Genomic DNA, 220,653 nt, shown 5'->3' with positions numbered 1-220,653 from the left:
GCATCAATGAACCGTGACTCTTTCTGCAAGGAACAAAACGGTCGATGATTTACGTTATCCTTCCGTGCCGGGTATGTAGCGCCACCAAGTGGCCATGATTGCCTTCATTGGAATAAGCCCCCACTAAACACACAAAAACGTCTCTCCACGACACGTGATCATCTGACTTTTATTTTAAAACGAGAACCAGTTTTAGTTTAATTGAAATCTTTACATGGTCGTGTTGTCATTCTGTCTGCGTGGGTATGTCTGTCAGTGTTTGTGTAATAAAAGCGCGCTTGTGTGTCTTTATATATAAATGTAAAGTATGCATATACTGCTGTTTGTCTGTATAGATATATGTACGAGTACTTTAAAGGCTAAATAGAGCGAAATGTTTTCTCGACTGTTCAAGCATAGACGTGTGTAGGTGGACTGCTGTCTGTCTGCCGAGACCAACGCTTAGCCTCTTGCGAAGTTCTCCGCTGTTAGTCTCGGCGAGCCTAAACAAAGAATGTGAATAAATCGGAAGCTTTGTCGTTTCATGCCTCGTTTTAGCAGTTAACTGGAAAAATCGTCTGCCAGCAGTCCAGAGATATTAGTTCGTGGTTCAAGACACATATCCCGGATCTGGGCTCTGGTGGTTGCAGATTATTGGCGTCCATCGATCATCAATGTTACCAGATGTTACGGTGAAGGAAGGTTAATGTCGACGACACATGTCAATAACTCGCTCGCCGGTCCTTGATCGATGGTGTCAAGCTCTACACACACACAACCTTTGCAGTCGAAGACATTCCCAACAACACATTAACAGCTGCATACAACAAACTTGTCATGCAGACAGGCTGGTAAATCTGCGACACACGCTGAAACTACTCAACTGATTAAACCGCGACGCACGCTGGCAATGGCGACACGTCGAACACAGACTCACAGCGACACACGCTGGCTAAAGGTAACACATGTCCCCGCAACAGCTTCCGTATCTCTCTCTTTCTATTACTGCTGCTGACACTCTCAAGGCTTATAAATAATGTACACCGGCATCTGGAAACATCCAGCATCTACTTGTCAGGCATGCGCTCTCTTGCACCTAGTGTTCCAAGTACCAAGACTTTCATCAGTGACACTCGTGCACCTGCTAGAAAGGTGTAAGCACACCAGGTAACGAGTACCCATCATATCACTGGCTGCTGCCGGGCGACACCTCATTCATTTGGCTACAACATTTAAAAAGGTCAATACTGACGTACCACTGGTATACATACTGACATATGCTCTCAGTTCTCCCCCTTGGCTGCAGGCTCAGTAGCTCACCTGTCTTCTCCCCTTAGCCTGAAACTGCAAGAAAAATCGTGAACGCCTGGATTCGGATCTCGATGAGTAACAAGGAATAAACTAAACTAGTGTCTAATAACCATTAGGTAGAACTCCTTCCTATTAAAGTAACCAACAAACCACAAGACCTTGAAGCTTATTAATGATTATGATAATTAAAAGTGTAGTACTCAGTACTCTAATAAGCCTTTAACCTACAATTTTAGCGTGGTCTACCTGCAATGCTTCCTTTTTTTCAGAAAGCGGACATGCTTCATGATTGTATTCTTGAAGTGGATAAATATAATTTTTTTCTTGGTAGGGTTCATCGATCAGTAGTTCCCAGTACGTGTGTATTTCAATGCGCAGAAGCAGCGCCATTCACACGGATTCTCTTCTTTCGGTTTACACCGAGCCTTCAGCAAGGCTTAAGCTCGGTGGTTGTACAACCGATCGCCATTTTGCTTACTTTTACCTGCGGTGGCTCACACATCGCTCAGCGGCTGTGTAGGTATTTCACAGCATTTCGCAATTAAAGAGGGTAGCTACAGAGAAAAACTATTTCGTTGTTCATATCTGATTCTTTAAAAGATTCCAGTGGAGCTCAGTTCACTGTTGGTTGGTAACGAAGGATTTCCGTGATGGCGTCTGCTGCCAAACGAGTAAGTCCAAACATTTAATTAGTAACCACCGTCATTAATCTGAGAGTGCGATTGCTGAGAACTCTGTGTATATAATTATCACTAATAATTATCTCACAATCACTTATGCGGAGGAATTTTTGTTTTGGAGCGGAGTAGTGGCGCCTACACATTGTGCGTGTGTGAGGGGGCGGTTAGTCAGTATGATTGGTATTTGTCGAGTAAGTGGGGCCATCATCAAGTCAAATTGCTAGTGTAATGTCACAAAAGAATTGTTTTTTAACTGCGGCTTATCCTCAGTCGTTTGTTTCTCATAGACGTTTCTGCCTGTTGTTGGTACACATCTGAGCCGATCTGTTTGTTTCGATCATGAAGTATTCTTATGACATTCTTCCTCGGCACTGCCTTTATGACCCTTTCCGAATAATCGTAAAATCTTTGTGCTGGGAGGTCGGAGTGTAAACTTTGGTAAATATAATACTATGACGCCTATCAGAGATACGAATGGAAACCAGTCTACCGGATTGTTGATGGCTCTACTTTTTTCCCGTACAATGAAGACCAGAGTGTTCCTCCGCTCAGTGCCATGCACAAATGCTGGATTTTCCTTTTCTAAAAATAGATTACTTTTAATGTCTCTTACTTTCCAGTCTGGTTCACGCGTTGAGTTGCTCCCCGTGTATTGTGTAGAAGTCTCGACCTTTGATTGTCCGGCTTCATACATTTATTAGAGTTAAGAAAGGAATATGTTTTGCGGACAAACCAATATTCATCAGCAAAGCAATATATTTTGTTGACATGTGCGAAGGTGAGGCTATCAGAATCGACAAAATGGCGAAATGAAGGTAACGCTGTATACAAGTCTATAGAAGGACTGGCACCACTTCTTCAGATCGAAGGTCTTCAGAAGGCAGTCAACCTGTACAGCAGAGCCCTTGATCTTGCAGAGGATGCCGCCGACAGGTAGAAAACACTTTCTTTCTATCCTCTGTATGTGAGTATGTGTAAAACTGCGTGGGTATTTGTGTGTGTGTGTGATTCATTCTCTCTCTCACTCTCTCAAAAATTTATATGGTTACATGAAAGATCAAGTGCTTTTGTGGAAGTCAGATGTTATTTAAGCTTATATTAAAGAAGCTTTAAATTCTGTTGAATTTGACATAGACGTTGCCCTTTCTAAGCCTAATCAAGGCCTGAAAACAGATGGACAATGTACGAAAAAAGTGATGCACAAGTCAGATGATTCACATCAACCTTCAGTACAAGGAAAATAGAAAGTTGGTGCGTGCGTACTTGAGACATTATAGAAGAAACAACTGTGAAACAAACGGAAAGAAGAGTTTGATAGTAGAAGGGACTTAAATGTTTAATCAAGAAAAAGGAAAAGTACTATGAATAAAGTACAAAAGAAAACCTTCACACTTACGAAAACGATGCGAAATGAATTTGGGCCGATAACAATCCAGTTGTAACACGTCCCTTTGCCATTTACAAAAGGATGAATAGGGAGGAATAAGTATGTGAGACACTAGTCTTTATTAATATAGTTTTGAAGATTTATTACGCACGTTTAACCCACGTATAATGTCTTTATTTGATGCCTTACCCATATACAAAGTCATGTGACTGTTCGTTCGTTTATTCGTTCGGTTTTTTTTTTCTCTCTTTCTGTATACGCATGGTATGGTGTAGGGAGCACGGTAGTGTTACAGATGTCGAGGTCGTGCTGTAAGACACCATTCGATACATTTCACTGTACATTGGACCTCACAGCATGATCCCACACACAAACTCCATTGCACCAGACTAGGTTTGACCAGTACAACAGGCAGGGAAGAAAGAACCCACTTTGCCCAAGAGAAACCAGTGACAGAGGCACCAGTAGGAAATTATCGCCCATTTTAGCCACAAAATGTTTGTTCCAATACAGATCCTCAGCATGCAAGAACATCGCCATGGCGTCCTGGAAGTTGGCAAAAGCCAAGATGGCGCTTCCGGATGTGGAAGATAAGATTGTGTTCTCTCACTTCAAGCAGGCTCTGAAACATTTCAAGGTAATGTACAGACCTCAGTCTCCCTCTCTCTATATATATATGTGTGTGTGTGCGCATTATTGTTACTGTTGCTGTTAGTAGTATTATTATTATTACTGTGTTTTGCGGCTCATGAAATCGTCTTACAAAGAAGAGTTATGGGAGTGTATGTGCTAATGCAGTATTATTCTTTCTTTATATTCATGGTGTCATGGACTTAAGAAGCCGGAATGGTGTGACTTTTAGAAGACCATCGAGTTAATGCTCTGAGGTAAATCATACACATATACACTCGACCCCATGCTTTGATTTATGCACGGCACTGCACAAAAACTGCTAACTGCTGATTGGATGTTGTCATGGACACTGATCAACAACAACAAAAAATAACCATCTTTAGTAAACAATGCGAGAAACAAACAAAACGATGAAAAGGAAGTCAGACGGCCTGCTCATCGCTTGAAAGAGTCCATTACGGTATTTCTGTGTCTGGCTCTTTCACATTTGAATGAACTGCTGGCTATCGTCAACAGTTTTCTTCTCGAATGAAGGACAGGAGGAGGAGGGCAGCAGTTTGAGAGTAAAAAGCCGTTTTCACTGATTTGAACCGTGCATGCGCAGTAACTTCTTATAAATGCACAGCATTATTAATCAGCACAGCTATAAGCGTACTTTGATAATTGTAAGGGCTTTTAACAACTGATTAAAACAACAATTATTAGCTTACATTACTTTTGTCCAGTATATGTTATGTACTAAAATGTACTTACACAATATACGTGAACACTTCTCTTCATGGGAAGGAATTCTTTCCCTCTTTGTTTTGATGTGTGTGTAGCCCAAGGGCTGGTCATAAAAATTGTAATACAAATATTATTTCTTTTTTACTGCTTAAGAATTCCTTTCTTATGAGCTTGCAATCTCATCACGTTGAAGGCAGTTGGCAAACCATTCTGCACATTTCTCTGTCTCTTCAAAGGTTCATTTTTGTAATAAAAGTATTCATTGTGCGACAGCTTTGTGGATACTTTATAATGTATTTCGTAAAACAGTGCTGACTTTTACATTTATAATGCACTGTCCGCCAGCTTTTATTATTTCGGAATTATTGCCGATGCTGCAACACGCATCTTTTACTCTACTTTTCTCCAAGCCTGGTAAAGATGCTCGAGACTACATTGCAAACAGTTGTTTTGTTCATCACCGTGACACTTGTAATATTGGGATCCAGCTGATTGATTGCAATGAACGTGGATCATTTTATCTGAAATCCTAAAATAAATGTGGACCGCGGTTTGTCCTCTTTGCTGTCCTCTCTTACTATCGCTTGCAGCCACAGTTGTCTTCATTGAAGTTTTGAGGCAGTTACCATCTGGAAAGGAAATAATGCTACCTGTTGTCCTGCCCCCTTTATTAAACTTACAGCAGTGAATCTTTCCTACTTATCTCTTCACTGAGTATTACTTGGTAAAGGTAACTGAGTGACTAAAAACCTGACCTTACTCTCCGTTTTAACAATTAACCAGTGTGTAGTGTGCATTTGATGAACAGGTGATGAAATATTCCTGATGGTGTTTGCGAGTTTTACAGGTGTCTTGCCATATACTTATTTGCACCATTCTCATTTCTGTGTACTACCTTAATGTAGCGTCGTTTTGCCATACTATACAGGGCTTCTGCTAAGGCTAAATTCTTTGGGGTCCCAGGGACCCCTTCTTCAGAATTTTAAGGGGTCCCTGTTCTTCGCCCAAATTTGGAGGGGACCCCATTGACGAAAATTGAAGGGGTCCTCCGAACTTTTAATGCGTACTGTACGCAATTTTTTGCCTAAGGAGAAGCCCTACTATAGATGTCTCTCTGTGTATATATATATAAATCTCTGTGTGTGTGTGTGTAAGAGAGAGACAGAGAAAAAAGTGGTAAAGGGAAATGTATGACTGTGTTGTGTGTATTTGTCTGTCTTTAAGCCTTAATGTTTGGTCTTTTTGTGTTTTGCTGTTTCTGTTAGCGTTTTGTGTGTCCTTTCTTTCTGTTTTGTGTGTCTTAGTGTTATGTATTTTGTGTGAGCTTGTATTTGTGTATTGTTTGTCTCTGTGTTTACGTTTTACCGTCTGGTTTGTTTCTGTATTGTGTGTTTGTGTCTCTGTGTTGTGTGTTTTTGTGTTTTGTGGGTCTCTCTATGTCTGTGCCTTTGAACCTTGATCTGTGATGAGTAAGTTTGTGTATTTCTGTGTTTGTAATTTATTGTCCCTATGTTTTCTGTTTCTATCCATGTGTGTCATTTGACTCTATATGTTTCTCTATGTTTGTGTTTTGTATCTTTGTGTTGTGTTTTTGTTTCTCTCTTTATTGTCTGTTTGTCTGTTGTATGTTTTGCGTCAGCCTCTGTGTTTGTGTTCCAGTGTCTTTGCTTGCTTTTTGTGTTTCTGTTTTTAAGTTTGTATTTATGTTTGTGTTTTGTGTTTCTCTGTCTTTGTTTTGTGTGTCTCTGTCTTGTATCTGAGTGTGTATTGTGGGTATGTGTGTTGTATGTGCTTCTGTCTCTTTCTGTGTAATGAACATGAATCAAACTAGTTTTATATCTGGGGTTCGTGGGCTGTTGTTCATAGGAGGCTGAAAAGTCGGGAAGGTCGCGTGAACTTCAATGGCGAGAGTCCTTGACAACTAGCGCCCTCGAGTGCTGGAGCGACATCAAGCAACGTCTGGACAAATGGGAGAATGAGGAGCGCAAAGTCTGGGAGTTACAGCCCCTACTAGGACTTCTTTTTCATGATGCCACTCTGGTAAACACACTAGTAAATGATAAACATTATCTTACAGACAAATTCCATTCCGACCGTCTACTGAAACAGATTCGCATCATTATTAATCTCATTCCTAATGAGTATGAACCAATTTATGGTGGCAGGCTAAAGAACACTTCTCCATCGCTCAGACTTACTTTTTTTGGTCCTCGGCTGCACTGACAAAACGCGACTTTAGAAAAGCTTTGAGTCTTCTGGGAGACTGCAACTTCCCTCTGAACGAAGCCATGAGGCTGGGGAAGGAAGACCAGGATCTCATGAAAGAGTGCCGTGTGCTGGAGGAAGAGATCTTTGACCAGAAATGCGTGGCCGAGTCCATTCAGGCTCGCACGAATGGTAAGCACACTAGTGTAACTCTTGTGATGCCAGGGCAGACAACCAGCGATGGAAACGTTATCGTTCTTTAAAGATACATCACTACTGTGTAGGTATGAAGTTTGTAAGCAGACTTGGCTAAAGCCATCTACCTATTGTGGACGACTGGTTTGAGAATCATTTTTTTTTCCAAAGAAAATCTCACGCATTTTCAATTTCAGGATAACCCTAAGAATGAAGTTTATCTTGCTTAATCATAGTTATTATTTGTGATTTTATACACAATATAATTAACTAAAATACACGTCTTTTAAAGCAGTGGCTCTCAAAGTTTTTCGGACCGCGGACCACTTTACTTAAGTAAAAGCTATGGCGGACCACCAAGGCCTAAAAATCAGTCTGTACTATGAATTTCAAATTTAAATTGCTGCCTTTTTTTCATTTTAATTCTAAACTAAATGTCCTTTTGTAAAAGTAGTATAGTAATAAGATGACATAAAGCTACGTATACCTCGTTCTTTGTAATTAAAATGTTAATGCGAGGAATGCATCACTTTAAACATCACTTTGCTGACATATGACGACTGTCAGCCGCGGACCACCTGACTTATGCCCACGGACCACTAGTGGTCCGCGGCCCACACTTTGAGAACCACTGTTTTAAAGTAATGGGATTACATCAGCTGAACAGATCAAATGTTAATTGAAGTTGAACTCGAGGTCTTTCGATAAGCATTAATAAGCCCACAATCGTTTTACATGTTTTATTATCCATCCGATTCATTTTCATTCTACCGTTTAGTCTAGTTTATCTATGTTTATTAAAGCTCAATCTAGAGAGCAAATATTTATACACTCTCTGGTACTCTCTTGGAAAGGGGACGAAATTCTGAAGATGATCACGACAGAGACAGAAGACCTGAACATCAACATGGTGTGGGAGGTGATCGACTGGTATCAAAACGCCGCTCTGGTGATACAGGGGCGGAACCTTGAAATGGAGGCCATGGCCCTGAGCAGCCTGGGTCGCGTATATGCCAAGGTAAAATTTGAATGTTGCTGTCTTGCTGTGGCAGTATACTTGAATATACAAGCCCACCTCAGAATCTATCAAGATGCCAACAGGTTATACAATGGTAGGGGGAAAAGAGGTGTTTTTTTTTAAGCTACGAAGCTAAAACAAAAAATGAGTGGCACATTTCTATGTAGGTAAGTCGCAAAAAAACAAGCTCTGGGCTGGAATCCTGAAACTCACAGGGGAGGCGCAGGGTTGGGGATCCAGACAGAGATGGAGGAGATCAGTCAAGAGAGAAGCGGAGACAGCTGGCATGACATGGACCCAACTGGAGAGGAACCGGGTCCAATGGCGGGGTGTAGTTGCGGCCCTGTGCTCCACTGGGGGCGACTGGGAACAAAAATAAGAAGAAGAATACATTGTGTCCTTTTCCGAAGGAAATCATTGCTGCAGTTATTGCTCCTTTCAGAGGAAACCATCATGAACCTGGAAGATTTTTTTACCGATCTAGGTATCGTAAATGTTCGTTTATCATTTTTTTTTGTCTTTGGTGCAAAAGCATACATACAAACTGCAGTGCAAAGTATTGATTTCATTAATGATGATTAATGCATGGTATTCAGGAGGAGCGTGGAGTTCGCATAGGACAGTGTACTGTGTAGGTACAAGGAAGTCAGCTTCCACACGTAAGAGCGAGGTTCATCCACAAGACTTCCTTGGGAAGTATGAAACATTATGTCACTATGTTCTCCTGTCCATTCAACAACAACAGCACAATATTTTCCGTATCTGCGCTTGGTCTTTCGAGATTTTGTATTTTCTGAGCATCTTGTATCAGCCATACTGTGGTCATCCATGAGGCCACCACGTCACACATGGATTCGGGTCCATATAAAGATTTGAACAGGCGAGGAAATCGTTTTTATTTCATTTCTCGAGGTTCGTATTACTTCTTGTGATTTCATGTTCGAGGCATTAATAATTGATATGAATGGAGTCTTTGTGTAGGTCTTTAACCTCGCTGTAGACTGAATGTTTCAGTCACCAGTGATATCACTACAATGTTCCAGGTACTGAAGCTCAAGTACTACGCCAAACTCTATCTCATGAAAGCCATTGAATTAGTCAACATCATGGAACCCAGAATACGTCCTAACGAGGGTAAGTGTTTAGCCCTTCAGTGGTAAATTTATAGTGTTAACCTTTTCTTTTTTAACTTTCCTATCGTTCTTTCTTTCCCTCTACCATCTTATATGTTAAAACATTTTTCCTACCTTCCAGCTTTCAGAAAACAATACCTTTTGCTGCGATATGTGTTGCTGACTTTGACCTGCATTCCTTTCTATTTTAAAATTTGCCATAATTAGCATCATCATAATAATTGGGGAAATAGCGGGTGGCTTGAACACTGGCACATGAATCAAAATGCCCGTAAAGAATTTAGAATTTTATCTGTTTTGTGCACTTTAGTTTAAACAGTTTAAAGTGGAAAATAAATCTGTATTGAAGGGACTGCTTTTATCTAAACGCCTGTATCTGTGTACTAGTGAACCAAACAATGTATCATTGTTGTTTGCTTCCCTCCTTTGGGGTAATGATCTTTGAATAAACAATCAGTCATGATAGCTAATCATTTTGTCTGCCTTTTTCAGAATGGTATCTATCTACACAAAATATATTGAAACAGTACCAGCAGGAACAAGTCCAGGCGAACGAGCTAAAGAACCAGAAAGAGCGAGAGTCAATCGTGAAGGAAATCCAAGACGACGTGGACAAACTTAGCGACAAATTCCGCAGTTGCTCCAAAATTGGTTTTTTGAAGTATGTGTATGAGACACATCCCCCTAAAAACCCCAAACACAAGTTGGAGGAAAACACCGCCTTTGAAGACGAACTGGTGTTGAAGAAGCTGTACCTGAAGGCCGTGACCCACTATCACCCTGACCAAGCTGCTAATAAACAGCATGGAGCAAAGTGGAAAGTTCTGTGTGAAGAGATCACAAAACTACTTAGTCACCAATATGAATGCTACAAAGGTTTACTAAGTTAAGGTTTCAGATCAGGAAAAAGTAGATTACCTAAGTCTACTTTTAAAATTCTAGATGTGTCGAAAGGTGTACTTTAAGAAGCTGGTGGTAGATGGTAGTCTTCAGTCAACTTTCATTGGTCTTTCTTGAAACCTAGCCTCTACTACACAGGCTGTAGTTCAATGTCACCCCGTACCTCCAGTTTTTAAATTTATTATTTAATTTGCTCGTTGTCTTTACTGCTACTTCTTAAAATATAGTTACAATTATAATAATAATTATGCCCTGTATCTAGGAGAAACTAGACCAACCACACTTTACAAAAACGACAAAAATAAAATTCGGTCAAGTAACAAGAAGAGTTGTGATGAAGATTATGCGGAAATCCAGTTTTGAAGCAGCATAGGCAATAGCATTACAGTTTATTTACAACCTTTTTTATCTTGCAAACACAAGAAGTTTATTTGATCAGTGTTGATAGTGGTGGTTGTGGTGGTGGTTGTGGTGGTGGGGGAAGAATAGTATCTTCTGATGAACGCAGCTTTACAAAATATTACTAATTAGTAACTAGCAATTTAGCTATTCCAATTTCTTTTTTTCCTCCGCTTTTTTTCTTTATTTACTCTTCCTCTGTCTAACTGTATGCTTCTATCCAACATCGTTGAAATCTAGGGTCATCTTTGAACATCCATAAATAATTACGTGACCTACATACACTTCCTGTTACTTACTCAGTTATTTTGCAGTTGCTTCTCGTTTTTTGCCGGACGTTGTTATAGTCTTGTAGGAAGGCACACCGAAATCTCACGAGAGAGTGTCACACGCTGGAGGCAGAGATCTTTGACTAGAGATGTGTGGCAGAGTGCATCCACTGTTTACTTCAACCAAAGATTGAAAGCGTTCCCATATTTAAAAAAAAAAATTAATTCAAATTGGAGAAACCCATTCAGTTATCGACCACATCCTTAGCTAACATAATTTTGAAAATTATCACAAATTCAGAACGTTGCACACTGCCACATGAATCATAATTAATTATTAAAATAGGCGTTTACTTCTTGATCTCTAACTCCTAGTGAAACAAAAGTATAAGACACATTGAATTATGTTTTCAACCTGGATGCTATAATCAGGCCGTGCTGGACAACAGCTGTCCAGTCAGTCACACGTATTTGGAAAGATTACTTATTCGTAGTTAGGTTTAAGGTCAGGGTTGATTGTTATGGAGACTTCTCCGAAAGACTGCACCACATATCGACAAAGTATAGCAGACGATGTGCAGTCATGTGGCTACCTTATTAGCCCCACCGCCATTTATTCCTTTCCTTTAACCAATTTTTTAAAAAGCACATCTCAAAGCTCAGCAGAGGGGACTGGATGTCCACACCTGGCAGGCGAGTCTTCGGTGTCCACACAGACTTTGCTTTAGTCATCTATGTTCATCTCCACTCGTCTCCACAGTTCTCTGAAGTCTTTATCGTCGTAAAATATGTTGCAAAAATGACAGGCGGACACCACGTGTGACGTCAGTTCCTCCAGCTGCTCGGCTTTGATGGTGTCCCCTTGTCCTTCTAGTTTCTTGACTTTTTCAAAAATGACTTGGTGCTCCTTGAGCTGTGGAGACAGGTCGCCTTCAAACTGCTTCAGCAGCTACAAAGAATAGACAGTACAGGGGAGACAATGAAAGAAAATAAGAGGATTTACAAGTTTTGTGCACTTCTCGTACATCTCTTCTTTCACCAGGTGCATATTACAGGCGTTTCTAAGCCTTGCATTTCTGTCAGCCCTAAATAATATTTGGATATCATATATTACCACAAAAATTATATTTGTATTTATTCTTATACATATGCCACTATGTACAAATTCAGAATTAATTTCTTACTCTCTCTCTTACTCTCTCCCATCACGCACAGAGCAAACAGCAAGCAAATACACAATACACAGCAAACATACGCCCACATACAGTGAAATACACCTATACACACGTACACACACAGACTTACACCCATACATGACCCACCTGTTCAACCACCTTCAGGTAGGGGTCCACCTCGCTCCAACGCCAGCCGCCCAGCTGCATGCAATGCTCCGCACATGACAACACCATCAACGTGCCTGACGAGCTGCGGCTCTGCTGCCTGACATCAAGCACCTCCAGGACCTCCTGCAGGTAGCGACTCACCTGGCCGGCGTCATAGAGGGGCGGTGTGACGTACACATGGGCCAAGAACAGTGACACGTGACCGCGCTGTTCATGCTGAGGAGTGCACTTTGCTAGGATGCTCCTGGACTTCAGCAGATAGTCCGCCGCACTTCTGGAAGTCTTGTCTGTGTTAAAATGAGTTTCATCAATAAGTTCCGACATCAATCTCGTCGACTACTCGATGTTAATAAAAATTAAGATAAAAAGAAAAAAGAAGCATACATAACTAAATAAAAAGAGACTACGGGTGAAAAAAAGAACAAAGCTGACAATAAAAAATTAAAATAAAAACTGTACACGTCTTAGTATTTTGTGTTAACACCGTAAGGAGTTTTAACACTTAAAGACTGTACATAAACCACTGGAAACGACTTTTAATAGAAGTGTTGATAGTCACCTCAAGATGCAGACTCGTGCGAGGTTCTTTAGGGTTAAAGCTGTGTCGTAGTGCAGCCATCCACACTGTTTCCGAATCTCCAATGCATCTTGAAGGTGGACCTCTGCATCGACTAGAATTATGCATGCAACACAAGCCGTCACGCACGCAGACGAGTGCATACAGACAAACCCGAACATGTAATCGCACACACAGACACATAAACATACATCAATGAACAATAAATATATTAGTAAAATTGTGTTGTTAAAGAAACAGATGTAGTTTTAGAAAATATTGAAAGACAGGTATGAAGGAGAGATTTTTCTTTGTTTATGTCCACTTCCTGAGGATCATCGGTCAAAGGGAGTCATTATGAAGTAACAAAGAAGCTAAAACCGTTCACTACTTTTAAAAGTGTATAGATGTTTACCTCTAGCCGCCTACAGCTTAAGACATATTAAAATGCAGAAGTCTTGTATCACTGAACTTATTTTTGAAGGACAACAAAAGTGCTCAGTGCAAATCGCTGGAAATAGAGCATAAAGTGTCATAAAAACATATTCCGTACTTTATGACTAGGAGGCCCGAGAAATATTCTATTGTTGTTCTATTAAGCACACCTGCATTTGTCTAGAAAGCAAGAAGTGAGGAAAGCGACGTATTTCTAAAAATAATGTTCTCTACCGAAGGTGAATTAAGAGGAAAGATGCAATCCTTAGTGGCAGGTGAGAATGCCGATGTTTGAAGGCTTACATCGTTAAAACAAAACAGAATTCTGTACTCATATTTGGGGAATTATTATTTTTAAATGAACTTAACCCGATCATAAATGAAAAAATGTTGCACTCGGGTTGTTCTTTAAAGAAAAATTCTTCGGGAGTAGGGATTGAAATAGGAGTCCAATGTGTAGAGTTATTGACCGTAAATCTTTTACGCTGCCTTCAAAATAAATATAAGTACACAAAACTTTCTACGAAAATTAAAATGACAAAAGAACTTTAAACCTCTATCTATGTTTGTAAAGTAAGTACATCTGAAATTGTTTTTGAGGTAGAGCAATATTTGGCTGCAAGAGGCTTAGGAGTGTAGTCGGTGCCAGGGTCACCTATAAACCTTACAGGTCACGTGATGGATGTCTTACCATATTTTCCTCTCCTGCTGTACTGCATGCCCACGTTGATAATCAAAGGAACGAGGTCTGAAGGTGGTACGCTGAGGAGGCCTCTCCTCTCCTGCAGAGATTGTCGGTAAAAATGCAGCGCCAGGTCCTGATTGTCACTGCCTGTTATAGGAATAACACAAGTATTACATGTCCTTTAGGTTAAAATCATCATCATCGCCGTCGTTCTCATCATCATCATCATTTGTTCATCAACAGCTGACTAGAGTTCTTTGTCCTAATCTTTGACAATAAATAAATACGGGTGAGATAAATGGAGGTTAACCCTATGCCTAATCCAGATATACAAAACACCACGTATGCATTAGATACTTTCATTCAATTTCTTTTCTCATTTGCTCACTCGCTCTTTTCGTTCTATCGCGTTTTTTTTTCAACGTGGCAACCATCTTCTGAATGCCTTTTAAATAGTTAATAACATTCAGATGCTAGTGAAGAATAAAGGAAGAAAGGAAAGATGAAATCGAGTGTTTAATTAACGAGACCAAGAGGTCTACCTGAACTTCTAACCGTTCTATAATAAAATCGACTTTATCCTGAGTTCTACTGACAAGGCATTAACGAGTAGGATTAGTATATTACTATTTTTTTTTTTAAGAAAACCTTTTTGATCGCCATGCTTGTCACACATTTTAAACAGCAGATCTGTCACGAACCTTTCAAAATGCGCCCCCCCTTCTCTACCCCATGTCACGAATCTTTGTTTGCTGTCACAACAGGTTGTTAAGAACCCAGACACTCACTGCGTTCGTAGATGAGACCAAGGTTATTAATTAGTGTTGTTCTGTCTGGATGATAGGTCGTGAGCTGGGAACATAGCTCCAGAGCTTCTTCCACCAAATTCTTTGCCTCTGTCAGTTTACCTAACAAGACAAGATAATGGTCTCCCAAATTTCTTTATGCATATGATATATCTACATGACGCAAACACAAAATAAGTAAAATGTCTTTAAAAGAAATATGCAAATGACTCACACACACTCACACGCATAGAGGCATACACACATACATAAAGGACCCAAAAAGTAATGTCGCAACATTCCTGGACCTTGTCCCTGACGATGTGACACAGTAACACAGGTTCCAGTGAACATCAATGTCTTCAAATGCTCGATACCCCTTCTGCTCATTCAAAGAAATAATTAAAACAATAACAAAAATCAAAAGTAACATGACACGTATTCCTTGTTGTAAACATACTTTTGTCATAACCTTTATGTGTGTATGTGTATGTCTATAGTGTGAATATGTATAGTATGTGTATGTATATAGCTAGTGATACAGTAGCATTGCTACCAATACTCCAGTTCACGCAGTACTGATGTCTGCTCACCTTTAAAGATTAATGGCAATGACAGGTAGCAGCGAAGTCTGATGGGGAAGTACACCACCTGTGATTCATGAGCAGCGTCTGGAGAAAGGCCTCTCGCCATCTTGAAGTACCTGTCAACAGGTAGGACTATGGCATGTCACAGGGCACATGACATTTAGTTTTCGGTTAAGTAGTGTTAAAGAGGATAATCCTGAGAGGATGATCCGACATCAAGTTCAGAAAGAGGTTAGAACGTTGACGTCAGCATCAGTGGTGTTTTTCTGCTCAAATGAATGTTTGTAGCCTAACATTAAAAATTGCAGGTGCCTATTGACTCAAATTAAGTAATGCTAGGTTTTTTTTCTATCATCAGTGACTGGAACAAATACAGTCTGGAAGATTTTGGATAAAAAGCCTTGTGTTGCACTTAGTCTCGCTAATCTAGTTTGTACGACAGAATTTTGGGTACAAATTGACAACTATAGATAGAAACAAATAAAGCAAGACTGTTCACACATGCCAATCTCTCAACGATCCCACATGCAGCCCACGTACATTTCAATGCTCCTTATATGACAAGATACCTATAAGCTTCATCATGTTGACCCAGGCGGAGGTGAATAACACCGAGGTCAAACAGCATGCGCGCGTAATGTACACAAGGCTCTGCTTCTGACAGTTTGCTGACGGAATCTCTCACTCGGCCAAGAGCCTCGTCCCAGTCTGTGCCTGGAAGATAAAGTAATGTGAAAAATAAATACAGGCAGCCAGAAGTCTGTCCTCGTCACCCTGAGCTTTCATTTCTTTCATTTTTAGCACGAACTTGCATTACTGGACTGCTGGCCGAAGATTTTTTTTTCCAGTTTACTACTAACACGAGGCTGGTGTGTACAGAGCTTCCGGTTTAGTCACATTCATTGTTCGGGCTCGCCGAGACTAACAGTGGAGAAGTTCTCACGAGGCTAAGCGTTGGTCTCGGCAGACAGACAGCAGTCCACCTATACACGTCGGTGATTTTTAGAGACGATAGAGCACATATCGTCGAAGATGTGAATACAGCACACTGGCTGAAGTTTTATAGTGTGCTGTAAAAATATAGGCTTTCGTTTGGAGGTGCCAAATTTTCTTTAGGTTTTTCAATATTACGACTGCGGCACCAAACGGAGAAAGTTTTCCTGTCTCCATAACAACAGACCTTCATATTGGGTCATAGCATTTCCCGTCAAGCCCCACAGCACAGCATGGTCACGTGACGTCCCGAACATCTCGGCAGCGTGAGCCATGTCCTCCAAAAACTTCTTCGCTTCTTTGGGGAAACACCTGACGAGTAGTCTGTCCGCTGCCAGCGCCACCTGTCGACATGTCGTCTGCGTTAAACATCGGCAAGACATTAACTGTAACTAGGAAAAAGTGTTAGCAGTTGTAATAACAGCAACAACGACACTGAAACAGATACAGCAGCGTCATTCACCTCAACTTCAAAAGCAAGAACACGAAAATGGAAATGACAGCAATGCGGTTTTCAAAGACTGAAGAAATGACGGAAACTCTTAGTCTCTGAAAAAAAAAAATTTTAAACTGTCTCAATCTCATGTTTGCAGCATCCTAAGAAACGATACCGTATTTTTTTAAAGTGTCAGATAAACCTTCTAAACGTATAAAGTATGGATATACACGCGAAATTTTATTTTTAAATTAACGTTGCTGTGAGCAGGACTTAAGCTGTCTGGCAACGGTGAGCCTTTCGTCCACTTGAAACCTTTCCGTGTCGTGCAGCAGTTTTGTGACAGTTTACCTGGAGAAAAGCCGGGTACGTGTCTCTCGTGCAATGGATGGCCTGCCGCAGCACCCGCTCCAGACGAGGCCAGTCGCCGGCGACGTAACCCACCACCGTCTGCTGCGACTTCATCAACAGCTTGGTCTGCGCATGCTCCAGTACGTTTCCAAGGAACGTCACCACACGTAACCTGGCCTGGTGACGTCAGCGGTTTAATAATAATAATAGGAATAGACAAGTTAGAAATGTTTGCAGTAAGCCTCACGTACACTGTCTAGTCACAGAAAATCTATGTATTCGAATTTTTCTTTAAAAAAAAGAAAGCAGCCTCAGAGAATTAATTTTCGATAATTTCAGTGATATATATATATTTGGTAGGCAAACGATTACCCCCCTCATATCTTACCGGGTCGTCCGTCACCACGTGACTCAGTCGGGTGGTGGGGGACAGAAGCAGTGACTCAACGTTCTGCCGCAATGACCCCGTGACCTCCTGCGTCTGCGGGCAGTAGTGGGTGAGCATATAAAGCACGGTTTGCATCCTCCCAGCATTCTTTGTATCATCCTCCTGCTGCTGGCGGCAGTCCATCACGGCCTGTAGCGCCACCTGTGAGAAGTCGCCGGCCTGTAGCAACCGCGCCAGCTCCCTCACCTGCTCGTCGGTGTCCTTTTCCTCAGCCATCTCCATCGTCTAGTTACTGTGAAATGACTGGTGCTTGATGCTAAAGGTCGCTGCACGCAATCACTGCCTGTGTGTTCAAAAGTCCAGTGAGAACTGTTCTCGCAAACACCTTTACACGTGAGTTTTCTATCATCCTGGTATTGCCGTTGCCTACTCCTCAGAATAGCTAGTGAGATAAGGGTTATCTAACCCCCTTCCCGTGAAAAAACACAACTGACCACTGACAGCCTGTGTTGTTTAACCTCCTTACTGTCAAGTTATCTTACTGCGCTACACAACATAAACCCGGAACTGCTTTACACACTGGGACTGAAAGCACAACAGGAAGATGTTGAAATGTAAGAACATTGATGTGCAAGTACGGAGGAAAGGGGGCATGGTAGCATGGGAGGGGCCTTAGACAGGTGCAAACTGTGTACCTCCACAGGGCCGCTAAATCTCAGGGACCACCACGCCAATATATATTCAATGTAAAACAAAAAGAGAAAATAACGACACAGCTGACGGCAATGTGGCCGAAGAAATTGTTTCTTATTGAAAAAATTGTTTCAGCCCGCTGTCTCTACTAGTGTGACTAGAGTCGGCGCAGTAAGCTATATATAGTTTTATAACATTCTGCCGTAATGAGAATATCACGGGCCGCCACTTGGTTTTATTGACATCGTCGGGACAAGTGGCCACCGATTCTTTCTCTTCCCAGGGCCGCCACGACCCTGGAGCCGCCCCTGGTGGCAGGGAGGATATTAGTGGGATGAATGATAAGCCAAGGCTATTTCAAGGAGAAAGCGGTTGGTTCTGTTACATAGGCTTTGATTGTAAAGAAAGAACAGCGATCCCCGAAATGAAATATGAACCAAGACATTTGCGAAACGTCTAACTCTTGCTCCTAACGAACCAACAGGGAGATGTGGTGGTGAGGAAATGGGTTCAAGGGTCAAAGGTGAGCGATGTACGTTGTTCAGATGTTGATCCCACATAACTAGCTGGGGATGGGGTGATGGAGTCTTGTTCGATTAATTAAGAAAATTCTGGTCGTCATGAAACGTAATCGTCTGGTGGAGAAAGGTTAACCGCTCTCTCTCTCTCTGTCTACATGTTATGGAGAACATCTTTGTATACCCTCTTTATGTCGCCATCCTTGTCTTTCTGTGCCTGAATGGATGGTGGATACATAATGAATGCCAATATAACGCATGTAAATCGCTGTGTTCACCTTCAGTGTGTGTGTGTCGGGGGAAGAGTTGTTAACAAATAAACATCATTGCATAAAAGAGAGAAAGCCTGAGGTTCCTTACGTTTACTTTCCCACAAAATATTTTCTGAAATTACAGGTTGATAGCAGAAATCAAAGAACTCTTCTGAAAGACAGTCCTCTACATGCGTGGCACTAGCGCCCTTTGTCGTGGCTCGATTGTTGTGTACAAGCTCATTATCGACTTACGACAACCCGGAAGTGTAAGTGAGCATGCGCAGTAAACAACACTCGTGTGGCCATTGCGTATTGGCTCTTTCTTGGAAAAAACATCGCTAATCGTGTGAGTCATTGTGCAGTGAAGGTGTTGGGACTTCAGTTAGAAGTTGTGATGCCAGATAATCACAATACAGGAATCAAAACCAAAGTAGAGTAAAGTTTATTAAAATACCCCATCTACCAAAAAAGAAAAAACCAAACTTTCAAGCCGTGGAAGCTTCTGGAAGTTATCACTGGCTAGTGAGGGGTGGTAAACCGGCAAGAAGTCTTTTGTGAGATTCTGGAGAGATTCAAGTCAGTCTGTAGAGTTCTGACCACTGAGGGTCACCATTTGATACCGTGTCGTTACTCCTGCTGGCCAGTAGCTGTTTTGCTTGTATTGTGCTGAACCTCCGCATGTGGGGCCTGTAAATAAACGTTGTTTTTTTTTTTTTTTTTTTTTTTTTGTACTGTCCCTACGTATCTGTTTCTATTTTCTGAGGAGCGACTGGTATCATTGTTGGCACTGGGGGTTTGAATGCTTGTTGAAACTGTTTGACTGTAAGCGTAACGCGAAATTGTGTCTTTTATTATTGGCAAGTTCTGATGATGTTCAAGGATTGATACAATATTGCCAGTGCCACATGCTTTGGACTTTGCTAACAAGGACTGGATGACCAAGACATTACACATCAGCAAAGTCACCGATGATAATTTTTAAGGTCATCATCATTGAGACATATTTCTCATTTTAAGCTACACTTGACGCATTGTAGTCACACTGTCCAATCAGTCACATACATTCAAGATTACTTATTTGCATCTCGAGAGTTCGAGTTATGTGGATTATTGTGGAAACTTCGCCAGAAGAATGCGCCACATATCGACATAGTGAAGCAGACGATTTGAGGTCATATGACTAGCCATAACTTCACCCTCTGGTCTGTTATTTCTGTCATGCGCAAATTTGTTCCTTTTATTAAACTAATTTTCAAAAAGCACACCTGGAAAGGAGGCTGGATGTCCGAACCAGACAGGTGAGTCTTCGGTGTCCACAACTATTACATGAGATCAGAGACTTTGCTTTGGTCATCTCTGTTCATCTCCACTCGTCTCCACAGTTCTCTGAAGTCTTTATCGTCGTAAAATATGTTGCAAAAATGACAGGCGGCCACCACGTGTGACGTCAGTTCCTCCAGCTGCTCAGCCCTGACGGTGTCCCCTTGTCCTTCGAGTTTCTTGACTTTTTCAAAGATGGCGTGGTGCTCCTTGAGCTGTGGAGACAGGTCGCCTTCAAACTGCTTCAGCAGCTACAAAGAACAGACAGTAGAGAGGAGACGATAAAGGTAAATAAGCGGATTTACGAGTTTTGTGCATTTCTCGTACATCTCTTCTTTCACCAGGTGAATATTACCGGAGGCGTTTCTAAGCCATGCATTTCTGTGAGCCCTAAATAATATTTGGATATTCATATATTACCACAAACATTATGTGTATCAAATTATCCATACACAACTATGAAAACATTAAAAATTAATTTCTTAATCTCCTCTCTCTCTCTTCCATACATACGCAGACATGTGCAAGAAAAATACGCAATAATATACACATATAAACCCATGTGCGCACTGATGCAGACATCACTGCACAGAGAAGCACGCACGCGCACAGGAAGAAGACCACACATGCACAAACGTATGAACACGTGGACACGCAGCAAGGTACTAGCGCGCCCATATACATACACAGCAAATATACGCCCTCATAAAGTAAAACACACCTATACACACGTACACGCACAGACACGACCCACCTCTTCAACCACCTTCAGGTAGGGGTCCATCTCCCTCCAACGCCAGCCGCCCAGCTGCATGCAATGCTCCGCACATGACAGCACCATCAACTTGCCTGACGAGCTGCGGCTCTGCTGCCTGACATCAAGCACCTCCAGCACCTCCTGCAGGTAGCGACTCACCTGGCCGGCGTCATAGAGGGACGGTGTGACGTACACATGGGCCAAGAACAGTGACACGTGACCGCGCTGTTCATGCTGAGGAGTGCACTTTTCCAGGATGCTCCTGGACTTCAGCAAATAGTCCTCCGCACCCTGGAAGTCTTGTCTGTGTTAAAACGAGTTAAATCAATGAGTTCCGACATCAATCTCGTCGATTATTTCAATGTTAATAAAAAATAAGATAAGAAGGAAAAAGAAGCATATATAACTAAATAAAAAGAGACTACGGAGAGAAAAAGAGCAAAATCTTACAAAAAATGAATTAAAATAAAAACTTTGCACGTGTTAACACGAAAACATTTTGTGTTAACACCGTAAGGAGTTTTAAGCAAAAAGAATATTTATGTAATAAAACGTCTTTACTAAATGTGAATGACCGTAGACTCTTCCTTTGTTTCCTCAGGATGTTACACCTTTGGGGTCGGTTACATGAGAGATCCTTAATCGGACTTGGCATGAGGCCCACATCTTTCCGCACATCTTCCAAAATTATCCATTGGCTCGCGTGCATGTAAAATCTAGAAAAGGAGTTTCAACCCATTGGTTTCCAAGCGTTCTACTCAACTATTAAGATCCACACGTTGCAATCAAACCAGCGAGCTCAGACTGTACATAAACCACTGGAAACGACTTTTAATAGAGGTGTCGATAGTCACCTCAAGATGCAGACTCGCGCGAGGTTCTTTAGGGTTAAGGCTGTGTTGTAGTGCAGCCATCCACACTGTTTCCGAATCTCCAATGCCTCTTGAAGGTGGACCATTGCCTCGTCTGTAATAATACATGCAACACAAGCCGTCACGCACGCAGAGGAGTTTATACACACACACTGGTTGCACTCGGGTTGTTCTTTAAAGACAAATTCTTCAGGAGTAGGAAGGGACACAATAGTTCGAATTTACGTAGACGTGTAGAGTTATTGGTCGTAAACCTTTTACGCTGCCTTTAAAATAAATGTAAGTAAACACAACTTTCTACGAAAGTTAAAAGGTCAAAACAACTTAGTAACTCTACATATGTTTGTAATGGAAGTAAATCTGGAATTGTCTTTGATGTAGAGCAACATTTGGCCGCTAGGGGCTCAGAGTGTAGGCGGTGCCTGGGTCGCCTATAAACCTTAGACGGCTTAGAGGTCACGTGATGGGTGTCTTACCTAAACGTCCTCTTCTGATGTACTGCATGCCCACGTTGATAATCAAAGGAACCAGGTCTGAAGGCGGCATGCTGGGAAGCCCTCTCCTTTCCTGCAGAGATTGTCGGTAAAAATGCAGCGCCAGGTCCTGATTATCACCGCCTGTTACATGAAATAACACAAGTATTACATGTCCTTTAGGTTAAAATCAAAATCGTCGTCGTCGTCCTTGTCATCATCATCATTTGCTCATCAACAGCTGACTAGAATTCTATGCCCTATGTTTTGACAATAAATAAATACAGGTGAGATAAATCGAGGTTAAGGTTAACCATAGGCCTTTTCCAGAACAGGTATACAGAACACCACTTATGTATTAGAGACTTTCATTCAATTTCTTTTCTCATTCGCTCACTCACTCTTTTCGTTCTGTCACGTTTGTTTGGGCGTGGCATCCATCTTCTGAATGCCTTTTAAATAGTTAATAAAAAATATATTCAGATGCTAGTGAAGAATAAACGACAGACACACGAAGAGCTTCAGTGTAAGTTTGAGTATTTTATTACCGAGACCAAGAAGTAGTTTGTTGACGACACACCATCTTGATAGCGAGGGCCTACCGGAACTTCTAACCGCTCTATAATAAAATCAACTTTACGGTAATCCTTACTTTGAGTTCTATTGACCATTTATTTGCGAGTAGGATTAGTAAGTACTATTATTATTAAAACAAACTTTTTGATTACCATGTTAGTGACACATTTTAAACAGCAGATCCGTCACGAACTAGTATTACTGGACTGCTAGCAGACGATTTTTTCCAGTTAACTGCTAAAACGAGGCATTAGACGACAAAGCTTCCGCTTTATTTACATTTCAGATTAACTGGCAGGTGTTTGCAAAGCTTCCGGCTTAGTCACATTCACTGTTAAGGCTCGCGGAGACTAACAGCAGAGAACTTCGCAAGAGGCTAAGCGTTGGTCTCGGCAGACCGACAGCAATCGACAGCAATAAACGTCCATAATGTCACGAATGTTTCGTTTGCTGTGTCACAACAGTTTATTAAGAACCTAGACACTCACTGCGTTCGTAGATGAGACCAAGGTTGTTAAGCAGTGTTGTTCTGTCTGGATGATAGGTCGTGAGCTGGGAACATAGCTCCAGTGCTTCTTCCACCATCTTCTTTGCCTCTGTCAGTTTACCTAACAAGACAAGATAATGGTCTCTACAATTTCTTTATACATATGAAATATCTACATGACGCAAACATAAAATAAGTAAAATGTCTTTAAAGAAATATATAAATGACTCACACACACACACACAAAAGGCACACACACACATATATATATATAGGGCCAAAAAAGTAATGTCCCAACATTCCTGGAACTTGTCTCTGAAGCTGTGACACAGAGTAACACAGATTCCAGTGAACATCAATGTCTTTAAATGCTTGCTCGATGCTCCTTCTGCTCATTTAACGAAATAATGAAAATATAACAAAAATCAGAAGTACCATGACTCGTTTGTAAACATGTTGTAAACATGCTTTCGTCACAACCTTTATGTGTGTATATATGTATAGTGTGAATATGTATAGCATGCATACTTTTATATAGCCAGTGATGCACTAGTATTGCTACTAATACTTCAGTTCACGCAGTACTGATGTCTGCTCACCTCTAAAGATTAATGGCAATGACAGGTAGCAGCGAAGTCTGATGGGGAAGTACACCACCTGTGATTCATCCCCATGATCAGCGTCTGGAGGAAGGCCCCTCGCCATGTTGAAGTACCTGTCAACAGGTACTACCATGGGTGAAAGGTCACAGGGCACATGACGCTTGTTTTTTTAGTTAAGTAGTGTTCAAGAGGATAATCCTGAGAGGATGACCCGACATCAAGTTCAGAAAGAGGTCAGAACGGTGACGTCAGCATCAACGGGTGTTTTTCTGCTCAATGGCATGTTCGTAGGCTAACATTAAAAATTGCAGATGCTTATTGATTCAGATTAAGTAGGACAAGATACCTATAAGCTTCATCATGATGACCCAGGCGGAAGTGTATAAGACCGAGGTCAAACAACATGCGCGCGTAATGTACACAAGGCTCTGCTTCTGACAGTTTGCTGACGGAATCTCTCACTCGGCCAAGAGCCTCGTCCCAGTCTGTGCCTGTGAGATAAAAGAAAGTGAAAAAATAAAAATAAATACCAAATTTTCTCTAGGTTTTGCTATAATACGACTGCGGCATTTAAAGAGGGATTACTCCAATACAGGGCCCTTTAACTTTTGACCAGTTATTGAAGATAGCGTTATGTATCTGCTTGTTTCAAATTCTTCCTATTTACTACCGGCTTAAAGTTTTCAAAATAAACGTAGTTTATAAAGAATAATAAAGTGAATCCTACACATAAACCAGTAACGTGCATTATTTTATTAGTAAACATTTCCCAGGCATTCAACTGGAGCTTTTAACTCTAAAGGCTAAATATAGGGAAAGTTTTCTTATCTCCATAACAACAGACCTTCATATTGGCTCATAGCATTTCCCGTCAAGCCCCACAGCACGGCATGGTCACGTGAAGTCCCGAACATCTCGGCAGCGTGAGCCATGTCCTCCAAAAACTTCTTCGCTTCTTTGGGGAAACACCTGACGAGTAGTCTGTCCGCTGCAAGCGCCACCTGTCGACATGTCGTCTGCGTTTAACAGCGGCAAGACATTAACTGTAACTACGAAAATGTGTTAGCAGCTGTAATAATAACAACAACGACATCGAAACAGATACAGCAGCGTCATTAATCACAACTTCAAAAGCAGGAACACGGAAAATGAAATGACAGCAAAGCGTTTTCAAAGACTGAAGAAATGACCGAAACTATCAGTCTCTAAAAATTTCTTTTAAACGGTCTCAATCCCATTTTTCACGAGAAAAGATACTGTTCTTGCTTGAGTTGGACGTGTAAGGCATGCCTATACATGTCACGGACGCCGCTCTCTCTCTCTCAACACACACACACGACGTCCGTACGCGTTCGTTCACACACAACACGATTGCCCGAGGCTGTCCACAAGATGTTAATGAGTTGCTGAATGGCTCAGGATTTCACAAACTTCAAGACACATATGCATAAATAATAATCCGCCTCAATACAATATTCTATCGGCGAAACAGTTATGGGCACATGCAATGTTTACAATCCGGGGTCTTCCCCGATCAATCACACTTAAATAACTCTTAATTTTAATTCTTAATCATAACCTCCACTCTTAATCTCAATTCTTATCATGTGGTTAATAATCGCACCAGCAGTCATTTAGTACTTTACTCATAGATCTCATTTACATTTTGTTGGCGACAAGAAGCCGACTGTACACACAGTTCACACTGTACACACTGTCTACACACTGCTGGGCGCTTCACCGAAAGCAAAAAGATCAGATCTAGACGAATCGTCGATCACAAGGGCGCTACCTACCTCAATCGCTCGTAAACAGAAAAAAAAAAAAAAACCTTGGCTAGGCAAAAAATTACTTCTAGCATATACGCTCACATTAACACTCACACGACATCCTTCCACTCTCATGTCCGCCAATGTCGTCTGCGCCCCTCTCTTTTTCGCTAGAGTGATCTCCCTTTCCTCGCTGACGCTCTCACTCATCAATACATGTTATTTACCATTGTAATTTATAAACAGCGAAGGGATTAAATTGACTTTAAAACATGGAGGCACGGACTGATATGTGACAATACATACAAAATGTTATTTTTAAATTAACTGAGCTATGAGCTATGTAACTATTAACTGAGCTATGAGCTATATGTAAGCTGTCGAGGAACGATAAGCCTTTCGTCCGCTTGAAACCTTTTTGTGTTGTGCAGCAGTTTTGTAACAGTTTACCTGGAGAAAAGCCGGGTACGTGTCTCTCGTGCAATGGATGGCTTGTCGCAGCACTCGCTCCAGACGAGGCCAGTCGCCGGCGACGTAACCCACCACGGTCTGCTGCGACTCCATCATCAGTTTGGTCTGCGCATGCTCCAGTACGTTTCCAAGGAACGTCACCACACGTAACCTGGCCTGGTGACGTCAGCGGTTTATTATTATTAAGGGTAGACAAGTTAGAAACGTTTGCAGAAAGCCTCACGTACACTGTTTAATCAAAGAAAATATATGTATCCTAATTTTTCTTTTTTAAAAAGAAGCCTCGGAGAATTATTTCTCGAGAATTTCAGTGATAATTTTTTTTTTGCTAAGCTAACGGTTACCTTCTCATATCCTACCTGGTCGTCCGTCACCATGTGACTCAGTCGGATAGTGGGGGACAGAAGCAGTGACTCAACGTTCTGCGGCAATGACCCCGTGACCTCCTGCGTCTGCGGGCAGTAGTGGGTGAGCATATAAAGCACGGTTTGCATCCTCCCAGCATTCTTTACATCATCCTCCTGCTGCTGGCGGCAGTCCATCACGGCCTGTAGCGCCACCTGTGAGAAGTCGCCGGCCTGTAGCAGCCGCGCCAACTCCCTCACCTGCTCGTCGGTGTCCTTTTCCTCAGTCATCTCCATCGTCTAACGAGGGTTTTCTCGCACGAGCTTGTCTGGCTGGAAAAGCTGGCTCACCTTGCTGACTCTGAACACGTGACAACTTAAATTGTTAGACACGATTGTTATGATTCGTATATTCAAGTGATAATAAATTATATTCATAAATGAATGTTGATGACATGTAAAGCGTAAATGAATATGGTGGTGGTCGTCGTCGTCCTCGTCGTCGACAAAAATGATAAAAGTAAGCACTAAATAATAAAATGAGGTAACACAGGATATTAATATAACATAACACTGATATTACTATGAAATAGCACCGGATGTTAACGCGAAATATCTCTGGAGCGGTAACTATGAAGCGAGGGTAAGTCTTTGCCCTAGGGCAACACAGGGAACTCAAAGACAAGCGTCTTTTTCTATATAATTATAAACCGATATTCAGACCCCAGACAATGAACCGTAATTATAAGGAGGTGGAAAAGATGCCCTGGGGTAAAGTAACATGAAATAGCTCCCGTTAGGTTTTAACATTGGAAACAGGACGATTTTCATCGGGTTTCCCATTTTCCCACAGGGCAAAGACTTATCCTCTATTTATAACTACCGTCTCTGGACGTTGAATCAAGTAGAATTTGGTGTTAGCATGAAACTGAACTGGATGTTGCTGTGAAATGGCAGGTGGTTGATACTAAAGATCGCTGCATGCAATCACTGCCTGTGTGTTTAAAATTCCAGTGAGGACTGTTCTCGCAAACACCCGTTGTCTACTGCGCAGGAAAGCTAGTGAGATAAGGGTTATCAAACCCCCTACCCGTGAAAAAAACACAACTGACCACCGACAGCCTGTGTTTGTTTAACCTCCCTCTTAATGTCAAGTTATCTTAGCTACACAACAAAAACCCGGATCTTGTTTACACACTGGGACTGAAAGCACAACAGGAAGATGTTGACATGTAAGAACATGCACATGGTCACTAGCGATGTCAAGTTGAACTGAAGATTCAAAATCAAAGAGATGTAAAATTATCCGTCTGAGCGTCCCTATGGTCTTATCTCCTTCCGTTGTTAATCGAAACGACTGTCGACTTCTGGCAACAACGGTTTGTCCTCCTGGTTTGAGCTGAGTACAGTCACGAGTCCCTCAGACAAGTGGAAACTTGTATCACTGACGTGTAGATACGAAGGAAAGGGGGCATAGTGGCAGGGGCACCTGCACCAAGCCGCCAAATCACAGGGTCGCCACGCCAATATATATTCAATATAAAACAAAAATAGAAAATAACGACACAGCTGACGGCAATGTGGCCGAAAAAAATGTTTCAGCCCGGTTCTGTTACGAAGGCGTTGATTGTATAAAAAGAACACCGATCCCCGAAATGAAATCTGAACCAAGACACCCGAACCAACAGGGAGCGGTGGGGGTGTAGAAACGGGTTCCAGGGTCAAAGGTGAGTGATGCACGTTGTTAAGATGTTGATTCCACATAACTAGCTGGGTAGGGTGGTATAAAGTTGCTGGATTAATTAAGTAAATGTAACATCTTGTCAAAAGTAATCGTCTGGTGGAGAAAAGTCCTCGTGTTAGCCACTCTCTCTCTCTCATTGTCTACATGTTATGGAGCACATCTTTGTATACACTCTTTATGTCGCCAACCTCGTCTTTCTGTGCTGGATGGATGGTGGTAACATAATGAATGTCCATATAATGCATGTAAATCACTGTGTTCACCTTCAGTGTGTGTGTGGGGGGATGTAAACAAATAAACATCATTACACGAAAGAGAGAAAGTCTGAGGTGCCTTACCTTTACTTTTCCAAAAAATATTTTCTGAAATTGCAAGCTGATAGCAGAAATCAAAGAACTCTTCTGAAAGACTGTTCCCTACATACGTGGCACAAGCGCCCTTTGTCGTGGCTCGATTGTTGTGTACAAGCCAATTATCGACTAACGACAAGCCGGAAGTGTGAATGGGCATGCGCAGTAAGCAACACTCGTGTGGCCATTGCGTGGTTGGCCTTTCTCGGGAAAAGCATCGCTAAATGAGTCATTGTGCAGTGAATGTGTTGGCGCTATTGTTAGAGGTTGTGGTGCCAGATAATCACAACACAGGAATCAAGTAGAGCAGAGTTTATTAAAATACTTCATCCACCAAAAAAAAAAAATGCAGAAAATTCTGTTTGTCAAGATAATAATGGATTGCTCCTACAGAATGCATGTACAAACAGTGGGAAATTCATCTTCACTCCACGGCTTCACATTACTCTCATGAAATTTAAACTACACCCGGCGCTGACTAGACTTCCTGTTTGTAATTATTGTGCATTAGCCAGTCCACATGTCCTCCGTCTCCCATGCATCAAACTGTAAGTGTCTTGTGACACTAAATCAGTTCTAAAAATTGTCGCCACCACCAGGTGCAATGTCATGGCACAGCTTGTTTATAATGACAGCCGCCATCGTACAGCGTCTGTTACTTTCATGTGACTAACTTAACTCCGCCCCCTGCTGCACCATGTATGTAGCATAGATTTGTTCCTTTTATTAAACTAATTTTTAAAAAGCACATCTGGAAACGAGGCTGGAAGTCCACACCAGGCAGGACAGTCTTTGGTGTCCACAGCTGTTACGTGAGGTCAGAAACTCTGCTTTGGTCATCTATGTTCATCTCCACTCGTCTCCACAGTTCTCTGAAGTCTTTATCGTCGTAAAATATGTTGCAAAAATGACAGGCGGCCACCACGTGTGACGTCAGTTCCTCCAGCTGCTCGGCCCTGATGGTGTCCCCTTGTCCTTCGAGTTTCTTGACTTTTTCAAAGATGGCGTGGTGTTCCTTGAGCTGTGGAGACAGGTCGCCTTTAAACTGTGTCAGCAGCTACAAAAAATAACAAACAAAAAAGACAGTAGAGGCGAGACGATGAACGCAAATAAGCGGAGTTACGAGTTTTGTGACACGACCCACCTGTTCAACCACCTTCAGGTAGGGGTCCATCTCGCTCCAACGCCAGCCGCCCAGCTGCATGCAATGCTCCGCACATGACAACACCATCAACGTGCCTGACGAGCTGCGACTCTGCTGCCTGACATCAAGCACCTCCAGCACCTCCTGCAGGTAGTGACTCACCTGGCCGGCGTCATAGAGGGGCGGTGTGACGTACACATGGGCTAAGAGCAGTGACACGTGACCGCGAAGTTCATGCTGGGGAGTGCACTTTGTCAGGATGCTTCTGGACTTCAGCAAATAGCCCGCTGCACTCTGGAAGTCGTGTCTGTGTTAAAATAGGTTGCATCATGGGGTGAAATGTGAGTTCCGACGTCAGACTCGTCGATAATTTCAATGTTGATGATAAAAAGATAAAAAGAAAAAAGCAACAAGAAGTCATGAATGAACGTGATATGAGGCACCGTGGGTCAGTTGCACACTTAGCAATGTCGACTTGCACCTCAAGCCAGCGATTTAAGACTTGGTTTAAAGACCACGCATGCAACCAATTATCGGAACCGACTTTTAGAGGAGGTGTCCATAGTCACCTCAAGATGCAGACTTGCGCAAGACTCGTTTGGGTTAAGGCTGTGTTGTAGTGTAGACACCCGTATTGTTCCCGGATCTTCAAGGCTTCTTGTATGTGCGCCATTGCCTTCTCTGTACCAATGAATGCAACACAAGCAGTCAAGCACGCGAATGCATACACACAAATCCACACATGTAATCGCACATGTGTACATGCACGACACCAATAAACAAATATGTGTTTTCCTATTAGATTTTGTTTAAGTAGCATAATAAGTGTCCATTCAAGTGTAGTTTTGGAATTACTGAAAGACATGTATGGAGACATCTTTCCTTCTTGGGGATTATCAGTTCAAGTGATGTTATTATCACTGAAATTATCTTTAAAGACTAATTCTTCGGGAGAAGGGAGGTAATTAGTAGTTCACTTTTTAGACTGGTGGAGTTATTGTCCGTGAACCCTTAACGTTGCCTTTAAAATTAATGCAAGTACACAAAACATTTTAAGAAGGTTAAAACGACAAAACAAAATTATCTTTGATGTAGAGCTATTGGCCGCTAGGGGCTATGAATGTAGTCTGTGCCAGGGTTGACTATTAATCGTACAGGTCACGTGATGGGTGTCTTACCATAATGTCCTCTCCTGCTGTACTGCATGCCAACGTTGACAAGCGTAGGAACCAGGTCTGTAGGCGCCATGCTGGGGAGCCCTCTCCTTTCCTGCAGAGATTGTCGGTAATAATGCAGCGCCAGGTCCTGATTGTCACTGCCTGTTAACATGAAATAACACAAGTATTACATGCCCTTTAGGTTAAAATCAGTAATAAAGGTTGTTAAGAGCCTAGACACTCACTGCGTTCGTAGATGAGACCAAGGTTGTTAAGCAGTGTGGTTCTGTCTGGATGATAGGTCGTGAGCTGGGAACATAGCTCCAGAGCTTCTTCCACCAAATTCTTTGCCTCTTCCAGGTTACCTACCAAGACAAGATAATGGTCTCTACAACATTTCTTGATACATGTTCTATATTTATATGACACAAATACATATCTGACGTATTATATATTGTCAACTAGCCAAACGTTTGATACAAAAAATTATCTTAATAACTAAAATTTGTATCGATAGCTGCATATAATTCTTCCCCACTCACTCTCTCACACACACAATGGGCCAAAAGTAAGTACTTCACAAGAATGTATGTATTCCTAAAACTTGTCACTGAATCTATCACACAAAGTAACACATTCCACTGAACATCAATGTCCATAAAGGCTTGCTCGATGCTCCTTCCATTTATTCAATGAAGTAATGAAAAAATAACAAAAATAAAAAGCGCCGTGAACCGTATTACTCATTGTCCACCCACTTTTGTCATAATCTGTGTGTGTGTTTGTGTGTTATAGTGGTGCCTTAGTATTGCTACTAATACTTCAGTTGAAGCTGACGTTCACCTTTAAATATTAATGGCATGGACAGGTAGCAGCGAAGTCTGATGGGGAAGTACACCACCTGTGAATCTTCCACGTGGGCAGACTCTTCAGAAACGTTCCTCGCCATGCTCAGCACCTGTCAACAGAGGCCACCACGGCGCAGGGCACAAGGCGTTTATTTGTCAAATGACTGAGCTGACTAGTGTGCAAGATGATATTTCTGAGAGAATGAACCCCAAGTCTCGTCCCTTCTTCAGATACATACCTACCGACAGCATCAAGTTCAGAGGTCAAAACAGTGACGTCACCTATATGAATATGATTCACCTGACCTAGTTACCGTGTCTCAAATGAGCAGCAGCGAAACCATGTGTGTTTGAGATATCAATAGATGATATAAGTGGGTGTTTGTGAGATAAGTGAGTGTTTGTGAGATAAGTGGGTGTTTGGGATATTAGTGAGTGTTTTTCTGCGCTATGGCTAACACCTAAAAGAGTAACGGAAATGTGTTTCGTCAATGCACACATGCAAATCTCTTAACGACCCCAAATGAAGTCCCCGTATATTTTATGCTCTAAATACGACAAGATACCTATAAGCTTCATCATGTTGACCCAGGCGGAAGTGTATAAGACCGAGGTCAAACAACATTCGCGCGTAATGTACACAAGGCTCTGCTTCTGACAGTTTGCTGACGGAATCTCTCACTCGGCCAAGAGCCTCGTCCCAGTCTGTGCCTGGAAGATAAACGAATGTGAAAAATAAATACCGGCACCCAACAGTCTGTCCTCGTCACCTTTAGGTTTCATTTCTGTTTCGTTTTTAGAAACGATTTTAATCGAACACATATTGTCGAAGATGTGAATATGTCTGAATTATGTCTCATACAAGGATACAAACACTAATATGTGCCCTGAAGACAGCTCAAGAAAACTAAACCTTGTCTCGCTGCTTTAACAAATCAAACTGCCTGAAGTTTTATACCGTAATATAAAAATCCAGGCTTTGGTTTTTAGGTGCCGATGATTCTTTTGATATTTAAGACAGTACACCAAAAAGGGATAAGCTCCAATGAAATTTTTATCAGCTTTTGACTAGTCGGAGTTGTTAGAGATGTATCTGTTTGAATAAAAATGTTTCTATGTTCTACAGGCTTATAGCTTTCAAAGGAAGCTTGATTATCAAAGAATCATATATAAGATCATTTCTACCAAGAAACCAGTAATATTTATTTATTTATTTATTTATTTTTTAGAAATTAACATTTTCAGACATTCGATTGGTGGTTTTAACGCTTGACGCAATATGGGAGATGGGATAAATACATCTTTTGTTGTCTCACTAATTACAAACCTTCGATTTGGCTCATAGCATTTCCCGTCAAGCCCCACAGCACGGCATGGTCACGTGACGTCCCGAACATCTCGGCAGCGTGAGCCATGTCCTCCAAAAACTTCTTTGCCTCTTTGGGGAAACACCTGACGAGTAGTCTGTCCGCTGCCAGCGCCACCTGTCGACATGTCGTCTGCGTTAAACAGCGGCAAGACATTAACTGTAACTAGGAAAAATGTGTTAGCAGTTGTAATAACAGCAACAACGACATTGAAGCAAATACACCAGCGTCATTCCCTACAACCTCAGAAGCAGGAATAATAAAAAGAAATGAAAGCAAAGTGGTTTCAAAGACTGAAGGAATGGTCGAAACGCTCACGAAACCATCTTAATGTTTTGAAGCGTTTTCAAGCTTATTGGAGATTTGAACAATCCTAATGATGAGAAAAAATTCCGTTCTTACGTTTTCAGATAAAACTTCAGTTCCTTCCTGACCTTTTGCCGAATATTCTTACTCAGACAGTCCGCATACCTTTCTCTCAACTAGACCTTCCTCAAAAGAAAAAAAAAATGCAAAGAAACAGAGGACGAAGACGTGCGATACATCAGATAACCAATGAAAGTGAGCCGTCTACCCTGGAACGAGGACACGCAGGTGTAAACATTCACAGGAGTGATCCAAGACAGACTGACAAGGATTCACCTGTCAGGGTAGTGAACGCTTACCTGCAGAAAAGCCGGGTACGTGTCTCTCGTGCAATGGATGGCCTGCCGCAGCACCCGCTCCAGACGAGGCCAGTCGCCGGCGACGTAACCCACCACGGTCTGCTGCGACTCCATCATCAGCTTGGTCTGCGCATGCTCCAGTACGTTTCCAAGGAACGTCACCACGCGTAGCCTGGCCTGGTGACGTCAGCGGTTTAGTCCAATCAAACGTCAAGACAGCGTTAAGTGCATTCAGTCACGTGCACTCAACAGTCCAGTCAGCGGGTTGGACAAGTGAGTGTGGTGTGAACAATGTGATTTGCGTTGCTATTAAGTTAAAAGTTACATGCAACAGCGCAACATCAATCCATGAAGTCAATTCAGTGAAGTTTAGTTAATTTTGTTAGAGTTTTCATCCTAATGTGCTTGAAATAGGGGAGGAATACGATAATCATATAGATATTTAAGGGTGAAGGGGGTGGTCCTGCAATAGGAAGGAATTTAAACGGTTTAAGTCTTTGAATTTGCAAGCATATCTAGGTGCTAGTCTCGCCAACTGTTAAAAGAGGCTTTGAAAAATGAATATGGTATTTCAGTAATTCTTGTCGGAAACAGGTTAGAGTTTATTTGCTGGAGATGAGAAGGGAAGCCATTTAAAAAACGTTCAATGAGTATTTCAGTCTGGATTTAAGTAGGTCAGTTCTTGGAATAACGATAATCAGTATACTGTCTTTTCCCAGAAAAAATGAATTTTTTTTATATAAACCCTCACTATGCAAACAGTTAACCCCCTCATGTCTTACCTGATCGTCCGTCACCACGTGTCCCAGACACCTGGCGGGGGCAGAAGCACTGGTGCGAGGTTCCGCTGCAATGACCCCTTGACCTCCCGCGTCTGCGGGCAGTAATGGGTGAGCATATGAAGCAAGGTCTGCATCCGTTTATCATCTTGTTGTTGCTGCTGCTGCTGCTGCTGGCGGCAGTCCATCACGACCTGTAGCGCCACCTGTGAGAAGTCGCCGGCCTGTAGCAACCGCGCCAGCTCTCTCACCTGCTCGTCGGTGTTTTCCTCAGCCATCTCCATCGTCTAGGCGAGGGTTTTCTCGCACGAGCTTGTCTGGTTGGAAAATGTGCTCACCTTGCTGACTCTGAACACGTGACAACTTAGATTGTTAGACACGATTGTTACGACCTGTATACTCTAATTACTATACCACAATGATGGTATACATCATTTGGTGTTAACATGAAACTGAACTGGATATTATTGTGAACTGCCGTTGGTTGTTAATATAAAAGAACGCTACATGGGATCACTGGCTTGTGAGTTAAAAAGTCCACTGAGGATTGCTCTCGAAAACAACCTCCTATGTTTGTTTTACACCACGCAACATCCTGGTATTGCGGAAAATCTCTTACGATAAGCGTTATAACACACAAACACAAACACACGACTGACCGCCGACACCCTGTGTCTATTTTAGGTTCATCTTATTTGTTCTTGCCGTGTTATCTCACTGCGATATTCGACAGAAAAACCCGGATCTGCTTCACCCACGTTGACAGCACAGCAGGAAGATGACGAAATGTAGAAAAATGTCCATGGTTCACAGTAAGATATTGAAATGTCTAAAATGTAGATGGTCACTAGTGATGGCAAGTTGAGCTGAAGATTCACAGTCAAAGAGATATAGAACTATATAATGTATAGATGTACATGGCTCACAGTAACGATGTGTAGAAGTGTAGGTGGCTGAAAGCAATGAGAAATTCAAAAAGGGACCAAAGTTTTGCTGTCTTGACCCTGCAACCTGGAACAACATACCTTTCTCTATCCGATATTAAAAATTCTTTAAACACACAGCTCTTACGATTTGTGTACCAGCCCTAAACTTGGACCCCCACCCCCACAAATTCTTTCTGTCAGTTGTTGTCTACGTTAGAATGTATCGGCTGACTGGATGGAGGGAAATGTCTTGAGTGTTAATTTTTTTTTTAAATGCCATGAACTCGTCGTGGTCGTTGTTATATCGTTCACAACTCAACCTCATGATTACTCATATTTTCTCCACTCCAGAATTGACGACCTTGTGCCCCTAGCAATAATAATGATGCTGATCCTTATTATTGTTCTTATTATTATTAAAGTATTTTGAGTCCACATTGACAGTGGGGAAGGCAATATAGAAATCGTATTATTATTACTAACAGCGAAATGCACCACTAACAACCCGTCTTAATGACCTTAACTGTTTTGGTTTATAACCAAGATGACTTCCGGTAACAAGGGTTTATCTTCCAGGTTCATGGCGAGTACATTCACTAGTCCAGATACTCAGACCAGTAGAAACTTGTGTCGCTGACGTGAGGGAATGGAGGGGAGGGATATGGGAGGGAGGATATTCGGGAGTTTCCAGCTGAGCCATCAACCAAGGCTATTTTACATTTTGATCTATACCTCCATCTTTCCTGCCAGGTAAATGAAACGGTCAGACTCTGTAATACATTCCACATGTAGTTGGATCTGAGACATGGCGTGTGACAAACACCATCACCAACAAGATACAGACATTCGTCAACAGATGACTGCGCCACATCCTCAACATCAGATGGCCTGAGAAGATCTCCAATACAGACCTGTGGGAGAGAACCAACCAAAAACCTGCCAGCCAAGACATCAAGAAGCAGAAGTGGGGCTGGATGGTCACACCTTACGAAAGCCACGACGATTTAACAAGACAAGCTCTGGGCTGGAACCCACAGGGGAGGCGCAGGGTTGGGAGACCCAGACAGGACGTGGAGGAGATCAGTTCACAGAGAGGCGGAGACAGCTGCATGACATGGTCCCAACTGGAAAGGGATGCCCAGGACCGGGTCCGATAGCGGGTTGTGGTGTTGCGACCCTATGCTCGACTGGGGGTGAAAAAGGAATGATAATAATAAGAAGAAGATAAAAGCCCCTAACATAATGGTGTATGGTGAATGTGGATGCTTCCCGCTTTTTTATAAACTGCTATGTTAGATTATAAAATCTTGGTTGAATGTTCATTTTTTTCAGAAAATAATTGTCCCGGAAATTTCTGAAAAAATGCTTTACTTCAGCCATCTATAAAAAAAAATTACGTGGGTTCATAATTTCATGATTATGTTAATATGATTTTGGATGTGTATAGGAGAACCAAGGGGTTGGGGATGTGTGTGCATTTATGGATGTGCTATTTTTATGTGTGTTTGCAAGAGAATATAAAAACTTGTTTTAATAGTGACATTGTATATTTCCGTGACTCTACTTTTTCTGTCACGAACTTCCCTCGGACATGCCCACTCGTACAAATCAACAACACGAGATCACTTCAGTTTAGGATGTCCCTTTCCGGACGAATACTTAATATGCAACAAGAAAACGTCAAAGTGAAATTTGCAATTACAATAAATTCTGCAAGAAGGCAGTCCTGGCAATAATAATACACAAGCAGGAAAATGACAATGTCAGCCGCACACACACACAAACAAATCAAATACTAAGACCGCTCACAGGCAAGTGTTCAACAGTTACTAACACTGCTCAATCAACTGTACAGTGGCTACCAAAGCCGCACGAGTAAAGTACCTCAATTACTAAACATAATATTAAATGAGTTCCACAGAACACAGTGGCTACTACAACCAGTTTCAGCACTTTCCAGTACAAAATAAATCAACCACATGTGCTCGTTGGTGCCGGACAACACCACAGAATCAACAGTTTTACATCACACCCTGTAGACCAGGGGTTGGCAACATACGGCCGGATCCGGACGGGATTTTGAAGACTGTTTCTGGTCATACATGATAATGTGGCCCATGAACATTAACAAAATCTGCGTTCCAGTCTAACTGATATTCACGTGCAGTCGTTACTGAGGATTTCTATGTCCGACATGCAGCCAGAGTTCAAGCAACTTGCTGACAACTTTGATCGACCGCAGCTGTCTCATTGACTTCAGCAGCTATTGAAGTACATGACGTTAGCATCATTAAATACTGTTTTCGGCCTCTATGCCGAGTGATCCTTGCATATGCCAGTAATCTGCCCGCCAAGGACTTCATTTCGGCCCGCCGATTGCCCACCCCTGCTGTAGACGAAGTGAGAATAACAACGAAACCCTCGTGTAATTTTAAAGAAAGTCTGACTGTCCGCCATTTCTCGTGGAAGTTCGTCGGCGTCCCGATAGCTCACGTGTTTGCCCTGCATCAGAGGTCCCCCGGAGGTAACGGTGCGATGCACAAGGACGTGACTATCTTCAGCTCGCTGCTCGGGGTAACGGAGTTACACTATGCCTTACCTCTGTTGTTTATAATGTACCGGAAATAAGAAAATATTGTGCCACAGATCAAAGCCCAATACACCTAGGAATGGACATATAGAAATGTTAATGTAAGTTGGTTGCATGATGTACTATGATTATTTTGATAAACATTAGTATTTGTATCTGTGTATTTATAGGACTATATGGTTTTGGATGACTTAATGCATATATTTGATTGTACCTCTCCAAGCTTGTGTTTACACATAATTTTTTGACTGTTGGTTTGAAATATATCGGCATACATGTATATTTGTGATATGTTTGTTTGAAAATGGTTTGATGTATGTTTGTATTTATATCATGTCTACTATACGCGTAAATATGGTAGTATACTTTATTTATTATCATGCTGTACCCCTATGAAGTTATGTAAAAAAAGCCGAATCATTAAAATATTTATATATATATGAAAAAAAAAACCCTCAGTCATACACACCACAGATAACAAAGAGAAGTGTATGTACGCTTGACGAATCGTATCCCACCCGACATCAGCGACACTGTCCAATCAGTCACATACATTTGGAAGGAATACTTATTCGCATCTCGAGAGTTCGAGTTATGTAGATTATTGTAGAAAACTTCTCTGGAAGACTGCGCCACATATCGACATAGTAAGCCATACAATCTGAGGTCATACCTCCACCCACTGCTCCGCTATTCATTTCATGCGCAAATTTGTTCCTTTTCTTACACTAATTTCAAAAAGCACATCTGGAAACGAGGCTGGATGTCCACACCAAGCAGATGTGTCTTCGGTGTCCACAGCTGTTACGTGAGATCATAGACTCTCATCTGATCACCTATGTTCATCTCCACTCGTCTCCACAGTTCTCTGAAGTCTTTATCGTCGTAAAATATGTTGCAAAAATGACAGGCGGCCACCACGTGTGACGTCAGTTCCTCAGCTTGCTCGGCTTTGATGGTGTCCCCTTGTCCTTCTAGTTTCTTGACTTTTTCAAAAATGACTTGGTGCTCCTTGAGCTGTGGAGACAGGTCGCCTTCAAACTGCTTCAGCAGCTACAAAGAACAGACAGTAGAGGGGAGACAATGAAAGCAAATAAGAGGATTTACAAGTTTTGTGCACTCTTCGTACATCTCTTCTTTCACCAGGTGCATATTACAGGCGTTTCTAAGCCTTGCATTTCTGTAAGCCCTAAATAATATTTGGATATCATATATTACCACAAAACAAGTATGTGTATTTATTCATATACATATGCCACTATGTACACATTCAGAATTCATTTCTTACTCTCCTCTCTCTCTCTCCCATCACGCACAGACATATGCAAGCAAATACACAATACACAGCAAATATACGCCCACATACAGTAAAATACACCTATACACACGTTCACACACAGACATACACCCATACACAGACCCACCTGTTCAACCACCTTCAGGTAGGGGTCCATCTCGCTCCAACGCCAGCCGCCCAGCTGCATGCAATGCTCCGCACATGACAACACCATCAACGTGCCTGACGAGCTGCGGCTCTGCTGCCTGACATCAAGCACCTCCAGCACCTCCTGCAGGTAGCGACTCACCTGGCCGGGGTCATAGAGGGGCGGTGTGACGTACACATGGGCCAACAGCAGGGACGCGTGACCGCGCTGTTCATGATGGGGAGTGCACTTTGCTAGGATGCTCCTGGACTTCAGCAGATAGTCCGCCGCACTCTGGAAGTCGTGTCTGTATTAAAATAAGTTACATAATTGGGTGAGTTTTTACTTCTGACGTCAGATTCGTCGATAATTTCAATGTTGATGATAAAAAGATATAAAGAAAAATGCAAAAGAAGTTTTCTAGTGTGCAAGTCGACTATTCAGATGCACACTTAGCAATGTCGACTTGCACCTCAAACCCGCGATTCTGGACTTGATTTTAAGAACTCGCATGCAACCAACCATCGGAACCGACTTTGAGAGAAGGTGTCCATAGTCACCTCAAGACGCAGACTTGAGCAAGGTTTGTTTGGGTTAAAGCTGTGTTGAAGTGCCACCACCCGTATTGTTCTCGGATCTTCAGCGCTTCTTGAAGGTGCGCCATTGCCGTGTCTGTACCAATACATGTAACAAAGCCTACACCTATGTATGTAGAAAAACATCAACCAATAAACTATATATATATATATTAAATTAGCGTCGTTTTCCTTTTAGATTTTCTGAAATACCATAATATGTGTAGTTGGCTTGAAACATTGAGGCATTTTTCTTTGTTGATGTCGACTTACTAAGGATGATCGGGTCAAATGGTATTATTGTTATGTAACAAAAAAGCTAAAAGTTCAACAATTTTAAAATCGAAATCGTTTGACTATCGCCGCCTACAGTTTGACACATTAGAAAGCAAAAGTGAAGTATCACTAAAGTTATTTTTAAATACAAATTCATCGAGAGAAGGGAGGGAATAAGTAGTTCGAATTTACGTAGGCGAGTAGAGTTATTGTCCGTGAGCCTTTAGCGTTGTCCTTAAAATAAACGCAAGTACAGAAAACTTTTTATGAAAGTTAAAATAAAAAAAAACTTATTACCTGTACATATATTTGTAATTTAAGTGAATCCGATATTGTCTTTGATGTAGAGTAATATTTGGCCGCTAGGGGCTCAGAGTGTAGGCGGTGTCAGGGTTACAGGGTCACGTGCTGGGTGCCTTACCATAATGTCCTCTCCTGCTGTACTGCATGCCCACGTTGATAATCAAAGGAACCAGGTCTGAAGGCGGCATGCTGGGAAGGCCTCTCCTTTCCTGCAGAGATTGTCGGTAATAATGCAGCGCCAGGTCCTGATTCTCACTGCCTGTTATACGAAATAACAAGGTTTCCTGTGTAAAGGTAATGAGCTCCCTTGTCAAGATGTGCATACAAATTATCATTATCATCATCAAGAATATTTATCAAGCCACACATTATTTGTTTAATAATAACAGCTGAGTACAAATCACATGCCACATATGAGAGGGTGGAGAGTTATGTCCCTTAGCCTTACCAGTTGAGAGGTCTTAACTTTCTGGATTTCTTTAAATTTTGTTCCTTTACTGATTTAATTTTGATGTTGGGAGTGACTTGTTTAACCTGTCGCGATCTCAGTGATGTACTGGACCGTGGTTCTTTATCGTGACATTGTGTTTCCATTTTATGGCTTCAGCTGATCCGTTGACTAACCGTCCTTTCTTCCACGACACTATTTTCATCTCAGTCCAGTTTCTTGTTTGTCATGTTGACAGCGAGATGAAACACTGATCCACACCCTCTACCCCCTGTCACAAATGTTTGTTAACTGTCACAACAGGTTGTTAAGAACCTAGACACTCACTGCGCTTCGTAGATGAGACCAAGGTTGTTAAGCAGTGTTGTTCTGTCTGGATGATAGGTCGTCAGCTGGGAACACAGCTCCAGAGCTTCTTCCACCAAATTCTTTGCCTCTGTCAGTTTACCTAACAAGACAGGATAATCGTCTCTACAATTTATATATATGACACAAGTGTATATATATATCTCTGACATATATCGTTAGCTACACAAAAGTGTGACATAAATATAAACTTAAAGACCAACTGGAATGGTTTGCGTTTTTTTCAGATATCAGTAGATATAGGAGATATAAAATTAACCTGTAAATGTCAGCCTCCATATTACTTATCCGCTACGATTGGCACCTGCAATCAACGACAGCTGATAACAGTGAACTACGTCACGTCTGGACACCATTCACAACGTTGTCTCCAGTCAACTCCACACAGTGTACTACGTCACGTTGGTACACCATTCACAACATTGTTACTACTGCTACTAATACTTCAGTTGACGCTGACGTTCACCTTTAAATATTAATGGCATGGACAGGTAGCAGCGAAGTCTGATGGGGAAGTACACCACCTGTGAATCGTCTCCGTGGGCAGTGTCTTCAGAAACGTTCCTCGCCATGCTCAGATACCTGTCAACAGAGGCCACATTGACGTAAAGGTCAAAGGTCACAGGACAAAAAGCGCTATTTTTTTCAAAGGACTGAGCTGAGCAGTGTGCAAATCATATTTCTGAGATAATTGATAATTACCCCCAAATTACATCCCTTCTTCAGATACACATCTACTGACAACATCACATTCAAATTGTTTGCTGTGTCGAAATGCATGGGTCTTTTGTAGAATGTTAGTTAAAGGTAAGGGAAGCGAAAGCAATTAAGAACGTTAGGGTCTGTCATCTAATCCGATGTTTTTTCTGTTTCGTTTTCCTTTCATATATTTAACCTTTAGATTTATGCTTCAATTATTTATTTAAAAATCAATTAAACGTGCTTAATTTAAAAGACTTAACCAGTCTTCACCTCAATTTGTCATCGTTCTGTGATCGCCAAATTACATTCTCGTCAACAAGTCGCTCGAGAAGCTTCATTTGTTAAACTAGTCATAAAATTGTCTTCCCATCAGACTTATTCAGATTGTTTCCTTCTTTTTAGTCAATACACACATGCAAATCTCTTAACGACCCCACATGCAGCCCACGTACATTTAATGCTCAAAGTACGATAAGATACCTATAAGCTTCATCATGTTGACCCAGGCGGAAGTGTATAAGACCGAGGTCAAACAGCATGCGCGCGTAATGTACACAAGGCTCTGCTTCTGACAGTTTGCTGACGGAATCTCTCACTCGGCCAAGAGCCTCGTCCCAGTCTGTGCCTGGAAGATAAAGTAATGTGAAAAATAAATGCATACAGCCAACAGTCTGTCCTCGTCGCCCCGAGTTCAGAGAAATAATCATGGCAGGTGCCAGCAAGAAATTAAAACAAAAGAAACTTGATTATTAAAGAATCATTAGGTCAGCCATACCAACAAACCAGTAATATTCATTATTACATTGGAAATTAACATTTTCGAATTGTAAAGGTACTTTTAACGTTTGACCCTTATACGGGGGAAAATACGCCTTCCTGTCTCCATAACAACAGACCTTCATATTGGCTCATAGCATTTCCCGTCAAGCCCCACAGCACAGCATGGTCACGTGACGTCCCGAACATCTTGGCAGCGTGAGCCATGTCCTCCAAGAACCTCTTTGCTTTTTTGGGGAAACACCTCACGAGTAGTCTGTCCGCTGCCAGCGCCACCTGTCGACATGCTTGTCTGCGTTAAACAGCGGCAAGACATTAACTGTAACTAGGAAAATGTGTTAGCAGTTGTAATAACAGCAACAACGACACTGAAGCAAGTAAACCAGCGTCATTGACCACAACTTTATACTAAGGAATAGTGAAGAGGAAAATGACAGCAAAGCGATTTCAAAACTGAAGAAATGAGCGAAACTTTCATTGAAATTCTGTATGATTTTGAAAATTTTACCTTTCTCTCGACTAGACCCTCCTCAAAAAAAAAAAAAAAAAAAAAAAAAAAAAATAAATTAAAAAAAAAATAAATGCGAAGATATAGAGGACGAACAGATACAGCAGTGATACAGCAGATAACCAATGAAAAAGACTAACGGGAGCAATCTACGCTGGAACGAGGAAACACAGGTGTAAACATTCACAGGAGTCATCCAAGACTGACAAGGATTCACCTGTCAGGGTAGTCAACGTTTACCTGCAGAAAAGCCGGGTACGTGTCTCTCGTGCAATGGATGGCCTGCCGCAACACCCGCTCCAGACGAGGCCAGTCGCCGGAGACGTAACCCACCACCGTCTGCTGCGACTCCATCATCAGTTTGGTCTGCGCATGCTCCAGTACGTTTCCAAGGAACGTCACCACACGTAACCTGGCCTGGTGACGTCAGCGGTTTAATCCAATCAAATGTCAAGACATGACAGTCCAGGTTGAATTAAAGTAAGTTAATTCTTGGAAGAGGGTTATTTCATTCTGTAGAAGTTTGCATGAAGCCTCAACTACAGTCTTGTCACAAAATATGAATACACGGAGCACTAATTCTGGAGAATTTTAGTGATATAATCCCTCCCTAGACAGTCACCTACTCTTACCCGATCGTCTGTCACCCTGTGACCCAGTCGTGTGGTGTCGGGCAGAAGCACTGGTGCGACGTTCCACTGCAATGACCCCTTGACCTCCCGCGTCTGCGGGCAGTAATGGGTGAGGAGGAGCAGCAAGGTCTGCATCCTCCCAGCATTCCGTGTGTCATCCTTCTGCTGCTGCTGACGACAGTCCATCACGGCCTGTAGCGCCACCTGTGAGAAGTCGCCGCCCTGTAGCAACAGCGCCAGCTCCCTCACCTGCTCGTCGGTGTTTTCCTCAGCCATCTCCATCGTCTAGGCGAGGGGTTTCTCGCAGGAACTTATCTGGTTGGAAAATGTGGCTCACCTTGCTGGCTCTGAACACGTGACAACTTATGGACACCCACTGCCTCACTTCCAATGCAGACAGCTAAAGTAGTGAGAATGTTCTACTAGGGATGGACATGTGTAGACATCTGAGTATTGCCTGCCTCGGAGGCTATTCCCTTGTATGGAAAGGTAAATGTAAATATAAGATATAGTATTTATATGAGATCATAAGAGTACAGGTAGGCCTGTATATGTTTGTGAATTAAAATTTTGACATGATTATTGGATCTGAAGGTTATATGAACCCTATCCTTTGGATTAATGGATTTGTTTGTGTATATTGAACTACAGCTGTACATACCATGATATTCAACAGGTAATGTTTCAACTACTTATAGATGTGCTTATGATGGATGGAAGTAAATACCTATATAATATATAATTAGCCGTGCCCATTAGGAAAGAGAATATGCCTGATGACCATATACCTAGGTTTAAATTGTAAGAAAATGTACATTTGCCTAAAGACTGCTGTTGAACATGCTGTGTATTTTAAATATTCTTGTATCTCCCAATGTCATAATGGCCAAGCATCATTGGCATTAAAAATGTCATGTCTCTCTCACTCACACTCTCACCGCTTTAAGTTATGGAGAATAATTTTGTACACCCTCTTTATGTCTCCATCCTCGTCTTTCACGCTGAATAGATGGTGGCGACACAATGAATGTCAATATAATGCATGTAAATCGCCCAGAGTTCACCTTCCGTTTGTGGGGTAAGGGGTTCTAGAAAACAACATCGTTATATGAAAGAGAGAAAGCCTGAAGTTCCTTACCTTTACTTTCCTACAAAATATTTACCGAAACCTCAGTCTGACAGAAGAAATCAAAGACTCTCCCTGTTAAATACATGTGTGACAATAGCGCCCTTGTCGTAGCTCGACAGTGTTGTGTAGTGTATACGAAGAACCTCATTATTATTGACTTCAGCTACCAGGAAGTGTAAGCAATCATGCGCAGTAAACAGCACTCGTGGGTCATTCCGTAAAGTCATACCGTTCCCGAGAAAAAAAAAATGGCTAAATTTGGGAGTTCATAGGGCAGGGAACGTGTTGGGACTTTTGTGTCGGATAATCATCATGCAAGAACCGAAACCAAGCGGTGAAGAGTTTTTGTCACATACAGTGTCCCAAGATGAGATCTGAGCCCTGGGATTCGGTCTGTAGTGGCGACAAACGACTGATTAAAGCTACTACACCACCAGGCGCCCACAAGTTGTTCATATTTCTGAGTGCCTTGACGCCATAATACTGTACGTACACCTACCACCCTCAAACAAACCTCGTCACAGGCTACAATCCATTGCTGTAACCCCCAAAACATCATCCTACCAAGAATGTGATCTCCCCCCTCCATTTGCAATGATACGCTGCATTGTAACTAAGTTGAGATAATCTTTGAAATTCATTTGAAAAGAAATGCGTAACCCTAAAGCAAGGAAGACGATTGTTTCCGTCCGGGTTGGACTCCATTTGTACAGATCATCTGGAGTTGTTACGTGACCTCTGAACCCTCCTCACTCCACTACACAAGTCTTCCTTTCTTTTCCGTGAAAGCTCGTGACATGGCAAAATAATAATAATAAAGTACAATTTATCACGTGATAAGTCCGAGTGGAAATGCTTGAGAGGGGAAGGGGAGCTACCACGCAACAAAATTCCCGTTTCTTCTTGTGATAATGATACAAAATTAAACTTTTCAAAAGATTAGAAAAAATAGCCGTACTTTTAGCAACAGCTCTTACTTTGTCGTTCACGTGTTAGAGTTGATTGAATCTTTGACTAAAGAAAACAGAACATAATGAAAAGAATCCCTGAAGACTTCGAAAAAAAAGCGATCTGATATATAGGAAGTCAAAATATTTCGCATATCAAAAATAACACAGACAGCACCTTTAGCTTCCTAAAAACAATGAGCTCTTACCTTTTTTTTAAATGATTGATTTCTGCGCCAGAAAGTACAAATATTCCATGTAGTAAATACTGGAAGTGTGTTACCAAAGTCGGGCCATACTACTGGCACGGATGACAGTCTGCATGAGACTACAGATGTTTCTGTGACACCGATCTTGTAATGGCGAGAATGCTGAATGGAAATACCAATGTATTAACAACACCTTGAACACCGCTCTGTCGCTACCTGGCGAATAATGCATGAGTCAGTTTATGTCCTTACAATGGTGTTACAGGTTAAGTAGGAAAATAAAAGTGTATAGAAATCGTACAAAGTCACTGGTGGAGTAAGTCTCGGTGTTCGCCTTCGTGTCCTCTTTGTCTCAGACAAAATACAGATGACAAAGGGTATGTACAAACAATGTGGAATTCCCCTTCGTTCCTCAATGTCCCATTCATGTCAACCTGAAATGTACAGAATCCACCAAGCGCTGACTAGACTTCCTGCTTGTAATTGTTGTGTATTAGCCAGTCCAAACGTTCTCCGTCTCCCATGCACCCAACTGCCACTGTCTTGTGACACTAAATCAGTTCCAAGCATTGCCTCCTACAACCAGGTGCATTGTCACTGTCATTGTGCTTTTGTAATGAGATCCGCGATCGTACAGCGTCTGTGACTTTCATAGCCATGAGACCAACAGTCGGAACCACTTTCAACCGTTCGCACACTACGTCACGGTTGTTCCGAGGGAACACTGACGAAAACGATCGCAGAAACTCAAGAAAATATCGCAGCTTTAAAGGGGCAATGCAGAATCTTATATAAAAAAATATTAAAACTTTAAATGGGCAAGGGAAAAGACTTCTTGAGAAAAGTAGGCAACTTCAATGGGACTTTGTTACCGCAATATCTTAATCCCCGATTTTTAACACAAAGGTTTCCCGATCTTGCACTCACTACAGAGGGCCTTTATTAAGGACTATATAATGGCAAATAAAAAAAATTTAGGTACGCAGCTATTCTGACATATTCTCACCAACGACGTGAGCTTAAAAGCTATAGGATGCAAACATCGCCTGCCTCTTCCTCCTACACCATCACCACCATCCCGAAACACACTTGCATGCATAGATGCTCATTCACATGCGCACTTTTTATTTGTAAGGAGAGAGGATAGGAAACAATTATTGATAAGAATGTTGAATGTACAGTAGACAAATCACTGACATTTGAAAAGAAAATATTTAAACAATCATAATAATAATGTTTACTGTGATGATGATCATAAGCTGCAAAAAGTTTCAAAAACTAAAACAGTCGTGGTTAAAGATATTTCGAGTAGTTTTGGCTGCCTTTCATCACACAGAATCCAACGTATCCACAAAACATCCTAAACGCATGACAGAACTTGTATAAGACGCGGGTTAGTGGCTGACACCTAGAACCACTACAGAGGCCATAGTCACAAAGTGAGGGTCAGTCACTGCCTGGGGCAACATAGTGAACTCAAAGACAAACGTCTTGTTTCTAAGTTATAAAGCGGTGTACATACAGATGTTATTTTACCCTCATGGCCCTAACCATAAAGCTGTGGTAAAGGTGATCTAAGGTAAAGAAACAAGTGTCCATGGGGTCTGCACACCATTTTCTAACTTTGGAACAAAGCCTCCTCTTCTTGTGTTTACAATTTGGCCCCGAGGAAACGACTTAAATCTTGCTTCGTAACTATGGCCCCAAAAGGTTATCAAAGACAAGCAAGGTCCATAGCACTACCATAATGTCATCACTTCTGTTTCTGTACAGAGATTCTTTCAGTAAACGTTTACAGGCAGTGAACAAAGCATTTATAAGTAAATAGCTTATCTTCGTCCCCCATTTGGTCCTTTTACATAAAAAAAGACAAGTCAGACAGGTGGAAACATGCAAGATGTAATACAATCAATATATAATAGCAAAATTGTTCTGCACGAACACCTAAATGCAGAACCATAAACAAAATATATTGCAAAAGGTCATGAGTTGTCACACACCGAAAAGATTTTTTATTTACCACACTTGTACAACCACTGCATAGAACACACATGCTCCTTGCTAAATATAAGTACAATAATAACATTTCCAAAAACGACTGGTTCATTCATTTAATTGTAATGAGCTTAACACTAGCCCTTCACGTGATATGCAATGCACTTTACACAACCGTAACAGCACATAGAATATTGGCATACTACTTAGCTCGAAGGTCAAACACTTCAAAAGCGGTCTACACACTTATTTCAAGGAAGACATTTCTTCATCTCTCCCCTAAAGGACAAAGCAAAATAAAATCCATTGTCGCATGTCAAATCCATGGGGACAGCCTGCTACACAGCAAGATGTATTTGTATAAAAATACTTTTGCATACTTTACAATAATTGTTACACATCTTTCTCAGAAAATATCTGTAATGGACACACACAACATGCATGCATATGTGTATGTCTGTATGCATTTACATTTGTGCTGAGAATATGTGAAGTCTTCATTGTTCTATGAAGTCCACATGGATACACAATTACAAACAGTATTGAATTGGTATGTCTTTCTATTGTGCCCTCACTACTTTCTTTGAAGTGGTATATAAGGCTTCCTTAAGAGACCTCTACTGATGCCCACATACATTAATGCGGGGGAATAACAACTGCACTTGCTCATAGCCAAAACAGTTATTATAGATAATTCTTTCTTGAGGTAAAAAGCATGACAAGTATAGATGTGTACAGATAAAGGTTGCAATATGAAAATTGTCATTTACACAACCTATGACGAAATGCAACTTCAAAAATGGAATAACATTTAAGAAATTGCAGTCTTTAAAAACCAATTATTCTGTAAAAACTTAATCTTTAAAAACCTCAAAATAAAATACTGCGAAGGTTACAAATTTATGGCAGAGGTATGGAAAATATTCTAGAAATAAATATTGCTTTCTTTTGGTTTAAGCTGATGTGTGCAGGCATATGCAATCCACATGTATTTCTTTTCACATGCAGGTGCACAACACACTCTCACACACACACAACATGGCAGTTCTTCCAATACGCATGTACTTCCATGTATTTAACACCTTATCAACCTTTGTTAGAAAGAAAACCCTACAACCAATAATGCACGTTCTATAAAATTATCTAACAATTCAATCCTCATTTTTGTCTGCCTTTGGTTTAGGTCTTTCAAAGTTGTCTTTTAAGCACAGATCTCTGAAATATATTATATTGAAAAGCAGTTTCTCCTGGCACACGATTTAAGTCTGTTTCCTTAGGTATTAAATTTATGGTCTATTGGTATTGTATCAAATTTTATGTTCATAGAAACAAAGCAAATAATTTTGAGTAGCTATGGAATAAAAAGAAAGTTAAACAGTATCCAAACTTTTTTTTTAAATGTAAAGAATAGTTGCACTCACTTGTTCCCTAGTGTATCTAAGAGGGTGTTTGAGACCAAATGATACATGACAGTCATAAAAACATTTGAATATTCAATTTCCCAAAACACCAGCACTTTCAAGTTCATGAACCTAAATGTTGCACAACAAATAACCTGTGAATGAATTGCTTCAAGCAAAATTGCAAGGTTCTTTTGAATATCAAAAGCAAAGATATGAATACAATGTGGAGCTTGAAAAATGAAATATCTGAATAAAGATATATTAGGAAGGTGTATGGAATTATTAGCTGGATTTTCTGTTTTCAGATAGCCAGAGGCTGGCCTGGACGGGATGGAAATGACCTATGTCATGTCTTGATCAGTTTTGTGAATAAAAAATGAACACACCTACTGTCATATAAGGAATGCAAATAAAAAAGGGGCTATTTCAAAAATACATGATGTCGCTCAGATTATCCTCCTGTTTTGCAATTCTTTCTATAAAAAAGATTAATAAATTAAAATTCCTCCAATTTAACCCGAACATACCAAAGACTGTTTTGAAGTCCTGAGTACAGGATTTACCTTGAACAAGTTTACATCATCAACTCCTGAACAAAACAACAAAATGTGAAACTTGATGTTATTCTCATTTCAACCTACCTAATAGTTATCTCTCTATGTGTGCTGCATACGAGAACAGAGTAATTTATGTTGTAGAATCACACCTTTATAAAAAAATTTTTTTGTATTGCCTTTATTGCAATAAAGCCATGTTCACATAGACTTGTGCAAGACTAGACTACATGACATGATTTCACCAATTTAGTCCTAGGGTGCAGTGACACAGAAAGTCAAAGGCTTTTGATTCAAAGGCATCTCATGAGAAAGAATTGTAACTATATGAAATTAAATAAAAGTTGACTAAACTAGAAATTATTTATGCTTACTTGAATTTTTTCTTTAAATATACATAAATATATATACTGTATTTATCCAGTTCACTGAAGAAGCCCAATTAAAACAGCAGATGTCATAATAATTGCTTGGAGTATTTGTTACAAAAGCAAATGGCTCAAAAAAATCTGATCACGTATATGATAATATATCTTGTTCTTAAAGCTTCTTTTTTCAAAATAAAGCTGCCTTTTGGGAAAAAGTCACAAAACAACAAAAATTGTAGCCATGTGTTTTTAAAAATCTTATCAAATACTTTCACGTTACGCTGAATTGCACATTTCTTATGACATACTAAGTTACATACTGCCATAACATGCAACTATTCCAAAAAAAAAAAAGGGCAAACTGCTTCATGAATGCTGATAACCAAGTTTTGCAAATCGTCACATTTTTATGAGTGTATAAGAATATTAGATGAAATAGCATCTTCAAATAACACTTAATGCTATTTATCACTGGCTCTATATCTCAAAAGAAAAGCTAGGTGGGGAGGGGAGTAGGTTGGTAAGTGGGATAAAATAAGGAAGACCTACACTAAACAAATTTTAACATTCCAAAATTGGCCTAAATGTTCCTCACATATAAAGACCTAATAGAACAACCAGGAGTCAGTTTAACTAAACTTGCTTAAAAAAAGAGTTTTTGCAATGACTTTTGCACACTTCCTTCATTCTAGTAAAACTATGCAGCTAGGTCAACTTTGGGAAAGTACCCTGTATCATGTGAGTATTGAAAAAGGTAGGTACCTTCAGGTTTGGATTCTGTTGCTATGACAGTTGGGCTCCCCTAATTCTAGTAAACCTTTATTCAAACCTTAGTTAAAACTGTGTAAAAGGAAAAATTAACCCTGTTATTAGTATTAAATGTCCTGCTAATCAGCTGCTTAATACTGACAACTTTAACATACCTAATACTTAAAAAACTTGTGTTCAAATTATTTTTTAAAAAAAAAAGCAGGAATCAACATCATGATTGTATGACTGTATGCAACTTTTTTTTTTTAAAGCATTATGCCAATCCTTTTATGAACTAGTTAAATATCTTTGTAAAGCTAATGTTTGGTCGCATACATATTTAAGCTAAAGTCATAAAAAATAAGATCTGCAAAAAATAGTGTAATCTCCTCTTACTGATGACAAGAAATAGCACAAATCTTTATAAAAAAAAACAGTCTCAATTTCAGCACTTGTGGACTTTTTTTTTTCAAATGTACGAGATATAGCACTGAGTAGTTGTCTTCAAACCACATCTGTTTAGAAATATTTGTTGATAATTACACCATTTATAAAAACATCCTTTAATTCTTGTCTCATTGTTATGATCTAGAGCAAAATAAAAACACAAAATTTCCAATGTGTACAGCTTAAAAAAAAACGAGACGACTTTTTTTAAGTCACTTCATGCTTCTGTGTCATAATAAACAAAGAAATTTACTATAAAAATAATGCTAAAAGTGGTTGGTGGTAAAGGAATTTTGTGTGTGATTTTTTTTTTTTCTATTCTGGTAGTTGCAATTCAATGTCTGTATGGACAAAATCTTCAAATTGAGTAAAAGTTAATGAGATACCAAAAAACCCAGAGATAAAACAACCATAAAATATGCACACGGTGTGCAGCTTCTCATACACTTTGATTTGTTTTTTAATCGCATGCTGACTAGGATGCACGTAGCACAACACATTCCCCTGCATAGTCATTCAAAAAGTCAAAACCATTTTAGATCTCTGCTTTCTATTACAACTTACATGTCTGGGGAGAATGTTTGCTGCACACAGTATATACCAAACATGCATCTGAGTATAACCTGAGAGTGACCCAGCGATGAAGGACTGATTCATGGGCTTTCTTCAAAGGTGCCCCATCTCAGTAGTTGTCATTCCTGTTGGCAGCGGTGACCCCACCCTCTGCAGCATGACCCCTCCACCCATTGGATCTGCTGTCATTGTCTGCATAGGGTAACCTGGTCCTGGTACGTAAGGTTTCTCACCTACGAATCCATAACCAGTCGTCACTGAAGGGTGCTGGGCATACCCTGAAAGGCCCATCATGCCACCTGGTATGCCAACACCACCAGGCATGCCAACACCACCTGGCATGCCAACACTACCTGGCATCCCTGATCCGGAAACCCCACCAATGCTGCTGCTACCTCCCCCACCGCTACTGCTGGCAGAGGAGCCTGGGCCGCTGAGCTGACTTCGCTGGGGGTCCCCAGGTGCCATCATACCTGCTGGGGGTGGTGCTGGAGGAGGAGGAGAGAACCCAGTGATTCCACGGTCTGTGCTGGGTCCCGAGGACGAGGAGGTGTGCGACTGTGAATTCGGCATATAAGACGGTAGCTGTGTGTACCCTAGCGGATAAGGTGGTGTGTAGGCGGTAGGAGGAAGCGATGGGTATGGATGTTGTGCTGGATGCTGGCCAACATTTAAGCCACCTGGTAACCAAAAATATCGTAAAACATTAGAGCTGGTAGTCACTCAGTCCTAACAGCATAGGCAGCCAAGGAAAGCTGAAAGATATGTACTTTAGGAAAAACTTGGAAGAAAAGAGACACACGCAAAAATTTCATTAAAAGTACTATATAGAAGATATAATATCTATTAGATTTTTAAAAAAGGGGACAAAGACAACTGGTCAGCAAAAACTGTATAAATTATTAATAAACATTTTTGTAAACTAGTTCAATGTCAGACACATCTGTCACAGAATAATGATTAGTACCAAGTTACTTTCCATTCTATCACCTTTCAATTCTAAAATATTTTATTTTACAATTTTTTAAAAATTAATAAAAAGAATGCACTCAGATATAAGACCATGCTGGTCAATAATGTCATCAGTGCTTAAGACTAAATATATCCAGGATTGAATTCTGCAAGCATCCACTAGCACAGATCTGTTCTCCCTTATAAATGTTCTTGGTTTTACCTATTCTTCTCCTCTTCCCATGGTCAGGACACCAAAGTCTTCCCTGAGATTTGGCTCACTTTTTTTTCAGACATGACTACTGACTACATCATCGAGCTAGTTGTCTCCCTTCTTCTCTCATGAAACTCATTGCTGGCCTACCTCCTGCCACAATGTCCACCCTTCAATGCATTCAGAACGCTACTACTCTTGGGTCATAAGACTGATCACATCATCCTCCTCCTTGATTTACTTCACTGGATGCCTATCATGGACCATATTACTTACAAACTGAATTTTCTTTGATATAAATGTCTTTATTACTGCGCTTCCTGATTAACTTTCTTCCTGTTTCACCATCTGGACTCCTTCCTGTACACTTCACTGGCACACTTCGGTGACACACTCTCCACATCCTGCTGGCCAGTGAGCCCTTGCCTACACCAGCCCCTTTGTTTAGAACACTCTCCCTTGCTGCTGCACCAGGCTGCCTCTTTAGGTGAATGTAAGCAGCAACTTAATACTCACTTCTTTCAAATGACTTTTAATACTCCCCAGCACTTTAAACTGTTTCATGGGATCAGTGTGATGTACGAGTCTCCTAAAATAACTAACAAACTAGGCCATTTAATGTAACTCAGGGACTTGGACCAAGAAACCACTTAAAACATTTGTCAAGTGATACAAGCACCTAGAAATCTCACAATGTCCCAGCCATTCCATATGTAAAATCAAACTTTGATTGATGTTCATCTCGCTAATATTACACCTGTTTTTGTGTAAGCTTCAGTGCAGCAACTTACCATGAACAGCTTGTCCTACTGTTGCACTTGGCACCTGCCCTTGTGCAGGAGGATAGATTGAGTTCATTGGTGCCATGGGGTAAGCACCTCCACCCACTCCAACGCCACCTCCCCCAGTAAAACCCCCTGCAAATGTTCCACCATCACCAGTTGGAGCTCTCTGATAATTGTTAGATGCATTTTGAGCATTAGATCCACTTGTTATTGATCTTCTTCGACAAATGCAGCAGACAATGATGACGAAGCCAATAAAAATGGCCAAGGCAATACCAACAATCAGTGGAACAGGAGCCGAGTCATCCACTTCTATCATATATGGCCTTGTTGATCCTAAACAAAAGGCACAGAAAAGGAATACAACTGACAAATGAGTTACTGTGAAATATCTTGTAACATAATTACATTTGAACTTATGCAATCATTATAAAGACATAAAGAGATGTAGGAACATCTCTCAGATTATCTTATTTAATAGCCTTATCTTACTATGTAATTATTTAATTTAAAACAAAACCTCTCAACTGCATGATGCCTTGAAATCTGGGAAATCAGTAACTTTAATTTCAAGCACAGCAATACTCAACTCTTTCCTATTGCTCTATTTCATCACCCCACCCCAAACAGACACACACAGCAGAGTCAATTAACAAAATTTGTTTACAATATTCACATTTGAAACATTTCAAAATTTAGTATCCCAAAAAATACTCATAACAGAATGAAAACCATGAACGTCAAACCCAGTCAAGCAACTAATAAATTAATGCTTACTGTAGAAGAAAAAAAATACAAACACATACAATAAGATCATGGACCAGTCAAAGCTATTTATATAACACAATAGACGTTCGTATCAAATTAACAGGTATCAAGTTCTCTATTAACCTTCCAATCTGAACTTTGCATGGATCATTGTAACTATTCATGCTATACAATTTTGAAATAAATCTATTTCTTTACACCTGACAAAGTTAACAAAGAACACAGACAAAGATGTTGTACATACAGGGCTTGACTCTAGATATTACCTGTGTACATACAAGCTTTCACAGAGCGTATGAACTGCACAAAATACTCACGAACATAGTCGGTTGTCGTCGATCGGGTGGTGGTGAATCTATAATTATTCATGATTATTTCAGGTCATTCAGAGCGTTTCTGTATCCTTCAATTCGTTGCACACCAAAAGAAAATCATATTAAATTCACGCAGGTATATTCTTTCTTTTTCCATGGGATCTATCCTTTGTCTGCTGGAGTCGCTCGGCATGCCTTGCGTCAAGTTCCGAAGCTTACACATCAGCTGGTAAGCTAAAAAATATCCAGCACCTACTCAAATCTTTTTGTTCCTGAAACGCCACTAGAAAATCGATTATTTGCTGGCGATGCATTATGAACTATTGTACATGGTTAATATTAGTCACTCTGTGTCAAGCTGCACCTCCATAAACAGGCCAGCCAAAGCCAGCCCTCAAGTTCCAGACTTGAGCCATTTGAAAACTGTAATATTGCGGATTCTGTCCATATTCAGATAACAGTGGGGCTTGCAGACAAGGAAGACAGGAATGGGGTTCAGAATCTTTCCTACACAGATTTCCCCTGCAGGTTTTGAAATTAGGCTAACGCCCATACCCTGTGCGCGCAGTTCGCGCTCTATCAAAACAAACACGTCCTGTGACTGGAGGCCATGTTCGCGCCCGTCTGGAAGTGTAAAGCTACCTACCACACGCTGGAACCGCTTGAAAGAATTTGCACCTGCGAAGAGAAGGAGCGTTAACGAGTCATTTCATGTGGTGCGAAATCGGAAATCATGCTGTGAATACACAGCGACTCAGTGCACTGAAGGGGTGTGCTGTATAGCAATATTAGCAGGCCTGCTGCTATCTCAAAAGCCAGCGTTTAGCCGTGAAAATGACACCCGGAGGCAAAGGATGGAAAGCTGCTTAAGGTCATCGAGTTCCACAAACTGGGGTTACTTTTGAGACATTTGACATCAGGCACACTGTTACTTGTATATTTACAGAAACATTCGAGCAGTTTCCATATGACAGACCGGGCCCTGTCAAGTCTTTTCTTTAAGAAAGGTCTCTAAGGACAGAACACCCAAGCATTACACATGCAGAAGTTGAGTGTAAGATATTGAGATTCCAGTGTACAATTACAAGTACAAGGGCCCGGAGAGGTCGTCTGTCCGGGGCCTCGGCGGCCCTGCACAGTTGTTAATCTGTCAGCATAGTGTACGTGCAGAACTCTTCTGATTAAAAGAATACTAAGATAAAGACAGGACCGTTTTTAAACAGAAGTAGTGAAATTCAAAATGTATATGTAGACTTAAGTGCGAATGCAGAATGAGACAGAAACCGAAACTGACCAGAACAAAAAGCTTGTCTGGTTCAGTAAAACAGTCTGGTTAGAACTGTTTCAGGGTAGTTTTGGAAGGTAGGAAAATGCCAAGGTGGACAGGAAAAACAGATACTAGCTTCAGCTAAAGGTTAGCTGACTCCATAGGGGCTCGGGAAGATGAGGGAGAAGAGGTTGGCATTGCCCTCATAATAATAATAATTTTTAAAAAGCTGGACCCGAGAAAAGTGCGGTCTCGAACACTCCTAACAAACAAAAAGTTTACTTTCTCTCTATTTTACTCTCACATTCTCCATGAGATGAGGGTTTTCGTAAGAAAATGTTTGCCCGATGTAGCACGATAAGACAGTGCTTGTCAAGAATGCAGAAACCATAGGTAAATGATTGGGGGATTCTTTTATTCCTTCATATTACAATCGAGAGCATTGTATAAAATTAGGAATGATAATGCATACATTCACACGTTGGAACTCCTTCCTTCACTCTCTCTCTCGATCTCACACACACACACATGCATTTATTTAATTCCAGTTTCGGATCCCATGTGCTTCTTCAGTCCATTGCTCAGAATCAGTGCGAACTTTCGAACAAAGGTGATGGCATCAATAAATTCTTGAACGAAGGCGCATAAGGAAATGCAAGCAATCACGTGACACTAACATCCGACTGAGGATTTTTGCGACACCAGCAGCAGTTTGAACACTAACACCAGCACCAGTCTCAACATATCATTGCCAATCCACGTCGCTGGTGAAGATTGGGTTGAACCGGACACACGCCACGTTTCCGTTTTTCGCCTCTAAATTTCCATCGCCGAAATTATCCGGAAAAACGTTGCTTTTCCGACACATACGATACTTCTGCCCACTGACATCGTCCTCATGGCCGTTGTCATCGGCCCCTAAGCCGGTTCCAAGCAGCTGGAAGCCATCCTCTCTTGAAACACGTAGCCATCATCACGGAGACTACCACGTGACACAACATGGCCGCCGCGAAGGCGACGAGACGAAAAGGAAACTTCTGCTCGCCTGTCCCTTCGTCGTAGAGCGGATACCGGATGAAGGCAGGCAGGTTTAGAGTGGTCTCCCCTGCCCCGATTCTCAAGATGGCGCCGGCGAGAAAGGCGGTGAGCGCGCCGTAAGCGTTGGTGCTGGGGACAAAGAGTGCGCATGTCAGCTGCGGCAGGACGATGACGTAGACAATGTCGGCGGCTAGGACAAAAAGGCCCCACACGGTGCGGATGTAGATGGACATGGCGGTGGCTGCAGCGCCGATGACGAAGATGGACAGCCGTTGGACCCACAGTAGTTCTCTGTCGCTCGCCTGCAACACAATGGAAGATGCACTGCATCAGTCCTCGCTTAAGTCCAACACTGCTGGCCAGTTGATAATGGAACCAGCGAGTATAGATCGAACTACGGTCGGATTATCTGAAATTTTGTTTTCGTTTTTTTTCTGTGAGTGAGTGAGAGAGGGAGAGAGAAATGTGTGTGCGTGCGTGTTTTATATGTTATCTTTCTGCATAAAACGAATAAGTATCCAGTTTTGAGTGGGTTGTATCTCGCCTGCGCACTTCATGAACAGCTCTAAATGAATTCAATTCTTCATTAGTGTCTCAGTCCTCGGGGACCTACTTTCGGACGGAGGGAGGGCTTGTACAGGTTGTGGGTGAACATGGAACTGGAGCCCAGCACAGCGCTGTCCATGGAAGACATGACGGCAGCAGACACAGCTCCCAGACCTGCAAATGTGTGACGTGTCATCAGGTGTACAAACTGTGAAGTTTAGTCAGGAATATGAACATTGTAAGAAGCCAGTGAACATTCAACATAGTCACGTGGCTTCATGTTCTTCTCTCTCTCTAAAAGTCTACAACCATCAGTATGCAGAGAAAAAGTCTACCTTTGAAATGACAATCACAATGGTTGCAATTAATTATTATATAGCTCTAGCTCTCCTCTGATTATAGCCTATCCATGCTAACCCAGACTTATTCATTTTAATCATATTTGTAAAATATTCCAAAACGATTTTATTAATCAAATATTTTCAAGAATGTAATCCTGACTTTGCCTCATTACTGGCTTAAACCGTTCATAACACTTACCGGTGCGCTTAAACATCCAGAAAAAGCCTAAATATAAATTATTCAAAACATAGAAAGCACAAAATGTAAAAGCGAGAATATAAAAGTGAAGTTATTACCGACAGACACAACCGTTAAAATGTTTACCCATGATAGACACGGCGTCCGGAGTGAACTCCTTGAGCATGAGAGGAAGCACCATGCTGCTCTGGTTCGCTGACACAGGGTCAAGGCCAGAGGTCAAACTGCTGTTAGACCAGTCTGAGACAGCATTGAGATAATGTGTACTTCGAACATGTACAGGACCTTAGCTTAGTTGGCTATTATTTCTTCTTTCTTTCTTTTAACCTTAACAAATTGTGTTCTTGTTGAAATTTGTGATACTACGTACGCCACTTCGTGCTTAAATGCTTTTAATTTTATTTATTGCTTAAGTCTGACAAATTTGCATATGCTTACCCGACACGGTTGAGTAAGCACCAATAAGAATTGGTGGCACAGCAAAAAGAAGAGAACCGAAACCTCCGAACTGAAAGGTACTGTGCCTGGAACACTGTTTTCACAGACAGTACTCGCTGGAAATAGGACTGCCAGGGAATGGTGCCTAGAATCTGTCGGAGACAAATATGCATCAGACTTAAAATTTGCTCTTCTGATTATCCTCTTGACCGCCTCTCCCTGATATCCATCTGTCTATGCATGTATATTTTCGTGTTTTTATGTTTGTATCTCTAAACTGACCTGTCTGTTTGCATCTCTATCGTTGCTTGACGCACTGAGTTATTATGAAGCTAACTCATATTTTATTAATTTATAAAGTGACCAATTCTTTTTCTCAGATTCTAGTTCAAAAGGTTTATGACCAGCGGATACTGCTACTATCTTGCCATCAGTTCCGGCAAAATTTGACAACTGGACATACAGCCCTTTAAACTTACGTGACCAAAACGTATGTATAGTATCTATATATCTATAGATATCTTACCATTGCCAAAGCCAGGTCTATCCAGGGCAGGATCGAGTCGTTCTCTATCTGACCAAACCAAAGCTCCTTGTTCTGTGTGATGCTTCCGACCCGCTCGTTGCTGGCGATGAATGGGACGCAAAGAACCTGAAAGGTTAAAGTAGATTCGTGTAGGTTAATCATCGGATAGATATAAAGCGCAATAATAAATAAATGAAATTTAAAAAATAAAAATAATGAAATAAACTGGCGTTAACCTTCGAGCTGCTCATATACTTTCAAAGAGTGTGGTAGAGCGAAAAATATTTCCGTGGTGTGTCTTTAATGTTTGCATATTTCTCGCCATTCCATGTTTTTATGTTTGTGATAATTATCTTTGTATTTATACATAGAGGAGTGTGTGAGAGAGGGGGGAGGAATTCATTGTGTTGTTTTTTTTTTTGTTTTGTTTTTTTTTTTGTTTTTGTATTTGATGTTTGCTAGCAATTAATTATACAATTAGCAAGAAACTGAAACGCCGAGTCGTTCATTTCTCTCCCCAGACGTTACTTTACATAGAAGACAGGAGAGTTATTTTAATAATGTATATTCTAATTTACTATTTTAAAATACTTACCCACCAGGCCCACTGTCATGAGGAGGAGCTGCGCCACGTCTGTGTAGGCCACGGAGATCATCTGACCAACCATCGTGTACAGAGTCGTTACCCCTGCCGACACCAAGATGGACGTCTCTACTGGGATTCCCATGACAACGCTGAGGCTGGTACCTGAATAAAGGGTGAAATGGAATAATACAACACTGTGAACTTGCTGTAACAAACACTTGTTCTCAATAAATAAATACATTGGTGACTGCTTACAATTTATTTTTGTTTTATAGTTTAAGGGGGCGCTATGATATTGGAAGTCCGATATTAGCAACAAACATGCAATGCAGAATTTGTTTGTGTTTGAAGGGATGCATAGACTAAGAAAGCTGGACAGACAGTAAGATATATATATATAATTATTGACCACACCTAAGGCGTTGAGAATGGCCGCTGTCCAGAACAGGTCCCCGCACAGGGACGCCGCATAGACGAGGGCGGTCACCAGTCGGCCATAGCGATGCTCAAGAGGGCTGCAGCATGGTGAGGTAGCATCCTCGTCGCATGGGGCCAGCGAACACCAGACCTCCTGTCTCACATGGGAACGGAAAGATAACAGTTTATATTTTTCAGAATGCACCTGTGTTTAAGGACCTACTACAGTCAAAGTTCTTTACCCTTCTCCCACTCAAAAAAGTGATAAAATTTTTTTTACCAGAGGAACATTATCAAAATCCAAGCAAATTATTCCCCTTTACTTTAATAATTTACTATTTAATAAACGTCTGCTGCATAGGAAAAAAAAGGTAAACCATGGTTTATCCTATGGTAAATAAAGACTGAGAGTGTTGTTATGTGTATCTATGTCAATACATGAGTTTACCATTTTGAATTTTCCCTGGTAATATATATAAAAGGCAATGATAAAAAAAACGTTCCTCTTTTGAACAGGGGCTGAGAGGCATGTGGCGACTGTCCCCAGAGAAGCCTATAATATATTATCTATGACTGCCTTATTTATGGGTCCTGGGGAAATGTGGGGGCCTTATCAGAGAAACTAACCTATCGTAAGCCCAACGGTGATCGCAAAGGGTGAGATGGTCCACGCCAGGCCTCCTGTCGTGATGGACTCAGCAGTTCCATTTATGAAACCACCTCCCACTGTCGTGGCTGTAATAAAAGATTCGTTAATTGGAAGAAAGAAAGGAAAGGAAGCGATAAATGATGAAACCAAGAAAGAAAGGAAAGGAGAAACAATGAATGAAAAAAGAAAGAAAGAAGCAAAGAGCAGAAAGATGAAGTGTCCGGGACGAGATCTGAACCCTTAGCCCTTCACTGGAGTGGTGACAAGCGAATGTTTTCACCACTACATCATACACAGGCATCCCTATATCACTTTATACAAATTCTGTATCACTATACAAGTCCGTGCTCGTCCCTTGGGGTGGTGGGGAGAGCGGCGCTGACTGTGCTTGCCATAGCGACCTACCTCCTCGCGAGCGCTCTGACGTCACACCTCACCTATCATCGTCATCGTGGCAACAAAGCCCCGCAAGCTGCGGCTTGCCACCACGGCCTCCTCGCTGCGGCTGACCCCGACCTCTGACCCGCCCGAGTCCACCTTGACAAAGCGGGCTGCCAGCACGCCGACCAGCAGGATCAGCAGATAGCAGACGACAAGGACAATAATGCCAGCAATGAGCAGGGTCCCCATGGCAAATCTGGCGAACAACAACAAAGAGATCACAACACTCGCCGTACAAAAATAGTACCGTTATTTATTTTCCACCACACGAGAAAAATATCCCAAAAAAAAAAAAAAAATTTGACTGGTTGCCATAAATACAGTTAGTTGTATTCTTACCTCTCCCTCTCTCTTTCTCTCTGTGACTTACCTGACAAATTCGTGTACTGTGAGGTCACCGGGCGTGTTCACCACTGCGCCATAAACATACCGGACGTTTCAAGCCGGGAGGTATGCGTGTGTATAAACTTATCCTCGTGTTTACTCCAGTAGTTACCTTATTATTTGCCTCGCAGTCGTCGCCCCATGTCGCTCACGTAGATAAATCATAGGGCTACACTAAATGGATGCTCACAGGAACCATCGCTGTCACTTTATCATCGATAACCGAGATTGCCGAGGAACCTCCCTTGAAGATCCTCGTAATCAACGAGTTGTCGTATCGTAGTAAAAGGACCGAATATGTCAAAGGGCTTCGCAACAACATCGGAAGCAAGACATCAGCATCATTGTAGTCTACAATTTATCTGTTAATTTGATCAGCTCCATTGTGATGCAGTCAAAGTGACTAGGATGGATATATCAAAGTACAAGCTTACGTGGCGGTAGTTAACATAATCTTAAGATATGTTCGTCCGACAGCACGTGTCTCCTCAACAAACCTCGTCCCTTGTATAGTTCATCTGTAGGTCATGAAGACCTGTCGCTAGCCAAGGTGCTAGGGAAACCTGCCAACAGCGTGGAATGTGATGGCGGACAGGGTCCCAGTGAGCAGTGGTTGCATACTAAAGTCAAACTAAACTGAAATTGTTTTCTGAACGTATTACTGCTCATCCATCCTCTGGAGAGGAGTGGTTTGATGATAGACAAATGATGTGAAAGGAATTCTAGTAATGATGACGGGAGATGGGGGGATGGTGTTTTATGCCGAGTCAGCTACATCACAGCAAGGCAGCCAGCCCTGTTGACAGATGCCAGTTGACAGAAAGAATAGCCGTCCAAATGAGAGCTGAACCCAGTACAGCGAACCTTCATTGAACTGGTGACAGGCGCTAACCGTTGCGCCATCGGACCGCCATTAATGATGATGGGGCAACGAATCAACGATGATGATGATGGAAGAGCACACACACACAATACTACAGATATGATGTATTATTGCTATTTCTTACCTTCAAGAACTTATTCCGATGTCAGCAGTATGTTGTAGGACTGTATTGAGGACGGTGCAGGCGAGGGTTTACCTGAGGGCACTGTCGGTTAAATACCTGTCTCAGTACTGGACTTGCGTGCGTCAACTTGCCCACTGGCTCACTCCCATGGTGTTACAGTTCAGCGCTCACACCTGCTATCATCCCTTTTCTCTGTCCGTCCCAAGCCTTTCCCAAGAGCCGTTGACTGGCCACCTGCTTGCTTGGTCAGTTGGTGTCCCTTCCTCTGTTCGTTCCTGAAGTCCTTATCCAGTTTTCTTTCCTTTTTTTTAAATTTGCAAATGTGTGTGTGTGTGTGTTTGTTTTTTTTTTTGTTTTTTGTTTGTTTTTTTGGAAGGAGGGGGAGATCAACAACAACCACAACGCTGCTTGTAATTCAAACGATAAAGAGAAAGCAACACCTGCAGCTGATTGAAAATATTTCATCAATTTATTTTTGTGAAACCAGACAAGCCGTCTACATACAATAAATATTACGTCGTACAGAGGGGAGAGTGGTGGAGCGGGGTAGTCGTTAAATGTACACTTGGCAACCCCTGCCTGAAAAAAAAAATCTACAGTTAATTTTAATATGCACTTATTGATCGTATTACTGTTCACTAACACGCACGCACACGCATATGTGAACATGGAAATCCCTCTCAAAGAGCGAGTGAGCAGGCATGCACGCACGCACAGTTGGCTAAAGCGCTCTCTATGTATAAATCCCACACTCACGCACGCACGCACACATACACATTAAAAATCTGGACATCTGGGTATTGCGAAGTGACAGAAGTGACAATCACGCAATGTGAATGTGTCTGATAACACACACACACATACACACAAACTGTTACAAGCAAAATACCTTCCACACCAACAACGGCAGACTACATCGTCAACCTTACTTACTATGATATACAGTATCGTCTTATACTCACGCACTGCTCAAAACGCAATGGAGTTTAAACAAATTCACAAATATTATTAACTCGATACAGTCATAATCACCCACTAGAGGGACAGGATAATTTGTAAACGAGAATTACCTTCGTGAGCAGAGACTTGGTTGGCTAAAGGGTTTTCTTGACCAGACACATACTATGCAATATATGACTATGCTTGGTATTTCGGGTTTGTTTATTTATCAGAGTGGTCGTTTGTCAAACTGTTTGTCAGACACTGACATATTCGATATAATGTGCTGGGTAATGAAGGCCCTTTTCTTATGGGAAACATTGTAGCCAATCATTACTGGGTAGCAGAAATGTGCAGAAGATTAAACAAAAGGATACTGAAAGAGATGAATTAAAGAGAAAGAATAGCGACAAACTGCAAGTAACATCACACAGAGGACCCCTTGCCTTGCCCTGTCGTTGCTGTTGTTGTTTCCGTTGCATCGAGACAATGGCACGACCTGAACTCATGAACTGATGCACCCCAAGTTAAATTCGCCACTATGCAACGGCACGGCCTCCTCGGTCATAAACACCCATCCCCTCTCAAGTCCCAGAGTTTTGTAAGATACATGGAAAAAGTTAATCAGATGTACATAATTCCCCACTGTCTGGCGAGGTATGGATCTGTTTCACCAAGAAGGATGTGCCTCATCACGAAACACAACAGTTACGTATGCTAAGGTCTATACTTCCGTCGCCGAAGAATTCGACATGCATTTCAGGCAACTGCAATTGTATTCAACTGTAGACAAGAATTTGCATTGTGAACGACAATTCCGGTGATCGACCATAGTCAACTGAATGCTCCCTGGAGGTCACACTCGTTCTCCGTTATCGAGGACTTGTCGAGTGTACCTCGCCACTTTAAAGGGATTAGAAACTGTAAGTAGCGGCGATCACAGGTACAAATGTTTGTTACAAGATCTCCGGGTTTGAAAGCCATTCCGCTACCGCTGGTACTTTCGTTCTGCACACGATACTACTCGACCCTTAGTCTCGCCATCGTGACGAGAAAAGACGAACTTTCAAACTAACACAAAAATAAAGATAAATAAACACAGGCTGTACCCATACCTTCATAAAACTTCAATAAAAGCAGAACTTTCTGTGTGGAGTGGGGGAGGAATTAAGTCAAACAGATAAGTGTATAAATTCAGGTACACACCCACAATTATGGTCCAAAACAGTATGGCGACAGAACAACTCGGGTTCGCATAAGGAGTAACAAACACTACACAGACGGTTCAATGAGCTGTTGGGCAAGTGCGGCCGGCACTAGCTCGGCTGAATGTAAACACAATATTTAACAGGCTGGGCAAAGTGACAGGACAGGAGCTGAGAGAGAAAGCAAAAGAGAGAAAGAGGTACATTGGTGAACGGGTGGGTCAAGAGAGCGCTATGCTGAGACAGAGGGAAGCTATGTGCCCATCACAGTGAGCAGTGAAGACGGGACGACCATCACGGATAGTAGTAACCTCTGAGCAGTAAATCAGCGAAAAAAACTAGTTAACGGACATATCTATAAATGTGCAAGCCTCCTTGAACTGAACAGATTTGGGCAGATTAAAGGAAGGGGAGAGAGAAGGGGAGGGGGAGAGGAGAAACCCGCGTGGAAATCAAATGTTTCATGAGGTAGCATGTACATTACACATGATCCTAGGGCATGACCGTGTCAACACTAAGGCTGACCTATCCGAGTGCAAGCACCCCTTGTGTCTCAAGGGCCTCTTTAAAGCTTTTACACGACGGTTACATCAAAACTTTGCGGAACTTGGTCAAAGGCTCGCACACACATTCGTCCGGTTAAGAATATCCTTCGCTAGACTCGCGATGTGGAACACGTGACTGCGCTCGACAAATCATTTTAAAGTTTGACACTGAAGCATGTTTAACAGTAAGTGCACAGTTCATAACATCTTTCATTTTACAACGGCTTCCTTTGTTTGGTGGCATATGTCGAGAAGGAATATCGCAGGAGTGGAGACCGCACTCGTTGTTACATAAATCTCAGAAAGATAAGCTCGCCCTTTTTATTTATTCTTTTTGTTCTGGGGGGAAAAGGGGTTATTCTCATGAGACGAGATACAACAGAACATTTATTAAACAAAAACTTGAGAGGCGTTGAAGGAAATCGTGTTTATGGAAGCACAACTCACAAGAAAGACGCAAATCTCTTGCAAATGATGAGACAGAGAGAGACAGAGACAGAAAAAAGCCCATTAACTGAAGTGATTGTAATGTGGCCAGAGAATGAAGCAGATAGGTTTAGTCTTCTTCTTCCAGCGTAGGCGAAAAAGAAAATATTGCTAAATATTTTATATAGCTGACAAATTGTTGAGTACTCATCATCTTCGAGATTTTTGTTGTTTTTAGTCTGAAATAGAAAAAGGTACAGAAACTTGGTGAATTCACATGTGAATTCAAAGACAATTGAATAATCTCCACTCCTTTCAGTTTTTCGGTGCTTTAACTACACCTCAAAAAAAGAGAAAAATGAATACATCCTTAGAAAGTTAAAGAAGCCCATAATAAGTCTTTAGAAAAATCTTCAAAGCATTAAAGACCAACTCTCCCTCCCTCCACTAAAATATGTCAACCTGAATGCCGTATCTTACACAACTTATTGTATTCACAAAACCTTCACACGATAGCAATACTCTAGTCAGTGTGATCCTACTGCAAACAAGGCCAGCAAAGCATCTTAGCATAAACATCCTACGCATGGAAGAGTTCATACGATGGCCATCGCTGGACATTCAAGGAGAGGAGGTTCTGAGAAAGACATCATGTCTTACACCAACAGCTGATTGCGATTGAAAATAATAATTGAAAAAAAAACTACCAGCCCGCAAAGGTCTGAAACAACTCATTATTATCGTTTGAATTCCCAGCCCCTGTTTTTTAAAAAGAAATGTTGTTAGGTGTAGAGGACGGGAGAAACAATTGCATGTTCCAGCCTTAAAGCAATATGCACCGGTGACAAAACAGCTGCTACAGCCATCACAGGAGGTAAGACACCCACTCCATTCTCCCCCATCACCCACCACCAGCTGCACAATGTCTGTAGGGCGCCTAACGAACGGTGGTTACAAAGTGCGCGCGCACAAACATCTCATGGACAAATATACTTTAAAATTAAGAACTATACATACTTACATAATGCGCAAGGATAAAAAAAACACAGGCATGCACCAAACACACAGACACACTCTTTCTCTCTGTCTACGCATGTAAGCAGAGTTGGTAGGAGCTAAGGAGGGTGGGGCTAATTATGACTAGAACGTTCCAGCCCCGATGACGTGATGATGATGATGGTGATGATGATGATGGTGATGATGATGGTGACGATGACTTCGTCCTATCGTTATATTTACATTGTACATGTACATTGTGGTGGCTTGCCGAAGACGTGTGCAGATTCTGGGCAGCCAGCTTTCCACCAGCTAAAAAAGGAACAGGCTCCCCTTGTAGCTCGGACCTAATGTCTCGGGGAAAGCAACAGCCTCGGACGAGCTGCGAAAGGTGTGAAAGAATAGAGAACAATATTTTTTCTTAACTCAGGAGCGCAGGGAAATGCATCCCTCCACCTTTCACAAAATCCGAGCGTCCTTATCTGGGTGGGGAAATGTGTGGTTCACTAACATCATCATTTCAAGAACTCTGCCTGTACACTTACATAAACAACAGACCTGTGAGTACTTGAAGATTCCTGCACACAAGTCAGAGCAAACAGAATGGTGGGGGTGGGGAGGAAGAAAATCCCTGTTTCAGGGTAGCACCCGCAGCCATCGGCACATGAAACTGGTCCACAGTCTGTGGTGCCAAGTTGAAGAGAGTTTGGTAAAGGGAAGTAGGAGACCAAGGGGTGGAGGGAATCGACAGCGATGCCGGGAGGGGTTCTCATATTACACTGCTAAAGGTGCTGCCTGTCTTTCAAGACTGTCGGCTGTCTTTCTCTCTCTCTCACACACACACATTCTCCTTGAAACCACAATCCCTATTAAACAAAAACAAAATACGACAGTCTTTGTCACTGGCAATTTAACATTTCTGGTTCAAAGCGCGACCACAAGAATAGGAAGCAGTCAGCCCATAGCTGATGAACAGTGTTGAAAGCGAGGCACTGAGTCAGTTTTCTTCTGTTTAGATGAGGGTCAACTAAGTGCAGAGCCAGTTTAAACAAACAACCACAAAAGCAAAATCCTCATCGACCACACTTTATGTCTTTTGTTTAACGGTGTATCACACTCGTCTGTCCTCGTCTTCGAAAAAAACAAAAATCGCAAGGCACTCATGAAGCATACTGCACTGTAGCTGTTCTGTCCGAATGAAAATAAATGAACCAATGAATACATAAGGAAAAATCCATAAAGGGGAAAAACACAACAAAATGCTACAATCTCTCTAGTTCTTTAAACTGAGACGACACCCACAGGAAGCAACGCAAGCAAACTTCATCAACCAAATTAGCAACAATCCGTTTCTCTTTCGTTCGACATTACAAATCCTACGACAGCTTTTTAAAGACTAGTACTTTTGTTGGATTCCTCAAACTCGTCCAAAGTAACATTTACACAAACTCACACGTTATATATAAAAAAAATATTGCGCCAAATACATTAACAATTGCTATGCTAAAGTCAAAACAAAATATATTCGACGATCTTATGCTGCAAGGGTGAATCTGTCGTCAAAAAAAAAGGTATAATATTTTTTATTATGGAAACGACTTTATGCAGGTGTCTGTATTGTTTGTTGCTCACCTACTGATGATAACAAAACAGACACAAAACAAAAAGTGAAGCTCGGATCAAAGATAACCTGGCATGCAGTTGAAGCACATTTCCACTACAGATATGAAGGCGTCCGATAGCCTTTCTTGCATCTGAAAGGTTAATGTCACTTGCAGGTGAGAAGGCGTCAGGGTTTCTTTCTTCTTCTTTTATTTTTTTTTTCTTGGAGTGAAGGCCCCTCGTTCGCAAGGCACTTGAAAACCAAAGCACGAATATAGAGGTACAGTCGTCTCTCGGCCAGAGGGTATATGTACACACACTTTTTCTGGTTCCGCAAAAGCAGCACAAAAACAGTTGTAGCCTATTCGTCATCGCTGGACGAAAACAAAATGGGAAGGGGGGTTGTGGGGGAATGAAAGTACAGTTTAATACATATATACAGAGATTTCTCACACAGGCACGTTTTCCCCTACATGTAATCAGTCCAATTCGAAGTTGAATCTGAAAACTAAAGCACAGAAAATCATCTTTCGACAACACTACTTGATGATTTCAACATATTTTACAACACTTAAGGGAAAAAAAAATCATCTTCCCTAAAAGAAAGAACCCATTTAAAAAAAGAAGAAAGAAACAGAAGGAAACAAATGCCAAATCTCTTCCTCCCACCCTCCTCCAAAAAATTTTTTTTTGAATGCTGCGCACAAATTATTGCATGACTATACACGTAAAGAAAAGTTTGTTTTTTCTCGCTACTCCAGCATGAGAAGACAATAGTATTTTCCATGGACCAAGGGACCACGGGTGTTTGTCAACAAAGGGAATCAACCCTCACGCTAACTGATGTCACTGTTTACCCTTTCCCACCCCACCCTCAGCAGTGCCCCGTCTTCTCAGTGTCAGGAGGTGTCCACTAGACGATGTTGTTTCGATGTGTCAGGCAGATAAGAACATCTCTATCAGAAACTCAGCACTTTTCATCTCCGCCTTCATTCTGATAATTTCTTTTTTGTTCTTTTTGTTCAAGCAGCGACAGCAAGTCCTTCAAGACAACATGACAGTCTAATGCAGAACAGCGACCTCCTTATCATGTCAGCGGAAGGAAATTTCTCCATCCCGACCCTCACTTCCTACTTTCACTCCGTAAACAGAAATCCGATTGTCTTCAAACACACGCACACAAAAACCCCGAGAGCCCTGTTTGGACAATGTAACTGTCCTTGAGGTCTGTGATCTCATGACAAAAATTAAAACAGCAGGAAAACAAAAAAGGCGCAAAAAACAAACAGAAAAAACACTGCACAACTTAAGTCTGCCGAAATACGATAGCAAGCACCTGCCGGTACCAAGCATAAATTTAAAGCATGTTACTCTGTAGTCAAATAATTAATATTGGTAACGTGTGCATGAGGGCACTGTGTACCTGTCAGCGATCGATACTGTCCTTAATAAATATTTACTCAGGTTGAAAAAAAAGGGCTAAAGAAAACCAACCCAAAGTCTGTAATGAACACACGCTGAAAAAAATACAATCCATATTAGACAAAACGTGTCTGTCTCCCTCTTGAACTCACATACACACATGCGCGCGCGCACAAACACCTATACAGTGTATTTATCACTATGACTTCGAGTTCGAGACAGAAACAAAAAAAGAATTATTGCTCCTTCTGAGAGTTCCGTGTAACCACCACCTGAAGTTCCACAGAATAAATGTCAGTCTCCGCGCGACACCGTCAGAACGACACAGTCGTCCGCTAAAACTTGTCTCCCCTGCACCACCACCAGCGCAACAACCCACCACCAGCGTTGCACCGACGACACGACGGCCTCATACTCGATGACTGAGGCCGCAGCACTCGGCGTCACGTCTACAGCACAAGACCTAAGAGCCGGGCCCTGGCACGGAGCCCGGTGTCCCTTTCTCTGTTCTTGAGTTTGGTCTCGCCGAGGTCGCCTGTTGTTACCATCGAGGCTGTCCGGCGAGAACGCACAACTTCTGATTGAAGAGATTCCTCAAAAAAACAAAATTCTTGCCACATCTTACACACGACTTTTAAAAGCCATTGTTATCAAAGTTGCCAAAGATGCCACGTTGAACGGTTCAGGAAATGTTGTGCATACATTACTTCAGGAAACCTGTTCACATGCACTGTTTAGGTTTCTGTAGGAGACGTGTAAGAATTTGTTCAAACAGTTGGTCAGTTAACAGGAACCACTGACTACCGATGCTTTTCCAGTAAGGTTATGTCGATAATTTTTTTCTGTTTCATGTATTCCAGTTCTCTTGGTTTCTTCTTTTTAAATCTCTTATCCCACGTGACCGCACACAGCAGCGCCCCTTCAGACGACTCGTGCGGACGGGCCGCCGTCATCTTAAGCATTGCTTGATCCGACGATAGCGACTGCCAACATCCTCCGCATCCATCTGCTGACAGTTTCCTTCGCAGTGCCGTGCCAGTAAGTGCGATATTGCAGGATGTGGGAATAATTCCTCGGGCACGATGTCGTGCAATCGTGTTTCCTTCTTGAGCGCCCCTCCGAGCTTGACCTGTAGCTCTTGCGAGGAAGGAGAGGTTATTCCCCCTTCCACCGCCTTGAGGGCTGCGAAACTGAAACCGATTGGCTGTCACACAACTCATGGTCTTCACAAGACAGGACTCAAAAGTATTCGGTGTAAATGTTGGGGTCGACAAATCGAGGCCTTGGAATCTGAAATCTGCCGCCTTCGCTCCTGAGGTTCTGAAGACTGTAACAAGCAGGACAACATTCCAGATGTAATGGTATTTTGAGACATTTTTCAATTACTGGTATTGTAAACAGCAATTAGTGTAACAAATAAGGCTGAGAGACAGAAACTATACAATGCAACACATAAGACTAAGTTTTTCTACTCAAATTTAAGCTCATGCAGAGAAACAAAGAACGAACAAAAGAAGGAAGGAAACATTGACAGATATTCAGACATATAGAAAGAAAGACTTTATAACACATGTTAACCTTTAAGCAATACTGGCCTTTACCAACACTTGCATGCTCAAGACGTTGAGTTACATACCTTGACAGAAAATGCGGATTCTCGAACACAGGGTTTGGGATGTCAGGACCAGTAAAGATGACTGGCAGCTCTACACTCAGCTCTCCGACAGACCTGCGGCATGTGTACGACTATTAAATAGCATTCAAAAGCGTGTTGATGAACAAATTCAAGTAGCAGAACTTACCGAGGCAAAGATACTGACATGCTGTACGGACTTATTTTCTACTGGATTGCTGACTCCCTTCCAGCGATTCCCAACGTTGGCGAAAGGCACATCCGGATTAGCTTCCGCACGCATATCACATGTGAGCGTCGATCGAACTCTAGATATAACTTTATTTCAACTTTGTTTATACAATCTAAAGCAAGGCAAATATCTGCATAATTAGTTAATTATTGTAATCATCCTGAAAATAAGGACATTTAAAAAATATGAAAAAGAAAACTAGAAAGATACGGAGCAGATAAGAAGAAGAGGAAACAAAAAGGGATGGAGAGTAAGAGAGGGGCGACAGAGAAATAGTGTAAGCGTGAAGACAACTCACGTCTGGTCTGGTTTTCTCTTGCGGGAGGTACAGCGTCGCTTGATAAGGCAGACCAGTCCTACGGTTACCAGCAGCAGGAAGAAAGACCCCACGCCACCGATTATGCCCGCGTACAGAAGCGCGGGATTATCAGTCGACAAAGGCACTCCTGTATGAGGTACAAACAACAAAACACAGCTTTTTTGGGGAAAATTTTTAAAGAAACTTTTTTTTTTAATGACCACATCGTTTCCCTTAGAAAATGTCCTAATAGTCTGAAAACGATAAGGATTAAACAGAGACGAAAATATCGATAGGATACATACATGTTTGTATCTTTTAATGGATAATAAATTATTATAACATCCATACCCACATGTGGGCGACGTTTGGATCGAATGCATAGCAAGCACGGCACGCGCGCACACACACAATTATGTTCTGTTATCAGGGATGCATATAGGTAATTTCCTGACTGACTCGTCCATCTCTTTTAAGCCTGTTTCAGAAGTTCTAAGTTGGTAATGTGATTTTCGCGGGATAATATGCAAAACGTGCGAGCTGACCTCTGTTCCCTAACACATTTAGTCTAGTTTTTTCCCTAGCTCTGAGGCCATGAGGACAAGACTCACTCTGACACGTGGGCAGTGAGTCGTTCCAGCTGCCACTGGCCAGGCACTCGAGGGCGATGCTGCCGTTGGCCTGGTACTTGTCATCGCAAGAGAAGAAGGCGATGCTTCCCACTTTTTGTCCGTTCAAGGTCCGGTTGCCGTTGGAGATCTGGTCCACGTAAGGGCAGCGCACGACTACAAGGAAAAAAAATCGATTGCAGGAAATCATTCAGCCATAGTGAACGACCTTTGGGATTGAGCAGGTTGATTTATTGGTCATTGTTTAGCTAGACATGTCAGGATGGCCTTAAGTCTCTGTGGAATGTCTAGCGTTACGGCTACTGTCAGTGGAACTTATATCTGTGCAAAGTTTAAGTCTCTAAGTAATGTCTCACTCCGTATAATGTCTATTCACCTATCATGTCTAATTTTATGTGTTATGTATAAATTTCCGTTGTATTGTCCTAATCTGATTAATGTTAAAATCTCTTTAAGGTCTAAATCTTTGCGTTATCTCTACAACTTGTGCTTTGTCTACATCTCTGAGTAATGTCTACATCTTAGTAGTACTTTTATATTTCTGTGTAGTGTTCATCTCAGTGTTATTTGTCTGTCTACACTTCGATGCTAACTCTTGATATCTTATGTTTATGTCTAATTATTTTACTTGTCTTTAAATATCTGTTTAGTCTGTTGTGCCCAAATATATTTGTTTAAGCGCGGCTGGGGGCCAGGATGTGAAATGGGAGTGAACTGACAAGACTGGCTTTCTAATAACGGGAGAGAACGCAGGAATGAGTAAAATTAAAAGTCGAGACTAGTCAACAAAACCTTCTCTGCTGACTGCGGACACGCATTACTCACCAGGTTCTATCTCACTGACGACCTGCATGAAGCGAGCGTTAAACTGCTTGGTGGACTCCGCTATGGACTCCTTGCCCGTCAGCTGGTAGTCGTAGATGCACTGGATGTTTCCCTGGCACAGCTCCTCCGTGCCGTTTCTAGACACAAAAAAAAAAAAAACCCAAGAAATGTCAGCGATGATGATCCTCCATCAGAGTTACGAACACAAAACTAGAAACACTGTCAGCACGGATGCTAGAGGAAAGATTTGAGACTGGATGGACGAAGACGTCTCACGCGACAAACACTGAGTGGAAAGCAGTTTTCTTTGAGAAGCATCTTAGCTCAGATTAAGAGTGTAACTTACAGAGATGCCCATTTTTTTCATATGAATCAATAATTTTAAAAAATAATAACATAAAAATACTTCTACACGATATTAAACATAATTAATACATATATATATATATAAATATACATTCTGGATGTGTGTCTGTTGACCTCTACGATCTGTCACTGTTTATAACCTACCGCTGTAGGTTGTCAGTAAAGCATGAGACATTTGCAGGCATTAAAAGTTGAAACAGTAGCAGTTATGACCAGGAGAAATGCATCACTCCTCCGCAAGCATGACGGTTAGATAGTAACTATTTAGTGAGTTTCGCGAGGCAGCATGGAAAAAGCTCACATCCCACTTTCTGTTCTAGCATCACACAGCGTTACTCACCGGTAGGTGTCGTTGCTGAGGCTGTTGATGAAGACCGGAACGAACTCGTTTCGGAGGGTGGGGGCTGAGGAAGAGCTGAGTAGTGACGTGTCCGGATGATAGAGCAGAGTCTCGTTCTCGTTCAGCAGCCCTGTGAGGACACGACAGTCCGACATTGGTCATGTAGAAAATCTTTGAGAACACGACAGTCTGACATTGGTTCTATAGACATGCTGTGAGGGATAAAACAATAGAAACCGTCGAGAACATTCGTTTCCAACTAGACGTCCACAAAACTTACAGGTCATTCCAAACAGGAAGTGGATTTCTCGCATACTGGAACTGGCTGAGATGATGTCCCCATTGCGCGCCATGAAGTCATCCGATTTGTTGTTGTTGTTGTTGCCAAGGAGACCGCGTAGTTTACCTGAGACAAAACATAAATTCTATAAATCTAATCAAATAATGTCAGTATACCAAATGCTGAGATGTTTGGTTGACGATTTTTGGAGAGGGAAAGAATAAAGCCAGAGGATGCCGTTTTAAGTAGACGGGGGAGAACTTGTTTTAATAGTCTCTTACCTTGCAGTTCCCTGGAACTAACAAGCACCATGATGTTCAGCAAGTCTTCCGTCACAGACACAAGCACGGAGATGCCAACTGTGTCCATGACAACCGTCAGTTCTACAGTGTCGTTGTCTGTTCCATTCTTGTAGATTGTTATTCCTTGAAAAATAAAACATGGAGCTATTTAACTCGCTAGATTCATTTTTATTATCGTGCAGAGTACTGAGACACGAATACGACTCTAACGTTTTATGACAAAAATGCTCTGCAGAAGTAAAATCAGTTTAAGTATGGAAAACTATGAAAGACAACTCTTGGAGTTGCAGTAAAATAACCAGTTACACCACTGGTTTATTAATAATGGTCTTAAATGGTTGCTAGTCCGTCTGATTTAACATCCTTGCGCTAGCGGGCTACTCTAGCAGTAACTGACCTCTGAACTCTGTCCGCGGGTCTGTGATGTCCACCTCTTGCCGGTTGACGCGAACCAACACAAAGTCTTCCTGGTCCTTCCTTATCTCCACCACGTCCGTCTCGTTGTCAACCGCCATGGCAACGGCCGTGAACACTGTGGCGTTCTGGGTATTGCCTGCAATCCAAACGTTTCGAACCAGGACTTTTAAGCCGAGTGGTATGAAGAGTTCTCGCTGTGATTGTCATCATCTAACTGTCATCAACTACTTTAATCTTCTTTCTTTATTTATTCTGAAGTTAGTACAAGTCAATACACGAATACAGATCCACGTTTCAACTATCAACATGTTATTTTCAAAGCTTCTTCTGTCTCAATATTCCATAAACAATTATGAGAAGATAAACATCAAAATAAAAGCGATTTAAATTGACTTTATTTTTATTTTTCGCGAATTCCACCAGGGGTTTTTGTTGTTTTTTTTCCAAACATGCGTATATTCACTATCTAGCCAGATGTTTCTGCTGCTGTATCTAAACATCTCTCACCTGTTGATAAAGTCTTTCAACCTACCACTCGCGCACTTTTTACAACTTTGTCTTTCAAGTTGAGGAACCGACATAACTTTGTGTATCGATGATGATCTTTCAGACACAATTCCAATAAATAAAATGACCGTACTTTACTGTTCGTATAAACGTGATGTAAATACATATACAGAAGCATGCCCTTCTTCACCTCTCACAGCGCCCCCTACAGAGTTGTCTCCCTTTTCATGTGCGATCCTGCTCAATGCGTCATGGAACTACTTTTAGCAGCCATTCTCTCCCTTACAGCCCGTCCCTCACCTTCCGTGTCCTGCGCCCTGCTAGCTTGCACGTGCACCACTATTCTGCCGCTGATGTCCTGTAGCAGCACAAAGTCACCCTCGCCGTTGAAGGTGTAGCTAAGGTTGTCCAGAGTCACCAGATGTGGGTCACCGGCTGCTTGTGCTATAAAGGCAGACAACCGAGAGAGAGAGACATCTTAAGTAGTCAAGTTGATAGAATTTCTGTTTAACGACTTCAAATCTACCATGTTTTTTCCTGTTTGTTGCATTTTCCTTTTTCTAACCCCCTTCCCCCCAATGTTACAACCGTTTCATGTTCATATGATCTTACTTTTCCTTAAATCACTTACTTTGGAGCAACAATCAACTTAATCAAAAGCTGCCATCAGTCGCTAAATTTCTCTATTTTCAGCCGATACAAGATGCCAATAAGAACAACAATATTCTGATGACGATGATGACGAGTCGTAGTCAACCAATAATAAATTAATAAAACTCACGAATACTAAGCTATCTGCTGTTGCTTTAGTTCCTACCTGATGTTGCTTTAATTCTTATCTGCTTTTCACTATAGTTCTTACCTGCCACAGGTGGGATGTAGTCTTGGCACGACACAGGTGCCCGAACACGCCGAAATCCTTCACAGTGGCTGCGACTGGTGCCGTATTCACAGCAGTGCAGAAAGGGTACCACGTCCTCCAAGAGGTACGAAAACCATGCCACTGTATTGTTACCCTGCAGTCTATAGTTGTACCTCTCTACCATGCTGCCTCCACCTCCCTCCCTCACGTCCAGAAGTTCTCTGTCTTTTCCATAACAACACACCTGACTCGACGACGCCCTGCTTGAAAGAGAAAAAGAAAATGATGATAATCACAAAAATCTTCCAAAAAAATTGAAAGTCCCTTGACTTCTTGCTAAGAGTAATAAAAAAAAAACTACTTGGTTTCCATCTAGTAAGACATACCCAGGAAGATGCTTTTCTTGGTGACCTATCCCCCTTAGCACAAACAGCTGTAGCGATGCTAGATTCTCATGTTGGCGACTCACCCTCCAGTAGTGATGGGGACGAGACACTCGTAGGTGTTGCTGCCCCGGTACAGGCAGTTATGCGCGGCGCTGGAGGCAGAAGAACACAAGGGATCGACCTGCCACCTGCCCAGGTCCCTCTCCGCCTGGTTGAGAGTGCAGGGGCAGGCCGTCAGGCTGGTTAACTCGCTTTCTTTCTCTCCCCATCCAGCCAGCCAGAGCACCAACCATCTGACCGCGAGGCGTTGCTCCATCGAACTGGGAAAATGTCGGACCAGATGGACAAGTGGGACCTGTACACAAGACGCTAACGTTCCATAAAACAATTTCTTTGTTCCTTTCTTTCGTACAAACATCAGTGTTTTTCCTATAATTACTAACTGTGATAGACGTGATTTGTACGTGGTTTTACGTTTTACTTCATTTCTCACTGGTAGGGATCATAAAGGGAGTGAGTGGTCCGAGGCGCCAAAGATGTAGATGGAAGGGACTCACCCGATTGATGGTTGAGTGCGGGGCCTTGATCTGTATGACGGCCAGCGCCGTGGTGTCAAAGACCGGTATGGTCATAGAGAGTTCTCCCCCGTTGTTGGCGACTGTCAGGGTCTCCCCGACACGACTGAGCTTGGGCTGACCATCTTCAAGCTAAAGACAGTGACATCAACAATAACAAATAAACAAACATCATCATCATCGCCGCTCTGACATGATATTATTACAGAATGTAATGCGAGAGGAAAAGAAATACGGAGAGAAAGTGGGGAGGGAGCCGGAAAGAGGACCTAGTTTTGGCCTACGCATATTTGGTCGTCTGCTCTGTGTGTGTGAGAGAGAGAGAGCTGGGGCTGGACTTACCGAGAACGCCCTAACCTCCACGAGAACCTGCTCGCTGGAAGGGAGATGACTAGGGTTCCAGGTCACGTTGACCTTCTTACGGGCAAGCCATTCCTTCGGGGTGTGCCGCCTCACCTGAGGAGCCAGGGTCAGCTGAGCTGCGTTGACTGCAATGGACGTCAACACTCACATAGAAGAATGCACTCGCTCAAAGGCTAAACATAAGTGTCTCGATCCTATCTATCTAAAACAAAATTCTACACGGCAGGGCTTGCAATGTAACCTTATAGTATAGTAATAAAGGGAGAAAACTGGGTTCGGGGCAAAAAAAAAAGCCTTTACATATGAATATATCCTTTGATAAACGTTTATAAATAATACATTTCTCAATTAAAGTTTCCGTTCTTTAAAGTAAATTATTTTATAATCACACAGCATTCCCCTCATTGATTTTCTCACACCCATTTCCCCTCTTTCTTTCACGCACACACACACACATTCTCGTTTTCAACGCCAGCACATTCACATGCACGTGTCCCATTGTACAACAAACTGTCGCAACGACAAACTTCCGCAGCAGAAAATCCACCCAACGATAACACAAGGAGCATCGTGTCATCACAGCGCGTAAAACTTCAGTAGCGGAAAATCCACCCAAAGATAAACAAAGAGCATCGTGTTGCCCCTCCGCGTCTAACTTCCGCAGCTTGCGACAAGAACAATAAGCACTGGCGACTGTCTGGCTCTCACCTAGAGTAAAGGTCCCTGAGTAGTTCCACAGGCGCTGATCGACAACGAGCGCCACTGTCACTTGCCCGACCAGGAACACGTCGGTGGGCATGATACAGCGAACTTTAGCCTCGCTCTCGATTACGCACGGCAGCGTAGAGTTGGACTCGACGAGTAACCCCGTGACCTCGCTGGTCGTGTTGAAGCAGGGCCCCGTGATGGACACCTCGTACCCGCCTAGCATGCTGCCTGACGACGGAGAAAAGTAGAGTGTTCCCGAACCTTGAAGAAAAAAAGTAGATGATTTCAATAAATAAATGAATACTTGATAGCTACCATGCTACCTAAGGACGAATAAAAGCAGAGTTTTCTTAAACTAAGGATGAAAATAATCCTGAGATAACAGGTTTTTAATAAATAAAGATGACAACAATGGAAACTGTTTAACAAGCTTGGCTTTCTTTGACAAATTTTACCATTTCCGCTTTCACCACACTAATTACAGTTGCCTCCCTTGTACTGTTCAGCGAAGATCACGTGGCAAATAAAAACTACTTCAAAAGCTGTCATTAATATCTGCCGAGATTTATTGGAAGGTGCTGCGGATATTATTGTGTCGAGACGCATGTTTGCTCTCAAACAAAAACAAAACAAGCTATTTTAACCCCTTCTCCTACCCTGGAGGGTAATGAACAAGTAACGCTGACGCTGTACTAAATATAGACAGACCCTGTCATGGCAAACGTACTCTGGAGGTCAGGGTGGTCAGATGCCCCGATGTAACCGGATGTTAACATCTAGCATGCACATAAGTTCATAACAAGATAGATGAGCTTACAAACACTTATTTACCTGCAGCTGAGCAGAAGCCCTCAATTTCCGGGGCATCGGTGCGAAAAATAAACTTGCCCGGGATGTCAACGTTACTCTTCCGGGTCAGGTTGATGACACTCTCTGTGCGAGCGCCCTCTATTTCGTAGAAGTTGACCCCGTCGCCTGCGTTGAACCCCGCCTGTAGAGTAGAGCAAATAATGTGCGGCTTTTTTCTGCAGAATATTATTTCTGTACCTCTGAAAGTGTCGTGGAAGGGTTGGGTGGGGAGAGAAAATGTCGTAGAGTACCCAAGAGGATGAAAATTAATATTTCCGCGATATGCTGTACAATGGCACTTCATGATAGTTGTCCACATGTTCTTGCAGCATGAGATATTAAACTCGTCTCAAGAAAACAGCATTAAATATTTTTCATAACAAATTTCACAAATGGGTCTGAAGTTCCATATTCGCTTACTTTGTGATTATGTAATGCGGAATTTAAATCGTATTATGTAGTTATATAATTAATGCTGCAAAAATTATATGTTTTTTCGACTGATCACTTTTAAAATAATGAATGTCAGCCTCCCTAGTGTGCAAGTGCCAGCGAGGCAGTTATGCGGACAGCAAACATGAGGGGAGCTGAAAGTAATGCAGCTAAGAAACAGCGAAGGCTCTGTCTATACATTATAGCCTTATAGGCGCCATGCTCAAGAACAAGATGCACAAGCCTCGTAATCGAACGCCATTACAAGTGTATACATCTCAAAGTAACAGGCATAATCAGCTTTGTAAAAAAAAAAAAGTCTTGCATCTACAAGCATTGTCGCTAAATATCTACAGTGTATCCTCATCATAAAAAATACTTTTGCAAAGCTATTACAAAAATGTCTCGGAGGCTAATCACATTTTACCCCGATAATATTTCCTACATTTGATTCACTGACTTGGAAAGAGCCTGGTGAGGTGATGAGTAGTTGGGGGAGAGGAAGGGGAAGTGATAAGATACATACAACTTCAAAAAATAAGCTAAAAATAAAACAAAATCCTGATTTTTTTTTCTTTTTTTGGAAGGGAAAAGACAGTGCTGAAATGTACACAAAACACGCATGAATACGGCGAAACAGTATAAAGTAGTAGAGACAGCCCAGTGGATCTTATCAGTCTTCTCTGCAGTTAGTCTCCGCACCCGGTACCTCATATAAAACAAAACAAAAACATAAACAAAAATACTGGGGTGGTTGGGGTTGTCGTTGGATGGGGAATGGGGGATGAATGAGCCAAAAAGATGGCCGACAACGCTCGATAACAGCTAACCACTGCTGGAAAAAATAGGGAAGGAGGTGCGGGCGTTATAGTTGGGGGGAGGGCAGCTGATGACGCAGGAATGATGTCAGCAATCTGCACTGAGGGCACTGCTACTCTCATGATGACGTAAGCTGAGGACTGGAAAAGAAACAAAGAAAACGGTCGTCGTAATCACGTGTTTGCAAAAAGTTGCCGCCAGGTGGCGTAGAAGACGCTTTTCCGGTTTGTTATTTCTGTACCAGTGTTTGCCGAAAACGCACATCAGTCAACAACCAAATAAACAATCGAAGCGAACAAACACTGACATTAACAACGAATGGGGCATGAGACAAAGAAAACACACCTTTAGACAATGTCTTTGTTTTTGTGTAATCAGGGCGAAAACAAAACACATTTATATGGGATTTATCACGTGATGGCGCTAAAATTCAGTCGCACTAGTGCAATGTGTGAACAGTTTTTAAACCAAGACTGATTTGTCTTCTGTTGACATGTAAACACATGCACAGAAAAACAGCGTATCCGAGATCTGAACCCTGGACAGCCGATCTTCGCCTTTACGTCAGTACACTCCACAGAAAGAAAAAGACAAGAAAAATAGAAAATAGCAAAGGAGAGGTGGGATTACTCTGGAACTGCCACACATTCTCGTCAGCACGTGGTCTGTGTTGGCAGGAAAGGCAGGGCGTCAGGCCTGTGTCAGCCCCACATCTCCATCACTGTGTCCTGTGGGGATTGTTATTCACACTGCGCCCTGCTGCTTGCTGTGTGGCAGGCCATCAAGACACCGAGCTTAGAGGGTGTTAGGAGACACGGCACACGCCCAGGCCTTCCGACCAGCTCACATGTCCGTCCGTTTGTTTGGCGTAGGAGCTCCACCCAAGACAACCATCTCAGCGCGTGCGTGCGTGCGTTAGTGAACGTGACAGAGAGGAAGAAAGAGAAAGAGAGCGCGCAGGGTATGGGGAGAAATGTGTGCCTGTGTCTGAAAAAAAAAAAATGTGTTTGCAAGCGAGAAGGTGCCTTGTGTCTGAAAACGTGCGTTGCGCGTGCGTGCGTGTGACTATGTGCATGCGTGTGTTCTGTCTTTGTAAGAGAGACTGTGAGTGCTGTGTGTGTCTAAAAAGTGTGCATACATATGTGTGTGGGTTTCAGAGAAAGAGGGATTGGATACTAAAGTCCGCATGTGTTACAGAGTAAGAAAGACAGAGGACAACACAAAGGGGAAAAAAAAAAAATATCATGCCACAAAAATGTAACCAGAATCCCACTGAACAAGTGAATGTCTCGCCCCATGCCTCCCTACCACGATGATGAGGCCTCAGTCTGCCTAGCACAGTGCGCTTCGTTTAAAAAAACAAAAACGAGTTTGTGGTCAGGAGCACAGAATTCTTTCAGACAAAGAGCGAAATGAAACTATATTAGCCATCGGCTGGTCTCCTCTTCTAAGTCACAAAGTGACATCTACACCAAAGAATCCCCATTGAAACAATTAGCATGGGCCTCCCTGTCTCCTCTACCTCCTCCCCGAAATGCGTTCAGGTACTGTTATTCAGATACAGCTTTTATCTGCATTTTTATTATTTGTCATTCATATTTCTCTACATAAGCATACTGTCTACGAGCTACCTGCATCCCTATTAATCTCCCATTATCTGAAAGCTTTCGTTATTGAAACTCTCGCCTTCAATTTTTTTGTCGGAAGTGAAAGGTTAGTGCTAATGATACTGGTGTCTCGGAAAAAAACACAAAACAACAAAACATACAAGTGATAGTAGGGTGTAAATTATTTCTAGATCAGCTCTTCAAATATGCGCGTGCTGTTACAAAGATGGAGCATTGTATACGAACTAGAAACAGATTTGAATCCCCTGACAAACTAATCAACCATTCCAAAAATGTGATTTACAAAAATATAATCACGTGTTTCATAATATCTAATACACATAAAGTAGTCTCCCATTTCACAATGTCTAACTCAAAGTACTCTCCCATGTCTAAACTTTTCATAAAAAAAAAAAAACCTCCATCGCCAACTCCCGTTTATAGAAACAAAGATTGCTTCAAAAATATTATAAATAATAAAATAACGGGTGAGGATGTTTCAAGGGTACTTCTATCTGGTGTCGTCATGACGACAGCTTGGGTGCTGCATTCTACAAGCGCATTCAGTGCTGGACATGCTGCAGGTTCGTGCAAACCACGCCACTCGTGCCATGCTGGCGACTACAGTCAGTCTGAATATTGACTTTTCATCTCTTCTCCTAAAGCAGATTGGGTTTGAAAGCGACTATACAGTGCTCACGTTACAAAGACATCAAACATTTCTTTTTAATTGAGACTTATAGAGAGATTACGAAAGAAAGAAAGAAAAGAGTAGTCACCACAAATCCACCTTGAATGTGCGTGTCTAATAGCAGCTCACCAAATGTTAATGTTCGCAGAACCGAGAGGGTGTGCTCTTGTAAAAGTTACATGGGTATGTATAGCCTTGGACGCAAGAAGAAAAGCTCACCACAAGAAGTCGGAAAAGGAAGAGAAGGAGTGAATGAAGCCACCCGATGGGTGGGACATTACCAACACAGACAGACAATAAACAAACACATTAATGTTGTGTGCTAACGAATGTTATATTGCATTGCACTTGATGCAGCATACCCGATCATGCTTTGTGAAAAGTGTGGTCCTACAAAGTCCTCTCCAACTATCATGCAGTGGTGTCTAAGGGTCTGATGTGTGCATATATATATCTTCTGGCTTCTGTGTCTGACTAATGCAGATTAACGACTATTATGGTGCTTCCGAGAAAACAACAGAGAATCGACAATTTCACATCCTGTAGGTCCGTGTACGTGCGTGTGTGTCTGTGTAAACGAGTAAACATTTGAAAACTTCTTAGACAACAGCCAAATGAAGTCATCTGCTACTACACGCCGAACAATAGGTATACAACTGTCAGTTGTACGAAGGCAAAGCTAAACAATACTTTGGACTGCAACGAGGGTTTAGATTTACGCCTTATCTTGTGAAGGAAAGGAGCGCGAGCTCAAGCTGGAACATAACTAAACGAGTGACGTGGAACGTAGCTAAACACAAGGACTAGTACATAGCTAAACGCGCGTGCTGACGTCTCCTCGCCAGTCTCGGGATTCTCATCAAGGGTTTAGAGTGGGAAAAGGGGAGAACACCAGGGATGTTCTTTCCAGATGCTTGCTTTTGACAAAACTTACCCAAGGACCTATCTGAGAGGCAAAGAAGCAAGTCACACAGTGCAAGGCCAACGTTTTAGAAGAATTCCCTCCCCTCCACACACGCACACCTTTTTCTCTTCACTTCTTTTTTCCGTTACCACGCAAACCAGTGCAGTACGTGTCTACATCTAGCTTGAGGGGAGGTAATCAAAGAAAAAATATCCGACAGCGTATGTATTGAGGAAAAGCGATTCCACTAGCAAAAAAAAAAAAAAAAAAAAAAGAGGAAGAGAGGTGCATTACGCTTCAAGAAAAGAGAGAAAAAAATGCAGGTCATCTATGCATCCATAGGCATCAGCTGCTGCACACTATGTTGCTCAACTATGTCAAGGAGGATAATTGCTGTGACGGTTGCAAAGGGAAGGCGGGCGGTAGTAGGTGGGGTGGCTGGGTGGGTATGGTACAAAATACTGGGTGACAGATGACTAAACAATGTAACAAAAAATAAATAAGCGGAGAAGATCAATAAGACCACTGGACTGAATCTCTACCTGGTGCCCTACCTGTGCTGGGTTTCCCCCCAGCCCAGTTTCCGGTGTGCCCTGGCTGTTGGAGCCGGTCGTCCACTCGATGGTGTCGTAGTTGAGGATGACGAAGGACAAGGCACCGTCGGACACCAGCACGGCCTGGAAGGTGTTGCGCTGCAGCAGCAGAAACAGCAGACGCATGAGGAAGTGTGCGGCAGGCATCGGTCGCCGTCCGTCATTCTTACGGACGGGGACGCGCAGCGCGAGCGCGTGCGCGTGGCGGGTTGCGGGGCCCGCGCTCGACAAACGACAACGGCCCTTTTTCGCTCCTCGTCGCGCCCCTTGTCTCGTCCGCGCCGTCAGGGCAGGGTCCGTCGCCGAGACTTTCAAGATCTTTATGCTGCTCTCTGAGGTCGCCGAGACTTAAGGTTGCCTTGTAAGGCAGCCGAGACTTTTACGGTTTGCCAGACACGGTCGCCGAGACTTTTACGGTTGCACGATATGGTCGTTGAGACTTCAAGGTTTGTGTTGATCGCCGAGACTGTTGAGGGATAAAGGGTCCCCGAGGCTTTACGGCGGCCGATGTCAGACGCATAAAAGAGTGATGAAGTGGCGGGCATGATAAGACTGGAGGAAGTTATGGCGGTTCACTTACGAGGCAGATGGGCACGCCCAAATCGAAGCCTACTGTAGTTAAAGATATAAAAACAACCCACCGCCACCAACAAACTAAAGTACGCCGAGGTCGCGACAAACGGCCCGCCCAGAAAAAAAAACCGGGTATAGCTTGTCCTACATGCTTGACCGATTTTCCCCTTTTGTTGCAGTTACGCGAGGGCCACAGCGGGTAGGTGAAAACATACACACGAGCTGTTTACGCTACCGAAACATTTATTATTATTTACAACAGTCTTCAGTATCTTTGTATGTTTGCCACAACCCTTCCTTTGTTATCCAACATTATCCTTCCCCACCACCTCGACTGTGGTCAGCACCACCTGAATAAACCGTGGCCACAGTTTAAGTCATTGTTTCCTCCGATTTCCATTTATTTATTTACATTACGTTCTTCACAGTCGAGCGACCATATCAAGCAACATTAACTTTCGGCGACCATATTGAGCACAAAGATTCTAGTACAGCTTTTAGATGATGTGGACTGAGCGTGAAACTCGAAACAAACTGTTTGCAATCTAGTACACCTTTATAATGACAAGTGCTCAGCTCCTCCTCTACACCTCGCTGTGTAAGAGCGCATGTTTATAAATGCCAAATAGACGGCTAATAAAATAAACAAATCACCAAGCTAAGTTATTTAAAAACAAATCACAGCTATTCGCGAAACTTTCTCGCAAACAAGCACGCGGCGCCCTTCTGGGGCCTGGCTGACCCACTTTCATGAGCACCAACAGTTCGTCGTAGCAGCTGCAGTCTTCATTTCCGACACACCCTTTTAGATGGGGTGGGGTCGCCGCATGCCTCCACCTGACCCCTTCAGGACGATCATAAATCAGTTTTATCGTGTATTTTTTTATATTCTTTTACTGAGCTATCTTCGCTTCCTAGTCCTTAATGACAGGACAGAATAAAGATAGTTCTTATCGCTGACAGGTTACACAAGCACAATGTCAAAGCAATTTTTTTTTTAACTAGCTTCTGTCTGTGTATAGTGTCTCAGACGGGTGTAAAAGCAAGTCGTAAAAGCAAGCGGTTTACGACTTAGAAACGGAAACTCCGGAAGTATTGGGCTGGTTGTGAAACAGTTTCAAAAACGAATCAGAACACCAGACATTTACAAGAAACTGTACCGAGTGTTGGCTGATGGTTCCGTTCGCTAGGCAGGACTTCCAAACAAGGCAAAACATTGTCGTTCTGACATTACAATCTAGCGAATTTTTCATCTCAGTTTTGGGGAAACTGAAAATTAAAAAATTTCTCCTTAAGTCGGGAGGGGAGTTTTTCCCCTTTGTGATTTGTGCAGCAGTAAAGCGACTGCTTAGGTAAATGTTGCCTTTGATAGTTTTTTTAAAAATTATTATTTCGTCTGGTTGTCGTCCTCCGATCCGAGAAACGCTCACATACTGGGTCTTAGGGAGCGAGAAATAAAAATCTGACAGAACTAAAAATATTCACTGACATACTCGACTGTACACACTCAGCAAACCAGCATCACGGAAAGTGACTTACTCGCTCCCTGCCTTCGTTGATGGCGCCGTAAAATCCCACTCGGTCCCACGTGGCGATGAAGGCCCAGTTGGCCCGGAACTTCCGGAACGCCGACGAGTAGTTGCGCACCTCGTTCTCGGCCAGGCGCAAGATGGCGGCGTCCACGGTCTGGCGGTACCACACTGTCCCTCCTACCAGAACATCCACGTCTGCCCAGTAAGGGGCGATAATTGGGGTGTTGTTGAGAGGAAAGTTCTCCGGTCTGTAAGTACGAAGGTCGTTGAAAAAAGTTATCGCGCCGTTGTTGTTCACCTGCAACATGGCGAAAACACATTATAATAATAAAATGATGATTATGTATTTTTCTTTTATGGAATTTATGGAACTAAAAACTGATGGGGAACTTGAGCAACTTCCTCTTCGTAGAAAAGATATAAAACTTTATATTTATATGTATGTGCAGTTGTCGACTGTAAAATGTGTTTGTCTTAATGGTTATCGATATAATAATGCTAATTTAAAATATTTAAGATAGAGACTTGAAGCATATTAAACACGTGAAGGAAGGCGGGTGTTGGGGGTGGGATAAATCGAGAAACAAAAGAGGGGGTCGCCAGAGGTTACTTGTAAATAAAGTACCCTCATTAAATGCTTGCTGTTACTTTTAGCGACGTTCGCAGCTGACGATCACATGACCGGTTCACGCTGCCGAATAACTGCCTCTTTCAGACTCACGCTGTCACGTGATCCCCTTTTTCCCGACCCTCCACGTCGTTTCTCCCCTGATTCGTGCGCATGTCAGCCTTTACGATCGTCTTCGCGCACTAATTTCGCACTAATTTTTCATCTAACTAGCCCGTTCGTGCTCAGGCGACAGGCATATAGTCGCTGAGCCTTTAAGCCGAAGCACAGCCAGGCTCTTCGCACGCAGGAAGGCAGCAGTGCCCAACTGCTTCCGCTAAGCACCGTCTTGTGAAAGTCAATTCCTAGAGTTTCAGCCTGAGGTATGCTGTGATTATGTTCATCCGCCGACGGAACTATATTCAACTCGAATTCACCGGGACTTTATGTGTGTGTGTGTGAGAGAGAGAGAGAACAGCTAGGGCGCAGTTTCTACCGAAAAAAAAAAAAAAAAAAAAAAACGAGCGCAAACATTTCAAAAACGATATTATCGCAGCATGGGTTCTCTCTTTCTCGCGCGCGCACACACACACAAAGCTGCTGGCTAGCAAATGGCGTGCGTAGACCAAAACTAGGTCTTGTCACAGACTACGCTGCAGGGGTGAGGGTGAGGTGAGCTGGAAGCCAGAAGATGGCAGGAGGTCCGTCCCGAAACCACCACGCCCTTTCCGAACCTGCGCTGCCGATAGCGGAGCAGCGGTCCTGCGAGGTTTGCCGATAGCATGACCGCTGGTCCATCGGGCCTTGCCGGAGTAATTAACCCCTCATCCACCCACCTCTACCCCCATGCACAGTCTCTGTTTGTCTGCAAGTAGTGAAGTACCAAGCATGACGCGTGCGGCAGGCGCTGAAGACTGCAAATGCTGCGCTGCACGAGGCTGCAGTAACGGTTTTCTTCAGGAATCATTGCCTCCCAACTATTACGTTGGGAAAGTGGGACAGGGATGTACCCAGGAAATACTGTACACAGACTGTAATTAATAACACCTACAAACAATGCGGTCGTGAAATATTTCACAAGTCGTCAAAAGACTCTGTTACCAGGTTAAACGCTGCAAACCATCGAAACACGTAAATTATGGAATATTCAGATATACAAAGATATATATATATATAAAAACGTCGGTGTAGGTAAGTGCTAGACTATCAGCAAAGCTGTTTGTTACCACCACGTGAGTATTCACCTTGTGATTTGTATTCACATAAAGTCACGTTCCCGATGAATGCCACAGAGAGAGAGCATTCCTCTATCAATACATATCGCAAAGAAATGATAAATAGAAACTGTTAAAAAGAAAGAAAGGAAGAACAACAATCTCGTGCTCAAACTGCGCGTGCCAAAGCAGCCCTATATCCTCGATTATCACCCTGAACAAGGGCGTGTCTTTGTGCAATACATTAAAGTAGGTTCTTTGCTGGTGTTTGCCATCACACAGCGATCACCGAGGGCTGGCACACTTAAAAAGCAATCACCGCACGGACAAAATACCTTTTCATGACAGGTTTAATGTTTTGCCACATCAACGCATTTTGACACAAGCATGTTAGGAGGTAAGTGTTCAAGTGGCTTCTGTGAGGGGCGAAGGAGTGGTAGGGGAAAAGAGTTTTTTGTTAAGCTATGAAACTGCAAAAAAAAAAAAAAAAAAAAGAGTGGTACATTTCTATGTAGGCAAGTCGCGAAGGAAGATAGAGCTAAATGTAAGACCACGACAGTGCTCGACAAAGGACTTCAAACCCAACGACTTTCGTGTCTTGTTATGCCAACAGCACTAGATGTGTCCTTCAAACTGACTTGCCAAATGCGTGTTTCCTGTTTCGATTTACGCCCAGGCCAATAGTTTATGACTTGTTTGCACTGTTTATGGTATTTTTAAACACATGACAGGTATTGTAGGTAGTCAACAAGATCACAAAGTTACATGATTGAGGCTCGCCTTATTTCTGAGTCTTATTTCTACATTTTATTTTGCTTTTGTGCCTGTACAGTGCACTGTGCCTACTGTAAAGAGGGGGGTGTTGTACATATCTAGGTATTATGGACCCCCTTAGTCTCCCCCTTGTAGACAATCAGCCTGTGGCATCTAATTCTGGCGGTGTAACCCGCCCCGCCCATGGCCCGATTCTATCTTCGTCTGCGTATCTCATATTTGCCACCTCAGTATCGCCAGCATCTCCCACGCCGCTACCTCCCCAGAAACACCCGCTTCTCTCTCTCTGGAAGCTGAAAGCTCCTCTGATCCCTTCTAAAATCAAGCCGCAGGTGGGCTCTTACTCTTCCTGTGAAGATGTAGATGAAAGAAAGTGTAAGCATGCACACACACACAAACAAACGCACGCACAAACACACAAAATTGAACAATAAATAAATAAAATCCTTAACAAAAAAACAACAACAAATCGTTCTGACAGTCTCATAAGGTTCATGTGAACAGAGCTCATCATGATTTTGTTGGTAGGGAGGAGAGGGGAACAACTGCCTTGACATTAAACTCTAGCATGTTCTCTTCCAAACCAACTTGCAGCCACCTAGTCCACACTATATTCTTGTTCTCGATATGCATGTGTGAATCATGCTAAATGGCTTCACTCAGTGTGTCATGTAAGCTGTTACTAAACATATTCCTCCAGCGACGGATGGGGACGGAAGTACCCCGACCACGTTATGGTGCTTGGTGTGATCCCATTGAACAGAGGTGGAGGGGAGCTCATAAAATTGAACAGAGGGCAGTTGAGTGTTCTTAATGAACTGCCTTTAATAAACCGGATGATATTATTTTAGTTTGTTTTGAATTCGTTGCTGCTAGAAATTGTCTTTTACCTTTCATAAATAAATATATTTGCATTTGAGAGTGCACACAGGTGTGTGTATGTTTGGTGTATGAAAGTGCACTATATCTACTGTGCCGATTTGTCAGAATGAGAAAAACAAAAATTATCACCCGAACAGTTTACATGTCAAAGTGAAAATGGCGGTATGGTATGCTTTGCGCATGCTCAGTATGGTGCGGAAACGGCTGCTGCAACACGCATTGTAATTTTCATCGAAATGCCAGGGCGGTCGGCGCGATGACATTTCTGCCCGCGGGCACCCAGCGTGTGAAACTGCCCTCGCCTTTTAGCGCCTTCCTCTGGTGCTACACAGCAGCCATGTTGACGGAACCGTCAAGCCCCTCGCCAATCTTTTCGAGGAAAAAAAAGAGTTCTCTCCAAGGCCGCAGCCATCGCAGCACAAACAGCAACACAAAACGGTCGACATTCACTTCCGCGCCCACCCTGGTCTTACTCCGAGCAACAGGCGCGCGCTTGATACTCCTTCCCCCCCTTTCAGTGCGAAGGGGGCTCGCTGCACCTGTCCCAGTGCATGTCTGCAAGAATGCCAATACATGTTGGCGAGAATACCAGTCCATGCCCGCGGGTACAGCAGTGTGAGTCTGCAATGTAGCGGGACCACACCACCCTGACAAAGTTACTCTCTCCATTCACTGGACAGTTAAGTCCGACCCCCGCAGAATTCTCCTTCTCTCTCTCTCATCAGAACTGAAGTACACTATGGAGCTACGAGCCTCAATGCGCCCACATTCCCCATGTAGGAAATTAACAGAAACTGGTGTTGCCACCGTCCGAGGGACATTTTTTTAATTGTAGATGGTTATCCGGGTCCTCAGGAAAAAAAGCATCTAGTCGTCTTCACTTCTCCCTTTGGCCTCTCCGTCTCAAAACTTAATCAACCACAACATCCAGGCTTAACGAAGGCGTTGTCCTGAAACTGAAGTTCTTTAAGTTGCGTGGAAGTGCAGGCATGCGTGCTGTTCTCAATAAAACGAGGGCGACTTTTAGGAGCGAAAGTCCTCCAGTCCACGAAACAGCAAGGAGAGATGACGACCGCAAGTGAGAGGGTTGGGGAAAGACAGAAGACAAGAAGAAATAAGAAAGCGAAGATGGTATAAGGATGAAAAGTACAGAGATGAATAATGAAGATGAGGTGAACAAGTGGAAGAGTGAGTGTTGAGGAGAGGGGGCAGAAGAGAGAAAAAGGAAAGAAAGTAGAGAGGTTATTCGAGGCTTACTTATTAAGCAGTTGTCTTTCAGAAAAGTGCTCGAGAACCTGCATCACAGACTGTGTGCGAGCAAAGGGGAATGAGGCGGACAAGAGGGGCGTCGAAAATTCCAGCACCAGGCGGTGTAATCTGACATTTGAAGAAGCGCAGGGAACCATACACGCTGTTCAGCATGCGCACGCATGCCAGCGGAGGTAAAACGCGCGAGTGGGACGGAGGAAAGAGATTTAACTCCCCTTCCCTACTTTAGCGCCTCCTACCCTTTCACTGCAGCTGCAACAACAGAGGCGGGGATTTTCTTAATTTTTTTTTTCTTGGTCGAAGCAGAGGGCATTTAGTGTCTAAGACGAGCATCCCATGTCTAGGCCACAAGAGGTCGTATATGTGGAGTTTTAAGAAGTTAAAATAAAATAGACAGGCTGATGGAATGGTCCGTTGCTTATTACTTCAGAAAGGGAGGGAATTGAAAAAGGAAGAAACAAAACAAAACTTACATTCAAAGGTTGCTCCATCAAACAAAACAGAAATTGAGAAAGAGAATCGAGAGGAGGAGGAGTGGGTGGAGGAAACTAGATGTATTCGTTCGTTTCCCTCTTCCACCGAATTTTGTTGACAAACTCAGTGGGAAAACAATATATAGTATCTTTTTTAAAAAAAAGTACTATTCTGTGTCATTGTCACGACACACAAAGTCACCGATGAGACCCAGAATGAGGTCAGGGGTGTTAACGACGACCGTGATGATGGCGACGACAATGATGATGAAAATTATCATAACGACGATGGCGATGGTGGTTGGCGGGAGCTTAAAATGATGGGTGAGAGACACACGGAAATCTGTTGGGACACATGATTAGTTAAGGACCTCGTGTGACCGTCCAGACAAACGTGCGGATCCCAACGCCTTGGGGGTCAAGCCTCCTCTTCCTCAGAAGTCAAGAGGCTGCACGCTCGAGCCCACGTGACCAGCAGCAAGTCCACTTTACACCAGGGTGCAACACTTAACAATACGACACTTCGCAGCGACAAGTTCAATCAAGCCCAGTTGCCGCTACCCACCCATCCACTTCCCTCCCCCCTACTTCCCTACCCCGCCCGTATGCCACAGTTTTAGGACGTTCCTGCTGAGCTCTCGCGCTTTCAAAATTCGTTTCTTCGAAGTTGTAGACAGATGCACACGACTTCAGACAGCCATTAAGCCGGTAGTGGGAAACACGCAACTGTCTCGATGAGATCGGTTAGCGATTGTCTTAGATAACAGACGGATTAATCTTCAAGTTCAGAAAAGAATATTTCAAAAACGAACTCTCTCCCTATGTGTGAGTGCGTGCGAGCGAGAGTGCGATCCATATCTTATATTTGTGCTCCACTCTCGCACACACTAACACAAGCGTGCGCGTGTGGGCGTGTTTCAAACTCTCGTTTATACACAAGAAAACAAGGAAGGGAGACAACCCGAGAGGGGCGGATGCGAGTGTTTGTCCTCGGAAGACGAGCAAGGGGAGGGAAGCGACATGAGAAGCCGAGAGCATCAGAAGGGAGGCTGCCGATAGAGAAGGGAGTTTGACAGAGCAGGAGAGGAGGGGTAGAGAGCAGCTGATGTCGGTTTTTAAAGGACAAACTTTTGAGTGCATACGTTTGGAAGCGGAAAAGCAGGGCCATCAGAGGAGAACGGAAAAGCACGGGGCATTCCCCACTCGTGTTATCAGGGCCTTCTGCTCCTGCAGGCAGGGCGGGGCTCTCATAATTAGAAGGTCAGCGATCCCTTGTTTCCATCTGGTGCCGGTGCCTTGTTTTTGCACGGCTCCCTTAAAAATCAAGTGCACCCTTTGAAATCAACATACACGACTCATCCATCCTTACTAACGATATAAATATTTACTAACAGGAAAATGTGTGATTATAGAATATGGTGATATATGTATGTGAGTAATGCGTGTGTGTGAGTGGTGTGTGGGTGTCTGCATGTTATCCATTTCTAACCACGTTTTGCAGGAATACTCCTTTTGACATGTTGTTTTCTGGAAGGTTGTAGACTATATTTGGTTTATGTGTGTTCTGCTCAAGAGGAAATTTATTTAAATGTTTATTTTACGCGTTTTAATATGTTACTCGTGGTTCCAAATCTATTAACGAGAGCAAATTTATAAATTGGAGTGCGATACTTCTCTCTGTCTCTTACTCCCCCTCTGTTCCAAGAATATTGAAATATAACACGCGATTTCAAAAAGGGAAAAGACAAAAATAAAAGTTTCACAAATAAAAAAATATATACTTGTGAGACCACAAGTAGTACAATTCGCCTGTCACTTAACAGCTAGAAATCTCGGCAATCCTTGCAAGCCTCAAGAAAAATCACGCAATCCTCCTAGCAAAAGCTTGCTAACCTTTCACATTTTCGTTGCTAATGCTACTATATTTCCGACAAATATCGCAATAATTAGCGCAAATTTTCTAAGTGGTGCAACGGACCTTTATCTGACGAAGAATAAATACTACAGCCATGCACAGTGAGAGAGAGAGAGAATCAGACAGATAGCAATTATTGACAGAGGGTAACAGGGAAAATCAAGCACCGCACATTTACGCAAATCTCCGAAAACTCTGCCTCTCGAGGGCGGGTGTGGTTGCCGAAGCAGCGGTCGCCGGCTTGCATAACGCTTTCACCTGGCCCCGACCGCGCTGGCGGCTTGAATAAAACGTTTTTCCTTCCCTTCCCCTCTGCTCTTTTCTTTTTCATCCGGAGCCCTGCCTCTCAGTTCACGCTGAGTCTCCAACTGAATTCTCTGCCCTGAATGGCTTTTGAATTTTATTCTTCGAACTTTCTTTTTCTTCCCTCGTCGCTTTCCCGCCTAGAGTAATCGGCCACTGGATTTGCTGTGTTCTTCTAATAGGTGCTCAATCTCTCTCTCTCACACATAAATATACACGTATGCACAAAGAGGGAACACACTCATACACTCTCTCTCACCCACACTCATATGCTTGTCATACTTTCTTTAACTACAAAATTTTATTAAGATTTTATGAGGCTATCGTGTTCTAACATACAGCACGTGCTTGGACTCATCATATACAATTTCGCCTCCTGCCACATGACCTCATCTGATTGTTGTCCTTTGACCTTACACGTCTTCGCTCGTTTCCAATCGTCAGTAGCTGCTTTCATGTCCTTCCCATCATCCCCCATCCCACAAGGTCACATGCGTCACGCATGAGTCGCCCCTGGTTACCTCAGCCTTTGTCATGTAAATAGCGCCATTCTAATCCGGCTAATTCTGGCGAAAACCTGTTTTGTCCTGACTACGACACAGCGTTTCTCCTATCTCACGCAGACGACTCATGCAGTTCCTTAATGTCAACAATCCAACAAACAGTCTACAGGCACGAAGCATGGCCGGAGCTACACAGAATAAATTCTGACAGGACTCGTTCCTGGATAGATTGGCGGGGGTGACCTCACGGGACCTCGGCGTCAACCTATGACCCCAGACTATGACGTCACCAAGAAACCCAGCGAGTTCTTCATAGTCTCCTCTACAATCTAACCTTTCGACAACTATGTGATCCTCTATCATTCATTCTTATCAGAGTCAGTTCTAGTTTGCAGAAGCTGGTGGGGAGGTGGCTGAGGTTACAGTTCGCAGAGCAACATCGCAAGTGCACTTTAAAGTAATTATCACTAATTAACCCTACAGAAAGCTGCGACCCTCGCCACTCCACGACACCTATGGAGACTAGAGGTCATAATAAGCTGTCCGAAGGTCTTCGCACTTCCGCGAGGTCTTAATGGCACTCGAGGGCTTCGTTCGGAAACGCCCTGCGCGTTGCATCGCAGAGTTCGTTTGTCCTGACCGTCAACGAACACAGGGAGGAAAAAAAAGTGAACAATGAATGTAAAACAAGTAATTATGGCGTTGAGATTCCACGACCCCTAGGAGTTATCAACATCAACAGATTGTTTTTAAAAAGGAATGTGTGTGCGGAGAAAGAGATGGATGTACAAAAATCTATTAGGAACATTATCGAAAGCGCCACCTGTAGACCGCATGCGAACGACCATGGCCAGAGATTGCATCAAACCTGAAAAAATCGCGGTGAGGAATCAACTTTTGTGGCCATAAAACTGAACAAGTGCAATTCCACGCCCAATTTTTATTGGTCGGTTAACCCTGCGGTCACACCTGCCTGCTGGCAATGCAATAATGATGAGGCAGTAAGGCGAAGTGGAGTGAAGCTGAGGGGGACCGCGAGTGGTTGCTAGCAAGGAGGATCAGTCGTCTCCCCACCCCAACTCTCGTCCACCTTCCCAACTTCCCCCTCGAAATTCCTTTTAATACTTCTGACCATAGACTTTTTTCCTGAACAGCTCACCTCCTTAAAGGACAACACGAGTGCAACATTCTTCTTTATTGTCGAATTAAATTTATTGTTAAAAAATAATTCCCAAAATATCACGAACATTGCAGCATACATTGTACTATTATTGATTTTCTAAGTGGGCGCATTTAAGTTAATTTGTTCCTTGTGTATTTCTGTTAACACAATTCAAATGCCTACTTGTCTAAGATAAACTCCTATATATTTTTTATTTGATAGATGGTTAATTTCCAACGGTTGCATTTTTATTTTATAGTTATAGGTGACTGCTTCTAATGAGTTTTTAACCATTAAAAATATAACATCGTACACATTTGAGACCTATTTATCGTGGGGACGAAGTTCACACAGAACGTTTGAATTAAGTTAATCTATTTTTGTTCGTTGCTATTATCTTTAGGATTTCCTGAGTACAAACTCCATCTGAGTGTCTAAGAAAATGTGTTCTGATCGTTATTTTTATTTTACCGAGAAATGCGTCTTTTCACTTCAAGTTCAACCCATGCAGACGACGCTATTTTTAGAAATACTTCCCTTTCGTCACTTCCTCTTTTCTCGACAAATCCGGGTGTGATTAAAAGAAAAATATTAATATTTCTCACGCCTCTTCTTTATTTAATACTACCGGAATATGTTTTGTGACTACTTCCAGCGATTTTCGATGAGCGCTCGTGTTGTCCTTTAAAATTCGTATAGCTACCACCTCCAACTTAACAGTGTGTATGAGTGAGAGAGAGAGAGTGAGACAGAGAGAGAGGGGGGACAAGAAGAGCCAAGCCAACGCATCGAAGAGTTATGTCAGGTATCATGCTCCCATAGCTGCTCATCCGCATCATTACAGGTAAGTGGGCCATGCCAAGGCGCACAGCTATGCCAAGCTAATAGAAAAGAAGCATACAAACCTCTTCAATTATCAGCCCAGACAGAAATTATCCTTGTAATAGTTTCACTGTCCAACCATCAAGACTTACTTATGAACAGTGACCAACATAAACACTCAATCCTGACAGGTCTTTCGTTTATCTTTAACTTTTTTTTAAATAAGAAACGCCAGAGCTTGACTTCTGATAAGGTCGTCTATAATCAATACTGATAATAGCCAACACAGGTAAGGTTTATCAAGCAGAGTATACAAAGTCAGTAAACTTGTAAATATTGTATTAGGATTTTAGCTGACATGCAGGGTTAGGGTGTCTGCACATCCGGCCCAACATACACTGCCTGTCGTTAGCAGAAAGCTAAGTGGTTTAAGCCAAGCATGTCAGTTAAGCCGATCATAGTTTTGCTCATCGTAGCTTGCTGCTTTATCCAACTATCCTCTTATCAAAGGGTGTACACTTGGTCACTGATCTTAACTGTTGTGGCTGATGATAAACTGTGGAGCGGACTGTCACAGAGCGACACTGTAGTACAGGAACGCCCTTTGATAATTTTCCTAGCCTCCCCGAGGGGTCAAACTCTGACCACTATGGATTACAAATGTTCTAGCATGAACACATTTTTGACCTTTTGACATACACAGAGAATATCAGTGCTCAAAACGTTTAATATTTCAATCAAAATGGATTTATTCACTTATAATTTAGGACTTTCCAACTTGTGATGAACTATACAAGCACTAAATTTAACCAATCAAGTAAGGAGAGGTAAGGAGTGATGAAAAATGTTGCTCTAGAGCAAATTAAACATGTTTTCTCCAGAACACCTGACTGAGGGGACCTCTTCCCCGCGCGGATGTAAGGCCTGGCTAACGCCTGAACTCTTTAATCACATATTAGTGCTGCCGCACTGTGCTCACGAGCTGCACCTGAGTAAAGTGCTTCGTTCGCATGCACTCCAGACAAGCGCTGAAAGTTCAAGACCCTGGATGTCAAAAGTGTGTTGTCGCCCAGCATAAGCACTTGCCGCTCCAAGACCCAAGGTCCAAGACAAAGATGTTGGCTTCAGCCGCGCAGTAGCCTGGGACTACAAGAACAACACGAAAAATAAAAACAAAAGAAAGAAGACCGGAAAACTGGAAGTGGGGTGGGTCGAAAATGCCCAGTCGCTGGCATTGTACACCAAGACAGGATCGCTGTACAAGATTGGGCATTTGTGTGCGGCAATCTGCCTTCAAAATCTAGTCGGAGGTTGTAGAGGAGGTCAAGTGCCTGGAGAGAGGTAGCATGTACATCCGTTGCTGGTGTGCGCATGCACATTGTTCCATATACTTCTGATGGACCTCGATTTAAATACGCTGGGCTTTTTTTGTTGCTGTTTTTTTTAACGAAAGGTTCACACAAAACGCTGACCTACCACATTAAGCTGTCGCAGGCAGTATTCAATCCGATGTCAAACAAGTGAGTGTTTGCGCTTGCGCAGTCGAAACCGGATAGGCCAATGTTTTTTACCATGAGCCTACCGCGGCAACAATGTACCTCCAATTCGCAGGTACGGTTGAAACCAACCATCTCCTTGTCTAACGAAGAGCTGTGAACGCAGAATAGACAAGTGGCTGGTATTCATCATGGAACCCCTCAATGGGATTGTTGGATTGGATTATGGAACCTTGTCAGCAGGATTCATGATCCGTCGCTACCAACCCACAGGACAAATTCCGAGATAGCAAACAACATAACATAAATTGCTGCCATGCTCATTACCCCTGACTTTTAGCAAAAGGCGAGGAATAATTGCAATCATTTGGTCTCAAGGTAATCCCGCTACAATCTGGTGCGAACAAGCTATTCACCTTCGTTGTTCGGCATATAGCACGCGCAAAATAAATAAACATCGTCTTCTACACTTAAAAATGTCTACTAATCTCTCCCACTGTTCTGACCGCAAAAGGGCGTGGTGCTGAAACAGATGCAAGGTCAGGTGGCAGGGCAATACTGCAGGCTTCACCAGGACGAGTTACCGAATGAAGGGGTGTACAGATAGCAACGATTGTATTGAGACAGCACCAAACAAACGGATGGCGACTTCACCAGCTGCAGGGCACTGTTTCAGTGCTCGTAAGAAACGGTCATGGAACCAGACACTTCCTGGCATAAGCAAAAACAAAAAACTAAACTAAAACAAAGAAAAAAGAATGGGATGATAATGGGCTTTGACGAAAAAACTCACAACAATAATCTCAAAATTATTTCTTAGTTTTGCTTTCATCTGAAGCTATAATACTTGCTCCAGCAGTCGCTGGCTGCTTATTTATTCTCATTTCTCTAATGCTTCTGCAAATGGAAAAAACAGCGGCGACGGTTGGCATTTTGTTTTAACGACTTGTCAGCAAGATTATCTTGTATGGCGCTGGCAAGACTGGCGGAGAGCTGGCTGACCACAAATGACCGATACCAGGATCACACGAAACACATGGAACTGTGGTAAAGGATAATCTTCTATTTATCTTTTCTTCCTCCTCTATCTCTACCCTCCTTCCTCCTCTTTCTGCATTCACAGCCATGAGCGTGCGCACGCATGTGTTCATGCACGCACGCACCAACAGAGACACAAATGCTCTTTTATGAAAAAAAGGAAGCAGTCATATATTCAAGGCGCCTGAGCGTCAACTGATTATCTCCCCTAAACGATCGGCGCACGCCCTCTGCCCCCTTTCCCCGACTAGAGTTGCCGGAAATGTATTTGTGCCCTCCTGAAACACTGAAGGCTGGCTATGTGCTCAGTGGCCTGCCTTGAGAAAGGCCAACCTTCGTAGGTAGCCCTGAGCATACATGTAAATTCTTTATCTCAGCATCTATCTGTGACCGCTCCTTCGTCATGTCGGCGCTCGTGCTTCGGCTGTAGTTTGTATGAGCATCTGTTGCTTCATTCTATGCATACAGCGGCTGAAATCAATGCCCTCTGAACTTCCAAGATCGCCAAATCATTTTTCTTGTCTCTGCAAGGTCTGCAAAAGCTTACGAATTTTATTACGCTCGTGCTGATTAACAATTAAATGTTTCTATTTGTCTGGTAATGAAAAATGACACCACACAGTTCGATGTCAAATCCTAAGATTAGACATCCTCGTAAAGCCTTCATCTCATCAAAAGTTGTGTGTGTATATGTTATCGTCTGATTATGTTACAAATGTAGCAGTAGACACACAATTTCCAGTTGTACTTCCGTTATTCCGCCACCCGCCCACCGATCCCCTGCACTGCTTGCCATGAGGCCCGAAATCACACATTTGGCAGGCTGTCAAAGGGTGTGGTCACTATTATATGCAGTGTGAGCAGTCCTCTATTAATGGGTAATGACCTGCCTGTCTACTTTTATGTCAGAGCTTTATGTCACAGTGTAGTCAGACCTTACTGTCCCGACCCCTGTCAAGGGACTAGACGGTTCACACTAGGATGCTTTCAAAATATTTATCACTGAACATCAGCTTGCTGGCGTTTATGTTTCTTTCGTGGTTGACTGTCGATTCGTTCCTAGTCTTTGGTGTTCAAGGCATTGATCTCACATCCACAATCAAATTCAGTTAAATCCAGTTATTATTAGTAAATCTACTCATCGTGTATCCTTAACGAAGTTACTTCCTATGTAATATGTTCCTCGATAATTTAAATTAACAAATTCTTTATACGCAGAACATTTGCATTTTAAAGATAGAAAACGAAAGCTCAAAAATATCTTAACTGGCAGTTAAGTGTTGGGTCTTTTCACTAGAAAAGGTGGAAGGGAGGGAGAAGTGAAAGTGTATCGATGTGAATCGTGGTGTATTGATGTACCCTGAAGAGAGCATCGCGCCGTCAGCAGCCGTGCGGCATGTGTACACAAGAGGCCCACGGGAGGGGTTAGGCATCCCGATTGGCACCAGCGTGTAAATACTCGCCCTCGCTATGGCTCGCACTGGTCGCTGCAGCTCGTGACTGAGGCTCGGACTGGCCGGGCGGCCCCCACGAGAGGCGACGATGCCGCGTCTATGTCGCTCGAGTTTTGTTTAGTGGGCGAGGGCGAGTGAAACTGTGCTGCACCGCATGCAACTGTTTCGTGCTGTGCGCTGCGCTGCCCATCAATTTCCTGCTGGAGCAGCAGCAGCAGCAGCGGTGGCGGCAGCTATCGGCAGCAAGCTGGTCCAGAAGTCTTTACAGGCCTCAGCCTCATCTTTAGAGGCGCTCTGTGAAACAAGGAGTTGAGGATATTTGGCGACTTTAAGTTCAAAGGGGGAGAATGGAGAGCATCTTTCTACATTCCAAATCAAGCCACGGTGGTTGTCGAATAGGAGAAAAAATAATAAAGTCATTCTATGGGGGAGCGGGAGACCAACGGTGTATGAAAACTATCTGCACACGTGGCTTGAGCTGAACTCACAAAAAAGCCTCTGAGCGACGTCACGTGACATAAAACATCTTTCTTCTCCCCTTAAATACTTTTGTATTTTTGCTTACTTCTTTACTTAGCTCTCAGTTTCTTATCTTTTTTTAAATCAGTAAATAAGAAAATGGATATTTCGTCTGAGAATGTATAGCTTCCCTTGATTAAAACAGATGGCGCAAGAAGTGAGATTCTGTTCGAGGGATGGGCCCATGGAAAGAAATAAACGGACGGAAGTAGACAAAAGGAAGACAGAAAAGAAAAAATAAATAAAACAACGGAAGGAAGAGCAGAACGGGAGTCGCAGCCAGGATGTGGACTGGTATCTCTTGGGCAAGGCCTCGGTATAATAAGGCAACCATTGTTCCGCTCGAAAGAATAACAATGATTGGCATGCGTCGGCTGCACTGAGGTGAAAAAATTTCTTTACTAAAGTTGAAAAAATCACAGTAAACTCAAAAGTGAAAGACAATAAACGTGCTTCACGGTTTTTGGGAAAGACTATCGTTATATTTTTATTTGATAAACAAAAGGGCGGGTGGGAGGACAAAGGGAGACAAAAAGGACAGAAGAGAGGGGCGAGGCACTGCTGCCATGTCTAGAAAAAGTTTTCACACCACCGGTAAGAAACCAAGGCAGCGACTGCGGAGTTAAATAAGCAAGCACGTACGACAACTAACAAGCGCCGAGGTTAACAAACAGCGCCGGCCGGAAAGCACGTCATCCCGTTCGCTCCGTCAGAAACACAAACAACAGGGATGCTCCCCTAGTGACGCCACACTTCCAGGCAGACCGTTTTTTTACCTGACGCAAGCTCTTTGCGCTGTGTTCAGCGGCACGCGGTGCCCTCGGTGACCTGCACACAGGCTGCCAGCAAAACGCCAAAGGTGGGAGGGGAAGGGAGTAAACCACAATGCATCTTGTTCAAAAAAAAAAAAAAAAACCGACAGAACCCTATATTTCCGTTTTAAAGCTCCCTCACAGCATGCGTTGCTACCTTACTTTCACTGTTGCATCAATAAGCAAATGTCTTCTGAACACAAAATGGGAGAGGGGGGAGGGAATGACAAGAACTGTCTTAGAGGACAGAAACGAAAACAACTTTTGGTGCGCGGCTGCTGCTGAACGCTTCCTCGGTGTGTGCGAGGTTTTGATAGGTGAACGCCCAATAAACACTACACGCGGCTCCGTCAAGAAACAGGGAAAGGGTTTGTTTGCGACTTGGTGTGTGTGCGCGCGCGCGTGCGTGAGTGTAGATGAAACAGCAAGCAGGGTGGACTGTTAGCGTATCAGGGTGCCAACGTCTCCACCTCCTACTAGTGCCTTCCTGACATGTGAGAAAGTAAGCCATTAATCTATCTCGACCACAGGGCTCTACCACGGCGCCGACATGAAACCAGCTTTTCAAAGCACTTCGCGGGAGGCAAGATAAATCACAATCCAAGACGAGGCACATACGTCTCATTGTTTCGTTTCCGGGTGGCGGGATGGGAGAGAGGCAAAGATGAAGAATGCAATATTGTTATGTCACGAGTTTAACTGATCCGCTGACCTCCTTTCTACAGCTCGAAACAACGAATCCACATCGACCATGAACTTGATGCTTTGTCCTGCCATATTCACGAGAAAATTAATTTTAATAAAAAGGACGTTAGCTGGGTTATATTTTCTTAATTACCTTAGTTTCTAAATGTTTCGTTTTTTTGTAAGTTATCGTCCGAACGTCTAGAAGCAATCGGAAATCGGTCGAGCTCTCGTCATCTGCCCTCGACAGATTAATGTCCCAAGGCCTAGACAGGTGCCCTCCACATCACCAGTACGAGAGATTAATGAGAGAATAACGCCTGACACTTCAGAGCAGCAACTCTAAATATCTCGAAGAGGTCAATAGTTTGCTTTCAATGTGTATAGTGTCAGTTCCTATCTTCCAATCTCTGAAATGGATCGTTTGCGTTTCCCCAACCCTTGCTTAAAATCAAATGTTCAGCATAAAAATTATCTGGTTTTAAAAAAGATAGGAATTTTTATTTTAATCCCTGGGATGGTGGTTATAAAACGGAAGCGAAGATACCCTGCAGTAAGGTAACAGAAAGCAAAATCGTCGGAATCGTCTTTGTCCATGATTTCTTCATTTTACCCCTGGACAACGATTTACTCTTACTTCACGAATACGACCCCAAACGTGTACGGCAATTATTTTATTTTAAATTTTCTTATTTTTAAAAAGTGTTACATTCAGTGTAGCTATTATTTTTATAAGCGTTACATACTATGTATTTAGTTCCCAACTATTTTAAAGAAGCTGTCACAGACTTGCTTATGTAAATGATATGCCCGTGCACACACGAGTAGCGCTGGCGAGAACTTCCGTTGGTCCTTGCCGTTATCGCTGGCAGCCGAGTGAAAGACGACGACATTTATCAGGATGAGGCTCAGCGAGCGAGCGCCAGAGTTTGAGGTGCGATATCAGAGCTGAAGCCATAACAGTTATTACACCATTTCTCTTCATGCCTTAATACAGGCTAAATACAGTTTACTTTATTTACATTTAGTTATTTATATTTGTATTGCTCATTAACATTGTTGTCTTTAGCTTGTTATCGGAGCCATGATGAAACTGATAATATACGTGGACTCGAACTTTAGCTCGCATAGCCTGGCAGAAGGTGCATGGTCTGTGTACATCTGGGCCTGGCAGGCGTGTGGAAGGTGGGGAAGGAGGAGGACGCCAGGGGGTCATGGAGGTGACTTGGCGGCGCTGCAGGCGCAGGTGGAGTGTACACATAACGTAACGCGGCGAGAGCCAACAGCTGGCGGTGGTTCGAAACGCTGCCCCGCCCTTCGGCAAACCACACACACACAGAGAGAGGTTGCTGGTAGTGAAGGGAAGACAGTTCTGTGTGTGCGAGCATGACAGAAAGGAGAGCGAGGGTGAGTGAAAGAACAAAAAAGAAGAGATAATAAGAATGACAGGAGCAGGAGGAGAAAGAAGAGAGTTTATAGAAATAGCGTATGCGTGGGTACTTGTAAATAAAAGAAAGGTAACTCCCTCATTAATTCCATATCCAGAACGTATTCTCTATTTCTTTTTCTCGTTCTCCTCTTCCTCTGTTTCTCCATCTGTTTCTCCCCTCCTCCATGAGCCACCACCACTACTACGACAATCTTGCAAACACATATATTCAACAAAGAAATGACAAAACTGCTCCTTCTCCCTTTTTCACCTAGTCAGGTCAGTATGATCACCTTGGTGATTCGCCGATGTCTCACTTATATAGGTGCATCTGTTGTCCTGGCAACAACGACGCGATCAGCGCTCCCTGATTTACGACCCGCAACCAGTCGTTTCATGAGTGCAGCACTTCTGGGGCCTAGCAGCACGAAGAGTCGCTAGGATATAACTGGATGGCCGCCACTTAACATGCTCCTAAAATATAAAGCAGTTGAGTCATTCCTAGTGGCCAGGGACTACTTCCTTTGTTTTCACTGCCTCTCTTGGATTATCTACCAAGGACCTGGTCAACTGGTCTGTCTTCGAGCTTTTACCGTCACATTTCCGCACGGGGAAAGCTACTACACTGTTGATAACGACTAGCCAGAAAGAATAACATCCTTTGACTGTGAAGAAACGTACAGTGCGAATCATTTCTCTCACCCTGCAGCATCAACTTTTTTCCCATGGAAGCGCCAACCATTTTTCAATCCGATTAAAACAATATTTATATAAGTAGGAAGCAGGGAGAGGGGGAAGTGGGCTGTGCTCCGCCTTTCAACATGTCGTGCCGTAGAGATCACTGATCCACTTACAATACACTACCGAGGCGTGAACAAAAATCTCTGTCACTCACTGACGCACCTGAGGTCAAAGGTTCTGACGCGGGAATTTTTTGTTTTGTTTTGATGCGGAAGAGAGGCGTCACACCCTGGCCAGCTATTTGTTTCGTTTCCGTCTCTACTTCCAACAGTGTCCTATCAAGTCAAAACATCGTTTAGTAGCTCTGCCATTTTCCTGAAGGTTGGTGGAGGGAGAGGGGAAGAGACCTAGTGTGGGAGATGTGGCACAGGGAGTGCATAGTGCAGTAAGGTCACAGGGCCAATCGCCAATTCGCAGCAATAATGTCAAAGCAATTTACACTATTAGAATTTGTTGGTGACGTGCGCAAGAGAATGTACAGCCGCTGAAAACCTGCTGACGTGGACAACAGAAGGCAATACGTCCCCCACTCAAAAAAAAAAACAAAAACAAAAACTCAGCGATCAGAGTCCTTCTGAGCATCTGCTGGAAAGTTCGCATCCTTGACAGACATGGTTGACAGTAACACAAACTGACACACGCCTGTATTTTGTTCGGTCACCTGGATCTCTCCCTCTTCTGGGGTTTCTTAAACAACATATAAAACTTGAAAATTTTTCTATAGAAGAAAATTTAGAAACGCTTTCCAAAACTAGCTCCTAAACCATTTACACACAAACCACATTCGAAAAGATGTGCTGACGGGAACAACAGTCTTAAACAGTTAAACGGCTTAAATACTTTAATTTTATTCAAAACCTCACTATTTTCCGTCTATGTTGCTCTACCCATCTGTTTGAACCAAGTTTGATACCACTTCTGACACCATGTTTTATTTCTTACACAGTGGTTCAAGTCCTTCAGTCAGTAGTAACTTGTCACAGACAACACGCTTTAACCATGGTTTCCTTTTAATACAATTAATATAATCAGGAAAAACAACGTAAGAACAAAACCAGTCTCTCTAAACCACCCACCATGTTTTAAAGTATTTTGTATAAATACACACACATGCACGTGCATTTTATGAATCTCCACCAGTATACCCGATAAATGTCAGACAAGACCATGTATGAACTCAATTATCCATCTAAGAACTCCCTCAAAGATATTTTTTTCACTCCACGGTGGTAAGCGAAAGAAAGCCAAAAAAAAAAGAGAAAAGAGATGTGTTGTTATCTAAAGACATCATAAAGGAAGCAGCGATGCACGGGGGTTAAGAAGATAATGAGGGGAAGCCGGTGTGCTCCCACAGCAATTAAACAAGACCCATTAAGCGGGAGCAGGCCTTTACTCCATGCTGGGGGAGTTAATACTCTTTACCTGACACCTGCAGCGCCAGGTTAGACACAGACCTGCCTCCCCCCATCCCCTGACACGCGCGTGCAGGGTCGTAAGCCCACACCCCTCCCTCCTCCTCAACCCCTTCCCACTCACAGGTCTTCCAACAGCTAAGGTGTGGCCAACTTGGCACAGGCAGGAGACGGGACGAGATAGGATCCCGCGAAGCAATGAAGGTTCATCTTCTGCAAGCCGAAGCAACAGCTTCTCCTACCCCCACCGTGTGGTTTCTGTTGCTGCTGGTGGTGGTGGTGGAGAGAGAGAGAAGAAAAGAGGGGAGGGGGGCAAAGGCTTGTTCCTAGTGTCGTACCCTCTCCTCCCTTCTGGCGGTTAAACGTCAGCCGCGTGCCACAAACAAGACGAAGACGGCGCAATGATCGACCCCCTACACAAACACCACCACCACCATCGCCTCCTCCAGATCTCCACCATCTTTCCCCCGACCCATCATCGCGTCCCTCGGCTTGTTAGTCGCGAACCTCGCGCCTTTCCTGCCGAGCCACGAGCTTCCCAGACAAGAGCAGGCTACTCTCAGATCCTTCAATACACCTCTCACGCCTGCTGCTGGTGGGCCTTTCCCCGCTCCACCACCTCGTCTCGCATGAGACAATCACGGAAGAACGATATCACGTACTACACGCCCCTCACCAAAAAAAAGTCAGCGGAGATAAAAAGTTAAACGAAGAAGAATGAGGAGGAAGAAACGGCTGATGTAATAATCTATATTTCTCTCGTCAACTAGTGCTCCGCCCGTCCTTTGATCTATCTGCTACCTGGCGTGTCTGGGGGAGGTAGGAGGATGCAGGAGAAGAATCAACGGATGAGCAAGCCTGTCCTTAATTAAGCCCCTGCGGACCCTGGGGTAGCTACGGCAAACCTTCACGAGAAAGAGGGACTCGCCGTGACGCCACCTGTGAACATAACCTAGCTCAGGCACAAGTCACGTGCTCGTCCACCTATTCAGAATAGGAATCAAAACTTTAATAATAAAAAAGGACACAAAGTCACAGCTCTCAAGCTTGTATGTGCTTAGTGGTGATCCTTCGGAATGCAAACAGTGCTTGGAGGTTGCATGCTGGGAGTAGAGGGGTTCAGGGCTGCAGGGATCGAGCATCCTGTGGAATAAATGCTCCAAAGGATCCCAGCCGTGAGATATGCACAATCCTTGTTCTGTGTGTGGTCTGCACGATCCTTGGATTAGAAAGGTTTTGTAGGATCTTGTGGTGAGGAGACTGACACTGTTCGGAATGGTTGCTGTGGGACACACGTACACGAGGGGCAGGCGGGGGCAAGTCACGCGCGGGTCATGAGCAACAACTCTAGGACCGCAAAAAAGTCACGTAATGATATGCGCACGCATCTTGTCACGTGCACTCATCTCTCGAAAGCGACTGGAGGTAGGTGGGGCGGGGGCGAAAATTCCGTTGGCGATGGAGGACGGTATGTGGGCAGTTGCAGCAAGACTGTGTACATGGTCTATGGTTGGCATGATCTCGTATCGTGCCTGCAAGAACGCACGTGCATTTTCAGGTGGTGGCGGGAACTCCCCCATCGCGCAGTCACTCATTCCCTCTAAGGCACACGCCTACGGCTGCAAAAGCATACGGAAAGAGGTATAGGGACTAAGAATTCAGATACATACAATAGTGACACAGGCACACATGCACAGCTTCACTGACAAACATACACATTCAGACTCGCAGTCACATAAACAGACCAGGCAAACCCCTAGGGGCCTACACAAACACACGCATACATACAGACACATATTGAGCACAAAGTCGCGTATATTTTAACAAATTCCCAAACTTCCCCTGTGAAATTTATAAATTTTGCGGCCGCGTAATTACAAACATTTCCATGCAAAGCACTAAACTGTTTGCCATTTTTTTTCCAAAGCAGAATAAATGATCACACCCGTTCCCGTAATAAACTTCCGGCTTCTGCGCTAGTGAAGATTTAAAAAAAAAAAGTAATAATATACACTTCTCAGCAGAAACTGAACGAACACAGAAAGGTGTCATAGAGCATCACAAACCGCTGCTACAACAGACTTTGTCTTTGCTGGTACTGCCAAAATTTTCACCCGTATGTCAGCAGCTGAGAAGAACTACCAGGCCAGAAGTCATCCCGAGGACTAACCACTTTCGACACAAAAAGCGGAAAATTCTGGGCCCACTTCAACTTTAAAAAGTACAATTGTAAGTTAAAGGTAGAGAAACTTTTTAATACGTTAGGCTTACTATTTCTTATTACCATTTAACACTAAGAAAAATAAGTTTTGTGTGTGCTAACACAATTTCACACACACATGCGGGCTATAAATACACTGGGGTTAGGAATTGTTAAAAATTTCTTGGAATTCCTAAACACATTATTATGAAGTTGTCCCTCTGTTGCGCAGCTAATGTCGAGAGTGGCAATATTATTTGTAACAGACATGCTTAACTGCACAATGAGTTTGTAAATTATTTGAGAATTTGTAGTAAGAGCCTGTGATACATTTCACGACAACGCGGGAGCTGAGGGTAGGATGGAGGCGACAAAAATAAAGTCAGATGGAAGAAGAGTTGGTGCCGCAGTATATATATAAACAAAGCTGACAACATCACTGAGCAGGGATGCTGGCGTTTGCAGCTAGCAAATTGTTTTCAGTCAACACCAGTGCATGGAATCAGCACGATGCAGGCCATAAGATCGGGTGACAAGAGGTCGCTAAGGACTGGCGGAACCGTCAGAACCTGTAAATTCCAGTCAGAGAAACCGCTCACATTATTCGTGTCAGGCTAGAATTTGCTCGTATATAACCCCCGTTGAAAACCGAACCCTCTTCTAAGTTGAATATGAAACATGGTCGAGGGGTGTTCGTGTTTGGGAGTGGGGGGGGGGGAGCAGGAGAGAGACTCAGCATTCTTTCTCTCCCCTCTCCCTCTTTTGCGGAAAAGGAAAACAAAGACTGCCTCTCAACAGATGGCACATATAGGCCTTTATCTACTGCGTTATCCGCGCCCTACTACTTGCCTCACCCACCCACACCCACAAGACAGCCACCCACCCAGCTCCCACTCTTCCCTCGCTGCCTCTCCTCGCCAGCTCACGTGCTCACGTGCCATAGATGCGCCGGGAGGGTGGAGTCCGGCGGGATGTCGTGCCAGTGCACTACGGCAGCAGCACCGATGTAGCAGCAGTAGCAGCAGTGCCCGCGGAGGAAGAGGACTAGTGCAAACAGCGGAGCAGTGCAGTCACAAAGACAACTGCTGCACTGACTGGGGCTGTGGTTATGCCGCTTTTTTGTAAGTTTCCTCCCTTTGCGACTCATCCTCCCTGGTTTGATTGAAACCACAAACCAGGCCATGCTGCTGAAGCTACTATCGCTGTTGCAATGATGATGATGATGAATAATGAACAGGACGAAGACAATGGTACGACAATGGATTTCTGAAATTCTGAGAAGTTGCTGAACGTTGTTGTTGCTTATGTTTCGTTTGTATTTGATAAACTTTGATAAACCGCTCATCCGTGTCGAGTGGTTTACCAACTCGTCCTCTCTCTCTTCTTTTCTCTCTGCTTCATTTAACACAGATAAGCATTAAAATGTCATTCAACATATACAAAAACTTCTCAAAATGTTAACTGCTCACGAAAGACCCGGAAAAATAACCCCGAGTCTCCTCCCTGCAAAAAAGTCATGGGGGTGGGGCTTTAATGGCCACAGCAAAAAGAATGGGGAAAAGATGAAAAAACAGGGTAAGTTTTGGCTAGTGTGGAAGGGTGCCGGTGCGAAAAGAAAGTGTGGCAGCAGTCTGTCAATGGTTACAAGACAGCCACAGAACACAGCAGCAGATTGGACACCACATCAGGCCGCTGTTTGCCTTGCAGTGCTGATGTCCTTCGAGCGTTGATGGACTTGGCGACATGTACACACAAAGAGACACATAGAGTGCGAATATACATAACACCAGTCTATCAAAGAAGGACAACATCGGTTTGACGCTGACTTCTGAATGATGTAATGGCAATCATCTGTGACGAGACGATAAAGAAAACAATTTAGTTCTTTTTGTTTTTTTCCATTATGTCTTATTAATGCCATTGCTTTTTTCACACCTCTTTGTCTTGTCATCAGCACGAGCAGCCATTTTGGAACTATTTTTAAAGTCCCATCTTCCGACAAGCTCGAAGAGGCATGTCGAGAGAAAGGGAGGGAGGGAGGGGAGGTGTTGGAGGCGTTTGAGCGAATGGCCACAAAAAATTATTTACGCATCTGGCAATCTACCATTGCGCATCGCACCCGGTGCATGCAGATTACACGCGCGGACTACACGGAGAGGGAAATTCCCGTGGGCAGAAATAACAGTGGTTTGCGCAAGATCACGCGGAATGCCGCGAGGTCTCGCGATAAACGCCGCCATCATGGCGACGACGGAGCCGGCCTGCAGCCTGAAGCCGCCAACACATCCGCCTAGCAGGACTAGATTCCAGCTCAGTGCACGTGCTCTCAACAATCTTTTCCCAGGCAACACCCTTTATGTCCACAATTTAGTCCTTCGCGCCAAACGGATGTATGCGAAAGAATCCTCCATAAAACATCAGCATTAAAACGAAAAGATATACAACCTTGCTAGCTTCACTCCTTCCAATATGTCGTATTGACACTGTTATTGCAGTGATCACACTTTATTACCAAAACACAGATGGTCGGCCTTCGCGTTAGTTTTTTTAGTCTTTATATCGTTGTGATTGTTCCGAGGATACTGGTCAGCTCAACGAGTTTGCGTGCGTCAACAGAAAGACAGAAAAGAGAGGAAAGGAGGAGAGAAAAAAGGGAAGAAAGGAAAAATGGGAAAGCCCGAGTAATGGAGGCCAACGGCAATCTGAACACACACACACCATCAAGAAAAATCCGTCATGAACACCAGTCCGTGCAGACAGGGCAGCATCTGTGAAAGACCACCTAACAGAAGGCCGCCTTCCAATGACCCGAAGGTGCTATCAATCTACAGTCCAGGGAGGGGCCACCTCATGCCGGCGTTATCAAAGGATTTGTGACTCCGCGCGCCCCGAGCTTATAACAACAAAGATCTGTTTAATCCCGACTGAGGTGAAGTCATCCAGGTAGCGACATATGGCCAGGAACTGCACTGCATGTGTGTGTCTATGCATGCGTGTGCGTGCGCTCGTGCGGGAGTGAGTGCGCGTGGGTGTTTTAGGTAAAGAGAGAGTAGCTAAGGTGTATGGTTGTTTACAGAATGAAATTAACCTTTTCGCCTCCTCAGCACACACGCACACACTTCTCTGAACATTTTGAAAAATGTACGTTGGAACAGATGTGCAAAACACGATCAGACTCCAACAGGCACGGTGATGGTGGGGTGGCAGGGGCAGGGGTAAGCACTGAAGGTCAGCGGGGTAGAGGGGAGAAGTTGACCTCGGGTGTACCCCACATTCCATCGCCGATCGCATCATCAACAGCTGTGTAGGTAAGGATTCCCATTTGTGTAATCTGTAGAGAGAAGCCCACGATCTTTGGCCATAGCAGGCAGTTGCGCCATCGTTCGTCGGGTGGGTCTTCAGGTCAAAGGTCTCAAATCTACAGTGACAATGCAAGCCGGGGCGAAGGGAAATAATCTGAAACACTTATTTACCTGAAGCGCTAACTTAAAAAAAAGACACACTGATGAGAAGGAAAGGGAACTGATGAAGGTATGAAGGATGGATTCGTTCTAGGGGAGCGGTCCTACTATAACACACACTCTCTCTTTCTCACACCCAGATATGGGAGTGGCTGGTACGCGAATGATGGACTGTTACATCCAGCGTTACCTCTCCTGCTCGGACGAGGGTTGAAGTTTGAAACTGTACAGAACTAATTCGTTCTACCCCTATTAACCACGTGAGATAATTAGCATGTAGGCCGTGTGAACACGCGTGGCGACCATGACACGAACCTTCCCACAGTTTTTATCTGAGGATGGGGGGAAGGGGAAATAAAGAAGTGTTTTGTTGAATGGGCTGAACGGAGACTGTTGGTGAATTATTAATATCTAAACCAAAAAATCGTATAAACAGCCGTTGTCTCGTGTACACAGAAGTGTATGGTGCACGCCGTGTTGTCAAATATCTGCGACGGAGTGACAGATTACAAGTGGAGGAGACTGAGGAGTAGTGGGGGTGGAATGAGAAACAAGATAAGGTGGGTTGAGAGGAGGAGAGAAAGCGAGACAGGGAGAGGCAGGACATCTGGAGACAGCACACGTATTTGAGGAACGTAGCGATGAAAGTGGTGAAAGAGGAGGAGTGTGAGGGTCGACTGTGGTGGGGAACATGCCGAGATGGCGCCAGGCTAGCAATTCTCAAACGTGCAGCGAGACGAGAGCATGCATGCGCGCGCGTTCTGTGGGGAGGGAAGAGAGTGAGTTCTGTGAGAGGCGTGCCGTTAACAGACACCTGACTCTTCATACGCAGTTTACTTCCTCGCAGAAGGAATTACCACTTGCTCTGCCTTCGCCACCTTTGCGCCCCTCGATAACAGGATGCGTAGAAGATGAAGCGCACAGGTGTACAGATGACATCAAAAATAAAGCGATTTGCTTGTGTTTCTTCTTTTCTCTCTCTCTCGCACACGCGAATGAGCGCGTGAAGATAGGAAGGTAAGAAGCAGCTTTCCTCCCAAGCGTTAGCGATGATGTCATGATACGTACTATAGAATGCGGCATTTACATATTGCTCGCCGCATTATCACTCAGTCCTATTTTGTCTTTTGCAAGAATCGTGGTTAAAAACCAAAATACACTAAGAGGCTTGTTCGCAAAATGTTTTCGAGTCTTATTTTTCTTTCTTTTACTTTTCCTTTATGTGCTCCCAAGGAAGAAACGTTCGTTTGCGAAGGTGGAGACACCTGACGTCACGTGCGTCAACGAAAGACAAGGAGGATCAGGTGGAGGAGATGATCAGGGCGATGATCAGCCATAACAGAAGTATCAAGGAGTAACAACAGCTGCTACAAAGACACCAAGGGCACGCACGCAAGGAAAATATGAATGAAGTGCATGGTAGAGCAGGTAACAGTTACAAATCGCTGACACACTGCTCCGTGTCCGGGGTTGGTTGTTTTTTTGTTTTTTTTTGGTTTTTTTTTGTTTTTGTTTTTGTTTTTTTTGGGGGGAGGATATAACTATGCAAAACTCACTATACATAATTCTCAAACACACACACAGGTATCAACAACAACGATAAACAAAAGAAGGAGATAAGTAAGAATGAGTGCATAAATGAATAAATGAATGAACGAAGGAAGGAAAAAATGTTACAAACTCTCAGTTTTTGATCTCATTTGCTCTGAGTTATCTGTAAACCTGTTCTGCCAGGGAACAGGAGACGGTTGAGGCTTGAAGATGTGGGATCTCAACAACAGCCTCTGACGCGTCGCCAGCGATAACACAAGACATTATCGTCAACAGACACAGATTATCTCCCATCAGCTGGAAACCTAACATGGAGTCCGCGAAAGTCACAGCGCCGTAGGGCTCGTGCATGGGGCACACAGACTCTTAGAACGTGAAATTCTTTTCCGTTCTTTAAAACTCGTTTAAACTAAAGCACACGCACACACACGGACACAATACACAGAGGGAAAGACAGAATTCTCGCAGTGCCCAGAAACATGGCAGTGCGCTGAATAAAGCTCGCTTTCTATTTTGCAATGTCACGCCGGCGTTTTCTTTTGCACATAGTGCTGGCTTTGTTCAAACATACTGTTTGTTTTGTTTGCCACGACAAAAGGTGTCAATGCCACGAGTCAGAAATAATCTAACCTCTAACGTTTTGACGAGAGGTCCTAGTGTCGTTACGTGAGAGAAACAGTTTTATTTCTAACTGTCCCACCCGGAAGACAGGCTGGGTGGCCGATTAGCTCTCAGGTTTATTTCGCAGAACCCACCAAGACCTTCCCATCACAACATTCTGATCTGCTACACCCCTCCACTCCCCGTCAGCCATCGTCAAGATGATAATATTACCTGAAAATATCATGTGTCAAGCTTGTCGTTTCGCTAAAAAAAACAACAGTGTTAAAAAGCGTAAACGAGGGCGACTTCCTGCTCGCACGAAACATTTCTAAAGCGGTTTTATTACACCGACTAATAATAAATTATGCCGATGGCTGCCCACTGCTCTCTCGAAGTACAAAGGCAGCAGGTAGGGACTTGCCCATTACGACCGGTTTAGTGTACTTGACAGGAAGAGAATGACGCAAAGAGCTGTAACTCTTGTTATGATGTCCGTTAAGTGGTGCTCCATATACCGCCGCTAATTTCTGGGCGTGCTACCCACCACAGACAGTCAAAGCCGCTCTCATTGGCGACAGTCGCACGCGAACCACACGCGCATGAAGCAGCCACGGGGTCTATTTCTGGACAACGTGATGACGACGTAGTAAGTGAAGCTCAGGAAGGAGGGGTGGTGGTGGAAGTGTCATAGTCAGCGTTTTCGATGTCTGTCTTATATTTTGCTCTTCTTCCCTGTTAGGGGTAACGGGTAGCTGAGTTGTTCGAGTGCTGGGCCCAGGTGCTCTGCTAATATTTTATAAACATTATTTACCTGCCTGCTTGGCGTAAGGCGTTCAGCTAACTAGTCGGGTCCCTGATCCTTGATCTGGGGGCAAGAGGTGCACGCACTAGCCGTTGCGAATCCGGGTAGTGTGGAGAATGATAAAGGGTGAATGTTAACACTGGCTGTCGCCAGTATTATATGAACCGATTTATTCTCTTGCTGTGGTCTGAGCATTGCTGGTCTACAGTTTCAGTATACCACTTTTAGTACACAGAACACAACCAGCCGGGTGTATATATAAATATGAATATTGTACATCCATTTAACAGCAGGCAACTGCAACAGATGACAGGTGATATTCTGACTATTTATAATCTTTATGAACTACGTCCTCGACGATATTCCAAACTGGATTCATGGAGCCGTCTATGCGACGACTTTGCCATATCGCATTTTGAGGGGAATGTCACTACAAATAACCCGAGGAAGCAAAAGGCACCGACGAAAACTGAGAAATGGCCTGAAAAGTGGTCAGTGAAACTAAATGGCAAATAGACCTTGAGCCTAACCACAACTCACCAAACTGAAAATCTCGAATGTGTGGACATTCTCTCCTTCAAGACAAGAAACTAACATACCTTGGTGTCACCTTTGATACTCGGTTTGAACCAAATCAACAAGTGTACAGCACGGGCAAAACAACTTTCCTGACGGGAAAAAAAAAACAACAAACAAACCAACTCAGCCGATTCCCTCCAGACAATCAAATGCCAACAGAAGAAACCCCACCCTCTTCAAAGATGCAGAAACTTTTTTTAAATGTCGCATTAGCTGTGCAGGTGGGAACACGACAGGTGCAAGATCAAAGTCTGTATCTTGTTTTTATAACACCCTTTCTCACCACACACACCCAGCCGGACTTATATATTATACACCTCACTCTATAGCCCTCCAGTGAATTGTTTATTGTTTATTTAGTTGTTCATTGCAGGTATTTGGAAAGAATATAATTATAACCTTATACTTCGCCAGGTTCTGGCTAGAAATTACCGCGCACATACACACATGCAAGCACAGGCAAGGGTGTCAACTATGTTTGCTTAAAGGGGCTTTTTTGTCTGTATATGTATTGGCAGGGAATTCCAGCCTGTGGTTCCAAATACTGCAAAAGAACGCTTGCTTAAAGGGATTGTAAAGGCAAAATAAAACTGCTTAGAATCTTGTAAAGAGTAGGATCAGTTTGAATCTCGTCTATTTTCGTGTCTGTTTATATGGGAAAAGTTGAATGTTTTATAGGATGTTGTTTTTAATAAGAGAAATAACACGGACTCTTTCGTCTCTTTCGTCCTCCGATGACGTTAACTCGACCCCGGTGTGAGCTGATGATATGGTTGGACATTGCTCATAGCCATCTTGATTGTTATCTCTAGTATATATCACTAATCCAACTAACGACACATCACCAATCACTTGAGTTCAAATCCTAACAATAACCGACACTGCCTCTCCCTCGCTGACGTCACACAGCACGCCACAGCCTTATCACCGCCCCACAGCCTTTACTACACCTTTAAGGTGGCGAGTACTCTGAAATTTTGAGCAGTTAGGTGAAGCAGTTGAGTGGAGGAAGCATGACAAGGCTGATGCAGGTCCAAGCAGCATAATTGTAACTTCGCTGAAGGTTGTTCAACTGCACCTCCGTTAGCCAGCGAGAATTGTACGACAATAACCGACTCTGGAGGAAATAAGCTACATCAACCAGCATCCATTCTGCCACTGGTTCAACACGGCATCTGATGCCTACGATCAGAACATCGAAAGGGGCACCAGACTCGTGCAGCTGAGAGCCAACGCATAGGGATGATAAAGATGACCACAAGACAGAATAACAGAACACGAAGACTTGCCTTCCGGACGAAACTGTTCTCCAGTACTGCCCCTGAGTTGCCAAGTTGCTGACGCTCATAAGCAAATCAACACACAGGTCAACAATGTCACATTTGCACACTCTCTTCGGAGGTATGTCTGACATTATCTTAGTAGGAAAAGCCAATGATTTTATATATGATGCCAACACTAGCACACGGATACAGTCAGTGCTCGTTGGAGCATGAAACCCAGAAGTCGGCGAGGAGGGTAAGAACCAGGACAAGCGACCATTCTAGAAAATAACAGCTCATCATTCCCTTCACCAGCACTTTTCTTTTTGGAGGGAGAGAGGAGTGGAGGGGGGAAGAAGTAGAGGAGCTATTATTTGTTTCCACTGAAAACATCACGTGACATCAAGCAAATTTTTCAATGAGCAGAAATCTTGGCCCTAGTGTGTTGGACTGATTTCTTTTATCGCACCACATACTCTGTGTCTGTTACATCCGTCGCATTTATACAACACAAGCTAAAACACTGTTACATACAGTAATCATTCAAAGATAAATATTTTCTTTCATTTTGCGCCTCTTAACTTCCCTTCGTTCCTAGTTCTGGTGCACGAGGGCTAGAAAAGGGACTGAGCACGTTTAACGTCAAGCGCGTTCACGTCTAAAACCAAATAAACAAAGCCTTAACGTCTAACCAAAAAGGTCGCATTAAATAGGCCAACATCCAAATAACCAGTTCACCAGTAAATAAAACGTGCGTATTTAACATAAAACGTTTCGGGGGACGGGTTGGGAGTGCGAGGAGGGAGATGGGAACACTTCGCCGCAGAAGAGAAGCAACATGTGCTGCAGCAGCACTCGCAAAAAGCGACAGGTTACTGACGAGATGCAAGCGGCACAGACGCTGCAGGTGTGGTGCAGCAGGCGGTAAGGTATTCGCAGTAGCATCTTCGCTCATCCCGCAGGTGTTCGTACATGGCGCAGACAGGCGTTCAAGGTACCTGCAGGTGCAAAAGGACAGAGCTCCAAAACGAGTGAGTCACCAGCCCGGCTCCTACTTTTCGCCTTGGAATCGAGATTTTCTTTCTTTTGTGTGTGTGTGGCTTCTCCACCCAACCCCCAACCCCACACGGCAGATAACTCCTGCATTCGCTGCGCAACAAGTGGGAGGGGAGGTCACTCGAACTTGCATACCAAAATCTGCGTCGGTTGATGAAGCACCAGTTAGATGCTGGCGCCCCCATGGCGGTTAAGAAACACGTCACGAGGGGAGGTGTGTTTCGTCACTAGTTATTCTGTGCACATGGGTAGGTGGTTGGTACCACTATTCATTCGCCAACACTGACCAAAAAAAAAGAAAAATACGCCCACAGACAGGTGTAGACAGAAGAATGTGTTCATGTCTCCATCATACAAAGAGCTCTTGTTTAAACACAGATTATTTCAATCACCTCTGTTATCTCACACATATTACAACTCCCACTTTTCATCTGGTTTTCACTTGAACAAGAATTTAACTTGTTGAGAGCCTTGTAATTTATTGCAAGGCACATAATTCTAATTCTCTGCTGTAAGTGAACTTGTGTTTCCTAAATATTTCTGAAGTCATGAACTTTTCCATCCTTTTTTTAAAATTATGTTTTCAATGAAAGCGAAAAACAAATAATCGCATGAAAAATGCTGACAGCACACTTTACTTTAGGAATTTGAAGCATCATAAACTGTGACACAGATTTGTCCAAACCCAACAATATAAAGTCTGCCCGTTTGTGGGCTACAGAGGAAGAAAATGTTTCCACACCAGGAAGAACATCAAATTAGGCCAGTGACCTTTTGTATTACTTCCAGCAATTCTGGATAATTGATCTATTAAGAAACTGATATTGTAAAGGGCAAAAGGCTGTCTTGTAATGTCATAAAAATATCTTAGATATTGAGGAAACTTCAGTATGAGATGTCACTTCGAGTAAAGAAAAATACTAATTTTATATATACACACACACACAAAATAACAAAATAAACATCCTATTGTCCCAGTTACATACTCCACTGAATGTGACCTTTAGAGATTTTTTTTAACCCATTCTACTGCACAAAGCAAATGAATGGAATTCCCCAAAACAGCACACACAATGCAATATAATGTAACCAATAACTGATGGTCTGTAATTGACAATGGGGCATTCTTTAATACTTCAATGTAGGATAATGATTTGCACACTGCACCTTGCAGCAAACTAGTTCTACTTTATTTTTGACTTTACTGTAACTAGAGCACCTTCCCATGTTTAAATTGCCCACTGGGACAAATCAAGTTGATCATTGTCATTGCATCTCAGAATCCTGCTCCATACCTGAAGTTATAAATTCTCAACAACAACAACAAAAAAAAAAAAAATGCAGCATCAGATAAGAATGATGAAGACAATAAAAAAAACAAACCAATAGTTTCACTACTAGCAGTGGTGATCATACAAAATGGATCAATGTATGTCTGTGTATATTTATGTATCAGATAACAATGATGATAATAATGATGATGATGATGATAAAAAAAACAACAGTTTCACTACCAGTGGTGGTGATGATGATGCATCATAGATTAATGTGTGTAAGTGTACTTACGTGTGCACTCAGGTTAAAACACTATCACATGTAGTAATCACACTATCATATGGAAAAAATCCTTTCAGTTAACCACTTTTCCTCCATCCTTCATAACCCTCCTTTTCATTTCTTCAGTCTCACATCTCAAACAGATGCACCACTACTGGTCATCAGTAACTTAGTATATGTAGGTGTCATTAAATGTTTGTTGTATTAGCCACAACAAGTGTCTCTAATATATTTCTCATTATCAGATATTCACCACTGTCACAATGTCAGTCTCTGTCTTTCTCTGTATGCGTGTGTCATATCATTATGAATACGTCATTGAATTTATGATTCTTTTCTTTCCGGTATACATATTTTGTCCATTACGAATTAGCATTGTCGCATTCCACACATGATCAGAGGTCGCTCGTCCTTTAGAATAACTGACCTGGTAAGTTTTATTTCCGTCTGCTACTGCCCCTACAAACACACATCTACTGTTATTCTCTCTTGATAATAAATACTAAATAGACTAATTTTTTAAAAACTATTAGCAGCATACAGTTATCAAATGTACACTGCTGATCATAATTTACAACATTATGCTAATTTTTTTTAAAATTAACAGCAGTACCTAGTGTGACTTAGATAATCTGAATTAAAAAAAGAGATTGTGTTAGGCCTAACTGGTGGTTTCACATTCCATCTGAATAGATCAGATATCATGGCTGCATACTATACACATTGTCATAGGCTTGTCACTGTTATTTTAAGCTCATGAATCATCATTTAGTACTAGTACTGTACTAGTATTACTAGTACTAGTAGCCATCACTATATAATTGTTGTTATCTTTTTTCCTCTAGAAATTGTCATTTACTTTTAATTATTCTCCCCCAGGAAATTGTGTGAATATCCTTCCTTATGTGTATGCACATCCACACACACACATAGAGTGTAGTAGTGAAACATAAGTAAGAGTCTCTATTTTCTAAATTACTACTCTATCTTTACAATCTCTCTTACACTGATTACAGAACTAAACACCAGACTTGCCCACAGCATAAGATGCTGACAAGTGTGTGAACCAGACTGTCTACAATGATTAGGAGCATTCCAACCAAACCTATCTACAGTGCAAAATGTTTACAAGTATCTGAACCAATCTATAGTTTAAAATGTGAAAGTATCTTGACTAGTGGTGTTTACAAGGACTACCAAGCATTTTGTGTTTGCCATGCCTAAGCTTAAGGTCACAAAGCCAGCAGGATTATGGTCAGGTGCCCTGCATCTTTCCCTCATGAGGTAGACAAATGAATGGGTGAAAAAAAAAATACTCACAAAAATTTTGTCATGATGCTTGCCAAAGAACGGGAATGGCTGGGCCAGATTAATCTTTCCAGACCCTCCGTCATCAGTCCGCTCTGTGGCGCTGTCTCCGTTGGTGCTATTAAACGGGTACAAGTGCAGCGTAAGTACGGGTGAAGGTGTCAACAAGAGGGTGAGGAAGATGAGAAACAGCCACCCGACACCCTGAGTCTGTCCTCCTCGCCTTCTTTGGCACAGGCGTCTGAGGAAGATGCTGCTGTAATTGTTGCTGTAGTTCTTGGTGGAGAAGGTGGTGGTGGTTGTGGTGGTGGTGATGGTGGTGGTGGTGGTGGAGGAGGAGGCTGCGGTGATGGTGGAGACTGATCTCTCTGGGACCAGAGACGTTGCTACACAAAGCACACTGCTTGGACTCGGCCTGTAGGCATCCACACACATTATAGGATAGGGCCTTCAGAAGAGGCGGCCGCTCGCAGAACGGGTTGGCGGTCGTAGTCGCAGATGCCGGTGTGGTCGTCGCGGTTGATGTCCGATTCGAAACGATGTGACTAGCGGTTGTGGCTGCAGTAATAGTAGTAGTAGTACAGACAATGGCGTCGTCATATGGGGAGGGGGCGGCATAGTACAAAACAGAGCAAAGCGTTGCAGGCGGTACAGTCAGTGCGGTCGCGGCAGCAGACTTCGGCAGCAGCGTTGTCGTCGTTGTCCTTGCGGTACTGTCGTTGTTGTGGCGATGAAGGCAGCAAGGACAGAACGGGGAGTCAACAGAACTCATGACGGCGGCGGCGACTCCTGCCAAACACCTTCTCAAGGACACGTTCTTCGCTTATCTCCAGCTCCCGCTCGCCCCTGCCCTCTGCGCCACCGCGGACACAACAGCCGGCAAACTTGTCGCCACCAACGGATTCACAAACGATCGCGCAGACGAACAGTCCGTCCTCGTTGCACCCGACTCTGATCGATGGTGTTTTGGTGACAGTCTGGGTAGCAGACGCCGAACCCTCCCACAACGACTGTCTCTTCGGCATCCCACCCTTCGCTGACTGCAGCCTCAACCGTTAGTCTCACATCCTAGGGCATTAATTTTTCATTCATACCCTTCCTTGTAAGAAGTTTTCGTCGGTTTTTTTTTCTTCAAATTTATTCACTTATATGCTAACTTTTCACTGCTCCCTGGTTATTCAAAACAGGAAGAATTTCTACGGATACTCACACTGTACATGTAAGGAACACATTACACACTCCAACCCCAGCTTGCAGTACACATGATTCGTTGAAGACAAGACCCCCACCACACATCAACAGACACATCGCCTTCAGCTGACTTGGCAGGAAGTCCTACCGACCTAGAAACTGTGAGGCAACCCAGTGTGAGGTGTTAGCTTCTTTCTTCTATCATATTAACTGAAGCACGAATTTTTATTTTTTTTTAAATACTGCGACACAGTCGTTAGACTAGATTTCAGACACACTAGAAGATTCCTTCTTACCTTCTTCCTGTGTGCTGCTGTGTCAGGTCCCAAATGTACTCAGACAAGGCGGTGAAGTTCCTTCACAACCGACTGAAGAAAACGAAAGTTTATTTCAGCAAAAGAATGCTCCTGATTCCCACACTCCACGAAACAGTGCGAGATCTCACCGTTGAAAAGTTTCTTTCTCCCTTGTGTGCACTAACGGTGTGTAAGCGCGGGGCAGTATCCGCCGACACACGCTCACGCGATGTAGGTCAGAGACTGAAGCAGACGACTGGGTGTGGTCAAGTTCCTGACTTCCCTGGGCATAATTAACGCACAGCGAGTGGCCAGCACGAGAAAGCGGATCTTTCTCTACATTTGGGTACCATCCGTTCGTTTCTGGGTGTCCTAGAACGGAACAATGAGGCGGTTTTCTGCAGCTACCCCTGGCCGCCAACACGCGAATGTTGTTGCCCCCATGTGTCATTCGGCGCAGCGCTCCGTGCTTCTGACGTCACAGATGCTATTTTCGAAGCGGGCCAAGGGAGCTCACTCTCATGTGAGGGTTTTCCGAGCTGGAGGTCGACTCTCGGGGCGTGCAGGCAGTCAATCAAGTTCCCTCCACAAGAATGCCGTTACTCAAAGTCTCTTCGTTTAACGCGACATGTTTATGAAAAATGTCAGTAAGCGATGAAAAATATTAAAAAATATTCCTAGCGTTCGCTTCAATTTCCAGTTTGGGATTAAAAAAAAACTTACCTAACAACATTTCCTCTTCATTTTTTTAATAATTATTTTGTAAACATCTGTTTAACTTTTTTTTTAAGTTCTCAATCTTTGTGGTGAGCTTGTCGACTGTCAGAAGATGTCTTCTTCATACAATAAAGCTTGACGAAACGAAAACATTATATACAATGGAATTTTATTTTGATTTGTTTATGTAATCTTTGCAGTGCATGCCCCTCCCCCCTTTACAAGTGACCCCGATAAAATGTGGCTTAAGGATGTTGTTCGCGGGAGGGAGTTAACTTTGTACTTCTAGGCACAACTGTGCTGTTTATAACTGGCGTCGTGTTACAAGAGAGGTGTTGCTGAGTTGTTGTGGAGGTTCTTTGCGGATTTACTGACAGACGGCACGCAATGCGTCAATCACGCAATAGCTGGCGCACAAAATGTTTTTTCAGCTTTTCTTAACACAATTATCACCCTGCTTGTATATGTATAATAAAAAGAGGCTCATGCAAGTTAAATAGGGAACGGTATGAGAAGTCAGCCTTGAGGATAGAGGATATTAGGCTGCCGTTGTTTGTGATATCATTGTCAGGGGAATATCAGCAAACACACTTGATCGTCAAACATTATTTCCTACATTGCAAGTGGAGTTCCTGTTTAAGGTTCTCAAGCGTGTAGCTCTTGGCTGTATCAGAGTCATCAATATTTTTAGTGGACATGTGTTTTCGAGCGTCAGTGCATGTAAAATATAAAAATATATATGTGTGTGTGTGTGAAAGAGAGAGAGAAAAGGATAGAATGTCTACTTCCGCCTTTATACAGCAGAATCTTGAAGTGTGCAGATTGTGTGTGTGAGAGAGACAGAGACAAAGAGGTCTATGGGCGTATTACATGTGAAAGCGATAGAGAAATACTCTCTATAACTTTCAAAAGCTTTTTATTATTAATTTCCGCCCCTACCTCCCCCAAAAAAAGTGTTTTTCTTCTATACTTCATAGACTGTTATTATCTTACTGTCATTCGACCTCGACCCACAGCGTTTGAAAAGCTTAAAGTTCTCCCATAACCCTACAATAAGGAAGTATGATGTCGTGACGACGTTATCATGACGTAGTCGTCCACGAAGACGTTCTACAGGACATAAGGATGAGAAATAAAGAATATAGCATACTGCCTTTTTTGTCATTGCAATGTAACGATTGTGTGTCCAAAAAAATGTACATTTTCATATATTTTATATCTATAGAACTATTTAGAATCCCCCTTGCCAGTGTTCAGAAGTTTTTGGTTCCTTTTTTTTTTTTTTTTCTTGTCGTCTGCTATTACCTCTTCATCATCATATTTCCTATCGGGAAAAATGGATTCAAAGTGCATGTATACTTATTTTATATCCATCAAGACAATAAAGATCATCCTTCCCAGTGTTCCACACTTACCGCATTCTAGACGGGTCTATGACGTCACTTAAAAGATTTCACTGCACTTGAGGTTTACTACATGAAATGCATTAAGTGACTCGTCTCTGAGAGTGCGGAGGAAGATATACTGGCTCTGTCAGCATGCTCACACAGTGCGTGCTTTTAGCTGGTCCAAGCCTCACTTTCCTGTTCACACAGCCTTTTCAAAAGTGAGCGGCACCAAATGTAACGAGCAACAGGCAGAAGTGCTTAAGATAAGCATAACGATAGCGAGAGGCACTTCTTATCGTAATATTCGTGCGCCCTTTTGTTAGGACTTTGTCCCAAGAGCAGAAAGACACCAGAAAGTGCTAGTGCAGATGAGCATCACAGCAAGCAACCATTCACATCAACATTATCTGCGGTCAGCCAAAAGCTCTTTAGTACACGCAGCTTTCGGCTTCCAAAAAAAAAAGAAAAAAAAAAAGAAAAACACCGTAAAACAACAATAGAATTCTATTTCCGCCTTTTCTTTATACAGCAAGACCTTGAAGTGTACAGATTGTGTGTGTGTATTCGCGCATATAACAATAATCGTGTCATCAAACCAACAGAATGTCTTGTTGTCCTCCCTCCCTCTCAATGTTCACTCCACCCCCTGTCTGATGTTTGTTTGTACAACGGTGTAACAACAAACACACTGAGTATACTGTGAGTTATTTTTGTCCATGTTTAACGCGCGCGCTTGCTGATGACGAATTTGTATTCTTTATGTGACGTAATTTACCAAAGACATTATGACCTCACATATTACGTCAGACGCCTTGTCGGTGCAATCCTAGAGAGACGCAGACTCTTTGAATTATAAATGTTGTTGTTAATGTTAATGTCGCTGCTACTGTTCGTAAAGAACTGTTTTGAACAAACTTTATTTAGTTTGACAGCTGTAATGGACCGTTGCTCAGTCTGGAGGCGCCATCATTCTCCTACGCCAGGTGTGGGTCAAGTAGGATGCAGCCCGTCTGGCAAAATGTGAAGTGCACTTGATTTCATTTTTTTTAATTCGGACTAGTTTAACTTGAATGAAATTTAATTTATCAAATGCAACAGTGTTAGTAATAACACGGCTGACATGTCTGATGGAGTCGTTACAGAACATCGGGGGCGTCTGCCTTCAAGGGAAAGGCTGGTTTAAAAGCTTCAGTGTGATGGAATTCAGACAGCTTCACTTTACACACTAAATTCGGTAAGTGAGCGCCATTATTTATTCATTTGTTTTCCATTCCATCATCACCAGGTGTGTAGTGTAGTCACCTAGCGTGAGTTTGTGGTATTTTAGGCCCGCCGCATATAGAAGTTTGAGACCGGCCCGCCAAAAGAAAACTTTGCCTACCTCCGTCCAACGCACTAAATCAGTCATACTTTCAGGTGCACTTCAAACTTTTAACATCCGGGAAAGTGTGGAGTAATTGGCAGACGACAGTACTCACGACCTGACTAAGAAGTCACTTACAGATCGTGGATAAGAGATAAAAAAATAGACCAAAAAGAAATTACTTCAAGTGGTCATTCGTCCACGGCAGAATGCTTTGGGAAATGCAAGAGGAAGACTTTGAAAGTATATATTTTGCAAAGAAAATAATTTGTTCTTATTAATTATAAAGAGTAAATTTCTAAAGAGAATGAGCCAATCAACAAGCGCGTAACAAAGTCACGTAACTGTGAAACTGGGTCTGTTATTATTTCTATTGTACAGGGCAGGCCTACTATGTATTATAGTATATAATATGTATCATACTTTACATTATTTTGTTTCTTATAACGCTTAGCATGGCGATCAGTGCATCATCAGCCATCCTAATAACAATACAAACGAGAAGGTCCTCTTCAGGCTTACTGTCCTCAAACCAAAGTCGTTTAGTGCTAATACGAACCTCTCAGAACCAATGAGAACTCACTGTATATTTCTTGAACACCTTCGTATATCTGAGAAATTAGATTAAGCTTAATTAACAATCTGCCTGCAATGGCTGATAGAATGTTCTCGATACTTTTCCTTTTCCACACATGTGAACACTTGTGTGTGTGTTTTGATTGTGAGAGAAAAGGGGAGGAGAGTACGAAAAAATTAAAAAAGACAGACATCTGTTCAACATTTTAAGAAAGATAAGCATAACTATATATAGTTAGTCTGAAGACCCTTCCCTCCATCATTAAAAAAAGAAAACTGCAGGTGAGGAAAGCCTATACCGTGAGATAACAGTACTGTGATAATACAGTACTTGCTTACCTGCCCACAGTCCTACGTGACAGGTGTTCAGGGTGAATTATTATTCGTGCTTTAGGGTCACAAGATATGGAGACTATAAACCTGTAAAAATAAATCATATTGCCGACAGTTCGTGCTAGATTCCTCTGAGGTCTATGTTTTTACAGCCGGGTTTAGCTGTATGATCGTTCAACTGTTATTTATTATGTTTGAAAGGTGCCATTGGTCATCGCGGGGCCATACATATGGCAATGTAGCTTTTGGATTCAGAATTCTCTCCGTTCCGGTCGTTTATCATCTGTGACACTTTTCCTCTTTTTTTTCTCTGTCCCTGTCTCTCTGTTCTCTGTTCTTCCACTCTCATTTTTTATAATCTCTCTCTCTCTATTTATATAGATGATCTCTGTCTGTGATCTTTCTCCTTTCTCTTTCTCTCTTTATTTCTATTTCTGCCTGTCTCTCTTTTCTATTTCTTTCTTTTCTTTTCTCTCTGTGTCTCTGTCTCTGTTATCTCTATCTCAGTCACTCGCTGTGTCGATCATTTCTGTCTTTCTCTGTCTCATATCTACTTCTAGTTCTCGATCCGATCGTCTCTCTGCTCTCTCTCTCTCTTTATTTCTGGCTACTCTTATCGCTCACTTTCTCAAGATGTATCCTGTTGTAACTATATATATATATGTCATATTTTTCTCCTTTCATTTCATATTTTAAAAAGCTTCAGCTGGCTGGGTTTTTTCACATAAGCATCAGTCCTAATCCCCCTCCATCCTTAAACACCCTCCTTCTCTTCGTTATCCTTTTTATTTCCGCCATCCCCCCGGCTCCCCATTCCCCAATCCCCAATATAAGGTGTCCGATATCAGAATACCACAGTAAATCGACATCAAAGCTGTGCCCTACAGAAATAACAAGAAAAAAACCAGCCCCAGAAGCCCTGCTTCCCGTCACCGCAGGAAGTCTGTGTACTGCTCATGTTGTGTTTTATTGGTGAGATGACGTTTACACTCGCGGGCTGTTACTGATAACTGTCTGCTTCATTTTGTTTCCTTTACCCTCCTATCCTTCCCCACCTCTTACTAATCATTGACATAATTCTTTACATTTTTTGCTTAGTCACAGGACCATCGAGCTTTGTTTGGGGTTTTTTTGTGGGATGTGGTGCTGGGGAGGGGGTTAATGGTGTGTCTTTGGGTGGTGGGAAGTATGTCCGACTGAACAGTAAAGAGTTGAATTCCTGAAGGAGGCCGTTATGCTAGTTACATGAAATGTACGAAAACTTTACTGATATGTTTACACATTATGGACTCACCGCGGGGCACAAGCAACGAAGTCAAAGTCAAAGGTCATTGGTCAAGTTCGTTTTCTGCACAACTCCGCTCAACTTGAGGCGGACCGGTAACGCAATGGTAAAAAAAATCTTGCTTACACCACTGCAATCGAAAGATTGCAGATTCGGATCCCATCTCGGCGCATTTTTCACTTGCACGTGCCCTTGATGTTTTGAACATCAGATTTTGGCTTTGAACTTCACAGATTGCTCGTACTAATCGATTTAGTGTTTACCGTATCGCTGATTTCTTGTAACCTACTATATAAAAAAAAATTAATAGCTATAATTATGGAAACTCCTTCATCCATTGGTACTCAAGAAACTTGTGCGGGTGTCAGGGGCGGTGGAAATCCCTATTTTTTTTTTATCGTACCTGGTAGTCATAGCTTGCCACATCGCACGGATTCGCAATGAATTGCGATAGTAATACGATACACTGCAACTTTATTGACTCATGAGATAAATAAATCATTTTGCTGAAATACAAAACCTGCATAACATTCCAAAAGGTATTATTTTGGGAAATATGAAAATTTTATCGATGAAACACACGCTTTTGTTGTGGTGCGGACGATGCGCGTGGAATGCGGAAAATACGGGAGGCACCGATGTTCTGACCTGACGGGGTCAACCACGCCCACAGCGAATGTCTGGTCCTGACAAGTCAGGCGGAAAAGACCCCCGGAAGGACGACAGCGGAAGTAGACAGGAAGGTCTGTATCCGACTGACATGTCGCCAGAGATCGCTCCGGGTTTGTGTCGACCTGACGACTTACACCACGTGTCATTCTAAGTCACTGCATCTCCAAGGGCTCGAATGAAATGTTCCAGCAAATCTTCAAGCTCCCTCCTCCCACAGCTGCTGCGAGAGACCAACCTTTCCGGTTTCCGTTCGCGCATGCGCTTTGGGTGATTTGAGCAGCGGTTCTCGAACGCTTCATTTGTGTCAAGATATTTTGCTTTTTAAAGTTTCTAGACAGAGTAACGTTTATTTAGCAGAAAAATTAGAAATATATTAGGTAGATGCACTGATGGACATGTTCACAAACAAGCGAAACTTGCACTAAATACTCAAATCTAAAAGATAAGCTGTAAAAGTGAAAAAATAGAGATGGGACTGAATAGCCAGTACTGTCTTCCCTGACTTTCTAAAGCGTCATGTTGCTAATTGAATGGCTAAGCACTCTTATCGTTACAAACTATTTAAAACTTGAAGTTAGCTCTTCAGTATGTTCATATGTGACTAAAATTGAGGATTCCAATTTCAGTTTCAATCAGCTCTCGACAGTACCAGCCAAACTCTACAGCTCTTGGCGAGTCTGCATGTACTTAGATAATTGGCACTCGTCACCAACACCACTTACAACGAAGTGAAGGGCATGTTCATGCCACTCCAATGATTTAATGCCTGAAAGTCTGTCTCTCTCTCTCACACACACACACAGAGTTTACTCCTAGTCCTCAATCTTCTCATCTCGTTTTTTTTTCTTTCTGTCACTAGTAATCTAGCCAGTCCTGTAGACAGGCCTGGGTCTGGTGAGAGGCCAGCCCTCAGACTCTACCTCCTAATGAGGACTATTTTTGCTACGAGGCATCCGGGCCCCACCCTCTTCCCTTCAGGCTTGTTTGTTTATTCGTTCTGCGCACGTGTATGTGTGTACGTCTGTATGTGTGCGCCTGTGTATGTGTCTGTTGGGTGTGTCGTGTGCTTGCATAGTTGTGTGTGCGTGTGTTTATCTTTCATCCAAAGTATCTCTTTCTTTGCTTGCATATCTATGTATTTTTCTTTCTATACATTTTGTTTTTCTTTGGGTTGGTTTTTTTTCCTCCTTTCGTGATCGTCCCTCTCGAATCCCTCCATCCTGCCACCTACCTGCTCGTTGGTTCCCAAACCCCGAGCAAAATCTTGACTGGAAAAACTCTCACATATGCAAAAACATAACATAAGCTGCTTTTATTTTTGATATTTTGTTTTCAAAACTACGTTGAAGCGAGATTATATTCACCTTAAAGGTGTGCGACATCAGTTAAATCGAGAATTGCAATCTTAAAAAGAAAATCCCGAAAATATCTTTTCATAGGGAGAGCATCTTCATTCTAGTCATCCATGAACAACAAGCGCATCAGAGCAACTGTCAGGGGGAAAAAAATCCCTTTAAAAATCCACGGTAAGGAGGTATCTGTCTTAGTCAGTCCCTTCTCCATTTTTACTCAGTATTTTCAGCATCTTTAAGAAACATTTGCAAATCTGTTTTTTTTTTCTCCAAACGGTTCTGTTCTCGTCATCAGAGGGGATGCGTTTCAAACCGGCTTCTCCCCACTTTCCCTTCGTTAGATTTTTTACACTTTTTCTCCCCGTCACATGTTTGATTATCAGTGTTGTGTAAGAAATAGTCACCACATCACATGCCACTCCCAGTGATGGAAGTCCAGACTACAAGACTTACCTCAGTCGCAACAAGCTCACTACGTCTCTGTGGTATATGTATAAACTGTGTGTGTGTGACAGAGAGAGAGAAGGGGGGAGAGACACGCCAGATGGTATTTTATCGTCAGGTGATTGTTTACAGTGACTGAGACATGATCCCATTACACTGTGGGCGAGACCTGGCATCGTGGTCAGGTTGGTGTCTAGGCATAACTCTGCCGCCTGTGTGAAAAATAATCACCTTTCTTTCTCTCTGTATGTCTGTCTTTCTGTCTGTCCTCCTTCTCCTTCGTTTTGTATACCTGGATTTATTTCTATCTCTTTATATATATATCGATTTTTTTCTTTTTTGTATATCAAGTTTATTTGTCTCTGTTTCATTGTATTTTTAATTCTATTTCTTTCTACAGCTCTCTCCTTTATTCTTTTTCCTTTTATTCTCTCTCTCTTTACTTTTTCTTTTCTTTTTGTCTTTCTTTCCTTTTCTCCTGATTCCAATCTCCGTTTTTCTGCAGTTTCCTTTAGACAGCTCTTTTTCCATCCTTCCACCTCCAATAAAAACTCTTATTTCATCTACAATTCAAATTTGAGACATCCTGACCACAAACACACCTGACACAAGACGGCTGACTCACACCCGACGCTCACAACGACAGGCGGAGACGTTTGCACCTTAATGTTCGACCTTTGCACCCTGCAACCTCACCTGCGCATTAAGCGTATTCACGTTGCTCAAAGTTTAGACACTCCGTGTCTCCGCATACAAGGGCGCCTTTTCAGAGGTGCTGCAGCTTCGTGGCCGCTAACACTAATAACAATAATAACAGACACCACTGAAAATGAAGAAGAAATATGTAAAAGTCAAGGGAGTAGACATAGTAGCTGAGGGAAAGATTCTGTGGACGAAAATGGTTATGTCGGTGTATTGCATCTATTACACACCTGTCTCAGTACTTTTTTTTATTTTATTTATTTTTGTTCAATTTCTTACTGGTTTGGCCATACTTATAATATGGAAATGCATCAGATATAAAAGAAATTCAAAAACCGTTTCCGTTATTCTATTCGGAATCACAGTTCTTCACATCAGGAGCTAGAAGTGTTAAGGTAATGTCTGTAAGATAGACTGATGGGGGGAAAGCTGTAAACCAAACAAGCTTGGATAAAACTCAGACCGAAAAGAAAAATGGGAAAAGAAATATTTTCTACACACGTTTCTTCGTTTCTAATCTCGTTCGGAATGATGTTTGACGAGGTTTCAAATATTTACAATCTACCTCCGACCCCTAAAAATCCAAACATAAAGATTACATAGGTGTGGGTTAATTTATTAATGATCTTTATCTAAGAAGAGGTGGTGCAGAAAAGAATGGCATGTTGCTTGGGTCATGTATGAGGTCGTAGGAAGCGTTTGATGAATGATACGCGAGAAGGAGATATAAAGCTCGCTATCACAAGCTTACCTAATGTTTAAACTGTGTCACTAGAATAGGAAGTGGAACCTTGTGGTCGCCAAGGAATACACAGTGAGTGAGTCCTGCGACAGATTGCATGTCTTATGTTGCTGTGTTTAAATTCAGGAAAGCGCATGCGCAATGGAGGTCTTACAAATGGCGGCATTTACCTGCTTCATCGTCATCATTTTTTTTTTTTTTTTTTTGACGCTTTTATTGAAAGAAGGAGGCTGGAAGGAGAGATAACATCACCTAAGGTCGTGGAAGGCACGTAGAGAGAGCAAATGTAAAGTGCTCACGCCCAGCTCCAATATGAAAGACATTTCTGTGACGTCACCTAACGACTGAAGTATTTCCGGGCGTGTCCAATATCTGTACCGATGAGGCGACATTTGAATTTTTAAAAAAGTATTATTAATCGCCATGTCCACTTTCTCCTTATACTTTCTTTCTCGCTTTCCACTTCGATTTTTCCAAACTCTCTTCACTGTCTTCACCTCTCTGCATCCTGTCTCTCTCCACCATATATATCTTTCTCCACCCTACATCTATCTCCAATCTTTGTCTCCCACCCTACCTGTCTTCACCCTCTCTCCACCCTATATAACTTTCTTCTCCATCTATCTCTCTTTAAGGAGGCCGAACCATAATCGACAGAAATTTTCTACCAAATTTAATAAGGATCGAACGAAGGATATGGACTTGCATTAAGATTTCAAGGACCGCCATAAAAACGCATTGCCACACTCTGCTTTATTTATGAGAAACATTGACTGGACTGCTTGAGTGCGTGCATACGTGTGTGTGTGTGAGAGAGAGAGAATGGGCAGGGTCCTTAAGAATATGATGTATAAAAGACGACTGTGTCGTGTACAGACAAACTATGATTCACTCCCCAGACGCCGCTGTCATTGTACGGACCTTGTACAAACTAACGGACTTTGCTGTGCATGAACAATGCAGAGACACGCTCAGATCAGTCACGGTTGAATGAACAGAAACACAGAGCCTGGCAACTAAATCTACAAACACATCGCCGGGTTAGTGAGGGGCAGCCTGGTAACAAAACATTGTAACCCTGGCTAGGGAAAAACAGCCTTAAAAACATCTCAAACACATAGTTTGGTTACTGAGCCTGATATTTAAATTACAAACAGAACAAAGTGTCCAAACCTACAAGCAGAACTTGGTAGCTAAAACTGCTAACACTAAACAAACAGCAAACGACAGGAGTCTTGGGTGCCAACCACTGATGTGAAACTAGTCAGTGGACCGTTGCTGGTTCTGCTTGAAGCCTTCTAGCCGCCATGTTGGTACTCCTGGACGATTACTTCTCTCTCAAAGTCGGGAATTCTCTGTCGCTGTGTCTTTTTTTAATTTTCACCAAACTATCAACGTTGCATATTTTTTTTTCTTAAAATACTTCAGATTTATTTCCACCTCAGAACCGAGAAGGCATTCCCATGTTTGTTTACATGACTTAATAATACAGCTTCAAGCTCCACTACTATAGTCGTCTATCCAGTCGTTTTACATCAGTGATGTCAACAATTACCATCTAAGGTCACAGCAGCAAGGTGCTTCCTCTCCACAAGGACAGGTTTTTCCAGTTTTTTCTTCTTCTTTCCCAAGAGGACGTGGAGGTGTATAATGTGTAACCATCGCAACCAGTCGCATGCACTGTCCCGTTGCAAGGTTTCCTCCACCCTTACACCCAACTAGCAAAGTAACTTTCCCACGTTAGAGATTTCGCCTGACTAAAACTGCTGGCCCCGTATTTCTTCATACATTCAAAGATCAATCAGGTAAATCAAAAATTATGTCCATCCGTTCATTGTAAACCTAATCACAACCCACCCAAGCCAAGCGATCAAAATTTATGGGAGAAATAAAACAGTAATAGAAGCCCCGAGAGACAGAACAAAAAAACATGGCGGTCATTGAAACGACAAGCATATTTGTTTGTTTGTTTGTTTGTTTGTTTGTTGTTTGTTTGTTTGTTTGTTTGTTTGTTGTAATATGACGAACGTGCACTAACCTTGCACGCGCACGACATATTACACACACAACAACTCGAACAGCCCCGCAGATGGCGAGGAGGAGGAAGAGATTTATAGGTGAATGGAATCGAAGAGGCCCAAATCTGAGGAATGTCACCGAGAGAGTCACAAAGAAGATGGCGGAAAAGACAGTGAATTTTTTATTTGCTTGTTTATGTTTGTTCATTTATTTGTTTTTGCTACTGTTTATTTGTTCATTCCTTCGTCTTCTTCTTTCTCTGTTTTTTTTTTTTTTCTCTAGTTTCATTTTATTTTAGTTTATGTATCTATCGATTTGAAGGCAAAATAATAAAGGATTCGAGAATCTCTCCCCAGGCCGTGCACTGCGAGATGCTGACAGCTGACAGCTGACTCTGTGATTTACGTGACGAGGACGTAGATCAGCCAACGTTTCCAGCCACACCCGCACTCGAACACCAGCTGCACGCACGGTTCCCAAATTAGCCAAGAAGATTTGTAGCCTGCAACTTCAGCGCTTCTGTTCGCTCGTTTTTAGTCTTTGTTTTTTTTTTTTTTTTTTTTAAGGACTGTTACACATTCGTCATGAGTTTTTGGAGATTTACAGCTAATGTCACATCTGGAAGCATCCTCGACAGTTTTGAGCAGAGGCACTCTGAGATGTAAAAACAAAGCGAGTGTATGAAACTCTCATGACACCAAACAAGCGACCCCTCCTGTTCCCCCTACCCCACCCCAGCATTTAATGCTTTTGAGTTGTTGGTTTTTTTTTAATTAATTGTTTACCGGGCAGAAAAAGCTCTACGTTTGTTTCTTAGCAGTTCCTCTCCGCTCCATCTGCTAGGTCTTTTCGGTTCGTTTATGGGGCGTTAAATAATGTCAATAATGTTACAGATGATTTGCAGCTTGTAGTGCAAAGCTTTATATTTATTTCTGGTGCTGTTCTGTTTTGGAGCAGCAGTTATGAAGCGAGGGTAATTCCTTACCCCCGTGGGCAAAGTGGGGAAATCAGGGGTAAGCGTCCTGTCTCAGCTGTCTAGCGGTGTCCAGACCTGATTGCATCTGTTGTCTAATGACTACTGGCTCTGTAATCCAACGTCTGCTGTCTAACCTGGTGACGACCGTTAAATTGTAGACTGATGGGGCACCGGACTTTCTCGTTATTTCTTTCAGCCCATCACTCCTATCTCTCTCTCTTTTTTTTTTCTTTCTTTTGTCATCTATCACTTTTCCTCTTCTCTTTCTCCTCTCCCTCCTGCCTCAGAAAAAGCTTTCACCTAACTTATCTGAGTCACGTGAAACCTGCATGAGGCTTTGTGGTCTAATGGTGGGGTCTCCTTGCATATCTCGACGTTCTGTGTCAGAAAGCTTCATTCTCAAAGGATATCGGGTTTCATTGTGGCTATAGGGTTCCCTGCTATCCCCCGTTCATCCTTCCAATTGGTTGTGAATCTTATCTCTTTCTTCCTTCTTTCGCGTCAATAACCTCAACCACAGACCCAACGCCCGCTAACGTGGCCAACGGTAAGATTAGCCATGCAAGATGCACGAAACATAAAGCTTCGACAAGTTAAAGCCGAACCGGAGTATAGTATTATTTTCAGGCGAATGAGTTTGTTCTTAAAAGATACTCTTCAAATCTGAGTTAATAACTCGCCTTCCGATTTAAGGCCTTGAATGTTGACATTCTCATCAATCTAGTTGTGAGATGGAAGTCATGATATTATTACTTGGGAGGTCACAAAAGTAAGCAGACTTTACTGGTAACGCCTCATCAGCATGTACTGGAAGATCCCACATGGACTGCTGTCTTTAATGATCTTAAAAGTTAAAAATTAGAAACCTTACAAGTTAGAAATTAGTCAGTCATGTTTGCTTCTCTACAAACATTTTAACCCATTTTGCGTCAAATTAACAACTCTTGTATTCTGCCACCAACCTTTATGATTGACTCGGGTTGGCCTTTAACCATAGGAAGACGATATTGCACCCTAACAAGTTCATGAAGCGATCACGTGGTCAGCTGAGTAGGCAATGACTTCCTAAAGTGTCATTGTCAACAGCTTCCTAGACTGAATGTGAGTCGTGGTCTGTAGGAGGACCTCGATTTTCATAGACAAGCGACGAATATAGCAATACAAGTAGAAGTGTATTTCGTGCTGGCGATAAGCTGTCACGACTGGGGTCTGGACGCTTACTTTGATGGGTAATTAAGTAGTTAATTTCATAGAAGTCACAACCGCTCAAGTGCTTCATAAACAAGTGGTCGCTGGTTAAGAGGAAAGGGCAAATAATTTGAGCTAGATGACAAACACATGAGTGCCTCAGAACTTTTTTTTTTTTAGGACAGACGCACGAATGATGACGAATCCTGTCTCTAGCTGTAAATATTTACGCAAAGCAGAAAACCGATAGCATTAGTGATCACGTGATCGTTTTATGAATTATGACTGGCATAGTGCAGAAGACGAAATAGCGTTTTCCTCACAATGCCCATCTCTGTATTAACGATATTAAACAGTCTCCAGAATTTTGTCCTCCACATGTTTACTATTTTAAGAGTAACAGAAATAAGAGGAAGCAAAAGAAATTAGGAAAAACAGAGTCTGAAAAACCTTCAAACAAACGTAACCAACATTTATTCTGAGTCCTTTCTTTCTTTCATTTTTTTGAGTGGAGGGGGGTGAACCAGGCAGAACTCATCAACTTTTTGTGACACTTGAACCTCCTTTAAATAGTTCACTTCTTTCTTTACAAGCAGTAGGGAACATCATGTTGCACTCCTTTGCAAAAGCAAGAAAACGGTGAAGCTGCTCTGAGACAAATGCAATAAAAAAAAATTTAACAGTGGCTTCGAGTAAAGGTTGAGGTTGAAGTACACTGAAAAGGATCTATGACGATAATTTCGCATTTGTTGGTGAAAGAGTGTTGATAGAGGGGTACACTACTTGTGTGTGATAGTAAGTGTGTGTGTGTGTGTGAGAGAGAGAGTGTGTGTGCGTGCTTGCCTCTCGTTTTCTTCTCTATTAAGTCCTGTGTGACTGTGCCTTTGTTTGCCTCTCTCGGTTCACCCTTCTCTCTCTCTCTCACACACACTCGCACACACACATTCGCACACACACTCGCACGCACACACACACACACACACTCGCACACACACACACACACACACACACACTCGCACACACACACACACACACACTCGCACACACATACACACTCGCACGCACACACGCACACACACTCGCACACACAATTTTTCAAGGCGAATGTCCAAGACCAAAACACTCGACAAACGCTCAACACTCCCTACGTGACGCAGGCAGGTGGGCGGGGCTTAGCCGAGGCGAAGTGCGCGTAAGCTTTGTCCAATGTCGAGTGCACTCATTCATATGCATACACCAGCGGTATAAAAGCTTGCGTTCTAAATTTGTGTCAGTGTCGGGGCGGTCCGACAACCTGGCTGTAAGACGCTTGCTCGTCGCCGCGCGCCCTCAACAACGATGCGCAAGGTCTTGGCTCCACATCTCGTCTCACCCGCATTCTGCCTGCGACACCTGGTCCGTCATGGAGCCTGACATGGGGGGAGGGACAGGGGGGAGAACACATGGTTCTCTTTTCATTGCCCCTTTCCCACAAGATGCTAAATCACTACAAGGTGGAAGCACTTTTCGATCAAATATATCTGAAATCATACTTTCAGTGTGTGAGTGTGAGTGTAACCGTCACTTTTTTTCGTATTTTCGGATTTTATTATTTGTAAGTGGTTCTTGAATTGAAAACAACAAATGTCGTGAATAGTGCATGTTATAAACTTAATTAGTTCTTATTAGATACACAAACCATCTAGCTTATGATTTGTGTAGTGTCTATAGGATGGCCTGACAACTTTATGGAGAAATACTCACTTCTTGTTGTTGTTGTTGTTGTTGTTGTTGTTGTTGTTGCAGCTAGAATGGTAAGGTCACTGGCCGAGATCTTGTCTCGTGGCACTTGTGTCAGTGTGTCGCCTCATTGTGCAATGACAACAGAGTCAGTCAGTAGTCTGCCACTTACCACTATTCCGGCACACAACTGTACTAAAAAAGAAATGATTCACTCTGGCTCCTACAGACTTCCTACATGTGTGAACATCTAAGAAAATGTCGTTAATAACGCGGGCATTGCTTTCAGAATATTCAGATACTGTTTAGATGTTATTATTTTATGGAATATATTCTAGAAAAGATTATTAAACAGAAGAGATCATGCAATGGATTATGGAATCCTTCCTCTTACACCACCCCTTCCACTCATCCACCACCAAGTTGTCCCACACACTTATATGCAGTCGTAGACTTCTGTTGGATTATTAAAGTCCATGAACTGTTCTAAAATCGGATAGAAGTCCATAAACGCATTGACGACGGGTCACATTGTAGTGGCGTCTGAGGGTGGACATGAAATGAGGTGATACCCACTCATGCAGGATTTTATCACTCTATGAGTGCGAGTATGTTTAATCCGCTAGGCTGGTATATAATGGTGCCCGCCTCTACCACTGATATTTTATATTGCAATAAAAAGCTGTTAAAGGGGTAGCATATTCAATAAAATCGTGTGATGTCAGATATAATAAGCATGCTGAAGGAGGTACAGTTCATGTAGAATGAGGGTGGAGAGGAAAATCAAAATCTGTTGACTAGGTCACACGCATGGAAAAAGATGAAAAACCGTTGCATGAGCTGGTTCGCTCTCTCACTCAAGCATATCATTCACGCAAAAACGCACTCATGCATGCACACCGGGACTCGTGCAAATGGTTGCCTCAGCCTGGTGTAATTCTGAGTCCGACAGATGGCCATCATCAATACCATCCAAAAAACTAGCAAAACAAGGAACTGCACAAGATCTGGGTGGGCGGGATTGTGGAAGGGTGGCGGGGGCGGGGCGTCTTGAACACTTGCGGGCAGGGTTCGAGTTTCGGCAGCTCTACAACATCGCACGGAACAAGACAAAGTCGCACAATGTTGATTATTTTAACAGCGCGCCTCTGGGTTTCCTTTCAAAGCTTGCAATGCCTGCTATGCTACAGCCAGACTTCTGGCTTTCAGTCTTTGTATGATTTTTCAGGATGATGCATCAAAGACTTCCCAACGCACCCAATAAACTTTAGACGCTAGACAACGGTCACAGGAGACATGGGCTTTCAAGGGACGCAACTCGTTTGACTTTCGAGTCTCGTCCATTTATTTCCTCTGGAAGTTATTTCCCTTGAAATTGTGGTCAGATGGCTGCAGTTGCTACTGCGATAAAGTTCCACGTTTACATCTTGTAAAATAATCTCCTGATCTAGGTCAACACTGTAGCTTTACGACATCCAGGCCTGCAACCTGATTCCCACCATTTAACTCAAACGCTTATGTGATGTGACCTAGATCGCACGCTTCACCAGTCGGATTAAAATCGACAGCTGCTTTAAAATGGAACTGTCTGAAGTAGCTGAACAGGTACATGTTCATAAGGGTACAGCCTACAAGTTTTGTAGCCGTATACATAAAATCCACCGGTTTTACAGTCATTTATTTAGACAAGACTTTAATCTAGTCTCTGCGAAACTTTTTTTTTCTAAGTGGTTGTCGTACAAATCAACTGTATTTTTCAGTGATCGCATTTTTCTCCAAAGTTGATTGAATAATACATTCACAAAAAACATGTAAGCTATGACGATGAACTTAATATTGTAATGATCTGTTTATTCTTACAGCCAGTTATTGCGATCATATGAAATATGCTGAGTAAAGTCCACCAGCAAGCACACACACACCCCTGTCAGCAATATTATGCACTGTTTATAAAACTTGCAGCCTTTTGATGCTCAAACTGCAGACATTAAAAGCTAATTTTATAGTCAGTAAATATATTTAGTCTACATATTTTAAAACTTTTCCAAACATAAAACTTTCATGAAACCCTGACATTAAAGATGCCAGATTCTTGTAGCACCAAATCATGTTATATTTTCTGGCTTTGCAGTTTGAAAGAGATGGTTATGCAATTCTGGAAACTTTGTGACTAAAGAAGAGGTTGAGATGCTGCGGAGGGAAATGGCAGATATCCTTGACAGATTTGATATCAATGAACACAGGAGTATCTTCAGAACTGAGGATCAGGTAAATTAGTTTGCATACATATGCATCCCTGTTACACACCCACACATGCACTTAACACACACATATTTGCACATACACATGTATACAGAGTAAAGTGAGAGAGAACAAAAGGCTGAAGTTAAAATATAGACAAAACCTTTTTATCATTTGTTAGTTATTCTGGTAAACAACAATTTCATTTGAACAATCTAATCTTCTCTGTGTAGTTCAATGATGAATACTTCATGAACAGTGGAGATAAGATTCGCTTCTTTTTCGAAGATGGCGCCCTTGACAAGGATGGTGGGTATTCTACATCAATCTTCGCTACCTAAGTTTTTTAGACATAAAATATCAGAAGTGCTTATCAGAACAGTTTTGCTTTTTTAAGATTTAGCTGTTTAAATTCACTCATGAGCCTTTTTTAAATATAACTAAGAGGAAATGCTTGGGTCACATTAGAGTTTTGTCCCTTATCCTCAAGAACAAGCATTCTTTTGTAGATTTTTGTGGTAGTGGTATTTAAGACTTTTATGATTTGAAACACATCTTGTAACTCACCTAATTGATTTTTTCAGTTAAGCATATCTTCTCATGTTTATCATAAATATTCACTCCCAAACCCTTCATTCTTTCAGGACTCTGAAAAGGTTTGTAAAGTATCAACTGTTACTTTTTTCTTCTATTATATTTGTATTTCTGTTTGCTAGTTTGTTGTTTTTTTTATTTGATTTGTGTTTTTTTCTTTGCTTTTGAGCTTGGTCCATTTATTTGTCCATCAACTAGTTGCAACTCTTCTGATTTTTCTTTCTGTCCAGGCATAGATGCAGTCATGTGGCAGTGGTTGTAGATTTTAATTTTATAATATATTGCTCGCTATTTTAAGGAAGGTTCAAGAACAGTTTATTTGTAAAGATATATTAATAATTTTAAGATGTGATTTCTTTTGGGACATGCTTAAAACAAAATATATAAATAAAAGAGAAAATAGTAGTGAAATATCATGTTATGTCAGACGTGCTTTTCATGAGGGGGTTTAGAAGCAGCTGCTTAGATACCACCCTAAAAGCTGATAAGGCCTTAGGTTATTTTTAAATGTTGTTGATGCTGTTACAGAAGGTGAATTCTGGTTCCTGTTTTTGATTGGAGGGGTGGAAGTCAAGGTTTCTTATCACATAGAACTAGAAGTGTCGGTAAATCATATGAGAGTTTCTAATCACATAAAGAAAATTTGCTAAGGGAATCTGAAAGCAAAAATGATTTGGGTCAGAAAACATAAACAAGTTTAGGATGGACGTCTCATCACATAAGACATTTTGTTATACACTGAAGGTGGAAGGTGATATTTCATCATTTCTGGTTGTCAGATGTTGATGACAGAACTACATGCCTAAAACCATGACACTAATAAAGTTTATTAACATCAGAAATCTAGGCAGCATATGTATGCTGGTGTGTACTTTTTTTTTCCCCTCCATGAGTCGATAAAAAATATGTTCCAGGGAGGAGATGGAATCTTAAAATACCCAACTATTTAAAATGGAGGTCTAAAAACAGAACATTTATAGATGGGAAACAGGGAAGAGGGTACAGTCTCTTGTCTGCATTACAGAAAATATAAAGCATAGTTACCCACGTTCATCATCATCTATCATTACTTTCTGGATTTCCAGACTACTGCATTTTATTAAGTGTGTGCACATGTTTTTTTTTTAAAGGTAACATACTGGTTGATAAGCATCAAGCGGTGAACAAAGTTGGCCATGCACTGCATTGCCTCAGCCCACATTTTAATCAAGTGTCCTTCAGTGAGAAAATGCAGGTGAGCAGGTGCCTACAGTCTTAATGCTGACCATGAGCAAGAATGCTGCAGGTTTTTTTTTTTTTTATTATTCCCTTATTCTTACTCCAAACTTTCATTTTGACATAAACAATTTCTCATCATCTCTTATTTACTTTCACCTTTTATGAAATAGGCAGGCTGTGACTTCATTTTAACACTCTGGTAACTTCTGGACAAGCATTTTTTAATGAAGAAGATTTAAAAGTTTTTTTCCTACAAAATCCAACGCTCAATAAAGATCAGAGTTAGCAGAAGACTAATGATGATGACAAAGCATCATTGTTATATTGTTGCATTTCAGCTTCAGGTGGTCCAGACTGCTATGTTAAAGAAAGGTTTAGTTTGGTCTTGTTCATTCAGCTGTATGGATGTTAAGAAATTAACAATATGCATGTAAAGGGGTTCACCAATGACACTATCAATCTTGCAGTCAGAACCATAAATTAGCAAATCACTTTCTCCATTTTTCCCCTTTGCAATTTTTTGGGAACAGCTAGCAGGAATTTTGCAAAACAGATTTTTTTTCAGTGCCATTTTACTTTTTTTTTCTTTAGGACATAGAAAATGGCCTTTTATTTCTGTGTTAATTCTTTCAGTTTTAGCCTAGTCATGATATGATTGTCCTTGACATCAGACAAGAAAGATCACTGAGGAAAGGCATCATCCATGTCAAGCTCACCATGATATAGCACAGCATAAAACCCCACAAACCAACCATCCATGTCAAGTGCCAAGTATCCCACGAACATAACTTTGTATGCCAACTGGGACTTGGGTTTTCAGAGAAGGGTAGGAGTTGTATGAGCGTCTACATGCAGCATAGTGACCACCCCACATAAAATAACTTAGACAAGCTCTAAAGGCAGGTGTATCTTTTATAACATACTGTATTGAAAAAGAGATGATATCTTCATGTCTCCATCACTTTTATTCAATCATCAGTGGAAGATTTGATTTGATGTTTATTGTCACAGAGGCTGGCTAAAGCGATTCACCTGAGGGACCCTGTCATCTGTCAGAGCATGTACATATTTAAGGTATGACATGTTTATACTTTTCACAAATGAAGACTAAAGGAACAACATATTTCTCATCATGATAGAAACATAATGAGAAATAATTTTCAAGAATAATAACAAGAAGTACAGTTTGTGTTCATATAAAATCATGGGAAATACCTTTTTCAGGGTTTTCTCGGTGATATGGAACATTTCTTCCCTGCATGGCAAAATCATTTTCCACCTACTGCACTCAAAATTAACATATACATATAATAATCTTTACTGAATTAATTTCCCGAAATATAAAGAACAAATCATAGATGCACAGATGTTGTTCTGCAATTCTTTCATATTTGAAGTTTTGGACAATGTATATTGTATAAAGATTGTTGTACATTTGTTCTTTCTACAGCAACCAAGAATAGGTGGTAAAGGTAAAAGATTTTTTCCTCTGTCTGAATGTCATCAGCTTCAATCCCTTAAATGTTTTTCTATTTACGGCACTAGCAAATCTGAGTGCACTAAAACCTTCACATTGTCAAACTTCTTATATGAATGATTATCAGGTATTCATATTGATCTTTATATCAACTTTTTTAAAAAATTTTCCTTTTACACATTCTCGGCACTTTTTCATCAACTGAGATATCAAATTGAGCTAGTTTTGCTAGAAATCCCATCTCCACAAAGTGTGGTACTAAATTTTTAAAATGGATCATGGTGATCATACTTTTTAAATATCTTCTGTTTCAGATCCAAATGATTTTATGAAAGTAAAGATTTTTCTGATAAAATCTGTGCTTTAAGAACTTTATTTTTAATCAAGCAGTTATAGTTGTTGGTCAGAAATTTAGATTATAAACAGCATCCATTTAATTTTATTAGGTTTTGTTCCTTTACATAGGTTCACAGACACAAACATTCTTGCGTTCACTATGACCTTAAAGTACTGTTGTTGTCTAGTCATAGCCCACCAAGATTCTTCATTTTTATATACCAATCCAACACGTCTGGTTGGGGTGTGGATAGCTCTGGAAGATGCAACAATAGAAAATGGCTGCCTTTGGTTCATACCTGGCTCTCACAAAGGTAGGATGATATATATTGCAATCTACACCAAGTTAACTGTTTCTTTCTTTTATAGTTTTGTTTGATGTTGTAGAGGACTGAAAAGAGAACATTTTGCCATTCAGAATTTTTTTAATTGATAATTACACATAAATATTTCATTGATGCTTAGGAGTTGTGAGCTCTGAAAAATAATTTTAATAATGTTATTTTGAGTAACTATGTTTTTTTTTCGCTGTTTATCAGATGGTGTTCATGGAAATTATCGGATGGTACGCAAGGAGAATCCTCAACCAGGAAGCAGCTCCACAGAGTTCATTGGAACACCTCCTGAGTATGACAGCTCTACATTTGTTGCCGGTGCTGTTAAGAAAGGTAAACAAAGGAAGAACTAAACTCTGCTTCCATATCAATGTTCATCACTTTTAGGCATGTTCAAGGAAAAAGTAGTCAGAACAAAAATATAACCAGCATTATTGACAATGTTTTTTTCTCATTATAAATGTATTTATTGGTTTTGGAGATTAAATCAGACAAACCTAGTTCTCATTCTAGTTTTTATCCAAGTATTAGAGAGAGAGTGTGTGTGTGTGTGCGCATGCTTGTTATCTGCTGCTCATAGGTCAAATGTATTGAGTGTCTTAATAGTATGAGTCATCGTGCTTTACACACTGCCATGTTTTCCTTGAAGGAACTGCAGTGTTGATACATGGAGAAGTGGTTCACAAGAGCGAGCACAACCACTCCACTAAGTCCCGTGAAGCCTACACTTTCCACATGTTTGATCAGGCACAGTCCACATACGATGAGAGAAACTGGTAGGTGCCTCGTTTCTTTGAAGAAATTCAAAAAGATGAAGGTTAGCTGCATGTGGCTCGATCTGTGAAAGGTAGTTTCTGGTAAACTGAAACGTCCTTTGGTGAGCACACTTTTCATCCCTAAGCCAGTGTCGTTCTTTCCTGGAACATGACAGGCAGACACTTTTGCTTTCTTAGTCATCTCCTAGATAGATTAACCTCATTAAATAATAAGTTGATAATGCTAGCAACAGGGCTTTTATTGCGTGTTTTATAGATTTTTATTGTTTTGCTTTGGAAGTCATAAAACTCATTTATTTTTTGTGACAGGCTACAACCAACGGCTGCCAATACCTTCAAACGTTTGTATCCAGAGTCCTGATAACAATGTAAAATGGAACACTCGCAAAATACATACTTCCGTTGTTTGTATCATCACTCTCCTGTACAGAGATATCTAATGTTCATTCCTGTGATTGTTACTTGTTATCTATGTGTTTATCTATGTTACCCTTGTAGTCAGATTTTAATGGTATCATAACATTTTACTCGTATAATGTTCATGCTACCTCAGAACTGTATGAAATGTGCTCTTTTATTCTGCAGATGTATAAACTTTGCGATTTTACAGAGAGCGACTCTATTTGTTGTGGAATGGTTTGAACATACACACAATACAAACACGCATGCGTACTTGCAAAACGCATTCATGCTCAATCATCCACGTACGCGCGCGCACACACACACATGTTTTTGTGATAGCCGAGTGGTTACAGCACTGACGTCCGTGTGAGGGCACGACAAAATTACATTTTAACTGGCATATAACCGTATCCAGACAACACATTCTTTTCAGATGGCATTTAAAAAAAAAATAGATTCGAAAAAATCGGATACCAAAGGAGTTCGTGCCAAACGCTTCCACAGTGGGTTCCTCTCTGCCATCGTTTAATAAGAAAAGAAAGCTTTCATCACAAATCAAGTTTCATTGTAGTAGGAGAAGAGTTGGCAGGTACATTAGACCAGATGATTATCTCCAAGTATTACAACGCGAGTTTTTCCAAGTTCGAATTTTTCAGTTTTTCTGCAGCTCATTTTTCTTCAACTCTTCAAAGAAGTCCGCGCGTTTCGTCCCAGTGAACATGTCCTTGGACGGCAGATCCCAGTCAACAGTCGTCTCCATGATGGCCGAGTTGGGAACCTGAGGAAACGTGTAGCAGTCAGATTACATATCTCAGTGGAGAACTTAAGGCCTTCGTGGACACCATGAATCTAGTTGTTCCTTCTAAAAGAATGTGTGCACATCCCATAATTCTTGCAGAGACGGCATTATAACAAAACAATGACAGAAATATTTCTTGTTTTTCTATGACGATGTTTTCTAGAAATTTCTTTAGTGTCGGAAGAAATTGCGTATCCCTGTTTCCTCACAGACAGTTATAAAATTGTCATTTTTACAAGAAATGTTCTGTCCGAGATACAACCGCAGATTGATTCGTTCATTCAATGCTAAGCAGAAAATTCTAACCTTATCCAGTTTTGTATACTTGGGGTGGTGATGCTCGATCACGGGGTCATTGTCGGCGCGGTTGTAGGCTATAGCGAGGGCCCATCGTCGGTTGGGGCCGTTGTTCTGGCTGCTACAGTGGAGCAGGTTGAGTGGAAGAAGAGAGGCGTCTCCTACACACAGAGGTGACACGAACATCCAAACACTTGAAATGACCGATCATTTACTTTTTGTTTGTAAAACATTGAGAATTAAGTAACAGGTAAAAATAATTATCATTATCCTTGTTACATCAGTAATTTAGTGACCAGCATAGGCAAATTAGAACTTTTGAAACCATCACCATACTCATCATAATCAACATCGCCGTCGTTACGTCTTTTAGTCTTATGTTTGTAATAAGGGTGGACAGCGATTACCAATCCACCAACCTTACCTATACCTCTCGGCTCTCAACATTTCTCATAAGACAAGACAAAACATAGTCATCATATGCCATTAAATTCGCAAATTTTGGCGCATAATGTGGAGATCTGCGACAGAACAGTAGACGAGGGTCGTAAGGAGCCCTGAGCTGTGAACCCTGACCTGGGTTCATCTCCACGGAAACCAGGGGGCAGCGGCTCTTCAGCTGCTCCAGTCGCTCTGGCTCTGCTCCCAACTGAGCTCCACACAGCACGTGCTCAATCTTCCCGCACCGATGAGACCCCTCCAGCACCTAGCAACAAGCGCTTCTGACATGAGGAACTAATGAAATAATTCGCTTGATGTCCTACGATGGATCGAACATTCATTCTATGAGGGATCAATTATAAAAGAATTTTAAATGTATTTCTCTTATTAGCATCTTATCGTTGTGTCTGTATGTTCACGATGGTGACACGTGTCAGCTTTTTGTGTTTTTGTTGGTTTTTTTTCGTGGAGGGAAACGAAATTGTTACCTGGAAGGCATCCGTTTTCAAGTCGACACGGGTCAATGGCGATGAAGACCGTGAGCATGTCAGGAAACAGGCAGGTGTTCTTGTACCAGTATCTGCACACAAACAAGGATACCTGCCCTCCTTCAAGATATTCATCGCCCTGTATTTGCCGATTCATTGAAGGTGTCTATTTCAGTGTTTGAGCAGCATGATAAACAGTAGCTAATCATTTATTGGATAAAAAGCAAAAATAGTTACCCATAGTCCTGATGCCACACAAACCGACCTCCTGTATACGCCTCTTTCATCATCAGCTTGCTGTGGTAATGATACACTTCTCCATCCAGCAGCTGGTTAAAAGCGAGAGAAAACAAATTTAATATAACAAACGAATAAATGAACAGTAGTTGTAATCTCAAAGTTTGGTAAAAGTAGCCGCCATGCAAGCACTTTGCCACGTTCCTCCATATTTGTCCGATGAACCACACATTGTCAAATATGTGTGAGTGTATGTATGTTGCAAATGTTTACATGGCGGCCAGACACGAAATGTGTCAGAATCGTCATGAATTATAAGAATTTATGTCTGGATTGAGATGGTTCTTTACGCGTGTAAAAGAACAAGCAGCTCAAGCCATCACCTTTTCGCTCGTGCCCGCAACCTTTTCGCTCCTCGCGAGCATTCCTGTGACGTCATTTCCTGGGTGGCGCCAAAGACACATCCGGCTCTGCTTGTCTGCTCCATCATCAACCTAACGACCACCATCGCGCAGTAATATCTCTCTATATATCCATGGATATTTATCCATATATTTTTACACTTGCAACATTTAACATTTAGTAAAGTTGTATCGCATTTCTACCAACATTTTATTTACCAGACCTAGAAAAAACTCCAACTAACAAAATGTCATGTTTATAATAAATAACATATTGGATTTTTTTATAATACTTATGATATCATTAAAACAGAAAATGAAAACAAATGTGACTTATGGTGGGTCTGTTAAATTCCAAAGAGGCGAGAACATTTAAACCTCTCGGAACAGACATTACACAGTGTCTGTCCTCGACATCAGCCGACATTTTATCTTACATCGTAAGCGTAGTCATTGAGCACTCCTTGGTTGTCTAGAGCAGCTCGAACTCTACTCAGCTCAGCATCAGACAACAACTTCCTGTTGTCAAAACAACAATCGGCTGTAATAATTGTGTTGTACACACGTTCACAGAAATATCATACAGAATGATGCAGTCTGTGCACAATACTCATGACTTAAATAGACTTCAGTAATTTGTTACTGTAAGGCAAGATAACGAGAATGCAAGTAAACAAACTAAAAAAGGCAAACAAGATTATTTTGTTTACTTATATTGAAATGTGTGTGTCTAAACAAGCGCCTCTACGTAAGCGCGTGCATGCATGCGGTCCTGGTCGTGAGCTATTGTTGATTTTTCAAATTAAAAAAAAAAAAAGCAGTGTCAACACCGCCCTTGAGGTCTGTCGTGCAAATCTCTTGTAGCTGCAATTAGTTACTATGTAGAAATATCAAAGCAAGATAGACAAAAGTCGGCAAGGATTGATTAGATAAGCACACTTATGTTTGATTTAACTTTTTTCCCATATAATGGCTGCACATTTTCGTGAACCCTGAGCCGTTTCAAACCGTTTGGCAAGACGACTCTGACAAAGAAAGAAGAGATCGAGCGATAAATAATTCAAAACATTTACCTAACCAAAATGTAACCTTTCTTGTTAAAATCGTCCTTGACCTGTGCTGTGACATCGAAATTGTTGTCCTCGAGCTCATACTCTAAGGAAAAAAAATAAACCACACTAGAGTCAGGTGTTTTACTTTCCAGCACATTCTAAATAATAATAATAAACCAAGCTTATGCAGTATGAGAAATCTTTTCTAATTACTTTATCTACATTGGTTGCTAACTGGGGCTGTCTGCTCGTTCCGTCGGAACAAGTGGCCGAACGCCATTGACCCTCAAAATAAATACACGTCTTACGTAATGCTTGTTCAAAATAACACAAATACCACAACAATCTCAAGATAGTTAATTTCGAGACACCCACTTTCTGAAGGATGGTAATTAAAAACAATGAACATTTTGAGATGAAGATAAGAAAGAAAAAAAGCACTTGACACGACTTCACATGATCTACACACATATACTTGCGTGTTAAAATATTACTCGAGGGCTTACTGTCTGATTTTTTTTTTTTTTTTTTTTTTTTTTTTGTGAAATCTAGTTGTCAAAGAAACGTTATGGATATTTTTATTAACAACTGTTAATGTCAAAATATGACTGAATTATCGTTTGCCCCTGTACGTGTGTGTGTCTGTGTGCACGCTAATAGGAACAGAAAAATGTATTATTGTCAACATTTCCCAGTAATTATAATTAATATATATTATAATATACTAATATACAACGAAGGTTTTTATGGCAGTAGTAGCAAGCAATGTATCGCAAAAGGAACTGACAGCACAAACACCAACACATCCACGGTACCTGTAGACACCTGCTTACCTGTCAAAGCCGGCATTCTCAGTTTCCTTTTGATGAGTGTAGTTTCGTTTCTTATCACAGATCTTACTGCACATGATCACACAACACTCTCGAGATAAGTGATGACCAGAGGACAAGTTCGACGGAGCAATGAAGATAATTTCTAGATATCTTGTAACTTGATATCGTTGAATAAATAAACTGTACGTTCGTGGTGGTTTCAGCGCGCGCGTTAATGGTGATTGAACAAGTGATGTCAGGTAGGAAAAAAAGAATAGCTGCTGCCTGGAAACAAAGTTTGTGTGTGAGAGACTGTGGCCGTTACTGGGCAATGATTTATAACCTGTTTTATCAGTTTCAATGCTTAATGTCAAATGATAAATATTATAGGAGTACTACCTTTCGGATGATAATGTTTCTTTTCCCTTTGTTCTTATAAAAGGCTTGGAAGAAAATAAAGATGATCACAAAACTGGAGATACTAAATACTTTTTACCTTGACACAGAACAGAAATTTCAGTAGACAGGCAGTTAATAGTCCATGATAAGCACAGACCACTCGTCCATTTATGGCTTGCACTAATCGCCTGCCACCCAGTGTGATTGTAGACCTGCAGTCACAACCGCACAGTCCTGCGATTCTAGCATCAAACCCTTAAGAGTGTCATGTGACACAAAGGTATCTCGTGAGTCAGCGAGTTAAATTATATCTAGAGTTAAAAAGGACTGTTACTTAGGTCTCAGCAGCACACATTTGTGACCACAGACCTCTCATAGCAGGCATGTTGACAACTCTTTGTGAGTGTGGTCACATAGTAATACTTTTTTTTTTTCTAGGTAGGAGTAAAGTTCGAAAGCTCTCACAGTCACTGACAAGAATTTTCTTTCAACACTATCATAAACACAACACCAGTTCTTCATTCATTTTTGGTTGTTAAAATGTATTCAACAGAAATGCAAACCACAGATCATTACAAAAATTATTTTAAAAAAAACATAAAATGTCTTTGTAAATGGAGAATGTCTACTTTGCTTTAGCCCCTGGAGTTGGGAAATATCTGTTCGATGCTTGATGCTCTATGATGTAACCATCACCATTTCCTCATAATCCTTTCTTGTCATGCTGTATTTTGGCAAGTCTGGAAGTTTTGCATATTTCTGTGCTCCTCTCCAGGAATCCAAGACAGGGTCACCTTTCAAAAGATGGCATTTATATTTTTTTAAAAAAAACTATACTATGGAAGAAGAGGATATATAGTGGATATTATTTTATTTATTCATCTTGACAAACACAAAAAAACAAAAACAAAGAAATAAAATTTACGGACTATATTGGAAATACAAAAGAAATTTAAAATGTCAAAAAGTACAGAGAAGTCAGTAATAAAACTCACTGGCAATGGTCACATTAAATGTTGATCGAAATGGACGAATTTCCCGCAATTCACGTTCCAAACGAGCTTTCAAATTTGGAACATGCGCCATGCCCCCAGTCAGAAACACGTTCTGTGAGAAGAAAAAAAAATCAACACACACTGCAAGAAACGATATGTCTTCCTTACAACTTTTGAAGCTCTAAGTTTTCAAGAGTGCAAAATAGCTTTTCATACTAAGCATTTAAAGTTCTTTAGTTCTGAGACAGCGCAAGAATCCAAATATTAGATACCACATGACACATATTAGCATCCTGTTAGCTTTTTGTTTCACTGAACTTTTTCTCCCAGATGCACATTGACAAATTTGCACACTTACAGCACAGTCAAGCTGTCTACTACATGTAAATCCTACAAGAACCAACCTGGACCAGCCTGTTCTGGGTTTCAGCATCATACTTGTGCAGCACGTAGTCCAGCGTTTCTGCAATACCACCTTGCTCCACACCAAGCATTGATGGCTGAAACAGCAGCTCTGGGACTCTGAAAAATGATACACAAGTTCAAAATGCAAACTGGTACAAACTGAAAGCACAAATAACATTCCTAGAGCTATTAACTTCATCATAATTTAAATGATAATGAAAAACAAGCAGATTATGAGTTAACTTCAACTGTGGAGCTAACGAGCTTTGTCCCTTCTTATGCTATTTCATTGGATCTAAATGAAACTTCACTGAACCATTCCTATCATGAACAAGTGCCCCCAAAAGGTTACATTACTTTGTGGCATAAGTCGTTAAAATTTTTTATTTTAATTTATGAAAACTGTGCATCAGCCTTTAACTGTGAGAATGTCACATGCATTTCAGTTTCTGAGTAACAGAATAGGCAAGCAGAAAATATTGCATTATCACCGTGTCCTCTCAACTCCAACATGAAGCTGGTAATACTCTGCAACATTTATTTCTGCCAATCCTCCCATGTCCAGGTCCCTGAAAAAGAAAAAAATATATATAAATAATACTAAAATATAAATTGAAATCTTCTTCAGTGCTATTTGACTCGCTGTTCACGGAAGTTGTGCCCAGGCAGTACCATAAATGTTACTTTGAAATATTTCAGCATGCACACACACAATGGACATGACAAAGGTTTAATGTCCACTCACTTCTGGAACTCAGGATCATGCTCCTTTAACATGGTCTCCAGCTCTTCAAGTTTCTCATCTTCTGCTTCTGAATCACTTGTTCCTTGCTCTGTGTTCTGTGCCATCAAAAGACAGACATGACTCAACATAAAACAGAAGCTAGCTCACATGTATATGTACATAGCCTTAAACCTTCCACATGTGTGCAAAGACTGTATGTGATAACTATGGTTAAAGAAAATGAAAAATAATGGAGTCCAAAAGATTGTTCAAATTTTATTTAACCCACAGATACAGAACTCACAATTTCTTTGTAGACATCCCAGTCATCATCGTTTTGCCCAAAATTGTCTTCCTTTTTCGAGTTTTCTGCAATTATAATGGTGATTAAAAAAAAATTGAAAAATGCACACAAGTGAAAGATCATTGGGTGAAATAACTACAAGAGGGTCTGCTTTTTAAAATTAATATTTTACAACATACTATGAGACATGCAGAAAAAACAGGTCTTTAAAAAAAGAAAAAAAGTTTTGTTCACCTCTTAACCAAATCTATCCTTAGGAAGTTCACATTAGCATCTATGGGCACACATAAATTAAGGTGTGCACACCCACACACCACACACATACTTGTGCACAAAATACACTCTAATTTCCCTCTTTTTTGTCTCCAGCCAGTCTCTTGGTTGCTTCTACTAATTGTACAACCAGTAACTTACGAGCAGCCAGCTGTGAGATGATCTTCATACGCTGCTGTGATGCAAGAGTCCCCCTCTTGGCCATGTTGGCCTTCTTCTGACGCCGAGCAGTACGTGCTTCTAAGATCTTCTGGCGTTTGTTTCGAACCTCAGTCAGCCAGCCTTGGAAGTCTATTTTCCTTCTTTCCTCCAGTCTTCTTTCTTCTAGTAATTCCTAAATAACAAACAAAAATGCTCTTTCTTAGAGAGAAAGTATTAAACCAAAGCAGAGAATGACACCTTACAAAAGTAAACTAGTCCCAGGTGATAACAGCTGCATCCTTTTGTTCTGTGCCTCAAATTTCAAAACTATTCCAAATATCACCCGTCACATTTAATTTAACTGCCAAATAACTTATTATTTTTATAATTCACCCTGAACTTACAGTTCCATTTCCACTGTATTAAATATTTACCCATCAGATGCTACTTTTGTACAAATAAACATATATTTTCTAACCTGAACATTACTATTTGTGTATGCATGTCTACCCTCACTTTACTTACTTTCTGCCTTTTCTCACGCTGAAGGCTTGGGCCCGAACTCTGCCCTGTTGAGCACTTTTTAGTATACGTTGACGTTTCTTGATTTCCAGCTGGTCTGGTGTTAACATCTCATCCGGAATGTCCAAGAGGGGGAAAGATGATTCTTTGGTCTGAAAATGGTAGACAAAGAAAGGTGGAGCTACTGCACTCTAAAGCTGACAAAATTAGTGCATATAACATGGTGGTCGGAAGGTTAGGGTAGAGGTCCTAAGCTTTGGGAACGATGATGTGCCTTAAACAGACTACTGACCTCACTTTCCAATGGAGGTGGTTCGGTGCCCAAAATCTTGGCCCGTGCACGCTGAATGCTCAGTGTGAGTTTGTCCACAGCAGCCTGGAGGTCTTCAACACGCTTGAAACCGGCATACTTCATTGCTGTCTGTTGTTGCATCAATACACAAATAAAATCTCATCAACTCTTACCTGACATATTTACACTGATGTAGCATTTTGATAACTGTTATATTTATCTGGCACATGTAAAAATACAAGATAAAATAACTCCACCTTTACTTTGTCATACTGAATAAAACAGCCACTCATAACCTCTGAGGAGCTAGAGATGCAAGAAGCCTACCCCAGATTATCTGGTAGAAGCTTAACAGTTAAGGAGACAGACAAAATGTTGATGAATTCTATACCAGTGAAAACCCACCAGAAAATTGTGCAAGGGATAACAAACACGTGCAAGGGACGCTACTCACAGCAAAAGCATTCTCATCATCATCCATCATGAGATCCTGCACACTCATCAGCTTCTGAAGTTCTTCTTCTTCTTCCAGCATCTGAATTGACATAGAACATGAGATTGCTTTACATGGAGATTGCTTTACACTACACTTTTTATACCATTCAATATTTTCGTTGATTCATTAAATTGCTTTGTTTCCTTTCCTCATAGTTTGTCAACTATGAACTGAACTTGTGATACAAAAGGCAGACTTAACATGAATTGCTAACGATATTGTTACCACTACTGTTCTATCACGATATGAGATGCCTGGGGGTTTTTTTTTTTGTTATTCTTTTGTTCTGTGCCTTATTTTTTTCTTTAATCGTGGAAACAAATTCCTAGTGCAAAGTCATTGGGCTAGTAAACAAATTCTTCTTTTTATCATGCAATGGGTTTTATGTCTCTATACAATTATTACCTACTTTTAATCAAGATCTGCTTGAAAAGATAAAAGTCATTTTCACACCACCTAACATATAACATATTACAGTATATTTTAAGTGAGACAGTGCAATATAAGTTATGATGTAAAACTTAAACCCAAAAAACAAAAAATAAATTAGGAATCATTTTACTAACAACAAATCTCTTCGTGCATTTTTGGAGAAGAAAAATTAAAGACTGGGGGTTATTACATTACTTTAAAAAAAAGTCTCATGGCAGAATACATTTAAAATTTAAAAAAAAAAAACTCACTGATAGTACAAAGTCATGTGCATCAACTAAATCTGTTAAATCTATGCTAAATATAGAATAGGATCGTGCATGCTACTTGCTTGTCTAATTCTGATTTCCAAAGAGGCTGGATAGACAGCATCATACCTTTTCCATTCGCCGCCGCTTGTTGGCTTCTTTGAGCCTCTGTATCTGCTGCTCCCGCCTCTCTTTCTGTTGTTCTGCAGTTACCTGACTTCCAGGTAGCTAGCCAAGACATCAGAAGTTTAACTTTTCATAAGACAAGGTAGGGAGTTTAAAATTTAATTAGGTGTGCTGATCATTTAGCACACTACTTAAGAGCTAAAGTGTTGCCTTCAAATGCATGTAAACAAGTTGGCATGCATACACATACCCAAATGCACACACACACACACATTCACTAACCCACCCAGACAAATGTGCATGAGTATAAATATCTCAGCATTATTTTGCTTACAGGTGTAAATGGCAGCTGAAACTTGTGTACATTCTTCCTGTAAAAGTCTTGGTCAACCCACTTTTCTAGCTCCGTCTTGTAGTCCTCAGCATAGTATGTATGGCCATGCTGCAGCTCCTGCAAAGAGTTAGTGAAGATTTGCTCTTTATTCCCACTTTTAATTACTTTTATGCTGCTCCATACACAAAGTTCATCCTTTATATCACACAATTTAGTATGATTTAACTTAAAAACTGGGTGCAGGTTGCATAAACAACTTTGTTATTTAAATTTTAATCATGACATATTGGACTGCAAGGTAATGACCTACAACAAAAAGAATTGTAGCTTTGGAAAGTAGCTATAGTTTTTGAAGGCTTAATTGATGAGATCATGCTGTATTTCATTAACATATCCAAATCAAAAAGATGCTACACCAATCTCATCTGCTGAGTCCATAGCATATTTAGTTACTTTAATATTTTCACAAGATGCTCTGGATTCTGTGGGTGTAAAGATATTCTGAATTCTGTGAATGCAAAGACATTGAAAAAAAAACAAAAAACCTGTTACACACTTCAGCTCTGGACAAGGTGATAGCTGCTAGGTGGCCTGGGTACTTCAGTTGTAGCAGACGCTGCATAAAGAAGTCAGAGTGAGCGCCCCCAATGTTTACCCTGCGGCAGTTAGCGGAGTCAATTCTACCATTGAGTACAGGTATGATATGGGTTGTTTGGTATCCACAGCTGATGATAATGCCATCCTCTGAAAGGACAGAAGATATATATATATACATCTAAAGCACAAAAAAGTATGAAAAATAATTTCTTCTGTTAAGTAAAATGCAAAGAAAGGGATGATTGAGAACTTTTATTGAAAAGATAGTCTCATGAACAGGTGATATGGTGCTTCCATTTTGATGTAAAAAGTTATGTGGTTCTATTAGCATGTGAATGGCCTTTAAATTTTGTGTGGGAAGTCTTTTTAAAAATAGCTGTACCTTCCCAACAAAGTTTGGTAACAATTATTGTCACCTGTTTTTGATTTTCATATTCAAAGAATTTTATTTACTTTGAAAAACAAGCTTTTCTTTGTCCAATATATTGTAAAATTGGTAAATAGGCTCAGTTTTGGGATAGTCGGTTAGACAAAAACTGCGCTGGAGAGTTCAAGCTTCGTCAGCAGCACAGAACTACTGGATCTAAGCCCACAATATAAGACCTACCCCTACAGCTTTTCATCCTCCAGCTCTGGCTGTTTATTCCCTCAAAAAAAGTCTCAGTATTTGTTTATAAACTTAAACTGTTTATTTTCTGAGATTGAAGGATTTTTTTTTTTTTTGCAAGTGGCGTTCATGTTAAACTGAATTTAGAATTTTGAGCTGATAAGGATGGAATGAGCTATTCACATTTGTTCTCATGCCCATCGATTTCATTTAGTCTGCTACCATAAAAAGCATGAAGACATGAACACCTGTGGAAGGTATTTGCCTGAAAGCCTCCAGCCTTAGTGTTACTAAACCCATTGGACTGATAATTCTGGACTCAACAATATTAGCACTGATTTCTTATATTAGTTTTTTATTTTTATGTAAAAGAACGACTGAATATCTAGCTAACACTCTCACACTATAAGCATGCAAGAGCACTATCTACCCGTCCTTATTTTCCCAACAGCACTAAATCAAACAAATATAAATTCAAAAACATACGAGCTTTTGGCTGGTTGTAGAATAAGCTGAAGAGTGAATCCACACCATAACATACACTGGGCACTGAGTAGCATTCAAAAAGAAGCTCCGACATCACTAAAAAAAAAAAAAAAAAAAAAAAAAGAAATCCAGCATGTTTATAGATGGGAGTAAGGAATACACTGAGCAAATAAATCATCAAGTTCAAGCCAGGCAACAAATCTGCACATGTGCAGATAACAGGTACAGTTTATAATGACCCCTTGCATTGCCCCCCGCCCACTGAATGTAGTACAAAGATACAGAGCAGCACAGAGGCCCAAAACACCTCAACATACTGAGATACAACACACTATCAAAGTACATGAGGAATTGTGAGGAATTGTGAGATAAAAAAATCGCTTGAATTGCAATTTCATTCCTTCATTATTATCTATGGATCACTACACCAAATAGTTTTTTTTATAATTTATTGTTTATGCCATGTAATAAATAAACCTTAGGATATTAACTCTAAAGAATTTATCTTGCTTTTAGTTTTGAATGCAGTAGTTCCATCCCTGTTACTGAGTAGAAAAGTACATCTGTTAATCTGCAGAAAATTCTCAAACACTACTGAAAATGGCATTTTAGTGTGTCCTAATTAAGTTAGCAGAAGCTGTGCTAATAAAAAGTTACCAACACTGTCGACAGTAGTTGGGGTTGGCCACAGCTTCTGTAAGCACAATTGGATGTTTGATGGAACCTTCAGTGTTGATGCCCAGATGGGTAAACACATGGTCAAAAATCTGCTCCTATGAAATGGCATACATACAAAATTAACTTCACAAGCTAGGTTGTCCATCAAATACCATCTGAATTACATAAATTTCATAGACTATGCCAGTCAGTACTGAACGCTTTTCACCTTAATCATCTGCAAAAAGAAATTTGCATATAAAATATGTGACAACCTTGTATATTATTTCTCTGTTCTATCTATCGGAAACTTTTTTTCATTTAACACAATTGTTGCTCAGTTTTTTCCACCTGTTTGAGCACTTTAACATCTGACAGAAAATAACAGAGACATTGAAAAAAATAGTGACTGATTTGATACAACTTAGATAAGTAAATTAAGTCAAATAAAAAATACAGCCAAGTAAAAAAGGAAAAGCTCTCTTAATTCTAATGATGACATACCTGTACATCATAAAGAGTGACAATGTTGCGATCAAACTGGGTACGAAGAATCCATCGGATGACATCCAAGTTGGCAATATCATTCCCTATCTGCAGTTCATTTTCCTGTGAATATAAGTTAAGAATGATGTAATTGCTTTTTAAACCTAAGTTATAAGAAAATGAAAAACAAAATACATATTATAATTGCGAAAAAGTAATTCACGAAACTTTATTCTTCATTTCTGGGTAAAAAGAGAAATTAAAAGTAGCACTTAAAAAAACTAATCTTATCAAAAAGCTACAAAAAAATAAAATTAGGCAAACCTTCTTCCCTCTTTGTTTTGCTGTGACATTTCTAAATATCATTCTTGGTTCCCTATCAGTAGCCCATCCAACTCTGCAGCTGCACGAGCCTGCAAACATATATATTTTCACATGTGCATAATGATTACAAAGATAGTGTTTGCTAAGTTTATTTACTAAAATCATTTTATGGGTTTGGATATTGAAAGAGGATTATTTCACAAGGAAACAATTGCACAGAAAAGGTACAATAAATACAAATTATTAACTTTTCGTAAAAGTAAAAGCCTTGAACAACTTTCTGCAGATCTACAAAAGGTATGCGTGTCCCAAAAGCCCATGAAAATTCAGGCACATTAGTATTTTTGTTTATTATTACTGTAATACAGTAATTCATGTAATTCAGGCATGTTAGTATTTTTGTTTATTATTACTGTAATGCAAAAACTGTAATCTTACCATTGTCTATTACTATCGGTGTTTTGTCTTCTTGAAGCTGAGGTAGGTACTCAAATACTTTGTCTGGAACTGGCTTCTCATCTTTGAAGAAAAAAATATCCCCCTCTGCCATATTACGTTTACCTGCGAATTAAATATACAAGGAGGACGATTTGCGATAAGTTACATGCTGTATGCCATTGGAATTGTTTAATACAGCGCTATCATATATCAACGTTTACTCTAAAAACACTTTGATAGCTTAAATTATACCTCTTTATCGTTTAATGTTTCCCACTTCAACAATTTCTAACCAAAGTTAGAAACACGAAGCTTTGAATTGACGAGTAAAGCCAAAGCTAGACCTTCTACTAGCAGAGCGTTGTCTCCCCGGCTGCGAGCAAACAAGAGTGACCGTTCCTTGTTTAGACGGAAGTGAACTTTTCCTTAACCTTGACCTTATCGGAGTGAAAGACAAGGCAAGACAAGTTTATTAATCCACAGCGGAGATACATTTGTGCGTGCTAATATAATAGCAATGGGAATTTATAACGCGCAACCAAGATAGATCGCACTCTCTGCGCAGACCGATAATGATAAATTAAAGATAATAGCCAGTGCCCAGTGGACAGTGAGCAACATAAAGGTGAGGTACAAGAGTAAAACAGTGGATGAAGGTATGAAGGGATGTAGATATTAAAAATATTAAGATGGAGTTGTTACATGATGGTTAGCATGACAGACAGTATTACCAGAGAGTTAAGAATAGTAATTCAGGGTAGTACGTTGGAGTGAAGTAGGAACTGTGTCCAGTATACAAGTTGTAGGTTTTGACTTGGCCCTAAGTTTACTTTCCGAGAATGGCTGAGAAAAAAAAAAAAATGAACACTTTGGCCTTGCCAGACTGTCAACATGGTTAGAGCTGAAGGGTGCACAGGCAGTTAATCAAATTTAGCCTGGATGTCAAGAATCTTGTGGACAAAATAATGAACTGAAGAGAGTATACATTTGACACAGTAACCATGTATATGACATGATCAACAGCTCTATGCACCACCCAATCAAGGATATGATTTTTTTACGCATGAGCTCGGTGACCGACTTGGTGAACTGGAAGATATTAAGCAGGTCCGTGATCCTTTGTATACAGGTGATTATTTTCGTAAAAATGGACATCGGTCACAGATATGCCACTGAATGTGTTGCATTGGTCAAGCAGATCATGAAATTCTTACAGAAACATGTTGTCAGTCAATTTGTTAATGGTGTTGGGTCTATATAAACACATAACCCGTAGGATACGCTCGACCCCACCCCGTTTTCCGTTTGCGCTTTAGGACAACGATCCAAATGAGAGACCTTTTACTGGCACCCTACCTTCTCTCTCTCTCTACCCGTTTCAACGGTTTTCTCTGTTACATTTTGCAGTGTTGTTGTTGGGGTTTTTTTTTTAAATAGAAAGTCGTAGATTGAGATTTGGGTTGTAGGAGCGACCCCTTTATCAAGTCTCACCATACTAAATATTCGTTTCCTGATTATTCCCATGTCCAGTATAAACTGGTCGATGTCGTATCCACGAATGACTTAGAAAGAGTGTTTCAGTCAATCATCCCTTGATCGGCGCACTTGTCGTTGGGAGGATGGGGAGCACATGGATAGATGTGGCAGCTGACAGGGCCTGCCTCTTTTGCTTAGCTTGGGCAACAGTGAGCAGGTCCTGTACAGGATGACAGTCCAGTCTTTGATGTTCGTAAGCCAGTTCTTTCTCTGGCCTCCGCGGCGTCTACTACTTTACAAGGTGCCGGGTCGCATGGCCAAAGAAGATCCGCTTGAGTAGAAGTAGATGTTTCTGGTGTCCAGAAAGTGTTTAAGGGATTTGGCATTTGACCCTACCGTAGTCTAGACGCTAGTGACTTATAGCTTGAGAATAATATAGTAACATATAACCTCGTCTGTGATGCATAGAGACAAGGGGTGGACAAAAGAATTAGCAGACAAGCTTGAGAGCAGTGGACTTAGAGAGCGTTTGAATAAATGATATATATATATACATAAAGACCGAGTATCCACCACGTTTCAATCCATTATAATTAATTCTGTGCAGAATATATTAGTTTGACTGTTTGTGAGAAGAATACTACCATTGTTTTATTCTTAAGTATTACGCAGTTAATTGTATTTATATCGGTTGTATGCTGTTTCTAAACAGCCAACGGTCATGAAACGTCAGGAAAGATGAGGATAATATGAATACTCTGCGGAACGTGTCATAAGCAAATTATTATCATTGCTACTTGAATTGGTCAAACAAGACACACCACAAGTCAATTCAATAAATGAGACGAAACAATAGGTTTATAGAAAAAGATTTAATTTGAATTCATCAGAATTAATAAAAGAGGAAATATTTCCATTAATTGTACACATAGTTGTCTATTTCTGAAGATTTATTTCTAACAAAATGGATCTGCCGAATGATTATTAGTATTTTTTGTCCCTGTGCTATGAATAAAATACAAAGTTTTCAACATCAAATAAAATATCAAACTAAAAGCTGAAAAAAACTACACACAAGCACAGAATTTTTTTGTGGTTGGTCATAGTCACAAAAACAAATCACGTTACCATTAGTTATAAAGGATTTAACTCTGAATAAGATGATCACAAACGCTAATACATTTTTCCAAAGAGAAAACAGGTAGTGAATTTTTAAAACTCCAAATCAAACTGAAAACCGGTATCTGTTTACATTGTCGTGGAGAATAAAACCGGAGCCGTCAGTTGTGAAGGAAGAGGAAGGAAAAACAATTTTGTGCGTAATTACAACATAGCAGCCACGACCCCGTCTATGGATTCTGCAATCTGTATTCAGCCACAGGTGGTGGGGCTTTTACCTCCGGGGCTGGAGTGGCAGGCAGAGCGGGTGGTGCAGCGTATACGGGTACCTGTGGCTGCGCGGCCAGTGCACGATACAGGGCAACGGGGGGTGGCGCCCTGATGCCACTGGAGGAGCCAAGAGCAGGAGGCATGCCTCTGGTTCTGGCAACGGACTAAAGGAGAGAAAGATTTCACTGTCACATTGATGTACGAGTGAGTGCAAATAACTTAGACAATATTGGAATGGCCTTCTGCGTGTTACAAAGTAAAGGACAACAATTCATCTGCTAATATCGTATTTCAGTGAAATACTAAGTGTATTGCAGCAAGCTTGAATCATTCTTTTGGTGAAGATTTTGTTGGGAACTATTCCCTCCCGATTATTCGCTCACCAAGCCACCCACCCACACACCCTATACAGAAAAAAGAGAATAATAATCATAAATGTAAAATTTGTAAAGCCCATACTCACACTCCTAAGGAGCATGCTCTTAAGAACAAGAACGAAACATAGATGGCAGAGGAGGGACAGGAAAACAAACAAGTAACACAAGAACTATAAAAGGATAAACAACAGTACTCGTCCTAGTATTCAAAATGGCCGTGCATACAAGCAGTTTATTGTACCTGCACGTGGTTTCATATTCAAAGAGCAGTCTGCTGTCCAGCCAGTAAGTCCTGATCCCTCGGCACAGGTCGTAGATGTGCTGTCCCACCATGGACTTGAAGGCCTTGTGGTCGTCTTCATTTTCCGCCAGAGTTGAGGACTGCAACATGTACAGAAAAGACACTGACGTCACTGACACAATGACGTCACTGACATACGTCACCAGACAATTGACGTCAAGACGTGACGCGGATCGATGCATTTCAAAAGGTCAAAAGGTCTATGAAAAAATGTATAGAGGAAGGTTGGGGGTCAGGGAAGGGAGGGAAGTGTTCTGGGAAAACAAAACAAGCAAACGGATCTGACCAAGGCGTGTGTGTAGAACCTGCGCTGTTCTCGGGGTACGATGAAAGGCCGAACGAAGTGGTCGATGAAACACACTTGAAGATCTTCATCCTTCAGTGCTGTGAGGCCTCCACTCTGTACATGCACATTTGAAATTTTAACGGGTATTAGCACACACGCACAGAGAGAGAAAGAGGGTGCACATGAATCTCGCCATGCAATAGGTTACTAAAATATATAAAAAAAGAAGAAGAAGAACAGTGTGATTTATATAGTGCATAATCACGTTCACGAAGGAGCAGGCTTGCATGGGCAGAATACGAAAGGCAGAAGGAGAAACAGCTATTCAGACAAAAAAAAAAAAAAGACAAAACAAAGAAGACAGAAAGAGAAACCAGGGAACACAAGGATTGAGAACTATAAAGAGCTTTTGCAAATTGTAAATCAATCCAAAATAACTCACTGCGGGCTTTGACTTAATATCACAACGGACATTTTTTTAGGAATCAATTCTATTCAATATATTTCAGTACAGTGTAGGTCAACCCACGCTGATGAAATAACGACGGAAAGGATTTTAAAATTACGATTATGCTCTTTTTTAATTTCAGTTCATTTCACGTCAGCGTGTTTCTAGCTTTCTCTGAAGAGTTCAATGTCCAGAGATATCCCAGCAAATGTAAAAACCATTTCATTTTGCATGTGACTGGTCGGACAATTATGTATTAGTGTGATTGTAAAACATCATAACTAAATGGATGTCCTGGTGGCAGGAAAGCAGGCATTTCATACCGACTGCAGGTCGTAAATGATGTTCTCCAGCAGGGAGGAGTCAGGCAACTGGTTGTACGGGATGTCCAGCTCCCGTTCCAGAGGGCGCACCAAGCCTGTCTGCAAACGACACAGCAAACGATATCTGCGACCATGTAGAGGAGGAAGGCAAAAGTGCTTTGTATTCCGCAATGGTGTCCAGTCACTTAATCCCCAGACACTTCATCCCCGACACTTCATCCCCGACACTTCATCCCTAGACTTTTAATCCCAGACACTTCATCCCCAGGACACTTCATCCACTTCATCCCGACACTTCATCCCGACACTCAACAACAATTTTCATATCATATTGTTGAAGAACATTAAATTTACTAGCTTATATGAACTTTAACTAAAGTTGTATATGTTCAAATGACGTTAAGTTAATAGCATGATTTGAATTTGAATTTCAGTTACATTTTTCGCTGACTTCATAATTTTTATAGTTAAGGATTTAGTTTAGGGATTAAGTGTCTGGGGATGAAGTGTCTGGGGATTAAAAGTCTAGGGGATGAAGTGTCGGGGATGAAGTGTCGGGGATGAAGTGTCTGGGGATTAAGTGACTGGGAACCTCCGCAATATTCTAGAAATAGGGCTTGCTACTAAAAAGCTATCTCTTTTCCTGACTAAACCAACGGAATCTTAAATTGTTTCTTTCTTTAAAGACTTGTGTTTTGTAGAAAGAAGATAGTCATATAAGTTATCTTAATTATTTATTTATGGCGTAGAAGATAGCTGTGCTTTTAAAAATAGTTGATAACGGATCAGCAGTCTTCAAACAGATTAATATTATTCATTAATTACATAATCGATAAACACAGCAAATTTGCTTTTATGATTTAATGTCTCACTCCTTAGAGTGTCTGTGTGTGTGGTGTGTGCATAATGACTTGGGTTACTCTGTCAAAACATGAGCAAATAAAAGTGAAACAGGAAACTTGCTTGTCAACAAATGCAAACAAATTTTCCTACGATTTTGTAGGTTTGTTACTATCAGCGACGTTTATTCATCCTTCTATACGGCTGTCCCTTCTACCGCTTCAATAATTACATCAACAATAAACTTCTAAAACCAGAATCTTACACTCCGATCTGACCTCTTTATTCTGTTGCTCCCGCTGGAGGTGATACAGATTCACCGGTGGAGGTGCAGGTGGTGCCTTCAACAAGTAAACAACAAACAAACACGATGAAAATGATCTGAATTATGCACAATTTCCAATGTATCTACATCTCGTCTTATCATTGAAAATTAATGAAATATTCAGACAAATGAATCATTACTGCACACTTTCTTTAATTAAAACATATAGCTGCTACTAAAGACAAAGTTTTGTAGCTTTAATGTTGAATAAAGAGTACACAAGTTATTCATCTTAATCAGAAATATATGGAGAATAACCCTAACTTTGTCTAAATAAGCCAGCCATGATTCTTGTAAGGAATACCATTTCTTAAGGTTAACATTTTTTAATTTCAAAAAATTATCATGTGATAGGTTGACAAACCTTCTGCTACATGTATCGAAATAAAGACAGTTAATGCTAGTGAATGTGTATTGTGCTAAGTTTTTTTCTGGGATTAATAGATGTATTTTTATAGTGACTAGCCAGTAGCTGGTGATAATTCACAAATAAGCACTGCGCCACACCACCTCCTTCCAACATCTTTGTTTACTGCTCACCTCAGCCTCCTCCCGCTGGGCGTGGTATACAGCCACAGGAGGGGAGTTGGGTGTGGAGACTGTGTTCTTGGCAACAATGGGGGAGGAGCAGGGACATCGCTGCACTGCAACACGCACGCACGCATATATTTGTTGCACCAGCGAATTCTAATTGTAAAAGGTCTACTGTTGATTCCTTTAAGAAATGCGAAACTTATAAAATGGGGTGTCTCACAACTATAGCAAAGAGAAATTATGACATTTTAGGCGGTGCAAAATTTTTAAAAACTTATTTTAATTTTTACCTGCACTGCACTCAAACCCCAAACCAGACACGTAAATCCCAGCACAGCCAGACCCGTCATTCTGAATCTTTTATTCTTCTTTCTCGTCTTCCGTCTGACACACCTTACTGTCTGTGGTGTTTGTGTGCGCTGCTCATATAGTCCACCCGTGCACACCTCACATCACTGAAGGTATTTCACACCTGACGCTATTGGTTACTTCTTGTGCACGTGACTGATAACACTTGACTGACACTTTCACTGTTGCCCACTGAAAGGGAATTCGTGCATTTGAGTCACCCAGATCACAAGGTTTTTTTTTTTAATCGCTTTTTTGGGATCATTTCACTGAGTAATCCTCCATTTACTATTTGAAAGACTCACTCATGGATTTTCTCTCAAATCGCCTTCTTTTGCTCAATCCAACAGGTGGGCGTCTAATAAATTTGAAACAGAATAAAAAAATTTAATTCTAATTGCACCTAACTTAATCGGTTTTTTGCGATTAGCTGATTCGTTATCGGAAATTAATGTTGCTTTGACGAGAGACTTAAGAGATTTAAAATGGAAACTCATAAAACACCAGACTAATCCGCGAGAAGGGACTATTTTTTTTTTCTGGCAGCGTTCCTTTATGTGATGCTGGTAGGCTTTACATGCACTGATTGCATGATAACCTTCTGCAAAAGTCAGTGTTAGGCCTTGCTGACCTCAGGAGTCAGTGAAAGACATATTTTAAGGTGAGCTGGTCTTGTCGTCTGCTGTGGTGCTGATAATGCACCGCGTCGCCATACATTCAGGTGTGGCCATACCTGGTCGTCTGTTTTGGCTCTCGCCCACTCCATGTCAAATGAATGAAGCTTTAAAGGCAACTTCTGGCTCAAAAGTTTGTTTATTTCAAGTTAATTATTGTTACTAATCTGCAGTCAAACGTAAGGCACTGAGTCAACGAGTGGGTCAGCCAATCGCTGAGTCGGTCAGTCGGTCAACTATGTTTAAAAGAAATTAAGAAAGCGACAGGTCTAAGTTATTAAGTTAATAAATCGCAACAAAAATAGCTTTTAGGTCCTCTGTTTATTAAGATTTACATACGAGACAAAAGAAAAATAAACTTTTCGATGTATTCATAAAGATAGAAAAGGAAGCAAAGAATAAAAAGGAAGGACAGAAATGACTCATAGGCAATACCTGTAAAAATAGGAAAATGAATATGGTTTAGACGAGGTTTAAGACTTTCTGTCATCGGCAATATCTGTAGTTATAAACTTGTAGAATGACTATGGTTTACTACATGACTATCAGACTATGACATTCGATTTACAGTTGTGCAGCTTTGAGGCCCCAGCAGTTGTCTCACAGGATTCAAACTAAGAAGATTTTGACTTTCGATGTGTTAAAAACTTGGGAACCTAACACTATTTGTCTTATTTGTGTACCAATACTCTCACTCTGCAACATCGACATTTTTCGAATAAAGTTTAGAAGTCTGGCAACGAGAGCGTTAAGAGAAGCTCAGACCAGAAAAAAGCGGAAAGCAACAGGGAAGAAAAAAAAAAACCTGGACGTATCGGGACTAATGCAGTTGTTTTATCTTTTATTTCAAACAAGTCCTTTAAATCTTCCTAGAGTGGAGTTTTCCAGGCCTGCCACGGAGCTAAATAGAGCTCTTAAAAGAAGCTTGTTTGAAGATTGTATTATATCTGGTAACATATGAAGAACCAGGGGCTGTGCCAACCCAACGTAAGGACAACCCCCAGGCTCAGCCTCATCATTGCAGCAGTCATCTTGTAAGGGAATTAAAGAAAGGATGAATGTAGGGGGTGGCTGTTTGGGTGGGCAGGTATGATGTCCACTTTAGTCTGGGAATTTTTAAAAAATCAGACTACTAAAACGAGCGGCTCCAACTCTTAAGCAGATTATCTTCCGGGACGAACAAATGGTTGACAATCAGATTTGTTTAAGTGTTGGTAATAGAGGTTTAATATGCTATATATATAGTGTGTGTGGAACTGACAAATAAAAAAAAATGTTTTTGAGCCACAAGGCAAGCTATTTTCGGAAAGCATTTTTAGTAGCAAAATCCACTATAAGTTTTAGGAAATTAGGAATGTCTCTCTCTCATCGTTAGCATGAAGCAAGAGATCTGGATAATTTTCAGAAAGTGCACTAATGAAGATCCACTCAAATGAGATTTCAGGCTTTAACGCAGGTAAACTGAACTTCTACCAAATCACTTTTTAAAAAAAATCGTTTTACGGGTTTTTGTATTTTGTTGAGTCATGAATCCCTCCATAATAAAATGATAAACGAAGATTTTTTTTAATTTACGATAAATTTAAAACGCGTGTCAATTAAATCAGTTTGTGTTGACAGAGGCGATCAAGAGAGTATTTACTTGTTTGTCTGTTTCTAGGCATCAGGCAAGATTTTTTAAAGTGTCTGATATTAAAAACGACATGTTCCGAAGGTGAAAAGAGGGGTGGATTAGCTTGACAAGGGTAATCTAATAGAACGTGCAGCTCTTGAAATTCTCAACCTGAAATTATGTCCGTGTGTGGACTACCTGAGCGTGCTGAGAGGTAAACACCTGTGTGTGGGGTGGGGGAGGGAGGGGAGAAAGAGAAAGTAAGAAATAGAGGGAAGAAAGATTCTTTGGCAAATAGTTTCCAAGAGAAATGAAGCTCAAATTTCCGAAATGTGGTGCATCGAACTATGAAAAAGAAACTGCAAGCTATGAATTAAGAAGCCCAGTAGGATGCCGCAAAAGGAAGACTTTCACATTCCTACCATGCAAGCATATAAAGAGAACGAATGTACAGAAAAAATAGCAATACCGAAGAAGGTTAAAGGTCTCAGATCTTGAGGACGCATGTGTTTGCGAGGGTTGTGGATGGAGGAAGCATAAAGATTTGTCTCGCTGGCTACCCGTTAAGCTTGGAATTTGACAGTGTACCCAATAAATAACCCAGCTGTCTCAGGACTTATCAGAACCTGAACAGTATGCCACTAGTCGTGAGACCTTCCCATTGTTGAAGACAGCTTCGGTCGCAGTTCGTAAATCAGGATGCTTGCGTCACTTCCTGTCAAAGCGAAGGAGCTGGTTTGTGCTGAATGTGTCGAGTTTGATAACATCTTTCAACGGCACTTGAGAAACCTTAGTTTAGTTATCGTCTGCTGTCCTCAGGTGGTTTGTCTTTTTTTTTTTTTTTTTTTTTTTTTTTGTCATTTTAAATCATCGGCCGGGCAACAGGTGCAGGTGGTGAGAAATTCTTTGTGCTAACGCGTACTCAAACATGGCACAAATTTCATGTAATAAAGTCGGTTTAATTTCCGAACAATATTTGATTAGGTAGACTGATGTTGTTATCAGAAAATTATATTAAAAAATTATACTTTAAATCAGAGTATTGCTTCGCCGAATGTATTAAATAAATCTTTTATTGGGGTGTAAATCGAAGGGGTACAAAATTGTAATAAATTACAGTTGAAGCCAGGCACACATCTAAACAGTTTACAAAGAGTGTAAAAAAAAAAAATAAACTTCAGATTAATATACAATCTGTCGAGAGATTTCGAGAGTTCAACAGGTCGCTAGTTTTCTCCTTCACTATGGTGAGATATCGGTTGGTCAAAGTTCACAGCCGTAAATCAAAGAACTCTGGTACAGAGTCTATTAATCCTCCATACAGCGCACAGATGGGTATCCACTGAACTAAAAGCCCCCCAACACCCTGATGCATTGAGTCCACTGATGTCTTATCAATCCAACGCCCACAGGTTTACAGCTCCCAAACGACACGGCAAGGTAAATTGGATTTTAACTTAGCGACATACAATCAAGCTGGTCTACCACCAAATCCTCTTCCAAAAATAGCTCACCGAGAATTAAGCGAGAGAGAAAGCGAGAGATTTCCTGGAGAAGGAAGGAAGTGGAGGACATATACTCGCAGAAATTCGGAATTTACGAGAGCTGTTAAAAATATGTTTAAAGATATTTTTGTAATCTGCTTTTTTCACCGTGGGAAGCGATTGAAACCTGGCGGTTATCCCCCTTGATTACAAAGCCGAAGGTGGCCTGTGACAAGAAAATTATCTCCCCCAAAGAGGAAATGGCTTCCTGGGGCCGAAAGTTGAGCTATTTAGATAATACAGCTTGGCGTGTGCTGTAAACTAAAATGCTCATACATTATAATAGCTTACTGCTACTGTTAGCATCCAGCTAGTGTGACCCCTATAGTAATAATGGATGGCAGAAAAATAAAATTCGGGGGTCTGCCTTCCAAATGTCATGCTTTAGACGAAGTGAACAACTGAGTTATTATTTCACCCTTTGTTCTGTTCGTTGCTCTTTGTCAAGAACCTTGCAAAGATTGTGGGTCTCTCAACATGCGAGGTCTCGACAATCGCAGCTCTTGTCAAAGCAGCAGAAGGCTTTTGGCAGCCTGCCGGACACCTACTTGCAGGTAACGATCCGAGCCTGCCCCAGCGTTCAAAGTCTGTAGTTCGTTAAGTACATGAAGTATCTCTCACCCTTTATTAAGTCTTACCATGTATTATGATTTTACTTGCTTTTGTTACTACTTGCTGTCTGATGACAAGCCGGTTTATATCATTAAATGGATACTCATGGCTTGTGATAAGGCTGTGGCGACGGTCAGACGTTTCAAAACTATATTTAGTTAAAATGACAGAGCACGAGAGCGATACAGGAGAAATAAATGATTCGTTTCTCACTTAATTACCACTTATTAGCACTATGTCGGCTGCCGATGTTTATAAAAATCGAAAAAATCCAGTCTGGACGTCTGGCTGACCACTCTGACTGAAATTTTTCTGTTTGACAAGAAGGATCTGATTAAGTGAACAATTTTATTTGGAGTGTCCATGTGGTAGAGTTTCTGGATCAGACCGTCATGCCAGAGCATGTCGTAGGCCCGCTCAATGTCCAGGAACACTCCACACAACTGCTTTTCTCTTTTATATGACGTCATTTTCTGCTTCAAATGACGTGGAACAAATGACGCACACAAGACGTCACACAGAAGACACCGTTGTACACGAGACAACACGAGACCTGCCACAACACATTATATACACATATAGAGTTCTTGATACTAGACCACTCGTCTCCCCTTTTCTCTCTCACCAGTGTCATGTCTTTTCGGCCATCAACAAACAATCAACATTTAATGTACAGATCAGTTGAAAGAGCCCACAAACAATAAGATGCAGGTATAGAAAGAACAAAGCAGAATATGTGTAAGAAGCAACAACAACATACCTCACACCTACAAGAGCTACCGAAAACAACGTAGATGTGTGGACGAGACAGAGTGCGGTCCTCTCGAGTTAATGAAGCAAAATGACATCACTATTGTTTCACCAGCGTGATACAGTCACAGGCATTTATTATTATCATCACCATCAGGATAAAATAAAGACAACACAGCAAAAAGAGAATTTCTTCAACTACACGGCGAAAACAATGGAAGCTCCTGATGTAATTTTTTTAAATTTCGCCTTCATTTGAACGAGATGTCTAAAAAGACTATACGAGCTTTAATTAGATCGTGCTAATTACGTCTAAAAATAGAAGTCAGTAAGAGAAGAAGCTTTGCATATTTCTATTCTGGAAGTATACACACACTGAAGTGACTTGAACATTAAGCGTAAGGGAGTGGAGTCTTTAGTTTTCAATTTCTGAGACTGCCTAGATTGCTGGAAACGACTTCATGATCGCCTTCATCTTAGACATTAAAGGGCCCTAAACAACAATCCGGAGAAGAACGTATGATGCTCTGCCCAAATTGTAAAGGGAGGATAGGTGTTTTCCACGTTCACCTTATCTCCAGAATTGAGGTACAAGGGGTACACAAACTGGTTACTCTCATCATCCCCATACCCAGTTTTTGCACGCAGTATCCAACTTCCATTCACACGCAATTCAAGCTTTGCGCGGCCAGAGACTCTGATGTATGTCTGAACAGTGAACAAGTAGAGGCCGGCCACAGGTGCTGTGAAGACGCCGGTTGCTGGGTTGTAGGCGCCGCCTGTGTTGGCCCGGATTTCGCCAAAGACTAGAGCGCCACTCGGAAGCGTCGTCAAACTGGTAGTCGCCATAAAAAAGACGTGTCGTTCAAGACGATCTGAACAAAAAGTACTTTCAATCACTCAGTCTGTTTGAAGCACAAATACTATCATCTTGAAAAAAAAAAATGCTTAAACGTCCGTTTTGTTTAAATGAAGTTTGTCTGGACAAACATAAGTACATGAGCTTGTGACCAAAGTTGACCTCTGACATACCGTCGGGTTTAGATTGCTTACAACATCGTATTTTTTTTCTTTGTTGAACCTTAAACTACATCACTGTATGAATAAAGGTCTCCTGAAAGACATATGATAGTACTGGCTTGTGTGTGTTATTGTTGTTGTTGTTTACATGTTTTGTGTGTTTCGATGCGTGAATTGTGTTATCGTCGACGAAACAAAATGCCTGGTCGTAGATGCGTCACGTGACGTCAACTCTATTCACACTACCCAGTTTCCAACGTCCGGGCTGCACTGAGACTTTTCCCCTGACAAAGTTCTACAATGTACGCACACAGAGTATTTGTCAACATGTTCCTGTAAACAATGAATGTCATCTGAATTCATAGTGACGGTCGTCATGGTGCTTTGTTCCCAAATCGCGAAAACCTTGATCACCGAGATAATCGCTGTTGTCTCGTAGACGACGAGAGTCGTGTGTACAAAATGGTTGCCTGAACGACAATTTTACTAAGAACTTCAGAAACACGAACAGACTGACAGCAACATAGACATTGTACTTGAAACTGAAAGACTTTGTCCGATGGTGACGACCGTGAGGTCTCACTGACACCTGTCGACGTTTTACAGGAGCAAGAACCAGATAGACAGTTATCTTGGCAGCTACATTTATGGATACTTTATGCCACAAACTTTAGCAAATATAGCCCAAGCAGCAAGCAAACAAACAAACAAACAAACAAACAAAAACACCCCCCCCAAAAAAAAAAAAAAAAAACAAAAAAACAAAACAGGAGTATTGAAATTAATTTTACAACACTTGACCCATTGTAGGAGTCGAACTTTTGTCACAGGCTCACATACAAATACTAGAGGCTTGAAAATAAAGAATATTTAGGAAATTGATATTCACATGTATTATTACAGTGCCAAAATATTGACTGAATAATCCCCTATCTTTATAACACACACACTGTCCATACCAAGCCTTGCATTGATTTCGATAATCTCCTGATAAACGCCAACCTCAGCATTCGCATAAACCATCAGCGTGAGCGCCAGCAACAGTGTCGATAGCGTGGCCATTGTCATTTCTCACATGCACCTGGAAATTACCAAACTTCAGCTAAACTGACTGATTATCTTATGTATCGCCGGTTAGTAGCAATAATTTTGTGGCCTGAGTAGTTTTAAGAAATTGTACAGCGTGGAATGTGTAAGTACAAAGACATAGCACACACGTGTGTGTGTGTGTGTTATATCTGTTTTAATGCCAGTACTTTAATAGTTTCCTATAATTCTAAGATATTTTGATCAATTTCAGCTGAAAGTGCATCAAGTCTACATAAATATTTTCACCTAGTGCAACCAAATTATTGCTTGTTGACCTCTGACAAGGCCTTCACAGGAATGTTACTAACAGTGAGCCGTTTCCATCAGATGCACTGTAGACATAATTGGTCAGTTGTAAATTTTAAAGCTTTCCTTTAAATTGATCTTTTGACAAAATTCTTGCTGGCTTAACATTGTCTATGATTAATTCTATGATTAATTTACCGTGTATAGGAGGCAGGGTACCCTACAGCGAAGGTGAAAGTCGAATAGTCAAACCTTTTTTTCTAGAGATCTCTACCCACAATACTGACTATAATAACCCCATCTGACAATATAATACACGACACTGACCATATTAACCCCCACTAACAATATCCGAGATAATACCGGCTTTAATTTACACCTACCTGATTTTGACGACCTTAAATTAACTGTGTGACTAGGATCGTCGTCCAGAAAAATAACACTACATATAAGAACACAGCGTTATCATAGACACCCTATAATGACCGTTGTCAAGTTTTGTCCTGGTATTAATCTCTCTTGTTGCCCAACATCTCTTATAGCCCGAGGTGTAGACGGCTGTGACACGTGCAGTTTCACATGCTGATAACGTGATGACATTTACGTTAAGGACGTGAGAACCGGAGAGTAGAGTAAGTGTCGACAGATGTCACAAGTCTCTTGTATAAAACCCAAACTTATTCTAAAAATGGGTTAGCCCATATTTGTTGTACTGAGAGCTGACTTAAACCTCGTGTCGTGCCACTAACTTCCGAGCAAACATTCAGCCAAGCTTGGTGCATCCTTGGTCTGCCTTGGAACCAATATTGGCTCTTCCTTGGTCTCTCTATTGGATCTTCCTTGGAGGGGATAGTTGGCCCATGCTTGGCCCAACATTGGGCAAGTCTTGGTCGAATCTTGGTACTAAGGTATCGCCCATCTTATCCCAATCTTGGGCCAGTCTATAAAGCCAATCTTGGGCCATTCGTGCATTGCCCAAAGAAACCCCACATTCAACCAATATTGCCCCAATGATATATTTGGTGGTATATATTAACCCTATTTTGCTGCGGTGTTGTAGCTGAAGACAGCTTGGTTCGATACATTTAAAACATTGTTATTTGTTTTGGTCTGTAAAACGTCCTTCAGTTGACAAGTCATTAGAACAAGACTAGCAATGGCTATATTTACTTGCAAGTTGTTGTATATTATCAAAAACATATTAAGATACATTATTTATTCCCTATCATAACCAGCAGACACACATTTGTTTTATCATGATTTAACCAGGAGAACACGGTAAATATGAATAATAGCCATTTTATTTCTACTTACTGTCAATAAAGATTAAAAAAATGCACCAACATAAAATATAAACCAATACTAAATGTAAACACCCCTCTCAAAAGATCTATAAATGAATAAACATAAAATAAATATCAAGGCATCAATATTATTTACAAATGCCCCATTCAAAAGGCCATAAAACACCCAAGTATAAAACTCATACACATAATATATACAAGCATCCCTCCCAAAAAAAAACATCAAGATGAAGTGTTCGACACACTTTGTTGCTTTTTTTCCCTCCCTCCACTTGCGGCCTCCATCACAGTCACCTGATATGGCCAGCCATTCCCCTGTGTACTTGTCCAAAGTGGCCATTGTGACATCGTTGTATCGTTTCAGTATGGGCTCTGGACAACAACAAAAAAAAAAAGAAAGCAATTTCATGTGAGTTGAAAAGAAACAGGTGTTAGCTTTCCAAAAACGTGTACAATATACACTAAGAAATTATCTTTGCAATTACATTAGTCTTAACATCATTTGCTTAGGAGAAAATTGTGTATTATTGCTGGTGGCATACTGTCAAAGGCATGATTAATTTTTAAAATATGAACTTTTTTACAGCAACTAATGTAAATCAAAGACTAGAGTCTTGGAAGTTGCAGAAAAAAGGGCTCTTAAAATGGTGCCAAATTAAAATTAATGACAAGCTAGGTGTTAAGGGCATTCTTTGTGACTGGAAAGGTAAGCTTAAAAATCTCCATCCCAAATCCCTAAAACTGCTGTGAATGCTACTTACCATAAATTGTGGCTTTTAAATGTTGCAAGGTGTTAAATCTTCGTTTTTCCTTCCTCCCTTCCAAGCTGTATAAAATAGTTTTGGAGCAAGCAGATGCTTCAGCAGACTTTACAGTGCCTCTTTTGGTGTGCGGCCACCAAAATAGCTCAGATACAAAACCTGAAACAAAAATATGTTTCGATCAGCGACAGTCTCCTTATACATATATAAAAATCCCATCTGTGAATCTTCTGAAGATGGCACGTACAATGGGTGAGTTGATATGGTAAGAGTCGTTGCTGGTGCGGATGATGGTGATGCAGGAACAGACCGTCTGATGGTGGCCCCTAAAAGCAAAGCGAAGTCTCTTAGCGCTGATAATTGTAGGTCTCTTAATGAAAACCCACAACAAGAAAGCACATCTAATTCTCTAAATATAATCAGTGGAAGTTCACATAAAACCTTACTGTCAGTAGCAGCTGCTGAAGATGCTGCTGGTGTCAATTTAGAATATGTGATTGAGTGAATAATAAATAAATAAATGAGCTCGAATACACGATGTGCAAATGACGTAAAAATGATGCCACAATTTGTGTAACTGTGAAACAGGACAAATCTTCGTTTAGTTACATTACAACACCTTCATCAGGTGTCACAACCATTGAGGAAATACTGTGTAACACCTGGTGGTGATTATGAGATAAAAGATCCCTTGATGTCTATCATCACATCACACGCTGTACTACTCACATCACGTCATCAGTGATGATGTACAACGACCCTCCGCTCGCCGCCTGTGAGAAGTCGTTGACGTTCTTCTCTTCTTCTTTACGGTCATGAAAATTATACTTCAGGAGGTGAAGATGATTGGGTGATACACCTTCTGACTGTTGTGTGTTTATTGTGTGCAGCAACAAGTGATACAGATGGTGCAGACTGCGTCACTGCATCTCCAGACACTCACAATGTAGACGTGGTGACCACATTGCAACCACTGTATGGCCATCATCAACAGCACCACAGTTTTACCTGTACCGGGCGATCCGGTCAAAAAGAGTCTTTGCGGCGTGATATTCAACAGGACGACTTGCTCCGGGAAGAGTGTTATTACAAAAGTATAGCACTCTCCTGTCCATCACACGGCCTGACCCAGGGTCTTGACACTCACACATGGAGGACATGTACATGGCACAGTCACTGTTGTCGCCAGACCACAGAATCTAGTACAGTCACAAGAAGTTCAAAATGTTGTGTGAATTAATGATAACATGCATTATTCCTTTATATGTCTGTATATTCATTGTCACAGTCAGTAAATCATCAGTCGCTGCCGTTAAAGACCTTAATTCAGAAAAAAATGTTTTTCGTCAGTTGAGAACAGGGACATATTTATGTAATTTTTTTTAATGTATGGCATGAGATGTTGGAAACAACTACTAAAATAATCCATGAAAAAAGTGAAAGCATAATGAATTTGTTAAAAGTATATTTTATAATTTTAATAATGTATCTTTATTCTCAGTGATGGAACTAAGGAAAAACTGCTTCAAAACATTGCACAAGGACAACAAGGACATAAAAATTATCCTCTTTTCCCATCTTTTCGAGGCAGTCGGGTGCAGCACATTCTCGAGGCATGGTTCTCACTATGGAAACCACACGTCGTAGGGTCACGTGACGGAGAACGAGATTTAGTCGAAGCAAAAAAAGAGTCCCGTGTAATTTCTGTTATTAAACACAACATTCTACTAAAAACCTTCAACATTTTCCACATGAACACACATATAAATAGACGAGATTCAAATTTATCCTACTCTGTACGCGATTCTAAGCAGTTTTATTTTGCCTTTAGAATCCCTTTAATTTGCTGTCTGATGAGTTGTATAAGTGTTCTGTTATTATGTAATGTGTGGATGAGTGGTCGTAATCTGTGGCTTTTATTACTGACGAGCTTTGGTGGTGTACAGTCTCGCCAAGGAGCGATAAAGTATTATCATAATCATGGTCAACGAAGAACAGACGATGGACTATATCACCCTAGCGAAGAGAGTTTGAATCCAAAAAAATTCTTAATGTTCTTTGCTATAGTAGTGTTCTGTTCGGTCCGATGCGCCAAGGACTCCTTCTGACAGATTTGCTAGCTGCTATGTCAGAAAAATATAGGTCTACTGATATCTGAAAACAAAAGGCAAACCCTTCAGGTTGGTCTTTAAGACCTGTGTAAGACAGTTTATGAAAATATGTTTGACTTGGCAAAGAACACCGTGCCCGAGACGAGAGCTCAACCCAGGACAGCCAACTCTCACTGTATTGCTGAAAGCGCTAACCGTTGCGCCACCGGACCGCCCGGGGACAGAAAGGGAGACAGCGAGCAGGGGAACGTGAAAGTTATGGGTGTGTGTCGAGGGGGGGATGGGGAAATAATAAATGCTTTGCACTAAACTAGCAACAAAGGTTATATCATTTCTAAGCAACCGGCATATGCTCAAGTGGGTGGTAACGACGTGCCTGAGATGAGACACGAACCCACGATATCCGATCTCCACGTACTGTCAAAGCAAAGGAAAACAAATGATGAGTTTATAACAACCACCGAGCTGCATGTTTTTAGTTTATTAAAACCACCAAGATTCAATATGAACAATTTCAAACTATCAATTAATTTCTCTTTGCGTTGCAAAAATCTTAAAATATAGATATGCATGAAACATACCAACATAATGCCATGAGGTATACGCCTGCCCACCTGTGTCTCCACTCTCACATTCATCCATCTCGTTCAAACAGAAAACGAGTTTCCATTACAGCTTGAATGATAGTCATAGTTCAGACTTAAACATGCGATCACGCCCAAGCAGGAGCGTGAGCAGTCATCAATGTCTTCTTTCTCAAGCTTTAGAAGAAAAATGGAATACAGAATGCAACAAGCAATGGAACACGTCCGAGAGCAAGGAAATGAGGATGAAGCCGAACGAGAAGTTTCAACATGACCCAACATGGAACCTGGTTGTCCAATCAGTTTCAAAATGTTTCCTTTTCAGTGCAGTCTGTTATCACTGTCATCGAACAGGTCACATTTCTGCCTCATCTTTTCACTCTTTTTACATCTCGACACATGCTGCTGACGGACTAGCCCATGCGCATACATACGCACACACGCGCGCACTGACATACACACACATCTCCTTGACTTCAGTCTTCTTCAGTTTCAACTTCTTTGAGGTTTTCTCGTTCTTCTCTGAGGTCACCACTGCCAAAGTCCTTCCTCTGTCGTTCCCGCTCGGCCATGGCTTTGGCCCGGGCCTTGTGGATCGCCGGGAACCGGCGGACGAAGTCTGCCTGTTGCGCCGCCGAGAAGGGTTTGTTGGCAAAGATTATCTGGTAGCGGCCGCTTTTTCCCTTGTTCACATGCAAGATCTTCACCATTTCCTTAAAAATAAACATATATACATCAATTAATGAAGCTCAAAACCATACTTTTTTTCGTTCTGAAATTGTTGTATCGAGATACGGAGAGCCGACCGCAGATATTGTCAAGTCGCCAAACTCGGTAGGGAAAGAAAACATGCTCACACGCCCACACACCTACAGATCCAAAACACCTACCTGTGGGGTATGGCCTCGGTGTCGAGCACCAGGCCAAAAGCCCTGGTCCTGTGAACCACGTGCTCCTGTCACCAAGTAGAAGCTCTGGGCCGCGGCCAGAGCGAACCTTCGTGCCGACCTCGGGAACTCGAACACCAGCTCCTCCAGGGTCAGCTTCACACAGAGAGCATCGATATTACTGTTAGGAACGACCGCGTCTGTGTATTTTTGCTGTTATCTCTTTTAGAAAAGTTAACTCTTGGAAACCACAGGAGTTAACATGCCTTTTCAATAGTGTGCGGGTTATTTTTAAGTTCTTTAAGATACTTCCGAAATACTGCTACACTGTATTAAAAAGAATTTGGGTTAACTAGCCTTCTTCTAATAATAAAAAAAGTAATAACAAAGCTAACAGCAAGCAAGCAAACAGATGAGAGAAAAAAATCCAAACAAACAAAAAGGGAGCACAAGAAAGAACGAACGGGGTTAAAAAAAGAAAAAAGAAAGGGAAAAGGGCAGGCGATATCCGAGACATGACACAATATAGTCTCTCTCTCTATATATATATAAATAAAATGGCGAAAGATGCATACCTTGCTTGTGTATTTTTCTATTCGTTCCACGATGGCGTCTTCCAGCCAAGGTCGAAGTTCGTTGTCCAGCCACTGCTTTAGCTCAGTATCTGGCTTGTCCCAGGTCTGACTGCCGGCCGCCTTGTCGCTTTGCTGTGCCCCTGCTTTCTGTCGGTTCACGGCCTTGCATTTCTCCTCAGCTCGTTCATCCGGCACGGTCAAGTCACAGTCCACTCGCTCGGAGCGGTATGGACCCTCCGCTTTCAACTCCCTCGCTCGCTCTTCGATCTCTTTGTATGATATTTTCCCAGCCTCGTTGTCTGGGAGGGAAATCTGCCGACCATAGACAATGACGCCGTCTTAAAACTATTACTGCCATCAGCGGACCTGTCTTTGTGTTCTGACAGCCAGCAGCAATAGAATTTAACTGCATAAATTGACCTAATCCAAAAATATGTGGGTCTTATGTAGGCAAGTAAATGAGAACTGCATTAATAACTTTAAACTAAGGTCTTCCAAATTCTTCACTGTTCGAAGTCATGAGCAGCAGTTTGCCTGAACAAATGGCGATGAAAGTCTGAAGACTGATCCCAGCAGTCGGATGTAGCAAATTCATCCCACATAAAAATTGTAACTGTCTTCGATGAACTATAACTAATGCTATCCACTTAAGGACAAAGATGAAAAAAAACTGTTTTAGCTGCTCGCCAGACAAGAAAAAAACACAAAATCTATAAACAGCCTGAATGATGTGACCCACACTAAATTCTCAAAAGGAATGATGTCTTGTCAGAATGTGTATTTCTGTATTTTCATAAACAAAACTGCACAGGAAAAAAGACTTCTTAGTACAGATTGAATACCTTGACAACATCCTGGTTTTGGTACATATCCACCAGCATGAGGGCAGCCGCTGCATTGCGGGCCTTGGTTTTGGATGTAGACACTCCAACTACCTTTTTCGTGTTCTGAAGAATCATTTCACACCTGAAAATGATGACCAGACATTCATTTGGTTGTTGGTTGATAGCAACCACTTGAAGCCTAAAGTCCACCTGCAAGGTGGTTGAACCAATATTGGAAATTTAACTAGTACCCTATAATATGAAGAAACAGACATATGCAGAAATGTGGAAAGAGCTGACCTGATAGTCTCAATGTTTATATTCAGTAGGCTTGAAAGGACTTATAGATATTGACTCAAAAGGTCATAATTATTTAGCAATAATATTTTGTTTTGTCTACATACATGTACTTCTAAAGACAGAAATAAACCCTTATACTTACTGGACTTGATCAATCTCATATCAATATATGATTAGATCAAAGTCACTTAAAAATAATTTCCATGCCCATTCACTTCAATCAATGGTAAACCATGGTATAAATGCCTGCAATATACTGTCCACTGCGTCTGTGTCTTTGTGGAGGATATATGGCAAGTTGGCAGGTGAAAAAAATGAGGGGAAGATAAACTCAGATATAAAAAATAAGAGGAAGATGTACACTTCAGGCATAAGAAATCACTATGTTTCATGAAGACCCTCAAGTAATGCAAATCGAGGTGCCATGGTACATTTCTCAAACAAAACACGATGTACCTGAAACTGCCTGGAGCATTGCCCTTGTCCAGCTGTCGCCAGCTGAGCAACATGCCATTCTTGGTGGCTGAAAACTCCAGTACCTTAAAGGCATTTTCTTCTAGGTTGTCGCCTTCTGACTCCATGATGACAATATCATCAGGGTCGGCATTTGGATCCGGTGGGTGAAGCTTCATAAGGCTGAGCTTGTGACTGTTGCTGCCTAACAAATCACGTGAAGAACATGCTCTTATTGTAGCCTTCAGTACTACACATCCAATTCCCAACCCACAGGGGATGCTTTTTCAAGATAATCTCCTTCGTTATTCATTTCACTTATTTATAAAAATGAAAATGCTCAAATCACTTATTTTGGACACATTTTAAAATATTACTGACTGTGTCTCTAAGCTAAGTGGAAAAGTATTTGTAGACAATTGGTTGAAAAACTTTTTCATAAGGTCTTAGATACAACTGAAGTTTACAAGGTTGCTTTTCTAAATGACTTGTCCCCTTCTATATTATAAATATTTATTATTCCTTTATTATAACTCTGAATAAATAAATATCTTTCATTTTAAGCAAGTTATAGGTCTTTAAATAAATGCATACCTATGCTTAATTTTTATTTTTTCAAATTCTCTGTGCACATTCGATTATATAAGTTGTTTGGATGGATAGAAGTGTTTGAGCATATAGTATTTTATTTTTTTAGATACCATGAGCTCTCCTATAAGCAAGATGAATGTGTGTTTAAATCTTCAACATTAACACAAGATTAATACTATAATATGGTATTACACACACTATACAACTAATTAACAGTTTTCTCATCCATAAAAGAGTTTAGACTATCAGGTAAAATTGTTGGTTCTTATTAAGCTCAATTCTCTCAGGTAAAAAAAAAAAGGAAAAAAAACCTCCACAAAATTGTCCTTTGTGAGCAAGCTACTGAATCTTAGAAAAGGTACTTCTTGCACTACATATAGTGAGTACTTCTTATACTATATGGTAAGAGTTAACCCACCTTGCTGTGGTTTTGCTCCTTTATAGACAACATCAAGGAAGTCAGGCAAACTGGATGGGTTTTCTGGTATCTTTGGTCCAGCAGCAATGGCAGCAAATGACTCAGAACAAAGTCTGTTTTGCAAATTTTCATATGCCAGTTTCTGTGCCTCTTTACGACTCTTAGCACATCCCTTCCCAACAAGAGTGTCATCAAAGTAAATGTGGCAATTTACAAGAAGGTTCTGATCCTGGCCACAAGCTGTTTTGGGAGCCTGGTCCTCTGCTACTTGAGGTACCTGCTCAAGCCTGTAGACCACTGTCACAGTTATGCCCACCTGCAATGATGGAGTTCTGCTTTTACTCTTCAAGAACGAAACAAGGACTCCGATGAAACACTGATCAAAACAAGGTAGTATTCGGACGTACTGGAATTTGTTTTTGAAAACATGTAAGCAATAAAGTTGTTCAAAGATGATGATGGCAAGTAGGGATATTTGATTTCTACATATTGTGAATTTTAATTATCACTCAGATTTACTCATCTGTATTTCACATTCTTTTTTGGTTTAATGTTTAAATTTCATGTACATCTAGGTAGAATCATGACAATCAGGGTCCCACTATCAATGAGTTAAGGTAAAGAAAATCTGACTACAAATATGAAAGCAACAACTTCAAATATTCATTATCTCCCACTGGCTACACTGAACTATTGGGAGGAATTTCAAGAAACCTAACTTGGAACAAGTTCATTTTACATGGAATATTTTTTTTTAAAGCAACATGCCACAACCCTATGTTGAAGCAACTTTGGCATACCTTGAATTAGTATTCTTATAAGACAAAGGTCATCATACCTTAAAGCTAGTGACATCAAATCGAGATATGAGGGGAACATCTTCCATGCCTGGCTTTTCAACTTCTTTTGCAAACATCATTATTTTGTCTGCCAGAGGAAAGTGCCACTCAGTTGACCTAACTGTTGATATAGCAGCTGTACGAATCTTTTCTGAGGTGTCAGATTCAGAAGCATGTTTTTCCTTTAAAAAAAAAAAAGGAAAAATAAGCTATTTTCATTTCTTCTCATCTGCTTTAATAATTAATATAATTTATTAACAAGTAATTTAGTATACATAAATAATGCAAAAAAAAAAAAGACTATTTAAATTTAGGCTGTTCAGAAATTAAGTGTGCATCAACCAGTGAGAATGATGCTCAGATTTCAATTTCTAAAAAATTGTTTTATAGTGTGGCAGTTGTTTACAGGGTTAATTAGTTCACCATGTCTAGCCTTATTTACTAACTTGATAAAAAACACTGCGATCAATGGTCATGTGAATATATTCTCATTGTGCTGTTTAATAAGCATAAGGGAAACACATTTTGGCCTACTGTAATACCTACATATATAAATTTCTTGAAAGCATCATAGTCTTCTTTACTCTGCTGAAGCACTTCCTCCTTCAAAGCTTCGACTCCACAATCTTCAAGAGCCATAATCTCCTCCACTGACTTTGTCTTCAAAATTTCCAGGCCACGTGTAAAACAGTCGTGCTAAAAGTGAGAAAATCATTACTCAACAAATGCATACTTCTGCTATAAATCTATAATGAAGCATAAGCATGCTTAAGGCATCTGAAACCCCATCTCTGACTGCTAAGACAATTTTTCAGATTGGTCTAATCAAGAAAAGCGGATGTCTTAAATTTCTTTACATGACCAGATCTTTTCAGAATGTGATGTTAGAATTTTAAAAGGAAACAAAGATTTGATGGTCTTGGCAACAGCACTCAGAAATGCTGATCTTTCTCTCTTTTATAATTACAAAAATCAATCATCTACAATAAATAATTTCTTTTAAAAAAAAGTATGAGGACTTTATAACAAAGTTAATACAAAAAGGACTCTGAACACTTGCCTTGACAGCCTTTTTGCTCAGACCCAAGCCACGAGTGAGAAAGGTCTCACCAAGACTGAGGCGGCCTGTGAACAGAGGCTTGATAACTGTCATCAAATGTTCTGCTTCAAAGTCAGCTGTCAGCTTCAGTCTGCTTGCAGTGATGCCATTAATAATGGTTTGTATAGCATTGATACGCTCTGGAAAGTTTGTTAAAAAGTCTTTGAACTGCTGCAGCCGCACTGCCTGTATGCAGAAATGAAGAAACACAGGACCTCAAAATAGTTTCTTGAAAGTTTTCCATTGAATGTGTGACTATGGTTGGCAAAGATTTCACAACAACTTTGCAAAATATAGTCACACATTTGATGATATATCAGTTATGAAGGGTCTGTAAGGAGTAAAAATGCATAAAGCGTAAAGGGGTAGCAATGTGATATGATTCAGAAAAAGAATACATGCATACACAAGTTGATATTATGGCGCCTAAACACTTTCATATGTTAACACATAATGTGTAAATATTTCGGGGATGATGATCATCATATTATCAAATCAAATTATGCAGCAAGAGGATTGTCTGCATAAAAAAGTACAGTAAAGCCTTCCTTTTAAGGACAGATGCTAGTTGCACACACCTGTGGGTTGTCCAAACTGCCTCCAAACATCAAAGCATATCGACAGGACCATGACACATCGCCAAGGTTGTTCTGATTGGCTGGCCTGTTGAAGGTTGTACTCTCCCCAGCATGAGGCTGCTCTTGGCCAAAGGGTGAATTATTGCTAGTTATGCTGCTTGAGCTAGCAGAGTGGCCATCCAGTCTTGTAGTGCTACCTCTGCCTCTGCTGTGAGAGAAAGCACCTCTTCCCGACTGCAGGCCCCGAGTGTTCCACCTCCCTGGTCCTCCTTGGTTGTTCCACTTTTCCAGACCTTCAAATTTTATGCTCATAAGTGGAACTGGTGCAACAGTACTATTGCTTCCTCGTGCAAACCTGCATGCAGCTCCTCGGCCTAAGCTGGCCCCACGACCAAAAGCAACGCTTCCACTGCCATTATCACCACCACCTCCTCTTCCTCCTCCAAAAGCTCCAGGACACCTATTACCTCCTGATTGTCCCTGTTGGTCTAAGCCACTTATGACTAGGTGCTCAGGTTTTTCTCTGAACTGGCCACGCCTTACTGGATTGTCTCCTTTGCTAGTGTTCCCATGATTCCCTCTACCTCTAAAGCCCCTACTCTTGGATTCCTCTTGTTCGGTCTCTCCCAAAAAAGACCTTGACATTCCCTTTTTCTGACCTTGCCCCCAATCAAAAGACTGGGATATGCCAAAACTTTCACCACTGACATTTTCTAGCACATCATTACCACCATTATCCCCACCACCACTTGACTCTGACCTCTGTCCTAACATTGAACCCCTTTCAGGTCTGAATGTCTGGTTTTGAGTTTGCCTACTTGCTTGAACTGTGAAACTTTCACCTCTCATGTCTGCCACATCTCCAAAAACAAAATCATGGCTTTGATGTTTTGTCCTTGCCTGATCCCTGCCATACCCATGATCCATGCTCTCAGACTCTGCTAACTGGTTCTGTCCACAAAAGATCTTGGCTTTCTCATTTTCTGATTCCCAGAGTTTTGACCTCTTCCCACTCCTAAAGAATGTGTGATGCTAAAATTTGTGCTAGTGGCATGTTCCGACTCATCATCACCACCACTTGACTCTGACCTCTGTCCTAACACTGAGCCCCTTTCAGATCTGAATGTCTGGTTTTGAGTTTGTCTACTTGCTCGAACTGTGAAACTTTCACCTCTCATGTCTGCCACATCTCCAAAAACAAAATCATGGATCTGATGTTTTATCTTTGCTTGATCCCTGCCATACCCATGATTCATGCTCTCGGACTCTGCTGGATGGTTCTGTCCACCAAAGGTTCTTGGCTTTCTCATTTTTTGATTCCCAAAGTTTTGACCTCTTCCCACTCCTAAAGAATGAGTGATCCTAAAATTTGTGTTAGTGGCATTTTCCGACTCGTCCTCACCACCACTTGACTCTGATCTCTGTCTGAACACTGATATGAAGCTCTGGTTGGGAGTTTTCGCCTGTCTACTTGGTTGACCTCTGAAACTTCTACCTCTCATGTTCATCTCACTCCCAAAACCAAAATCCTGGTTCAGATTTTTTACCCCCATCTGACTCCCTCTTCTGATTCTCCATGTAAACCTGCAGTGGGAATCTTGATCTCCTTGGTTCACTTTGTCAAATCTCACTGGCTGATGAGCTGAGGGATCACAGTTTTTCCCTATCTCCCATGGGCTGCCGCCAGAACCAATGTCGGCATCATCAGCATAATTACATTCCCCTCTGGAAATCTGCATTTGATTCCCTTGCAAGTCAGCTGCTTCCTGCTTAAAGCTGCCAAATCCTTTCTTACCACTGAAGAGTTCACTATGTTGGAAGTTGGAAAAATTACTTGGCCCTGCTGTACTGGAACCATGATTGTAATCAAAAGTTATTGTCTGCCCTGATACTCTGGACAAGCTCTCACTTACTCCATGACTGAAACCTTGAGAAGTGCCTAGGACACAAAGAATAGTTTGGACTCAAAAATATATTCAACTACCAAGTCTAAACTCCACAAGTGAAAATAACAGCTAACATATTTAATTTTAAATATTTTTTGTGGCAGCTCTCAGATACATGACTGCTACAAATCTAAGAATGGAATCTTACTGGACAGATGTTTGATAACCAATTAACAACAATTTAGATAAGCCATCAACATTGTTATGCTGTCAGCTATTTTACATGCCCACATGGGAATAAAATCATTTTCAACTTTATGGTATGAGTTCATTATCTAATACTGATTCCCCAAATCGATGCTGACAGCTCTGTTCAACATGCGAGAAAAATCTTTTGAACATAAGAATTCTCCAATATGGCCTGAAAAGAAGACTAAACCTTATTTCCTGTGAAATTACACAAATAGACTTGTTCAATGGCAATTTCTCAGTAACAAGTGCTAAGTGCTCAAAATGAATGTGGCTTTCAATTACATCAAAAGTAGATTTAAAAAAAAACATAATGCATTTTTGTGTCAAACTAATAACAGTTTCACTAACCTGTCAGTAACTTTGGGATTAACTTCATGTTTCACTGGGGCTAAGCCAGGGATGCCCAACCTACGGCCCACAGGCCACATGTGGCCTACGAAGATGCCTCATCTGGCCCACTCATTTTAATGACACAATATAATTTCATTTTTAGCATCATGATTCTGCCAAAACTGCCATGTTCTGGCCCGCAAGATTTTATATCATGTCCAGTGCGGCCCTCAGGCAAGAAAAGGTGGGGCACCACTGGGCTAAGCATTAACTTGCACTCTAGTTTTAATACAATCATTAGCATTTTAACAGCCAAGCTAGCTTGTAACCCACGGTTCTCAATTATTTTCAAAGTCACAAAAACCTGTCAACCTGCTACAGTGGACATTAGGAAACAAAAGATACTACCACTGGTGGTTGAATGGATGTCTTTATTGCTTAATCTTTTCATGTCTTGGCTGTAGCCGGGCTTTCTGCAGCCTACAATTTTATCTTCGTCTGACTCCATCCACTTCTTGCTGGTACCAGAACTGTAGCCATATGCAATCTGTGGAATATGAGAAACAGAAGAGCAATGGTGACACTCTGCATGACATGCCAGATGAAGACTGAAGTGAGAGATACTACTGTTTCTATACATGCAAATGAAGCATGCATGCATGCACACACACTATACTAAATCCTGGGACTAAGCAAAGAAAAATCTCTATCAATATATAAACAAAAGCTACCTAGCAAATTGAATTATGAAACAACATACTCTGTAACATGTAACCTGTGCCTTAATGAATCTATATCATACTCCACAGCCTGCAGGCTAGTCTCAACTGCGGGCGTTTGATCTGACAGTGTAACTCTAGTGAGCTTTTGTATCAACATTTTCAGGGACTAAACTTTCTGTCAAAAGTCATGACCACTACATGCTACAAACTGCAATAAAGACGACTGTTTTTATCTAACAGTATTGTCTCTGCTTGACTGGAACACTCAGGGGAAGAGGAGAGTTGGGAGACCAAAGCAGACTTGGAAAAGAACAGCAGAGAGTGAGGCAAAGGACGTTGGAACCCCATGGGCCCAACTGAGGGGGAGGGGATGGGGGCTGCCCAAAACTGGGTCCGCTGGTGAGGTGTTGTTGCGACCTCAAGGAGTAACAAGGAATAAACTACTATTGTCTCTGTGGTCATCACACCGATCTTTTCTCACCTTAATGGCATCCAGAGACCCAGAATAATTCACTGTTTTTATCTTTGGTGCCGAAGCCTCTTCACTGTATTCCTGGGTCCCACCCAGAGGAAATGGTCGTTTTGTGCTCATGATGTCTGCACCAGACCACTAGCTGCAATGATAAACAGTACAAAATCTGCAGTGATTATGACTGAAAGCTGTGACCATATTTACTTTTGTTTAAAGATCGAAAGAAATTGTGGAGAATATAAAGACTGGATTAGCAATGCTATGAGTATGGAGTGGAAGGAGAGAGTATGGTGTGGTGAAACAAAAAAAAAAACTGCTGGGAATGTTCTCCTCCACAAACATCTGAGGAGTCACACCCCTAACACAATGTTGCCAATTTCATAAGACCATGGGAGTTTCCTGCTGAACATTGGCTAGGCTTACAGTCATTTTGAAAATTGTATTAACAACAATGACCACTTTAGGGAAGGAGTTGCTGCATTTAAATATAGAACAAACTATCTTTAGGTTAATTTTTATATATCAGTGATGATTTAAAAAATAATAAAAACAAACTTTTATGAACTAATTGCTGCTAATCTGTGCAGCAGTAATTAAACTCCTTAAACAAAGGCTAAAAGGATGGTAATTAATGCCAAGCCAACAACTAAGGCTATAGTCATGGCAAAGGAGCTGAGACTGTAAAAGGTGTTGCATGCACAGAAAGAACAGCATACCCACAGCAAACTCCAAACCCCAAAAAGATGATTCTCACCATATTAATGGCAAGTGTTTAACCACTGCACCACCAGGCTGCAATAGTTACCACCAAGATAAAGTCAGATTAAAGGTGGCTGATCAGCATCATCAACAGCTGAGGTCCTAGTTATGAAGTGAGGGTAAGGCATTGCCATAGGGCAACATGGGTAACTTAAGGAAAAGCATCTTGTTTCTGAAGTTATAAAGCAGTTTCCAGACCCTGTGAACACTACTTCTTTTCTTTACCCTAGGACTTTATAATATAGCTCCAGGGGTAAAACAACATCTGCATGGTCTGTACATCGATTTATAACCAGTAACAAGACATTCGTCCTTGAATTCCCCATGTTGCAGAAGTAATGCCTTATACTTGCTTCATAACCGAGGCCTTGGGAGATTTCACCAAGGAGTGTGCTCTGAACTTCAGAGCTTGTAATTCATCATGAAACTTCCTGAGTGAAATGACTTCTCCCAGCATATTCAGATCACATTCCATGGACTTGAGAGGTTAGGGGTTCCGTGACTAGTTGATGCAAGTTGTGTGACTTGCTATCAACCCTTTAAAATTTTACAAGAAACAGGGTATGTATCAATGGCTTCAGTATGCATGTAACAATAATGCCTACTTGTAGTTGTAATGTTCTACAAAGCTTTTTTACTACACACTTCCTCTAGCAAGAGGTAATGAGTTTGTAGAATTTTTGGTGTCCAAGCTGTTTTGTTTTAAGAAAAAAAAAATCTAAAGACAGAGACAGCTATGATGGACTTCATGCTCCCTTGCATGCATAAATTGTTTTCAGCAATGAGATGACCACTAGTTATTGCACAGTTGGGACATAAAAACCAGTCTTTAACACTTGTACAGTCTTGTTGTTTTCTATGGCTTCCCCAAACATTATGTCTCTAGGCCTGAAGAAGAAGAATACAGTTTAGTTATCCACTTTCTGCTAATCAAGCAATGGGAAATATTTCTTCAAAGCTGGAAGCTAATTCAATGATTTTGCAAACTGCAGGGAAAGGATTGCAGCCAAAAGTAAATGTTCACTTTCCATGGTATTTAATCTGTTTCTCACAACATAATCTCTGCTACCTACCCAACCTCACTTCAAAAAATAAAACAGGAAGAAAAGTAACTGTTCATAAAAAAAAAAAAATGGACGCATGATCACAAAAGAAAAACAAATATCCCAACATTTGCCAAAAGCAGTCTTCATCTCATGTTTTCTTTCTCCAGTATGTTTCAAGACATTGTTGCTTTGGAATTATAAATGTGCACCTTACTATGTACACAATAGTTTGTGAACTGTGCAGCAATTACCTCCAGGTGAAATACAGCAAGAAGCTGATGTGTCAATTCAAATGACAGGAGTGCTGCAGTCAGATCACAATGGGACTACAGCAGAGCAGGTGACTCCAGGTTTAACAGGCAATGCTGTGGACTGGGAAAATTTTGTTGAACTTTCATCCGTAAGTTTCACTGTGATCAAATTTCATGTTAACAATGAAGAAGACATTCAAGTGTAGAACATCACAATGATATCTTCTGATATTATCAACATGAACACACTCTTTTACCACAGTTTGACTTGTGCAGGATAGTTTATTTGTCAAACAGATACTTATGGTCAACATAGGAATGGGACGAGAGGGACGGTTGGCGGAATGGTAATTAAATGTTTACAGTTCTGAGTTCCTGATCAACCACCATTTAAAAATTGGTTCATCAACTAAAGATATTTAAACTGTACAGAGTTAAAGTATACAAGCTAAAACTCAGAATGTTAGTGTCATCGCTCTACAAGATTGTGCAATGCGTCACACAAAGAGGCATACAGGTTTTGGAAAGAAGTGATAATGCAGTTGCCTTCTGAAAAATACCTACACAGACATTACCCATTTGCCTGTGAAGATTATGCAACCTCAGATCACAAAGGTTCTGCTTTTTACCTTTTACATATGAAAATGCTCTATAAATACTGCAGAGAGCCAATGCCATTTGACCAACACTGGTGATGATTGTTTTGAGCTGAGCTAGCCTGAATTTATAGTCTACTTTGGGTTGTTATAAACTGTGCTCAGTGTAGCTGCTATATCTCTGCTATCACAATTTTTTTCTGCAGCTGTGTATTTTCCAGCAAGCAAGCCACAATAACTGCACCAGCAGATAAATAAAGTTTTGCTGTTGAACTTGAAGAATTTTATGGACTGGTATTATGATTCTGACATATTACCAACACATATTTTAAAAAAACTTCAAGCTCAACAATCTCTTAGTTTCACACTTATTATGAGTTCACTGCCAGCCATAGATCACACACTTGTACCACAAACATCTGCCAAGACTCAGGGAACAAAATCCTTATAATTAATAGTGGTATTCCAGCCCCTGCTTTAAAAAAGAAGTAATAAACAACTGACCATTACAAATAATAAACATTTAACATGTGTTCAACTGGATGAAAAAATGCACAAGAACTGTATAAACTCTGAACATACTGATGACACCATACACAATCTAAAGGAAATTAGGTAGCCATCCAGCCAAAAGTGCTTACAGATTACTTTCCATAACAACACATGCAGTGTCAATATATTATGCCAGCAGAGCATACTATATCTTTGGAATAAGCTCAACTACAGCAATATGATAGCAGCAGGGTAATCTTGACATGACACCATCAAAACAGATCCTTTGTTGCAAAGCTACCCAGCACCTGCAATTAATTTTTCAAGACCCAAGCCCTCTTGAACAATAATGGTAGAAGAACAGAGAAAGATAAATCAGGCATCCCTCTGGTTGAAAAAAAAAAACAAACAAAAAAGTTATAACCAGACTGGACTACACTGTTCTCTTACTAAAAGAATATTCTCTAATCGCATAGTTCGCTTTATTAGCAACAAAGGCTGACACGATCTGGAACTAACTGCAAATATTATACTTTAAGAACCCCATAATGTTTTAGTACTATTAACAACAATAATAAATTTATGGTACAGAAAAAGCACCATAGCAAAGGTTTTAGAATGTAATCTTTTCAAAATAAAAATACAATCTAAAGAAGTAATTTTTACAAACTGTAAATGTTAAACATAAAAATGAGGATATGTTAAGATGACGTATTTTGTATTCATGAATAATTAAGTCTGTATTGTTCTAGTTTGTACATTAATATCAATTTTCGTTTGTGACTGTTATTCACAAACTGAAGAATAAGGATGAAGTTAATAGTGAAAAAAAAGTAATATCTTTTGTTCAAACAAAACTTTACAATTGTAACTTTAACGTAATTAAAATCGATTAAAAACTTTGATTATTTCGACTAAGTAACTGCAGACGCCTGAAAGTGAGAGACAATCATGTCATTGTTGACAATGCGAAAAAGGTAGTTTTAATTACATTTACTTGTCTTCGAAGACACTGGAACTTTGGGGGATAATCTGGTATAATATTAAAAATAGTTTCAAAATATGTAAAAAGCAATAAATTCACCTGTTGTATGAAAATGCACAGCCGAAAGTATAGATCCATCTCGATTACTGAACGGAAGTTAGCTGTATAGTTGCCGGAAGTGACGTCGTTTACTCGCAGCTGACCTCGAGGTTGACCTTGCATGAACAAGTAATTCATGGTTTGATCATGGACTTGGTTTGATAGAGAATAGCGGCCAGTCCACAGACTTCTGTGGGCCGATCGTTTGCAGTGAGACAGCAGGGTTTTTTTTTAAAGGCTGTTGTAAGACATTTTCAGGATTTATGCACGTCGCGTTTCAAATAAAGGGATAGCTGCATGGCTGCTTGCCAGGCAATATAAATGTAGGCATGCAACTTTTTAAAAAGTGTGCGTGTAATTAATCTTAATTGGGGGTGTATCATCGGACCTTCACCAAGTTCTGACATGATATAGTTCTACACAAATTTTGCCATACTTGTGTGTTACAGCTGTTCTGAATTGATAAAGTTGTATTCAACTGGTATAGATTTCAAGTAATTGAAACAAATGATGAGAGAACTGGAGAAGGAAATAGATATAAGATAACGTGGAATGTTAAATCACTTGCATGCACATACAAAAACACTAATACTGTTAGTTATCAGTACTATGACGAGATGGAGCAGACGATGCTGACATCACTGCATATGTGATGGCCGTACACAGAACTGTCATCGTGACATCTGTAATTCTCCCGACGTGTACATGTCATCACACACAAAAGTGAAGTGTCGTCAACTTCCATAGACGTTTACTGTGATCGTGACAAGGGATGTTTACATTTTGGACAGAAGTTGATGCCATAGACAGACCAGCAAGTAACAAGTGCACGTGTCCAGTGATGTAGAGAAATCTGAATGCATGTTGGTGTGTCTGTGCGTCGGTCTGTCTACATATGCTGGCATTAAAATTACGTATTAAGTCTGTTTTTTTTTAAATTATTTTGCTGGTTGCTTCAAGGAACTTTTTGTCCGTTTTATATAAACTATATTTTTTTTAAAAGTGCAGTATAAATGCTGACTTCTTGTAAGGTGCAGTTTTTGACTGGGGACCAGCATTATACAAGCTCATCGACAATGATGATGCTAATTTAAACGGGTCTATAATCATCTCTTATTTCCTTTTTGTGTTACAACGATTTTATTGTTGGTAGGTCAAAGTCCCAATTTCGACCTCCTACAAAATACCACTTGACACTGCTCTTAGATTGTGAGTTATGATTGAGTGTGAACCGACAGATTTGTTTGATGCATATTTCTATTAACTACTTCTGAGAAAAGTAATAACACAATATCTGCAAGAGCCTGAGACACCTATAATAATTTAAAATTATTTTTAATGAGCTCAGCATGAATTAGTGTTATGGAAATGTCTTGAGAGGTTGTTGACGCTGTCATTGACGAGCTTGGTTCCTGTTGGGACACATCCGGGCTGGTCCTTGACTTCATCAGGGAATTGTACTGGACTGTCGTGCGCGGTCCGTTGGCTCAACGGTTAGCGCCTGTCACCAGTGCAGTGAGCATTGGCTGTCCTGGGTTCACTTCTCATCTCGGGTGCGCTATTCTTTATCTGTATGTGGCATCTGTTTACAAGGCTGGCTGCCTTGCCGTGATATATATAGTCTTAGTTGCTGGCACGGCTTGAGCATCAATTCCCTCTCATCAAGTACTGTCGTCTCAGCATCACCCATTCCTCCACTCATTGCGTTTAGTCCTTCAGATGAGACAATTGTCAGGGTTTGGTGCGTGGAGCCAACAGCGAGAGTTAAGTTTCGGCTGTAGGCTAGCGTGCCCTGGCCATCATCTGAGCCATTTGTACTACAGAATTCTAATTTTAAAACCTTAGTCTTAAATCTATTTAGATAATATGTCAATCATATAATCAAATCTGATGAAATATGATGGCCGAGACGACATCAAAAGTAATAATACTAACAAATAATAACAAAAATAATACTGGAAACTTGGTAAGCAAAAGAATGAACCACGCATTCTCATCGATGACGCTCAAAAGAAAGCCGTCTTCGCCTTTTGTAAAATTTTGTCCGAGTCTTTCATTTGTAATACGCTGGAACCCTGGAACCAAAATGGGCAATAAACAATTTGGCATTGCAACAGTTTGGCAAGAATAAAATAAAAGTGTGAAAGAGACAAAGAAAAGACGGATATTCGTACCTGTACTCTTCAAAGCACCACTTACACCAAATGGCTTCGGCTATCTGAGCCAAACTATCATAATGAGGTTACTACATAACTATAATTCTGAAGAATGCAACCACTTGAGATAGCAGATTGAACGGTCTTTCAAATTATAATTATAATCACGGATTTTAAGGATATTCAGTTCTTGTCTTGGTATTTCTAAGTATTTAAGGCTATGTATAGGCTTTCAAGGAATGTACAGCTATCTTAATGTGTTTATATGTATTTCAAGTGTTTGGAATCATTTTAATGCATGTTGGTGATATCTGTAGGTATTTGTAACAAACACTTGCCCAGTCGTACAGCGCGGCACAGGCGGCGCTGGTGGCGCGAATCTCATCCACGCTGCAAGTGTTGAGTAGTTGTCGTGCCGTGAGTAGAGACTCACCATTCACCGTGTCAGGCTGGAACTGACTGATGCGATGAAAGACTCCCTCCCTGCCCTGCACGCGCATCCTGCTTTGCACGTTCTTCCATTCCTGCTCACATACACAGAGGCACGCACGTACTCTTTGTTACAGAAAAAAATAATTTATTATGCATACATAACTTTTACAAAAAGCAGTTGTGGTGTTTTTCATCTTTTAAAGAGCGTTTAGAAAGCAAACAGAACCTCTGAACTGATTATTTGCTAATGTGGTTCATGTCGAAACTGCTTACTTAACAATTAAACTGCCGTAAAAATCAGAGAGAAAGAGAAACAAAGAAAAAGAAGCAGACCAGAGAGTGAATAAAACCTTAAGTTTCGAAGGTTTGTTGCCGAGTAGAATTAGTACAGCCTTTAGGGTAGATTTCACGGAAGGGTGTGGATTGTTGATACGATGTACCTCACTCATGGTTGTCTTACTCAGCTGTGAATCATATGATCAAGGCGAATGTTGATATGAACAAGATGTAACAGTTACGTGAGGATATCCAAGTGGACAAAGCCCCATAATTGCATAAGAATACTAAATGTCTAACTGCGATGTTAGAGCGCATGTCAAATTAAAAAAAAGCACAATTTCCCAAGCCGTCTTTTAACAATCTCTTAACACACTGCCCATGGTATCTAAGACTTGGAACAGAGTTATAGTTATTTATTGTGCACATGGTCAATGATTTCTTGAATATAAACAAGGATTTTGGAAGAGGGTCCTGTTTTATTATTGTGTTTGAAGGTTATTAAAATTTATCTTTCTTAATTAATTATAGGAATGAAGGATATTAGATACTATATACTATATTAGATACAAAAAATATTTGTTTCAAATACAAAGACTCCTGCACGATTGTTTTTGTTTATTCTTTCTTTATAATTACAGTGTATATAGGGCCCTTAAGTCGCGGTGATTGGGATCCAAAGTGCTTAGGTGGTCCGCGGCTTAAATATTGTTATAATGCATAAATTACAATAAATAATGAGCAAATAAATTTTTATCACAGTCGTTTCTCACGTGTTGACCCTCGAGTCGCCATTTTGAAAGTAGCGCCGTAATATTAAATCGTGATTAACGGTCTTGACAGTTCTGTGGATTTACGGCTGATTAACTTTGTAACCTTGTAAGGTGTGAATCGGTTACAATGGCGGCCTCCATAACCCTGACACGCAGCGTGGATAAAGATTACTGCCCCGCAGGTTAATGGCCCTAAACAACTGTAGTTCTCCCATTTAGTATTACAAGAACTTAAAATATTTACACCAAATAGAAATAATATACAAATATACAATATCTGATTTTTATAACTGATTGAAATGATAAACTATTTCAAAAAATATCCAGACTTTTTGACTGCTTAGGAGACGACAAATCTTTTATTTTAGTATGACTAAATGTAATGTCACCCACTACGTTGGTTTAAAAAAATGCTGGTTAGGGATTTCGGCCAGTAGATTCTTATAAACACGGGAAATATTAAGTTCCCTAGATGTTAACGGTTTAGAAGCTCATGTACTGTACCTTTAGAACTCTTTTCGACATGGTGGCTATGCGCCGCAGACTTATCAGCCTCCTCTCCGCCTTTGCAAACCAAGGGGCGCGGTGAAGAGCGTACGACACTTTTGATTGGTGGGCAGCGTTGATGGCGGCCTCCAGGACATCCGGGTCATTGCCTCTTTCTGCTTTCTGAATGGCTGCCAGTATGGACGAATTCATGCAAGGAGGAAAAGGAGTAGAAGCAGGATCACGAAGGAAGAATGAAGAAAGATGACAGGGAAAGAAATTTCTTTCGTAGACAGAAATATAACACCCTGTTTGTTACCAATATCAATTGGTTACTTTCACGGATTGATCGTCTCCTACTTTAATTATACCTTTTATATGCTGTTTTCTTTACGAGGAAGTGAATGTAATTTGAATGATAATATTAAGGGTTCAGAAATATGCTAGAGCGAGTGAGTATAGTGTTCACCGAAAAGTGTAGTAAAGAAGATCAGGGAAGATCAGGTGCAAAAACAGAGAAAGTGAATACAATGGAAAACAATTTTAAAAGGTAAGAATGAAAGAAAGAAGTGGAAAAGGGACAAAAAAAAAAAAAAAAAACGAAAGCAGACGAATCATTTACCTTCCCGATGAACTTCCAGAAGACGTGAAAATGATTCCGATGTTACCTTGACATTGTCATTCACTCCAGCTGACCACACTTTCTGTATCGCCATTTCCAGCCTGTCAATGTCATTGTCCGCTGTAGCGGCGTTAAGCTCCTTGAGCAGCTGCACATTACGAGCGACGTCATTTTGAAACATTAACATGTGACGTCACTTTAAATGTCATATTTTCGTCACAAAATTACAACTTCCTGTCCCCCACACTCCCCAACCCCCGGGCAAAGAAAGGAGAACAGGATGAACGCATACAGACAGAAAAACGGAGAGACCAAAGCTAATGTGGACAGACAACATGTCAGCCCAGACCTACCCTCTTGTTCCGGTCTCCCAGAGTGTCTGCCAGCTCCGTGTCCGGAGTCAGCAGGTAGTTCAGGACAGTCACGAACTCTTTGTCGCTGTCCTTCTCCCTGGCCTGGATCTGGACGGCGAATTCAGGGTTGAAGTTGTCGTATGGTACCTTAACGTCGATAACGACTTCGTCGTCTTTCTGGTTTACTGTCAGCCGCTCGGCGAGGTCTTCACTCGGCTGGTTATTGTGCAGAAGAGAGGCTTTGACCTCTAGAGAGCGGCGGGAGCGGAACCTCATCCGTATCTTCTCGCCTTCACGAACCACCAGCACGCCCTCTTCTCGCGAGACGTCGACGAGACCCATGTCCACCGCTGCCTTAGTGGGCCCGAAGATGCTTGCGCCTGGTGGGAACTGTTGCTGACCTCTGACCTGTGTAGCTTCTATGCTTATGCTACAAAGTTTAAATTCACTTTCGTCCATGATGTTGAGCAGGTACAATCCATTGACAGGAAGCCTGGTCACGAGAGCCTGGGTAAGGTCAATATTGTCATTATTTGTCAATATGTACCGACTTAGTTGAAGATCCTCAGGCATCTCTTCTCTGGATCGCTGTTTGTCGAAGTACAGCCTGTATTTAAGATCTTCTGATCCATTTGGTTTCACAAAGGTGACTGAACACTTGCCTTTTATAGCTACCTTTCTGGATGTTTGTTTTTCAGACTCCGACATTCGCCACGCTGCCTGAAAGTAATTCACGTACAACCTAGGTTCAGTAAGAAACCTTTCTATTGACCATGGTTCTTTTAACAGTTGCCATGCTGGATCTTCGGAGGGTCCAGGACAGGAAAAGTAAATGAAGACATCAGGATCAGTAAGAAAGAAAAAGTCGTTGGCTCTGTACTGAGTATTTTTCACCTCTTCTTCATCCGACCTAAACATAATACAGCAATTACAAGCGTTATTTCGGTTGACTGGGAAGTGATAATAGTGTTTTCGCACTATGGGGAGCAGGGAGTATAAAGTTAGATTACTCAGATGATCACCAGCACAGTCAACACGTGTCACTTCTAGGGCTTTCCCCCGTGACAATATCCTAACCCAGGACATTACTGTATTGGGTCTATCTAATGTACTTCAGGTTACCGAGCACAATTCCTTACTTAAATGTGTTCGACAAAGGGGAGGGAGGCTCCACTTTGAAAACCTTAAACCTGAGTTTGTTCCAAGTAAGGCAATGATAAATTTTGAAACGTATCCACTTTTTGATGAATTTTACGACAATGTCACGTGAAAAATCGGCAAGAGTTAGCAATATAGAAAATTGAGCATCCGGTTGCTGACTTATAAAGTGGTTCACCATTCTCTCTTGGCTTCACCGGAATCCTCGATGAGCACACAGCCAGCTGGAACTGAAGGGGCCGTCACTCCAGTGAAAGCACCGCTCACATCAACCAATCGCCAAGATCCATCCAAGTGGACTGCTGCCCAGACCTGATTGTCTTCCACGTCAAGATCGCCGACAGGAAAATTATAGACCTGCTTGTCGATGCCCAAGATTGTTTTGCACGGTAATCCGGCCTCCCTTCATAAAAGAACACACCACTTTAATAACTCTTTATTATGAAAGTTTATTTCTAAAGGCTGCTGCATTCCTCTTTCTTAGAAACATTTACATTACTATGACCACTCACGCACGAAAACAATGTGCAAACAAAATCCACTATGTCCCGCAATGGTTCGCTTTCCATACTTAAGATCGTGTTGCTACATTTCTAATGACTAATATCAAAGTATACTATTGTGGCAGCATTTGAATATTGAAAATAGACGCGAATTCCCCATTACGATTGGAAAACCAAAAGTTCATTTCCCATAGAAAAAAGAATCCTGCTCCCAAAGTAAAGAAGAAGACATAGGAAGTGGGACTGGAAGTATCAGGTCTCGCAGACAAGAAGCATTTAGTTAACCAGTTGGTCTTTTTCTTTCCTTTGTTGGCAGGCTACCTGTCAAGCGAAAAAGTGCTAGATATTTTCATTGTTTCATACATTTTTGCCGTGCTTTTCTCATTCATGCAATCATGCTTGTCCCATTGGGCTGATTATTAATATTAAAGAATCATATATTTAATGCAATATCCAACATAAACTAAAGAAAAGAGAAACGTCGACTTGATCGTCAGTTTTCTATGAAATATTCTTTCTTTTCTTTTTTATTCTTCTTTCTTTTGCTTGTTCATTTTAAGCCTACAAAATTGTAAATTAGTTTTTGTACAGAGCGAGTCGAGATAATAGGCGTTCTAATGTAAGGTTATAAGCTCTATTAGGCTAGAATCGATGATGATTGTTGATGATGGATGTTGGGTGATGGATAGTGGATGATGGATGATGAGGATGGTGCAAAAAATCGTATCTTTAATACAGAATGACTTACAAGCAGATGTACTGAAACAATAGGCAAACTTCGACTTGCGTTTCAGTTACACTCTTGAGAAAACTGTACAAGGAGTCGACTGCCACGTCATCACGGTCATACACTGTCTCCACGAGTTGTTGATTGCCCAGCCAGGAGTAGATGGCCCTCAGTAGCTGCAGCTGTGTGGTGTAGTGTGGAAGTCTCAGGTAGTCTAGAAGGTTCTCGACCCCTCCATCTAGCAGATTTTCTGGAGCCTTTATGAAAACGTCAAAATTTGCTGTTACATAATAAGGACTCGGGAAAAGAGTAAATCTCAAGCATGCAGTGGCAGTCTCTCGTGCAAACTGTGCAAATATTTAGATAAAATGTGCAAAATAGCATGTTTAAAGTTACTTAATTATGACCACTTGAAGGTGATAAAGTGCCACAATGAGTATGTGTATAATGCATACAACAATGCCGATGGCAACATTACTCATATACATCATAAATACTAATGTCCATGATGAATAGTGATGCATGATACTTTGTGCATGAACAGTCATACATGGGGACTACTACCCGGGGGGGGGGGGGGGAATAGTGTAATGAAAATAGTAGGTAGGTAGGTAGGTTGTTTAGATGGGAAAGTGCTTCCACCCGAGGGCGATTTCGCACTGTGTGGAGAGGGAAAGGAGGTAGGGTAGAGATGGAAGAGGGTGAGGGAAATGGAGGGTGAGAGAGAAAAAAAAAAAAAAAAAAAAAAAAAAAAAAAAAAGATAAGGAAGGGAAGAAGATGCCGACCAGTAGCCAGCAAGCTCAGTTATATGAACCAAGTTAAATTGGCATAGGATGGTCCAGAGGTCTGCCAGGGTCGCAGAGGTGGTGCAGCGTCACAGAGTTGTTGCCATATGTCTACTACTTTAGACTATCTAGTACACAAACGAATCATCCAATCACTCTGTCAAAACAATGGGCTGAGCCCCAGTTCAAAAAAAAAAAAAAAAAAAAAAAAAAAAAAAACCAAGGTAGGTAGCCTATTCCTGTACAAACATGTTACGAAACACTCACTCAAGTGACCCTCATTAACGGCTTAGCCTAATCTATTTAAACCTGTTTAAAGAAATTTAACCACACACGGGTGGTGAGCCACCATTGACACCACAATGACAGTACGGTGTGCCATATATCTTTAGGTGGGTTAAGACAGGAGACGAAGGTTAATGATAGCCCGTGATTATTATGTAAAACCTGACTTAGGACAGCTCTATCATCTTTTTAGTTCATGACAACTCTAAGAGCACATGGGAAGTGCTGAGCCTAACCCCACACGTGCATGTAAGAGGTTTGTAATCTACAAGTGGTGAAATACTCCCTCCCAAGCCTCATTCTGGCTATCTTGATTGACTGAATCGATTGGCACCAAAATATATCAGTGTATTAACTGGGCAATCAAGCTAGCAACCTCCTATTACCTTTACCTAAAAGCTTGTACATCTCAATCCACCGTGATTGTATCGCTGGCTTTTAAAGCCACTCTCCTCTCCTCAGGTGAAAGAGAGATGTTTAGGGTATTAATGTTTCGTGTAATGGATGGATTAACAGCTAATTAAAATAAAAATAGTTGACTATCGTCATAATTATATCTTCTTTCTGCAAAACAACCAGTGCATCACAAATCGTGCATTTCCCATTTAAAAAATTTAAATCACGTTGAACGATGTACGCTCATATACTATGAATGCGCTAAAATAAGATATAAAAGAAAGAACTTACACTTTCTGCATGTTCATCGATGTCAGAAAAATCTTCAGTCTTAAAGACCTCATGTTTCCGGCTTGATGGTGGTTTTGGGGGAGGAAAAGTTGATTTGCTAAGCTCATCTATTCGTCGAGACAAAAACTAGACAAATAAAATAATGTGGCAATAGTTAACGAACTCTTGGAATCTTTTTTCTTCAAAACAAACCTCGCAGGGTTTGTCCAGCTCCTAAAATAAAGTGGTTTGGTCTATGGACTACAAGCATCCCTGTACCCTAGCCAGTCTAGCTAGGTATCATTTGTAAGACTTTCTTCAGTGCGCATTGTCATCTAAAGCTCATCATCAAGATGTCTCACCAAAAGATTCCAAGATGAACATCTAAAGATTATTTTGGTACATGCGTAACCGAAGGCGATATAAAGCAAAGATCTTTTAATGAGCACTGTTGGACCAGGAGACAGAGGCGATAGGCAGTCAATCAGTTTATGATAATCAACTGTTGAGAGTAATTATTATCAGTTTACCTGACCTTTTTTATATACTGCTCAAAACAATGGAAAGGCCATTTGTATGACTGTTTCATGCCAATAAACACACAAACAATAACATTAAATCAACGCATTTTTTCTTCATCAAATGAAACATTATCAGCCACTTTCATTGAAGCAAAAAATTTTTACAACAAAAACTTTGAGCCTGGACTGACATAATCCATGTTTTCAAAATTCAAAAAATTGATATCAGAGACAAATAAGGAAATATCATGTCTACCATCGTCCTGAATGCAGGCAAGGCACCGTTGTCTCATGGACTGAAACGCGGGAGGTGTTTTTTTCAAGCAGTCAGACGAGTGTAGTCGGTTGGATAGTGAAATTGTAAAAGAGGCTTTGAAAGAGGGTGGCGGGGAAGGAGCGAGGAAATTATGACTAGAGTGTGAAAAGGACTTTGCAAGACATTTACGATAGCTTCCGCATTTTTCGTGCAGGTTTTCTGTTTTTCTTTTGTTGGCTATTGTTCAGTGATTGTGACGGCTGTCGGTGCTCACCTGCTGTTGTCTACTTAAATTGAGTGACCATCTTCACCGACGTGTGGGCTAAAGGGGAGTGTCCAATGGGGGAGGTAATGGTATCTTTTTGTTGTTGTTGTTGTTGTTGTTGTTGTTGTTGTTGTTGTTTTCTGTGCTTAGGTTGGAATGGTTAGGCACACTTAGTGACTAAGTGGTGTCAGGTATATATGTCGTATTGCTTTAACGCGTGCGTGCGCATAATTTTCTGTTCGTTCTTTTGATTTTAAAAAAACCAACCAAACAATGTGTTTGAATTGTCAACACGTACGTGTCCTTTTGTCAATTGAGGATCAGCTGGCATAGTTACCCGCCTTGGGTGGTCGAGTGATTGCTGAATGCACAGACTAACAGAAGTCTGTAGGTGAATGTGCAAAAGTACATGTTTGAAACCGTATCGACGAGAGACCGAAAGCGGTGGCCCACGACACCTTCCCAGGCCTCTAAACTTACTGTTGTGTTGACAGTGGACAGGGATTGCACGTACACTGTATGCTTTCTACTGTTCAGTTCTGTCGTCATATGACTATGTTACACTTGCACGCAATTTTTGTGGGCTTAATTATCTGTTTTAGACTGCTGAACTGAGTATGCACAAGACCAAGCTGGATTGTCATCGAATTCCCGTCGACTGTTCACCCCACCATTAATAAAAATGTAGAAAATGTGAAGGTGGCCTTTCCATTGTTTGGGGCAGTAGATTAGCCGTGCAGCTAATGTCGGCCCCTTGTTGCTAAGATAAAAGATAGACCTTATCAGATAAGCATTAAAAACGCAATGAACGAGGAAGAGTATTGATATACCTCTGAACTGGAGGGCTCCGACATGACTGTGTTCTTCAAACACTTGTTGCGTACAGAAACTAATTCAAATTCTCGTCGGTCTTTTTTTTTCTTAACCAAAGTGACCTGTGTTCTACATAAACAAAAGTGAGAACAAATATCGTCAACATACATCATTTGCTTGTTTAGAAAAAGATAAGCAGCTCGAAGAAATTGTAAACAATAACGGGAAGGTTATGAGTTGTTAGTAGATTAAATGAAGCAATAAACAGATTGTAATCCATATTATGGCTCTTCTTTAATAGTTTATAATTACCAGATGATATTTTAATTGTAGCTACTTATTAGCACTTATTACATGGTAGAAAGACAAAGAACTTAACAACTCACTAAGAGAGAGAGATAGTCAAACACTAATGCTAATTAAAGACTAAGAATAATTAGCAGTTTAACTAACCTCTTCCGTTAGGTAGCTAGCGCCGACTCCTGACTGCTGAAAGCATACGACAAAAACGACATTCACAAAAGTTATATAAACATCTTCCGACTGTAGTTGTCTTCAATTTGAAGGAAGAGACAGACAGTAGCAACTACTGGTTCGGCCAGTGGAGTCCTGTGTCTATGCCACCCATGAATCGACTTCCGCGTTCACGTATGTGCTTGCTTGGCCACGTGAAGTAAGTAGTCATGCAATTATTCCCCAGCCAGTCTTTCCCAACTCCCAGTTGTTGAAACCCCCTCTCCACTCAACCGTCTCGTAATACAGCGAATTTACATATTCCGGTCCTACTGACAGGCTCATGACAGTTAACCAAAAAAAAAACAAAAAAAAAAAACGACGCGGACGGACGCTCACAACATTTTCTAGAAAATGCCAGAGAATATACTGTAAATGATATCTAGCAAGAAGTTGCTGTGCAAATCATTTGGAAAAACTGTGATACATGCTGCAAATGTTTATGTCCACCCCATAAGTCCAGTTATAGAACGAAAGGTGGGCTTGTTTGTTTACTTTTTTTTTTTTTTGGGGGGGGGGGGGAGATGGTTAGGTTTGTGGAGCTTCTCGCTGGAGTGCTTGCAGAATGCCTATTTTGAAAAACATTTCCCCCAAGGGCCATTTTTATCTATAACACTATTCGCGTGCCGTAAAAATTATTTTAAACTTAAAAATCATAAAAATTAGCTGGCTATATATGGTCAAGCTGTAGTTTCGCCAGAGAGTATATGTCTATACTTTCTGATTTCGCACAGTAGGTTGACACTTTTACATTGTGTTGTACATGCAGGTCTCTGCACATTACGATCAATCATCTTTGAATTACTAGTGAGATTGATGAATTGAGGTAGAGTGTAAAACTGTGATGGGGAGAGTTTGTCCTGCCAAGACAATGGCAGATTTCAGCAGTCGGTGAATTGTTTATTCCTCGGTCTAAATAACTACGATCTCGCGTTACTCGTTGCTGTAGTTGCCTTAAATAGTTTAACTTCTGATTTTCTATCTAATGAATTCACTCTTCTAGCGAAGTCTCCAGAAGAATCACCTCCGTTTCATATTTTGTGTGAAATAACATTTTTGCATCCTGTAAGTTATGTTATTTCAAGGATCACTTTGTCTCTCTGCTTAAACATCGACAACATATTGCATCTGATGATATACGAAAGACATTATTCAAACATGTGATTGCGCGAAAGTCGAGGAGAAGCGGAGAGACGAGTCGTTAGAGCTCTGGCGTCCGGACCCAGAAGGCAACAGGTTCGATACCCGCATAGCGCAACGAATTTTCGTCCAGTCCACGCAACTCTCGGGGCTGTGTAACTGAATTCCTAGAGGGTATGGGAAGGGTAATTCACCAGGAGAGAAAGGAGATGAGCCTCGACCTCACCTTGTGAGAAAATGTAATCTCTTACGCCTCCAGCTTCAACACCTTTAAAAAACAAACAACAAAGAAAGTAGGAGATAACCTCAACCTCTTGCGTGAAAGTCATTTTCAGCGGTTTTTGTTTCTTTGAATGTTTTTTTTTTTTTTTTTTTTTGCAACGCTGGAGAGAGTTTCCATTTTAAAACGACTCCTTATGACTTTGCCCTTTCATAAACTTGGGACTTAGTCGTCAGCAGGTTAAGACGCCCATTACCGATAATATTTTATTTATTCTGATACCGAGGGAGCGAGAGTATAGTGTAGAATCACCTTATCCGCCTGGGTTGCTGCATAGACCTTGTCATTTTTGTTTGACATAGTCGTATTCATGTTTTATTGTAATTTTCTATAGGTGGAGACGTCGGAAACTCAAATTTTGTAAATAAAAATTCATCGATACTTAAACGTTGAAGTCGAACTTCCGGTTTCACTTTCGAGGGGTCCGGTGGCGCAACGGTTAGCGCCTGTCACCAATACAGTGAAGGTTGGCTGCCCTAAGTTCATTTCTCGTCTCGGGCACGCTGTTCTTTCTCTGCACGTGGCATCTGTTTACAGGGCTGACTGCTTACCGTAAAATAGCCTTAGTTGCTGGCACGGAGTAAAACACCAATGCCCCCCCACCCCCCGGTTTCAAGTTCACGATATCGGGATTGTTTATATGTCTCCTTTCTGTTGTCATAGGAATTCACTATTATAGGCATCATATATATATAATAAAGTCAAGAAAATAGATCTTAATAAAATCACGTCCAACCCCTTCCCAAAACAAAGCAAAACAGAACAAAACAAAAACAAATACTGGATTCACAACAACATTGCGTCGTCTGCTGTAAACTGAGACTGCGAAACGTGTTTAATCATAAGTGAAATTATTTTTCTCCGTTAGCTGTAATTCAGTAGCATACATAAATCAAGAAAATAGATCTTAATGAAATTACTTAAATACTTGGGTTAGTAACTGTGGAATAAAAAACGCGTTGACGTCAAGATTGTTTATATTTCTCCTTTCTGGTTCTTATATCGGTAAGACAATTGGTTTCTAATGTCATATCAGTTCATTGGCATCCACTGTCAAATTATCATTGCAATGTTCTTCTTTCTTTTGTATTTTAAATATTATACTTTGTTTGGTTAATCATGTGTAGGTACAAAATGCCCATGCGCAGCTACAAAAAAGTTCCTCCCGTGAAGAAAGTAAGGGTGATTAACCCCTTGACAGGGCGATTTATTACCTAAAAGAGAATAAGCGACAGAAACAAGACACAGTTTCTGCTGCTCCTGCCATGCAGCCACCGATACCGACGCCACAGGTATCAGACACAATTCATGCTTCTTGCTCCCAGCAATCGATGCCGTCGACATCACCCATGGATGCATTTGAGTTTATGGCCGTAGGTATGTATGGATTTGCCATTAACGAAGTGTCTTTAGTGAACCGGTTACAGTTTGTTTTTTGTTCGTTTCTTGCCTTAGGAGGTCCGCCAACTATACATTTTATGTAATGGCTGTCAATCCAAACGCTATAGTAATTCTGTACCCAATAAGAAAAATGCATACATAGGATTGTTAAAAATAATTAATGTGTGTTTTTTTTTTTTCACATTCTTAGATTCAGAAAATGGAGCTAGCAATGGAGCAAGTTCATACTGGAAGAAAAAAGTAAATCGTTCTGAAAAATGGGAAAAGATACACAAGGAACTGCTGGTTGTCCACACTGACTGTATGCTATTGCAGATCAAAAGCCAGTGTATCTGTTGTGGCTTCAGTTTGCCAACAATCCGCTGCTTGGATTGTGGCAGCCAGGCACTTTTTTGTGAGAAGGACTTTCTTGAGCGTCACAAGAATGCTGTATTTCATAGCCCAGAAATCTGGAATGTAAGGAACATTCAGTATTTGGGGGTTATGGGGCAACAAAATATTTATGTACATTTTAACTGCTTTGTTAAATTCATTTGAACATTGTCTTCTTTTTTTTCCCCTAGGGACGTTGTTTTGTGCCATATGCAGCCAACTTGCCTGTTCTTGTGCATTACAACCACAAGATACCAAATTGTGTAAAACGTACAAGGGAAATCACTGTGATTGGAATGAGAGGTAAAATACAAGCTTAATGTGTACTGTTAGAAAAAAACAAACTAACAGTAAAATTTTGTTCGAGATATGGTATGGTTTGCTACATCATCAATGAAAATATGCTTGTGTATGTCTAGGTGGTCCACAGCTGTTTAAAATTGAATTTTGCTCATGTGAGAGTGACACCATTACACTACTACGCCATCGCCTTTGGGGTTCTTCCCCAGAAATACCATCTGTGGCATTTAAGCTGGATGTCATGGAATGGTTGCGTGCATTAGTGCTTGAATGCCAGGTGTCAGTAAAAGGGTTTGTCAATGCTTTGGCAATCCGACTCAGCAAGATAGAGAACATGAGCAGCAAGAAGGTTTGTTGCAGCCATTTTTCTAATTTGTTTTCATTTTTCATTGTTGTTACCTATGGTAATAGAGCACTGTTACTGTACTGAGAAATTTGAATCACATATATATATATCTCAACATTACATTATATAATGTAATATCAGTCACATGTCCTTGTTGATATTGACTTAGAATGCCAGTAATAAAAGTTTTTAAGTCTGTAATATTGATAGAAATTATTTTTAATTATTGGCTTTGGAGATAGGTTAAAATATAGCATTATTGTGGGTCTGCCCTTGATTTGCAGCCTCTTTTTCATGATATCATTTGTATAGTTATGTTGTTACCTGTTTCACTTTAGTCGTTTTCATGAGGAGCAGACAGAAACAAAATGAATCATAAAGGCTGGTCAAAAATACTAAAGGTGCATGGCATTTGCTTTTGGCTTTTGTTTGAGGTTCACTTGCTGAACTTAAAATTTTCCTCTGCATGTGCCATCTTATTCACATGCTGGTGGTTCCTTGATAGTACTCCATTTTCTTCATGGACTGCATAGTGATTCATGATGCAGCCCACAAAATTGTCCCAAATTTTCTTATTTACACTTTGTAAATTAGCAGCAGCAGGTCCTCTGTGTCCCCTGTGGGACCCCGGGGTATGCTTGCCTAGCAAGCATTGTAAGAATAGGGTCCCTGCCATCCAGCCAGGCATGTCGTAAGAGGCGACTAAGGTGGACACCTCACCTAGAGGTAAATTAGGTTGTGGTAGGGCTAACAACCCCACCATGTAAAAAAAAGTATGCTACAGAAACTAAAACCAGAAGAAACTCGTCACAGATGGCGGAGGTAATGAAGCACACCAGGTGACTGGACTAATGACGGACGACAGCCAAACCCGAAAGGGAGCTGGCGCCCCGACAGTGGATTTACTGAAGCCGAGGCAAAAGTTGAGGGTGGGGTGCTGGAACGTCCAGACTTGTACCAGACTGGCAGGATGCTCCAACTAGTCAAAGAGTTTGACAACTACAACTTGGACATCCTGGGAGTCAGTGAGGTCAGATGGACCGGCACGGGAAAGAGGAGACTAGCGTCAGGACATACCATCTTGTTCTCAGGAAGATCAGACGCTCAGCACTCTTAAGGAGTAGCTCTACTCCTCAACAAGAAAACGGAAAAGGCACTGCTGGAATGGAAGCCTTATGGACCTAGGCTTTTGAGAGCAAGATTCCATTCCAAGTACACCAAGCTGACAGTGCTAGCTTGCTATGCACCAACAAATGACTCTGAGGCAGAAGACAAGGATGCTTTTACGATCAGCTCCAAGCAGCCTCAGAGAGCGTTCCAGCCATGACATGTTGCTCATCGTCGGCGATCTCAATGCCAAGGTGGGAAGTGACAACACACTGCAGGGAGCATGTCATGGGCAAACATGGAATCGGAACCATCAATGACAACGGAGAGAGACTGGCAGACTTTTGTGAAGAAAACAACCTACTGATTGGTGGCACACTCTTCCCACACAAAGACATCCACAAGGCAACATGGACATCACCAGATGGGACCACAAAGAACCAGATAGACCATGTCATCATCAACCGAAAATGGAGGAGCTCACTTCAAGATGTTAGAGCCTACAGAGGAGCAGACGTTGCCAGTGACCACACTCTTGTGATAGCCACAGTTTCCCTGAAGCTACGTCGATCACGAGGAAAAACAGGCACGTCAGCAGAGAGTGGACTCTGGCAAACTGAAAAATCCAGTCATCGAAAGGGCCTTTGCTATGGAAGTAAAGAAACAGGTTCCAAGCACTAGGAGACCAACAAGAGATGACCTTAGACGACTTCAATCGAGTCTTACAGGAATCAGGAGAGAAAATACTGGGCTTCCAACGGAAAAAGAAAGAACAGTGGATCAGAGAAGAGACATGGAAGAAGATAGAAGAGAGAAAGTCAGCCAAACAAAGAATCAACAGCACCAGATCTGAACGCCTGAAAGAACAACTCAGACAAAGATATGCAAAACTAAACAAAGAGGTAAAGAGGATGGCAAGAACCGACAAAAGAGACCACATAGAGAACTGGCAGATGAAGCAGAAAATGCAGCAAGTAAAAATGACCTGAAGACACTATACAAGATAAACAAACAGCTAAACAACGGGTTTTAAGAACAGTGATGTGCAGTGAAAGACGTGAACGGTAATGTCATCGAGGAGAGGCAGAAAAACTACAGCGCTGGAAGGAACATTTTGAGTCGGTTCTGAACAGACCAGATCCCCCTCAGCTTGCAGACATCCAGCCAGCAGCTATAGACCTTGACATCTGCACAGACCACCAAGCTGGAAAGAAGTGACAGCAGCAGTCAAGACAATGAAGAGCGGCAAAGCACCAGGGGCAGATGGAATAACAGCAGAGATGTTGAAAGCAGATATAAATGTGACAGCTCCCAAGCTGACTGAAATCTTCAAGCAAGTTTGGAATCAGGGCAGCTCCCTGTTGCTTGGAAGACAGGGCTCATCTTCAAGTTACCCAAGAAAGGAGATCTTGGAGACTGCAATAATTGGAGGGCATAACACTTCTTTCCCTCACCAGCAAGGTCTCAGCAAGATTGTTTTGTCAAGACTGACGGCAACTCTTGAGAAAGACCTCCGACCACAGCAAGCAGGATTTCGTCCTGGGCGATCCTGCTCCGAACACATCTTCATTCTGCGACAGAATTCTGGAGCAGAGCAATGAATGGAACACACCGCTGTACATCAATTTCATCGACCTGGAGAAGGCTTTTGACAGCATCCACCGCGAGTCCTTATGGAAGATCCTGAGGCATTACGGAGTCCCTGCAAAACTTGTTCAGGTCATTGCAATGCTGTACAGCGATTTCAAATCCCAGGTTGTCTGTGACACGGAGCTCACAGACCCCTTCAACGTCAGTACCGGGGTGAAGCAGGGCTGCATTCTGTCGCCGTTCCTCTTCATCCTGGCCATGGACTGGATCATGAAGACTTCCACCGACAGTGAGAGGAGAGGGATCAGATGGACCATGACTATGACAGCAACAACAACGCTGGAAGACTTGGACTTTGCTGATGACATTGCCCTGCTGTCACACCGCCACCAAGACATGCATGAAAAACAAGGCCTTCTCAGAAACAGCTGGAAACCTTGGCTTGAAGGTCAGCACAAAGAAAGCGAAAGTATGAGAGTGAACGCCAGAGTCCAAGACGGCATCAAACTAAATGGAGAAGAGATTGAGGAAGTTGACAGTTTCACCTATCTTGGGTCCAAAATGTCAAACACTGGGATGCGGAGGTGGAGATTCGAGCCCGACTGGCGAAAGCCAGCCAGGCCTTCGCCTCACTCAGGAAGCACATGGAAGGCAAAAAACATCAGCCAGAAGATCAAACTGAGAATCTTCAAGTCAAATGTGATCAGCACCCTCCTTTACGGATCAGAATCCTGGAAGATGACCAAAACCATCAGTAACAAGCTTGACGTCTTCCAAAACAGATGCCTCAGGCGCATACTTAACATCTTTTGGCCAAATACCATCAGCAACGAAGAACTCCACCGAAGAACTGAAACCGAGTCCATCACCACGCAGGTTCAACGAAGGCGTTGGCGATGGATTGGACATGTGCTCCGCCAGCAGACAGCAGACCTTTCCAGAGTCGCCTTACGATGGACTCCAGACGGCCGAAGAAAAAGAGGCCGCCCAAAGGAAACTTGGAGAAGAACAGTGGAAAGGGAGATGAAAGGAAAGGGCTGGACATGGGGTCACCTAGAGCGGGTTTCAGCCGATCGACATCGGTGGCGGACTCTGGTTGAGGCCTTATGTGCAACCTGATGCACGAAGAGGAATAGATAGATAGAATAGGTCCTCTGTGTAAATGATTGCACGTGCGATGTGTTAGCCTAGAAAGTCTGCTGCACTTATGAGTTCATATAGATAACTCATTTGCTAGTACAGAAATTGCTTTTGGCATCCTGCTTCATCATTATTTTATATTTTAATTGGTTTGGCCTAACCTCATGTATGTATTGCAGGTTAATGGAGTATATCAGGCCCTAATAACCGATGCATTTACAATGTACATGCGTCATAAGTACCAGTTGCAGCAGCTACAACATATAGATCCAGATCTTGATGATGGAACTGAGTGTCCTGCCTGCCATGTAAGTTTTTAATATTCAGTAAATGGGGTCAAATTATTGCAAGGTTGTAATAACAATGATGATAGAAATATATAAAAGATGTAATTACCATACAAAAGAAATTTTTATGTCAAATGTAGGTGATCAAAGAAGACATCGACATTAATGCAAAAGACCTTGCAGTTGGTGGAAGTCAGCTAGTGTTGTCTGAAAATGTGAGTATTATTCGGGTTCTTTCGCTTGCTGTATTTTTTTTTCTGTATTATTTGCATGTGTGTCAATGAATGCTTTGTACTTTGCTGTTTTTTTAACTTTGATCTTGTTTTCTTTCAGAGCAAAATATTTTCATTTGATGCCAATTTTGGTCTCGTTAGAAAAAAATCATCGGGGAAAAGCCCTGGTGAGCCGTTTCACAGAGGGAGGTACTTTTTGGACCAGACAGAGGTCGATGCCTTTGTCAGTAACTATGTTTGCCACTCCAAGAAAGGAGCTGGGGTAAGCTATTCAGAGTATAAGTTTGTTTGAGATTTAGAGGCTATTTATTATTTATTTGAGATATTTTACATGGAGTGGTTAATCATTATTTTTTTTTACATGTTTACAATTATAATATGATGGTTTAGAAAGGCATGTTTCAACAGTTGTTAAGCTTAGGGTGTCAGAATTATATGCTGCAAGACTGAATCACTCACATGTCATTGTTTTACAGGACTGTAGTGACTTCCAGGCAGGAAGTAACAGGTCAAAGTCCAGAACAGAAAAGCTGGACGAGACCGCTGTGTTTGGCTGTGCGTGCAGCAGGCACGAGTTTCCCCATCGTTTCTTCAGCCTGAAGCATGGCGAAAGGTTGTAACGGACTCGTCTTTTGATGACTTTTGTTTACTTTTTGAACAGTTCCCATATCTTTTGTCCTTATGGGCTTGGTCATAAATCTTTTAGCTATGGTACAAATAGACATAATAATAATAATAATAATAATAATAATGCTGTTTTCAGATTGGGATATGCTGTCTACCTGATGGAGAAACTGCTGCAAGAGCATCCGCATAAAATCTCCATCATGTATGACATTGCATGTGTTCTGTCTGCACATTTGAAGGTTTGTGTACCAAAAATTGTTATTGTATGCACATGCATTTGGCAGATATATGGTGTATTTGGTGCAGTGAAGGTTTGAGAATAGTTGTTTGCACTTGTTTCTCCCCTTAAAGGATAAAGTCAGTGACATTCCTGAATTTTGTTTTCAGGAACTAGATGCTGGTTTGCTTTTGAGTAAACCTGAGCACATAACATGCTTCTGATGAGATTTGCTTTCCATCAGCATAAATAAACCACTTTGGTAACATGAGCATGAAAGACCTCCAGGAACAGGGTGTTTTTTGTGAACTCATTGTTGTCATATACTGACTGATAGCTGGCTCGAACATACCTTTTGTAGCTGCCAATGGTTTGATTTATTTTCATTATCATATCTGATGTAAATGTATAAGTGGTGCACAGTTCAAGTAATGATTGAATTGTGTCAAATATTTATGTTGCAGAAAACCAACAGAGAAGAGAGAGCTGCATCACGCGTACAATTCTCTTGCCTATTTTCCACAGCTTTGGTCATAAGATGGCATGTCAGGTAACATTCACAGCTGGACTAGATTTCTTTTAGGTATCATGACAAATGCCCACTGCTCACTCAGAGGTGTCATTTTTAAATATTCACTGAAAAACTAAAATAAATGAAAAACAGTGATTACATGTAAAAATATCCAAAAAAAAAACCCCTACAAAGATATTAAAGAATGCAGAGACTCAATTTCTTGTTAATAACAGTCGAGTGGTACCAATTAGGTATTAATACAGATAACTTTTCACAGCTAGAGTATGGCCCACGAACGGCAGCTGGGATAGGTCTGACAGATGGTGAAACGGTTGAGCGCCTCTGGTCATACCTAAGAAAATTTTCCTCAATCAGTAAAATGATGACGCCACAGAGGAGAGTCGATTTACTAACTGATGCACTCCTCCACTATGCTTCAAGGTTACGCAAGCGATTAGGTTAGTAAACAACAATTTTGTTGTTTTGTTTTTATGCAATGTATTCCTTTAATTTTCTTTGATGGCTGGAGGATCAAGTTATATGACTGATAGTTTTTTAATCAAAAAATTAAAACAAAAGCAATAATATAATCCTTTTTGCATTAATCTGTACTCTTAGTTGACCAGATTAGTTTGTCCAAAAAAATGACATATTTCTATATGGTTAACAGGCAAACATTTTGTGCAAAAAATGGCTAAAACAGAGAGCACCAAACAAGACTCTAAGGCTCAGTTTCAGGAATTGACACGCTCCTTACAGGGTTAGTAGGCATGTTTGTTTTTGGAGACTTGTTAGCTAAGATATGACAAAACCTTCTGCTATCATCAAATTGCAAATATTTGTATTTATCATTTAACAGAACCTGTGGATGTCACAAAGATTTCACAATGGCGCTGTGAGGAAAAAGAAACATGCAGGAGAAATGATGGTAATTTGTAGAACTATTGTCAATTATATTGTTTTAGTAAGGGAAAGTAGAAGACACTGTGGTGTTAAACAATTATTTTTTAACTTTACTTTTCTATGGCCTAAGTATGCACCAAGATAAATTGAATTACAACTGATCAGCATTACTTGTGTATGTCATTTATTTTTCATCTGTAATGAATATGAATATGCCTGTTTCTTTCTTGTCTATTTGTCAGTGTCTTCCAATGAAAAGGATAATTACATCCTGACATTATTTCAGCTGTATCAAAAACAGTAAGTTTCTCTGTGTTCCCTCTTTCCTGTTGTCAGGCAAGGGTAATTTTGTTCATATACAGCCAAGTTATAACCATAACAAGGTTTTTTATGTTATGTTTATGTGCATTTAAAACTATATTTTTTCTTTCTTATCAGTTTACTATGTTTCATTTTGTGCTTGTCATTTGACCTGTTCAGGTATGTATAGAGAAGAGAGTCACACATGCAGTAATGCAAACTGCTGTCTTGTGCAGGTCAGCTTCTGAACCCTCAGAAGAGTCAGCTGAAAGCAGCGCTGAACTTAGTGTGTATGTAGATTTTTTTTTCTTTTATAGTACTTACTATGTGCTACTCAATAACTGTGTCTGGTTGTCAACTTATGTATGTCAATAACATGAAGTGATCATCTGAAACACAGGATTAGAGGTGCAAGTTGTATCACTAATAATAAAACCTGTAACTGTGATATTGCATGTACCGTTTTTATCTACTATCCACATAGACTGGCTGTCAAGGTAACAAAGCTGGAAAATCAGCTTGGCTTTGTGAGACCATCCAAAGAAAGCAGCAGTACTAAGAAATGCTAGCATCAGCTGTTATCAGCAAACGAAAGCTGGTGCTAGAACAGATGAGAGCAGTGGCTGCTGAAAGAAGCTTCAGTTTGATGCAGCTGGCAGAAGCTCGTGAGTAAACAGTTTATGTTCTCAATGGTTTTCTAAGGGTGCAAACATGATTGCTCAGGCTTGAATCAAAGTACTCATGGTAAATTAAAGTAGATAGCATTCCTACTTTGCATGTGGGGAGAGGGAAAATAAATATTGAATGTTATCTTACATCGTTATAAAAAAAAACCCCACTGTAATGAACTAAATGTGGGCTCTGCACGCAATGGATTCATGCATTCATCTTGCCTTCGCCCACACACACCTAATTATGACACATTCCTTCAATACAGATACTTTAGTATGAGTCAAAAGAATATAATTAAACCAAGAGTGCATACATACATAAAGGAATAGTTACAAGTATTATTCAGATATAATCTTAAAACTTAGCTTTCTGGCGCTTCTTCTCATTACTGGTCATCAGTGCATAAGTTCACCAAACACACTAAAAGTAGAAAATAGATTTTCTACACCCACTATAATCTATCTTGTCACTGCTGTTATCCAGAAGTTGGTAATAAATGATGAAAATATAAAGAGACTTAATGGATGTGATCAAATATTTTGATATTTCCAAACGCTCGTTTTATTTCGTGGTGAAGTCGCTTTATTTCGCTTTTATAGCTTCTGAGAATGTTTATCACACCAAGATTTATTATTTTCACTCGTAAATTAGACGATATTCAGCGAACTAAGCGTCAAGAGCAAACCGAATTGGAATGAATCAACAAATGTCAGCCATTTTGGAGATGACGGAAGTGCTCATTGTTAGGGTTACAAACCAATCGGATCACGTTGTTTTAACTTTTGTACCGGAAACCACGATATAAGCCAATGGCAGTCAACGATACGAAAAAGGGTGACCTGGTTTAGTTTAAAAAAAAAGCTCGTAAAGCTATTGATAGCATAGGCCTTTGACTTGCATAGTGAGCTAGGGGAGAGAATGCCGGTTCAGAAGGTATACAACATGTCGGCTTTAGCATATTTGCTGGGAAGCACCATTGTAGAAACATGTATTTTCTGTAAATTCAGATTTTTTTTTAATTGTTGGCTGTAGTGTAGGGGTAGCCAGTCGACAACAAAGCACATGCTTGGAACAGTTATCAGTTTACCCTGTCTTGAATTTGTGTTTTTATGTTGCAGCACATCAGGGAGCTGTTTGTGGTCCTCCAGGACATCTTCCTTCACACCCCGCCACAGAGTCCTGATCACGCTACTCTGAAGCAGGTGATTCAAGGTGAGAACAAATAATGCATCTTTCCAGGCAACACCTCACATTCTAAACAAGTGCAAGGGGTTCTGTCAAACATAATGCTTTCTGAGATGTCAAAACCGAGTGTCTTTCAGTCACTAAGACTGCATACATGTAAATTTTTATAAACTTGATCAATCAGGTGTTTAACTTTATGCCCTCCACCCACTTTATTCATTTATGTTGAACCACTTGGAAGGATTTTTAGATTTCACTCATTATTTTGATCTAAAGTTTTTTTCCTGTTTGCATTCAGTTATGAACAACTGTCACCAACATCACCAGCATGAGCAATGCTAGGGTCCAGAGCCTGACATCACTGTCCTCCCACACCAAGAGTTCCAGCAGCAGTGGATGTTCTGGAAGAGGCGGCTTGGCATCATCTTCTGACGGCTCATCTAAAGGTATAAAGGCAGTTTTTAAGTCATATAATGCATATTGTTTGAGGTATCACAACATGCAAGGTAAGTGTGGATGGGTTGTCTCCCTTCTGCTACAGTTTTTTTTTCCCTCAGAGACTATCTTTTGTTGAAAATTAAACATTTCTTTTTAAAATACGGGTAGTAAATGTATACAATAGACTTGCAAATCTTTTCTTTTGAAAATAAGCACTCTTGCATAACTGTAGTCATATTCTACTTTGACGTAGCTGTTAAAGATGCTTTACAGAAGCATTGTTAACCAGGATCTGTTCATTGCTTTCTTGCAGGCAGCATTAATTGTGGCAGCAGACACAGTCAAGAAAATCTGCCATTGGTGCCATCATCATCACTGCAGACATTACGATCCTTTGATCGTGAAGTGAAAGAACTTGAAGATAGACTTGTATTTCCTCAAAAGTGTCTAGTAAGAAATTTTATTTCTGTTTATTCAGAATCATTTTTTGAACTAAACATTATTTAGCAGGAACGAGCTGTTTACAGTGTGCTCTTAAGACAAACAATTCAGTTGATTTTCAATTTCATAGTGACATTTCATTACAGGTGTTTCAGCTAAGCCAAGAAGATCGACACATCATCTTCCAGGGAGATGTTTTTCACTGGAGCAGTGGCCAGTGGGCTAAGGTGCGTTTCTTCAGTGTGTTTTCTGGTATAGCCAATCAGGCTACAGCTTATATTAGATCCACACTAGTTAACGCGTTTCTTCATGTTGTCTTTTTTTACTAGTACCCAATATTTAAATTATGCTGTACACAAATGAAAAAATTTTGCTTATCAGTTAGGTATTTTCTTTTGTGTTTAGTCTTTATTGTGTGACATGTCTGGATGGATATCTGCTTCAGGTGCATATCGTCTTTGCTTGCAGGTGATAATGGTGCTGTTTTCAGACATTCTTATGTTGCTGAAGCCAGACAAGGGCGGACAGCTGCATGTTGTATCTGAACCCATTCTGCTGCGAAACATATGTAGCATAGAAACAAGCAGAAAACATTGTGAGTATTTTGTAAAATTTTTATCATGATTAATACAGTTATTAATACATAAAGATCAGACATTTTCCATTTTTATTTTTGTAGAAGAGATGAATTTCTTCACAAGAATTACAAAATATTTTTTATATTTTGCTATGTTTTCATCTTCCCATGGAAGAAATAAGCATTAACACTCAGCAACTAAATGTTTACAAATATATATGTAGATACACTAAGATTTGAGACCTACTATGTGCTGATGTTAAAGTGATTAAAAAATAATAAAACTGATTTGGATTATTTAACAGCTACAGAGATTCTGTTGCAACATTACACAAGTCCAAGCAACACCATTCCAGCTTCACAGAAAATAATCTTTCGAGCTCCAACACTAGAAGATAAGGCAGCATGGAAAAGTCTTCTGGAACAGAAAGTATTGAGAGCAAGAGGGGGTCACATCGAGAACGTGGGAACCAGCGAGACATTCAGATCTGGCATTATCTGACCATCATCCTCTTGACCTCATGGTGTATTTTATTCTCCCAAGCTGCCAAAATGGTTTGTGCATGTGGATTCTGCGATGTGTGCCAGAGGTGACAGGAAGTGAAATGTATTTGAACATGACTGGTGAAGTCACTACTGAATTGCTTTCAAGGATACGTCCTGGGTGCACATCCTGACACGACAACAATGTTCATTTTGGATTCTCTGCCTGTGACAGAATTCACCTGCTGTGAATCATATTGGAAGAATTAGCACTGAGGCTACTTCATTTCAAGAGCTTCTTGGCAAAAACTTCTGAGGGCTGTGTGTAATTTATTTCATGTTAATTTCGACATTATTTATGAGGCATGGATGTTGAGATGGACAACTAGCATGACTAGTCAAAGACCTCGTAAGACTTTTAATGTCTATTCCAGCTTCTGCAAATGCTTAAGAACCTTCTGATTGGAAAGGAAAAGAGAAGTGTTACAGAACTGCATCGTGGCTGCTGTTAAGAATTGACATCTGCAAAGAAAAGTTTACTGCAACGAGTTAAAACTCTCATTTAAAAATTTCAAACTTCCTTAACAGCAGAACACGACAAAGACCACTTCCACTGTGATTGACAGACTGACTTTAATTCCACAGCTGTGGTGCATGGAATGCAACATAGCATCTTGTGTACATCCACTGTGCAAGCTTCTGGATACCACTAGGTGGTTTGACACCACTTCAGGAATCTTAGAGGTGCTAGAAAAGTGAGATCTAGCACGTGTTGCAACATAAAGATAGTGTACTTCTGATATAAGGTGCAAATTATCACAAAGTATCTTTCTGCAGATTGTGGATCACCTGCTAGGTGATTAGGCGACTAAAAAGTGCCAAGTCACAAAGAATGATATGTTTTAATGAAATTTCATTTTTCCTGGTACCTTGGAAAAAATCCCGTGCTTATAATCTTTACATGCACCTGTGTGATCTGCAGTGAGGCAACACACAGTTGGATGCTGCTGTAGCATATGTTCAGTCATGTGCTTCATTCAAAAAGAGCAGTTCCAGTAGAACGTTTCACTACCTGGACATGCTTTTGGATATTCATCCACCTCAGACGATGTTACATGAAGTTCTTTGTATTTTCCAGATCATTACAATTTGAGATAAACTGTTTCAAAAGGAAAAGTTTTGATTTAGGAGCAGTGTTTATGATAATTTTTATGCTTAACAAAATTTCTTTAAAGAATCCTTGAAATGTTAAGTAGAGATATGCGTGTTTTTAAAATTCTAGTCAAAGCAGCATTGACATCCTGGTGGGGAGAAAGTTAGCATCTGCACCATCAGGAAATATTGACAACTGGAAAGTATTTTTTTTAATGGTATGATTTACTGTCTTTCCACAAGTCATATTTTTATTCAGTATTCTGGCTTTTACTTATTTTTTTCTGAATTGCACAATTTGCAAACTTTAAAAAAATAAAGTCTGCAGCTTAAAATCTTTTCTCCTTTCACAGTCTTCTTCTTTTCCAATTCTTGTCCTTTTCAGTTTCTATCAGAGATTTATGGTTTTATTTCTGCTGCTCATTTATATTGCTGTCCTTAACATAAGCAATAGTTGGATTTCTTGATGTATGTGCTATGTTTATACTAATCCCACTCCTTGCCAGCCTGTAGTGGCAGGCACCTTATGTCTCACCATTTTATTTTTAGTTGAATATATAATGTATTCATTACATCCTCTGCATCGTACAATATTTTTCACCAGTCTCTTGAATAATAGAGTGTAACTACACCTACAGACTCGCACACATACAAACTGAGGTTAAATCAGCATGCAAACAATTTTTCATTC

General features: G+C 41.3%; 18 protein-coding genes and 2 long non-coding RNA genes across 40 annotated transcripts; 5 read left to right on the top strand and 15 right to left on the bottom strand.

Moving 5' to 3' along the window:
• Window positions 1-1,678: 1,678 nt before the first annotated feature.
• LOC112575015 lies at window positions 1,679-11,005 on the top strand. Its single transcript, XM_025256494.1, has 8 exons — window positions 1,679-1,961; window positions 2,749-2,903; window positions 3,871-3,994; window positions 6,583-6,756; window positions 6,882-7,113; window positions 7,971-8,134; window positions 9,178-9,268; window positions 9,760-11,005. Exons 1-8 carry the CDS (start codon window positions 1,941-1,943, stop codon window positions 10,155-10,157), a joined length of 1,359 nt encoding a protein of 452 aa, XP_025112279.1. The 5' UTR covers window positions 1,679-1,940; the 3' UTR covers window positions 10,158-11,005.
• A 637-nt stretch (window positions 11,006-11,642) lies between these two features.
• LOC112575016 lies at window positions 11,643-35,107 on the bottom strand. 3 transcript variants are annotated; one of them, XM_025256498.1, is made up of 11 exons: window positions 34,836-35,107; window positions 17,395-17,640; window positions 17,007-17,183; window positions 16,407-16,563; window positions 15,796-15,940; window positions 15,233-15,342; window positions 14,643-14,762; window positions 13,861-14,001; window positions 12,738-12,849; window positions 12,158-12,465; window positions 11,643-11,784 (listed from the first exon to the last, which is right to left on the bottom strand). In XM_025256498.1, exons 1-10 carry the CDS (start codon window positions 34,866-34,868, stop codon window positions 12,390-12,392), a joined length of 1,317 nt encoding a protein of 438 aa, XP_025112283.1. In that variant the 5' UTR covers window positions 34,869-35,107; the 3' UTR covers window positions 11,643-11,784; window positions 12,158-12,389. The 3 variants fall into 3 exon arrangements, with proteins under 3 accessions (XP_025112283.1, XP_025112282.1, XP_025112281.1); XM_025256497.1 differs by having other exon boundaries at window positions 17,395-17,670; window positions 34,863-35,105; XM_025256496.1 differs by lacking the exon at window positions 34,836-35,107 and adding an exon at window positions 20,125-20,253 and having other exon boundaries at window positions 17,395-17,737.
• On the bottom strand, window positions 19,852-28,769 carry LOC112575012 (kinesin light chain 4-like). Of its 2 annotated transcripts, XM_025256489.1 has the most exons (11): window positions 28,613-28,769; window positions 26,546-26,891; window positions 26,166-26,342; window positions 24,791-24,947; window positions 24,293-24,437; window positions 23,944-24,059; window positions 23,346-23,465; window positions 22,285-22,425; window positions 21,791-21,902; window positions 20,934-21,240; window positions 19,852-20,430 (listed from the first exon to the last, which is right to left on the bottom strand). In XM_025256489.1, exons 2-11 carry the CDS (start codon window positions 26,825-26,827, stop codon window positions 20,182-20,184), a joined length of 1,806 nt encoding a protein of 601 aa, XP_025112274.1. In that variant the 5' UTR covers window positions 26,828-26,891; window positions 28,613-28,769; the 3' UTR covers window positions 19,852-20,181. The 2 variants fall into 2 exon arrangements, with proteins under 2 accessions (XP_025112274.1, XP_025112275.1); XM_025256490.1 differs by lacking the exons at window positions 26,166-26,342; window positions 26,546-26,891; window positions 28,613-28,769 and adding an exon at window positions 25,830-25,940.
• LOC112575013 lies at window positions 29,032-34,795 on the bottom strand. The gene is made up of 10 exons (XM_025256491.1): window positions 34,588-34,795; window positions 33,806-33,982; window positions 33,101-33,257; window positions 32,334-32,484; window positions 31,769-31,878; window positions 31,171-31,290; window positions 30,947-31,087; window positions 30,338-30,449; window positions 29,769-30,075; window positions 29,032-29,681 (listed from the first exon to the last, which is right to left on the bottom strand). Exons 2-10 carry the CDS (start codon window positions 33,920-33,922, stop codon window positions 29,433-29,435), a joined length of 1,464 nt encoding a protein of 487 aa, XP_025112276.1. The 5' UTR covers window positions 33,923-33,982; window positions 34,588-34,795; the 3' UTR covers window positions 29,032-29,432.
• A 3,487-nt stretch (window positions 35,108-38,594) lies between the features above and the next one.
• On the bottom strand, window positions 38,595-40,814 carry LOC112575019. The gene is made up of 4 exons (XM_025256501.1): window positions 40,673-40,814; window positions 40,085-40,196; window positions 39,525-39,831; window positions 38,595-39,153 (listed from the first exon to the last, which is right to left on the bottom strand). Exons 2-4 carry the CDS (start codon window positions 40,186-40,188, stop codon window positions 38,905-38,907), a joined length of 660 nt encoding a protein of 219 aa, XP_025112286.1. The 5' UTR covers window positions 40,189-40,196; window positions 40,673-40,814; the 3' UTR covers window positions 38,595-38,904.
• LOC112575018 lies at window positions 40,799-45,446 on the bottom strand. The gene is made up of 8 exons (XM_025256500.1): window positions 45,250-45,446; window positions 44,112-44,587; window positions 43,720-43,896; window positions 43,091-43,247; window positions 42,675-42,819; window positions 41,959-42,074; window positions 41,454-41,574; window positions 40,799-40,937 (listed from the first exon to the last, which is right to left on the bottom strand). Exons 2-8 carry the CDS (start codon window positions 44,391-44,393, stop codon window positions 40,931-40,933), a joined length of 1,005 nt encoding a protein of 334 aa, XP_025112285.1. The 5' UTR covers window positions 44,394-44,587; window positions 45,250-45,446; the 3' UTR covers window positions 40,799-40,930.
• A 6,783-nt stretch (window positions 45,447-52,229) lies between these two features.
• Window positions 52,230-56,477, bottom strand: LOC112575686 (collagen alpha-1(III) chain-like). Its single transcript, XM_025257666.1, has 3 exons — window positions 55,522-56,477; window positions 54,443-54,772; window positions 52,230-53,166 (listed from the first exon to the last, which is right to left on the bottom strand). Exons 1-3 carry the CDS (start codon window positions 55,571-55,573, stop codon window positions 52,580-52,582), a joined length of 969 nt encoding a protein of 322 aa, XP_025113451.1. The 5' UTR covers window positions 55,574-56,477; the 3' UTR covers window positions 52,230-52,579.
• A 1,216-nt stretch (window positions 56,478-57,693) lies between these two features.
• On the bottom strand, window positions 57,694-59,090 carry LOC112575778 (high affinity choline transporter 1-like). Its single transcript, XM_025257794.1, has 3 exons — window positions 59,036-59,090; window positions 58,437-58,543; window positions 57,694-58,125 (listed from the first exon to the last, which is right to left on the bottom strand). The coding sequence occupies exons 1-3, from the start codon at window positions 59,088-59,090 to the stop codon at window positions 57,694-57,696; spliced, it is 594 nt and encodes a 197-aa protein (XP_025113579.1).
• A 257-nt stretch (window positions 59,091-59,347) lies between these two features.
• Window positions 59,348-63,531, bottom strand: LOC112576137. 3 transcript variants are annotated; one of them, XR_003101770.1, is made up of 7 exons: window positions 63,358-63,531; window positions 61,963-62,162; window positions 61,504-61,611; window positions 60,874-61,030; window positions 60,473-60,621; window positions 59,874-59,999; window positions 59,348-59,499 (listed from the first exon to the last, which is right to left on the bottom strand). It is a non-coding gene; the product is annotated as an uncharacterized LOC112576137 (long non-coding RNA). The 3 variants fall into 3 exon arrangements; XR_003101771.1 differs by lacking the exon at window positions 63,358-63,531 and adding an exon at window positions 62,848-63,254; XR_003101769.1 differs by lacking the exon at window positions 63,358-63,531 and adding an exon at window positions 62,337-62,841.
• A 273-nt stretch (window positions 63,532-63,804) lies between these two features.
• Window positions 63,805-123,075, bottom strand: LOC112574754 (sushi domain-containing protein 2-like). 3 transcript variants are annotated; one of them, XM_025255996.1, is made up of 19 exons: window positions 121,116-123,075; window positions 87,223-87,513; window positions 85,060-85,209; window positions 80,047-80,206; window positions 79,216-79,476; window positions 78,487-78,632; window positions 78,127-78,276; window positions 77,653-77,924; window positions 77,184-77,446; window positions 76,622-76,765; window positions 75,795-75,950; window positions 75,377-75,520; window positions 75,096-75,221; window positions 74,816-74,945; window positions 74,110-74,246; window positions 73,267-73,440; window positions 72,656-72,803; window positions 72,129-72,221; window positions 63,805-71,819 (listed from the first exon to the last, which is right to left on the bottom strand). In XM_025255996.1, the coding sequence occupies exons 1-19, from the start codon at window positions 121,536-121,538 to the stop codon at window positions 71,732-71,734; spliced, it is 3,456 nt and encodes a 1,151-aa protein (XP_025111781.1). In that variant the 5' UTR covers window positions 121,539-123,075; the 3' UTR covers window positions 63,805-71,731. The 3 variants fall into 3 exon arrangements, with proteins under 3 accessions (XP_025111781.1, XP_025111782.1, XP_025111783.1); XM_025255997.1 differs by having other exon boundaries at window positions 77,184-77,443; window positions 121,116-123,074; XM_025255998.1 differs by having other exon boundaries at window positions 85,072-85,209; window positions 121,116-123,074.
• On the top strand, window positions 109,114-114,460 carry LOC112574755. The gene is made up of 2 exons (XR_003101488.1): window positions 109,114-113,813; window positions 114,120-114,460. It is a non-coding gene; the product is annotated as an uncharacterized LOC112574755 (long non-coding RNA).
• A 16,076-nt stretch (window positions 123,076-139,151) lies between the features above and the next one.
• LOC112575767 (phytanoyl-CoA dioxygenase domain-containing protein 1-like) lies at window positions 139,152-145,657 on the top strand. Its single transcript, XM_025257781.1, has 10 exons — window positions 139,152-139,671; window positions 140,198-140,334; window positions 140,541-140,616; window positions 142,032-142,135; window positions 143,131-143,193; window positions 143,570-143,591; window positions 144,121-144,246; window positions 144,472-144,600; window positions 144,917-145,043; window positions 145,353-145,657. Exons 2-10 carry the CDS (start codon window positions 140,254-140,256, stop codon window positions 145,402-145,404), a joined length of 780 nt encoding a protein of 259 aa, XP_025113566.1. The 5' UTR covers window positions 139,152-139,671; window positions 140,198-140,253; the 3' UTR covers window positions 145,405-145,657.
• A 155-nt stretch (window positions 145,658-145,812) lies between these two features.
• Window positions 145,813-150,604, bottom strand: LOC112575765 (phytanoyl-CoA dioxygenase-like). 2 transcript variants are annotated; one of them, XM_025257780.1, is made up of 10 exons: window positions 150,469-150,604; window positions 149,994-150,059; window positions 149,182-149,263; window positions 148,546-148,627; window positions 148,091-148,201; window positions 147,708-147,799; window positions 147,474-147,562; window positions 147,118-147,249; window positions 146,551-146,702; window positions 145,813-146,223 (listed from the first exon to the last, which is right to left on the bottom strand). In XM_025257780.1, exons 2-10 carry the CDS (start codon window positions 150,007-150,009, stop codon window positions 146,098-146,100), a joined length of 882 nt encoding a protein of 293 aa, XP_025113565.1. In that variant the 5' UTR covers window positions 150,010-150,059; window positions 150,469-150,604; the 3' UTR covers window positions 145,813-146,097. The 2 variants fall into 2 exon arrangements, with proteins under 2 accessions (XP_025113565.1, XP_025113564.1); XM_025257779.1 differs by lacking the exon at window positions 150,469-150,604 and having other exon boundaries at window positions 149,994-150,192.
• Window positions 150,605-150,888: 284 nt separating this feature from the next.
• On the bottom strand, window positions 150,889-159,648 carry LOC112575764 (actin-related protein 5-like). Its single transcript, XM_025257778.1, is given in 21 exon segments — window positions 150,889-151,070; window positions 151,073-151,165; window positions 151,367-151,478; window positions 151,771-151,888; window positions 152,263-152,340; window positions 152,517-152,611; window positions 152,800-152,864; window positions 153,214-153,406; window positions 153,739-153,761; window positions 153,764-153,887; window positions 154,028-154,156; window positions 154,482-154,562; window positions 155,333-155,431; window positions 155,664-155,780; window positions 156,220-156,407; window positions 157,354-157,449; window positions 158,015-158,126; window positions 158,515-158,619; window positions 158,821-158,909; window positions 159,259-159,381; window positions 159,511-159,648. Coding segments are annotated over 20 exon segments (2,103 nt in total). The 5' UTR covers window positions 159,371-159,381; window positions 159,511-159,648; the 3' UTR covers window positions 150,889-150,996.
• A 1,943-nt stretch (window positions 159,649-161,591) lies between these two features.
• LOC112575777 lies at window positions 161,592-166,671 on the bottom strand. Its single transcript, XM_025257793.1, has 8 exons — window positions 166,639-166,671; window positions 165,848-165,908; window positions 165,564-165,667; window positions 164,977-165,039; window positions 163,859-163,957; window positions 163,088-163,201; window positions 162,742-162,881; window positions 161,592-162,287 (listed from the first exon to the last, which is right to left on the bottom strand). Exons 1-8 carry the CDS (start codon window positions 166,669-166,671, stop codon window positions 162,128-162,130), a joined length of 774 nt encoding a protein of 257 aa, XP_025113578.1. The 3' UTR covers window positions 161,592-162,127.
• A 4,546-nt stretch (window positions 166,672-171,217) lies between these two features.
• On the bottom strand, window positions 171,218-177,164 carry LOC112576341 (EMILIN-1-like). Of its 3 annotated transcripts, XR_003101807.1 has the most exons (4): window positions 175,518-177,164; window positions 175,051-175,128; window positions 173,077-173,198; window positions 171,843-171,972 (listed from the first exon to the last, which is right to left on the bottom strand). XR_003101807.1 is itself a non-coding variant. In XM_025258709.1 (3 exons), exons 2-3 carry the CDS (start codon window positions 173,183-173,185, stop codon window positions 171,581-171,583), a joined length of 501 nt encoding a protein of 166 aa, XP_025114494.1. In that variant the 5' UTR covers window positions 173,186-173,198; window positions 173,836-174,012; the 3' UTR covers window positions 171,218-171,580. The 3 variants fall into 3 exon arrangements, 1 of the variants encoding a protein (XP_025114494.1); XM_025258709.1 differs by lacking the exons at window positions 175,051-175,128; window positions 175,518-177,164 and adding an exon at window positions 173,836-174,012 and having other exon boundaries at window positions 171,218-171,972; XR_003101808.1 differs by lacking the exons at window positions 171,843-171,972; window positions 173,077-173,198 and having other exon boundaries at window positions 175,019-175,128; window positions 175,518-175,676; window positions 175,765-177,164.
• A 930-nt stretch (window positions 177,165-178,094) lies between these two features.
• LOC112575226 lies at window positions 178,095-192,786 on the bottom strand. 4 transcript variants are annotated; one of them, XM_025256919.1, is made up of 14 exons: window positions 192,667-192,786; window positions 190,495-190,653; window positions 188,448-188,580; window positions 187,653-187,791; window positions 184,777-186,715; window positions 184,160-184,384; window positions 183,646-183,795; window positions 183,099-183,281; window positions 182,261-182,576; window positions 181,255-181,456; window positions 180,517-180,640; window positions 179,675-179,986; window positions 179,103-179,255; window positions 178,095-178,925 (listed from the first exon to the last, which is right to left on the bottom strand). In XM_025256919.1, exons 5-14 carry the CDS (start codon window positions 185,701-185,703, stop codon window positions 178,689-178,691), a joined length of 2,829 nt encoding a protein of 942 aa, XP_025112704.1. In that variant the 5' UTR covers window positions 185,704-186,715; window positions 187,653-187,791; window positions 188,448-188,580; window positions 190,495-190,653; window positions 192,667-192,786; the 3' UTR covers window positions 178,095-178,688. The 4 variants fall into 4 exon arrangements, with proteins under 4 accessions (XP_025112704.1, XP_025112705.1, XP_025112703.1 ...); XM_025256920.1 differs by lacking the exon at window positions 190,495-190,653 and having other exon boundaries at window positions 187,263-187,791; window positions 192,667-192,779; XM_025256918.1 differs by lacking the exon at window positions 190,495-190,653 and having other exon boundaries at window positions 192,667-192,779.
• A 1,198-nt stretch (window positions 192,787-193,984) lies between these two features.
• LOC112575227 (hillarin-like) lies at window positions 193,985-205,835 on the bottom strand. Its single transcript, XM_025256922.1, has 12 exons — window positions 205,703-205,835; window positions 204,198-204,230; window positions 203,762-203,873; window positions 201,911-202,036; window positions 200,174-200,409; window positions 199,101-199,325; window positions 197,765-198,674; window positions 197,412-197,559; window positions 196,808-196,980; window positions 195,605-195,718; window positions 195,161-195,346; window positions 193,985-194,741 (listed from the first exon to the last, which is right to left on the bottom strand). Exons 3-12 carry the CDS (start codon window positions 203,783-203,785, stop codon window positions 194,673-194,675), a joined length of 2,211 nt encoding a protein of 736 aa, XP_025112707.1. The 5' UTR covers window positions 203,786-203,873; window positions 204,198-204,230; window positions 205,703-205,835; the 3' UTR covers window positions 193,985-194,672.
• LOC112575228 lies at window positions 199,176-214,229 on the top strand. Of its 5 annotated transcripts, XM_025256924.1 has the most exons (13): window positions 199,202-199,311; window positions 200,220-200,361; window positions 206,805-207,054; window positions 207,269-207,534; window positions 207,642-207,753; window positions 207,870-208,099; window positions 212,113-212,241; window positions 212,361-212,435; window positions 212,554-212,715; window positions 212,930-213,066; window positions 213,217-213,319; window positions 213,762-213,847; window positions 214,089-214,229. In XM_025256924.1, the coding sequence occupies exons 3-13, from the start codon at window positions 206,943-206,945 to the stop codon at window positions 214,090-214,092; spliced, it is 1,416 nt and encodes a 471-aa protein (XP_025112709.1). In that variant the 5' UTR covers window positions 199,202-199,311; window positions 200,220-200,361; window positions 206,805-206,942; the 3' UTR covers window positions 214,093-214,229. The 5 variants fall into 5 exon arrangements, with proteins under 5 accessions (XP_025112708.1, XP_025112709.1, XP_025112710.1 ...); XM_025256923.1 differs by lacking the exon at window positions 200,220-200,361 and having other exon boundaries at window positions 199,176-199,311; XM_025256925.1 differs by lacking the exons at window positions 199,202-199,311; window positions 200,220-200,361 and adding an exon at window positions 206,053-206,143.
• Window positions 214,230-215,631: 1,402 nt separating this feature from the next.
• LOC112575230 lies at window positions 215,632-220,035 on the top strand. 4 transcript variants are annotated; one of them, XM_025256931.1, is made up of 7 exons: window positions 215,632-215,679; window positions 216,805-216,898; window positions 217,170-217,317; window positions 217,623-217,759; window positions 217,897-217,977; window positions 218,219-218,345; window positions 218,633-220,035. In XM_025256931.1, exons 3-7 carry the CDS (start codon window positions 217,200-217,202, stop codon window positions 218,827-218,829), a joined length of 660 nt encoding a protein of 219 aa, XP_025112716.1. In that variant the 5' UTR covers window positions 215,632-215,679; window positions 216,805-216,898; window positions 217,170-217,199; the 3' UTR covers window positions 218,830-220,035. The 4 variants fall into 4 exon arrangements, with proteins under 4 accessions (XP_025112716.1, XP_025112713.1, XP_025112714.1 ...); XM_025256928.1 differs by lacking the exon at window positions 215,632-215,679 and adding an exon at window positions 216,541-216,619; XM_025256929.1 differs by lacking the exon at window positions 215,632-215,679 and adding an exon at window positions 216,625-216,674.
• The last annotated feature ends 618 nt before the right edge of the window (window positions 220,036-220,653 follow it).

This window comes from Pomacea canaliculata, linkage group LG11, assembly GCF_003073045.1.
Source record: "Pomacea canaliculata isolate SZHN2017 linkage group LG11, ASM307304v1, whole genome shotgun sequence".
In the NCBI taxonomy this organism is placed as follows: domain Eukaryota; kingdom Metazoa; phylum Mollusca; class Gastropoda; order Architaenioglossa; family Ampullariidae; genus Pomacea; species Pomacea canaliculata.
Note: the sequence above shows the minus strand (reverse complement) of the source record. Positions and strands in the feature narration are given on the sequence as shown.

Excerpts from the sequence above, each read along its gene's own strand:
- LOC112575015 (XM_025256494.1), top strand. The coding sequence starts at position 1,941 with ATGGCGTCTGCTGCCAAACGA. Across the intron at positions 1,962-2,748 it reads TGGCGTCTGCTGCCAAACGA|GTGAGGCTATCAGAATCGAC; the intron begins GTAAGTCCAAAC and ends ACATGTGCGAAG. Across the intron at positions 9,269-9,759 it reads CAGAATACGTCCTAACGAGG|AATGGTATCTATCTACACAA; the intron begins GTAAGTGTTTAG and ends TGCCTTTTTCAG.
- LOC112575012 (XM_025256489.1), bottom strand. The coding sequence starts at position 26,827 with ATGGAGATGACTGAGGAAAAGGACACCGACGAGCAGGTGAGGGAGTTG. Across the intron at positions 24,060-24,292 it reads CATCATGATGAAGCTTATAG|GTACTTCAACATGGCGAGGG; the intron begins GTATCTTGTCCT and ends ACCTGTTGACAG. Across the intron at positions 21,241-21,790 it reads GCGCGAGTCTGCATCTTGAG|ACAAGACTTCCAGGGTGCGG; the intron begins GTGACTATCGAC and ends GTTTTAACACAG.
- LOC112575013 (XM_025256491.1), bottom strand. The coding sequence starts at position 33,922 with ATGATGGAGTCGCAGCAGACCGTGGTGGGTTACGTCGCCGGCGACTGG. Across the intron at positions 30,450-30,946 it reads CAGCAGGAGAGGACATTATG|AGAAGGCAATGGCGCACATA; the intron begins GTAAGACACCCA and ends TCATTGGTACAG. Across the intron at positions 30,076-30,337 it reads GCGCAAGTCTGCATCTTGAG|ACACGACTTCCAGAGTGCAG; the intron begins GTGACTATGGAC and ends ATTTTAACACAG.
- LOC112575016 (XM_025256497.1), bottom strand. Across the intron at positions 15,343-15,795 it reads CAACATGATGAAGCTTATAG|GTACTTCAAGATGGCGAGAG; the intron begins GTATCTTGTCAT and ends ACCTGTTGACAG. Across the intron at positions 12,466-12,737 it reads GCACGAGTCTGCATCTTGAG|ACAAGACTTCCAGAAGTGCG; the intron begins GTGACTATCAAC and ends ATTTTAACACAG.
- LOC112575019 (XM_025256501.1), bottom strand. The coding sequence starts at position 40,188 with ATGGCGCACCTTCAAGAAGCGCTGAAGATCCGAGAACAATACGGGTGG. Across the intron at positions 39,832-40,084 it reads GCTCAAGTCTGCGTCTTGAG|ACACGACTTCCAGAGTGCGG; the intron begins GTGACTATGGAC and ends ATTTTAATACAG. Across the intron at positions 39,154-39,524 it reads ACCTGAAGGTGGTTGAACAG|CTGCTGAAGCAGTTTGAAGG; the intron begins GTGGGTCTGTGT and ends TGTTCTTTGTAG.
- LOC112575018 (XM_025256500.1), bottom strand. The coding sequence starts at position 44,393 with ATGGAGATGGCTGAGGAAAACACCGACGAGCAGGTGAGGGAGCTGGCG. Across the intron at positions 42,820-43,090 it reads TGCTATGAGCCAATATGAAG|GCACAGACTGGGACGAGGCT; the intron begins GTCTGTTGTTAT and ends TTTATCTTCCAG. Across the intron at positions 42,075-42,674 it reads CAACATGATGAAGCTTATAG|GTATCTGAGCATGGCGAGGA; the intron begins GTATCTTATCGT and ends CTCTGTTGACAG.
- LOC112575686 (XM_025257666.1), bottom strand. The coding sequence starts at position 55,573 with ATGAATAATTATAGATTCACCACCACCCGATCGACGACAACCGACTAT. Across the intron at positions 54,773-55,521 it reads GACGACAACCGACTATGTTC|GATCAACAAGGCCATATATG; the intron begins GTGAGTATTTTG and ends CCTTTTGTTTAG. Across the intron at positions 53,167-54,442 it reads AGTAGGACAAGCTGTTCATG|GTGGCTTAAATGTTGGCCAG; the intron begins GTAAGTTGCTGC and ends TTTGGTTACCAG.
- LOC112575778 (XM_025257794.1), bottom strand. The coding sequence starts at position 59,090 with ATGGTGCTTCCTCTCATGCTCAAGGAGTTCACTCCGGACGCCGTGTCT. Across the intron at positions 58,544-59,035 it reads GGACGCCGTGTCTATCATGG|GTCTGGGAGCTGTGTCTGCT; the intron begins GTAAACATTTTA and ends ACACATTTGCAG. Across the intron at positions 58,126-58,436 it reads AGCCCTCCCTCCGTCCGAAA|GCGAGCGACAGAGAACTACT; the intron begins GTAGGTCCCCGA and ends ATTGTGTTGCAG.
- LOC112574754 (XM_025255996.1), bottom strand. The coding sequence starts at position 121,538 with ATGTGTGTGGATGCCTACAGGCCGAGTCCAAGCAGTGTGCTTTGTGTA. Across the intron at positions 78,633-79,215 it reads CTCAGGGACCTTTACTCTAG|TCAACGCAGCTCAGCTGACC; the intron begins GTGAGAGCCAGA and ends CGTCCATTGCAG. Across the intron at positions 76,766-77,183 it reads CTACATCCCACCTGTGGCAG|CACAAGCAGCCGGTGACCCA; the intron begins GTAAGAACTATA and ends CTGCCTTTATAG.
- LOC112575767 (XM_025257781.1), top strand. The coding sequence starts at position 140,254 with ATGCTGCGGAGGGAAATGGCAGATATCCTTGACAGATTTGATATCAAT. Across the intron at positions 144,247-144,471 it reads CATACCTGGCTCTCACAAAG|ATGGTGTTCATGGAAATTAT; the intron begins GTAGGATGATAT and ends GCTGTTTATCAG. Across the intron at positions 145,044-145,352 it reads ACATACGATGAGAGAAACTG|GCTACAACCAACGGCTGCCA; the intron begins GTAGGTGCCTCG and ends TTTTTGTGACAG.
- LOC112575765 (XM_025257780.1), bottom strand. Across the intron at positions 148,202-148,545 it reads TCAATGACTACGCTTACGAT|GTTGATGATGGAGCAGACAA; the intron begins GTAAGATAAAAT and ends GGTGGTCGTTAG. Across the intron at positions 146,703-147,117 it reads TTCCGTGGAGATGAACCCAG|GAGACGCCTCTCTTCTTCCA; the intron begins GTCAGGGTTCAC and ends CTCTGTGTGTAG.
- LOC112575777 (XM_025257793.1), bottom strand. The coding sequence starts at position 166,671 with ATGGAGTGGGCGAGAGCCAAAACAGACGACCAG. Across the intron at positions 165,668-165,847 it reads GGGGTTTGAGTGCAGTGCAG|TGCAGCGATGTCCCTGCTCC; the intron begins GTAAAAATTAAA and ends TGCGTGTTGCAG. Across the intron at positions 162,882-163,087 it reads GGTTCTACACACACGCCTTG|TCCTCAACTCTGGCGGAAAA; the intron begins GTCAGATCCGTT and ends TACATGTTGCAG.
- LOC112576341 (XM_025258709.1), bottom strand. The coding sequence starts at position 173,185 with ATGACAATGGCCACGCTATCGACACTGTTGCTGGCGCTCACGCTGATG. Across the intron at positions 171,973-173,076 it reads CGAAATCAATGCAAGGCTTG|ATCGTCTTGAACGACACGTC; the intron begins GTATGGACAGTG and ends CTTTTTGTTCAG.
- LOC112575226 (XM_025256919.1), bottom strand. The coding sequence starts at position 185,703 with ATGGATCATGGGTATGGCAGGGATCAGGCAAGGACAAAACATCAAAGC. Across the intron at positions 183,796-184,159 it reads TGAGCAAAAAGGCTGTCAAG|CACGACTGTTTTACACGTGG; the intron begins GCAAGTGTTCAG and ends TCTCACTTTTAG. Across the intron at positions 180,641-181,254 it reads AATGCTCCAGGCAGTTTCAG|GTGTGAAATGATTCTTCAGA; the intron begins GTACATCGTGTT and ends CATCATTTTCAG.
- LOC112575227 (XM_025256922.1), bottom strand. The coding sequence starts at position 203,785 with ATGTCGGAGCCCTCCAGTTCAGAG. Across the intron at positions 202,037-203,761 it reads CGGAGCCCTCCAGTTCAGAG|TTTTTGTCTCGACGAATAGA; the intron begins GTATATCAATAC and ends TTATTTGTCTAG. Across the intron at positions 195,347-195,604 it reads ACAAACCTTCGAAACTTAAG|GAATGGAAGAACGTGCAAAG; the intron begins GTTTTATTCACT and ends GTATGTGAGCAG.
- LOC112575228 (XM_025256923.1), top strand. The coding sequence starts at position 206,943 with ATGCAGCCACCGATACCGACGCCACAGGTATCAGACACAATTCATGCT. Across the intron at positions 207,055-207,268 it reads ATTTGAGTTTATGGCCGTAG|ATTCAGAAAATGGAGCTAGC; the intron begins GTATGTATGGAT and ends TCACATTCTTAG. Across the intron at positions 207,754-207,869 it reads CACTGTGATTGGAATGAGAG|GTGGTCCACAGCTGTTTAAA; the intron begins GTAAAATACAAG and ends GTGTATGTCTAG.
- LOC112575230 (XM_025256931.1), top strand. The coding sequence starts at position 217,200 with ATGAGCAATGCTAGGGTCCAGAGCCTGACATCACTGTCCTCCCACACC. Across the intron at positions 217,760-217,896 it reads TATTTCCTCAAAAGTGTCTA|GTGTTTCAGCTAAGCCAAGA; the intron begins GTAAGAAATTTT and ends ATTTCATTACAG. Across the intron at positions 218,346-218,632 it reads AGAAACAAGCAGAAAACATT|CTACAGAGATTCTGTTGCAA; the intron begins GTGAGTATTTTG and ends ATTATTTAACAG.